The following is a 242148-nucleotide window of genomic DNA, read 5'->3' as shown; positions in this document are numbered from 1 at the left end:
ATTAGAAATAAGGGCAAAATAGTTTCTGCTGGGTATTGAGGGGGTGGGGGGAGAGGGAGGGGACGGAGTGGGTGGTAAGAGAGGGGGTAGGGGCGGGGGGAGAAATCACCCAAGCCTTGTATGCACATCTGAATAATAAAATTTAAAAACAAAACAAAAACAAAAAACAACAACAACAACAAAAAAAATGCTATTTTAGGCAAGTAAAGCTCTTTTCTGAACTTCATTTTCTTTATCTGAAAAATAAAAGGGAAAAAAGCCCAAAACAAAACCAAACAATAAAAAACAGTAAAACCCAAAAGGTGATAATTGAAGTCATCATTTCAAGAGACTTGAGCTGACCATTATATGGAAATATGAGGAGACATTGGTGAAATATTTAACATATGTTATCCTCATTGAGTCCTTGGAACAAGTCTTATTAGGTAATCATTATTGTTTGCATTTCACAGATGAGCAAACAGAAGTAAGAGAATTAAAGGAAAAAAAAAAGTGCTCATGGTCATCAGCCAGAAAGCGAGAGTCAGGATTTGAACCCAGACTGGAGTCTTGAGTCCAGAGCCTTAATATCTGTTTGACTTCTGTGAAATACATGGGGAAGGTCTTAGTGAATTCTGAATATGTGACCCCTCATCCACAAAAGCAGTGCTGCATTTCCTGAGTTACAAAGCTTTTAAAATATCTGTATAAGATGGAGAGGAAGGGCAAGATGGCAGATGTTTGACATCCCTATAGCCCAGCGGTGACTAACTAAAAGGAAGATCAGAAGGCCCCAAAAGGCACCCATGGGATCCCATAAACAGTGAGAAGCAAAGCCCTCTCCAAATCCTCAAATAGAGAAGCAACTAACCATGGGAAGAATGGGAAGCTCAACACTCCCAATTTCCCACCCTGAAGTCACCACACAGCTCCAGGCTCCATTACTCGGTGCTTGCTTGGTAGTAAGTCCTGCTTCACAGCACACACAGGAACTTGGAGTTCCATATTCCCTGCTACTATATGACCTTCTACCTTCACCCTGAAATGCCAGGGAAACCGCCACTCCTGTGTAAGCAGGATGCATGGCTCCCACTGCTCCACAGGCAACAGAAGGTACAAGCCAGCAGGCTCAGTTTCCTCAGCAGCAGTGCCACTGAACTGTGCTCTCTGAGGCCCGTGTTGAAATCAGCCTCAGAACTGCTACCCGCAGGCTTGGTTCCCCTGAGCTGGCAGCAGTGCCACTGAACTGCACTCCCTGAAGACCCTTTGTGGGAAATCAGGCTCCAGGGCTCCCACTAACCAAAGGCTTGATTCCCCCATGCTTGCAGTGGCTACTGCACTACCCTCCTGGAGCCCACACCTGGAAATAAGGTCCCAGAACTCCTGCTGCCCAAAGGATTAGTTCCCCTGTGCTTGCAGCAGTTGCTGTGGCTCCAGGTATCCCAGCCCCAACAAGCAAGCTTCAGGTTCTCACTGCCTGCAGACTTGGGTCTCCTGCACCTGTAGCAGCTAGTTGAAATAGAGTATCAGGATTGGAAGACAACTGGAAGACAAACAGTAAAGGATCATGAAAGGATTCTAAGAAAATATGAATGGAACATGCAAGATATCTGGGGCACCATGAAAAGATGAAACCTACACATCATGAGTGTAGAAGAAGAGATAAAAACTAAAGGCATTGGCAACCTATTCAATAGAATAATATCAGAAAACTTCTCTAACTTTGAGAAAGAGAGAGTTACCCAGGTGCAAGAAGCTTACAGAACACGAAACTGTTAGGACCAAAAAAGAAACATCCCCAGACACATCATAATCAAAATACTCAGCAAACAGAATGAAGAAAGAATTCTGAAAGCTGTGAAAGAGAAAAGACAAGTCACATATAAAGGCAAACCCATTAGAATAACAGCAGATTTCACAACTCAAACTCTAAACCCAAGAAGGTCATGGAAAGACATAATTCAGTCCCTGAAAGAAAACAACTGTCAACCTAGACTAGTCTACCCAGCAAAATTATCCTTCTTAATTGAAGGAGAAACTAAAATCTTCCACAACAAGGAAAAACTAAAGGAATTTGTGACCACCAAGCCAGCACTATAGAAGATTCTTAAAGGACTTTTATATATAGAAGAAGAAACTAGAGTGAGACAGGAAGACTCAAAAAAAAAGAAAAAACCCTTTTGAGCAAGCAGACAAATAAACAAGGAATAGGTTAAACTAAGCAACAGGGGAAAATAATGACTGGAAACAATAGGCACTTCTCAATATTAGCACTGAATGTAAATGGCCTCAATGCCCCAATCAAAAGATACAGAATAGCAAATTGGGTTAAAAAACAAGACCCAACCATATGTTGCTTACAAGAGACTCATCTCACTGAAAAAAAAAAAAAAAACACTGGCTTAGAGTCAAAGGCTGGAAAAAAGTTTTCCAAGCAAATGGACCCCATAAAGAGGCAGGAGTAGCTATACTCATATCTGACAAAGAGACTTCAGACTAAAATCAATCAGAGGAGACAATGAAGGTCACTTCATATTAAAGAAAAGAGCAATTCATCAAGATGAAATATCAGTCCTTAACATATATGCACCAAACACAGGGGCATCCATCTACATTAAAACAAACAAACAAACAAAACCTCTAATGGCCATAAGAGCACAGATAGATGCTAACCCAGTGATAGTGAGAGACCTGAATACCCCACTGTCAGCAATGGATAGGTCATCCAGACAAAAGATCAACAAAGAAACTTCAGAGTTACTCCACAATTAGACCAAATAGACATGGTTGATATCAGAGTATTTCACCTATTAGGCAATACACTGACTTTTCTGCAGCTCACGGAACTTTCTCCAAAACAGATCATATTTTAGGACACAAAGCAAGTCTCAACAGACTCAAGAAAACCAAAATAACCCCCTGCTTCATATCAGATCATAACAGAATAAAACTAGACCTCAACAACAAAAGAAACATCAGAAAATATTCAAACACATGAAGACTGAACAACACTGCTGAAAAACTAACAGGTGACCGAAGTAATAAGTGAAGAAATAAAAAAGTTCCTAGAATGCAGTGAAAATGAAAATACAACCTACCAGATTTGTGGGACACAGCAAAAGCTGTGCTAAGGAGAAAGTTTATAGCAATAATTCCCTACATTAAAAAAATAGAGACCTCTCCAATAAACAATCTAACAATTCACCTTAAGCTTCTAGAAAAACAAGAACAAACCAAACCCCAAACCAGCAGACGTAGAGAAATAATAAAGATCAGGGCTGAAATCAATGACACTGTAACCAAACAAACTATACAAAGAATCAGTGAAACAAAAAGTTGGTTCTTTGAATAGATTAACAAGATTGACACACCCTTAGCCAAAGCATGACAAAATGGAGGAGGCTGAGTACCCAAATTAATGCATATTACATGTATGTATGCATGCTTCATGTTAAATCTGTATTTTTTTTTGCTGTCCGCTTTGGATTTTATAGCCTGATACTCAGGAGTCAAAATAGTGTTGGTTAAAATATCATCATAGGTCCAGAGCGCCAGAGTTTAGGAAGGGAGAGAGATAAGCTTGGAAATGGACCTCAACACCATTTTGACCTTTGGCTGAAGAGGAGGTGGAAGACTAGATAGGACTATTGTGGGTCATAGCTCCTGAGGCCCCCTGAGTTGTTCTGAAAAATTAATGATGTAATCTTTTGTGGTCCAGCTGTGGCCTTCATTAATAAAAAATTGAACTTTGGGAACAAAGCAAATGGAATGTGCATGGGCCTCTGTGCAAGGGGTACTCCAGTGATTAGTTAACAGTAAAACCATCAAAACTGGAAGACAGAATTGCTGTTTGTAGCATCCACTGAAGTATGAGTAAAAATTATCCTTACTCCTTGGAAATAGAGATCCTCTGGGAATGATTTCTTTGTGTTATCATTTGGGTTCTACTTTCTTGATTTTATAGATGAGGAAAATGAAGTCCAGAGAGCAGTGGCTACCTGAGGTTGCATTGCCAACAGGAACTGAGCCACGGTAAGCCCACACTGTGTTCCCTCAGCATCTCCAATTCTGGGGCAACAACTCTTTGATTTTGGGGAAACCCCATAGTTGTTGCAGCTTCAGCTTCTCCATCTGTATGTTTTAAGAAATGGGACTAAATCACAAATGACATATACATAGTGCTGCCATTATGTAATAGTAATATATTCAGTGCTTAGGGTATATTAGATGCTCCAGTAAGCTCTTTCATATTAATTATTATTTCATCAAATTCTAAAAACAAATCTACCAGGTAAATTTAATTATTCTATTTTACAAATAGGAGAACTGATGCTTATAAAGACTTAGAACTTGCTCAAAGATGCACTATCAGTAAACAGAGAAACAAGACTGTTCCTACGTAGTCTACCCCCAAAACCCATATCCCTAAGTGCTACACTACACTGCCAAGATAGTAGGTGAAGGACTGGCTGAGTGGCTCAAGTAGTAGAGTGCCTGCCTAGGAAGTGTGAGGCCCTGAGTTCAAATCTCAGTACTGACAGGAAGATAGTAGATGAACTTCTGCTGCTTATACCTGTTACTTATTAAGAATGTACCTGACTTCAGTAAGTTCCAAATAGTCTCAAAAACCATTCTCATTGTGTTGCTCCAGCCATCCACTGTCAGTTGATCATATCAGAGTGGGATGTGAGATAAACCTTTTTATTATCCCTAGATTTAAATGAACTCTAAGGACCCTTCCAGCTCAAAGATTCTAGTGTGTGGTTTTAAGGATTGCAGAAGGGTGTTAGAGAATAATTTACAAAACTTGGAATACATGGCATTTTGGCCATCTGACTAATGCCATGACTGTTGCTTTTCCTTGGGCTGAGTTTGCATTCCTATGATAAATGTGATAGGGACTAAAATGGATAAAATTCTCACCAGAGAGTATGATGTAATTCTGATAGAACTGCTCTGGGATCTAAATGACAAAGAATATCACATGAAAAAGCCATTCTCCCTGAGTGTGCAAAAAACCCATTGCCACCCAGAACATCTAGAGAGAGCATCTTTGACAAAATATTGCCATGTTTGTGATAGTATACCTTCTGCAGGGATTCCTTCAAAAGATTAAGAGTATAGTCTCTGGAGCTATACTACCTGGGTTCAATTGTGGCTCTGTTATTGATTCGCTAATGACCTTGGGCTACTTATTGAACTCCTCTTTGCTCATCTAAAGATGAGTTTCCTCATCTATAAAAATGAGATAATCAAAGTACCTATCTCACAGTGTCATTGCACAGATTAAATGACTTATTAGGCAAATAACTTAAAACAGAATCTGGCACATAATAGACCATCTTTTAAAGGCTTCTGCTCTAATATACTTAAACTGTGGGTAACATTTGCAGCTAACAAAACACATGATTGAAGTAAGTCTAACTACCTGATTTGTCAAGCTGACTTTTGTTACCGTGTCTGATATGTGGAGATGGATGGAGGGTTCACAGGTAGTAGATGGTTTACAGATAGTTTAGTAAGTTTGGCCTCCTTGTTATACTGTGTACATCAGTTGATGTTTTCTTTGCTTGGAATACCAGCTCCTCTTCTATCTGCATGGTTTGTTTTGTGGGATGTCCATATGCTTAACTTGGATGCCTGCTCAGATTGTTCCTTGGCGCACTGCTTTGAGAAGGATTCCGAGGTCACATTTGGGTTCAGTGGGAACCAGTATCATAGGCAATCAGTAAGTAATGTCTGCTGTAAGTATAGGCAAGGGCAGTGACTTACACACTTTTGCACGGGCTGACTACATAATTTGTGAGACCCAGTGCAGAATGGAAATGTATGCCCCCCTTGTTCAAAAGTAGGCAAAAAATGTCATGACAGGGAAATAGTTTTCCTTTTCCTCTCTAGTTTCTCTCTCTTTCTGATTATTGTGATGCTTTTATTTGCTGTTTAATATTGTTTTAAATAAGTAAAAATTAAAATTAGATTATTAGCACAACTTTTTACTATTCATCTGTATATCAATGTCAGTTTTAGTCACAAATATGAGCATTAACTTGTATGCAGAACCACCAAAATTATTCAATTTGTTCTTCATAGCTTGTACATGTGTATTTTGTTCTTAGCAGAACACAGAAAACTAAATGTAATGTTATTATTTTACCTTTTGCTATACACATATTCAATTAACAATCTTTACCTTAAGTTTATTGATGAACGAGAGAAGACTAAAAGGAAAAGAAACTATGTGTTGCCTTATCTTTCCCTTGTCTAAATGCCATCACTTTCAGCCTGAGTGGTTAACTAATTTCGGGAAGTAATACAAATAAAAATGGATGTGGTGAGATTCATCACTTCTCATTTCCTAGAATTCCATGTTTCTTAGAAAGGACATCTTCTTTCTGTTTCTGAAGCAAGTTCTGGTTCAAACAGAAATTGTATCCTCTCTGTGCTGTCTGCTTACTCTGTTGTGGTCATAACATATTTACCTGCACTTGCTTTTAGTCTTGTTGAATTGCCACATGTTATGGGTCTACTGGACTTCTCTGCTCATGGGGAAGTGTGAATGCTGTTGGGCAGTAAAAAATAGAGGAGGACATATCTATTGCACCCTAAATGTATCTCCTCTGCTTAAGAACATGCTCTGTTGTTCCACTTGAAAGAGCCAAGTTCAAAGACAAAATTATTAAGAATTACAAGATTGGGCAGGTAGAGTGGTTCAAGTGGAAGAGTGCCTGCCTAGCAAGCATGAGGCCCTGAGTTCAAACCCCAGTACTGCCAAAACAACAACAATAACAGAAAAGAATTGCAAGATAGTGATAGCTGAGGATTAAACTAACAGTAGGATTCTTCTGAGTGCAAGGCCATGTGCCTCCATGAAGTGAGCTCTAGTTGTATTTACTGCAGTTCCCTGTTTCTCTCTATGGGGCTCTAAGGCTTAGTGCCTTTAGGGTAGACTTTCTCAGTTGTGACAGCCCACATTTACCACTACCCCCATGGATTTCTGTAGACCTCAGTTTTGTTTACCTGTTGCAAGCCATAAATTACCTTTGTGATTAGTTATCTCATCCCTTGTATTCTTTCTCCTCACAGTATCATAAGATTTTTGGGGACAGGGTCATAATAGTGACACCATGTATCATGCAAAGTTGGCCTTGCTGAAATTTTAATTCCAATCGTATTTATTTTGCAGGGGTGGGTTAATTAAAATATAATACTTTATAGCAATTATTGCTATGGTTATAAGAGTTCAGGCTCTGAAGTCAGATCATTGGTGCTCAATTGTGACTTCCTAGTTGTGGTGTACAGCAAGATACTTAACTGGGTTAAGCCTTGACTTTCTTTATATTTTGTTATAATAATTAAGTGCTATAAGTCTTTTAAAACTTAGGACTGTCATATGACAAATAAATAAACCTTAGTAGTTCTCATTAGTATTATTTATATTAATAATTATTATTTGTTTTAGTTCTGAGAGTACTATTATTTCCACTTTCAAAATGGGGAATACGAGACATTAAGAAAACATACACCAAATGGAAGACAAGATAAAACCAGAGTTGTGGATCTCAGGCCCAAATGCCTGGGCTTCAGTAGATCAGTCTGCCACTTGCTCCTATATGCCAAATAAAGAGACATGGTGAAGGGCAGAGAAAAAGAGAGTTATTACACAGCCTGGGACATGCCATGGGAAAAGGCAAATTTAGCATTCAGTTCATCATTAGCTACTTTTCCTCTCTGCCCAGGATCAACTAACTATGAGTGGCTAGTGCTTAAAGGGCACATTTTCTCCTAGTTGGCTTGCCAAAGCTGAAACCAGAGTTTTGGTCCTCAGGCCCAAACTCTTGGGCTTCCACATGTCAGGTTTGGTCACTTGCCTATATATGCCAAATAAAAGAGACATAGTGAAGGGAGAGAAAGAAGATTTATTACACAGCCTGGGACATGCCATGGGAAGAGGCAAAGTAAGAACTCAACCCATTGTCAGCCGTCTTCAATATACACACAAGAATTTTTGCTTTAAATAGGCAAACAATTAGGGCAGGAGATAAAAGGTATGCATAAACAGTCCCAGTCACAGGTGTAGTCTGATTGGTTATTATCTCACTCCTTATTCTGGGAGAGTTTCCAGAGTTGTAATCCAGAGTCATTATCACCTGGTAGGTGGTCTATCCTGAGGAAGCTTTACTTTTAGGGATAATTTCCCTCCCTTGTCATGAAGATGTTATCAGTTCTGTCCTTCCTGGAATCCAAAGTGATTGCAAAGTGACTGCAAAGAGAGTGGCTTAGAACAATGACAAATACTGAGGCAGGAATGCTGTTTTTTCCTGCTTTTAGTTAATTCATGGGACCAAGGAAGGAGTCAGTGCCTTTTAGCAAAAGCAGTTTCAGCACTTCTTACAGGCCTGTGACACATGGAGGCAAGATCATTTTGAGGAGATATACTGAGGTTACCAATTATCTCGATAGTGGTGAGTGCATAAATACAGTCTTAGGGCTTGACAACAATTTCATACAAGTGTAAGAAAAATTGATCTTTTCTATCAAAGTATATGTCACCCTCTTAGATTACTTAAAATTCCTCAAGTTGCCATTTTAGGTGACTTGCATTGTTTAAAGTGTTCCCATTTCTTCTTCCGGATTCTTGTATAGCCCCATTGCCCATGAAAATTGCCCACCAAATTACGTGCCCTAACCCATCCCCCAAGCCTTTTAGCCAATTGAGAAAAATTGTGAACCTTTGACCCGGAAAAATCCCAGGTGAGGGGCAGGTACAGCTGTGCTAGGGATATAAGGAGGAGCCACTGTCGGCCATTGTGTGCTCATGTGTCCACTCAGCTGGATAAGTACATGTGATGCACGGATGACACATGCAGGAATTTCAGATGCACAGGGTTCTTGAGCCTGCTCTGAGAATGAAAGCACAGACAGACTCTAACAGCAGAGGTTGGAAAGATTTTACTTGTAGAGAATTTAGTTGGAGAAAAGAGAAGAGAAAGACTGCATATTGGAGAATGCAGGGGGACCTGGAAACTGGTGATCCTGTGGGCCAGGGTGGAGAGTGGGGTTTTATAGCCTATTTGCATTGCCTGATGGTGGAGATGCCTTTTCAGATGCAAACAGGCATTTCCTAGGGAGGAGAAGTGTCTCCTTGACCACTTTTTCGCCTTTTGGGACCTCCTACAGTCTGTCCTTCAGTCCTTCATTCCCCCGTCTCAATGGTCACCCTAACTGCTGTTAGGGATGGGACGGCGAAGTCTGTTCAGTAACTGCTTCCTGCTGACAGGGGGTGATGAAGGGGCCCCGCAGCGTCAGGGCTGACCATGAGAGAGGTTGTCAAGGGGACTGCAATAGTAGGTTGTTTTCATCTCCACCAGAGGCATTTGTAGTTTGATGGATTCTAGGTGAGAAGAAACAAACTTGACAAGTAAGTTTAAAATGCAAGGCCCAAACACAAGCAAGAGAATAATGGCAACTATAGGCCCCAGAAAGGGTAGGAACCAAGTCCTGGAGGGAAGCCAGGATTTTATTTGGTCCCACACCTGTGTAGAAACCTGAGTTTCAAGAGATTGCTCCCAGAGCCACTTAGCCTGTTGGAGAATGTAATCTGCATGTTCCTCTACAATGCCTGAAGTGTTTATATATGTGCAACAGGAGGTATTGGTGATGGCACATACCCCCCTCCTTGTTTGGCCAAAAGAAAATCTAGGGCCAGGCGGTGGTCCATTACCATACAGGCAAGGGACAACAAAGACCTTTGCATGTCCTTAATAGCAAGGCCTACCTGGTCTGAGGTGTCCTCTACCACTTTGGTTAGGTTTTTTTTAGTTACATGATTGGCAATTACCCCATAGCTGATTCCAGCAAGGGCTGCAACTAATGCTGTTCTCCCTAAAACTATTAAAGTAACCTCTCTTATTTCTATGGGAAGCTGTTCCTATTGTAGTTAGCATTTCTCTTTTCTTCCAAATGGCTGCATGAGCATGCAGGATCAGGAAGGTGTTGGGGTCCAAAGTTGACCACCCCTCAGAGGAACAAAAAGACACTCACGATAATGTAAGCCACAAAGCGAGGTTTATTTCCAGCCAGCTGGGGTCCGGGTATCCACCTGATGCAGTGGGTTTCAACACGGACCCCGAATACAAAATTCAGGCTGCTTTTATATTTTTTTAGACATTAGTCACAGTCACACAGCAATTTTTATGGTCCCTGGGGTCACATATTTCTGATATCACCCACATCTTGGTGGTGGGGCAAGATTACTTGAAGATTATTTATCAGGAATTTGGTAAACACCAGGTGTCTCAACTCATTGACTCACATACCTTTCTAGCAAGATTAACCAGAAACAGTCCCTGTTCCCAGAAACCGTCCCACCTCCCTTAGTTCCAGTAAGTGGTGGCTTGGGTCATGTTAGCCATGGCCAGTTTCAGGCTGAGTGGGCTGCAAGCCTCAAAGGTACCCTAACATTTGTACCCTAACATTCCCCCCTTTAGTTGTTCATAATGAGGAATCATGCTCATCTGGGCAATGAGCATAAACATCCTCAGGGCTAGGTAATTGTTTGTATTGCTGCCTCAGGACCATTAGTTGGACTGTACTAACTTGATCTTTCACGAAGGTCACTAGCTTATTCAGAATACAAGGACCGAAAGTTAAGATAAGCAGTAGTATGACCAGGGGGCCCACCAGGGTAGAGACCAAGGTAGTGAACCAGGAGGACCTATTGAACCAAGCTTCGAACCAATTTTCTTGGGCTTCCCTTTCCCATTTCCTTTTTGCCAGTCTTCCTCTCACTTTAGACATAGACTCCCTAACTACCCCTGAATGGTCAGCATAAAAACAACATTCCTCCCCTAAGGTGGCACATATTTCCCCCTGCTGAAGGAACAATAAGTCTAGGCCCCGTCAGTTCTGAAGCACTACCTCAGAGAGGTAAGGGATTTTTCTAGGTGACTAATGGAGGCTTCTGTCCTCTCTATATCCTTGTCTATGGCCTCGCGCAGCAAGGACATCCCTTTATGTTGAGTAGCCAGGGAGCCTATGCCAGTTCCTGCCCCAGCCACCCCTAGGCTAAGTAGGGTAGCAATCGTTAATGCAGAAATAGGCTCTCTCTTCTTTCTCTCACCTGTTCCTGTATTCCACTATGAATATAGTCTCTCCTCAGAATGATAGATGATGCAGGGCAGCACAGCCACTAGAACACAGAATTCTTTAGAGCCATTAAACACATTAGTTGATAGGCAAGGGGTGAGCCCGGACTGTGAGCATATCCACCATCCATTGCCTTTTGTAATTACCCACTTAATACCATAGCCCCAGGTGGGGTTGTTTTTTACAACAGCACATAGGTCCTGTTTTCCCACTGGCACCTTCCCTAAGGTTCCTTGGCTGCTCACTTGTTGTATGGTCAGACCTCTCTTATGGTCTCCCCAGGAACACTGGGTGGGATTTTCACTAGTCGAGATATCATAGGTGACATTTAGCCCTATTGCCTCATAGAATGGGGGCCTCACATCATAGCACAGCCAGCAGGAGGTAGTCATATTAGGGTTGGTGTGGTTCAATGTTAGGAATGCAGCATTTACCAGATTCCAGAGGGGGTCTGTGGACCCAGTCATGAGACTGGGCTTCACCAAGGGAGGGCCGGTGCCTAATGGTCCTGGAGTTTTAATACTAGCCTTTGTGTGAGGCTGGGTAGGGACTGGGTTTGTGCGAGGTCGGAGAGGTGGCTGTACATAGGGCGGCTTAAGTACTTTGTTGGGGCCTACCATTTTGGATGGTGGCCCCATGGGCTCAACTTTTAATCTGATTACTATGGTGGAACCAGAATGTCCACCATATCTATAAAACACAAGTCCCCACACCTTACCTTGTATCCACCCGGGGGTGTCCTCTTTGCCACTGTCAGTGAAGGTGACCTTGATTCTATCTGTATCTGTGGGCTGGCATTCATGGGTGGGTGATGGAATTCTGCACCCCCAGGGTACCCCGTTTACAAAGGCAAATTTGACTAGGTCCAGTTTTGATATCCCCCACTTCCATTCACCATCGTTGGATGTGACACATGCCCATGACTTACAGAAGGAGTATTGTATCCCCCCACAGTCCTTGTTCTTTTTGTGGCCGGGGCAAGCATAAAAACCATAACGTCGGGCTGACTCTGGGGCAGTAGACTTGTAGGCAGGATTGATGTCTCTGAAGCAGAATTGAAGCTCCGGCCACCAAGTTCCTATGGGGGCAGTGCGAGTAGTTTCATTAAGGGTTGTATGAGTCTCCCCATCGGTGAGTATCCAGGTTTGCTTATAGGGCTGGTGAGGGTTGGTTTCTGCGAGGCTCCTGCTCTGGGCATTGAGCAAGATCAGAGCGACCAGCCAACCCATCCGTGGCTGCTCCTGAAGACTCTGCATGTCCCCAGGATCGCAAAAACTTCAGCTTCAATGGGTTATCTGGGTGCCGCCATGCTGTCCACTCTCTAGCCTCTTTCTGTTCCTGATGATTGGCTTGATGCATGTGGGAGTGATGGACCCAAGGCCCAATGCCGTCAACCTTAAGAGCAGTGGGGGTAACCAGAATGACCAGGTAAGGGCCTTTCCATCTTTCTTCCAGAGTGTGGGCTCTGTGCCTCTTTACCCATCCCCAATCCCCTGGGACGATGCCATGTTCCGGGTTCGATGTGTCCTTTGTCTCATACAAGGCGCGCACTATGGGCCAGATTTCACGTTGGACCTCCTGTTGGGCTTTTAAGCTGGCCAAGTAATTTGGGGCCGTACTGGGGTCTTGGTCCGGTAGGGTTCGAACAATAATGGGGGGCAAAGCCCCGTATAGAATTTCAAAAGGTGTCAATCCATGTACATATGGTGAATTTCGAACCCGGAAGATGGCATAGGGTAGGAGGGCCACCCAGTCTCTGCCAGTCTCGATGGCTAATTTAGATAAGGTCTCCTTTAGGGTCCGATTCATTCTTTCTACCTGCCCTGAGCTCTGGGGGTTATATTCACAATGCAGTTTCCAATTAGTCCCCACTGCCCGGGCCAGCCCTTGTAGGACATTACTGATGAAAGCCGGACCGTTATCAGAGCCTAGAGTTTCGGGGATGCCATATCTGGGTATGATTTCCTCCAGCAAAACCTTAGCTACAACCTGAGCAGTCTCTTGTTTTGTAGGAAAAGCCTCCACCCAGCCTGAGAAGGTGTCTATCAGAACCAACAAATACCTATACCCATACCTTCCCGGCTTCACCTCAGTGAAATCCACTTCCCAGCTCCGTCCTGGCGCCCTCCCCCGTACCCGTGTACCTGTATGTAGGAGTCCCCTTTTGCTGGGTTTCATAGCCTGGCACCCAACACATTGGTCCACAATCTTTTGAATCTGGGCTGTTTGATGCGGGAACCAGAGGCGGGCCAACTCGAGGAGGGTGAGTAGTTTCTTCTTGCCTAAATGGTTGGCTCAATGTAAATTGGAGAGGAGAAACAGTCCTAACTTTTCAGGAAGGGTCAGCCGCCCTTCGATATCATGATACCAGCCTTGCTGATTGGGCTCTGGGCATTGGTGATCTTGGATCCACTGTTTGTCTTCCAGGGTGTACTTGGGTCGTGGTGGCAAGCGTGGAAGCTCGGGCATGGGTAAGGTCAGCGCTAGGGTCGTGGAGGCCAAAGCAGCATTTTGGGCCGCTATGTCCGCATGCTGGTTCCCCGTAGCTTCTGGAGTCTGGGCAGATTGGTGACCAGGAACATGTACTACCGCCACAGCTTGGGGCTTCTGCACTGCAGTCAGTAGTCTCTGGATCTCTGGGAGGTTACGTATCTCCTTTCCTTCCGCTGTAATGAAACCCCTTTCCCAGTAGATGGCGCCATGTACATGGACGGTGCCGAAAGCATAACGGCTGTCGGTATAAACAGTCACTCGTTTTCCCTAAGCCCGCTCGAGTGCCTCTGCCAGCGTGATCAGTTCGGCCTTCTGGGCTGAGGTCCCCGGGGGCAGCGGGGCACTCCAAATTATGTTCCCACCTTGGTCCACCACTGCTGCGCCCGCCTTATGCACCCCATCCGAGATGAAACTACTCCCATCTGTATACCATACCAGCTCACTGTTGGGTAGGGTTGAGTCCTGGAGATCGGGGCGCACTTGGGTGATTTCAGCTATAATCTCCTGACAGTCATGTAGAGGGGCTTCCAGGTCCGGATTTGGCAGCAAGGTGGCCAGATTTAGAGAAACTGGGTCGGAGAAGAGGATTTGGTGAGGATCCAGCAAGAGCCCTTGGTAATGAGTCAGTTGGACGTTGGTCATCCATCTACCTGGAGGGTGCTTTAGGACTCCCTCTACTGCATGGGGGGTTACCACCTTCAGAGGTTGCCCAAAAGTGAGCTTATCTGCGTCCTTTACCATTAGGGCAACTGCCACTATGATCCGCAGGCATGGGGGCCAGCTTGCTGCAACTGGGTCTAACCTTTTGGATAGATAAGCAACTGGCCGCTTCCAGGGCCCTAGGCACTGCATTAGTACCCCTTTTGCTATCCCCCTTCTTTCATCTACAAAGAGGATGAAGGGCTTTAGAGGGTCTGGCAGCGCCAGGGCCGGGGCTCTCAAGAGGGCAGTCTTGAGCTCCTCAAAGGCCTTTTGTTGATCTGGCCCCCAGGCCCAAGGGGCCTTGTCCTTAGTTGCCTCGTATAAGGGTTTTGCCAGTTCAGCATACCCCAATATCCACAGCTGGCAGTAGCCTGCCGTCCCCAGGAACTCGTGGACTTCTCGAGCTGAGGTGGGGATGGGGAGTCTGAGAATAGTTTCTTTCATAGCATTTGTTAACCATCTGGTTCCCTCACATACCCCAGGTAGGTGACTGTTTGTCTACAAATTTGAGCCTTCTTTGCACTGGCCCAATAGCCCAACTTCCCCAGCTCCTGGAGGAGGTCTCCAGTGGCTTGCCAGCACTCAGCTTCTGATGCAGCTGCGAGAAGCAAGTCATCTACATACTGCAAAAGTGTGACGGAACTGTGGCTCTGGCGATATGAGTCCAGATCCTGATTAAGAGCCTCATTGAATAGAGTAGGGGAGTTTTTGAAACCTTGTGGAAGTCTAGTCCATGTTAACTGTCCGGGGGTTCCCGTATTTTCATCATGCCATTCAAAGGCAAAAATGTGTTGACTATTGGGTGCCAGGGCTATGCTAAAAAAAACATCTTTCAAGTCCAAAGTGGTATACCAAACATGGGAAGGGGTCAAATGGCTCAGCAAGGTATAGGGGTTGGGGACTGTGGGGTGGATGTCCTCAACCCTCCTGTTTACTTCCCTTAAATCTTGGACTGGCCTATAGTCTTTTCCCCCGGGTTTCTTAACGGGGAGGAGTGGAGTGTTCCAAGCAGAACAGCAGGGCCATAATATTCCAGCCTCCAGGAGATGGTTTATGTGAGGGGCAATGCCCCTCCGTGCCTCGGAAGACATGGGATACTGATGGACTCCGATGGGCTGAGCCAAAGCCTTGATCTCTACTATTACCGGGGCTCAATGTTCCGCCAGCCCCACACCTGCTATTTCTGCCCAAGCCTGGGGGTAGGTTTGAATCCAATAAGCCATTTCAGGGGACCACTCAATAGGTTTCGGGGGAGGGTCCTGCAAGGAGAACAAGCGATGTTCATCCTCGAGAGACATGGTCAAGACTTGGAGGGGCTGTCCTTGTCCATGTGTCACTTTGATACCATCCGGCTCAAAGTGAATGTGAGCCCTCAACTTAGTTAGCAGATCGCGTCCCAGAAGGGGGGCAGGGCACTCAGGAATGACCAGAAAGGAATGGGTCACCTGATGTCGGCCCAAATCCACCTGACGTTTGCTAGTCCATTGATATGCCTTGGATCTGGTGGCTCCCTGCACAAGGCTAATTCTCTGGGACAGTGGCTCAGTAGGTTTAAGGACTGAATATTGGGCCCCTGTGTCCACCATGCATCTCACGGGCTTCCCCTCCACATATATGGTTACCCAAGACTCGGGGAGGGGGTCCGAGTCACGTGCCCTCTAGTCACTGTCCATTCCAGCTAACAGGAGTCGGGTGTCATTATTAGGGCTGCTATTTGGTCCCAGGCGACCCTGGAGTTTGGGACATTCCTTCTTCCAGTGTCCATATTCCTTACAATAGGCACATTGTCCCTGGTCTAGCCTGGGTCGATCTTTTCCGGGACGTGTGGGGCCGGCCCGTCCAGAACTCGGTCCGGCCAGACCCTGGACTCCTGCTAGCAATATCCTAGCCATCTCTTTTTGCTGTTTCTTGTTTTCCTTACTCTGGTGTTCCCTGTCCTCCTTCCGAATCCTTTCTTGTAGTTCCTGATTCTCCTTCCTGATTCTATCCTCTAGTTCTTCCGGGGTTTCTCAGGTGTTAAAAACCCTTTCAGCTACTTTCATCAGATCCCGGGTTGTCATCTCCCCAAGCCCTTCTTGCTTATATAGTTTCTTCCTAATATCAGGGGCAGCCTGATTTATGAAGGACATTATCACAGCTGACTGATTCACCTCCGCTAGTGGGTCTAGGGGGGTATACTGTCTGTATGCATCATAAAGATGCTCAAGGAACACGGCCGGGCTTTCATTTTCCTCCTGCATTATTGCCTTTACCTTAGCAAAATTGGTAGGGCAGTGGGCTGCTGCCTGGAGGCCTGCCATAAGAGTCTGGTGGTAGACCCGGAGACGCTCCCTACCTTCTGCAGTCCCATAGTCCCAGTCAGGTCTGTTTAAAGGAAAACGATCATCAATCAGGTTTGGCAGGGTGGTTGGTCACCCATTGTCGCCGGGGACATTCTTTCTGGCTTCAGTGAGAATGTGCTCCCATTCCTCGGTGGTGAATAGGGTCCGAAGGAGCTGCTGAGAGTCATCCCATGTGGGACTGTGAGTATGCAAAAATGGACTCGAACAGATCAGTCAGGCCTCTAGGGTCCTCAGAAAAAGGAGGATTCTGGGCTTTCCAGTTGTACAGGTCACTACTTGAAAAAGGCCAATACTGATAGGTGCATCCCCCATTGGGACCAGCACCACCCAGGGCCCGCACTGGGAGGATGGGGGGCCCGGTGGAAGTGGAGGAGGGCTCCTCCTCTGGGGTTTCTTCTCGCTGCCTACGGGGCCTGAGTCCCCTCGCCGGTCCGGAGACCGGGGCAGGGGGTGCAGACGGGGAGGCCGATGAGTGGGGAGGCTCAGAGGAGCCATCTGCCTCTGGCTGGAGTGGTGCAGCAGCGGCATATGGCGGGGGATTTACTTCACAATCTAAGTCTATCAAGGATGGATGGAAAGTTGGGTCTTCCTGCAGAATAGGCTTCTTAGGGGAATTAACGGGAGTGGGGGTGTTCCCCGACACGGCCAGTATTGCGGGCCAGTCTGTAGGTGCTCCATGGATAAATGGCCACAGCCAGGAAGGGGGGTCTTCTACTAAAGTCTGCCACATAAGGACGTAGGGATATTGATCAGGGTGGCCATGAAGACCGGGTCTATTAATGACATCTCGGACCTTCTTAATCGTGTCCAAGGAGAAGGTACCTTGAGGAGGCCAGTCTACATTAAAGGTTGGCCATTCCGCTGAGCAAAGGGTGTCAAACTTACCTTTCTTAATTTTCACGCCATAATTGTGTCCCTTAGCGCAGATTTCTGAAAAATGACTCAGAAGAAGGGTCTTAGGAGTTACCTGAGCCTGTCCCATGATGATCAGGAGAGATGGACAGAGGAGACAGCAAAGAACAAAAGAGACAATTCCAGCAGACAAACAAATTCGCACAGGACTCTCTAACATACACAAGTACCGGCCGGTCAACCAGACTACTCTCACAGGCGCAATTCCATTCACACCAGACTCTGGATCCTTACCCAAAGGCCGCCCAATAGGCGTCCACTGAGGACACTGGCGCAGCTCTTGACCGTCGGGGATGTCTCCCACGACTTCCAATAGTGAAACCTCCAGGGCTATAACCCCTTCCTTCCACTCAATGAGAATTCTCAACGAAATTCAGACGGGGACTCTAAGTCCCTCCAAATGGAGGTGGCCAATCCTCCTTCCACGGTCTTTCCCAATTAAACCTCGGTATCGGAGGCCATTTGTTCCTCTCAGGGAGGGGCTGAGATCTCAGTGGAACCTCCAGATGTTGGGGTCCAAAGTTGACCACCCCTCAGAGGAACAAAAAGACACTCACCATAATGTAAGCCACAAAGCGAGGTTTATTTCCAGCCAGCTGGGGTCCGGGTATCCGCCCGATGCAGTGGGTTTCAACACGGACCCCGAATACAAAATTCAGGCTGCTTTTATATTTTTTTAGACATTAGTCATGGTTACACAGCAATTTTTATGGTCCCTGGGGTCACATATTTCTGATATCTCCCACATCCTGGTGGTGGGGCAAGATTACTTGAAGATTATTTATCAGAAATTTGGTAAACACCAGGTGTCTCAACTCATTGACTCACATACCGTTTTAGCAAGATTAACCAGAAACAGTCCCTGTTCCCAGAAACTGCCCCACCTCCCTTAGTTCCAGTAAGTGGTGGCTTGGGTCATGTTAGCCATGGCCGGTTTCAGGCTGAGTGGGCTGCAAGCCTCAAAGGTACCCTAACAGAAGGCATACTTAGAATCTGTATAGATGTTTACTCTCTGTTCTGTTGACAGTCTTAGGGCTTCTGTTAGAGGGCCATTAATTCTGCCAATTGAGCACTTGTATTAGGAGGAAGAGGACCTGATTTGAGGGTGCCAAATTCTGTCACAACTGCAAACCCTGCATGTCTGACACCATTCTTGACAAAGGAACTGCCATCAGTGTATAATTCTAGATCTGGGTTTTTTAAGCACCGATCAGTTAAGTCAGGTCGGGCAGCATAATTTTCCATAAGTACCTCCTCACACGAATGCTTAGGATTTCCCTCTGCCTCTGGTAGAAGGGATGCAGGATTTAGGCTCTGACAGGTCCTTAAAGTTATTTCTGTCCTTCCCAGAAGCTGGGTCTGATATTTAAGTAGATGGCTGTCAGATAGCCAAAGTTCTCCTTTTGAGTTTAAAATTCCCCCATAGGTCATGTGGTGTATAAACCATGAGGGAGTGGTTTAGGATAAGTTTCTGAGCTTCAAGCACTAGAAGGCTTACTGCGGCCATTGCTCTAAGGCATCCTGGCCATCCCTTGGCTACCTGATCTAACTCTTCGCTTAAGTAGCCTACTGGCTGGGGAGTGATGCCCTGGAGCTGAGTCACCATGCCCAAGGCCAGTCCTCCCTTTTCATAAACATATAATTGAAACTTGTCTTGTACTGGGAGACCCAGGGTGGGAGCTGTCATAAGAGCCTTATTTAACCTGTGGAATGCACTTTCTGACTTGTCATCCCATTCAATAAAGGGCTGGGTATCCTTCTGTGCTTCCTTAAGGATTTGATATAAAGGCCTGGCTAGGTCTGCATATCTCAAGATCCAAATTCTACAGTATCCTGTGACCCCCCAAAAAGGCCCTCAATTGCTTTAGAGTTTTACATAGAGGAAACATCAGGATTGGATGGATTCTATCTTCTCCTAGAGACCTCATTTCTTTCTCCAGGACAAGACCTAAATATGTAACCCTAGACTGACACAATTGGGCTTTTTCTTTAGAGATTTTATAACCTCTATCTGCTAAGAAGTTTAGTAAGGACTCAGTGGCTCGTGAAATGACAGGCTTTTTTGGTCCACAGAGCAGGAGGTCATCTACATGTTGTAGCAGAGTAGCTTGTGGATATTGCCATTCTGCCAAGTCTTGGGTTAGAGCTAACCCAAAGAGGTGGGGGCTGTCTCTGAATCCCTGGGGGAGGACAGTCCAAGTGACCTGTCCAGACTTTCTTGTGGGGTCCTCAAAGGCAAAGATAGGTTGACTTTTAGGGTGTAAGGGAATGCAAAAGAAGGCATCTTTTAAATCCAGGACAGAGTAGTAAGTAGTACCTAGAGGTATTTGGGCTAAAAGCATATAGGGATTTGGAAGTACAGGGTGGAGAGGCACTACTGCTTTGTTAATCAGGCAGAGATCCTGGACTAGCCTCCATTTGTTAGGTCCCTTCCTGACACTGAAAATAGGAGTATTTTATGGGCTGGAGCATTCTATTAGCAATCCCTGTCTCTTTAAGTCTTTAATTATGGGAATTAGCCCCTCCTTAACTTCTGACTTTAAAGGATATTGTTTTTGATGGGGAAGCCAGGAGGGGTCCTTGAGATGAATTAGGACTGGGGCAGCTGTTTGCGCCTGTCCCACAGTGTGTCCATCCATCCACACTGTGGGGTCTACTTGTTCCTCTATTAGGGGCAAGCAAAAGTACTCTCCTAGGGGTAAAAGTAGCTGTATCCCCAATTTGAATAGAAGGTCTTGCCCTAGTAGAGGAGTAGAGGTTTCTGGGACAATTAAAAAGTGTGACAGATATGTAAATCTCCCCAGGAGCAGGCTAAAGTCTAAGTGAAATAATGCTCTAGAGGGTGGCCTGATATGCCTCGAACAGTAATTTTCTTGGAGGACCTGGGTCTGGGAGAGAAAGGAATAGCTGAGATGTTGGCTCCAGTATTGATAAGGAGGCTGACCTTGTGCTTAATTTGGGGCTCTTCTGCTTTTACAATGGTTACAGAGCCTGGATGAGAGGCCCAGGGACCCGTCATTGGGTGGGAGGCTCTGACCTCGGTTCCCCTGAGAACTGGGGACAGTGTGCCTTCCAATGTTTTCCCCGACAAATGGAGCAGGGTCCCAGAGGTAGCTTTCTCCGGGGGCACTCCATCCTAAAATGGCCTGCCTGTCCACATTGAAAGCATGTCCTCGAGTTTGGACTTTGCCCCAGGGGAGCCTCTCTGAGCACTGTGATCAGAGCCTCCTGCTGCTTATCCTTTCTCTTTTCCCTTTCCAGGTCCTTCCTTTCTTTTTCTAAGTCCCTGTTATAGTATACAGATGTGGCTACACGGACCAGTTGGTCCAGATCTCTGCTCCCTTCAGCCACCAATTTCTGAAGCTTTTTACGGATATCTGTTGCTGTGTTAGAAATTTATCTTTTAGGATGATTTCCTCTTCCTGCGACTCTGGTATAATGTTGGTATGCTTTTGTAAAGCATCCTTAAGTCTCTGTAGGAAAGCTACTGGAGTTTCTAAGGGTCCTTGCTGTACAGCTGTGACTTGGGAGTAATTTACCTTGGCTCTCCTTAGACCCTCAAGAATGCAGTGGATGAAATGGTTATGAGTCCGTTCATCCTTGTCATTTTCAGGGTCCCACTTAGGGTCATACCTAGGCACTGCCTGATCTCCTGTTGGAATTAGTAATTGAGGATCCCTTCTAGGTATCCAGTGTCTTTGTCTTTCTTCTTCCTCCCCCTCCTCCTCCTGTGAGGGCCCAGTAGGAGACAGGCCTGTAGAGCCACTTTTATCTAAGTGATAATTGTCTACAGCTGTGACTACCTGATCTAGAACCTGCTGTTTCTCCAGAGAAGTGAGGGTCTGAGATAGCAATAGCATTACATCTTTCCAGCTCAGTTAAAAGTTTTGGCTGACTTCTCTAAATGCCTGGATGTAGTGATCTGGGTTTTCTGTGTAATTTCCTAAATCCTTTTTTATTTCTTTAAGTTCACTCACTCTAAAAGGAACATGAGCTCCATCCCCTCCAGGAATTAACTGGAGAGGGTAGAGTCCTGTTGGACAGTGTCTAGTGTGAGGTAGCTGGGTAAGGGGAGAGAGGGGGAGCTGATGGAGCATTAGATGGGTTTTTTGGTTCAAAGGAGTTTGGGGACTTTTTGCAAAGGGTTACCATGGCCTGGGTATCTAGCCTGCATTTGTTTAGCCATTCTGGGTAGTCTCTTAGGAAAAAGAACAATTGAACATATGGAACTTTGGTCCACTTTCCCTCCTTTTTACAGAACATATCTAATTGAAGAATGGTATTATAATTAATGCTCCCTCCTTCTGGCCATCTTTCCTCATTCCCCAGAGGATACTGTGGCCAAGCTTGGGTGCAGTAAAACTTGAGTCACTTTTGCTGAAGACTTTCTGGATCAAGATCTTTCCAGTGTTTTAATAAGCAGACAAGGGGGGGGATGTCCTTCCTGGATCCTTGAGGCTTGACTTCCCATCTAAAAAGGGAAACAAGGGAAAATTGGTCACCTTAACAGAGGTTTCCTATCAGCTGAACGCTTGTAATTAAAAAATAACTCTATCAAAGTAACCAAGAAGGCTTTCATGGCCAGAAGGAGGACCTCTTTAGAGGCATGGATGGAGACTCTTGATGAAGTAGAGTTTTGTTACCCTATATATCCTGTGAGGTATATATGCTTTCTATGAAAGGAGAGAGAGTGAGCATCTGGAGGCTTTTGCTCTGTTAAGGGGCAAAAATGGAGACCTGAGGTTTTTGCATTTTAACTGTTTTTTTTTTTTTTTCCTTTCCCTGAGGGCAGGCTGCAGAACCTGTTTAACCAGTTAATCTGATGCTTGACAAAGACAGTTAAGCCTAAATTGGAGACTAGCACTTTATGATGCCTGTAGGGATTTTTCCCAAACTCCCTGAAGAAAGAAGCTCACTGCTATTTAGAGCAAATGTGGGGTGGGGGACACTCATACTGAACTGCTTGGGAAAGGGGAAAGAGAGGCTGAGGGTTGGGGAAAAAGAGAGTTTCCAGGCTCAACACATGAGAGATTATTGATCATCCCTGCTGTCCAGGTCGATCCTGCCCAAAGGCAGTACTGGAGCACTGGAAGCAAGAGGTGACCTCCACTCTCAGGCCACGGAAACCATGAAGGAAGCATGAGAGATCTGATTGTCTGTTTGCTTTGGACATGGTTGGAGGGGTCCAAGACTTAGCCACCTTTGGGGCCTCAGGGCAGGTCAGGAAGTTGTGTCTCCAGCCTTTGGGTGATGCCAGGGAGTGCCCCGGCCAGAACATCTTTTTTGGCTTGAAGACAAACTTTCCTTTCCACCGGCTGTTTTTGGACCTCCCCTTAAGCTGGTCAGATCTTGAAAGAGAGTGTTAGTGTTTAAGGAGAGGAAAAAAGAAAAAGCCTTGGTGCACTGAAGTCGAGTTCCACCCACCTAGCATTGGCAGTGCAGTAAACCCCTGCCTGGCCTCTGAGTTTCCTCAGATTGCCTGCCGTACAGCTGTAGTGGGGTCCAACCTTTTCCTCTGTTTCCCAAGGAAGAAACCCTCCTTAACAAGACAGACAGAGAGGGAGAAAAGATTGACCTGAGAGTTCCACCATAGCTAGGCTGTGGTTGGGGGTCTTTCCTGGAAAACAGACTCCACTGGAGTGCTGGACACTCATGGTCACATTCCTAGGCAGTCTTTCCGAGTTTGGCACAACCTATACCGACCTCAGGTGACAGCTGGTCCCTTTGTGCATCGCCAAATATGATGCACAGATGACATGCTCAGGAATTTCAGGTGCTCAGGGTTCTTGAGCCTGCTCTGAGAATGAAAGCACAGACAGACTCTAACAGCAGAGGTTGGAAAAATTTTATTTGTAGAGAATTTAGTTGGAGAAAGAAGAAAAAGACTGCATATTGGAAAATGCAGGGGGACCCGGAAACTGGTGATCCCATGGGCCAGGGTGGGGAGTGGGTTTTTATAGCCTATTTGCATTGCCTGATGGTGGAGATGCCTTTCAGATGCAATCAGGCATTTCCTAGGGAGGAGAAGTGTCTTCTTTACCACTTTTTCGCCTTTTGGGACCTCCTGCAGTCTGTCCTTCAATTCTTCACATGCTTGCACCCTTTTGATCAAAAGAAATTGCCTTGTCAAGATTTTCTCTTTCTCTCGTGTGTCTGTTTTTTGGCACCAGAGGGTCTTTAATTCCAACAATTTGGAGGCTCAGTCTGGGATTTTGTATTCCATCCAGGAAGGGGGGCCCAGGCCCTTCCCCAGGGAGATGTGTCCTGCCACCTGGTTGCAGTAGCCCTGAGGTTGGGCTACAACTTTCCAGATCTGTGAAAGAACTTGGACTCCAGAATTTGAAAATGTGGGTTAAAGAGCTTGAAGACAGGGACAAGTGGTGTCCATGTAAGTTTTGTGCACAAACCAAGACAAGAAATGTCATGGGGATGACCAAGTAATGTCATGGGGATGACTAAGTAATGTCTTGGTGATCAGTATATTGGAGTCTGTGTGATGTGCGAATGAGATGCATCAGGTGACACTAAGGGAAAATGGAGATCTGATCTGCAGTTCCAAGGTAACCTCATACTGTTTAAGGTGGAATTAGATTCTTGAATCTAACTTAGGTCAGGAGCTTATACTGACCCACCGGCTACCAAGAGGTGCCTCAAGCTCCCATGAGGGATGTGGTTGAAGATCGTGAAAGAGAATCAGAGTGCAGGAAACCTCCAAGGCAAAATGGGGGTTGAGCTCCTGACAGAGCACAGTTGACAAGAAAGGAAAATAAAGGCAGTGAAGAGGGAGGCCAAAAAAATAAAGGTCCAGGATAAAATACTCTCTGAAAGCCCCCTAGAAAAGATGTTAAGATATTGGGATGATAGTCCCTATACTAAAGGGAAAAACAAACAAACAAACAAACAAAGAATGGTCAAATACTGTTGTTTTACCTGTACTCAAGAACCTATCTTAAAGCCTTTGGTTTTTTGATCAAAATTTGAGTGTGATGAGGACTGGGTCTGCCAACTGTTAATTCAACATGTGAACGACAAGAGCCCAGTCACTCAAGAGGAGATGGAATATGCCCTGTGTTGGAGACAGAGTCCCATAGTCCTGTTTCCACTTGAAGAAAAGAAAAAGAAACTCCTTCTAACTGGGATTTACTCTCCTCCCTTCCCCCTCTTATAACTCTGCTGCTCCTCTGGCTCAGTGCCAGAGCTGGCCCCTGCACTACCCCCTCCCCCAAGGCTCTTGCTTCCCCACTTCTCCACCTCCCCCTTCCAGTTAGAAAAGTTCAAGTTAGACTCCAAATGTGCCTCCTCCAATATGTGGAAGATTTACTTCTGTCAGGGGATAAGCAGGGGTAGAGGTGACTAACACAACCATTAGTTTTATAAATTTTCTGGGAAGATGGGGACCTTGTATTTTGAAGAATAAGTTACAATTTGCTGAGACTGAACAGCCTTTTCACCTCTTTGTAAATGTAAACAAGGGGGTTGCCCTTGGGGTGCTAACTCAAAACATGGGGGGGGGTGTCAATGTCAACCTATGGCATTCTTGCATAAGTTCCTGGACCCCATCACCCAAGATTGGCTTGAGTGCTTTCAGGCAGTAGCAGCTATAGCCCTTCTAACCAAAGAAAGTAGAAAAATCACCTTTGGGGAAATCTAGTTATTAGCACTCCCCATAATGTTAGAATGTTCTTAAACCAAAAGGTGGGTAGATGGCTGACAGATTCCAGGATCCTAAAGTAGGAGGCTATCATGCTAGAAAAGGATGATCTGACTTTAACTACTGATGAGGCCCTACATCCAGCTGCTTTCTTGGCAGGGAAGCAGGAGGGAGAAGCCCCTGAACATAAATGTTTAGATATTATTGAATACCAAATGAAAGTAAGACCAGACCTTGGGGAAACTCCTTTCCAGGCTGGGTTCCATTTCTTTGTGGATGGATCCTCAAAGGTAATTGAGGGAAAAATTCTTTCACAGATGAGACAGTGAAACAGGCTGCTCTCACCCCCAAGGTCTCGGTCTTCTGTCTTATTCTGCACCTTCCTGCTCCTCCTGTTACCCCTATCTTTACCCCTCCTGAGAAAGAACAGCTAAAAAAACCCAAAAAACAAAAAACCCCAAAAAACTTGGGGCAATCAGGACTGAACAGGGAAAATGGGTTCTCCCTGATGAGAGAGGAATGATCTCAAAGCCCCTAATGAGAGAACTCCTTACCTATCTCCATCAGGGAAGCCACTGGGGACCCCATGCCATGTGTGATGCAGTTTTGCAAGCCCATGGGTATATAGGGACCTATATACTAGTCAAACAAGTATCAGAATGGTGTCTCATTTGTCAAAAAATGAACAAGCAAGCCCTGAGACAGAAACCATCTGGAGGTAGAAATTCCAGGTTGTGACCTTCCAAAACATTTAGGTAGATTACACTGAGATGCCCAAAATAGGTAATCTTAAATACCTCCTGGTTATTGTAGACCATTTCACTCACTGAGTTGAGGCCATCCCTCTCCCAGGGGCCACTGCTACAAATGTAATTAGGGCATTACTAGAACAAAAGGTTTGGAGTTGTAGAAAATATAGACTCAGACAATGGGAGTCACTTCACCACCAACGTCCTTAAGGGACTTATGAAGGCTCTAGAGGTCAAATGGGAATACCATGCTCTCTGGCATCCACCTTTCTTGGGAGGGTTGAAAGAATAAATCAGACTCTTAAAAATCAGCTCACTAAATTAGTTTTAGAGACCAGACTACCTTGGATTAAATGCCTTCCCATAGCACTACTCAGGATTAGGATGGCCCCTCTGAAGGATATTGGCCTGTCCCCTTATGAAATGCTTAATGGGCTTCCTTACCTTAGCTCTGTTACTGATGTGCCTGCCTTTGAAACAATCAGTAATATTTTCTCAAAAATTATATACTTGGATTGTCCTCTACCTTACTTTCTCTTAGGAAAAAGGGATTGTTAGCACAGGCTCCTCCACTTGACTTTCACATTCACCCACACCAACCTGGAAACAAAATACATTTAAGCCAGCTTGGGAAGGACCCTTCCTGGTCCTGCTGATCATGGAAACAGCCATATGGACTACAGAGAGGGGGAGGACTCATCACACATGGGTAAAGAAGGCAAATCCAACCTGACCAGAAGGAACAATGGACCGTGCTCTCACATCCAGGTGACACCAGAGTAACCTTAAAAAGACTATAGTCAAATTATTCTTTCTTTTTCATTTGGGAAATGGTATGTTTATTATTAATGTAAATCAGAGTACTTTTCCCTTAACTGTTGAATTCAATACATGCCAGATCCTTCCTTGTGGAGAACTAACATCCAACTCCAGCTACAAGGATACACTTCTCCCTTTTATAACAATCCTAAGGGCTGGACCAGACCCCGAGGCACTGGTAAGACTCCAATTTCCACCATCCAGAACAATCAACAGTTTTTTTTTAACAGACTACAGTCAAAATTACAGCTGTTTCAGATATACCCCTCTCCTTCTTGCAAAGATAAACAGTGTAACCCACTTAGATTGGTCATAGAAAGCTCTTGGAATATGACAAAAGAACCATCCATATTTTGTAAACATGGGCTGGGGGCGGATGTCTCAGGAACAGACCTTTTAAGTGCCTTTGAGCTCTGTCTAGCTCTCAAACCCTCTCAGGGGACACCTAGTTCTACCTCCGCTCCAACGTAACCTCCATGTTTATAAACAGTTGAACTCAGGTAACCGTAATAGAAGTTAAGGACTTAAGACAAGTATCTATTGAAAAAAGGTACAGGATACAAATGCTTGGATGGAATGGATAAAGTATTCTGTCCACACATTAAATAAGTGCGATTGTTACTACTGGGAGGCTAGAGTCTCAGGTGGTCCCGTTTCCATTAGGATGGTCCTCAGATCCAGATGGAATGTATTGCATGTTGACTGTGTTTCAGGATATCACAGCTTGGGGTAATGAATCCTGCCGGACATTATCACTACTGTTCCCAGAGGTCAGATGTCCTGAGGGTCAGCCCTCAAGGACTGTTAAACCACCTGCCCTAATGTCAATTATACCTCATGTCTTACCAGCCAGAGGGGATGATTGACAAATGTGGAAAACCTGATGGGATACAGTGAAAGCTGGTCCTTCAACAGTTTCACATACCAGTCCACACTCTTGGTGGACAGAGCTGATGTCTGGTGGTACTGTGGAGGACCTTTACTTGAGACTCTCCCAAGTAATTGGGCAAGCACCTGTACTTTGGTGCAGTTGGCAATCTCTTTCACCTTGCATTTAGATCCCCAACACATGCCACAAAACCTAGGAAAAGGAGAGACATAGGCATAGACGTTGCAGCCAGCCACAGAGACTCCTTGGATCCCCATGTTTACATTGATCCCATTGGGGTTCCTAGAGGGGTGCCAAATGAATTTAAAGCCAGAAATCAAGTTGCAACGGGATTTGAATCAGTATTCTTTCAGTGGTCCACCATAAATTAAAATGCCAATTAGACTAATTATATTTATTATAACCAACATCTGTTAACTATACCAGGGATGCTATTGAAGAAATAGCAGAGCAATTGGGACCAACTAGCCAGATGGCTTGGGAGAGCAGGCTAGCATTAGACATGATATTGGCCAAAAAGGGAGGAGCTTGCATAATGATTGGAGTTTTGTGTTGCACATATATACCAAATAACACAGCCCCTCATGGAACTACTACTAAGGCCCTACAAGGATTAACTACCCTAGCTTAAAACTCAGGTCTAAATGATCCCTTCACTAACTTAATGGAGAAATGGTTTGTGAGATGGAGGGGCTGGATGACCTCAATCTTAACCTCTTTGGTTGTAGGGGCCGGAGTTTTAATTTTAGTAGGATGTTACATAATTCCTTGTGTCCGAGGACTAATATAGCAGTTGAGACAGCCCTCACCAGGCAATCACCCCTGCCCTACCCAAATAATTTGTTCCTATTAGAAACACAGAAACATGAGAGCCAATGGCTCCTAAATGAGTTTGAGAAAAGAATTTAAATAAAAAGAGGGGGGAAATTGTAAGAAAAATGATCTTTCCTATCAAAGTATATGTCACCCACTTAGATTACTTAAAATTCCTCAGGTCACCATCTTAGGTGACTTGCATTGTTTAAAGTGTTCCTGTTTTTCTTCCAGATTCTTGTACAGCTCATTGCCCACAATAATTGCCTGCCAAATTATGTGCCCTCACCCATTCCCCCAAGCCTTTTAGCTTTCAATCTTCGAGTAAGATTGTGAACCTTTGACCTGGACAAATCCCAGGTAAGGGATGGGTAAAACTGTCAGGGATATAAGGAGGAGCCCCTGTTGGCCATTTTATGCTCCTGTGCCCACTCAGCTGGAGTGAGTACTTGTTTGTGCTCTTTTGATCAAAATAAATTGTCTTGTCAAGATTTTCTTTGTCTCTCATGTGTCTGTTTTCAGCACCAGACAGACTTTAATTCCAACAATTTGTAGTTTTATTGAAAACTACAAAGGCTACCAGGAAAACCACCATTACTGTGATGTTTCTAAGTACTACCAAAAATCCTCATATTTCTTCAATCATCCAGAAAACTATTTTTTAAGTAGTAAAAAAAATCAAATGACCCACTTTTACAAAAATAAACAAAAGGTCACTGTGCAGCATGTGACTGTGGTTTGAACATAATTGGGTTCAAGTATAATATTAAAATTAATTTCACATGTTTCTTCTTACTTTTTAAAATGTAGCTAGTAGAAAATGTAAAATTACTAGTTATATTTCTATTAGACATCTCTGTTCTAGAGACTGATCATGGGGGCTGACGACTAGGGGTGAAACCATCTTTAAGAACACATTACAGGGAGAAACGAGGAGGGCCCCCGGGCTGCCAGTGGCCGGCACCCAGACGGCTTGGGAAGACGTGGACCAGGTGAGCTTCGCGGTACCGCGGTACTCCCACAGACAAGCCTGGGCCAGAGCAGCATAGCCCCCTGGACAGACTGACCTCCATCCGGGGAAAAAAGAGTAATAAGCAATAAGAACAATTAAGACATGCTGGAAAGAGGGTGGGGCGCCCTGAGCACTGAAGATTGGGGGAAGGGAACCCTTCCCAGGACTGTAAATAAACAAGCCGGGTGGGCAGGAGAGCCTCTGGCGGGAGCGGGGCCACACGCCCAGCAACCAGGAGCGGGAAAGCTTGTAAGAGTGGCAGAAGGAGGAAAACTCCACAGGAGAGGAGGGAAGACCCACTTCCCACGTGAACTGTAAAAAAACATGGCGGCCGGCAGGAGCAGCAGCACCGCCCAGTAATCAGGAGCAGGAAAGCTTGTGAGAGTGGCGGAGGGAGGAAAACTGCACAGGAGAGGGGGGAAGACCCACCTCCCGCATGAACTGTAAATAAACACACAGGCCTGACAACGCAGTGGCAGTGTCACCTTTCCCAGTGCTTGGAAAGGGGAAAGCCTGTAGCAGAGGCTCCCACACAGGAGAACTCTGAACAAACAAAGCCTGTGGGACCAGGTGAGTGCTAAGCTCACCCCAGAGATCTGCATAAATAACGCCGCCAGCTACAGCAGGCTGAGAGCAGCAGGCAGGCAAGCCACAGTTGCAGATACCATTCTCAGCACAGTCTCCAGACTCTTTTTTTTTCTTTTTCTCCCTACCTTTGATGAGAGAACAACTGAATTACACCTGCAAGAGGAAAAACTTACTGAAACTGTATTGCATTTGAACTTGGGACACTTGGTGGGGCTTTTGTGTGTGTGTGTGTGTGTGTGTGTGTGTGTGTGTGTATGTGTAGTTTTGTTCTACTTTATGCATCCCCTTTGATGAGACAACTACAGAACAACATCTGAGGCACCATCTCCAGGACTGGAGACTGAGATGGACACCCAAATTATTAAGACTGAAACTGCATTGCATATAAACTTGGAGGTTTTTTTGGTTTTTTTTTTTCTATTTTCCATTTTATTTTAATTCATTTTTATATATAGATATTTCTTTCATTTACTTATTTCTTATTTTTTTAATCTTTGATTTTCAGTCCTCTCTCTGTCTCTCTAATGTCTGTTCAGCTTACTGTCAATTAGTACACTAACGCTCCCTGTTTATACCTTTGAAACTTTCTTATCTGAAACTTTGTTCTGCTTTCTCCCTCTTGTCTGTGTATTTGTTTTCCCCTTTTCTTTAAATTCTTGCTTTCCATCTCAGCTCACCCTTCCATTCTAAATATTACCATTGTTATTATTACAAGCTAGAAAATACTTAATTGCACACAGTACAGGGACAGTAACAACACAAAGGACAATGACGGGAAGACAGAAAAAACATGGAAACCAGTTTCCCCAAAGCAAAATTTAGTACAGGAACCAGAGGGGAATGAAGAGAACAGAAACTCAGATCCAGACTTCAACAAAATGAAGATAAACTATGCCAAAGGACCCAATGAAGCCCACAAGAATAATTTAAAAGAAGACATACTACAAGTACTCAATGAGAATTTTATAGAGATGATACTGGATAGGGTCAACCAAAATATACAGGAGACACTCAAGAAATTCCAAGACAACAAAAATAGAGAATTTGAAAAAGCAAAAAGAAGAAATAAAGGAAACCATAAAAGCACTGTATAAACACCAAAGTGAAAGAGAGAACATGATGAATAAATGGATAAATGAACTCAGGACAAAAATAGACAACATTAAAGAGGGAAACTGCCAGGATATGGAAAACCTCAGAAAAAAGAATGAAACAGAACTGCAAAACAAAATGGAAGGCCAATCCAGCAGAATAGAACAAAAAGAAGACAGAATCTCAGAATTTGAGGATGAAATGGTAATTAAAGGAAAAACCAAAGAACTATTCATTAAACAACTCAAGAACTGTGAAAAGAAAATGCAAGAACTCACTGACTCCATCAAAAGACCAAACTTGAGAATCATGGGCATCAAAGAAAAAGAAGAGGTGCAAGCGAAGGGAATGCATAATCTATTCAACAAAATAATAATGGAAAATTTCCCAAATCTAGAGAAAGATATTCCCATACAGATGCAAGAGGCCTCCAGGACACCAAACAGACCAGATCAAAATAGAACTACTCCATGACATATCATCATTAAAACAACAAGTTCAGAAACTAAGGAAAGAATATTGAAGGCTGTAAGAGAGAAAAAACAAGTAACATACAAAGGTAAACCCATCAAAATCACAGCAGACTTCTCAACAGAAACATTAAAAGCAAGAAGAGCGTGGGGTGAGGTCTTCTGGGCATTGAATGAAAATCACTTCAAACCCAGGATACTCTACCCAGCAAAGCTATCATTTAAAATAGATGGAGCAATAAAAGTCTTCCATGATAAGCAGAAACTAAAACAATATGTGACCACAAAGCCACCACTACAAAAGATTCTGCAAGGGATTCTGCACACAGAAAGTGAAACCCAACTTAACCATGAAAAGGCAGGCAGCACCAAACCACAGGAAAAGAAAAAGCAAGACAGTAGAGAGTAACATCAAGTTAGGTACACACAAACAAACCTTCAAACAATTAAGACAACTAAATGGCAGGAATCACCACATACCTATCAGTACTAACGCTTAATGTAAACGGACTTAATTCACCCATCAAAGGGCACTATTTGACAAAATGGATTAAAAAGGAAGATTCAACAATTTATTGCTTACAGGAGACCCATCTCACCGACAGAAATAAGCATATGCTTAGGATGAAAGGCTGGAAGAAGATTTACCAGGCAAATGGCCCCCAACAACAGGCAGGAGTAGCAATACTTATCTCTGACAAAGTAGACTTCAAACCTACATTGATCAAACGAGATAAAGAAGGACATTCCATACTAATAAAAGGGGAAATAGGCCAAAAGGAAATAATAATCATCAATCTGTATGCACCCAATGTCAATGCACCCAATTTCATCAAACATACCCTGAAAGACCTAAAAGCATATATTAACTCCAACACAGTGGTTGTGGGAGACTTTAACACCCATTGTCATCAATAGATAGGTCATCCAAACAAAAAATCAATAAAGAAGTCCAAGATCTAAAATATGCAATAGATCAAATGGACCTAGTAGATGTCTACAGAACATTTCATCCAACCTCTACACAATATACATTCTTCTCAGCAGCCCATGGAACCTTCTCCAAAATAGATCATATCCTAGGGCACAAAGCAAGCCTCAGCAAATATAAGAAAATAGAAATAATACCGTGCATACTATCTGACCACAATGCAGTAAAAGTAGAACTCAACAACAAAAGTAAAGACAAAAAACATGCAAACAGCTGGAAACTAAATAACTCATTACTTAATGAAGAATGGATCATCAATGAAATAAAAGAGGAAATTAAAAAGTTCCTGGAAGTCAATGAAAATGAAAACACAACCTACCAGAACCTATGGGACACAGCAAAGGCAGTCCTGAGAGGAAAGTTTATAGCCATGAGTGCATATATTAAAAAGACTGAAAGATCCCAAATGAATGACCTAATGATACATCTGAAACTCCTGGAAAAACAAGAACAAGCAAATCCCAAAACAAATAGAAGGAGAGAAACAATAAAAATAAGAGCTGAAATCAATGAAGTAGAAACCAAAAAAACCATACAAAGAATTAATGAAACAAAAAGTTGGTTCTTTGAAAAAATAAACAAGATCGATAGACCCCTGGCAAACCTGACTAAAATGAGGAGAGAAAAAACCCAAATTAGTAGAATTAGGAATGCAAAAGGGGAGATAACAACAAACACAATGGAAGTCTAGGAAATCATCAGAGACTACTTTGAGAACCTATATTCAAATAAATTTGAAAATCTAAAAGAAATGGACAGATTTCTAGATACATATGATCATCCAACACTGAACCAAGAGGAAATTAATCACCTGAATAGACCTATAAACACAAAATGAAATTGAAGCAGCAATCAAGAATCTCCCCAAAAAGAAAAGTCCAGGACCTGATGGATTCTCTCCTGAATTCTATCAGACCTTTAAAGAACTGATACCAACCCTCCTTAAACTGTTCCACGAAATAGAAAGGGAAGGAAAACTGCCAAACACATTTTATGAAGCCAGTATTACACTTATCCCAAAACCAGGCAAAGACACCTCCAAAAAGGAGAGGTATAGGCCAATCTCCTTAATGAACATTGATGCAAAAATCCTCAACAAAATAATGGCAAACCGAATTCAGCAACACATCAAAAAGATTATTCACCATGAACAAGTAGGCTTCATCCCAGGGATTCAGGGGTGGTTCAACATACGAAAATCAATAAATGTAATAAACCACATTAACAGAAGCAAAGACAAAAACCACTCGATCATCTCAATAGATGCAGAAAAAGCCTTTGATAAGATCCAACATCATTTCATGATAAAAGCTCTAAGAAAACTAGGAATAGAAGGAAAGTACCTCAACATTATAAAAGCTATATATGACAAACCTACAGCCAGCATTATACTTAACAGAGAAAAACTGAAACCATTCCCTCTAAAATCAGGAACCAGACAAGGATGCCCACTATCTCCACTCCTATTCAACATAGTACTAGAATTCCTAGCCAGAGCAATTAGGCAAGAAGAAGGAATAAAAGGAACACAAATAGGTAAAGAAACTGTCAAAATATCCCTATTTGCAGATGACATGATCCTATACCTTAAAGACCCAAAAAACTCTACTCAGAAGCTTCTAGACATCATCAATAGCTACAGCAAGGTAGCAGGATATAAAATCAGCATAGAAAAATCATTAGCATTTCTATACACTAACAATGAGCAAACTGAAAAAGAATGTATGAAAACAATTCCATTTACAATAGCCTCAAAAAAAATCAAATACCTAGGTGTAAACCTAACAAAAGATGTGAAAGACCTCTACAAGGAAAACTATATACTTCTGAAGAAAGAGATTGAGGAAGACTATAGAAAGTGGAGAGATCTCCCATGCTCATGGATTGGTAGAATCAACATAGTAAAAATGTCGATACTCCCAAAAGTAATCTACATGTTTAATGCAATTCCCATCAAAATTCCAATGACATTCATTAAAGAGATTGAAAAATCTACTGTGAAATTTATATGGAAACACAAGAGGCCACGAATAGCCAAGGCAATACTCAGTCAAAAGAACAATGCAGGAGGTATCACAGTACCTGACTTCAAACTATATTACAAAGCAATAACAATAAAAACAGCATGGTACTGGCACAAAAACAGACATGAAGACCAGTGGAACAGAATAGAGGACCCAGATATGAAGCCATACAACTATAACCAACTTTTCTTTGACAAAGGAGCTAAAATTATACAATGGAGAAATAGCAGCCTCTTCAACAAAAACTGCTGGGAAAACTGGTTAGCAGTCTGCAAAAAACTGAAACTAGATCCATGTATATCACCCTATACCAAGATTAACTCAAAATTGATCAAGGACCTTAATATCAGACCCCAAACTCTAAAGTTGATTCAGGAAAAAGTAGGAAATACTCTGGAGTTAGTAGGTATAGGTAAGAACTTTCTCAATGAAACCCCAGCAGCACAGCAACTAAGAGATAGCATAGATAAATGGGACCTCATAAAACTAAAAAGCTTCTGTTCATCAAAAGAAATGGTCTCTAAACTGAAGAGAACACCCACAGAGTGGGAGAAAATATTTGCCAACTATACATCAGACAAAGGACTGATAACCAGAATATATAGGGAACTTAAAAAACTAAATTCTCCCACAACTAATGAACCAATAAAGAAATGGGCAAGTGAACTAAACAGAACTTTCTTAAAAGAAGAAATTCAAGTGGCCAGAAAACACATGAAAAAATGCTCACCATCTCTAGCAATAAAGGAAATGCAAATTAAAACCACCCTAAGATTCCACCTCACCCCTGTTAGAATAGCCATCATCAGCAACACCACCAACAACAGGTGTTGGCGAGGATGTGGGGAAAAAGGAACCCTCTTACACTGTTGGTGGGAATGTAAACTAGTACAACCACTCTGGAAAAAAATTTGGAGGCTCCTTAAAAAGCTGGACATCGATCTACCATTTGATCCAGCAATACCACTCTTGGGGATATACCCAAAAGACTGTGACACAGGTTACTCCAGAGGCACCTGCACACCCATGTTTATTGTGGCACTATTCACAATAGTCAAGTTATGGAAACATCGAAGATGCCCCACCACTGGCGAATGGATTAAGAAAATGTAGTATCTATACACAGTGGAATTTTATGCAGCCATGAAGAAGAACAAAATGTTATCATTCGCTGGTAAATGGATGGAATTGGAGAACATCATTGTGAGTGAGGTTAGCTTCGCCCAAAAGACTAAAAATCATATGTTCTCCCTCATATGTGGACATTAGATAAAGGGCAAACACAACAATGGGATTGGACTATGAACACATGATAAAAGCTAGAGTACACAAGGAAGGGGTGAGGATAGGTAAGACACCTAAAAAATTAGCTAGCATTTGTTGCTCTTAACGCAGAGAAACTAAAGCAGATACCTTAACAGCAAGTGAGGCCAATAGGAAAAGGGGACCAGGAACTACTGAAAAGGAAAGATGAAAAAGAATTAACCTAGAAGGTAACACCCATGCACAGGAAATCAATGTGAGTCAACTCCCTGTATAGCTATCCTTATCTCAACCAGCAAAAACCCCTGTTCCTTCCTATTATTGCTTATACTCTCTCTACAACAAAATTAGAAATAAGGGAAAAATAGTTTCTGTTGGGTATTGAGGGGGTGGGGGGTAGAGGGAGAGGGTGGAGTGGGTGGTAAGGGAGGGGGTGGGGACAGGGGGGAGAAATGAACCAAGTCTTGTATGCACATATGAATAATAAAAGAAAAAAATTATAAAGGAAAAAAAAAAAGAACACATTACACTGAGTGAGGTAATAAAGCTCTTTGAATCCCTTGCTTATCATAATTTTTAAGATTTAATTTTAATGACCACGGGAGGGAACTTTGGATTTTACTTATCTATGTAACAAAGTGTTTTAAGCTGGTAATTGGTTTGCATCTCAGTTGAGCCTAATTCTTCTTGACTAGAAGCTGAGAGACTTTCTCTTCCACTCTGCGTTGTTAATGGTTTAAGGAATAACATAGGCTTTGGAATAGAAGCCCTGACTCTCTAGCTGTGTGACCCCAGACAAATTGTTTTGCCTTGTGCAGTCTTAGTTTCTCTGTCTGAAAAATAGAGTCATTAATATCTGGGGAGCTGGATGTCTCTGACTTCTGGTTATACTCTATCATTTTTGACCTTGTCCTTTGCTCTGGAAAAACAACCTAACAACCATGTAAGTGAGTATCCTTGCTCCTGGGTTCAGGTTGTGTTTGGACAATGTGCGTGGACATCTGAAGAACATCAGGATTCTGGGACAGAGTATATCAATAAACTTTTTTGAAAGAAGCCCACATATTTGTATTCCATGTTAATGCCCACAGAGCACCCACTGAGGATGAGGGTCTTAGGAACCAGGTAGCTGTCTATTCTGGGAATATCCAGTGCTTACTTAATAGTCTACTATTCAAATAGTGATGAGAGCATGAAAGGCATTATTCATGCGCTCACCACCTAGACACCCCCTTCTAAGGCTAAGTGCCAACCTACCCACAGCAGAGGTTAATGCTGAACTCCCAGCTCCATGTCACCATTTCCTAAAGGGAACAGCTGGCCACTTGGTGACAGGGTTGCTATGTTGGACCTCTTCATGAAAAGGGTTTTCATTTTTCCTCATAGGATACTTATTTCATGTATGCATTCACCTTCCTTGCTCTTTTGCCATCATCAGAATGTCTTATCCATTACAATATATCTCCAAATCAGGTTTTAGACTTCCAGCAAAAGGTGTGCCATAGTTAGCTCATGCCCCTGGAATTTATTGGACTTACCATGTATTATGTTACCTCAAGGTGACTAAGTAGTGGAATGACCTGATAAAAGCTCAGGTATGAAGCTTGTAGGAAGATAATATTCTACAAATTTTGACTGTTGCATTTCATAGTGTGGTATATATGCCTTAATGGCCACAATATGATATCATCCTCTATGGCTAGAATACCCATGTCAAGGAACCAAGGGTGGAACTAGGAGTGGCCTGCCTTACAAATACACCAAATAACCCATTGGAAGAACTTCTGGAGATTCTAATGATCAAAGAAAGAAAGTTTCCAAAAGAGATACAGGCATGGTTCCAGTGAATTGGAAACTGAAACAGCTACTGGATATTTTGAGCTCTTCATGTTGCTGAACCATCATATAGAAAGGAGTCACTGTAGTCAGTGGGGTGGTTGATCCTGATTACCAGAGGAAAATGGAATTAGTACTATGCAATGGGACAAAGAAGACTATATCTGAGACCCAAAAGATTCACTCTGAGCCTCTTAGTACTCTGTCCAATAATCCTGGTCAGTGGGCAACAATCAGGGTTGCTACCCAATTAAGACAAAACCTTTACGCACTGAGATCTTACAGGAGTAAAGATTGGGGTTACCTTATCAATAAAAAACACCATCCAGTTGGATAAGCAGGAAAAGTGAAGGGGAGTATAGAATAGTGGTAGAAGGAGGCTGGCTGCTATGCTTATCAGTTAAGGCTTACACTCAGTTACAGAAGCTACAGAGGAAATTTGTAACAGTTATAGTGTATGTTAACTTATCATCCCTACTTCCCTTTTGTATTTTAGTCATTTATGAAAAGATGGCACTTACTCATGTTTTAGTATTCATTTGGGAAGATGACTTAATTAATATCATCTCCTCCTGATTTGACATTTTTTCAACTGGATTAAAGATAAGAGTAGATGACTGGATTTGGTGTTGGGGAAGGGATGGCTTGTACTGGATGGCTTCAGTTTCCTTCCAGGTCCAATTTTCAACCTTTTCCACCCTACTCTGTGCCCAAGAAACTTACTTGAAGGGTCATCTCAATGAGATCCCTGTCTCTGGTTAAATTGTATTCAGTCAGTGGAGGGGAAGGACAAACAGCAGGGAAAGGCAGGTACACAGTGAGTTTAGAGTATTCCTCTGGGTTTCTTCCTATTGTATCACAAGGGTTGACTGCTTTATTCCATGAAAAGCCATGGCTCCTGTTGCCATCTGCTACCCTCTCTGAGTTCCTAGGTGCTATTGCTAGCCTCAGTTACTTCAACACTTCTTGTTGAGTGACTTAAAGCTCTGCTGGAATCCTAACTGATGTGAGGATTGGAGATAATAAATGCAAATCACTCAGTACAATGACTAGCACTTGGTAGGCACTTAAAATGATAATTTCTTTCCTTCCAAATCCGTTCAAATTCTAACCTCAAATGATTGCTTAAAGAATTAGCACTGCTTTAGGAAATAAGTGAGATTATGTAGGGAACATGCTTTGTTAAGTGTAAATCACTATACAAATGTAAGGTACAGATATGTTAGGCATCCTGAACCTTAATAGTATTATTGTTATTTTAAATGGTCTTATCTTAGTCAGATGCAATTAAGTTTTTCTTAGAAATGGAATAAGGTAGAAAATTTAGCTGCAGATTTCCATGCAAATCTCAGTGAATTAAAAACTTTGTATGTCTTCTACAGGTTCTAGGTCTTTGGTTTTAGATTGCTCATTCCCATTTTCTCTTCTTTCTAGCCCAGTGAAGCATGGGTATCGTGATGAGCAGACGGAGAGGTAATTGCTTCTTTGTCTCATTATAGAGGAAAAAGAAAAAAGTAATGAAAAACAGCATCTTGAAATGTGGCAGAAACTATTAAGTGTGCACAGTGGTTTTCCACAGTACCTCTAACATAGGGAAGCAAATGCTGAGACAAGGTAAACAGGAGTTGATTTTGTTTCTGCTCTAGAGCTTTACATACTATAAATCAGCATTATTGGGAGGGCTTGTAGGGGAGGGTGGAGAACTGCACAAAGGTGCAGGCCTTGACTTTTCATTTCCATGTGGCAAGTGATTATTAAAGTCTTTCTTTCTCTGGGCTTCCATTTATTACAGCAGTTTAATGATTTTCATCACTTTTTGTTGTGTCTCATGCAGTTTTATTTTCCTTCCAAATGAAATAGCTTTAAGAAACAATCTATGGGACTGAGACTTGAAGAGTGGGTTGGGATTTAGCTCCCAGGTTGGAAGCCCAAGTCCTGGCCCTGAGGGACACTTGACAACATTGCTTCTCAGACATAGTAGTAGGAAATGATGAGTGTTTTCACTTATATACTTTTTATGTTTTTAGAGCGTTTTTTGGTCCACAGTAAAACTGAGTAGAAAGATCATATTTCCCCTGATCCTCTGCCCCCTTACACTGGACTCCCCCAGTGTCAGCATGCCACACCAGGATAGCCCATTTGATATAATCAGCATCCCCTCAAGTCCATAAACCTATGGGCCAAAACTGACTCAAACTTCAACATATGAGACTGTAGGCGACAATTTTCCAAACCAACATGAAAAACTATGTAGGTGAAGATGCTTGTTAAAGAAAGTGCACATTAGGCAAAAAAGATCTCTCAGAAGGAGATCTTCCCAAGCCTCAAGTCCAGAGCAAATGTTAACTTTTCTTGGAACCTTTTGCTGACTACCCTAGGCTCCTACTTTTATTTGTTTTAATTTTCAATAAATGTTTATAAATTTAAAAAAAAAGAAACAATCTGAACAAAGAAATTGAGCACTTGCTCATTAAAACTCTGACTGTAGCATAGTCCACCTCAGGACTGTAGTGACTCTAGAAGACCATGATTAAAAACATCCATTTTATGGACCTGGTTCAGTCCCTGAGTACCTCACTTCTTATGCCATCATCTCAGCGTCTGTTTCTTTCTCTAACATATACATCATAATTATATCTTTTAGGGACAATCAAGTGCAACCACAGCTGCACAAGTGCTTTATAAAATGTCAAGCCCTGTACTGATTTAAAGGGCTATCATTTATAAGTTAACCATGTATTATAAATGAATTTGATTTTCATAAAACCGTATTTATCTTGAAACAAAGACCAAGGAACACTTAGTAATAGAGTAAGGTATATGCTGTAGTACACAAAGCAAGTTTTCTGATTGATAAAATACATGGAAAAGTAGAATAGTGCCTAGCCTCTGGGAAGTCCTCAATAAATGTTCATTTCCTTTAATAAAGCATTGAAAATGCAGATTGTTTCCTTTTTAGAGGACACTACATAACAAGAACATTTTTCTTTTCAGCAAGAATTTTGGTTATAAGGGAACAGATGATAATTACAATAAACTACACTTTGTAATATAGCTTTTACTTATATTGCACATTGTGTGATGTTCACAGCAACTTTACAGAGAAGGCAGAACAGGTTTTATTATTATTCTTATCCTGATATTGCACTTAAGGAAACTAAGGCTCTGAGCAATTAAGTTTCTGACTCTTTGGAGTTCATATGGGTAAACTCCTAGGTGCTAACTTTGACTCTTTTCTCAATACATTTGACGGCAGTCACATTAAGAATAGTTATTGGCTTCCATTTCCTAGGCAGAAGTTTTGGTTGGAGCCTGGTTTTTCATATTGGTGATTATGGAACTTAGGGTCTGACTGAACCTATGGTGCTATGAGGAAAGTGAAGGCTATTCAGGCTGAGGTCTAGGATAATGTCAGTGAGATTGCTTATAGGAGAGGTAAATACAGAATGTGGTCCGAGTGTCACTGAAGTGACCAGTGGGACAGAAGAGAAGGGAAGGTGGGTGTAAAATTTGGTATGGCATCATCATTACCTTATCAGGAGTACATTCAAGGTCCTCTGTATACTTGCCAGCTTCTCTACAAAGCATTGTAAAGTCAACATTGCTCAAGATATTTCGTTTTATAAAACTTGAAAACTAAAAGAACTTCATTTTCTACTTTGTCTGCCTATCTGTCTATCTATTTATCCACTGTAATAAATGGAGAGAAAGAGCGAGAGAGAGAGAGACAGAGAGAGACAGAGAGAGATGGAGGGTTACATGATTGGAGCTTGGATAATTCAACAATAGTTGACTGCACACTAGAAAGCTAAAGAACCTGGTAGCTGCTAAGTCCAAGAAGCTGAGGCCTGAAAGCTCCCTGGTGAGTCAGTGCTGTGAGTTTGCATTGAAAGACTAAAGAATATGATGTCCACAGGCAATGGTGGTAGCAATAGACACACTTACTCCAGAAGAATGGAATTTTCATGTGCTTATTTTCTGGAAGAATTCCAAGTCTTGCAAACCTTTCTGCTCTTCCTTTTGCTCCCAAATTCTCACTGTAAACCCAGATAAAAGTAGCCAGCAAAAACCATGGCACAGCTTGAATGCTAGTATGCCTTGAAACTTCCTCCATCAGACTAATTAATCCATTACCTTTGAACTCAGCCTCCTATAAAGTGTTAGGGTATGGAGAAAATGTGGACACATGCTTTGCCACAGTGTAACACACACGGTCTCCAGTCCAGTTCCTAATAGAGTCCTGATTCCCATCTGAAACCTCATGAGCAGAGTCTTTATTGTCCATATTCCTGTCAGCATTCTGTTCTTCTGAGTTCCCAACAGAATTGCCCATTAAGCTGTGCTTATAGCATTGTAAGGCTTGTCTTATACCTTCAAATTTTTCTAAATTCCTCCTAAAAACCACAAGATCAGGTTTAGTTATATCAACAATCCTCTTTCTCAATACCAATTTTACGTGTTAGTCAGATTTTTTTGTTGCTGTGACAAAATATCTAACAGAACAACTTAAAAGGAGGAAATTTTTTGGCTCATGTTTTCAGTCTATGGTTGATTAACTCCATTGTTTCTGGGATGTGGTGAGGCAGAGCATCATGGCAGGAAGGGCATGGAGGAATAAAGTTGATCAGTTCATCATGGTCAGGAAGGAGAGAGAGAGAGAAAGAGAGAGAGAAAACACCCTTCAAAGGCATGCCACCAGTGACCTACTTCCTCCAAACAGGTCCCACCTCCCACAGTTCCACCTAATATTCTATTCAATCCATTCCATTGATGGGTTAATTCACTGATGAAGACAGAGCCCTCATGATTCCATCACTTCCCAAAGCTCCACTGCTGAACACTGCTTGTATTGGGACCAAGCCTTCAATACATGGATCTTTTGGAGGAACACTTTATACCCAAACCATAACATCCTAACATTGCTTGTATTTTATAGATTAGTAATACCTAAATTCATGCAGCCAGCTAGTTTGGTATACAAGACATTTACTTATTTCATAAAAGTTTTTACTATGTGCACTTACTGTGTGCCAGGCCTATTCAAAGAACCAACAAATAATGATCCATTTATTTCTCCCAATAACACTAGGTGGAAGGTCCCCAGTCCCTTACTTGCAATTCTGAATTTTAAAAGATTCTGAAAAAAAATTAATAAAGTTTGAAAGTTGGTGCAAACTCATTTGATGGTAAAGCCTGATCTGAATAGGCATGAGACTACTTATTGTCTTTATTTAGCTCACATAAAGTTAGCAATCATACCTTTTGCTTCAAAACATATTAATGCATTTGGTTATGACGTACTGCTGGGGGTATTGCAGAATATTTAGTGTAATTTTATACTTTTCAAAAGTCCAAAACATTTTGAATATTAAGAAACATCTGGCCCTAATAATCTTGGAAACTTTAGTATTATCTCCATTTTACAGAAGAAAAACTTGAGGCAAAGAGATTACAAAACTTATATAAAGGCACACAGTGGCTTTCTTGGGCTTTTGAGCCTGGAAGCCTGACTGGAGAGTTGGTGCTTTTAACCAGTCTGTGCTATGATCTCCCTACACAGTGTTCTCCTGACATGACCTCACATGGATTTAAGAGGCTGTCATGAATTGTTAACCTGATTCACATCACACCTTCTCTAGTAGTTCCTGCTTAAAAGCCTTCCCATTGCATTTCTAAGAATCCAAATCCTTCCCTTGGCATTGTTTGACCAAGTCTGTCTCTCCAGCCTCAGTTTATGCCACATTCCTCCAAGGCTTTCTGCACTCCTCAGATCCTCACCTCAACTGCACTGCTGTTCTTCTTGCTACAGTGCTTTTGCACATGTTTTTTTCTTCCTCCAGCAAGATTATTACCTAGCACTCCACCTCTGTCTTGCCTTGGTAAACTCTTTTTTTTTGACAGCACTGGGGTTTGAACTTAGGGCCTCAAGGTTGCTAGGTAGGATCTCTTACCACTTGAGCCATCCCATGAGCCCCCTGGTGACCTCTGACTTATTTTTCAGAGCTCTGATTAAATTTTTTTCCAGGAATATCTTTTTTAATTCATAACAACAATCACAGTTTCTGTTTTACCTTTATCTGTGTCATTGTTCCATGAATGCCTGTCTTTCTTCTATTCTATGGACTCCATAAAGGCAGGAATTATTCCCATTTTTGACCACTGTTATAATTCCATATCTTCAGTGGCAGTCACCCAATAAGAGATGAATACAAATTTGATGAGTTGAATGAAAGAATGAGTTTTGGGCAGAATGAATGTCATTTCATTGAGACAGCTGTAGAGGTTTAAGAGGTTTGTGTATTCAGTCATGGGCAGAACTATCACCAACTTCTTGGGTATCAGAGTTGTGCTTTCAGATGTTCTTTAAAAGTTAATGACTTCTTGGAGGATTTAATCTTTGATTTCCAGATTGGCAATTTCTAAGGGTCCTCTTTTCCGGCTCCTACTGATAAAGAAGGTACAGTGGAAATGGGCATTAGTGCAGAGAGAGTTCACTGCTTTCTTGGAAACTCAGATGGCAAACCAAGTTGTTTTAGATTCTCAGGTGAAGCTTTGTTAGGCCTTCTATGCAGTAGCAGTGTCAACTGTTGAATTTAGCAAGCTGGAGTTTTTTGAAGGAAATAATGGTTCCTTTTTATTTGTTTTTCTTTCTTTCTTTTTTCTTTTTTTTATTGTTTTATTATTCATATGTGCATACAAGGCTTGGGTCATTTCTCCCCCCTGCCCCCACCCCCTCCCTTACCATTCACTCCACCCCCTCCCTCTCCCCCTAACCCCCTCAATACCCTGCAGAAACTATTTTGCCCTTATCTCTAATTTTGTTGAAGAGAGAATAGAAGCAATAATAGGAAGGAACAAGGGTTTTTGCTGGTTGAGATAAGGATAGCTATACAGGGAGTTGACTCACATTGATTTCCTGTACATGTGTGTTACCTTCTAGGTTAATTCTTTTTGATCTTACCTTTTCTCTAGTTCCTGGTCCCCTTTTCCTATTGGCCTCAATTGCTTTTAAGGTATCTGCTTTAGTTTCTCTGCGTTAAGGGCAACAAATACTAGCTAATTTTTTGGGTGTCTTACCTATCCTCACCCCTCCCTTGTGTGCTCTCGCTTATTTGTTTTTAAAATACACACACACACACATTTTTGGGGGGCAGTCCTGGGCTATGAACTCAGGGCTTCATGCTTGTAAGGCAAGTAGTCTACTACTGGAACCTCATTTCCAGTCCTAACATAAGTATATTTGTGTGATTATTCTATAGGCATATAGAAATCTGTTTCATAACAAATCATATTTGGAGTGATCAGCTTTTCCAATATGCTGTCCTAAATACCCTATTTTATCTACAGCTTATTCCTTCTAATGAAGAGAAAAGCATTTTTTATTTACAAGTTTGTCAAACTCAGTAATCCATTATTTGGGGGTAATTGCTACAGTAATCTCAACTCATTGGTTTCCAACAAAAACTCCAAGATTGAAATTTCTGAAATTGAGAATTAAATGCAGTATAAAAGCTATTAACTAAACCTTACTGTGTGATCAAGGGACGTTAAGTTAATCATTTGAATTACTGGGTATTTTTCCGCTTTTCTTTTTTCTTCTGGAATATGCATTGAAAACTTTTCTTCTCCCAGAAGGTATTTGAAGAACCATGCTTTTCCTAGTTTATTTCTTAACAATTCAATTTTATTCATGTGTGGTTTTTGTCTTTTGTATAATTAGAAATGATGGGTGTTATGGCTTGGCTTTGAAATGTCTCCAAAGGCTATGTGCATGGTTGCCAGCCAATGGCTTTATAGGGAGGTGGTGGAAAATTTAGAAGGTGGGCATAATTGAAGGAAGTAGGTCACTAGGGGTATTCCAGCCTCTCTCTCTCTCTTCCATCCCTTTCTGTCTCTCTTTCTCCTTCCTGGCTACCATGGCGTGAGCAGCTTTGCTTCATCACATGTTTCCCATCAGGATGTGCTAGTTCACTACAGCCCAGAAACAATGGGACCAAATGACCATGATGACCATGGGCGGAAACTTCCAAAACTATGAGGCAAAATAAGTCTTTCCTGCTTTAAGTTGATTTTCTCAGATATTTTGTCACAATAATGGAAAGCTAACTAACACACTAGGCTAACATATTGTCTTATGGAAACCATCTTCTGTGGGATTACCAAATGACTTCCCCAGCCTCTCTTTCTCCTTTTACTGGGTTTTCTTTTAATCCTCCCAAACATCTTTCAAGAGAGTTCCCTTCCCATCCTGGGAGGATCCAGCTAGCTCCCTAGTTTCTTAACCTGGACACCTTGTTTATCATGACCCTCCTTGGTTTTTCATACCCAATCACTATTTCTTCATTCTTTCCTATGCCCTGAGATGATACCACATTCCAAGGAATTTTCTGAACTTAATAAATGTTTTGAGAGCACTTGTATGCACATGACTCTTTATAATGGATGCAGGTACAGGCAGTATTTAAGAGGCATTCCTGCAGGAAATATGTGCACACCTGCTCATGAGCAATGTAGTGACTGCTTAGCTTAGTTATTGCAAACTGCAGATTCTGTTGCCATACTGCCTGGATTTGAATGTTGACTTGTGCTTCTACTCCTATGTGATCTTGGATTTTATTTAACACTTCGGTGCTTCAGTTTCCTTATCTATAAAAATGGAGATATTTACCTTTCATAATACTTGGGGGATTTAGTAAATTGCTCTATACAAAGTGCTTTCAAATATTTCTCACATAGGGCCTGTAATCCCAGTTACTTGGGAGGTGCAGATCAGGAGGATCATGGTTCAAGGCCAGTCCAGACAAAAAGTTACGGAGACCCCCATTTCAACCAATAACTTGGCTTTGTGGTATGTACCTGTCATCCTAGCTATGTGAAGAGTGTAAATAGGAGGATCACAGGCTGACCCATGATTTTGGGAGACCCTATCCTCAAAATAACTAAAGCAAAAAGAGAGGGATATGTGATTCAAGTGGTAGAGATCCTGCCTAGCAAGCTCAAAACACTGAATTTTCAAACCCAGTACCATACACACACACACACACACACACACACACACACACACACACACACACACACACACAAACCTACTAAGAAACAAAACCAAACCAAAACAAAACCTAAAAACTGTCTGGGACAGAAAAAACAGTTATACTTATTGGTAGACCTAAGCTCTAATGGGTGCTCTGTCTCTCTCTCAATGCCTTGCATTTCTTCTTTCATAAGGCAATATAGACAGAGAAAGAGCATAGAATTTAAAACCAGAGAGCTCAAATTCACCATTTGTTGTTATATGACTTGAAACAAGTTAACTAACTTCTTGGAGCTTTAGCTCATATCATTAAAAAGTGATCTATCCTCATCTGCTACCCACAACTTTCTTATTTCTTCCCTTCCCTTTCCCTTCCCCCTTCTCTTTCCCTTCCCCCTTCCTCTTCCCTTCCCCCTTTCCCTTCCATTCTCCTTTCCCTTCCCTTCCCTCTTCCCCTTCCTTCTTCTCTTCTCTTTTCTTTCTTCTTCTCCTTCCCCCTCTCTTCTTCTCCTCCTTCCTCTTCTTCTCCCATCTTTCTCCTCCTTCCCCTTCCCATCCCCCTTCCCTCCCCATCCCCCTTCCCTCCCCTCTCCTTCTCTTTCTTCTTCTCTTTCATCAAGACAGGGTCTTCATTTGTAGTTCATGATCCTCTTGCCTTAGCCTCTTGAGTGCTGGGATTGCATGTGTGTACCACCATGCCTGGTTTACCTGCAACTTTCCACTTTTACCTGACTAGACCAAGTCTATCTGCTGCTTTATTGAGTGCAAGTTCCTCCTTCCTTGTCTATGATGACTCTTTATAGTTCACTAAGTCCTCCTCACACACACAGGGTAATTTGATTTCATAACAGCTATTGCTATTTTAGAATTAAGAAACCAGGCCTCACTAGGCAACCACATAGCTCCAAGTTAGTGTCGATGTAAATTGTAAAGGTTCTATTCAATATGTATCTGTCAGAATGTTTTCTGATTTACCCATGTGCTTCAGTTTTCTTGGATTCCCTTGTGATTTTCATCAAATCTGCATTCCTTGTCATGAGTTGACATCCCTCCACTGATCCATGCTTGTTGTAGGAAGGAGAATGCACAACTAACTAACTCTAGGCTTTTCATTTATTCCTTTGACTCCCTATCGGTCTGGATTCGCTTCCCAGACTCTTTGACCATTTGTCCATCTGGCAAACTCCCTGTCAGTGAAGGCTTTTAATTCTCTTCCCACCTTAGTGTAGTTGATGATGCTACTCCTGTTGCTTCCTTACTATTCTGCACAATATTAGCACTCACTTCAACACATTTTGAATTTTGTTTTTTAATAACGTTTTCCAATTACAAAATCTATTCATGTTTGTTGTAAAAATTATGGTACACACAGTAAGAAAAAACCAAAAGGCACATATAATTCCACCACCCAGAAGTAAACATTGTTAATATTTTATTATTTAACCTTCAGATTTATTTCATATTGTGCAAATTGACTTGGCTTCTGAGTTTTGATTATGGTAGTTACAATAGAGAAAGTTCAGATATGAGAATTACCTAGGTTTCAATCAGTAGAAAAAGGCAGACTATAGTAGGCAGAGTAATGGCCCCCAAAGATGCCTACATCCCAATCTTCCAAGGCTGTGAATATGTTAGATTACAAGCCAAAGGCGAATTGAGACAAAAATCAAAGTTGCCAGTCAGCTGACTGTGAATTAGGGAGAGTATTCTGGATAATGAGTGGTCTCAATGTATTCAAAAGAGTCTTTAAAAGTGAAAGAAAAATTGGAAGACAGATCCAGAGAGGTGGTGGCATGAGGAAGGCTTGGTCTGATATTGCTGACTTTGAAGATAAAGATGATCAAGGGCCAAGGAATGTAGACAGCTTCTAGAAACTGGAAAGGTCAAAAAAATAGATTATTTGTTAGAGCCTTGTCAACACATTGATTATAGCCCAGTGAGACCTGTTTCATAATTCTGAACGATGGGACTATTTGTGGAAATTTGTTACAATAGTCATGGAAAACTAATGTGTCTGATATATGTAAATAAGTAGAGGTGTGGTGAGGAGTCAATATATTAATACAAAAAAAGCTCAGAAAAGTATCTAGAATATCATAAATACTTAATAAAGTCTAGCTAACATTTCTCACTTTTGTCTGTGCTGTTTTTTTTCACCTTTTCCCATTTCATTGTGTTTATGCTATAACATCATTTGTTTCATAGCATTTCAGCCATTCTCATTTTTATTTTCTTTTTTGCCATGTGCCATAATTCAGTTTAACATGTCAGTGTCACCAACACATTGGATGAAGACAAGGTGTCATTCATTGTTGCACTTCAGTATCTATTATACCAACAAGCACTGAGAAAAGGTGAACTATTGAAGAGGACTGGTGAGGCCATGCAGTTAATTGGTTAATGCCATTGTTTAAGGCACTGAAATTATGAAGAACCTTGGGGTGTATCAGTTGTGAGGTCTCAGGGATGTTTCCTAACCTTTCTGAGTCTCAATTTTCTTCGGTATAAAATATGGGGAGTCATAATACCTGTATGGCTGTTCGTTGTACAGATACTGCCTCGTACAAAGCAAATACTCAGTACCTGCTCAGGGGTACTACTATCATTGTTTTCATTGTTGTAGTTGCTTACTTCTCTGGGACTGAAGGTTGGCCATAGGGATGACAGACTTTCAGTGTGTTATCTGCGTTGAGTACACTGTAGCTTATAAATATTGCATGATGTTGGGAACAAGCATGCTCTTGATATTAAAAGACTGTGACAGATAAATGGAGGGTAGAGGGTAATGATGTCTTTAAAGGCAGTCATGAAAACATACACCTGAATAAAATATTTAACTGTTGCTACAGCATTTGGACAGATTTCAGACTGATGCCAGAGAGCCAATAAAAGAAATACAATTTGACAAGGTGGTGGATTGCATAGCATTTTTACTACATCAACAAGTTTTTTAGTTTCTGCTAATTTTCTGTTTCCTTTGATGATTTCTGGACCTGACACTGAAATTTCAAAAGATTGCAGCATTTGTGTGATAAATTCTTTAAATTGAAGCTGTGTTGTTTCAGATGAAGGTATGGTTACTTTGAAAGTCAAACTGGGGATCTGTGTTAAAATTATGTTCATACGCAGTCCTTTTATTGTTGTTGGCCTATGTTCATTTATTTAAAAGTTATTTATCTTAGAGTGTCAGCTAAACAAATGATATTGCTTAAAAGGTCATGCTTGAGTTTTCTCTGACGCGATTAGTTTTATCGGTCTTTATTATTTCTCAGACATTCTTTTTTTGAGTGTGTTACTATTGATTGTTTTGGAAATTGATTTTGTAGAGACTAATTTTGTGAAGGATGGCAGCTTTTAACCCACAGAATAGGTGATTGTATGGCTTCCGAATTACTTCAGAGTCAGTGATTATGATGAAGCTTTATTTTTCATTGGAAGTACTGCATAGGTATTATGTTATTTCCTATGCTTATGCATATTTCATATTTCTGTTGCTTGGAAAGGTGAAAATATTAACTGGCACAGATTGTGGGGGCAGTGACATTTGTTCCATGTTTTAGTATGTGTCTTGGGAATCATTTGTCCTCCATTCTCCCTTCTATACTACTTAATAATATTAATTTCCTTCCAGTTCTGAAATCTTATCACTTCTATTCTTTCTCCAATTTCAAAGAGATTCTGGGATTTTTGTTCATTTTCTAAACTGTGTTGCAAATTTGTGGAACCCTCTTGACCTTTTTGATCCTTATTTTCTCATTTTTTTCAATTAGTAATTGCTCTGTCTCTCTTTCAGAGATGAGGGAGAAGCAGATTATATGTACAAAAACAAGAGGCTGAAAATGCAAAGAAAACAATGGAGTGTTTAGTAGTATTTTCAAGTTAGCACCTAGATCAGGAATATTATCTTTGAGGGTGGAATATTTTCTTCTTCAGTAGTTGTTTGGTGTTGAGTAGTGCCACTAGAAGTATCTAGGAGCTTCAGTTTATATGGGAAGCCTGTGACGGGAGGGAGAAGTATATGTGTCCAGAGAAGTGGGCTAGCCCCTACTCTAATCTTATGTCAGTTTCAGGAAGGGGAAGATAGATACTTATAAACCATTTGCTATGGTCTAAATGCTGACCCCCATTCATATTTTTAAGGGCTAAGTCTGAAGATGATGATTTTAGAAGGTGGGGCATTTGGGAGGTGACTAGGTCATGAGGCAGAGCCCTTGTGAATAGGATTATTTCCCTTATAAAAGAGGCTTCTGAGAGCTGCCTTGACCCATCTAGTATGTGAAGACACAATAAGAAGGCAGCACCTACTAATCAGGAAACAGGTCCTTATAAGACACCAAATTTGCTAACACCTTTATCTTGGACTTATCAGTTTCCAGAACTATAAGAAAATAAATTTTTGTCGTGTTTAGACCAACCACTTTGTGGTACTTTGATATGGTAGCCCTAGTGAACAAATACGTGCTTAAATGAAGATAGAGTGAGACAGAAGATCAAAAGTATTTTCAAATTTAAAGTATGGTTGCTAGTTTTAATTCTGAAAATGTGTTGATACCCTCTTGTTTTATGTCACTCATAATCCAAAGTGCAGTATTGGCTTTATTCTGGACAAATTTACCACTTATGCTATAGGGATAGAAGAGAAGAAAACAAAGTGATAAGAAGGCCAGGTCTCATTCCATGTGGGAGCCAGTCCACATTTTATTATTCTAGTAGCATGGAAGGGAGATAAGACAGGAGTGAACAAACAAGCAGTGATCTCTTATTGCCCAGTATCCCCTTTAACTAGCAAACACAGCCCAGTGTCCTGGAATTAGCCTTACCTCTGAGGACTATCAGTGAATATGGGAGGGAAGAAAAGAGTGGGGAGCTTCCTCTTTGTTAGGTATTTACATGATACATTTATTTAAAAACATTACAGTTTTAACATGTGCTTCTCTTCTCTTCATGAGACCATTTATATGGGAACATGAATAGGACTGGGAATATAGTAATCTTTGATTTGGGGATATTTTCCCTTTAAAGCTCCTGGAATCAACCACACATTGGGTGAACATAGACAATAGAAGAGCAGGAATGCTGTGCATCATAAACAAATACCACTTGCGTGATGCTTAACCACAAGAAAAAGAGCTAGAGACCCCTCAGGATGAGTGTGAAGATAGGAAGTAAAGCAGAAGATAGAAGAAATGTGATAACTTGCTCCATCTATTAGATGGAGGTATTTGGATCTGCCTAGGAAGGACACGTAGTTTCCAGTTGTTTTGGCAGCTTCCTTCTCAGTTTCTAGAACTGACTTCCTTCCCCAACCTTCTTTTCCTTAGAATATGGTGTATGTAGCCTTTTTCAAATTATTTAAGTAGTAGTGTAGGTAGGAGAAGTGTGTAGTTGGTTGTGTCCAGCAAGTTATTTTAGCTGGTAGGTGATCATTTATATCAACAAAATAAAATTGTCAAGCTGAGGGTGAGTGGGTAGTTTTATCTCATTAATATCTGGATGGATCAATTTTTCCTATATTTCAAAGATGATAATTGGACAAGACTAATATTTAATAATGAATCATGCCAGGCCCTGTGATGGGTGCTTTTGTGGTAAAAATGCATCATGACAGTTTTTAAAGCAACTCTGAAATTCTATTTCTTTTTTTATTAGTATATATAATAGTTGTACATGGGGAATACATTGTGACATTTACATATGTGCTCATAATATATCTTGGTTAGATTCACCCTCTTCATTGTTTTCCCTCACCTCTTCTCCCCCTTTTTTAGCTAGAACAATTTCAGTAGGTTTCATTATTCTATTTTCATACATGCATGCAAAATACATCCACCATATTTGCTCTCTTTGACCCTCTCCTTTCGTTTTTCCCCTCCCATGGGTACCCATCACCTTCCTGTCCTTTATTTTTTAAGTGTACATCGATCATTCAAAGGGATTTTGCCTTGATATGAAATTCCATATCTTATTCCCCTTTTACAAATAAGGACATTGAGGCCCAGTGAGCACCTGCTCGGGAGCTGAAGAAAAGACATCAGTAATTTCATCATTTTAGTGACAATATATTGCTTGGGTGTATATTTTTCTGGATGGTATGTTAGGTTCTAAATGGATCATCCTCAGTGTTTTTTATAGCAGGGCATTTTCTCACCTCATTGAATGTGGCACAGCCAACGAAATGTGATACTTACAAGTAGAAGCTTTAAGAGCTTCACATGATTTGACTTGCTCACTTTCTTCTGTCATGGCAATGAGTGATGCTCTTTGGAAGTTTGGGTCCTGGAATTAGAGTTATATAAAACAACACCTTCAGCCAGCCTTCAATGTCTATGTAGTATAAGTGAGAAATAACCCCTTTCTTTAATCCACTGAGATGTCCAGGTGTTCATGATAGCAGCATGGCCTAAGCTGTTCTGACCAATACCAATTGTGGAACATGGGTTTCATCTTTCAGCTACCTTTTCTGTTGGTTTTCAAACTTATAACTGTTAGGTTACAGTCTTCTGTATAAGAATTATGTGGTCTTCTTACTCTGTAGTTTTTATATGGTGCTCACAAATTTTAATGTAGTTGTTATCCAAAGTGCTAAGCTTGGATAATGTAGGATTTCAAATGGTACAAATCGAACAATAATCAAAATTCATTTAGTAAATGTTTATTTAGTTCCTGCTCAGTACAGAACATTATAAAGGATCCAAAAATAAATTAGGTAGTTAACATGTCTCTAGAAACTTACAGTCTAGCAGATGATAATCGACTATATTTATATATCAAATATATGCCATGAAAGGTAAGTACACAGTTCATTTTTTTCAAATTTATTTGTTTAGGTCTATGACTACTAAATTGGTCAAGTGCTGGGGATTTAATGGAGCAAAAAAAAGAGATATAGTCACTTTCTTATGGAGTTATGACTGAAAAAGGAAATTAAATTAATCATGCAAATGTACAATTAAAACTTGGGTAAGGACTACAGAATAGAGCAAAATTAATGCCTATTTCACAGGGCAGTTATGAGACCAATATAAACTTTTGTCTGTGATAGTGCCTGGCCTATAGTACATGTTCAATAAAGATTAGTTGATGGCCCTCTTTTCCTATGTGATTGATTCCATATGACCAATTCAGAGAAAGGAGAAGTAGAAAATGGCCTGTCTAGAGGGTTAGAGAAAACTTCATGGAAGAAGCAGCATTTGAGCTCAGACTTGAAGAATGGAAGAAATTTCAATAAAAATAATTATAATTATATGAGAAGATAATTATAAGAAACTGAAACTTAGTTCCTTACTTAGGAACTAAGATCACAGGCTTAAGAATGAGATCGACTCCAATTCAAACCAAGGATCCATCATTATTTGTCCTGTGAACTTGGGCAAGGTGCTTCTTGTCTCTGTATGAACGTTTCCCCATGCAAAACTGAAGATAATATTAGAATCTATTCTGTAGGATTATGGTTAAATATTAAAGGATCAAGTCACATAAACTGTTTAATATAAATCTTGGTAACTTGAGGAAACGCTCAATGTAAGTATCAACCAATATTTACTCTTACAAACAGGGAAGGAATAATCTCTGGGTTCTTTTTTTTTTTTTTTTTGTAGTGCTTTAGATTCAAACTCCTAATGCATTGTCTGACTGCAAAGAGCTGATGACATTGAGTCCAGCATGAGATTTACTGTCCCCTTAGAGTATTAATACCCACCAATTAATTGTGACAGTCACTAAACATTTAGTACCTAATGAGCTACATCTCCTCAGTATGAGTGGAATAGCATGGCAAAGGAACTGTGTAATTTAACTCACCAGACTTCCTTCCTATTGGCACTCCATGACCTCCCCACTGGGCTGCCTGAGGGGGGCTGACTTCATTTGAAAAGTGCATTGAGAAATGTCAGTGCCTGGGAAGCCCTGAGCTCTAAAACCTCCTTGGAATACAGATGCAGAGAATGTCAGAGTCAGTCTCTAGCAAACAGTGACCCTCAAGTCCTCATCTTAAAAATGGGGAAAAGAAAGGTTAACAAGGTTAATGACATAATCAATATCATACTGCTAAGTATATAGCAATGAAGAAGTTAGAAAGGTCCCTGCCTTTATGGAACCCTCAATTTAGTAAGGGAGATAGGCAAAATGCAAGAAAGAAATAATTCTGAAAGATAGCAGGGGTGGATGGGTGGGGCTGGTGGAGTGACTCAAGTGATAAAGCATCTGCCTAGCAAGTGTGAGGCCCTGAGCTCAAACCACGTGTACTACAAAAAGATACATAAATTATGATATACCAAAAGTAAGCAGGGTACAATAATGAAGAATGAATTTGGATATATTTTATGAGGTAGTTGGAGGAGGTCTCTCTGAAGAGATGACATTTAAAACTTAGAGTTGGAATAAAGGTACCAGCAAAGATCGGAGGCAGAAGTGTCGCAGACAGAAGGAATGGCAAAGTCAACGTGGATAGGCAGGAATATGCTTAATGTGCTTGAAGCTTTAAGTTTTAAAGCTGAGCACGGCAGAAGCCATTGAGCTAGAATGATATTGGTATGAGATGAACCAGAGAGGTAGATAAGGCAACATTTACAAGGTTTAGGGCATTTTAGAGGTTCAGATTTGATTTTAAGTACAAAGTGAAGGAAGTCTATGGGAAAGTTTCAAGCAGTTTAGTGACAAAATTTGATTGATGGTTTAGAAGATCATCCTGCTGTTGGGTAGAGAATACACTATCAGAGGATAAGAATAGAAACAGGAAGACCAGATAGGATTTTAAAATCCACTTAAGAGTTTATTTCTATAGTATACTTGATAGGGATAGAGTGAGCTAAGGAATACAATGGAGGAGAGGGAAAGAAATGGACAAAATGAAGACAGATTATGGAGGTAGACTTGGCAGGATATTAGGAGAGAAAGAGGTAAATAGAATTAACAGTCAAGGATGATTTTACCCACTGTGTTTTGCCTTCAGCAACTGTACACATGGTGATGCCATTTACTGAAATAAAGAAGATTGGGAGAAGAGAAGATATAGGGGCATAAGATTAAGAGTGAAGATATGGGGGCATAAGATTAAGAGTGTCATATTAGGTGAAATAAGTGATATGCCATGGCAACATTCTCATGGTGTTTTGAAGTAGCCCCTTAGCTATATAAGCCTTAAGTGTTTTATCAGCTGCTCATTGGCTTATAAGCCTGTCGCAAATACCCAAAACTCCTGCTTTTACTTTCTTACCCATTGCCCTTGCAGACATTGCCAATAGATTACAGAACTCTTATTGTGGAACTTGGGTATGGCCTTTGAGTCTTTCTCATCATAGTATTCCAGGTAGCTACCATTCCATTGGAGATGGCATTCGGAAGACATCTATTTGCCTTTCCAATTGTGTTGTATCAGCATTTTTTCTTCTCTTACCATCTCAGTTTACTATTGGCTTATTGTAAAATTTATGCTGAGTAAAATACAAATCATTATTAATACTTACTAAAAACTCACTAGGCACTTTCAGTGCTCTGCAAAATCTGGATGGAAGAAAGTTGATTAATGTATGATTTGGTTCCTCCCCAAAGAAGTTTACAACTTTGCAAGGGCATCTAAGGGGAGAAAAAAAAAACCCAGAAGATGGTGCCAGACAGTATATGATTAAATATTCATATGAACAATTGAACCAATATGTTTAGAGGGGGATAAGATTGATATTAGTTAAAGCAATTCTAGAAGTACTGTGGAGATAGGAGGCTTGCTTTGTTATTGAGGAAGAATAGGAATTGCATGGGAAAGGGGAATGATGGTGGCATCAGCTGGGAGAAGCAAGTTGATTAGAGAATTGAAGGTAGGAAGTAGATATGAAAGAGAGAAATATGGTGATTGTGAAGGGGAAAATAGGGAAAGAAGTTAGGATAAGTCTCTAAACTGGCGGTTGGCTTAGATTTTTAAAATACCTTTCGGTGACAGGTTGTTTTGTTGCTACAGAGCATGGATTCCCATCTTCTTTGATTCCACTATCAATTTCCTTGCCATCTGCTACCTGATTAAGTCACTGCTATATGTTTTACAATTTTGTTACAACAGCATGTCAAATTCAATAACAGTTTTTGCTAGCTGGCTGATAGAGAAGATAAGCCCCCAAATATCAGTGGCTTGATTCAATGCAAGTTCATTCTTTACTAATGTAATACTTTGATGTAGGCATTCTCAGTCAAGTAGCTTTCCTGAATGACTCTCTTCCAGGCAGTGATCAGGCTTCTTTGCATGGCTTTTCCATTTTCCATAGGTGGCTCATAAAAGCTGCCCCATAGACTGACTCCATTCTAGTCAGCCAGAGGGAAAAAGAGCAGGAGTTGTGGAAGGCTTATATGGGCCAGGCCAGTGGAAAACTCACTTCTACCTTCCTCCTACTGGCTAAAACTTGGTGGCACAGTCAGATCTAACTGCAAGGGAGGCAGACATGTAATCTAGCTGTGTGACTTGAAAGATAGGAAATGTAGAGTTTGGTGATCATCTCCCATAAGGTATTGCCACTGGTCATCTCATTTTTAGAGCAGAAGTTCTTGAGCCTGGACTCATTTGGCTTACATTGGGCCATGGTTGCTCCCTTTCTAGCCCATCATCTCAGCCAGCCACTGGAAAGCTAAGCCAGCTCATGTTCAGATAAGACCAGAGCTCTCACTCCAAACACTCCCTGCCCACTACTGAGTTCAGTTCTTTTTTCATTATCTTAGCCTCATGTAAGCTCCTGTTTGAACATAGGCCTTATCCCTATGCTTTACACTTGACCCCTGATACTCCAGTAGACTCTCAAACCCATTATTACTTTTTATGAGAAGCACTACAATAGAATGCTTTTGGCTTTGAATGTGATTATCTGTCTTTTTTTGTGTGTGTGGCACTGTGGTTTGAACTCAGGGCCTTGCAAATGTTCTATCACTTGAGCCACACCCTCAGCCCTTTTTGCTTTAGTTATTTTTCAAATAGGGACTTTGCCAGTCTGGACAATGATAACCTTACTTAGGCTTCTGTGTAGCTAGGATGACAGGTGATTTTTGTGTTGAGATGGAGTCTTGCTTACTTTTTGCCTGGGCCAGCCTTGAACCTTGATCCTTCTGATTTCCACCTCTTGAGAAGATGGAATTACAGGCATGAGCCACCATGCCCGGTTTGTGGTTATCCAGTTTAGTTTTCAATCTGTAAAGCTGGGTTTGGTAGTATTGCAAAGTGGCCTTAAAATGTAAGAGAATTTGTGGCATCTGGAAAACACAATAGTTTGGTGAGGATTTTTAAGAAAGAGCAGCATTATCTGGAGCTATTAGCTAGATTTGACGGAGTCCATCAAATAGTAATCTTATATACACTTCCTGACATGAATTTTGTGTTAAAGTAATTTTCATATGCACAATCTCATATTGTTTCCATAGTACTGCTGCAGAATAGGCATTATCGTCCTCATTTATCCATCAGGGTATAGCCAGAGAAAGAACTAGTAGGATAGATGGATGGATAGATGATAGCTAGATAGAGAGAAGTACTTATTATAAAGTATTGCTTTATACATGTGGAGGCTGCTAGGCAATTCTTAAATCTGTAGGGAAGACTGTCAGGAAGAGGAACTCTATGTCATAAGCTAAAGAAATGGGAAGAATTTCTTCTTCAAGGAAGACTGATCTGCTCTTAAAAACTTTCAATAAAATGGATCGGTCCCATACAGATTATCTAAGTTGATATGTTTTGCTTAAAGGCAACCAACTACAGACTTGAATCACATCTACAAAAATCACATCTACAGTAATGACTCCATTACTGTTGCTAAATTAGTGTAGCTAAATTGATACATAAACTGACCATCACAATCTATTTTACAGTTAAGAAAATAGAGGCTGAGGTTGCAGAGCTGGTTGTTTGGGCTTTGGGGTTATGCTAAAATATTCCCCTAGATATTTTTTTCGAATCTTTAAATTTCATATAATATTTACCATGTAATCTAAAGAAAATATCTGGATTAGTTAATCAAGAATGACCTAAATGATACAACATTGAAAACACAATAGTGAGGAAGAACGCCATTAACTGCAAATAGCAGAAAGAGTATGAGAATGACTTATTTTTCTGTGTTTAAGAAGTCTCATCATGAATAATTTTCAATATGCATGGAATCCTTGATTTTAAGTAAGTCAGTGATAGTAGCATTTGCTTCCTTAATTCTTTGTGGAGAATTGCAAGAGACACAAATCTTTTAACATTTAATTCCAGCCCTGAGGCTGAACAAGTTATTGGTTTAATTATAGAAAGCTGAACTTTCATTTTTCTTTAATTGAACATGGATAACTTGTACCTGTGATCAGTAGCCAAAATGTCATAAAATCATTTATAAAGTCTCATATGTTTAATGTGTAGAAAAAAATACCAGTTATTTTATAGGCCTATACAGTTATCATTTTGGGCGACCATTTCTATTTGTTAGTAATTACTGTCAGTACTTCCTGACTAACTTGGTTTGGAAAGTGACAGTAGAAGTGCTGTTTCTCTTTTGGTGACAGCGCGTACATTTACAAAAGAAAAGGCCAATGAGTAGACAGATGCTGGCTTTGTGGGCCCATGGATTGAATGACAATCAGAGATCAACAGATCATTATGTCTCACAGCAAGGAGAGGAGGATGAGGCTCTGAAATCCTGAACTAAGTGTCAGCTCTTGGAAGCTTTTGGTTATGCATTCTAATATAAGACAGCAAGGGCATTTTTACTTCTTTCCCTCTAATCACACTCTAGGAAGACAAAGCTATTATTATAGGTTATGTCTAACCACTGAACTCAAGGTCTTTAGTGAGAAGGCACCCTAGAGGCCCAAATGACTACTATGTCTGTTTCTGCTATAAATTTTATGGTGGAAAAGAGTGTTCAGCCACTGATTTATTGCAGCCTTGGAGATAGTTAGCAGCCTGTGTGCCTGGTAACAATTGTGATCTGCTCTGGAAGAAATGGACTTGCTTGTACTGCCAGTGTAGGAATCATCTATTTAACCTTGAGGACAAAATTGAGAGGATGATCAATTTTTTTTTCCATTTTGTGCAGAATTACCTTTTTAAAGGATAGTTTACAAATTTAGAGTTGAAAGAAACATGTGTTTTGAATAGAATATGTTTCCCTGAAGTATTCAAAGAATGCTTCAATACTGTTTCTTAACCCAAATTATACAACAGACAGGTAAGGAATCCAAATTCCAAGGAAACAAGATAGGAGAAAGAAGAGGGTAAAGAAAGAAGAGACGGTAGGGCAATAAGAGGTAAAGTAAGGGCTCTGCCTTGAATTAATAAAGAAGAACTGGGAAAGGGGAAAGGACAGGGCGATATAGACCTATGTGATTTAGTGCATGGGGAGAATGAGGTAGTTGTGCTTCCTGTAGATAGTTTGGGTAAAGTGAGGAGAGTGAGTAATTGGAGATGAGGTGGTTAAGGTGTCCTTGGCAGCCCATGAACAAGTAGCTTGGAAAAGAGGAGCTTCTCCATCAGGGACCCAAACAGAAAACAGAAGGCACACTTTACTGGAATTTTGAGGAGAACTGAATGAAAGCACAATTTAGAGATATGGAGGAAGGGCTGGGACCCCAGAAAAGAGATGATGAGGTGCCCAGGATTAGCAACAGCAGGAAGCTATCATATTGCTCAGGCCTGAAGAACAAGGGGTAAGCATCATGACCCAGAGTTTATGGAGTACCATGACACCTATCTCTGTGGAGGGGGACTCTAGATAAGAGTTGGAATTGTAGAGGGATTTAGCTATCGTCAGACCCACAGTCCTGAGACAGAGGGAATGCTGGGAGAACAAATACCCCAGCTGCTCTCTTCCCACTCTCCGGTCTTTCTATTGGCCAATCCAATTTGAGTTCTTAGGAGACAGAAGCTTGTATGATGCAAAGAATGGCAAACGGCAAACCTGTTGAAGGATTTTAAGTAAATAGACTAATTCTTTTTAGTTTCTTTTTGGCCCCATTGAAAAAAACAGGTTGGGGGAATGGAATGTGACAGAGGGTGAACTTGTTTAAAATACAAATTCTGCATGTGTGGAATTACCGTAATGAAACCCCTTCATATTGTTAATGTGAATTAACATTTTGCTAATTCAAAAATAAAATAAAACAAAAAATAAATGGGAGTAATAACTTGTGTAGTTCCTGAGATTGTAAAGATCAAATGACATATTAGTTGTACCTTATTTCATCAATTCATATTTATTTTGCATTTTATAATTTGTAAGTTTTCCTCATGTCTCTTATCTCATTTGCTACTTAAAACTAGCTTGTAGGGTAATCACCATAGGCTTTATTATTCACATTTTACAACTAAGATGACTGAATTAAAGAAATTAATTGCTTTCAAGGCCACAAGGCTAATAGATCTTTTGATTAAAATTTTGACTATGATTTTCTCCTCCTACATTTTGAGTGTCATTTAATTCAGCATTCTAGGTAGTTCTGACGAATTTAATGTCTTTGTAAAGACATACAAGTTTTGGATGAGGAGTCATTCATGTGGTCTGGAAGAATAGCACTAGTGATTCAGGTCTTCTTTCATATCTGAGCAGGCTACTGGGAAGGAAAAACAGGGAGGGAAAAGGCCCTGCTTCCAGTTTCCATAACTGGTCACTGCTCCTTCTGTCTTTGAGGAAAGGCAAAAGAATGTGTAGCTCATGTGGGTAATATAGCACAAATTGGGGTTGCCTTTTCTAATATGCTTGTGCCTTCTAAGACCTGTTTTTGTTTTGTGCCCTCTTGTCACTTATCTGGAGAATGTCACTTTCTGATAGATATGTTACTGGTTAGAGGCATCTTTCCTTCTCCACTCTGGTGTCTGACCCATAAATATGCTAGCCATGTAAAACAACTGAGATACATATTGTATTAAGGGAATTTTTGCCATCTGCTGCTTTTATGTGGCATGTGGCATTTTCCTTTTACTCAGTCAGCTTCTCTCTGACCCAGGTTTGAGTGCTCAAGTTCTCTGAAAGGTTTCCGCTACAAATACAGTGTTATTCTACAAGGTGGATGTGAAAGGGAAATGAAAAGTAAGGTGCCCCATGTATTCTGCTAAGACATGGTTGAATCTGAGTATCCCAGGGAGCCAGGAATTCTTTGGCAAATACCATAAACTTCAAATAATGGGGATACCCAGTCTAGGGTTAATCCTGCAAAGTTTGAGAATAAATGGTCCAAACCGTAGCTCTACCTCTGCTTGAATACTTCTGGTTCTGAAGAACTCAGTGCCCTCAGAGTTAGCCCACTCAGTCTATGAAGAGTTCAATAAAAATACGTTCACATTCCAAACTGAAATTAGAATGGATTACTTCTCTGATTCTAGTTACTCTCCATCTAGTAATGTACGATTAGCTTTTTTCCGGAACAACATTGTACACTGTTGAATCATATCAAGCTTACTGCCTATTAAACTGTTTACAGCCTATCATTTTTACATGACACACTGCTGCTAAATCAAATCTTAGACATTTTTTACTTCTTTAGGTTTTATACCCAATCTTGTATTTATATGTCTGTTAAACTTCATTCTATTGAAACTGTCTTTAGACTGTCATTACTGTTTTGAAACCTGATTTTGTGATTCACATATTTGCCTCCTATTCCGGAAAATTTTCAAATATGCATTCAATAGATATAGTCCATCTATCTTCATCTAAAGAACTGATAAAAATGTTAAACAGGGCTGAAAGATGGAGTTGTCAGATATTGATGGATTCTGAATGAGTGCAGGAGGAGACATGAGAAAGAACCACTTATGAAGTGACCGTAACATGTCATAAAATGAGTGAGTTAGTAGCAGCAGACCTGGAAAAGTAGGTTATAAAGTGCCTATACAAGAATTCATTCTAATTCTAAGTGACCTAATTTGACCTACTGTTTTTATTTAATTTTTTCTCCAATTCTATTGAGGCATAATATAAATTATATACAAATAAGATATAAAATGCAATATTTTGATATATGTATAGATTGTGAATGATTACCACAATACAGCTATTAAGCATATTCATCACCTCAGATAGTTACCTCTTTTTTATGATGAGAATATTTGAGATCCACTGTCTCAGCAAACTTTCAAGTATATAGTACATTATTATTAATTATAGTCTTCAGGACCTACTGTTCTTAGGATATTGACTTTGCTTTTAAAGTTATAGTTAATTTTCATAAATGTTTCATCATGCTAAAAACAACTTACAGGCCAAATTTTAGGGTATGGATTCTAACATATTTTAGATTAAACTTATTTTCTACATTATTTTAATTCTCTACCCTAGTTTTTCTCAACCCGAACTGTTAGGAATTAGGAGGTACTTTAATGTTTACCATTACTATTGTATTTAAGTAGATTCCTCCTTTCTAAAAATTATAAATACTTTAATATGATGTTACTTGTTTCATATATGCTCAAGTTGGTGTCTTACTTTTTCTCTTGGCAGTACTGGGGTTTGAACTCAGGGCATCATGCTTGCTAGGCAGGCACTTTACCACTTGAGGCATTCTGCCAGCAGAAGTTAGTGTCTTAATTGTGGATTATTCAGTTAATCTTATTCAGTTAATCTTTTCATCCTCTTTAATACTTTTTCTTTTTTTTTTAATTGTTTTATTATTCATATGTGCATACAAGGCTTGGGTCATTTCTTCCCCCTGCCACCACCCCCTCCCTTACTACCCACTCTGCCCCCTTCTTCTCCTCCCACACCCTCAATACCCAGGAGAAACTGTTTTGCCCTTATCTCTAATTTTGTTGAAGAGAGAGTAGAAGCAATAATAGGAAGGAACAAGGGTTTTTGCTGGTTGAGATAAGGATAGCCATACAGGGCATTGACTCACATTGATTTCCTGTGCGTGTGGTTACCTTCTAGGTTAATTCTTTTTCATCTTTCCTTTTCAGTAGTTCCTGGTCCCCTTTTCCTATTGGCCTCACTTGCTTTTAACGTATCTGCTTCAGTTTCTCTGCGTTAAGGGCAACAAATGCTAGCTAATTTTTTAGATGTCTTACCTACCCTCACCCCTCCCTTGTGTGCTCTTGCTTTTATCATGTGCTCAAAGTCCAATCCCGTTGTTGTGATTGCCCTTGATCTAATGTCCACATATGAGGGAGAACATACGATTTTTGGTCTTTTGGGCCAGGCTAACCTCACTCAGAATGATGTTCTCCAATTCCATCCATTTACCAGCAAATGATAACATTTCGTTCTTCTTCATGGGCTGCATAAAATTCCATTGTGTATAGATACCAATTTTCTTAATCCATTCGTCAGCAGTGGGGCATCTTGGCTGTTTCCACAACTTGGCTATTGTGAATAGTGCCGCAATAAACATGGATGTGCAGGTGCCTCTGGAGTAACCTGTGTCACAGTCTTTTGGGTATATCCCCAAGAGTGGTATTGCCGGATCAAATGGTAGATCAGTGTTTAGCGTTTTAAGTAGTCTCCAAATTTTTTTCCAGAGTGGTTATACTAGTTTACATTCCCACCAACAGTGTATGAGGGTTCCTTTTTCCCCGAATCCTCGCCAACACCTGTTGTTGGTGGTATTGCTAATTATGGCTATTCTAACAGGGGTGAGGTGGAATCTTAGTGTGGTTTTAATTTGCATTTCCTTTATTGCTAGAGGTGGTGAGCATTTTTTCATGTGTTTTTGGGCCATCTGAATTTCTTCTTTTGAGAAAGTTCTGTTTAGTTCACTTGCCCATTTCTTTATTGGTTCATTAGTTTTGGGAGAATTTAGTTTTTTAAGTTCCCTATATATTCCAGTTATCAGTCCTTTGTCTGATGTATAGTTGGGAAATATTTTCTCCAACTCTGTGGGTGTTCTCTTCAGTTTAGAGACCATTTCTTTTGATAACAGAAGCTTTTTAGTTTTATGAGGTCCCATTTATCTATGCTATCTCTTAGTTGCTGTGCTGCTGGGGTTTCGTTGAGAAAGTTCTTGCCTATACCTACTAACTCCAGAGTATTTCCTACTCTTTCCTGTATCAACTTTAGAGTTTGGGTCTGATATTAAGATCCTTCATCCATTTTGAGTTAATGTTGGTATAGGGTGATATACATGGATCTAGTTTCAGTTTTTTGCAGACCGCTAACCAGTTTTCCCAGCAGTTTTTGTTGAGGAGGCTGCTATTTCTCCATCTTATATTTTTAGCACCTTTGTCAAAGACAAGTTGGTTATAGTTTTGTGGCTTCATATCTGGGTCCTGTATTCTGTTCCACTGGTCTTCATGTCTGTTTTTGTGCCAGTACCATGCTGTTTTTATTGTTATTGCTTTGTAATATAGTTTGAAGTCAGGTATTGTGATACCTCCTGCATTGTTCTTTTGACTGAGTATTGCCTTGGCTATTTGTGGCCTCTTGTGTTTCCATATAAATTTCACAGTAGATTTTTCAATCTCTTTAATGAATGTCATTGGAATTTTGATGGGAATTGCATTAAACATGTAGATTACTTTTGGTAGTATAGACATTTTTCCTATGTTGATTCTACCAATCCATGAGCATGGGAGATCTCTCCACTTTCTATAGTCTTCCTCAATCTCTTTCTTCAGAAGTGTATAGTTTTCCTTGTAGAGGTCTTTCACATCTTTTGTTAGGTTTACACCTAGGTATTTGATTTTTTTTGAGGCTATTGTAAATGGAATTGTTTTCATACATTCTTTTTCAGTTTGCTCATTGTTAGTGTATAGAAATGCTAATGATTTTTCTATGCTGATTTTATATCCTGCTACCTTGCTGTAGCTATTGATGATGTCTAGAAGCTTCTGAGTAGAGTTTTTTGGATCTTTAAGGTATAGGATGATGTCATCTGCAAATAGGGATATTTTGACAGTTTCTTTACATATTTGTATTCCTTTTATTCCTTCTTCTTGCCTAATTGCTCTGGCTAGGAATTCCAGTACTATGTTGAATAGGAGTGGAGATAGTGGGCATCCTTGTCTGGTTCCTGATTTTAGAAGGAATGGTTTCAGTTTTTCTCTGTTAAGTATAATGCTTGCTGTAGGTTTCTCATATATAGCTCTTATAATGTTGAGGTACTTTCCTCTATTCCTAGTTTTCTTAGAGCTTTTATCATGAAATGGTGTTGGATCTTATCAAAGGCTTTTCTGCATCTATTGAGGTGATGTAGTGTTTTTTGTCTTTGCTTCTGTTAATGTGGTTTATTACATTTATTGATTTTCATATGTTGAACCACCCCTGCATTCCTGGGATGAAGCCTACTTGGTTGTGGTGAATAATCTTTTTGATGTGTTGTTGAATTCGGTTTGCCATTATTTTGTTGAGGATTTTTGCATCAATGTTCATTAAGGAGATTGGCCTATAGTTCTCTTTTTGGAGGTGTCTTTGCCTGGTTTTGGGATAAGTGTAATATTGGCTTCATAAAATGTGTTTGGCAGTTTTCCTTCCCTTTCTATTTCATGGAACAGTTTAAGGATGGTTGGTATCAGTTCTGCTATAAAGGTCTGATAGAATTCAGCAGAGAATCCATCACGTCCTTGACTTTTCTTTTTGGGGAGACTCTTGATTGCTGCTTCAATTTTGTTTTGTGTTATAGATATATTCAGGTAATTAATTTCCTCTTGGTTCAGTTTTGGATGCTCATATGTATCTAGAAATCTGTCCATTTCTTTTAGATTTTCAAATTTATTTGAATATAGGTTCTCGAAGTAGTCTCTTATGATTTCCTGGACTTCCATGGTGTTTGTTATTATCTCCCCTTTAGCATTTCTGATTTTACTAATTTGGGTTTTTTCTCTCCTCATTTTAGTCAGGTTTGCCAGGGGTCTGTCGATCTTGTTTATTTTTTCAAAGAGCCAATTTTTGTTTCATTAATTCTTTGTATGTTATTTTTTGGTTTCTGTTTAGTTGATTTCAGCTCTTATTTTTATTATTTCTCTCCTTCTATTTGTTTTGGGATTTGCTTGTTCTTGTTTTTCTAGGAGTTTGAGATGTATCATTAGGTCATTGATTTGGGATTGTTCAGTCTTTTTAATATAAGCACTCATGGCTATAAACTTTCCTCTCAGGACTGCCTTTGCTGTGTCCCATAGGTTGCGGTAGGTTGTGTTTTCATTTTCATTGACTTCCAGGAACCTTTTAATTTCCTCTTTTATTTCATCGATGATCTATTCTTCATTAAGTTATGAGTTATTTAGTTTCTAGCTGTTTGCATGTTTTTTGTCTTTACTTTTGTTGTTGAGTTCTACTTTTACTGCATTGTGATCAGATAGTATGCATGGTATACTTTCTATTTTCTTATTTTTGCTGAGGCTTGCTTTGTGCCCTAGGATATGATCTATTTAGGAGAAGGTTCCATGGGCTGCTGAGAAGAATGTATATTGTGTAGAAGTTGGATGAAATGTTCTGTAGACATCAAGTAGGTCCATTTGATCTATTCTATATTTTAGATCTTGGATTTCTTTATTGATTTTTGTTTGGATGACCTATCTATTGATGATAACGGGGTGTTAAAGTCTCCCACAACCACTGTGTTTGCGTTAATATATGCTTTTAGGTCTTTCAGGGTATGTTTGATGAAATTGGGTGCGTTGACATTGGGCGCATACAGGTTGATGATTATTATTTCCTTTTGGTCTATTTCCCCTTTTATTAGTATGGAATGTCCTTCTTTATCTTGTTTGATCAATGTAGGTTTGAAGTCTACTTTGTCAGAGATAAGTATTGCTACTCCTGCCTGTTTTTGGGGGACATTGGCTTGGTAAATCTTCTTCCAATCTTTCATCTGAAGTCTATGCTTATTTCTGTCGGTGAGATGGGTCTCCTGTAAGCAATAAATTATTGGATCTTCCTTTTTAATCCATTTCATCAAATGGTGCCTTTTGATGGGTGAATTAAATCCGTTAACATTAAGTGTTGGTAGTGATAGGTATGTGGTGATTCCTGTCATTTAGTTGTCTTAGTTGTTTGAAGGTTTGATTGTGTATGCCTAAGTTGAGGTTACTTCTATTTTCTTGCTTTTTTTTTTTCCTGTGGTTTGGTGCTGCCTGTCCTTTCATGGTTATGTTGGGTTTCACTTTCTGTGTGCAGAATCCCTTGAAGAATCTTTTGCAGTGGTGACTTTGTGGTCATATATTGTTTTAGTTTCTGCTTATCATGGAAGACTTTTATTGCTCCATCTATTTTGAATGATAGTTTTGCTGGGTAGAATATCCTGGGGTTGAAGTTATTTTCATTCAGTGCCCAGAAGATCTCACCCCAAGCTCTTCTTGCCTTTAATGTTTCTGTTGCGAAGTCTGGTGTGACTTTGATGGGTTTACCTTTGTATGTTACTTGTTTTTTCTTCTTACAGCCTTCAATATTCTTCCCTAGTTTCTGAGCTTGTTGTTTTAATGATAACATGTCATTGGGTAGTTCTATTCTTTTGATGGAGTCGGTGAGTTCTTGCATTTTCTTTTCACAGGTCTTGAGTTGTTTAATTAATAGTTCTTTTGTTTTTCCTTTGATTACCATTTCATCTTCAAGTTCTGAGGTTCTGTCTTCTGTTTGTTCTATTCTGCTGGATTGGCCTTCCATTTTGTTTTGCAGTTCTGTTTCATTCTTTTTTCTGAGGTTTTCAATATCCTGGGTTGTTTCCTCTTTAATGTTGTCTATTTTTGTCCTGAGTTCATTTTTATGTTTATTATTTGTGTTCTCTGTTTCACTTTGGTTTTTATACAGTGCTTCTATGGTTTCCTTTATTTCTTCTTTTGCTTTTTCAAATTCTCTATTTTTGTTGTCTTGGAATTTCTTGAGTGTCTCCTATACATTTTGGTTGACCATATCCAGTATCATCTCTACAAAATTCTCATGGAGTACCTGTAGTATGTCTTCTTTTAAATTATTCTTGTGGGCTTCATTGGGTTCTTTGTCATAGTTTATCTTCATTTTGTTGGAGTCTGGATCTGAGTATCTGTTTTCTTCATTTCCCTCTGGTTCCTGTAGTAATTTTTTGCTACGTGGAAACTGGTTTCTCTGTTTTTTCTGTCTTCCCATCATTGTCCTTGGTGTTGTTACTGTCCCTGTACTGTGTGCAATTAAGTATTTTCTAGCTTGTAATAATAACAATGGTAATATTTAGAATGGAAGGGTGAGCTGAGATGGAAAGCAAGAAGTTAAAGAAAAGGGGAAAACAAATACACAGACAAGAGGAAGAAAGCAGAACAAGGTTTCAGACATGAAAGTTTCAAAGGTATAAACAGGGAGCATTAGTGTACTAATTGACAGTAAGCTGAACAGACATTAGAGAGACAGAGAGAGGATTGAAAATAAAAAATAAAAAAAAAGATAGGAATAAAAATAAAAAATAAGTAAATGAAAGAAATATCTATATATAAAAATGAATTAAAATAAAATGGAAAATAGAAAATTAAATAAAAAAAAAACACCAAAAAACCAAAAAACCTCCAAGTTCAAATGCAATGAAGTTTCAGCCTTAATAATTTGGGTGTCCGTCTCAGTCTCCAATCCTGGAGATGGTGCCTCAGATGTTGTTCTGTAGTTGTCTCATCAAAGGGGATTCATAAAGTAGAACAAAGCTGCACAAAAAAGAACAAAAACAAAAACCAAAAAACAAAAACCCTCAAAGTGTCCCTAGTTCAAATGCAATACAGTTTCAGTACGTTTTTCAGCATGCAGGTGTAGTTTGGTTGTTTTCTCATCAGAGGTATGGAGAGAGAAAAAAAAAAGAGTCTGGAGACAGTTCTGTAAATGGGATCTGCAGCTGTGGCTTGCCTCCCTGCTGCTGTCAGCCTGCTGTTGCTGGAGGCGTTATTTATGCAGATCTCAGGGGTGAGCTTAGCACTCACCTGGCCCCACAGGCTTTGTTTACTCACAGTTCTCCTGTGCTGGGGGAGGTGACACTGCACCCGCTTTCTCAGGCCTCCATGTTTGTTTACAGCTCCCATGGGAAGTGGGTCTTCCCCCTCTCCTGTGGAGTTTTCCTCCCACCGCCACTTTCACAAGCTTTCCCGCTCCTGATTACTGGAGCTACTGCTCCTGCCAGCACAGTGTTTGTTTACAGTTCACATGGGAGGTGGGTCTTCCCTCCTCTCCTGTGGAGTTTTCCTCCCTCTGCCACTCTCACAAGCTTTCCCACGCCTGGTTGCTGGGTGCTTGCCCCCGCTCCTGCCGGCTTGTTTATTTACAGTTCCGGGAAGGATTTCCTTCCCCCAATCTTCAGTGCTCAGTGCGCCCCACCCTCTTTCCCGTGTGTCTTTATTGTTCTTATTGCTTATTACTCAGTTTCTCTTTTTTCCCCAGGTGGAGGTCAGTCTGTCCAGGGGGCTGTGCTGCTCTGGCCCAGGCTTGTCTGTGGGAGTACCACAGTACCACTAAGCTCACCTTGTCCATGTCTTCCCAAGCCATCTGGGCGCGGGTGTCTGGTGGCCCGGGGGCCCTCCTGGTTTCTCCATTAACGTGAATTGGAGATGCTCTGTGCTGGCTGGAGGTGTGGAGGGGTCAAAGTTTTGCATCTTCTTGGTGGTTTTGCCTGCAAGTGGTGTCTCCAGAGTCTCTCCAAGATTTCACTATAGGAGGCATGCTTTCTGCTTCCTCCCTCTAGCCGCCATCTGAGAGACTTCCGATACAAGTGAAGATATGGAATGTCCGTCAAAACTGTAGATCATTCACTTCCTCTGCTCCTTTCATCAGCACCAAATCTTTATGAGTACCAGGAAACACTGGTGAATCATGGTAATTTCTTCAAACATTCTTTGCCATGGTGTAATGTACCCAGACTATTTGTCACAGCTGATCTTCAGAATCACAACGTTGAGCCAAACCTGAAAGTAGTGACTTCCAGGAAGCACTGTTGACTTGCATTTCTTGCAACAGAGTATTGAGAAGTCTTTCACACAAGACAGGGGCACCATCCTCCAGCTTCTTCCTGCTAATAATACTTTTTCTATGAATTCAGCTTTGTCTGATACTAATGCTGTGATGGAACTCTTTTAATTTGCATTTGACTGGTAAAACATAGCCATCTTTTCACTGTGAATCTTTTTGTCAGTCTACTTTAAGTTTGACACTTGTGATAATGTTTACTATATTCCAAAATGCTAAGAATTGTGAAATATATTATCATTTATTTTTTCATAAAAAATAAAAATTTTGTTTCACTTGAAATATGCACACAAAATGTTCAACATGTTGAGTTCAGAAATGTTGAATTTGAAAAAAAAGTGTGTCTCCGGTTATAGGAAATATAGTTGAAATTACTTTTGGAGACTAGTTGAAAGTCTTCTTTCTTCAGTATTTGAATTTATGACATTTATATTTGTTGCCATAGTAGACATGTTTAGTTTTGTTTTGTCATTTTATTATGCTTTCTGTTTTTATGCTCATTTGCTGTTTCCTTGTGTTTTTATTGATTAGTTTGTATATGTGTACGATGAGCCACCACTGGTAATTTGGTAGGATTATACTCTATACTAATTTTTCTAGTGGTTCTATTTTTATCTTTAAATAATGTGACTTGTTCTTTTTCTAAATTTATCAACTTTAGAAAACTTTATCAAAGTTGAAGTGATTTGTGGACTCATTATCCCTCCATCTTATTATGTCTGCATGTATGAAATTTTTATTTCAGTGTATTAGCTACTTGTGCTTTTTTTTTTTTAGAAGACTGCTGAAATGGTAGATAGAAGAATCAATTAAAATTAGAGATGAATAAGAGACCAGTTAAATGTTATTATAGTAGTGAATGAAAGGGGTGGCTGTGTTAGAATGAAAAGGAAGAGGCCAGATATATTATTTAGAAACCTAGTTTCAATTTCATCTTTGTTCTGAGATTTTCTTCATTAAAAATGAATGTGGTCTATCCATCCATTTTCCTTGTTCTGGAGTACTCATGCCTCTCAATGTTTGATTAGATTTGAATCCTTAGAATATTTCTATAGCATAATCTAATTTGAGCATATTTGAATTTATGTATTTCCCCTTCTGTGGTGATACACTTTTCCGATTTCTATCTGTTTGCACATTTTAATCTGGGTCTCTTTTGGAACCTTGTCGTCTTCATACTCTGAAACCCCCAGAGTGTGCAAAATGGTGCCAAGTCTGTTTTAGCATCTCTACCTAGTTCTATGTTACTCACCATGTGCTCTCACCATAGCCTCTTCTTTCTGACTTACTACCCAGATCTGATTTTCCTAGACACTCTAAGATATTATAACAAGGCTCCTCCACTTCGTTGAGGTAGAGATAGACATTCAGTATCTGAGTAGATTGTCACATTAGGTTCTCCTAAGTGGGGACTCTATGTAACTATGGCCCAAGAAGGTCTTGGTTGACTAGCTCTGATTTTCCTTATGGATTTATTTATGAGTATCATAACAAAAAGACAGTGTGAGAAAGCTCTTCCTACAGGTTTTCATTTAGTCTTCTGGAGCTAAAGGACCCCACATACAGATTTTCTTCCCCCAAACAGCCCTTTTGTTTTGTTTTATTTTGGTGCTGGGGACTAAGCCAGAGTTTTGCACATACTAAGCATGAGTAGTAGAGCCTATATTTCTTCTTTGTCCTCTCTGTTCTCCAAATGGCCACCAGAAAGTTCTCAGCTGTATTTAACTTGATAAGAAATATAAACTAGGGAAAAGGTTTCTCCCTGAGCATCTTGAGGAGGCAGTCTTCTTGCCCATGGCAGAACCACAAAATAATAAGATGATAAACAGTTTGTGGGAGATCTAAGTGAGATATTACACATACTTTATTTATATTCCAAGCGCTCAGTCTCTGTATGTGACAGTCACTATACTCTCTCAAGTACAGTTCCTCTGTCTCACCCTCATAATCACTAAGTAGCTTATGTATGTGCCAGATACTAAGCTAGTCTTACACACACACACACACACACACACACACACACACACACTTCTTTTAATGCTAACAATAAATTATTACAGTAAATATTATAAATTCCACTTTGTAAACTTCAGATGTAAAAAACTCCAGGAGGCACAATAATTTTCCCCGTGATCAGGCCATTACAGAGCTTAGAATTACACCTTAGGCATTCATTTTTCAATGCTGTACATTCAGCCCCAAATGATACTGCTTCTTTAACATATCTTACAACGTCACTTGCTCCTTTATAGCATTAGTATTAGCTGTGGTATATTGCAAATCTAACTTCTATGGTGTCCACCTGTTGAATGACACATTCATGGATTTCTTGGGATAAAATGAGTGACTGACAATTGCATTCTACTTGGAGAAAGACTCATATTATTCTTGAAGACTTTGGTCAAAAGAGGCTGCACGTTTCATCCCATTTCTAAACTCTTTCTCAGTCCACCTGAAATCCATTTCATGTTTCCTGAGCAGCTGAGAGTTTGGGGTTGGTTTCCTTATTTAAAACTTATGCTTTGGGCTCAGCAGGCACATGGCTAGGATGCTCAAAGAGTACAGTTCTTTTTATGTCTCTTAAACAATTCCAAGCTCTAGTATTTCTATGCTCCTCTCCCTGTTTAACTTGATTACAAAAAGCTACAACTTTATTGCTTTAGGAGTTGATAGAAAGGGCTACATATGCATCCATGCCCATGGAGGAAATACCCTTGTGCTGTATTTCTGTGTTTGGGGATATTATGAATTTTTCTCTCCCACTTAGAAATTTATGTCCTTGATAACTTCTGTTATCAAATCATGCAGAGCATAATTCAGTATAAGATAAATTAACTTTTTTCTCTGAACTCAAATTTTATCTTGTTGAAATGGAGATAATTATATCTACTTTATAGGAAAATTGTGAGGATTAGATAAAATAACTTATATGGAAAGCATTTTTATTATATATAAACAATAGGAGGGATTCCAAAATGTGAGTATTGTGGTCATGAGTAGCTTTTATTTCAGTGCTGGGGATTGAACTCAGGACCTTGTGTATGCTAGACAAACATGTTTCCATTGAGTTATACCTTTAACCCTATAGGTAGGTTTAATGTTCATAATTTCATAAGTAACCTAAAAGTTCATTGTTGTCATCATCTTAATAATAAACATCACTATCATCAAATTTTAGATTTTGCTGTGTACTGTAAAGGCCAATCTAAGTGCTTGACATTCTAAGTGCTTGACATTTTGTATCACTTTTCCATTGCTAGCATAACAAATTACCACATACTTAGAGCTTAATATAATAAAAATGTATTATCTCATGGCTGAGTAGGTCAGAAGTCCAACTAGGCTAAAAATCAACACATCAAAAGGGTATATTCTCTTCTAGAGGCAATTCTGTTTCCTGCTGTCCAGGTTATTTACAGAATTCAGTCCTTTGCAGTTACAGGATTGAACTCTCCATTTCTTTGCTGTCCTTTCCAGTTCCAAGAGGTTACCCACATTAGTTGGCTTGTGGCCTCCTTCCTCATCCTCCAGAGATAGCAGTGGTGGGTTGAGTCTCTCTTGTGCCTTGGGACTTCCCTGCCACTTCTTTATTTAAATTTTCTCTGTCTTCTGTTTTATGACTAATGTTATTAGACTGAGTCTACCCATACAATCCAAGACAGTCTCTCTATTTAAAGTTTCTGCCTTGTACATACTGGGTAAGCACTCTACTACTGAGTTGTATCCCTAGCCCTTAGAAGCCATTTCAACCTCCCTTTTGTTATGTAACACAATACATTTACAGGTTCTGAGAAGTTGGACATGGACATTTTGTGGGGAAGGGAGTATTATTATGCCTACTGAACATTCACTGTCTCATAGAATTCTCTCACTGTCCCTATCTCATTATCCTCATTTTAAAGATAAGAAAAGAAAAGCTTAGTGAGACTAAATAATTGCCTAAGGGCCAAATCCATAGTAAATGATGAAGCCAGAATTCAAATATTCTGAAGGCAATGTGCCTATTTAGTACTATACTAAGTTGAGCTAAAAGATGGTATTCTGGTGCCAGTATTTATGATCTGGGACAACTGTATTTATGACCTGGGACAACTTAAAAGAAGAAAAAGACTGGCCTGCATTCATCAACTTGGGATATTTGATTTTCCACAGGAGGTTAGAGGTCCAAATAAGAGCTCTGACTCTGTCTCAAAGATGTATGATTCTGACCAAGTCTTATTGACATAGGGCATGAAGGCCTTCTTGTAGCTGATTTCACAACTTTCTTCTAGTTCAGACCTTTCCCATTGTAACAGCTTCACCAGCAAACTTTCACAGGAAGTTCGAAGAATCATTATTAGGAACAACATACCTCAGCAAATACATATGTACGATCCTATCTATTGCTTATTTAATACTTACTCCAGGCTAAGTGCCTTACCTCACGTAGTGACCCTGTCAAGCAGGTACAATTTACAGGTGGGCATTACAGACAAGGAAACTGAGATATCAATAAATAAACTTCTTGGGATTTGGCAGCGTGACATAAAACTACTTCAGTCTATGGTCACTGAAATCTTTTCTTCTCAGATGGAGAATAAAATTTTTAGTAGCGCATATTAATTGTATGAAGGAGTTTCATTGTGATATTTCAATACATGCGTATAATATGCCTTGCACCCTCTGTTACTCTTTCTTGTTCTTCTCCCCTACTTTTTAAACATTTTTAATGGGTTTCACTATTTTGTTTTCATACATGTGTATAATGTACTTTGATCATATTCAACCATATTCTCACTGTCTTTTTTGCTTTCCTCCCCTCACTGGTTCCCACCCTCAAATAGTGCCTGTTTTATACTTGTATCATTCTTTTTTCTAAAAAATGCTAGATTCCATATATGAGAGAGAACATGTAATGTTGTGTTTCTCAGTTTGGCTTATTTCATTTAAAATGATGATCTCCAGTTCCATTCATTTCCCTGAAAACAACATATTTCATTCTTCTTTATGGCTGAATAATACTCTATTATGTACATATACCACATTATCTTTATTCATTCATTGGTTGGTGGGCACCTAAGCTGTTCCCATAGTTTGTCTACTATGAATGGTGCTACAAGAAACATGGGTGTGGATGTATTTTTATTGTATGTTAACTTACATTCCTTCAGGTATATGCCCATGAGTGGTATAGCTGTATCACATTGCAATTCTATTTTTAGTTTTTTGAGGAACCTCCATACTGATTTCTATTATAACTGCACTAATTTACATATCTTCCAATAGTGTCTAAGGGTTCCATTCCCCTGGCATACTTGGCAGAATTTGTTGTTGTTTTATTTCTTGATGATCACCCTTGTGACTGAGGTGAGATGGAATCTCAGTAACCTTTTGATGTGTATTTCTTTTAGTCTAAGGATACTGAACATTTCTTCATGTATTTATTGATCATTTTTACCTCTGAGAACTGTCTGTTCAATTCATTTGCATTGGATTGTTTGGTTTTTTTGTGTTTAATTTTTGGAGCTCAATATTTATTCTGGCTATTAGTCCTTTATCCAATGAATAGTTTACATAGATTTTTTTCCCATTCTGTGGGTTGTCTCTTAATTCAGATAATTGTTTCCTTTGCTGTGGAGAAGCTTTTTAATTGATGCAGTCCTATTAGTCAATTCTTGCTGTTATTCCCTGAGCAATTGGGGTCCTATTCAGAAAGAAATTAGTATGCCTAAATTTTCAAGGGTTTTCTCTATTTTGTCCTCTAGTAGTTTCAAAGTTTCAGGAATTACATTAAGGTAATCAATCCATTTTGAATTAATTTTTGTAGAAAGTGAGAGATAGGGATCTAGTTTCAGTCTTCTGCATGTGAATATCCAGTTTTCCCAATGCCATTTGTTGAAGAGGCTGTCTTTTCTCCAATGTATGTTTTTGGCACCTTTATAGAAAGTCAGATGACTGCAGCTGTGTGGGCTTATTTCTGGATCTTCTATTCTATTCCATTGATCTATGTGTCTGTTTTTATGTCAGTGCTATGCTGTTTTTGTTACTTTGGCTCTGTAATATATTTTGAAGTCAGGTATTATATTTCCAGCATTGCTCTTTTTGCTCAGGATTGCTTTGGCTATTTGGGGTTTTTTGTGTTTTCAGAAGGAAATATGAGTCTTTTTGGCTCTGGGCAACTTCCATACTTTATCCGTACATAAAGTATCTGATATCCCCTTCTTGGTATTCAGGCTATTCTCCAGAGGATGTCCAGATGAATGCCTTAATGATAGATTTTTTGTAGCCCATAGGCCAGGTAAAGGAGAAAAACATTTTTTAAAAAGGTTCTGTTTTACTCATATATAAGTAAAGGGCAGATGAATTTTATACCATTCAACCTGGAATAGATTAGATACCAAACTCCTGAGGTTTAAAAGGCAAGGCTAAAACTTTCTCATTATTCCAACTGAATCCTTATTGTAAGTCTCACAGCAAAGGAAAATTATGTTTATTATTTCCTTATGGTTGCATAGCTTTTTATTACTTATGATACATTTTGCATGTGTTCTCATTCAATCCTCAAAAACATCTTGTAAAATAAGACAGGAAAAAAGTATATCATATCATCACTATGACATGGTGATCATACAATGATGATGATGAAAAGTGAGGAAAGCGCACCACATGTCAGTTGAAAGTACTCTACATAAGGTGCCATATTAATCCTTTCAACACCTGCTGGGGTTGGTACTATCATTATGCCCATTTTAGAGATAAAGCTAGCTGACTTCTTCAAGGTCACCCAGATAATAAGGATGTGACTGGGCTTTCAACCCAAGCAATTTGACTCCTAGGACTGCATCTTGAACTGTCTCCATAGTATTATTTCTATTCTGTAGCTGAATCAATTCAGACCCACACTGAAATTAAGTCAGATTTGTTAAGACTGCCCAGTTGGCAGTTCTAGGACTCAGACCAAATTTCCTGCTTTCTATTTGGAGGCAGTAATGATATAGCAGAATTATAGAATCAAAAAGACTTCGGTTCAGACCATGTTCCATTGGGCACTGAATTCATGAACTTGAGTAAATCATGGATGTGTTCTGATCTTTAAATCATTTAACTCAAAATCGGGATTAATTTACCTACTTCCTTAGATTGTCAACAGAATGGTAACAATGCCTATAAAATGCCTGCCTTTCAGCTAGTAAATAGTAGCTGCTATCCTTTCACTACACAGCTATTTCTGTAAGTAAAGATCCAATTCTGGTAGGTTTTGGGTCTGGTGAGATTGCAATTGATGGAGTGAAAATTATCTTAGCAGCTCTTGATCATTTTTCTAACATGAAACATAGACTGTTGGAAAACACCACCTGATAAATCAGCATCAGCTTAGGGGGAGCTAGGAGATGTGTCATGGATCTCTGAAATGTAGTAACTAGGGTCTGGTAAACTTGGCAGAGCTAAACCAATAATATATAGTGGGGGGCTTATTAATAAGTTACATGCTTTCCCCATAGCTGTTTCCCCAGATGAACTTCTGGTAAACATGATTTCTTATTACCTCTTCTGCTGAGTGTAAGTTCCCTCCTGAAAAACAAGATTCCAAAGATGGTTCTGGAAAGCTGAGCAAAATACAATGGCATTGAGAAAATATGTAAAAGCTGAAGATTGTTCCTTAAGTCAGTTGCCAGGTTGTAAGCACTGGAGTAGACCGCTGAGATATACATTGCTGGGTAGTTTTTCAGGGTTGATCCTCTGAGTCAACATTGATGTGCCTCAGAGTTCTGTTTAGAATGATTTATGATCTATGGTGCTATGGTGTGATCTGAATTACCTTTGAAAGGAGGAGCAGATATCAAATGAATGCAGAGGATGAAAATAGGTAGATGAGCATAAATGCAGAAATGCCTTAGTCTTCTCCCTTTGTTCCATGGAGATTTTCAGAGACATACTTAAGGAAGCTCTACTCTCCAATGGCTACTGGCACTGAAGGCTGAACTGTAAAAATTTGTGCATTGTCTGTTCTCAGCTGAGGTTTGTGTACATCTCCTCCTGCAAGTCTTTTCCCTAGAAAAGGAAAAAGAATCATAACAGGAGAGGAAAGAAGCTTAGAAGTGAGTAGTGATGTCTAACCTGTCTTGGTTTCTGCTTTTCAATGGACTTGAACTAGTGCATAATGGTTAGAGATGTTCTAGGCATCTCAAGCAGAAGAAATAATCAAGGCAAGCATACCCAACTTGATTTTTTTCATCAAAGTGAGTTCCAAGAAAGCATCCAAATGGGAAAGTGGGCATATGTATGAACTCTAGAATCAACCAAATCTACCTATCTCTAAATCACACTTCTGCCACTTCATAGCTATGAGTCTGTGGGGAAGTTACTTTGTTTTTCTAAACCTCAATTTCCACATCTGTAAAATGGCAATAATAATAGTACCTATTATAGAGCATTGTTAAATATATTAAATTAAAAATCCACATACACTTGTGAGCAGTTTCTAGTTTATAGTATGTGCTCATTGTTATCTCATATGATAATTTAGCATATCTTTTCCAAATTCTATGGCCTATTAATGTAGGCAAGTTACAATGAGGCCAGCCACTTTTTTCTACTTTTCTTGTAGGTTAATATTTAATAAAAGGTCAATCTTCACTCCAAAGGCAGATCTTTAGCTAGGCTGAGCCAAGATATTTCCCAAAACTATGTTTTGAGCCAAGGAGGACAGACAGCCTTGACTGTTGACAAGCCCCTTAAGTCTCTCCTGGACCAGTCACCAGAGACAAGAGGCAAAGAGAACACCATAGGCAATGGCTCTCACTTCCAGCCTACTGCCAAGACAGGCAGAAAACAGAAAGCTGAAGCCAGCCAGACTGCAGGTGCAAAAGCCACTGGAGACAGGAGCCCGTTCCAAAGCTGCCTGGCACAGCTGTTGAAAATGAAGGTCAGCCAAATTCATGAGGCATCACCTCTATTGCTGTGAAAGAAGAATAGGGAAAAAGTGGATTTTAGAAAAGTTAATGTTTGATTTGACTCTTTAAGGTGGTTATCTAGGGTGATTAAAACTATAGGATTAGATTAAATGTGAGTACAAACTCTGCTTTTATGGAGAGGGACATTCAGAACCAGAGAGAGAAATGAATTGTTCCATTTCAGACAGAGATGGGTGCACAGTCAACCTATTGTCTGGATCTCTGGACTCTAGTTTCTGTTATGTAGCATTGCTAACCATTGCCTCTTGGCAATTTGAGAGATCAAAGTCATGCAAAAATCCAGTACTCTGAGTCCCTTAATAGTAAGTTTTTAAAAAAAGTGATATGAAGCTACAGTACTTAAATAATTGCTTTTCTATGTGATCTTCTAAGTCTCCTAAATTGACAGGATTTTAGGTCACCCAAATCTGGACCTTTTGTAGCATGAGAATTTTTTTTTGGAAGAAAATGAAGGAACAGATATAATACATTTTTTTAATAAAAAAAAGTTTTTGCCTTTGTTTGGCTTTTCAAACTTGTAGCATATTTTTTTTAGTCATCTTTATAAACAAAGGAGAATAATATGATTTCTTTTATATTTAAAGGTAGTACAGGTGATACCGACCCTGCAAAGGATGAAACTGAGCTGCTTTTTCTAGTAATGATGATGGATTTGATAAGCATACAGGACCATTATTTCACTGACTGTATTGTAAACAAGAGTGAACATTTGCAGGAACGCAAGCCTGGGTGTAGAGTGCATCCTTGCTCCACAAAAAGAGCTGAGATATGTGCATCTAGATGGGATTGCACACTTAACCTTAGGCTCATCAGCACCACATCCTAACAGATGAGCCATCCTAAAGTGTTGCAATTAAACACCTACATGCTTTATCATGTAGTGTTGAATCCCTGTAGATCAGTTAAACAGACACTGTTCCTACTGGAGACAATGAAAGATCAAACTGCCCAAACAGCTAGGCAAACAAACACACTCTTTTGTATCCTTCTACTTTCAAAACACACTGGAGAGCAAGTAAGCAATTTCCAACTTACCTTCAAGGACATTAAAACATGGAATTTATACCTTCTCCATTTCAACTTACCTAATGACTTAATAAAGATATTGCAGAATAAGGATATGCCTTCCAGAGCAGCATAGTCCTGTAGAAATATAATGCAATTAACACATATGAACTATATTTCTAATTTTGAACTTTTCCAGTAGATATCATTTAAAAACATAAACAGGTGAAGTTAATTTCAACAATATGTTCAATAATCTACTTTAGTTAAACCAATCTATCCAAATTATTATTGTTTTAACATGTATCCAATATAGATGTCTTAATGTGCTATCTTACATTATTTTTATGCCGTCTTCAAAATCTCCTGTGTATTTTATACTTAGAACCTGTGTCAATTGGACTGGCTGCATTTCAGTGCTTTGTACTTGCGTGTGACTGTTATTGGGTTACATGGGTCTAGAGCCAGCATGAAGAACAGGTACTCCTCAGTGGGGATTTCAGGACATTCTAGAAGTCTCTAGGACTGTCCTCTATAAACAACAGGTTCTCTTAGCCAATACAGTTGGGAGAAACAACTCAACACCAACAAAGAAAGAGCAAAAATTGTTGCTTGGCAGATCTTCCTCAGTACTCAATAGATGCATTCAACTATCTGTGGGGTATAAAGGAAGATAACATTCTTTCAGGCTCACTGGGGTCACATATTCTCCTCCCTCCCCCACCACTGCTCATGGTAGCAGACAATTGCATGTGTAGCTTAGGGGTCTAAAAGGGCTGTGTATTCTCTTCTTATCTCTTGCCATGATGCTTTGGAGGCTGTGTTGTTATATAGATACACTTACTTCTTTAAATGCTTGAAATTTAACTCCAGGAGAGGTTTATACTCCCCCATCCCAGGGCTATATTTTAAAGACCAGAGATTATTTCTATGGGGTGAAGCTGTTCTTTCTATTCATTATTAAAGACCATGCAAGAGAAAGTGATCCTGTCACTTCTGAAATTGTGTAATGCTATTTTTGCCTCCAGGCCAAGGGAAAAGGCCTGCTTTTTGCTCACAGAAGGCTAGTTTTGTTAGTGGTTACAATTTTATTGTTGACACCATACCTCTGTATTAGTGCTAGTGCAAGGCTCATAAACCTTAGCAACTTCATTACTCACCAATTAGTTTCAAATGAATTTTACTGTCTTGAGTCTAATAGTGCTCTTCATGGAGTAGACTGTATGTTCATAAATGATTTCTCATCTGACTGCCTGAAAGGATGGTGCAGAGTCTGAGCTGTTGTTCTTTGGCTAGGAACTCTGATTTCAGGGAGGTCACTCATGGTCTCTAAGGACAAGTTGCTTCCAAGGAGATCTTCTTTTTCTTCAGAGTCTGCACACAAATCTGGGAAAAGCCCAGAAGACATGGATTTCAGTCTGAGCTCTTCTGCTTTGTAACATAGGACCTCAAACAGTGGTGAAAGTTATCCAAGTCTCAACATGTCCACCTATGAAATGGAGATGAAAATGCTCATATCGAAGGAATCCAAGATGGCAGCTAGAGGGAGGAAGCAGAAAGTGTGCCTCCTAAGGTAAAATCTTGGAGAGATGCTGGAGATACACCTTACAGGAAAAAACACTGAGAAGAGGCAAAACTTTGACTCCTCAACACCTCCAGCCTACGCATAGCATCTCCACTTCACGTTAAATGGAGAAACCAGGAGGGCTCCCATGCTGCTGCCAGATGGCAGTGCCCAGACAGCTTGGGAAAACGCTGACCATAAGGTGAGCTAAGCGGCACTCAGTACTCCCACAGACAATCCTGTGCCAGATCAGCATAGTCCCCTGGACAGACCGACCCCCACCCAGGGAAAAAAGAAAAAAAAACTGAATAATAAGCAATAACAACAAAAAAGACACGTAGCAAAGAGGGCGGGGCGCCCTGAGCACTGAAGAGGGGGAAGGGGAAATCCCTCACAACAAGCTGGCTGGAGAAGGCAGGAGTGGCAGCACACACCCAGCAATCAGGAGCAGGAAAGCTTGTGAAAGTGGCAGTAGGAGGAAAACTGCACAGGAGAGGAAGGGAAGAACCACTTCCCATGTGAACTGTAAATAAACACGCAGGCCTGAGAAAGCGTGTGCAGTGTCACCTCACCCAGTGTGGTTGGAAAGGGGAAAGCTTGTAGCAGTGGTGATCGTGCCCAGGAGAACTCTAAGTAAGCATAGCCTGCGGGGCCAGGTGAGTGCTAAGCTCACTCCTGAGGTCTGCATAAATAAAGCCTCCTGCAACAGCAGGCTGACAGCAGTGGGCAGGTGAGCCACAGACTCAGATAGCTATAAGCAGAACTGTCTCTAGACTCTTTTTTTCTTTCTTCCTTTCATGAGACAACAACTGAACTACACCTGCATGCTGAAAAACTTACTGAAACTATATTGCATTTGAACTTGGGACACTTTGTGGTGGTTTTTTTTTGTTTTGTTTTGTGTTGTTTTGTTTTGTTTGGTTTTTTTCCCCTTTGATGAGACAATGAAAGAACTACTTCACAAAGCAATAACAATAAAAACAGCATGGTACTGGCACACAAACAGACATGAAGACCAGTGGAACAGAATAGAGGACCCAGATATGAAGCCACACAACTATAAGCAACTTATCTTTGACAAAGGAGCTAAAAATATACGATGGAGAAAAAGCAGCCTCTTCTACAAAAACTGCTGGGAAAACTGGTTAGCAGTCTGCAAAAAACTGAAACTAGATCCATGTATATCACCCTATACCAAGATTAACTCAAAATGCATAAAAGATCTTAATATCAGACCCCAAACTCTTAAGTTGATACAAGAAAGAGTAGGAAATACTCTGGAGTTAGTAGGTATAGGTAAGAACTTTCTCAATGAAACCCCAGCAGCACAGCAACTAAGAGATAGCATAGATAAATGGGACCTCATAAAACTAAAAAGCTTCTGTTCATCAAAAGAAATGGTCTCTAAACTGAAGAGAACACCCACAGAGTGGGAGAAAATATTTGCCAACTATACATCAGACAAAGGACTGATAACCAGAATATACAGGGAACTTAAAAAACTAAATTCTCCCAAAACTAATGAACCAATAAAGAAATGGGCAAGTGAACTAAACAGAACTTTCTCAAAAGAAGAAATTCAAATGGCCAGAAAACACATGAAAAAATGCTCACCATCTCTAGCAATAAAGGAAATGCAAATTAAAACCATGCTAAGATTCCACCTCACCCCTGTTAGAATAGCCATCATCAGCAACACCACCAACAACAGGTGTTGGCGAGGATGCGGGGAAAAAGGAACCCTCTTACAATGCTGGTGGGAATGTAGACTAGTACAACCACTCTGGAAAAAAATTTGGAGGCTACTTAAAAAGCTAGACATCAATCTACCATTTGATCCAGCAATACCACTCTTGGGGATATACCCAAAAAACTGTTACTCCAGAGGCACCTGCACACCCATGTTTATTGCGGCACTATTCACAATAGCCAAGTTATGGAAACAGCCAAGATGCCCCAGCACTGACGAATGGATTAAGAAAATGTGGTATCTATACACAATGGAATTTTATGCAGCCATGAAGAAGAACGAAATGTTATCATTCACTGGTAAATGGATGGAATTGGAGAACATCATTCTGAGTGAGGTTAGCCTGGCCCAAAAGACCAAAAATCGTATGTTCTCCCTCATATGTGGACATTAGATCAAGGGCAAACAGAACAAGGGGATTGGACTTTGAGCACATGATAAAAGCGAGAGCACACAAGGGAGGGGTGAGGATAGATAAGACACCTAAAAAACTAGCTAGCATTTGTTGCCCTTAATGCAGAGAAACTAAAGCAGATACCTTAAAAGCAACTGAGGCCAATAGGAAAAGGGGAACAAGTACTAGAGAAAAGGTGAGATCAAAAAGAATTAACCTAGAAGGTAACACCCACACATAGGAAATCAATGTGAGTCAATGCCCTGTATGGCTATCCTTATCTCAACCAGCAAAAACCCTTGTTCCTTCCTATTATTGCTTATACTCTCTCTACAACAAAATTAGAAATAAGGGCAAAATAGTTTCTGCTGGGTATTGAGGAGGGGAAGAGGGAGGGGGCGGAGTGGGTGGCAAGGGAGGGGGTGGGGGCAGGGAGGAGAAATGAACCAAGGCTTGTATGCATGTATGAATAATAAAAGAAAAATGAAAAAAAAAAAAAGAAAGAACTACTTCTGAGACACCATCTCCAGGATTGGAGGCTGAGGGACAAACACCAAAATTGTTAGGACTGAAACTTTATTGCATTTGAAGGTGGAGATTTTTTTTTCAGTCCTCTCTCTGTCTCTCTAATGCCTATACAGCTTACTGTTGATTAGTACATTATCTCTCCCTGTTTATATCTTTGAAACTTCTTTTTGTTTGTTTCTTTGTTTTGTTTGTTTCTACTTGTTTATTTGTTTTTCCCTTTTTCCTTAACTTCTTTGCTTTCCATCTCCTCTCACCCTTCCATTTTAAATATCACCATTGTTATTATTACAAGCTAGAAAATACTTAATTGCACACAGTACAGTGACAATAACAACACCAAGGGCAATGACGGGAAGACAGAAAGAACAGGGAAACCAGTTTCCCCACAGCAAAAAATTAGTACAGGAACCAGAGGGAAATGAAGAAAACAGATACTCAGATCCAGACTCCAACAAAATGAAGATAAACTATGCCAAAGAACCCAATGAAGCCCACAAGAACAATCTAAAAGAAGAAATACTTCAGGTAATCAATGAGGATTTTATAGAGATGATACTGGATATGGTCAACCAAAATGTACAGGAGACACTCAAGAAATTCCAAGACAACAAAAATAGTGAATTTGAAAAAAGCAAAAGAAGAAATAAAAGAAACCATAGAAGCACTGTATAAATACCAAAGTGAAACAAAGAATATGATTAATAAAGAGATAAATGAATTCAGGGCAAAAATAGACAACATTAAAGAGGAAATGACTCAGGATATGGAAAACCTCAGAAAAAAGAACAAAACAGAATTGCAAAAGAAAACGAAGGCCAATCCAGCAGAATAGAACAAACAGAAGACAGAATCTCAGAACTCAAAGATGAAATGGTAATTAAAGGAAGAACTGAAGAACTATTAGTTAAACAACTCAAGACCTGTGAAAAGAAAATGCAAGAACTCACTGACTCCATCAAAAGACCAAACCTGAGAATCATGGACATTGAAGATGGAGAAGAGGTGCAAGCAAAGGGAATGCATAATATATTCAACAAAATAATAACAGAAAATTTCCCAAATCTAGAGAACTCTATTGCCATACAGATGCAAGAGGCCTCCAGAACACCAAACAGACAAGACCAAAATAGATGTACCCCATGACATATTATCATTAAAACAACGAATACAGAGAACCGAGAAAGAATACTGAAGGTTGTAAGAGAGAAAAAACAAATAACATACAAAGGTAAACCCATCAAAGTCACACCAGACTTCTCAACAGAAACATTAAAGGCAAGAAGAGCTTGGGGTGAGATCTTCCGGGCACTGAATGAAAATAACTTCAACCCCAGGATACTCTACCCAGTAAAACTATCATTCAAAATAGATGGAGCAATAAAAGTCTTCCATGATAAGCAGAAACTAAAACAATATATGACCACAAAGTCACCACTGCAAAAGATTCTTCAAGGGATTCTGCACACAGAAAGTGAAACCCAACATAACCATGAAAGGACAGGCAGCACCAAACCACAGGAAAAGAAAAAGCAAGAAAGTAGAGAGTAACATCAAGTTAGGTACACACAATCGAACCTTCAAACAACTAAGACAACTAAATGGCAGGAATCACCACATACCTATCAGTACTAACGCTTAATGTTAACGGACTTAATTCACCCATCAAAAGGCACCGCTTGACGAAATGGATTAAAAAGAAAGATCCAACAATTTGTTGCTTACAGAAGACCCATCTCACCAACAGAAATAAGCATATGCTTAGGATGAAAGGCTGGAAGAAGATTTACCAAGCTAATGTCCCCCAAAAACAGGCAGGAGTAGCAATACTTATCTCTGACAAAGTAGACTTCAAACCTACATTGATCAAACAAGATAAAGAAGGACATTCCATACTAATAAAAGGGGAAATAGACCAAAAGGAAATAATAATCATCAACCTCTATGCACCCAATGTCAATGCACCCAATTTCATCAAACATGCCCTGAAGGACCTAAAAGCGTATATTAACTCCAACACAATGGTTGTGGGAGACTTTAACATCCCATTATCATCAATAGATAGGTCATCCAAAGAAAAAATCAATAAAGAAATCCTAGATCTAAAATATAGAATAGATCAAATGGACCTACTTGATGTCTACAGAACATTTCATCCAACTTCTACACAATATATATTCTTCTCAGCAGCCCATAGAACCCTCTTCAAAATAGATCTTATCCTAGGGCACAAAGCAAGCCTCAGCAAATATAAGAAAATAGAAATTATACCATGCATTCTATCTGATCACAATGCAATAAACCTAGAACTCAACAACAAAAGTAAAGACAAAAACCATGCAAAGAGCTGGAAACTGAATAACTCATTGCTTAATATACAATGGGTCACTTATGAAATAAAATAGGAAATTAAAAAGTTTCTGGAAGTCAATGAAAATGAAAACACAACCTACCAGAACATGTGGAACACAGAAAAGGCAGTCCTGAGAGGAAAGTTTATAGCCACGAGTGCATATATTAAAAAGACTGAACAATCCCAAATCAATGACCTAATGATACACCTCAAATTCCTAGAAAAACAAGAGCAAGCAAATCCCAAAACAAATAGAAGGAAAGAAATAATAAATATAAGAGCTGAAATCAATGACATAGAAACCAAAAAAACCATACGAAGAATTAATGAAACAAAAAGTTGGTTCTTTGAAAAAATAAACAAGATTGATAGACCCCTGGCAAACCTGACTAAAATGAGGAGAGAAAAAACCCAAAACAGTATATCAGGAATGCAAAAGGGGAGATAATAACAAACACTATGGAAGTCCAGGAAATCATCAGAGACTACTTTGAGAACCTATATTCAAATAAATTCAAAAATCTTAAAGAAATGGACAGATTTCTAGATACATATGATCATCCAAAACTGAATCAGAGGATATTAATAAACTGAATAGATCTATAACATAAAATGAAATTGAAGCAGCAATCAAGAGTCTCCCCAAAAAGAAAAGTCCAGGACCTGATGGATTCTCTGCTGAATTCTATCAGAACTTTAAAGAGTTGACAACAACCCTCCTTAAACTGTTCCACGAAATACAAAGGGAAGGAAAACTGCCAAATACATTTTATGAAGCCAGTATTACACTTATCCCAAAACCAAGCAAAGATACCTCCAAAAAGGAGAACTATAGGCCAATCTCCTTAATGAACATTGACGCAAAAATCCTCAATAAAATAATCGCAAACCGAATTCAACAACACATCAAAAAGATTATTCACCACGACCAGGTAGGCTTCATCCCAAGGATGCAGGGGTGGTTCAACATATGAAAATCAATAAATGTAATAAACCACATTAACAGAAGCAAAGACAAAAAACACTTGATCACCTCAATAGATGCAGAAAAAGCCTTTGATAAGAACCAACACCATTTCATGATAAAAGCTCTAAGAAAACTAGGAATAGAAGAAAAGTACCTCAACATTATAAAAGCTATATATGACAAACCTACAGCCAGCATTATACTTAACGGAGAAAAACTGAAACCATTCTCTCTAAAATCAGGAACTAGACAAGGATGCCCACTATCTCCATTCCTATTCAACATACCACTGGAATTCCTAGCCAGAGCAATTAGGCAAGAAGACGGAGTAAAAGGAATACAAATAGGTAAAGAAACTGTCAAAATATCCCTATTTGCAGATGACATCATCCTATACCTTAAGGCCTCAAGAAACTCTACTCAAAAGCTCCTAGACACTATCAATAGCTACAGCAAGGTAGCAGGATATAAAATCAACATAGAAAAATCATTAGCACTTCTATACACTAACAATGAGCAAACTGAAAAAGAATGTATGAGAACAATTCCATTTAAAATAGCCTCAAAAAAAAAAAAAAAACCTAGGTGTAAACCTAACAAAAGATGTGAATGACCTCTACAAGTAAAACTATAAACTTCTGAAGAAAGAGATTGAGGAAGACTATAAAAAGTGGAGAGATCTCCCATGCTCATGGATTGGTAGAATCAACATAGTAAAAATGTCGATACTCTCAAAAGTAATCTACATGTTTAATGCAATTCCCATCAAAATTCCAATGACATTCATTAAAGAGATCGAAAAATCTACCGTGAAATTTATATGGAAACACAAGAGACCACAAATTGCCAAGGCAATACTCAGTCAAAAGAACAATGCTGCAGGTATCACAATACCTGACTTCAAACTATATTACAAAGCAATAACAATAAAAACAGTATGGTACTGGCACAAAAACAGACATGAAGACCAGTGGAACAGAATACAGGACCCAGATATGAAGCCACACAACTATAACCAATTTGTCTTTGACAAAGGTGCTAAAAATATACGATGGAGAAATAGCAGCTTCTTCAACAAAAACTGCTGGGAAAACTGGTTAGCAGTCTGCAAAAAACTGAAACTAGATCCATGTATATCATCCTATACCAATATTAACTCAAAATGGATCAAGGATCTTAATATCAGACTTCAAACTCTAAAGTTGGTGCAGGAAAGAGAAGGAAATACTCTGGAATTAAAAGGTATAGATAACAACTTTCTCAAGGGAACCTCAGCAGCACAGCAACTAAGAGATAGCATAGATAAATGGGACTTCATAAAACTAAAAAGCTTCTGTTCAACAAAAGAAATGGCCTCTAAACTGAAGAGACCACCCACAGAGTGGTAGAAAATATTTGCCAGCTTCACATCAAAGGACTGATAACCAGAATATATAGGGAACTTAAAAAACTAAATTCTCCCAAAACTAATGAACCAATGAAGAAATTGGCAAGTGAACTAAACAGAACTTTCTCAAAAGAAGAAATTCAAATGGCCAAAAAACACATGAAAAAATGCTCACCATCTCTAGCAGTAAAGGAAATGCAAATTAAAACCATCATTAGCAACACCACTAACAACAGGTGTTGGCAAGGATGCAGGGAAAACGGAATCCTCTTACACTGCTGGTGGGAATGTAAACTAGTAAAACCACTCTGGAAAAAAAATTGGAGGCCACTTAAAAACCTAAACGTTGATCTACCATATGATCCTGCAATACCACTCTTGGGGATATACCCAAAAGACTGTGACACAGGTTACTCCAGAGGCACCTGCATACCCATGTTTATTGCAGCACTATTCACAGTAGCCAATTATGGAAACAGCCAAGATGCCCCACTACTCATGAATGGATCAAGAAAATGTGGTAGTTATACACAATGGAATTTTATGCAGCCCATGAAGAAGAACGAAATGTTATCATTTGCTGGTAAATGGATGGAATTGGAGGACATCATTCTGAGTGAGGTTAGCCTGGCCCAAAAGACCAAAAATCGTATGTTCTCCCTCATATGCGGACATTAGATGAAGGGCAAACACAACAAGGGGATTGGACTTTGATCACATGATAAAGCAAGAGCACACAAGGGAGGGGTGAGGATAGGTAAGACACCCAAAAAACTAGATAGCATTTGTTGCCCTCAACACAGAGAAACTAAAGCAGATACTTTAAAGCAACTGAGGCCAATAGGAGAAGGGGACCAGGAACTAGAGAAAAGGTTAGATCACGAAGAATTAACCTAGAAGGTAATACACACGCACAAGAAATCAATGCGAGTCAACTCCCTGTATAGCTATCCTTAGCTCAACCAGCAAAAACCCTTGGTCCTTCCTATTATTGCTTATACTCTCTCTACAACAAAATTAGAGATAAGGGCAAAATAGTTTCTGCTGGGTAGCAAGGGGGTTGGGAGGAGAGGGAGGGAGCGGGGAGTGGTGGGGGTAAAGGAGGAGGTTGGGGAAGGGGGGAGAAATGACCCAAACATTGTATGCACATATGAATAAAAAAAATGCTCATATCACATGGACTTCTGTGAAAATTAAGTGAGAAAATGGTCATCAAAGTGGCTTGTAAACTATAAAGTGCTTGGCAGATGGAAGGAAGAAGTGTCTTGAAGAAGGGTGTATACTTGTGAACAGTATACTCATCCTGAGAGTCATTGAGATGCAAGAAAATTAGGGTGCTGGCTAAGTTCCCTCTCTTTGGAGAATCACCATTCTAGTCTTTGAAGGTAGCGACCTAGGAAAGAGATGAGGCCTTATAGGTATTGTAACTGGTGGAGTAATCCATTCTATTACCTCATGTATTTTTCTCTCTTTCTTAGATTTATGACTGCATTTCACTTCTAAATTGTCACTGATTGGCATTTCATCCTGGTATCACTTGGATTGAAAGTTTGGGAAAGATCAGCATTGTTATTTCTTCTAAATTCAGGGCAGGTAGGATTGGCCTTATGCATTCTTAGTCCCTGTTAGAGGAACCTGCTCTGAATTCAGTTCACATTGCAGACTTTTGATTACCCTTGAGCAGATGTGAATTTAGACAGAGGTCATTATCTTGCATTTCCAGGAACCCTATCTCAAAGATAACCAGCTTATTTTCTTTCCTCCCTCGTAAGTTCCTCCCTCCTTTCCTCTCTTTGATGTTAAGATAATAACATTTGATATTAGGGTAAGTTACTAGTTTGGATCCTTTTAAATGGCTAGATTTATTTAAGTATTAATAACATTAACTTATAGGACTTTTGACTATTGGGACTATACCCTGTTCATTTCTCTTTCTTTTTATTCCTCAGAACCTAGTATAGTGGCTTACATATAGTAGGTGCTTAATCAGTATCCATGGAATGAATAGTGAATAGTAATAGATAACACTGTTGAGGATCTAAAATGTGTTGGGAACCTTATAGAAACACTCATCTTTACTCTTGACAGTGGGCCTATAAAGCAGGTAGTTTCACTCCCATTTTGTAGATGAGAAAACTGAACAACAAAGCCCTTAAGAGAGTCACCCAAAGTGATACACTGGCAAGGTGCATGGAATTCAAAGTATGTTAGAATTGCTCCTCAACCTATGCATTTTGAGCTTCATTTGTGTACCTTTAAATGCCTACCTTCAAGTCTTAATATAAGTAGCTCATCTTTAGATAACATAACTTTTAAAAAATATAAAATAGTACTAGAACAGAGGCTAAAGCCAGAGGCTATGGAAAGTTTATATTTAAGTAAGAGTCTGAGGTGGAGGTAGAATCTTTCTTCTCCTTTCTAATTCCCATTTCACTGCTGAATTGCTCCTAAACTTTCACAAACATAACCAACACTTACTGTTTATGTGGCAGGCACTGGGATTAGTGTTTTTCATGCATTTAATTCTCATAATAACCTCATGAAGCAGACACTCTTTACTTTTTCACTCATTATATGAAAAAAATTATGACACTGAAAGAGTCAGCACCTTGTCCAATATTGCACCATAGATCTTGGGTTAGTTTTAGTTGTCAGTCTGACTCCAGAATGGAATATCTTGGGCACTTCTGGATACTATCTTTCACTTATTCTGGTTTTATATTCAGAAGTACCAGTTGTATATTCATTTGTTTGTGATTGCTGATAATCCCTATAAGAGTTTAAGCTCTCTGAGAGTTGGATCTTGTCTTTAACTTTGTAATTTCCCCATGCTTTTCAGCTAGTGCTCAGCAGGTAGTCATTTAATACTTGGGAAATTCCCAGACTGATTAGCTGGTCAGTTTGTTTGTGACACTAAGAGAAATTATTATGCATATCTTCAATGTTATCGTTAGGAACATCATTTCTGTGCTGCAGTGGACACTTGTGGTGCCCTGTGTCACAATCTCTTGATATATTACTAATTTCAACTATAGCTGTGTTAGATGATTCCCATATAAGATAACTGCTTCCTCCCTTAAGCACCTTCCACCGCTCTGCATTTCTGCTTCAGGGTTTTTTCCGAAACCCTAGAGGTGTCTTAGTCTATGTTTTGCGCATGACAGACTGTGGAGGAGTTAATGCCTATGTGGCAACCAATGAAATATAGGATAAATGTCTTTTGGGAGGAAATTCTTAGGTCCCCTCCACCTGGTCCCTTATGAATTAGTCCCCCAGCTGCATTGAGCACTAATTGCCCACAGTGGTTCTCAGCACCTCTTACTGTTTTTTCTTCTTTTTTTTTATATAAAATTCCCCTCTATTCCCTAACTACTTCTTCCTGGGGGGTATCTTCCAAATAAGTTCCTTGCACCCAAGTCCTTGTCTCTGTTTTTAATTTAGTTTTGAAGGATGAGTGTGTGGGGAGATTATAAGAAGCCTATGAGAACTTGACATAAGCACAGCTGTGCCCAATAATTGGCAGGCTGAGTTTGGCATGGCCCCAGCAGCAGAAGAGAAGCGAAGTGCAAAATGCAGCACAGCTGATTTTACTAAGTTGTTTACCTTCAGAAAAGTAGAAACTGCAGGTTTCTCTTGTTACAGTGTCACGTCCCTCCCTGAGAACTGTTGCTCCACCTCCTTGTTTACCACTGGATATAAAAGACTCCCTGAAGGAGGATGAGAGGTTTTTTTAATGGGGGATTGGTGGAAGGTTTTTTGATGGGGGATTTTGATTTGCTGCTGCTGCCTCAGCTGATGGCTGCTGTGTGTCTCCACCAGAGCAGTTTTCTGCACCAAGAACTTTATACATAGGCTTTAGAGAAAGCTAAAAAGAACATGGGATGGTGCAAGTCTAAGGAGTTTATGAGTTTAAGAGTTAAGAGTTATGCTAATGTAGCTGTTAGACATGGCTGCTGTTGTTTGCAAGTCTGAGCACAGAGGCTTTAAGAGAGATTAAAGAAAACATGGGACAGTGTGAGTCTAAGGAAAGAGACTTTAAAGAATAGAAAAGAAGAAAGGTTTCAAAGAAAGACTTTAGAAGTAAGGCCTTGAAGAATAGAGAAGAAGCAAAGTAAATGAAGAGAATAATAGAGCAAAGAAGCAACGAGGCTGTTGTGCGTCTCCATCTGCACACCCAACCCATATGATGCCAACTTTATGCATGCTTGTCTATTGTTTGTCCTTTCTGCATCTCCAGTTGCACCCAGTTAGGTCAGGAGAGACAGGAGCGTGAGAAAGCTTGTTCCATGAGGGTGAATGAAAAGCCCAAATAAAGATACATGCTCGTATAGATATTCATACCAGAGGCCACATGATGCTATATAATGTGAATAAATCATGTGGTTGGGTTCATTAGAGAAACCATCTCAGATGAGATGACTTGAAGATCTTGATTAGATGGGGTTAAGGTGAGTGGAGAGACAGTTTAATTTTTTTTTTTTTGCATTTTTTACCTTCAGTAGTTCACAACATATAACCAATTATACTGATGAAAAAGTGTAATGCATAGAAAGGATACTAGAATGAGTCAGTCAATTTGCTGAAAACTAAGATGACCACAAATTCAGTTTACCTCCATTCTTAGCTGCATTATTGATTTTGATGTTAAAAAAAAAAAAAAGACTAACCTGCAGTGCATTCCTAAACCTGTGTTCATAGAACTTGTCAGTTGATACATTTTTATGACTCTTTCCCTTGAGTCTCTGTCAGGGATTTGTTTTAAAAAAAAATTCCAGATATGGTATTCATAATCACTGAGCAGTCATCCTACCACAAAAAGTTGAGAGAGGATGGCAGATGGTGTCATGAAAATTATATTGAAGAATATCCCTTCTAATGATGAAAAATGTAGCAGTGATATCCTGACATACGTATGGGTGGCAAGAAGGATTTATGCTTGGTGTATTTTGGCTCATAATAACTAATATATCAACTTGTTTGAAAACTTTTTAATTAGACAGATCAGCAGGATTTGTGGATGAGTCATGAAGAAAAGACCTTTCACTTGCAGTAAATGACAAACTAACCATCAGAATAATAGCTGCACTTATTTTAGAGCCCAATGTAAATGGTATTGTTCTAATGAAGATAAGCCAAGGGTGTAATCTCTGTCTGGACCAAATCAGGCTGCCTCATTCCCTGGCCTTGAGTACCCTTCTTACTCCCTAGCAGCTGCCTTGAGTGCACACAAACATGTCTAGTGGATTATACCACAGAGTAAAATTTAAATTTGACCTTGTTACTTGTCTGATGAAAACCATTCTCTGTTTTCCCACTGCACTTAAAGCCCCAAACTCCTTTTCAAAGACCTTAGATCCTAAACAGTTTGACTTTGCCTCTTCTGGTAGCTCATTTCAAGGAACACTTTACGTGGTTCCCTTATTCAGCCAAACTGTCATCTGATGGGTGTAAGATCTTGACGAGCATTTTCGTGCCTTGACACTTGCCATTCTGAAATTTTGGAACCGGCATGGTTTTCCTAGACTTTTAGCTGGGTGGCTTCTCCAAACCTGAGCTTAAATATTATCTCAGAGAGGCATCCCATTCCCATTCCCCTGTCCTCCTCACAGCATCTTCTGTTGCATCTTCTGCGCTTATTCCCTTGGTGGAAATTGTAACAAGCCATATTATTTAGTTTATTTGTTTTCTTGTTCACTGGCTATTTGTCCTTTGAAGACAATGTATGTTCCTTAGAACTAGTATAGTACCTGACATCTAACAGACAGTCCATAAATATTTGTTAGTTGAATATTAGATAAAGTAAAATGCATTCTGAGATAGTAGACTAGAAGGATTATCTTTTGCACATAAGAAGACTTGAAACAACCTAGAGAATTTCTAAGGCTTTCAAACATTGACTGGTGGTTCTTATGTTGTTACTTGTTAGAAAACCACTGGCTTTATTTGGAAATTGTCTTAACATACATGGGACAGGCTGATGTTGGTTAGAGGTCTGTTGACACCTATGGACAGCTGTCTTGCTGTTGAATTGTTTTCTGAGCTTCCTATTGGTATGCTGTACCTAAAATGTTTCTGGGATGATAAATTGAAGCTCATCTTGAAAACTGCATTTCTCATCTTGCTTAGTTTTAAAATATATTATGATTGCTTGAGTTCTTTGTTACTGTGAGGTTTATTGTTTTAAACTGATTTTGCCAGGGTAATATTCTAGCACTCTGGATAGTATATTATACATACTCAATAAATATTTAACAAATGAAGAAAAGATTTTTAATTTTCTATTGTTATTCAGTAGGCAGATTTATAACAATCAAGCCCTGACTTAGACCTCTCCTACACTACCTGTGTTGCCAATAGGATATTGTGGTCAGGACAGAGTGTGACTTTTTTGAGATTATGTCATAAAATACATTATGGGTTTCCTCTTGTTCTTTCTTGGGTCATTCTGAGGGAAATTGGTTGCCATAGTGTGATGATACTCAAGCAGCCTATGGAGAGGTTTATGTGGTAAGGCTGACGACTCCAGCCATCATTCATGCATTCATGAGCCATTCTGGAAATTGTCTTCTAGACCCAATAAAGCCTTTGAATGACTTCTACCCTGACCTGCTGAACTGCTTTTAAATTCCCAATTCACAGAAATTTGGGATGATAATTGTATAGTGTTTTAAGTTACTAAATTTTGAGGTAATTTGTTATAGGACAATAAATAACAATACACATAGTTATCAAAGCAGTGACCAAAGTGAAAACTCATCAAAAAACCAAATATTTGGCCTTAATTCCATTGTTATTATGATTCAACCATTTTCCTATTGGTATCTTACCCGGTTGTATTTGAAAAATGGTAATCAAGTGTCTACTATATTATTTGCCAATGTTTACCCCAATATGTTATATATCTCTATTTGGGGTTATGTTTTTAGTATTTCAAACTGTGTTCATATATAGGTTACAAAGTAAGTCCATCTTTTCCATTCAGATTTTTCCTTTCCAAAGCTTTGATAACTGTTAATTTAGATCTATAAATGACTTTTCTTTTGTATTTCTAAATATTTTAATATGATTTATTCTGGTATATAGTTAGCAACTCTTTGAGTATAGACTTCCAGCCACTTCATTACCATAAAATCCTTTTTTTTTTCTCTTACGTGGTACTGTGCATTGAATGGTAAAATTTAAAAGATTACTTAAATTACAATAGATTACCTACCCTTGCTACCCTTATTTATTTGTTTTTACTTTGTTAAAGAAGAAAATTTATATTAGCTTGCTCTGTATTGTCACATTTATTGCTATCTGATATGTTGTTTCTACAAATTCCTTGATACTTAGGTTTTAGATGATTCTATTTGGGGTTTTCTATAAGCATACAAATCCAGATATATAAAGTCTGCAACTTTATATATCTTAGCTTTTTCAAAAACTGTTAGTCCATTTTTTGGCTTATAGAATATTGTCTTGACCTTCTCTCTTCCTTTGGGTTTGTGTTTGATCTACTAGTCTGAACTTGTAGAAATGTCAACAATTTTCTTTTAATTAATATGCTTACTGGAGCTGACATTCTATTGTCCTCATTTTTGAGTATATTAGTAAATTCTCTAGCAGTGTTCCTAAGAAAGAAGAAAGATCTATTCTGTTGATACCCTTTTTAAAGTTTATGCAAATTCAAAATAAGATATCCTTTTATAGAAGAACTCTTAGTTGTGACAAAAATCTGCTTATAATTTCTGTGATTGGGACAAGACCCACAACTTTGGGAAGTAGGATGTCTGCATTTTGAATTGTTTTAAAGCAGCTACATTTGATCACATCCAGGTGGCTGCTGATCCATTTCACCTGCACTGTTATCACACTGGCCAGCATCTGTTGGTAGATCTATAATGGATATTTCTGGAAAATTCTGCCATTTGTTTTGCCTAAGGGCAAGTCCTTCTTTGGAGCATGAAAAATCTGTAAGCTTTATTCTTTCTGCCAGAAGGTTTTCAACTTGTGGTGGTGCTATTATATTAGATCCCTGACTTTATTAGCACAGTACCATAGTCTCTGAACAATATCAGAAAATTTTTTCTGTGGTACTGGGGCTGAACTCAGGGCTTCATGTCTGTTAGATAGGCACTCTTTCACTTTAAGCCATGCCTCCATCCTTTTTTTTCCTGTAGTTATTCTGGAGATAGGGTCTTGCTGTTTTGTCCAATTCAGCCTGGACCACAATTCTTCCTATTATACTTCCCACCACTGATGGGATGACAGGCATGGGCTACCACTCTAGCTTTTTTCCCATTGAGAAGGGGTCTTGCAAACTTTGTCTGGGCTGGCCTGGAACTGTGATTCTCCCAATCTCAGCCTCCAGAGTAACTTGGCATGACAGGTGCATGTTATTGTATTCAGCTATTGGTTAAGATGGGGTCTCGTGATATTATTGCCAGGACTGGCCTTGAATGGTTATCCTACTGATCTTGACCTCTCAAGTATCTAGGATTACAGGTGTGAGCCACCAGCTCCCAGTTTCAGAAACTATTTTGATAGTGACTTTGTGTTGGGGGAGGGACAGTTCTTTCAAATGATTTATATACTTTTATCTTCCTATTAACACATAACATATCTTGTGCTTAATAGTTAATGTTCTATGTCCTGTTTCATATCATCTCGCAATTACCCTGTAACATTTACTTGCATACTTTAAACTTGCCAGTGGTCATTTTCACTGGCCTTCTTTCAGTTCTTTAAACAAGCTATGCTTCTTGCTACCACAAGGTCTTGGAACGTGGCACTACCTTTCCCTGAGACATACTACTCTTTTGCTCCTTCCTCCTTTCAGCTAATGGCTATGCATCCATCAAATCTAAATAACAGAATCACATGCTCAAGATTTGTAAGGTACTTTGGTTATATGCTCTGAAAGGACTGTATTATTTGTCTTCCAATCCTCATCCATTAATTTGTATGACAACAAAGACATACTGGGTCTGGTTTGTCTCTGCACCCATACCATGCCTAGAATATAAAAGGCTTCAAATGCTTACATGGCTCCTCAATTCTACATATGGAAAATGTGCCTAAAAATTTAAGTAGCTTACTAAGGTCCCATGGCAAATAAGTAGCAAAGGTAGAACTTGAATATAGATGTTCTGTTTCCTAGTTTTGTAATCTTTCTATTAAATACAACTATTTTATCTATACTTTTAAGTCAACCCTAAGTTTTTACTTTCTCTTCCATCTCAACATAGTTTTTGTCCCTCGCAATGACTAAGATAACTCTGGTCCATACTTCAAGTGTGGTTGCCACCTCAAAGTAAATAATAGGTTTATAGTAGTGTGCCTACATGTTCAAGGGTGGGAAAAAGGAAAAGGAAATCATTCTCAGTGGTCTTTTCCTTTTAGTATATTACAGTTTCAGAGAAATGTACTGAGCTATGGGGCTATCACAAAGGAACTTGGCAGATGGAGAGGTGTGGAATAAGATTGAAGCATTGTTTAGAATTTGTCTCATAAGTTTAGCCTGCAGTCTGTAAGAGCTAAGCAGTGTTACACTCAGTCAGGATACAATGACATGTTTTGAGATAGTGAATATTTGACTTCTTAACTGTGAGAATTTGTGCAGGCCCTTTACTTCTGTGGTATCAGCTTCCCATGTAATAACTGATGTATATGTGTGCATTGCGGGTGGGGATGATTATGGAATTATTGGTAGAAGTTATGACTACAAGTTTATTAAAAGAAAAGGACATATTCCCTTTTCACTTACATTCTTTAGTGAGCTGAATGTACTTGTGATTTGGAGATCTAGGAAACTTATTCCACTAGGTAACCCAGCTTCTCAAGAGTTCAGAAGAACCAGTTCCACCTGTTTTAGGGTTGTAGCCATTTTGTGATCTTCACCTTGGGCCATTTCTAATAAGGGAGAATTGAATCCCAGGTATGTTTATTTCCAGTTAGAATAATGAAGTGTTAGTACCAGCAGAGACTTTGCAAGTCAGTAACTATAGCCACTTATTTTATATATGAGGAAATCTGAGGTTCAAAGAGGCGAAATAGAGAACGGGGACTCATAACTGAAGACTTCGGACTCTAAGCTCAGCATTCTTTCCAGTGTCCTGAGCAGCTGGTTTTGTAGCACATCATTATTTTCAGCACACTTAAAAAGATCTTTTTTTTTTTTCATTTTTCTTTTATTATTCATATGTGCATACAAGGCTTGGTTCATTTCTCCCCACTGCCCCCACCCCCTCCCTTACCACCCACTCCACCCCCTCCCGCTCCTCCCCCTCAATACCCAGCAGAAACTATTTTGCCCTTATCTCTAATTTTGTTGTAGAGAGAGTATAAGCAATAATAGGAAGGAACAAGGGGTTTTGCTGGTTGAGATAAGGATAGTTATACAGGGCATTGACTCACATTGATTTCCTGTGCGTGGATGTTACCTTCTAGGTTAATTCTTTTTGATCTAACCTTTTCTCTAGTTCCTGGTCCCCTTTTCCTATTGGCCTCAGTTGCTTTAAGGTATCTGCTTTAGTTTCTCTGCATTAAGGGCAACAAATGCTAGCTAGTTTTTTAGGTGTCTTACCTATCCTCACCTCTCCCTTGTGTGCTCTCGCTTTTATCATGTGCTCATAGTCCAATCCCCTTGTTGTGTTTGCCCTTGATCTAATGTCCACATATGAGGGAGAACATATGATTTTTGGTCTTTTGGGCCAGGCTAACCTCACTCAGAATGATGTTCTCCAATTCCATCCATTTACCAGCGAATGATAACATTTCGTTCTTCTTCATGGCTGCATAAAATTCCATTGTGTATAGATACCACATTTTCTTAATCCATTCGTCATGGCTGGGGCATCTTGGCTGTTTCCATAACTTGGCTATTGTGAATAGTGCCGCAATAAACATGGATGTGCAGGTGCCTCTGGAGTAACAGTCTTTTGGGTATATCCCCAAGATTGGTATTGCTGGATCAAATGGTAGATCGATGTCCAGCTTTTTAAGTAGCCTCCAAATTTTTTTCCAGAGTGGTTGTACTAGTCTACATTCCCACCAACAGTGTAAGAGGGTTCCTTTTTCACCGCATCCTCGCCAACACCTGTTGTTGGTGGTGTTGCTGATGATGGCTATTCTAACAGGGGTGAGGTGGAATCTTACTGTGGTTTTAATTTGCATTTCCTTTATTGCTAGAGATGGTGAGCATTTTTTCATGTGTTTTCTGGCCATTTGAATTTCTTCTTTTGAGAAAGTTCTGTTTAGTTCACTTGCCCATTTCTTTATTGGTTCATTAGTTTTGGGAGAATTTAGTTTTTTAAGTTCCCTGTATATTCTGGTTATCAGTCCTTTGTCTGATGTATAATTGGCAAATATTTTCTCCCACTCTGTGGGTGTTCTCTTCAGTTTAGAGACCATTTCTTTTGATGAACAGAAGCTTTTTAGTTTTCTGAGGTCCCATTTATCTATGCTATCTCTTAGTTGCTGTGCTGCTGGGGTTTCATTGAGAAAGTTCTTACCTATACCTACTAACTCCAGAGTATTTCCTAGTCTTTCTTGTATCAACTTAAGAGTTTGGGGTCTGATATTAAGATCCTTGATCCATTTTGAGTTAATCTTGGTATAGGGTGATATACATGGATCTAGTTTCAGTTTTTTGCAGCCTGCTAACCAGTTTTCCCAGCAGTTTTTGTTGAAGAGGCTGCTATTTCTCCATCGTATATTTTTAGCTCCTTTGTCAAAGATAAGTTGCTCATAGTTGTGTGGCTTCATATCTGGATCCTCTATTCTGTTCCACTGGTCTTCATGTCTGTTTTTGTGCCAGTACCATGCTGTTTTTATTGTTATTGCTTTGTAATATAGTTTGAAGTCAGGTATTGTGATACCTCCTGCATTGTTCTTTTGACTGAGTATTGCCTTGGCTATTCGTGGCCTCTTGTGTTTCCATATAAATTTAACAGTAGATTTTTCAATCTCTTTAATGAATGTCATTGGAATTTTGATGGGAATTGCATTAAACATGTAGATTACTTTTGGGAGTATCGACATTTTTACTATGTTGATTCTACCAATCCATAAGCATGGGAGATCTCTCCACTTTCTATAGTCTTCCTCAATCTCTTTCTTCAGAAGTGTATAGTTTTCCTTGTAGAGGTCGTTCACATCTTTTGTTAGGTTTACACCTAGGTATTTGATTTTTTTTGAGGCTATTGTAAATGGAATTGTTTTCATACATTCTTTTTCTGTTTGCTCATTGTTAGTGTATAGAAATGCTAATGATTTTTCTATGTTGATTTTATATCCTGCTACCTTGCTATAGCTATTAATGATGTCTAGAAGCTTCTGAGTAGAGTTTTTTGGGTCTTTAAGGTATAGGATCATGTCATCTGCAAATAGGGATATTTTGACAGTTTCTTTACATATTTGTATTCCTTTTATTCCTTCTTCTTGCCTAATTGCTCTGGCTAGGAATTCCAGTACTATGTTGAATAGGAGTGGAGATAGTGGGCATCCTTGCCTGGTTCCTGATTTTAGAGGGAATGGTTTTAATTTCTCTCCGTTAAGTATAATGCTGGCTGTAGGTTTGTCATATATAGCTTTTATAATGTTGAGGAACTTTCCTTCTATTCGTAGTTTTCTTAGAGCTTTTATCATGAAATGATGTTGGATCTTATCAAAGGCTTTTTCTGCATCTATTGAGATGATCAAGTGGTTTTTGTCTTTGCTTCTGTTAATGTGGTTTATTACATTTATTGATTTTCGTATGTTGAACCACCCCTGCATCCCTGGGATGAAGCCTACCTGGTCGTGGTGAATAATCTTTTTGATGTGTTGCTGAATTCGATTTGCCATTATTTTGTTGAGGATTTTTGCATCAATGTTCATTAAGGAGATTGGCCTATAGTTCTCCTTTTTGGAGGTGTCTTTGCCTGGTTTTGGGATAAGTGTAATACTGGCTTCATAAAATGTGTTTGGCAGTTTTCCTTCCCTTTCTATTTCATGGAACAGTTTAAGGAGGGTTGGTATCAGTTCTTCTTTAAAGGTCTGATAGAATTTAGCAGAGAATCCATCAGGTCCTTGACTTTTCTTTTTGAGGAGACTCTTGATTGCTGCTTCAATTTCATTTTGTGTTATAGGTCTATTCAGGTGATTAATTTCCTCTTGGTTCAGTGTTGGATGATCATATGTATCTAGAAATCTGTCCATTTCTTTTAGATTTTCAAATTTATTTGAATATAGGTTCTCAAAGTACTCTCTGATGATTTCCTGGACTTCCATGGTGTTTGTTGTTATCTCCCCTTTTGCATTCCTAATTCTACTAATTTGGGTTTTTTCTCTCCTCATTTTAGTCAGGTTTGCCAGGGGTCTATCGATCTTGTTTATTTTTTCAAAGAACCAACTTTTTGTTTCATTAATTCTTTGTATGGTTTTTTTGGTTTCTATTTCATTGATTTCAGCTCTTATTTTTATTATTTCTCTCCTTCTATTTGTTTTGGGATTTGCTTGTTCTTGTTTTTCTAGGAGTTTGAGATGTATCATTAGGTCATTGATTTGGGATCTTTCAATCTTTTTAATATATGCAGTCATGGCTATAAACTTTCCTCTCAAGACTGCCTTAGCTGTGTCCCATAGGTTCTGGTAGGTTGTCTTTTCATTTTCATTGACTTCTAGGAACTTTTTAATTTCCTCTTTTATTGCATCGATGATCCACTCTTCATTAAGTAATGAGTTATTTAGTTTCCAGCTCTTTGCATGGTTTTTGTCTTTACTTTTGTTGTTGAGTTCTACTTTTACTGCATTGTGGTCAGATAGTATGCATGGTATTATTTCTATTTTCTTATATTTGCTGAGGCTTGCTTTGTGCCCTAGGATATGTTCTATTTTTGGAGAAGGTTCCATGGGCTGCTGAGAAGAATGTATATTGTGTAGAGGTTGGATGAAATGTTCTGTAGACATCTACTAGGTCCTCTTGATCTATTGCATATTTTAGATCTTGGATTTCTTTATTGAGTTTTTGTTTGGATGACCTATCTATTGATGATAATGGAGTGTTAAAGTCTCCCACAACCACTGTGTTGGCGTTTATATATGCTTTTAGGTCTTTCAGGGTATGTTTGATGAAATTGGGTGCATTGACATTGGGTGCGTACAGATTGATGATTATTATTTCCTTTTGGTCTATTTCCCCTTTTATTAGTATGGAATGTCCTTCTTTATCTCATTTGATCAATGTAGGTTTGAAGTCTACTTTGACAGAGATAAGTATTGCTACTCCTGCCTGTTTTCGGGGGCCATTGGCTTGGTAAATCTTCTTCCAGCCTTTCATCCTAAGCATATGCTTATTTCTGTCGGTGAGATGAGTCTCCTGTAAGCAACAAATTGTTGGATCTTCTTTTTTAATCCATTTTGTCAAACGGTGCCTTTTGATGGGTGAATTAAGTCCATTAACATTAAGTGTTAGTACTGATAGGTATGTGGTGATTCCTGCCATTTAGTTATCTTAGTTGTTTGAAGGTTTGATTGTGTGTACCTAACTTGATGATACTCTCTACTGTCTTGCTTTTTCTTTTCCTGTGGTTTGGTGCTGCCTGCCTTTTCATGGTTAAGTTGGGTGTCACTTTCTGTGTGCAGGATCTCTTGCAGAATCTTTTGTAATGGTGGCTTTGTGGTCACATATTGTTTTAGTTTCTGCTTATCATGGAAGACTTTTATTGCTCCATCTATTTTGAATGATAGCTTTGCTGGGTAGAGTATCCTGGGGTTGAAGTTATTTTCATTCAGTGCCCGGAAGATCTCACCCCAAACTCTTCTTGCTTTTAACGTTTCTGTTGAGAAGTCTGCTGTGATTTTGATGGGTTTACCTTTGTATGTTACTTGTTTTTTCTCTCTTACAGCCTTCAATATTCTTTCCTTAGTTTCTGAACTTGTTGTTTTAATGATGATATGTCGTGGAGTAGTTCTATTTTGATCTGGTCTGTTTGGTGTCCTGGAGGCCTCTTGCATTTGTATGGGAATATCTTTCTCTAGATTTGGGAAATTTTCCGTTATTATTTTGTAGAATATATTACGCATTCCTTTCACTTGCACCTCTTCTCCTTCTTCGATGCCCATGATTCTCAAGTTTGGTCTTTTGATGGAGTCAGTGAGTTCTTGCATTTTCTTTTCACAGGTCTTGAGTTGTTTAATTAATAGTTCTTCAGTTTTTCCTTTAATTACCATTTCATCTTCAAGTTCTGAGATTCTGTCTTCTTTTTGTTCTATTCTGCTGGATTGGCCTTCCGTTTTGTTTTGCAGTTCTGTTTCGTTCTTTTTTCTGAGGTTTTCCATATCCTGGCTGTTTTCTTCTTTATTGTTGTCTTTTTTTGTCCTGAGTTCATTTATCCATTTATTCATTGTGTTCTGTCTTTCACTTTGGTGTTTATACAGTGCTTCTATGGTTTCCTTTATTTCTTCTTTTGCTTTTTCAAATTCTCTATTTTTATTGTCTTGGAATTTCTTGAGTGTCTCCTGTACATTTTGGTTGACCCTATCCAGTATCATCTCTATAAAATTCTCATTGAGTACTTGTAGTATGTCTTCTTTTAAATTATTCTTGTGGGCTTCATTGGGTCCTTTGGCATAGTTTATCTTCATTTTGTTGGAGTCTGGATCTGAGTTTCTGTTCTCTTCATTCCCCTCTGGTTCCTGTACTAATTTTTTGCTGTGGGGAAACTGGTTTCCTTGTTTTTTCTGTCTTCCTGTCATTGTCCTTGGTGTTGTTACTGTCCCTGTACTGTGTGTAATTAAGTATTTTCTAGCTTGTAATAATAACAATGGTAATATTGAGAATGGAAGAGTGAGCTGAGATGGAAAGCAAGAATTTAAAGAAAAGGGGAAAACAAATATACAGACAAGAGGGAGAAAGCAGAACAAGGTATCAGACAAGAGAGTTTCAAAGGTATAAACAGGGAGTGTTAGTGTACTAATCGACAGTAAGCTGAACAGACAATAGAGAGACAGAGAGAGGATTGAAAATCAAAGATAAAAAAATAAAAAATAAATATATGAAAGTAATATCTATTTATAAAAATGAATTAAAATCAAATGGAAAATAGAAAATTAAAAAAAAAAAAACCAAAAAACTTCCAAGTTTATATGCAATGCAATTTCAGTCTTAATAATTTGGATGTCCGTCTCAATCTCCAGTCCTGGAGTTGGTGCCTCAGATGTTGTTCTGTAGTTGTCTCATCAAAGGGGATGCATAAAGTAGAACAAAACCACACTCACACACACACAGAAAAAAAAAAAAAAAAGCCCCACCAAGTGTCCCCAGTTCAAATGCAATACAGTTTCAGTAAGTTTTTCGGCTTGCAGGTGTAATTCGGTTGTTCTCTCATCAAAGGTAGGGAGAAAAAGAAAAAAAAAGCATCTGGAGACAGTTTTGAGAGTGGTATCTGCAACTGTGGCTCGCCTGCCTGCTGCTCTCAGCCTGTAGCTGGCGGCGTTATTTATGCAGATCTCTGGGGTGAGCTAGCACTCACCTGGTCCCACAGGCTTTGTTTGCTCAGAGTTCTCCTGTGCGGGGGGCCTCTGCTACAGGCTTTCCCCTTTCCAAGCACTGGGAAAGGTGCCACTGCCCCGCATTGTCAGGCCTGCGTGTTTATTTACAGTTCACGTGGGAAGTGGGTCTTCCCTCCTCTCACAAGCGTCCCTGCTCCTGGTTGCTGGGCGCGCCCCGCTCCCGCCAGAGCCTCTCTGACCCGCCCGGCTCGTTTATTTACAGTCCCGGGAAGGAGTCCCTTCCCCGAATCTTCAGCGCTCAGGGTGCCCCACCCTCTTTCCAGCGTGTCTTAACTGTTCTTATTGCTTAGTACTCATTTTCTCTTTTTTTCCCGGGTGGAGGTCAGTCTGTCCAGGGGGCTATGCTGCTCTGGCCCAGGCTTGTCTGTGGGGTACCGTGGTACCACAAAGCTCACTTGGTCCGCGTCTTCCCAAGCCATATGGGCGCCGGCCACTGGCGGCCCCGGGGGCCCTCCTCGGTTCTCCGTTTAACGTGAAGTGCAGATTCTCTGCGCCGGCTGGAGATGTGGAGGAGTCAAAGTTATGCCTTTTCTCGGTGATTATGCCTGCAAAGTGTGTCTCCAGTGTCTCTCCAAGATTTCACTATAGGAGGGTCACTTTCTGCTTCCTACCTCTAGCCGCCATCTTGGAATCAGTCTAAAAAGATCTTAAGATCATCTCTGATAATAGTCATACTTAAATCTGGAAATCTTAATGAAGGATTAATATTTGTTTTTCTATCTTCTTTTTCTGATAGAAATATCCTTTTCTGATTATAAAAACAACACGTGCTCATTTATAACAAAATTCAAGCCATTCAGAAGGACACAAAGTAGAAAATGGAGGATTCTCTGCAATCCCAATCCTCCAGACACAATCACTGCTAATTTAGCTCATGACTTTTGGTTCTCTCTTTCTCTTATACACACACACATACACAAAAATTTAAAAATTAGACCATGTGATACCTAACTATTTGCATCCTATTTCTTTTTCTATGCAATATTTAATTGACACATGAACAACACATGTTTTTGTCTTATTAGTACATCTAATTTATTCTTTTTTATTGGCTGGGTGATAATCTATTGTGCTACTATATTATACTTAAGCAATCCTGTTCTGATGGATATTTATATTGTTTCCAACCTTTATTCCAATCTTTATTTCCAAGGCTTCAGTGAATATTCTTCTGCATACATCTTTGTATATGTCATCTGTTTCCTCATGATAAATTTCTGGAAACCACACTTCAAGTTAATCATCCTATTTAGGTGCAAAATTTGTATAAGTAGGGTGATACAGTTAGCCAATTCCTATAGAAGGAAAAGAAAATCTCAGTCTAGGGGTGATTTTTAGGTACAAGGCTATCCTTTCTTGGTCAAGCTTTGTAGTTTTACAATTAGTTTTGTGGGAATATCTCTTTGCACCAAATTCCAGTTCAGTGAATTTTCTAAGTCCTTTCTGCCTACTTTGTAAATAGCTGCTTTATGTAGCTGAAGTTCACTGTAAATTAATTTAATAAGTCAAAGATACCTAGAGTTTAGGTTACTCCTTACATTCTACAATAGTTATTATCCCTTCAGATTTTTTAATGAAACTATCAGCTGTTGGGAGATACTACCAATTATGTGTCAAGGAGTGAGGCAAAGAGGAAAAATATTATTTCCTGCTGAGAAATTGTCATTATTTGCAAACAAGTTCATGATGTCTCTGAGCTAGCTTCCTGCCCAGGGGAGTCATCAGGAAGGGAATACCCCCTTTGGTTTGGATTGTTGTTTGCTTGAATTTTGTGCTCTTTGAGATCACCTAAAATATAGCTATGCTTTCACAAAGATTTTATAGCTTTCCCCTTACTCTGAGCCTTACTCAACTGGTATGGTCCATGACTATTAATAAGGGATTGTTGAGACTAGTCTCTAGTATGAATCTAGAGTGATCTAGAAGGAAACATAGGAAGTTACCTCCAAGTGCCTTCTTACAACTGCAATTTCTGTCAATTCCGTGGGTTATCTTTCTTGAGTGGTTTCTTTTGTTCTTCAGGATAAAGCTTATAGTCCTGGTATAAATGAGATATAGACAGCCTTTCTAGTTGTTTTTCCTAGGTTCACTAAACTTGCCATGTATTTAATTCCCAACTTCTCCTCTCTGACCAGCTTATGCTATTTCCTCTACTTGTTAATGTCATTTGTCTAGCTTAAATATTATCACTCTCATCCCTTCTAAACTCCTCTGGTCTCTTGTGGCCTTTTAACAGTTCCTTTTGTGTGTGTTAATAATTTTCTACTATATACTGTAGAAATCTTTGTATCTATCTTATGTCTCCTAGTGGAATCTAAACTCATTGAGAGCAAGATTAATATGATTTTTACATTCTTTATATTCCTCTAATACCCAGGACATGGCCTAATACTCAATAAGTATTTATTATGCAGGTGGGTGGATAAACAAAATCAATCATTAGTTGAAAAGCTCTGTGACAGGAATGGTAGATGAGGGAATTCATTACACTTTGGGGATAATTATAATTATTAGGCCATCTGAATCTCATGATCAGAAAACTGTGCTATATCCAGGGTACCTAGCATCACCAGCCTTCCACTGATAATCAAAACATCTGCCCAGCTCATACTCAAATAAGTTTCCTAACAGGTTGACATACAAATTGCTTCTTTAGTTTTATAATTTAGTTATAAAAATAACTAAAAAATTGTCCTATGTACCATAGCCCTTAAGTTATATATTTTGTAAACCACTGCAAGAAACTGTAGTGCTGTCCTAACAACATTCTTTTATAACTTTTAATTTGGGGATAATTTAGTTAGCTTTGTAGCTGGAGTTTAATCACATCTAACAGGTGTTTCCTGACCATCCTTGAGGCTTCTGTGCATCTAGTAGACTCTATCCATCCTCAGATTGGTCTGGAACACCACATGAAGTCAGGCAGAGTGTGTGCTGTCCAGTGTGAGAATGCACCATGATGATGGCTCTGGGAAGGCTGCCCTCTGAAGCTGTGCACTGTGCATTTGGATATTACAATCAGCTGATATTTGGGGATATGGACTTTCAGTCTTAAAACTCTGGACCCACCTTCCTATAACAAAGTAATAACATTTGGATGGCTTAAATAACATAAATATATATCTCACAGTTCTGGAGGCTAGAAGTCTGGCAGAATTGGTTCCTTCTGAAAGCTGTGAGGGAGAGGTCTTTTCTGGGCCTCTCTTCTTGGTCTCTTTTTTTCACTGTGTCATCAATTGCCCTCTGTGTCCTTCTATTGTTATCCAAATTTTCCCTTTTTATAAGGACATCAGTCATATTGTTTTAGGGCCCACACTGATGGTATCGGTTTAACTCAGTTACATCAATAAAGATCCTATTCTCTTTTTCTTTTTCTTTATTTCTTGTATTGGAGATTAAATCCTGGGCCTTGTGCTTGTTAGGCAAGTGATATATTACTTGAGCTGTGCCCCAGCCCATTTCTAGTTTGTTTTTGAGATAGGGTTGCACTTTGCCCAAGCTGGTCTCAAACTCAAGATCCTCTGCCTTTGTCTCCTGAGTAGTTGGGATTACAGATATGTGTCAGCATGCTTGGCTTTTATTTTTAAATAAGTTCTCATTCTAAGTGAGGTACTAAGGGTTAGAACTCCAGCATATCTTTTTTGAGGGGAGGGAGCACAAGGGGTGGGGGAGGGGGTGGGAATGGAACATAACTCCTAATAGATAAAAAGGAAATTTAGATCTTTTTTTTGTGGGAAAGAGCATGGGGTTCAGAACCATGGAGAGCTCAGTTTAAATCCCAGATCTGCTAGTTTTAGCTGTGTCCAAATCAGAGAGGAGCATATGAACTTGCATCCTAAGCCACCTTTGATAGCAGTGTGGGCTAGCTAGTCTGTATTTAAGGACAGGCTATAGGCAAAAAGAAATGATGTGTCAGTCAGGAAACTGAGGCAGAAAATTTTGATTATGGAGTAGGCCAGTCATTACTCCAAATTCTTCTGGTAATGGGACTATGATCATAAGGCTAATTTTCAACATATGCAGGAAGTCTGTGTGTGGAAGAGACTTGGTATGGACTGGATCATTTAAAAAAGTGGTCAGGACAGACCACCCAGATGAAGAGCATGCAAGGGTTGGACAGAACAGGGAACTACATGTTCCTGGAGTCTTTTGCAACAATCTTGTGAGACAGAGATACCCCACTGTAGATGCTGCCACTGTTACCAGAAATTCTTGGGCTAGTGGAATGGTTCAAATGGTAGAGTGCTTACCTAGCAAGCATGAAACCCTGAGTTCAAACCCCAGTACCACCAAAAAACAAAAACAAAAAACCCAATTCTTGTGTAGCCCTGCTTATTCTAACATATATCCTGCTCCTCTTTGTCTTCACATAGGTATCATAAGAGCCTTGCGGCTTTGAGAATATCCATGGTGGTTTTTGGGTAGGCAGAACTAAGGGCTTTTCCTTGGGACCTCAAAAGGCCCAGAAGTAAAAATGTGAATTTCATAATACATGCAGACACACAGATACACAGACACACACAATGAACCCACATACATTTGGAATGTATGTATACATATATATATATATATATATATATATATATATGGAGTGTATATGTATTTATGCACACATATATTAATATTTTTGCACTTTCCAGAGACTCACATGATCTGAGAGGAAGGAGAGATTAGAAATTGTGAAGTGAAAGTATACAAATTTATATACTAAAAACGATATATTTTAACTCTCCTATTTTGGTAACCTCCAAATGGTTATCAAAAAGTAAAACTAAGGTGGTAGAGTGTTTGCTTTGCAAGCATGAAGCCCAGAATTTAAACCCCAGCTGCAGTAAAAAACAAAAAAACCACAAAACCCCCCAAAACCCAAAAAACAAAAAAAGTAAAACTAAGTACAGTCCTTCAAGTTAAATACATTTACCAATCTGAAAAATGGCCAGTTTAAATTGGACTTATATTTTGCCTATTGAGGAGAACTTCCTGATTACCATTAGTTGGGAAACTGTAGCTTTTGTGTCATTTTAAAATTATTATTATTGTACTGGGGGTACACTGTGACATTTGCAAAAGTTCTTACAATATATTATAGTTGAATTCACCCCCTCAATCATTCTCCTTTATCCCTCTTCTCCCCATTTTGTTCTCATTTTTTTGTGGAAAAAAAAGAGATAGTTTTGTTTGTTTAAGATAGCTATACAGGATGCTTCATTGTGACATTTCCATGTATTACATACATGGATTATATATATTCCATGTATTGTACCCCAAACTGGTTCATCCCCTCTATTTTTCTACCTTCTATCTTAGTTCCCTTCTTTTTGGTGATTTCAACAGGATTAAAAATTCTATATTCATTCTTGTATAGGAAATAAATTAACCATAGTCACTTCTTTCTTTTACCCTCCCTCTGCTTATGTGACCTCTCCTTTGGTAACCTGATCTTGTGAGAGTGTGGCTGGGGGAGGGTGTGGTTGGTGAAAAGGGTGTTTCCTCTGTCCTTTCCTACCTTTTCTCCACTAGCGTTGACTTTTTCTGTCTTCTTGTGATTCTATTGGTATTTCAGTCAGGTCTGGTTTGATCTGAACTCTTCCCCAAAGGCTCATGGGTTAAAGGCTTGGTTGCCAACTGAAGTGATTGGATCCTTAGGGCTCTGACATAATCACTGGTATAATTCCTTGATAGATTCATAATATCATGGGATTATTGGAAGGTGGTGGAAAACTAGGAGATTGGGCCTACCTTGAGGAGGTAGGTCACTGGCAGTGTGCCTTTGCAGGGCATATCTTGTCCTAGCCCTTTCTCTTTTTCTGCTTTCTGACTACCATGAGGTAAAGAAGATTTCTCTGCCATGCCTTCCTATCGCCGTGATGTTCTGCTTCACTACAGGTCTATACCAATGGAGCAAACTAATCATGTGTTCAGAGACCTGAGCCAAAATAAATCCTTACTCCCTTAAGTTGTTTACTCAGGTATTCTGTCACAGTGACAAAAAAGCTAACTGACACAGGTACTGTGTGAACCAAGGCAAATAACCAATCTCTGAACATATCAGATCAGCCCTGAAAGCATGAAGCATCTGGTGTGTGGTTTTCTCTTTGTTCATGATGTTCTGTGGTAGCACACAACCACACAATGTGGCTGGAAGGCAGACTCTGGGAGAGAGATTTCTGTTCTTGGACTTTGGGGCTTTCAAGTTGAAGTGTTAAGGAACCATCAGTTACTCATTGTAATCAGGAGCCAGCCAGAATATTGGAGTGATATGAGTTGGCTCCAACTACATGCTGCTAACTCAGCAATTATGGCTGGGGTGATACTAGATTTTTCTCTGAAGTAATTAGCAGAGTTTGGAGTCCAAACTTTGTGGTTACAGCTGCATGGTATAGCAAGTCACTGGTAGGATTTGCCATGGCAGCATTTATGGCAGGGGAGGCTGGCGTGATTAGAGGACTAAGGTCTAAGGCTTGCCACTATTGGCCAGGATTAATTTTCTTTTTTTAAATTATTGTTGTACTGGGGGTACATTGTGACATTTACAAAAGTTCTTACAATATATCATAGTTGAATTCACCCCTCCATCATTCTCCTTTATCCCTCCTCCCCCATTTGTAGAATATTTCAACAGGTCTTATTTTTCCATTTACATGCATGTGTACATAATATTTCCACCATATTCACCTTCCTGTACCCTTCAGGATTAATTTTCTTAAGCATTAGGTCATTGCTGGTTTCCTTGGAGTTTTGCAGAAAGCCTGCTTCTTTCCTGGAAATCTTGCTTCAAGGGACAAGGTTTAGGCATATTAATCCTTTTCTCCCAAGGAAAATGGCTAAGCACAGAATGCAAAGATAGATAGTCAGTAAGGAGTTGGTCTTTGAGCAAATATTCAACACAATGGCCTTCCTGTCCCATCTCTCCAGTCTTAGTGTCAAGATTTGAATCCAGGTGCTTTTATTCCAAATCCACTGCTCTTTGCAACATCCTTTAGTTAGGGGTGGGTGTGGTATATATGAAGGGATTATTCTTTTTGGCAAAAGCAGTTGTATCCAAATAATCCCCAAAGTAAAAATAAGATTTATACCAGGATCCAGAAGTAACCCTCCTCTCTCTCTTGGTGTTACAAAGGAATATTGAAGACATATGAACACTGTCTTTATTTTCTACATATTAAGGGTTCAATCTTATCACCTGTTTAAGCTTTTTTTTTGGAATAATAAATCTTTTCTAGATTAAAAATTAAAATTATACATGTTTCAGGCTACATATACTGTGTGTTTCATTTCATTGCCCTTTTTTCCCTTTCCTTTTATTTTATTGTTTTTTACATTTCCTTACATGTGTATACATTGTTTGTGCCACCTCCTCCTCCATCACCCTTCATTGCCCTTTTGATTAGTGTTTTGCTTTCTCCCAGTCCTGGGTAGCCACACACAACTTCACCAAAACATTTATTGCACATGAAAATAGCTACACTTGTCAGCTCAGAGTGGAGAGTAAAAAATTGAGTCCAAATTAAATTGTACATTATATGCCACTCCTGAAATTGAAATGTTTGTATGTTTAACAAATATGTAAATTGCACAGGAAGGTGTCAGAAGCCTTGCTGTTGACTAAAGCATATTATTTTTGACCCAGAGGAGTGAAAGAGTCTTCTGGAGGCCCTGAGTCTGACTGAGGCCAGTTTCCATTATTTTTGCCTAGGACAAAGACTTAGGAATAAAACTACCTGGGGAATATAGTATAAGAAAAGCCAAGTCTTATTCACACTATTCGTTTTGCTTTGAGTTTTTCTCATGATCTTTTCCTATTAAAATTTTATTATTACTACTCTCACAATCTCTAGTACTAAAAAAATAAATGATTCATAGCTAGTAAGCACTTATTATGGACCAAGTATGGTGCTAAGAGATCTACATGCGTATGCTCATTCATTTATTGGTTTGTTTTTTCATTGCTTTACCTACTCTGTATTTGTGCTGCTCTTAGTGGGCAGCCAATGAGAAAGAAGTGGTCCCATTGGTCCCATTTCTTATGATGCTTACCTCTTACTGGGAAAGATAATAAAAAGTAAATAAACAAAAAGATAATTTCAGAGAGTAGCAAGTGTCATGAGAAATATAAAATAGGGTAATGGGATAGCAGGTGACAGGGAGCAGGGAAGGGGGAATTTAAAATAGGATGATTTTCAGAAGGCCTTTCTGAAGAGGTGAGAAGGAGTCAGATATATGAAGATTCATCAGCAAAGATGTGGGTAGAGGCAGGAACGAATGTAGTAATGTCATGAAGTTGGTAGGTCCTTCCGTGTGACCGGATAAAGATACTTTTCTGAACCCAAATTTCCTAATCTTACAAATACTGAGTTGTTAGCTTATTCATAAAAATTTTATTGAGCCTTTGTTGTGTGCTAAGCTCTGTTTAGACTGGGGATCTATCAAAATAAACAGTCATTGCCCTTATGGAACTTATACTCTAGTGGAGAGGTGGGAAGACAGACAATAAACAAATGAATGTAAAACAAGTTAGGTTATGGTAAGTTCCTCAAAAGAAAATAAAGCAGAGCAAGAAGATAGAGAATGATAGTAGTAGGTAGGTTGTTAGGGAGATCAGGGATTTGTAATGACACCTACAACTGGGTGTTGAGAGAGAAGGAAATACATAGCTATTACAGTGCCTGATATGTAGGATCATTCTTGGTTTCCCTCCTTCCTTCTCTCCCTTCTTTCCTCCCTCCCTTCCTTCTTTCCCAGTTTCCCCCAGGTCATCCTCTCTATTCATATCCTTCTTTGCTTATACATCTGCACTGCTGAAACACATCTCAGTATAAGATGTCTTAAATATGCTGTTATCCACTTACTTGCCACCTTCATACTAAAGTATAAGTTTCTTAGGCTGGGTGCAGTGGCTTACACCTATAAACCTAGCAGAGATTAGACAGAGAAAGACGGTGGTTCAAAGCCAACCCAGATGAAAAGTTAATGAGGAGACCCCATTTCAACAAAAAAGTTGGGCACTGTGGTATGCTGTGTGGAAAGCATAGGAAGTAGGATCACAATCCAAGGCTGGTGGGAGCAAAAATGTAAGACCTTATCTGAAAATTGACCTAAAGCAAAAAGGACTGGAGGTGTATGTGGCTCATGTGGTACAGTGCTTGCCTAGCAAGTACAAGACCCAAGTTAAAAAACCCCAGGGCCAAAAAGATAGTAAATAAAAAAATTAAACTGTAAGTTCCTTGAGGACAGGAAAAGTATCTCTTATTTCTTTGTAATTGCCACATCATTCCAGTACCTCACAAATTATTGAAATGCAACAAACATTTTTGAATTGGCATTCAAAAGTTTGCTGGCAGTTAACATATATGTATAGGTTAGCAGGATCTCCTTATTGGAATGGACAGGCAATTGGTCAGGGCAAATACATTGGGAAGGCTGCAGCAATGTGGTTGTTCACCTACAACTTCGTGGTTTGCCAGTAGCTTGGAGCCTGGTGCTAATTCCATTGGAATTTAGGTTAGTCACTTAATCTTTCTGAAGCTCCATTTTCTCATCTGAACAACATAGTTAATAATCCATAGGATTATTGGGGGATTGAATAAGATAATACATACAAAACCCTAAGCATAGTGGACCACTTTGAGTGATCAAATACTATTAGCAGTGGAGATGCTGTCTTGATTTCCTTCTTTTGCCCCCAAACAATCAAACCAACTCTAGCAGCTTTGGAAAAGGGGGAGGAGCTGTCCCTGCCTACAGTGGTAGATTCTACTCTGGAGTTATGCTCACATTGTGAGCCTCACACTGGGCTGAAAGCTTAGTAACAATGCTGACTCCCTATCTCTGTGTGACTGACTGTAGCGCTTTGAGAGTGAAGAAGTTGTTTTATTTATCATTATGACAAAAAGGCTAATAACTTGCCTAAGGTCATCCATCCAGTGAGTGGTACAGCAGACTTTGAGTAAGGAGTGGCTCACTCTGAAGTTCATGGAAACAAAAGAAAGCATGCCCTCCCAAGAGGCAGGAAACACAATGCAGGTCCTTTACCTCTTATGTGGTCATTATAGAGAAATGCATCTATCCCCTCTCAGGAGGAGGGACTAACTTTCCAATTTCCAATCCAGTGCCCTTTTCATTGACCTTCTTGGGTTTCATTTCCATGTACATCATTTGGAGGTGTTGGTAGAGACTCTGTCCTGCATTTTTGCACCTGATTGGTGATGCCCATGCTCCAAGCTCTGGTTCCTGACCTGGCTCAGGTGACCTTTCTGCAGAGAGCTGCATGATTATTCCTAGCCACCAATCTCCATTAATTTAACATTGCAAAGTAGTGAAGAGAATCACTTTGTGTTTTTAGTTCAGCAGAGAAGATAACCTTACCGTTCAAAATCCTTTGCTTGCCTCCCCAATTCCTTCTCGCCACACCTTTCCCTAGCCTTTCTTTTTTTCTTTCACAAGTACCTTCTTTTAGTCCCATCTGTCCTTCTTTTTGCTAGTTTTATCTCCAATGTGGATCTGGAAGATAGGTAAATAAACATCTGAAATACAGATTTGTTGCCTGGGAGTGATCAGAGGATTGTCTATTTCTTTGTCTTTTTCTTTTTTTTTTAACAGCACGATCAAATCTTAGTTCTATGCTGATAATTTTTCGAGGCTGTGTAGTTTCTTTGTAATTAAAAGGTTGGATAATGAGCATTTAGTGTTCTTGTGATTAAGACTTCCTCTGCCTTACAGGTCAGTGCTACCTGAATTAATTGGCACCTTCTCAGTTGGGGTTCAGATTTTCTGTCTTATCCTACCAAGAATGACATTCAGAGCTCTCACTAATCCATCACCATGCAGTTTTCCCAGCCCTTTTCCCTCACTTACATCACTCCTCTCTTGATTGAGTGATTTACTCCCTGCTAACCTCTTGCAGTGTGATTTGCTTCCTGCTACTATGTTTCCTATTTCTCTGTGCCTTTAATGGTATAGTTAGCACTGTTGACTCAGACACAATCTGTATTGAAATCATTGCCACTGGCTCTTGATACTCATTGTTTAACTTCAGCTCTCTCACTTATAAAGAAAGAAATGATAATAGATAAAATAAGCTAGTGAGTGTAAAGGGTTTTCTAGAGTATCTGCTCTATAGTAAATGTTCACTAAATATTAACTACTATAAAAATTTTCCATTTTTACTTTTTCAAACTTTGCCACTTCTGCAATCTCCTCATAATACAATACACTTCTACTTCCTATACAAGAAGGCTTTTTTGACCAGATTCCAGTTCAAGGTGATCTCTCCCTCCTAGCATTATTTTGTGACATATAGGATTATTTGGTTGGTCTGGATTTATCTTCAAAGTCCCTAACCACAGGTGAAATACTCTTGGGAACAGAGATCTAAGCCTCTAGCACAGAGCCAAGGTACATTTTGATAGTATGGAATTGTTATTTTCTGCCCCTAAATTAAGGGTATTTCATTTTGGCAATGTATTCTTGGGGTCTTGAGAGTTTTAATCAATTTATTGAATGGTTCACTTATATTCTCATTATGCCGAGACATTGGTGTCCTGGGTGTCTTATGTCCATGAGTATAATCTGTTCAGGCTGCTAAGGTTGCCATGTGGACTGTTTTAAACCAAGGACTAAGCTTTTTGATGAGTGATGGTAAGACCTGTTTTAGACAGTAAAATCATATTCCTTTGGAATGCTAAAATAGGATGTTCTGAAAGAATCTTTAGGGCAAATCACAGTCTCATTTCTGTGCATCTGAAGTTAAAGCTTATAAGGAAAATTTGATTTCTGATTTTCAGTAGCAATCTTATCAGATTTTTTAAAAGCCAAGAAATTTCACATCTGTTTTGCTTCACAAATACCTATAATTAGGTCAGAATTCAAGAAAGTGGGCTTCTATTTGCATAAAATGACATTAATTCTGCATTCTTTCCTGGCCAGGTTGAAAGAGAGGATTAATCACTTATTCATGTAAAACCAACTTGCATGAATCATTTATTTATCTTGTTCTGGTAATTTTGCAGAGCTCATTTTTACATGCCTCAGGTTGCAGATAAAGCAAAAACTCAGAAGGTTCGTTTACCCTCCACAATGAAGACGTGATGGCTGTGTAAACAGCATGCTTCCTATAGGAAATCAATAGGTAACCATGGAAATGACTGCACAATGGGAAATTCTAGTTTTTTTGAGCAAATCATCAAAAAGATCAATTGTAAGATGAAAAGGCTTTGCCTGTGTCCTTACTTTTCACAAAGACTTTCAGTCTAAGGAATGAACAAAATAAGCACATTGATGCCAGTAAAGAATTATCTGAAAGCTTCATTGGGAATGAACGTCACTTTTTACTTTCTGAAGTTTGGGCTGGAATTTCTTGAGCTTTTTTATTAAGATCTAACTAAGAAACTTACATCTAATGACAAGAAGAATATTTCAGAGTATAGGATGCTCCATTCTTGACCTAGTCTAATTTCAAGCAGTGATGTGATTTTTAACAATCTATAAGAAGGAAAATTCCTTAAACCAATTCAATTTAGTAGAGTTTATTTTAGAAGTTATAAATAAACAGAACAAAGTAAAATAGAAAGTAAAAAAGTTGTGAATTGGGCAAGCAGCCCCCATAATCAAAGCAGGTTCAAAGAATTCTAACCAACAATGTAATCTGACAGTATTATAGAAAACAGAAGTGAGGTATAAAGAGAATTTAATTAGTTATAGCTTAATTGGCTAATTGGTTACAGAGCCTTCTGCAATTAACAACAGCTCAGCTCCTGTGAGTAAATTCCATATTGGTTTTGTCTGTTGGTGCTTAGTGCATGAACCAGATCCAAATTAATGGTCTTCTATAAGTTTTATTTAACGGATCTCACTTGACCTTGAGTTCCTCAACTGTAAAATAAGTGGATCAGCCTAGCTTAGGGATGGTGGTCTGATTTAACCCAGGGATAGCATGAATATTGCATGTGGAATATCATCTAACTTTCTCTTTCTTATAAGGCATTACTAATCAATTATGGCATTCTTTCTCACTGGTTCTAAACAGTCTGAGAATACTTATTTATACATTTCTCCAGGCAGCTGCTTCCTATCATTCAGATTTGTCATGTGTAGACATCCATTTGCCTCTCTGTGACATTTAAGGCTCATTTAACTGTAGCATTATAAGATATGAAAACCAGTTATAAGACTGAATGTTTGTTCATGTCCATTCAACTAGACTCAATCCAAATAATAGTCCTAACAATTAAAAACTATGTGGTATTTTCTTTCTTAAGTCAAAGGAATTTTTTTATATTTCATTCAATAAAGAGCCACTTTGTAAAAAGAAAAACAAAACAAAACAAAAAAGAAGTGACCTTTGTAGCCCTGCTGCCATCCATTGAGAAATATAACTATGAATCGGACTGCAATCTGCATGCCTGCTCTTTTTCAACAGTAGAGGGCAGCACAGCTGCCATTTGTTCATGACTGTGTATTGGCTTTATATACATTGAGGCTGTGGTGAGGTTACAATGGAAGCCTGTGTTCATATGTCAAAAGAGCTGCCTTAGTCACACCTCCTATATTGTGGTATTGAATTTCCCTTTTTAGGCTTTCAGAAATTACCTTTATCCTATTTGTATTTACATGTTTTTAGCATTTCATATTTGCTTTTGTTATATTTTTCTCTGTTGTTATTTGTCTCATCTGAGAGGCAATGTTATATAAACAAAAGGAGAATCACTTTTGGATTCTGAAGGTGTAGACTTAAATTCCAGCTCTCTGTTGCTAGCTCTGTGACCTTGAACTAATCAGACTGTCTGAGCCTCAATAATTTTCCTTTTTAAAACAGAGATAGAAACATACGATCATCTTTATCCTCTATCTCACCACATTATAAATATGAAATGCAATTGATCTTTGTGAAAGCATTATTGAAATATTTATTTGAAAAATAATAATCAAGTTCTTCTGTGTTATCATTGGTAAGATTATCACTTTTAATTCAAGTGAACTACACAAATAACTCTTAGGATTTCTTTTTAAATTATAGGATGGACTCTGTCAATGGGTAGATTTGGCTAAAAGCCATAATGGGATACCCTTTAGTATGGAAGATTCCTTGTTAGGAGCTGAGATGCAGGGATTATATAGCTAGCTGTAAGGGCCAGGATCTGAAATGGTATGTCAAGGGTCCACAGTATTTATTGTGAATATTCACTCAATTCTGAACAAGAACATATTGATCTTTCAAACCTATCAGGCCTAACAGCTCCTCTCTCGACAGATGTTTGGTAATACCACCTCTGCTCTCAATGATAACACAATTCATAGGTAATAGAATCTGTCTATACTCATAATCTCATACAGAAAACAAATCAATATAATGTCCTAATTTTAATATCAAGTTTTAACAAATGTAAATTAATTAAAACTAACATAATATGTGTTTCAGTATGTAAGTGCCTGGGCCTGTTTACTCTAAGACATAATGAAGTAATCAGATGTTTGTTATCATATAAAGAATAAAACTCACAAATGTAGGTTGATGTTGGAGATTTGTGTTTGTGGCTGAAATCCCAAGAGTATTGTTGGTAAAGTGATTTTCGGTATAGTGAGCAATTTCTGAAAACTTCCCAACTAGATTCTCCCCTTGATTTACAAGTTAGAGACTATTCTGGGAAATTTGTTGCATTTTAGAATTCATTACAAAAAATACTTTGCTATTATAGGTAAAATGAAGTTAGCATCTACATTCATTTACTAAAAAGTTCGTCATCTTCTCTAATGTCCAAGGTTACACAGTACAATTGGTGCTTGTGTGGACTACCTAATGCATTCATTATGGCATTCCAATTTTCCCTGATGTTCACATTCTAAATGCCCTGAACATTCAGTGATGTGGGAGGAAGCAGATTTTATTGTTGTGACAACCAAATAGATCACCAACAATTTCAAAACACTCCATTGGAGGCAGAAACATCTCAATTGAGAATCAGTGATCTAAGTTTGAGACCATATAGGAGCTTGAGCATGTCAAGGTAGTCCAGTTACTGAATATATGTACAAGGTATCCCAGTGTATAGGTAGCAATAGTGTACAGTTGACAATAGCTGAACAGGTAGTGCAGGTAGCAACTGCTGGATGCAATATCAGTATACAATGAAGTGGGCTAGGGTTATCCTGAGAAAACCTGTGGAGAAAAGGAAACCCAGACATGAGTGTAGCAGAATGGATTGGGCCAGGAGCTTGGGAATGGGATTAAGATGAAAACTGTAGCTCAACAGATACAACAGATGCCCTGGTCTTTTAACTCAGTGAAGTTCAGCATAATGGCAGCAATATTAACTCCAGACTCCCACCTGCTTCTTGGGATTAGCTTAGTTATCTTGATCAACCTTGGTTCAGATTTGCTGACACCTCATAGGGCTTTGGCCATAGACCTAAGGCATTGTGAAGTCTTCCTTGAAAACTAGAAAGTTAGGGAGAGAAAATGTAGTGCTAGAAATACTAGAAAAGAGCTGGGTGTGTAGCTCAATGGTAGAATGCTCACCTAACATGCACAAGACTCTGGGCTCAATCTCCAGCACCACCAATACAAAACAAAACTAAACCAAAGAAACAAACAAAAGAAGCACTGGAAAGTTACAGAAAAGCAGATGTTGATTCAGTAATGGGAAGCACTTCAAACGGAATGGTCTGCCTTAAAAAATGGTGACCTACCCAGTGATAATAACCTCTTACATTTGCAAATAGATTTCATGTGTTTTATCAACTTTCAGCAATATTAAGTCACTCAAGCCTCCTCTTACTATTCATCTCATGTTTCCCTGGATCATTTATTATTCGTCATCTAGTGAGTTCATTTACATTGAGGTAATAGGATTATCTTCTAGAGAAAGTGGTATTTAGAAGAAAAGGACAATGCTTATCCCAGTAGGCTGCACAGTTTTTCTATACTGACTGTATTTTCATATCACTTAAAGAAATTTAAAAAATAAATACCTATAAAAATATATAGATGTCCTGGCGATCCTTTGTGTAGTACAGGTTAATAATGCATAGATTCTTTCTTCCATATTAAAATACAAGTTTCTTCAGCTGGAAATTCAGCTAACCATACTCCAGAACACCTAGTTCAGTGCTAGATGCATAGTTTTTGCACAATAAAGGTTTGTTGCATGTTTTATTCATGTGAAATTTTAGGCACTGTGGCCCATGTATGTGTGTGCCTGCTCATTATTTTTCAATTTTTAACTTCATAGTCAATGGCTTACTTTCTCTATATTTAACTCCAATCCTAGTCCTGCCTCCTTAGCAGGTTAATCTGTCTATCTATCTATTTATCTGTCTACCTTTCTACGTTCCTACCTACCTATCATCTATCAGTCTATCTCCATCCATCCATATCCACCCATCTGTCATGGACTGAATTATGTCCCCTCCAAATTCATACATTAAAGCCCTAACCCCAATGTGATTATATTTGGAAATAGGACCTTTAAAGAAGTAATTAAGGTTAAATGAAGTCATAAGGACAGAAGCATAATCCAACAGAAATGGAATCTTTATAAGAAGAGAGACATTACAGAACTTTCTCTTTTGCTGTGTGTGCGCAGAGAAAAAGTCATAACAAGGAATCTGCAAGAAGACAGCCATCTGCAAGCCAGAAGGAGACCTCATTAGACACTAACCCGTTGACATCTTTTTTTTGGCTCTTTGGTTATTTATTTATTCATTTATTGCAGCACTGGGGTTTGAACTCAGGGCATTCATTCTGAGCCACTCTACCAGCCCTTTTTTGTGAAGGGTTTTTGAGATAGGGTCTCAAGAACTATTTTGCCCAGGCTGGCTTCAAACCGCGATCCTCCTGATCTGTGCCTCCTGAGTAGCTAGGATTATAGGCATGAGCCACCGGTGCCCAGTCTTTGGTTATTTTTGAGATAGAGTCTCTCATTTATGCCTGGGAAGGTCTGGATCATGATCCTCCCTTTTATGTTTCCTTTGTAGGTGGGATGACAGGTGTGCACCACCACACCCAGCTTTTATTGATTGAGATGGGGGTCTCAAGAACTTTTTCCGAGCCTGGCCTTGAACGTAGGTCTTCTCAATCTCTTCCTCTCAAGTACCTAGGATTATAGCCATACAGACATGCCTGTCTGTATCTTGCTTTTATTTTTCTTTTAATTTTTCTTTTATTCATATGTGCATACAATGTTTGGGTCATTTCTCACCCCTTCCCCCCACCCCTCTCCCCCACTCCCTCACTTACCCCACTTACCCCTCGCTAACCGGCAGAAACTATTTTGCCCTTATCTCTTATTTTGTTGAAGAGAGAGTATAAGCAATAATAGGGTTTTTTCTAGGTTACCTTCTAGGTTAATTCTTTTTGATCTAACCTTTTCTTTAGTTCCTGGTCCCCTTTTCCTATTGGCCTCAGCTGCTTTTAAGGTGTCTGCTTTAGTTTCTCTGCGTTGAGGGCAACAAATGCCATCTAGTTTTTGGGTGTCTTATCTATCTTCATACCTCCCTTGTGTGCTCTCGCTTTATCATGTGCTCAAAGTCCAATCCCCTTGTTGTGTTTGACCTTGATCTAATGTCCGCATATGAGGGAAAACATACGATTTTTGGTGTTTTGGGCCAGGTTAACCTCATTTAGAATGATGTTCTCCAATTCCATACATTTACCAGCGAATGATAACATTTTGTTCTTCTTTGTGGCTGCATAAAATTCCATTGTGTATAAATACCACATTTTCTTAATCCATTCATCAGTAGTGGGGCATCTTGGCTGTTTCCATAACTTGGCTATTGTGAATAGTGCTGCAATAAACATGGGTGTGCAGGTGCCTCTGGAGTAACCTGTGTCACAGTCTTTTGGGTATATCCCCAAGAGTGGTATTGCGGATCATATGGTAGATCAATGTGTAGATTTTTAAGTAGTCTCCAAATTTTTTTCCAGAGTGGTTTTACTAGTTTACATTCCCACCAACAGTATAAGAGGGTTCCTTTTTCCCCCGCATCCTTGCCAACACCTGTTGTTCGTGGTGTTGCTAAGATGGCTATTCTAACAGGGATAAGGTGGAATCTTAGTGTGGTTTTAATTTGCATTTCCTTTATTGCTAGAGATGGTGAGCATTTTTTCATGTGTTTTTTGGCCATTTGAATTTCTTCTTTTGAGAAAGTTCTGTTTAGTTCACTTGCCCATTTCTTTATTGGTTCATTAATTTTGGGAGAATTAAGTTTTTTAAGTTCCGTATATATTCTGGTTATCAGTCCTTTGTCTGATATGTACTTGGCAAATATTTTCTCCCACTCTGTGGGTGTTCTCTTCAGTTTAGAGACCATTTCTTTTGATGAACAGAAGCTTTTTAGTTTTATGAAGTCCCATTTATCTATGCTCTCTTAGTTGCTGTGCTGCTGAGGTTTCATTGAGAAAGTTCTTACCTATACCTATTAATTCCAGAGTATTTCCTATTCTTTTTGTACCAACTTTAGAGTTTGTGGTCTGATATTAAGATCCTTGATCCATTTTGAGTTAATCTTGGTACAGGGTGATATACATGGATCTAGTTTCAGTTTTTTGCAGACTGCTAACCAGTTTTCCCAGCAGTTTTGTTGAGAGGCTGTCTTTTCTCCATCATATATTTTTAGTGCTTTTGTCAAAGACAAATTGGTTATAGTTGTGTGGCTTCATATCTGGGTCCTCTATTCTGTTCCATTGGTCTTCATGTCTGTTTTTGTGCCAGTACCATGCTGTTTTTATTGTTATTGCTTTGTAATATAGTTGAAGTCAGGTATCGTGATACCTCCAACATTGTTCTTTTGACTGAGTATTGCCTTGGCTATTCATGGCCTCTTGTGTTTTCATATAAATTTAACAGTAGATTTTTCAATCTCTTTAATGAATGTCATTGGAATTTTGATGGAAATTGCATTAAACATGTAGATTACTTTTGGGAGTATCAACATTTTTCCTATGTTGATTCTACCAATCCATGAGCATGGGAGATCTCTCCACTTTCTATAGTCTTCCTCAATCTGTTTCTTCAGAAGTTTATAGTTTTCCTTGTAGAGGTCTTTCACATCCTTTGTTAGGTTTACACCTAGGTATGTGATTTTTTTTTTTTTTGGCTATTTTAAATGGAATTGTTTTCATATATTCTTTCTCAGTTTGTTCATTATTAGTGTATAGAAATGCTAATGATTTTTCTATGTTGATTTTATATCCTGCTACCTTGCTATAGCTGTTGATGGTGTCTAGGAGCTTTTGAGTAGAGTTTTTTTGGTCTCTAAGGTATAGGATCATATCGCCCTGTTGACATCTTGATCTTGGACTTCCATCGTCCAAATCTGTTAGGAAATAAGTTTCTGTCACTCAAGTCACTCAGTCTGTGCTATTTTGTTATGGCCGTAAGCTATGGTCTGAATGTTTGTACATTTCCAAAATTCATATGTTGAAACCTAATCTTCAATGTGGTGTTTTAGGCACTGAGGACTTTGAAAAAGTATTAGGTTATGAGAACAGAATCTTTGTGAATGTGGTTAGTGCCCTTCTAAAAGAGGCCCCAGAGTGCTCCATTGCCCTTTTCACCAGGTGAGGATGAGGACACAATTAGAAGGTGCCACCTGTGAGCTAGAAAGCAGGCCTTTACCCTACATCAAATATGCCAGTACTTTGATCATGGACTTCTCAACCTCCAGAACTGTAAGAAATAACTTTCTGTTGTCTATAAACTACCTAGTTTATATGATTTTTTTTTCTTTCCCTTTTTCTTTCTTTTTTTTTTTTTTTGCTGTACTAGGCTTGAACTCAGGGCCTTGCACTTGCTAGGGAGTCATTCTACCACTTGAGCCACTCTACCCACTCCAGTTTATGTTATTTTGTTGTAGACAGTTGAACAGACTATGACATAGCCCAAGAAGTCTAATATACTGTCTATCATCTACTTACGAATGTGCAGCACTTTGCCAGGCAGATAGTAGCTTCTTTCCCACTAACTCAAAGGCATCCCAGAAATGACTGAGTTTGGGGATTTATTATTAATAACAATTCCTGGCACTACAGTTTCTGCTATTATATTGCAAATAGATGAGGGTGGTAAAAGTCACTGAATAACCTAGGTATTTTTCAGTGTTGAGGCTTGAGTGACAGGTAATTTAATAACATATCTGTTGACACCAAGAACAGCTAATGAGATATTTCTTTAACCCTGGGATTGAGTAGTTTGAATAGCCTATGAGGTCAAAGGAGAGGTAATGTCTTCAGGCATAATGAAGTTTTACAAAATCTTTATTTTTAGGAGCAGTGGTTGTGCTTGACTTCCTGATAATTCATGAGAATAACAAATTGAGACAAATAAGACAGAGAAGCTGAAGATTTGTGAGGCATTAATTTTAGTTTACTGTCTCATTGCTTTTTTTGTCAGTAGACTCATTTCCTCTCATTTTCACACTTACTGATGAATTTAACACCTTTATAATAGGTTATATGCCTGGTGATGAATGAAAGACCAGACAGTAATTTTCTCTCTTTTATATTTCTGTTTAATTTGACTAAATTATATCCAAAGATCTATTTTTCCAGACCACCCTTTATGAACGCTAAGAATGTAACAAGAAAAGAATCTGAGTTTATGAATCTGTCTAGGTGGAGTTTTACATCAATGTGCGTTCGCACTTAAACTGAGTGGCAATGTTAGCCTGGAGGTTTTAATTCTGAAAATAATTCTTCCACTTCTGAGTTATCCATGTGTCTATCTATTTTCCTTGAGAGCTCAGACTGCATTTTTATCTTTATCATCTTTAGTACCTAGTTCTCCATATAAAAAGGCATTCATTCATGTGTTTATCAAATGTAAGATTATTTAAAAGCCTACTGTCTTTAAGACTTTCACAGACTGTTTGGGAGATAGACAGGTATATAAACAAATAGTTAAAATACTCTTTAGCAACAGATGTAAAACTTGTTATAGGAGCATAAAGGGAGGAATAATGAACTCTCCCAGGGGGGTGAAGAAGAGATTTGGAGATCCATCAGGAAAGGCAATGGGGAATTGGCATAGAGCAAGAGGGAAAAGACTTTCTGACAGAGGGTGCAGCTTGGATAAAGGTGAGGAGAACATATTGATGCCCTTTAGAGGGCCTGTGGAACACAGAGAATCTAGATGTGTACAGCTTGGAGGATAATTTATCACATTAGATCTGTGTGAAAGCAAAGACTATTTTGCTTTTGATGTAGAATATCATTCATGCTTTGTGCTAGCTTCTTCTCAAACATGTTGTTCACACCCATGCCTTTGTTCTTGTGGTTCTTTTTTGCCTGAATACCTATTACTCATCCTTTGGGGCTTATCTCCTCTTTGAAACCTTCTTTACATGTTCTAAGTAGAATTTATTGCTTTCTCTTCTCTATTCCCATAGCATTTTGCTTATACTGCTATGCACATATCAAATAGTTTTTGTCTATATTGACTTTTGCCTTTCTGGATTGTGAGGTTTTTAATAGTTATATGTGATTTTTTTTTGTATTCTTACTAACTATTGCATAGTTATTATATTGTTGCATAACGGCCGGCAAAAAATATGTGCACAAAAATATAAGAATGATCTATTAATGCTCCAAACAGAGTAAATTTTAGCAGAGAAGTAGCTTGGAGTAGCAGGCAGAGACCTGTATAATGATACTGGGAATTGAAGTCTAACTTCCCCTTGTGTTTTGGTGCTAAACAGCTGTGCACCAGTAGGCTTGCTGCTTATTCCTCTGGGACTACTTCTTTGCCTGTGTGGGTAGAGCAACACCTTATCAGCATAAAGTCAGCAGATGGAGTGAAATGATCTTTTGAGATTCCTTCTGAGTCTGACAGCTGTAATTTAAAAATATATCTGATGAATTGATTTTATATTTACTCACATTTTCTTCATTTTCCTTTGAAGAAGACTATTATTTATCTGCTTAACTGCTCTCATAAATAATACATGGAGAGTTTTTTTTAAAATCATTAGGTATTGGTGAAGGAATCCTGAGTTTGTGCTCAGAATAGTTATAGAGTCAGAAAGGATGTTTGGACCATTTTTAGAATATCTTGCTGTCTCTTTATGGTTCTCAAAGTATTCTCCAACTGATTTTCTGCAAAAATAATTGTATGTTGTTTTCTCTGCAGTCACATCTTAACATTCTGTCTCCAAGAACTTTTTGACTTGAATTTTTAATGAATTGATTAGCAATGGAATCTAGAAAAAAAAAGAAATCATTTTATCAGTGTTTACACTGGACATTCCTTAAAATTCTGAAGGAAAAAAAATAATCAAGAAATTATTTTTCATCTGCTTTTTATTGTCAGGAAAACATGGGTAAACAAGCTTATCAGGTAGAAAGTTTTGTTAACTATTGTGCAGTTTGTCAATGAGATATTAACAGAAAGCATGTATTTAAAATGTTGTTTGCAAGAAGCACATAAATAATCTTACTAAGCTGTTCTGATAACTGAAAATATTATGAATCTACTTCTTCCTTGGAGTTCACCATCATGATCATTGTGAACAGAGCTCTGTAGTAATTAATACAAATGCTGATGGTACAGTTTCTTAATTTGCAGGTGCCATGGGTACTGAAAGAAACAATTGTGATGGCGAGAAGATCAAGTGTGGGGACTGTAAGCTCCTGGGTGTCTAGGTGTTTTTCAGACTTTTGTCTAGAAAAGGTAATCTATAGTGGGGTTAGAGCTGAGAGGCTACAGAGGCTGATAGGGCAGGATAGGAGTGAGGAAACAGGCCTCAGCTTCTATGCATTAAATGGTCTGTATCATGTTAACCCACCTGAGAAAAAAAATGGTGTCTTGAACGAAAAAGAACTGATTGTTTTTTCTTCTTGCAGTGTTGGAGACTAAACCCAGGACTTTGTGTATGCTAGACAAGCTCGCTACCACTGAACTCTCTCCTTTGTTCCTGTTCACTTGTTTGACATTGGTTTTCCCTTGTCCTAAGGAAGAGAGTTTAGAAATCTTTGTTTTGATAGTCTCGTATTCTGTAGCAATGAAGAGGGCAGGGCTCCTTTTCTAGATTGCCAGCATGCTACCTTCCTATTGCCAGATTAATACTAAAGATATTAACCCCTTCCTTATGACTCTATGCCAGGGTCTATTTAGAGTTACCATTCACAGCTGGCTCCAATGTTGGCATGGACCAGGCAATCTTTTTACATACATTATCTAAAATAATGTTTCAGCTCTTATCAGGTTATAAAAGTAATATATTATTGTGGTGGTTAATCTGTATTGTCATCTGGATTGGATTGAGAATTGCCTAGGAGACTAGTAAAATACACCTCTGGGTGTGTCTGTGAGGGCATTTGCAGGGAGGATCATGAGGGCTTTGATCTAATGATTGGCTTAATCCACAGGTGGATCAAAATTTGAGGAGACTTGGGAGGTATAAGAAGTATGGAAGATGGGACCTGGACATGTCCCTGGGGGTGAGGGCTATAGCTTTCCATGGCCCCTTCCTGTTACTGCTCCATTCTGCTTCCTATCTGCCATGATGTGAGCTGCTCTGCCACACCCTCCATGTCACGATGAACTGAAACCTCTGAAACTAAACAAAATGAATTTTTCCTTCTTTAAGTTGTTTCTGTCAGGTATTTGGCCACAGTGATAATAAAACTGACTAACATAGTTATTATTTTACAGAACTTAGGAAATAGGAAATATAAACTATAAATAAGAAAATAAACACCACACGAACTCCCAAAACTCAGAATAAACCACTGATGATAGTCTATATTTTAGCATAATTGAAATCACAGTTTGAATAAAACTTTTTCTGCTGAGCATTATATCATAAGCACTTATTAAACCTTAAAAATGCTCTCTACACATTATTTTTAATAATGCTTTCCAAAGAAGACGATCCATAGCTTACATAACATATCCTCCATTGTTATATATTTATATTGTTTAAAATTTTTCCTGGTTATATATTCTATTGAATATAGCTATTGAATGTTGAATAACTTTCCACATAAAGTTTCATCTATTCCTAGATTTTTTGGTAGGATAATTTCATAGTAAAAGAATTATTATGTTAAAAGATATGAATATTTTTAAAGCTTCCAATACATACTGTCTTCATAGAACTGTTATATTTCTATCCTTTCTCTAATCTCCATGTTTCCTATCTTACATTTTTCTGATCGAGTGCATGATTTTCTGACACTGTGAGAAAAACTATGGCCTCCCACACTGGGGCCTTAGTGCCAATCATTAGATCAGTGAGGGCCCTTGGACTTTGAGAACTTTTAAGAATTTAATAAAAAGTGAAAGATATGGTTCATGTTGTAGAAGTTTACAGTCCAACAAAATAAGACATATGGAAAACTTCACAAACAACTCAAAACAGAATCTCTGTAACTTTCCTTTATAAGCCAAATCCTCAGTAGGCATGTGAGGTCTCTATAGTATAGTTCTTAAGGAGCAGTTTGAGCCCGCGGTCAAGCCTGGGCTACTAACTGCTCTGGACTTCCAGGGAAGAATTTCTCATTCTTTCTTCTCAATGAATGATGTCTTGACACACCAAGAACTTCTAATTCCCCACAGTCCTCTCCTGCATAATGATAATAATAATGTTGATGATGCCTAACACTTACTGAGCCACCTATTTTATGTCACACATAGAATGAAACCCTTTATGGACATTATCTCATCTTAAATGCCTGACACCCATGTGAGGTAGTAGCACTATAATTATTTTATAAAGGATAATACTGATGCATACAGTGGATAAGAGATTATTTCAAGGACATAGTATAGTCAGGCCAGAGCTAAGCTAATCTCCAATCTAGGTATCAGTTCATAGCTTATTATCTTGAACACAGTGCCACACAGCCTCTAACACTGGCAATTGCAAGAAGCTGAACCTTTGCTAGGTAATGTTCTCCACACTTTCTATCTTGAGTCCACCTGCTCTGCAAAGGTAGCTCCAGGCAAAAACCTTTTCTGTGTGACTGCAACTCCAGCCGCTACTCTCTATGGTGTTTCTTCTTGGGTATATTACAGGTGGTCAGTGCTCCTGGGGACTCTACTATCAGAGCAGTCTCATGAAGTCTTTGGTGTCTTCTAGAAGTCTGGCTTTCTGTGCTCCCAACAAATACACATTCCACCTCACTTTTAGTATCCCCTCTGCAGGGCATCTGATAGCCCTACCCAGGGCTCTGTATAAGTTCTTACTCTTGGGAGGAATGAAGCTGCAATGCCCCACTGTACTCAGTACCTAGGTGCACAGATCTTTAGCTCTGGTCAGTACTTGTCCTTTCCCAGGATGCTCTTGGCAGAAGTGCAAAGTCATATTATTATTCTTAAAATATCAAAACCGAGAGCTCTTATTGACTTGGCAGTAGCCCCAAATTCCTATTTGTGTGTTCTCCCCATGGCTCTGCAGCAAATATAGAAATCAAACCTCAGGAATATTGTCCCATGCTAGATATACAAACTCACTTCTTTCATCTAGATGCCATGTAGATGGTGTTAAGGTTAAGCATTAAAGGAAGTCCAAAAAGATGCCAGTAAAGGCTGCATCTTCCCTGCATCTCCAGGCTTCCCTGGAGAGAAGGTGAAAGTAGAAATGAGTCTTGGAAGTGTCTAGGATGTAAACATCTGGACTTGAAGAGGGAGGACAGTTTGAGAGGGAGGGCTTACATATGTGATGTCAGGATAGAAGAAATTATATATATGTATATTTTTTCCTTGGGATTCTTTCTTTATTTATTTTATCATTTTTACATTTACTCACATATGTATATATTGTTTGGGCCACCTTCCTCCCCCTGCCCACTCCTCACCCCTCCGCTTCTGAGCAGAACCTCTTGTTCTCTGATTTTGTTGAAGGGAAAACTAAGAGATAATAAGAAAGACATAATGTTTTTGCTAATGTGAGATAAAGATAGATATACAGAGAGATTCCTGTTGTGTGTATTGCAACCCACGTTGGTTCATCTCTACCAGACCTCTGTGCTACTTCCTGGTCCCCTTCCCATAGTGACATCTGCCAGTTTATTTCTCAGAATGTGAGAAAGCTGGGCCAACAGAAGAGCCATGCCATGCTCACTGAGATTATTTAACTTTCTTTTTTGTTCCTTACATCCCACAGTTGCTCTGTGTAATATACTATTTGCAAGGCAAACACAAGCATCTCTTGGTGTAACAACTCCTACATTAGCTGCTTCTTCTAGCCATATCCTGCTAGTACATAGGAGCCCCTTCTAAATGTGGCTTGTTCGTGAAGGTTAGCTAGCTACTTACTCAGCACATTCTAGTTCTTTTTGAGGCAGGTGTTGTAGGCTTTTCTTTCTTGTAATTTTCTTTCTTTTTTTTTTTTTTTCATTTTGGCTATAGACCAAACATGTCAAAAATTGAAGATTGCTGAAGTATCAATGGGAATGTACTGACTTGTGTAACAAACTGAAAAGTTCAGCTTCGGTTTCAGGAGTGGCTTGATTCAGAAGTGCATTTCTCTGTTGCCATCTTTCAACTCTTTATCCCTTTGTTTAGGCTATTGTGCCACTTCCTAGGAAACTTCCAGCATTTTCCCTAATATAAAGATCTAAACATAGGAAATAGAAGGGATTTTTCTCACTGAGCAATTTGGAAAAGTCTCTTGAACATTCAGTGGACTGAATCTCATCACATTCTTGGGACAAAGGTAATAGGACGCACTGATTGGTCAAACTGAGTCAGACATTCACCCATGAAGGTGGAGATGAAGGATATCCACCCCAACCACATGGACTGAGTCTGGATCACATGTGGTTCTCAAGAGAAAACTAGGGATGATGTTAACAGAAAGGGAAAAAATATATGAAAGGTGTTTAAAAAAAAAAAGGAACAACTTAAATTTATTATAGTGAGTCTGATTTCCCATGTGCTAGACTAGATAATCTTCTTGGCCCAGAAGAAGGGATTCAGGCTGTTTGGTATTTCTTGGATTCCCTGGCATTTGACAGAGCTAGACTACTCCTTTATATAGATGCCTCACTTGGCCATGGCAGACATCCTGGAAGTCACTGCGAGAGTGGAGAGTCACTTTGACCTCCCCCGGGTGAAAGTGATGGGTATTCTGCATGCGTATCACATTGGGGAGAGAGAAAGGAGGATGGGTCTATAATCTCACTTAACTCTTTTGGAAGTGAACAAGTACAGCTGCTCAACTCAACCCTCAGAGGCAGAAGAAATAGTAGTTAAGAACACTGGCCTCTCAAGACAGACTGCTTGGTAATAAACCTGGTTCCTCAATATCAGTAAACCATGGTTTTCTTTGTCTACAAAAGGTGTCCTGAGGATTCAATGAAATTGAGCATGAAGTACTTGGTACAGTATGTGACTTAACCTGAATGTACTTAATACATGTTAACAAATTCTCTCTACCCCAGCACAGGATGTCACTACATCTGGAGCTCAGGAAGCTCTTCTCTGTGAAGGCATGCAAAGTACAGGGCATACTTTCTTCTAATGTATATGGTTCCCATTTTTTTTTCAGCTTCATTTTATTTCCTGAAGGGCAAGAAAGTCTGATTATAGTTGTCATATATGTTCTCTGACAACTATGACTTTGGTAGTCACTGCAACATCCCCTGCTCACTCCCACACCAGTCATGAAGTCATGCCCTTTCTGTCTCTGAAGTGTTTCTTGAATCTGACCTCCCCTCAGCACTGTCATTACTGCTACTCTTATTTACAAGTTCCTTTCTCCTGCCTGGTGAATTTAGGTTAACTTGTTTAGCTGTCCCTAGTCCCTTCCAATTCAGTCTACTCTTTTTATCTACAGAATAAGAACCTAACTTGTTAGAAAGGCATTATTTAAGACTATTCAGTCTGATTCCAGCCTACCTTTCCATCTAAAGGAATTTCCCCCACAAGACATCTACCCTAGCCATAACCATGGATGCTCACTATTCCCTGAAAGACTCCGTCGCTAACACAGCTGCAGGCTTTTATGTTCATTGCTTTTGCTGCCTGTCTGCCCTTACCTCTTCTCTGCTTGACTAACTTCTGCTTATTTTCTAAAGTTCAGCTCCTCTCCCCTGGGTCTCTTGCCTCTGTGCTTCCAGAGCTAGCAGTGTATACTAGTAATATAGCATTTACCACGCTATTTAATGATTAGCTGTGTGCCATGCCTCTATTCTTAAATGCACCATAAATTCCTGGAAAAAAAGGAACATGGCTCATACATTTTTATACGTGCATGACCTAGAAGACTATCTAAAACTAATTATTTTTCTACAATGAGTATCTGCTCTTTAGAAAGAGGAAAACACACTATTATATTTCTTATGAGTGTTTAAGACTTTTCTTTCCTTCACTTTCCAGTATACTTTAAATTATATAAGTAATAAAAATGTAGATTAAAAAATTTCCAAACTAATCACTTTTATTAGCTTAATAAATACCAATCAAGACCTTTTAAATTATTTTGCTTTTTAAATAATATCTCTGTTGAGATATAATCCATGTACTCTAAAATTCACCCTCTTCAAATTACAACTTAGTGGTTTTAGTATTTTCACAAAGTTGTATAACCATCATTGCTAAGTTTAGAATATTTTTATCACCCCATTAATAGTCAGTCCCCATTCCTCCCACTCCCTAGTCCCTGACAACCACTAACCTACTTTGTGTCTCTACTGATTTGCTTCTTTTGGATATTTCATATAAATGGAACCACATAAAAATCCTTTTGTATCTGATTTCTGTCATTTAACATGTTTTCTGTCATTTAACATGACATGTTTTTAAAATGACAGCATGTTAACATGTTAGTTAACATGCTGTCATTTAACCCTGAAAACATATAAAACATAAAAACAAATACATAAAAATTGATATATTTTTAAGCATATATCAATACTTCATTCCTTTTTAAGGTTGAATAATATTCTATAATATGAAAAGCCTATATTTTATTTATCTCCTCATCAGTTGATAGACGTTTGTGTTATTTCCAGTTTAGCTAAAGCATTATAAATAATGCTTCATGGAAATTCCTATATGAGTTTTTATGTCGATCAAAATTCTCAATTTTCTTTGGTAAATACTAAGTAATGAAATTTTGGGCTTATATGGTAGTTGTATGTTTAGCTTTTTGAGAGACTCTCAAACTGTTTTCCATAGGAGCTGTACCATTTCATATTCCTACCAGAAAAGTATGAGAATTCTAGCTTCTTCCTATCCTTGTCAGCACTTGTTCACTTGTAATTGTCTTTTTGACTATAGACATCCTAGTGGATGTGAAGTGGCATCTAATTGTGGTTTTGACTTTCATTTTTCTGTTGACTAGTGATCTTTAGCTTCTTTTCATGTTACTATTGGCCATTTATATATCGTCTTTGGAGAAATAGCTATTCAAGTCTTTTGTCCATTTTTAATTTGGGTTATTTGTCTCTTTATTGAGTCATAAGCGTTCTTTATATGTATGTATTCTGCTATATGAGTTACAAATGATATCAGATAAATATCTGATTATCAGTTATAGGATTTATAAATAACGAATTTATAATTAAATATATGTCTGATAGCAATTTGATTTTTAAATCATATCAGATAATGACAAATAATTTTTACAGCCTTTTTATATACATTTAAGTATGTTTTTCTGTGCATATATTTTTATATTTAAAATTTAAATAAGTTTTCCTTTTTTATATATGTGGGATTATATGTATTGTTGTGTAGATATCTTCTCAGGTCATTGTATATATAAACTTACATCATTAATTTAAAGTCCTGCATAAATGTATATATAATCATTCTCCCCATGATAGACATTTTGGTGAATCTTGATGTTTTTACTATTATGACCAGTGATATAATGAGCATCTTTGTAAAGGCTCCTTTATTTACATGTGCAAGTATGTCTACAGAATTCATTGAAAAAGAATGACTGGGTTTAAGGGTATATGCATTTTGAATTTCCATACATTCCCTCAAAATGCATATGAGAAAGGCTGTACAAATGTACTCTCCTGGTGACATTGTATTGGAGTACAATTTCCTTGAATAGTGGCCAAAAGTCAAATTTAAGCATTTTTGCCTATGTGATGAGCAAAAATCATACCTGCCATGGTTTAAATATATCCCACAAATTTCATACATTGGAAATTAATATCCAAATTAATGTGTTAATGGTATCTGAAAGTAAAATCTTTGGAAGGTGATTGTATCACAAGGATTTGCTGTTATAAATCCACTCATGGGTTAATGAATTAATGGATTAAATGGATTAGTAAGGGAGTGGGTTTGTTGCAAAAGAAAGCTCTCTCCAGCATGCTTACTTTGACTCACTTTGCATGGGATGTTCTCTTCCATGTTATGATGGTTATGATGAAGCAAATGCTGAGCACTAGATGCTGAGCAGTTGTAAGTGTCATGGTTTGGACTTCTCAGCTTCCTCCAGAACTGTGAGTCAGTTATTTATAAATCACCAAGTCTCCACTATTTTGTTATAGAAACAGAAAGGGAGTAAAGCAGTACTTAATTGTTTTAACTGCATGAAATTTTTTCAATATTATGGTTTCCATGGTTTTCATGAGTTGGTGTTTAGTATAGAACCTGTCTTTCATCTTAATCTGTACATCTCTGCTTCATTTGGGAGCCTCTATAGGACACGGAAAGGAAACAGAAGCTTGGCTGAGAAAGTCTGGATTTATAGTCTAGCCCTTATGCATAGTTAGGCCAGATGAAGCAAAACATGACTCTTAAAAGACTCTTCATTGTATTTAGAATTGACCAGACTTTTAACTACAATCCAGACACTTTTAACTTTACAAAGATATGGCATTTTATTTTAATAAAGCTATCGACAGAGCTCCCTTTTTGAGTGACTTTTCAAAAGCATCTTTTGTCAGCAGAGGGCTTTTATTAGCGAATGTAACCTTACTGTATTCCATGTTAGTAGAGAGAGAAAAAGGAAATGTCCGTGGCTACCACATATAGAAAGATGTGCAAAGTGTCTCAAAGGGAAAGAAGTTGTTCAGCTTTCCAAGGCTGCATTTGTCACTCTGTGTGGTATCTTAAAATAATGAAGTTTTCCAATGCTATTGTTCAGAAGGTAAAGGTTTATGAGATTATGCCTCCAAACTGACAATTGTACAAAAAGAAATCACAGAGGACTAAAAACTGAGTAACAGTGTGAATTTAACTATGACAGTGATAACTTGGATAGAATTATCTCTAAAACATAGAAAAAGGGTACAAGAAGACCTAGGAGTGAAGGGAGAGTGTGACAATATTATCTGTGGAATGGGGTACCTAGATGTTTAGGACTTCATCTGAGCCATTACTGATAATTAAGCAGTGTCAATGAACTGGAGGAGCATGGGGTGGGGAGTATAGATTGTGCACTTTGGGTACAATTCAGATGGGACATCATTGTTGTTGTTGCCTCAGTTGGCCCTTTGATGAAGAGCTGTCTGTAATGGAGGAAATGAATGACAGGGACTTTGATAGGTGGGGAAATGGGTTGGAATTCCAGAGCAAGTCTACTGAAGTATGGGAACTGATGTGCTATTAAGATAGAGCCCAGCCCTCTTACTTAGGTCAACATGATAGGGATGAAGAAAGTCTTATCTCAAAAGGAATCTGCACAGAGGGTTATGTCAAAATCCATGAAGAGATATGGAAGGACAACTAGTAATTTTTCTGCTGTTAGGGAATGACTCACAAACTGAGGAAGGCAACTAATGGACACCTGTGGACTTGATGTTCATAGTGAAGAGTCACTAGAGAAGACAGGAAGGACATGTTGTCAGCACTGGCCCTCGAGTAACTGGGTATCACTACAAATTTTCTCTCATCTACGCAGGGAACTGGCAGGTAGTTGTGCTTGATGTCTATTAGATTTCAATTCAATATTAAGGTCCATAGTTCAATGGGGATAGATAGAAAAAGATTCCCTTTTCATTAAAAGTGTAATTACCTTGCTATCAGAGTGCTATAAGGATGGGAGATTATGGATTTTTCATAAAATCATAAGTTTGTAAGGGCTGGGTGAAGTCATCTTATTCTATCTTTGAACAGGGACAAATTTAATTCATCCTTGATGGATGGGATGCTGTTTAACAAGGATCTCTAGAGAATAAGAATTGATAATTTTGGTGTTTTAGAAATCTCCACTTGCAATGATAGTCCTTCTATCATATTGAATATTTTGACATCGAGTGGAATTCTATAATATTTTGTGTCCTCTTTGGGTAAAAAGAACAGTGTTCATTTTCATTTATGTCAAAGAACATTTATTGAGTGCTAGGTACTTGAATATAGGTGTAACATAGTGAAGAAGACAGACTTATTGTTGGCATTTAGTTGAGAAACTTTTAATGGATGATAACCAGTAACCAAATCAACAAATGACTAAAGATTATAATAAGTGCTATGTTTTAAACAATTAAGATACTGCTATAAAGGACAGCAGGAGGTAGCTAAGGCCTCATTTAGATGTATAGTCCAAGAAGGTCTCTGTTTATGAGTGACTTTTAATAGGAGCTCTGAATTATAAAAAGAATTTCAGAACGGAAAGAAGAACATTTCTGGCAGAGAGCAGCATGTGAAAAGGTTCTGAAGTAGAAAGAGCAAGGGGTGTTTAAGGAATTTAGAGTTAAGTTTGGCTAGAGCAGACTGGTCAAGGGAAGAGGATAGCATGCAATGAGATTAGAGAAGTTGGCTCCAAAAATTGCCTGTTATTATATTGCCTAATGAGTAGGGCCTTGGTTTTTTGTTCTAAATGGAATACTTTCAAAAAATTGCTTTGGCTTCTATGTGGCAAATAAAGAATTGACAAAATCAGAACAAAAAGAGCAGTTAGGAGGAAGCATATGATGAAAATGTCAATGACATGGAGTAAGATCGTGGCTGTGAAAATGGATAGAGACATTTTTAGGATACATTTAGGAGGTCTTATTGATAGGCTAGATATATAGCAGTGTGAAGGAAAGATACCAATTTAAGGCTGGCATCTTGGGTTTTGATTGGAGGAACTGACAAAATGACAGTTGCAACTAATCAATTGGGGAGGAATAGGTTTGTTATGAGAGTCATGGGGTTGGATGTTAACCTTGACACACATTAAACTTGAGATACTTGTGAGATATACAAATAGAACTATTGACTCTAGGTCTGGAGTTCAGAGACATCAGCACTGGAGAAATAAATTTTAGTGACAAAATTTGCTAACAGGAATAAGAGATATTGGAAAAGAATGAGCTATAGTTGGTAAGAGGAGAGAGAAGGGATGGGGTCCATGTGTGAAGTCTGAGAACGTCTGATATCCCTCCATACATATCCTTGAGAACAGTTGGTTGAGTAAAGGGTGTGTGCTTTGGTCCTGTTTTTGTTTTAAAAGCTATGCCCTTGGACAAGTCACTGCATCCTTCTAACTGCCAGTATCTATACTTCAAAGTGATGAGTTGAATCTCTGATTCCCTTCCATCACCAATCCTCTGTGATTCTTCTCTTACTTGCTATTGGTCTCATTTTCCAAGTACTTTGACTGTTTATGTACCTTTCTCCTTCACCCACCTTGAGTTGGCATACACAAAGCTCCCTTTTCTAATCATGATTCTAATTTTAGGTGCATTATTTTAATGTTCTTCTAAATCTTTCCCTCTGCCAAGTTGTACTTTTTGGGAGCAGTTATGCTTATTGGCTATTACATTCCAATCCAATTTGGGGGATCTTTGGCACAATGGGGATTGATATTGGTAGGCTTTCGTTTCATTAAAAATGAGCCTCTATTCTTGCCATTCCAGTTCAACTCAGTTTTTCAGTTTGTTTTAAATCAGCATTAGAGATTTGAGGATTGCCAGCAGGTAGTTCTATTTGACCTCACTTAATGTTTTTTTTTTTTCCTTTTTCTTTTATTATTCATATGTGCATACAAGGCTTGGGTCATTTCTCCCCCCTGCCCCCACCCCCTCCCTTACCACCCACTCTGCCCCCTCCCCCCCAATACCCAAAAGAAACTATTTTGCCCTTATTTCTAATTTTGTTGTAGAGAGAGTATAAGCAATAATAGGAAGGAACAAGGGTTTTTGATGGTTGAGATAAGGATAGCTATACAGGGCATTGACTCACATTGATTTCCTGTGCGTGGGTGTTACCTTCTAGGTTAATTCTTCTTGAACTAACCTTTTCTCTAGTACCTGTTCCCCTTTTCCTGTTGGCCTCAGTTGCTTTTAAGGTATCTGCTTTAGTTTCTCTGCGTTGAGGGCAATAAATGCTAGCTAATTTTTTAGGTGTCTTACCTATCCTCACCCCTCCCTTGTGTGCTCTCGCTTTTATCATGTGCTCATAGTCCAATCCCCTTGATCTAATGTCCATATATGAGGGAGAACATACGATTTTTGGTCTTTTGGGCCAGGCTAACCTCACTCAGAATGATGTTCTCCAACTCCATCTATTTACAGCGAATGATAACATTTTGTTCTTCTTCATGGCTGCATAAAATTCCACTGTGTACAGATACCACATTTTCTTAATCCATTCATCAGTGGTGGGGCATCTTGGCTGTTTCCATAACTTGGCTATTGTGAATAGTGCCGCAATAAACATGGGTGTGCAGGTGCCTCTGGAGTAAGTCTTTTGGGTATATCCCCAAGAGTGGTATTGCTGGATCAAATGGTAGATCGATGTCTAGCTTTTTATCACTTAATGTTTGTATTTGGTTCAGATCATAAAAACAAACCAAATTAACTGCCTGTGTTCAGGACCTAGAACTTATAGCCCAAGTAAAATGTGGGTTTAAAGATGCCTTTCCAATTGCAATGTTGTGGATGTTTTTGTAGCTAATGAAATTTCAGATTATTGTTTAAAGATCTCAGGGTAGTGTCCATTCTAGACATTTTTTTCCTTAATAAATTAATACTGTCAAATTATTAGTGTTGGGATGATTTTTTAAATAAAGTGCCTTTGCTATCTGTCACTATGCTTTATCATTACTTTTTCTTATGATATGCTTCTCCCTTTTGCTTGTTTTTGTCTCACAATGTACCAACTAAGCCATCTGAGAAAGGTGGAAAAAGTTTTTTAAAAAGACTTCATGCTGAAAAACAAAGGTAATTGGTTAGTGAAAAACAATACCTAAATTCACTATTAGAGGTCATAACAGACTTCTGTTTTTACTAGCGTTGGGTTGCCTTAACAAACACAATTACTACAGTGATGACATTTGTCCTGAAACAGGCAAGGGCTTGTCAGCAGCGTGGGTTTACTACACATCCCTGTTAAAGGATTCAAGCTTAGAGTAATGACTGATTTGGTTATTAGAGAAAGCTAGATTAATTGAAAGAAATCACTCCTTGTTGCATTGTGGACAATTAGCAAAGTCAGCAGTGATGCTGTAGTATCATGTTTGAACGTGATACAGAAAGTGAAGAGATTAGGCTCAGATGAAATGGAATATTATCAACCTGCTGTTGTATTTTCCTCGTGGTCCTCAAGCTCCACGTGGAAACCCTTTCAAACTCTCCAAAATAGTTCCAGCTGGAGTCAGCCTCAAAGTCTATTTTTGTGTAAGGCATACATTTCATCCAAATTGTATTATGTGACTTTGGGTCTATTATTTGTCCTTCCTACCTATTGCAAGTTGAATTGTGGGCATCGCTCAAAACAGATATGCCCAGCTCCTAATACCCAGTGCCTGTGAATGTGACCCTATTTGGAGAAAGGGTCTTTTCAGATGTAATTAAGTAAAGGGCCTGTAGATGAAATCATGCTGAATTTACTCTCTGGGCTCTAAATCACTGACAAATACCCTTATAAGAAGAGAAGAGGACATAAAGAAGGGATGAGGCTGTGTAAAGACAAGGTGGAAATTAGAGTGCTTTGTTGATAAGTCAGGTGACATCCAGGATTTCCAACAGCCACCAAAAGCTAGGAGAGAATTATAGAATAGACTCTCTTTTAGAAACTCCAGAATGAACCACCTCTGCCAACAACTTGATTTTGGATTTTTGGTCTCCAGAACTGGGAGAGAATACATTTCTGCTGTTTAAATCCATCTGGTTGTGTTAATTTGTTACAGCAGCCCTAGGAAACTAACACACTACCTTCTATTAGTCATTCTGTAGGAAGCATTATGCTTAAGTGAAAAAGGCCTTGGACTTAGAGTTAAGGAACAGAGGTTCTGAACTTAATGCGGCTACAAGTATCTGTGTGACCTTGAGTGTGTTGCAACCCCTTCCTGAGTCTGTTGTTTCACCTATACAAGAGAAGGACAGGGACATCACTTTCAAGTCCTTCTAGCTCTAGCCATGCTCTTCTACCATTTAAAGAAAGAAAAAACAACCTAAAAAATTGGAAAAAATATGAAAAATACTTTTTGGATGTTGGAAAGTAGACGGTGTAGGACTGTGTTTACTGAGAGAGAGGCAGCAAGATAATCGCAAAGACTGCTCCAGCTTTTAGCCTGAAGGCACTTTGTGGACTGTGCCACAGAGAGTAAAACCCAATGAAGGCCCAGCAGGACCTCTGAGTTGAAGAGATAAGCGTTGGAACTTGTGGAGGAGAGGGGCACTGGAATTTGTGGTATAGAGCATCAGAGAAGAGATAATTATGCATAAAATAGCTCCAGAAATACATGTAAGAGTCTTTTTGAATCTCTGTTAAATATAAGGTATTCGTGCACATGGTGAAACTCAACAGGGTTGGCAATGGGCTGTATAGCTGTGAGCTAAGTAGAGAGATAAGTAGAGTGTATGTGAATTCATTAGAGACCCCAGAAAGTTAATATGACCAAAATATCTCTAAAATAGAGATTATTCTTGCTACACTTACACATAGAATAAAAATAAGCCTTAAAATATCTATTTGCATATAATGTTTACTCCTTATCAATACAAACATTTTTTTCTAAAAAGAAAAAAAAAATGAAATCAAGACAGTCAACAATACAAGTAGCAGGAAAATGTGACCCTCATTCTTAGCCTGAAGAAAGAGTGTCTTGTGCTCAAATATGATACAGGAGACAAATCAGACAGTAGAATGAGACTTTAGGAATGATAAAAATGAAGGAAGTAGCCAATAAGGATTTCAAAACAACTCTGATATGTACAGAGATTTAAGTTAAAATATGGACATAATGAAGAGACAAATGAGAAATATAAAAAAGAACCAAAAGGAACTTCTAAACTGAGAAACAATATACCAGAAATTAAAGATGCTTATATTTCTTGGAAAAATAATTTCCTTTAGAGGAAAAATACTAATGTACTGTAAGGTTTGTAACATAAATAGGAGTAAGATAATGAGAATAGCATAAAAGGAAGAAGGTGGAATAGAGCTCTTCTAAGGTTATTTCATTATGTAGGAAGTAGTTTAGTATTATTTGAAGGCAAATAATAATTTTGTGATAAAATTAAAATGCATATTGAAATCCCCAAAGCACCAAAGTTGTGTTATTATAATGGCCCCTTGACTAATCTCTTTGCTCTGTCCTTAATTCAGCAGCTAAGTTAGATATTACACCTCTCCTTAAAACTCTCTGAAGACTTCCCGTATCAGAAACAAGGCTGACATTACATATTGTGGTCTAAAATGATTTCTAGGACCTCATCTCAAACCTCTGCCACTGTCCCTCTTTTACTACAGTCATGAGCCCTCCTTCTGTGTTTTGAACCGAATGGAAAGTCCTTCCTTATGGCTGTTGAAATTGCCCTTTCCTTTGTTTCTTACATCCTTTCCCCCAAACATCCTGCCCTATTCCCCTTTCTCCTTCAAGTCTTTTTTAAAACTTTGACTTCTCTCTCTTATCTTCCCTGAACACCAACTTAAAATGGGAAACCTACTAATTGCTCTCCTGGCATTCCATGTATCTCTTCCTGACTTATTTTCTTTGTAGTGATTTTTATTTTATAAAGTATTATAAACTTTACTTGTTTTGTTTATTGTCAGTCTCTCTCTTGTCAAAATCCATTACAGAAGAGGAGAATTTATTTTTTCTCTTTTGTTTCAATAGTATATCCACAGGACCTAAAATAGTGCCTCAAACACAGTAGGTGCTCAGTAAATGCTGGATTGAATGACAGGCTCTATAATAATAAAGCTTGGGAACTCCAGAAAGAGCATTAGGGCCCCTCTGTGTCCTTGCTGTCCTGCACTTGGCCCTGTGGGCCACCTATAAGGGATGGCCTTTTCCCTGCCATTGTCCGTAACTTCCCTACCATCTCCTTGTCTTCCTTTGCCTCAAGGGAGCAAGAAGTTGGGAAGATGTTCCTCAGCATAAAAAGAGAGACTTGAAAGTCCTGCTCTAAGCTTTTTATTTGCTCTAACAAATGTAACAACCTGTTTTTGTCTTTAAAGTGTCTGTGTGTCTGGAAAGTAACCACTTACAGAAGGCTGTTTTTGTCTGTATTTCAAAGTTAACTTGTGGTCTTTTTTGGGTTTTGATTTTTATCTTTTGGAAAAGTCAGTGACTGTAGCTCTGTTGCACTTGAGGACTGGAAACTTTCATCCCTGACAGCAGCTGGATAAAAGGGTCTACTATGGTCTTCTAAGGAGCTTTTCTTCAGCTTCAGGTAGCTGTAGATGTAAGCAAAGGAAAATGGCCACAAGATTCTTGTTTTTCCTTGAGATTGGAGTTGTATAGAGCTGTATTCCCCACACTAGTTAGTTTACTTTACAGACACAGTGACTATTCATTTCCCAGTTTGCCTCTTTGCCTCATGTGTGGAGTTTTGGTGGGAGAACTCAGGGCACTTTGATCACAACTCAGTCTTTGCCTGCCATGTTGCTTTAACATCTCAGGGTACTGAAAGGAAGGATCGACACAAGACAAACGGGCGACGTTGAACAGTCTAAGGTAAAGTTTGAGATAAAAGGCTACTTTGCTAGTACTGATTAAGTACCCTTCATGTAATGCTTTTGCACTGTATCTGAAGATTAAGAGATTAGGTGGCTATTTGTTATAAGCTGGCTTTACCTTTATATTTGTTCAAAAAATGAATAGTGGGAGCTTCCATTAGTAAATTTAATTTTCTTTTGAATTGCTTATCAAAATAGCAGTGTTTTTCCATTCCCCTAACATGCTCAGTCCAGCTAAACTGCTAGGTCTATTTTCTTAATAGTAACGAATGAATAAGGCTTTCTGGGCACAGGACTTCTGAACATTTGTTGAAGGTTAAAGGTATTAGCTATTGTGCCAACAGCCTACAAATTAAAATTTATTCTGTTTCTTGACCCTTTCCCCTGCCTACAAGTTCATTCCCTGACATTCTGAGGGACAGTGCTTTATAAAATAGGAATTGAAAAGACAGGGTGAGACAGTGTTGGTATGTGATTAGGAAACAAAGGAAGGGGTTCCACTAGAAGGTAAAGAATGCCATCAAGTTGGTATATAAGTAAAAAAGTCACTTTATCTCCCTTGCTTTAATTCAGGTCTTATTTTATGATTAGAGATGCTTTTCTCTTCAAGAGATAAACTGACCAAACAATTTTTTAAAGTCCTCAGATGATTTTAATATGTCCCAATGCTCTAATTTTATTTTTACTTAAGACTATTTTGAGCTTGGCACAGTGGTTCATGTCTATGATCTCAGCTACTTGGGAAGCAGATATCAGGAGATTCTTAGTTCAAGACCAGCCTGGGCAAAAAGCTAATGTGATCTTATAGAACACACTGAGAGTAGTGGTGCACACCTGTAATCCTAGCTATATGGGAGGCATAGGTGAGAGGATGGCTCAGGCAAAATTAAGATACTATCTGAAAAATAACTAAAGCAGAAGTGGCTGGGATTATGGCTCAAATGATAAAGCACCTGCCTAGCAAGGACAAGTCCCTGAATTCAAACCCCAGTACCACCCCTTTCCACCCCATAAAGATGCTTTTGGATAAAACTGACAGAATTCCAATTTATATTAACTTTTTATTTATTTATTTATTTTTATTTTATTATTCATAAGTGCATACAAGGCTTGGGTCATTTCTCTCCCCTGCCCCCACCCCCCACTCTGCCCCCTCCCGCTCCCCCCCACCCCCTCAGTACCAAGCAGAAACTATTTTGCCCTTATTTCTAATTTTGTTCTAGAGAGAGTATAAGCCATAATAGGAAGGAACAAGGGTTTTTGCTGGTTGAGATAAGGATAGCTATACAGGGAGTTCACTCACATTAATTTCCTGTGCGTGTGTATTACCTTCTAGGTTAATTCTTTTTGATCTCACCTTTTCTCTAGCTCCTGGTCCCCTTTTCCTATTGGCCTCAGTTGCTTTTAAGGTATCTGCTTTAGTTTCTCTGAGTTAAGGGCAACAAATGCTAGCTAATTTTTTAGGTGTCTTACCTATCCTCACCCCTCCCTTGTGTGCTCTCGCTTTTATCATGTGCTCAAAGTCCAATCCCATTGTTGTGTTTGAGGGCTGGGATGTAGCTCGGTGGTACAGCGCTTGCCTAGCATGCGTGAGGCCCTGGGTTCGATCCCAGCACCAAAAAAGAAAAGACAAAAAAAAAAAAAAAAAAAACCTCTCCCCATTGTTGTGTTTGCCCTTGATCTAATGTCCACAGATGAGGGATAACATATGATTTTTGGTCTTTTGGGCCAGGCTAACCTCACTAAGAATGATGTTCTCCAATTCCATCCATTTACCAGCGAATGATAACATTTCGTTCTTCTTCATGGCTGCATAAAATTCCATTGTGTATAGATACCACATTTTCTTAATCCATTTGTCGGTGGTGGGGCATCTTCACTGTTTCCATAACTTGGCTATTGTGAATAGTGCCGCAATAAACATGGGTGTGCAGGTGCCTCTGGAGTAACCTGTGTCACAGTCTTTTGGGTATATCCCCAAGAGTGGTATTGCTGGATCAAATGGTAGATTGATGTCTAGCTTTTTAAGTAGCCTCCAAATTTTTTCCCAGAGTGGTTGTACTAGTTTACATTCCCACCAACAGTGTATGAGGGTTCCTTTTTCCTCGCATCCTTGCCAACACCTGTTGTTGGTAGTGTTGCTAATGATGGCTATTCTAACAGGGGTGAGGTGGAATCTTAGTGTGATTTTAATTTGCATTTCCTTTATTGCTAGAGATGGTGAGCATTTTTTCATGTGTTTTTTGGACATTTGAATTTCTTCTTTTGAGAAAGTTCTGTTTAGTTCACTTGCCCATTTCTTTATTGGTTCATTAGTTTGGGGAGAATTTAGTTTTTTAAGTTCCCTATATATTCTGATTATTAGTCCTTTGTCTGATGTGTACCTGGCAAATATTTTCTCCCACTCTGTGGGTTTTCTCTTCAGTTTAGGGACCACTTCTTTTGATGAACAGAAGCTTTTTAGCTTTATGAGGTCCCATTTATCTATGCTACCTCTTAGTTGCTGTGCTGCTGGGGTTTCGTTGAGAAAGTTCTTACCTATACCTACTAACTTCAGAGTATTTCCTCCTCTTTCCTGTATCAACTTTAGAGTTTGTGGTCTGATATTAAGGTCCTTGATCCATTTTGAGTTAATCTTGGTATAGGGTGATATACATGGATCTAGTTTCAGGTTTTTGTAGACTGCTAACCAGTTTTCCCAGCAGTTTTTGTTGAAGAGGCTGCAATTTCTCCATCTTATATTTTTAGCCCCTTTGTCAAAGAAAAGTTGGTTATAGTTGTGTGGCTTCATATCTGGGTCCTCTATTCTGTTCCACTGGTCTTCATGTCTGTTTTTGTGCCAGTACCATGCTGTTTTTATTGTTATTGCTTTGTAATATAGTTTGAAGTCAGGTATTGTGATACCTCCTGCATTGTTCTTTTGACTGAGTATTGCCTTGGCTATTCGTGGCCTCTTGTGTTTCCATATAAATTTAACGGTAGATTTTTCAATCTCTTTAATGAATGTCATTGGAATTTTGATGGGAATTGCATTAAACATGTAGATTACTTTTGGGAATATCGACATTTTTACTATGTTGATTCTACCAATCCATGAGCATGGGAGATCTCTCCACTTTCTATAGTCTTCCTCAATCTCTTTCTTCAGAAGTGTATACTTTTCCTTGTAGAGGTCTTTCACATCTTTTGTTAGGTTTACACCTAGGTATTTGATTTTTTTTGAGGCTATTGTAAATGGAATTGTTTTCATACATTCTTTTTCAGTTTGCTTATTGTTAGTGTATAGAAATGCTAATGATTTTTCTATGTTGATTTTATATCCTGCTACCTTGCTATAGCTATTGATGATGTCTAGAATCTTCTGAGTAGAGTTTTTTGAGTCTTTAAGGTATAGGATCATGTCATCCGCAAATAGGGATATTTTGACAGTGTCTTTACCTATTTATATTCTTTTTATTCCTTCTTCTTGCCTAATTGCTCTGGGTAGGAATTCCAGTACTATGTTGAATAGGAGTGGAGATAGTGGGCATCCTTGTCTGGTTCCTGATTTTAGAGGGAATGGTTTCAGTTTTTCTGCATTAATTATAATGCCGGCTGTAGGTTTGTCATATATAGCTTTTATAATGTTGAGTTATATAACTTTTAAGTTAAAGTTTAAAATGGCTTTAGGCATGGCTAGATCCAAGGGACCAAAGGGAACTGTCAGGACATGGTCTGTTCTTCATCTCTATTTCTTTTTGTGGATTTCATGTTTCCTATACAATACATGCTTTTTACATCTCACAGGGAAAATGGGAGTGATCATGTTTGATTCATATCCTTCTGGCCAGTGACCCAAAATGCAAGCTCTTCCCCTGTCAGCTCCAAATCCAAAAATTCTAGAGTACCTGACCCAGTTGCATCCCAGGCTGGGCTTTAGTTCTAGAATGATGACATTTAGTTCTAGAATGAGCATGAGTTTTAATGTGGTGAAATAAAGTTACGCTGGGTTGCAATTTTGCTGTTGCTTTTGATTTCCTTCTTTTGCTTCTCTTACTTTCATGTGCATCTGATACCACTTTTTTAAAAAGGGAATTTTGTCATCATCTAAAAAAGGTGGTTATATAAATAAGTGCTGATACCAAAGTTTTATAATGTCATCTCACTCTTATCATTTGCATGTCACAGTACCTCACGGGGCTGGCAGAGCCTCAGTCATCTCAGTTCTGCATTCAAAACAACTGAGACTCAGAGAGGTTAGGAAAGAATCAAGAAGAAGAGAAAAAGTAATTGAGTATGTATTGTCTTTATATCCATTTTTGTGGTGTTAACATTTTGTCGGGAGGAGTGAAGAATTAAAAATACAAGTACTGTGCCTAGTCCATAATGCACTTTGTGTATTATGAAGAGTGGAACTCTAAAATATGGGATAGGCCTCTCCTATCCCCCCTCTTCCCCACTGCCCTTAACTTTTCTAACTTTTACTCTGTATGGAACAAGTCTGAATCAATCAGTCAAAAATCAGTTTCTGTCATTAGACCTAAAAGCTTTTTTTTTTTTTTTAGCATTTTTAAAGAATTTTATTCATATGTGCATACAATGTTTGGGTCATTTCTCCCCCCCTTCCCCTCACCCCCACCCTTAACCACCCCACCCCTTCCCTCAGCCCCACCCCCTCACTTCCAGGCAGAAACTATTTTGCCCTTATGTCTAATTTTGTTGAAGAGAGAGTATAAGCAATAATAGGAAGGACCAAGGGTTTTTGCTAGTTGAGATAAGGATAGCTATACAGGGAGTTGACTTGTATTGCTTTCCTGTACATGTGTGTTACCTTCTAAATTAATTCTTCTCGAACTAACCTTTTCTCTAGTTCTTGGTCCCCTCCTATTGGCCTCTGTCACTTTAAAGTATCTGCATTAGTTTCTCTGTGTTGAGGGCAACAAATGCTATCGAGTTTTTTGGTAGACCTAGAAGCTCTTGAAGGCCGTAGGTATGATATATCTTAATTTCCTCTATGACCCTCAAAATTAACACAGGCATTCATCCATAACAGGAAGTACATGCTTAATGAATGTATAAGTGAGTAAACAAATGTATAAATAAGTAAGAAAAAGGCTATTTGTCTATTCTGATTTACCTTCTTTACCAGGCTGTGAGATTAAAAACATACAAGAGAAAAACAATTGCTTCATGCGTTCTTTCTTTCTAGAGTTACATTTTTGCTGTATTCTACCTAATAGTCTGCTTTCAAGAAGAATATTGTGACTCTTTTGATTGTCTACTGCTTTATAATTAGCCACACCAAAACTTAATGGTTTAAACAATAAACATTTCTTATCTCTCACTATGCTGTGGATTGACTGAAATCTGTTGGTTGTTTTTTTTTGCTCCATGTGGTATTGATTGAAGCTACAATGATCTTGATATTCAACTGACCCTGGATGTGTAAGATGGCTTACACACAACTGGCATTTGGTGCTGGCTAGTGGGGTTGTCAGTAGGAACATCTTGTTCTCCATGTGTCCTATGGGGTGTGGGCTTCACTCCATAGTAGTGTGATTCCAAGGAGGCTCCAACAGTGTGATTGCTACAGATCTGCATAGTGCTAGCCTTGGAAAGACAAATACTTCATCTTTCATTGGTCAAAGCATGAGACAGGACAAGCCTACATTCAAGGGGAGAAAAACAATTTTCACCTCTCACTGGGAAGAGTGACAAAGAATTCATGGCCATCTTTCTACTGCAGTGACATTTCTTTAGGAAAAAGATGTGAAAGACTAAATATATGCATGCATGAATTAAAGCTATGGTACATATATAAGTTCCAATCCTGGCTCCTTCATTTGTTTAGTGTGTAGTATGACCAAGTTGCTTAAACTTGCTGAGCCTTGGTCTTTTCTGTTGTATGTAGAATTGTCTGGAGGTCATGGGTAAAGCATATTAGTCATTGATTCAGGATCATTGAAAGTATTTCTCACACCTGTAATCCTAGCTACTCAGGAGGTAGAGATCTGGAGGATCTTGGTTTGAAGCCAGCCCAAGAAAATAGTTTGCGAGAACCTATCGTGAAAAAACCCTTCACAGAAAAAGGGCTGGCAGAGTGGCTCAAAGTGAAGGCCCTGAGTTCAAGCCCTCGTACTGCAAAAAGAAAAGGAAGTACTTAGGAATTTGTTAAGTGTTATTGTTTTGTTAGTTGAATCATTCTAGACACTGAACAAGGCAGAAATGATCACTCCCTTCACGAATATGTCTCTTTAGTCAATTACATTCACATATTCACTTAAAGTGTTATGACCTTTTAAAAGTAGGCAGTACTGATAATATATGAAAGTTACTTGATATTTTCAGATACTTAAACTCACGTTCCTATTTTTCCTGAATGTTCTTCCTTCCTGCTGCTCTTGGTGATTGTTCTGTGGATTTGGTAGGCAATGCATTAGAACAGTATAAAAGTTCTCATAGTCAGGTCCAGCACTGCCATGTTTTATTGATGTCAGATGTGTGGATGATGCTTGATAGGAAATGAAAAGCCGTATAGGTTTTTCACTTTTAAAAATTTGCTTTCACTGAGTCAGAGTAAAAGATCAGACAGATTTTTAAATAAACCTATTGAGCTAATAATATGAGAGCTTGAAAAGTGAGCCAATCGCTAGTTTTTTCCCTGGCTTTGAAGTGATGTTTCATTATTCACACATAATCATTCTAAACATTTTGATGCATTTTTATGAAAATGGATTTTGAAATAGTACTTACATATTTAGTTTGGGGGTCTTTCAGAAGTGAACAACAATTTTTGTCCAATCATTAAGTGCTCCCATTACAACAATTTAAAACGCATTTCTTGATGTGGTTGTAATTTGGAGGTGGCGGTGGTATGGGGGTTTGACTCAGGGTTTTGCATTGCACTTTGTCATTTGAGCCATTCCTCCAGCCCCCTCCCTTTTTTTTTTGGTTATTTTTGAGAGAGATAGGGTCTTGCCTTTTTTTTTTTTTTTTTTTGCCTGGGCCAGCCTGGACTGCCATTTTCCTATTTATGTTTCCCGCAGTGACTGAATGGCAGGCAATGTCACCACACCTAGCTTTTTCTGTTGAGACTGGATCTCACAAACATTTTGCCTAGACTGACCTGGAACTGTGATCCTTCTGGTCTCAGCCTCTTGCACAGCTGGGATGACAGGCATATACTGCGATGCCCAACTATTGGTTGAAATGGGATCTCCCAAACTTTTTGCCCTGGCTGGCCTCAAACTGCAACCCTCTCAGTCTCTGCCTCCCAAATATCTAGTATTACAAGGTTGAATCTCTGTGCCTAGCTTATATTCTTCATATTTCATCATGAGGTACATGTCATATGCATGCTTGTTTTATCTTGCCATAATTTGGTAGTGAAGTTAGAACAATCACTTTGTGTAGCTCATTATTGCTTTAATTTATTTTTCATTACATAGGATTTTTTGTGAAATTTCATTACATACTTGTCTTGTTCTCTTATCAAAACTATGCTGAGACTGGATATGGGGGTTCATGCTTGTAATCCCAGCTACATTGGAGGCATACATAAAAGATCACAGTTGGAAGCCATCCTGGGCAAAAAATAAGTTAGTGAGATCCTATCTCAAAGCAAGCTGAGTGTTGTGGTGCACCTCTGCAAACCCAACTGCACAGGAAGCAGAGGTTGGAGGATCACAGTCCAAAGTCAGCCCAGGAAAAAGCAATAACTAAGACAAAAAGAACTGGGGTTATGGCTCAAGTGATAGAGTGCTTGCCTAGCAAGCACAAGGCATTGAGTTCAAAACCCTATACCACTAAAAAATGTATCAAGCATATCTAGATGAGTTTAAAGTTGAATTGTCATGATTTTTGCAGAGTATTTTGATGAATTCATTGAAAAAAAAATAATATTGAATGCCTACTAGAAGCCAGGAGAATTCAAGCTCTAATACACTTACACTTTAAGGTGTTTAGTTTCATTTTGCAGAATAGAAAACAAATTCTCAGGGAACTGAAGTAACTGTTCAAGGTTATACAACCAGTATGGCAGAGTCAGAATTTAATGTCACATCTGCCTAGTTCCAAAGTTTTTGATTATTCCACAATTCTAAACTCTGTTCTTTATGGGTGCTACCATTTTATGTGTTCTTCCCTAATCATTTCAAATATTAATGATGAAAATTAGAAGGCAGAGGAAAGTGGTTTGGTGTTACAGTACTAATTTCCCCCAAAAGGAACTCATTGGAAAATTCCTACTTTCCAACATATGTGCAGCTACAGAATTTGGTAGAGGGGAATGGTACTTATGGGCTATCTGTCACTTCTAATCCAGTAGATTATGCAGATGGTGATGATGAGGCACCATCTTAAGTTTCCACAGAGACAAGATCTTTCAGCCACAGGAAGTTCAAACTTTCCTCCATGCTCTTGAAACACTCTCCTCTGCCCCTGTGTGCCATTTCCTGGTGGTCAGGAACACAGGTAGGTACTTTGCAATGTTGTCTCATTTGACTTCTGCAAAAATGCTTGCTGGCATTGATATCACAATGCCCATATCCTTCAGTGAGTCCTGGAACTGAGAAAGGCTAAGTGATTTGTGTGTCAATTGCCCTGGTATCCAGCCCAGGTCTGTTTGATACCAAGGGCAGGTGGCCCTCATGCGCAGTGAGTATAAAGGCAACAGTGGGATAGGAAGGGGGTTGGGTAAGGTGCTTGAAGGTGCATTGACTAAGGAGGATCACAAGTACCCTAGCAAACACTTAAGGTAGTACTGCCCATGACTCCCCCATGCACTTACTGCTGTGAGACTACATTTTCTTCATGCTTTGCTAACACAAATAGCCAGAAGTCTATCCAGCACCCAATTCAAAATCTTGTTCTTTTGGATGGTATTGACTATGGAAAAGCTGTTGTAAAAAAATAATGAATTTATTTTAGGCTATTTGAAGAAAGCGGTATTATTAATTTTGAATTTATAAGTGATCAAGTAGATTATTGAGAGGAAGCAAGTTTGCTAGCCTTCTGTCACTTCAATGATATGTTGGAATTTTTCTAGTCCTAGCTTTTGTTATCTTTCATTTTTTTCTTTGTATCGTGCTCCTGATTCTTAATTCTCTTCTCTCCCTTTCCCTCCCCTCCCCTTCTCTCTCTTTCTTTCCCCTTCCTTCCCTCTTTCCCCAATTTTTAAAAATTGCTTTCTTGCATTCCCTTCATCTATCAATCAATGAGATTTGGGTGTCCAGGACTCTGCTTCTTTGGAGGCAAGACTGATCTGCCCTCTCTGTTAGCGCTGGTGCTTCAATCCTCTGATTTTAGCTCTGTTTAATCCTGCTATGTGAAAATGGCTATTTAGAATGAACCCTTTTCACCTACTCAAACTATGTTAGTACATGCTGAAAAAAGGGGCCTGAGTGGAATAAATATAGAATAGTTCTGCCTTGAATTGATCAGAATCAATAAAGTAGGGAGCTAATAAGAAATGCAAATTTTAAGAATTTTGTTTTTGTGTTAAACAGTTTGCTAGGTTGTAGTTGATGTACAATTTAGGATTCTGTTTTGCTGATCTGTATTTTATGTTTTTCAGAATATCCTGTCATTGTTCACTTCAGGGGCTTTGAAACTTAAGTACCTTGCTTAGCTCACTTCTATTAATCAGTGGGCTCTATGGAATGCATATCAAGTACAAACTTCATTCCTGCCTTAAACTTGCTTTCATACCTTTATTTTTCTTTTTTGCTTCATCCTTGTTTTATTTTGTTCTATTTTGGTTATCCTTTAAATCGATTTAAATCTATTTTTAAATAAAATGCAATATACATAAACAGTAAAACATTTCCACTAGAATTCATTATTTACACTTAATGTTATTATTTATGAGCTATTTAGAGATACATTTAATGTTCTTAGCTTGAAAATAGTCACTTGTCCTTAGTAAGCAAAAAGAATGTTTGTTGTATTTAATTTGTTATCTTGTTTCTAGCCACAGAAGATTGTGAAATGGGGACAAAAAGAATAGAGTTGGTTTTCATTTTTTTCAAGTAATTTGCAAGGCTATAAACTCTGTGGCATATTAATATTTCTAAACCTGCTAATAGTTAACTTTTAATGAAATAGTTTTTCATTAATATCTTTCTTTAAATATCTTGGAAAGATAGATACAAAGTCTGAAAGTATTTCTAAGAAAAAATTTTGGTTTTCCTTAGAAATTTAGTGAGCAACAATGTATAAGTAATAAATGTAATATCCATTGAGGAAGAAGAGCTAAGGGTTCCTTTTTGTTTCAACTTGACATTATGAAGAGTTGGATTTTCCCGAAGGAGCTAATTATTTGCTGAGATTACTATGGTAGCAGACTTTACAAGGAGATCAAGACTCCTGTAAATAGCTATTTAAAGAAAACTATGGATCTTACTTAAATGCAACACTGAAGCCATATAAGCCTATTAATTTTAAAAAATTGACTGAATATATAAATAATTATTTTACCTGTGAAGTATTTTTCATTTAAAGTTTAAGAATCCTTAAGTGGAGTATGTGCTTATATCTTGGTGATATCTTAATTGCTTTTCTTGTGGTACTGAGGATTGAACCTAGGGCCTTGCACTTGCTAGGTAAGTTCTCTACCACTTGAGCTACATCCCTAGCCCTTCTGTTTTGTTTTTGAGATAAGATCTCTATAACTTTGCCCAGGATGGCCTCAAATTCTCCATTATCCTGTTTCTACCTCCCAGGTAACTGTGATTACAAGTGTACACCATTACATCCAGTTATATCTTAATTTTTAAAAGAATTGTATGATTTTTTCCTATAGTCCTGATATAGAATATTTTTACAGAATCCTTTTGTGACTGGTATTTACTTAGACCTGGGAGTCTTCATTTCTCCTCTCTTTGCTATGCCAGATATATATAATTTGGGGATTATCTGTGTTTCTGGACAGTGTGGAAGTCACATAATGAGACTTTATAATAAACATGACCTACAGAACTTAAAACTACCTGGATTCCTCTAAGAGCATTTTTCAGTTTGAATTCAGTGCTATAACAAATGATGTCAGTCTTTTATAAGTTAAGATCCTTAGATCTTTGAAAAGATATCAAATTTTGTTTCTGTTGATAATGGCCCCTACTCTGCATTTTATAGTTTGTGATTTGATAAGGTTATCCTTTAGTGAAGGGCACAGACCCAGGAGTGGGTTGGGAAAGGTATTACTATGTATAATTACATAATGCAATATAGATACATAATATATACACACATATATAAGCACATATTTTATATTAATCCCCTGGATAGTGTTTGTGATATGACTTCATCTACCCATATGGGGAAAGTCTCTTAAATACCTTGAAACTAAATGGGTCTTTTTCATCTATTTGTCTATTTCCCACTGACCACTTGGAGCTCAAATCTGCTCAGCAGTGCCTAATGTTGGTTACAGGCTTTATTCCTGGCTTAGCCATTAAGTGGTTATGACCTTGAGCAGTGACCTTGGGGTAGGCACTTTAATTATCTGGATATTTCCTGTGAGGATATTTTCACTTATAATTTTTTCATTCTATGGGAACTTTTTAGGTCATTCTAATCTCAACATCGGAAATATTTTGGGCTGAAAAGCCTGGGTAGTCATAGTATTTCAGTTTTCTTTAGTGTTTTGCTTTTGCTTAATTATCTAATGTTGCTGTCCTTACCTTGGGGAGCAGAGCGTACTACGTTAACAGATTTTTTTTTAACTAGAGAGAAAACAGAATAATGACTCTATCATTTTGTGTATTTATCAAGAAACATTACAGCTGGTCAGAGTGTCCTTCTGAGACATGTTGTTTACTTTTGATACAAGTTGTCCTCCATGTAACTCCCACCTTGAATTCTTTCATCATGCTGAGCTCCACATTTGAACAGTAACAAGTTTCTTTTATATTGCCACTCCATATAAAGACAGTTTCTGACAATAACTTGTATAGCTTGGTGACATGTCTGAAAAAAGCTTAGAATTTCCTAGAAAACTACTGTCTTCTGGATGCATCATTGATTTTTTTCCCTTCCACCATCCTGTTTCTTACCAAGTATACTGTCAGATTTCTTATCAATATTATCAAGGATAGAAAGAAACTCAATATTCCTCTGGGAATATTGTATGTGTTGTTTCTCTCAGAAATGCAATGGGAAAAGAGGTTTTATAGCTTCGTATAGTGTTTTAGAGGGAGTTAGAATTTTTAAAAGTCATAGGACAATTATATGTTCTAGCTATAAAACAGCCACTTACCAATCTTAAGTAATAATCTTAAATACTAAAGGAAAGAAAAGACACTTTCCAAACTGATATAACTGAATTGGGAACATATATTATTAACTATCATGACTTGAAGGTTGTGAATGATATATATCTAAGGACAATTAATTAACAGAATCCTTCTCTATATTCTATGCAAGAGTTAATTTTAGCTAGGATAATCCAGTATCTTAGAACATTTAACTTCATCAACATTTGCTTTAGATGTAAAATGCCAAGGCTTATTCAATTTTTGTATTTTATAGGTAATGAAACTGACCAATAGAAGGTAAATGATTTGCCTAAAGTTATATGGTGATGGGGGAAAGATAAGATCACAGATCTCCTGGTAATAATTTATTTTTAAATTTTAGGGCTTGGGATATAGCTTTGTGGTAGAGCACTTGCCTAGCATATGCAAGACCAAGCACTGAAAAAAAAATGTAGGTGAAGACCGATGCTTCTCATTCTGGAACCATTTTAAAGTAGGTATCTTTGGGAGTCTTCCTTATTTAATAATACATGTTTTGGTAAAAAATATAAAACAATGGCATTCAATTCAAAGCTATAAAAGATCAGTTTCTACCTAGGTTAGCCTAGATGCCAATCTAAGCCAGGCATTACTTTTAATTTTCTCTTCCTGAAGCTCGTTTTCAAAGAGGAAAACGTCTTTGGCTCTTTTTACTTCTCTTCCCAAAACTGATGAAGGTTGTTCACATTTCTTCAGGTCTGAAGAGCTGACATCTATTTTAATGATTTTATTCACCATGAAATAACAAGGAACTAGGGAGTGAATCTAAAATGGGCAATTGATAACACATAGGCATAAAAAGTATGACTTAAGGCATTTCTTACAGTATTAATTGTTTATTTATATTGTGGATATTACAACTTTAATAAGTTGGTTTTAGTGTGAATTCAGCACATAGTATATAAAAGCATTTTTCTGTTTGTGTAATAGTCTGTGCATATGTGTGTTTTTAGTAAAATTTATTCATGGTGGGCACAAATAACATATATGCAAAATTAATATACATACTTTTAGAAGTACAAGTATGCAGCACTGTGAACGTAAACAAGGTGAGCATGCCCATTTCAGAGTAAAAGAGTAAAAGAGTATGAGCACACTTGAAACCCTTGTCATGTGCCTTACCAGTCTTACTCAGGCCGCTATGCCACAGTCCTCTGTCCTCCTCATTTGTCATTTAACTAGTTTTTCTTCTTTCCTGTTCTTGAAGGGAATCATGTAGTAGATACTCTTTTATGAGTAACTTGTTTTGTTTAACACTGTATTGTGAAATTCCCAACACATAAAAATGATTATTGAAGAGATGGAAATTCTAATTACCCTGATTTCATTATTACACATTGTATACATGTATTCAATTACTTTAATGTAGCCCTTAAGATGTACAAATTAAAAATAATAATAAAATATAATATTATATTTGTGAGATTCATCCATACCATTGCTTATGATTGTAGCTTGTTCATTCTCATTTCTGTGTAGTATTCCATTGTGTAAATACAACACAATTTACTTACCTGTAAAAATTTACTTACCTTCATAAATCGTTGTTTATGAATATTTAGGTTGTTTGGTTATATAAATAATGCTGCTATAAAAATCTTGCACATATCTTTTGGTGAGTGTGTGTGTGTGTGTATGAATTTCTGTTGAGTCAATACAAAAGAGTGAAATTATTGGGTCTTAAAAGGTATATGTGTACATTCAATTTTTGTAAATACTGTTGTACAGTTTTCTAAATTTTTACTTCCTATAATACAAAAGTTGTAGTTCCCAGGCTTATCAACACTTGGCACTGTTAGCCACATAAATGTTGTCATTCTGGTAGTCATATAATAGTATTTAATTTTAATTTTAATTTACTTGATAAAAGAGTATCTTTACAAAACATTTATTGAACATTCAGATGTCCTTTTTTGAAAAGTGCCAATTCAAGTTTTATGCCCATTTAATCTATTGAGTTATTATTTTATAATAGTCATCTATATATTATATATATTCCTTATGCATATATTAACAATAACTTTTTCTACTCTGTGACTTGCTTTTTAAATATCTCTTTTGCTGAACAGATGTGCATAATTTTAATGTAGCCCAATTCATCAACCTCTTACTTTTTGGTTAGTGCTTAGTGTCCTTTAAAAAAAATCATTGCTTATTCCAAAATCTTGAAAATAGTTTCCTGTGATATTTCCTAGAATATCATTGTATTGCTTTTATATTAAAATCTATAATTAAATCAAGTGGTTGCAGATGTGTCAGTCTGTTCCTATTCTATTCCATTAATATATTTGTCTGCTGTTAGGTCAAAACATACTATCTTAATTACTATAGTTTTTAATAGATCTTTATGTCTGATAGTTTAAGTCCTTCAGGTTTGTTCTTTTCCAAGATATTCCTGGACCTTCTTGATCTTTTTCATTTTTTATAAGTTTTACAAACATCTTCTCATTTTAGATTTAAATACACCTGCTAGAATTTTGATGGAGATTGTGTTGAGTCTATAGATCAATTAAAAGGTAATTAACATTTTGTATTATTGAACATTATTGAATTTTGTATTATGAACATTGTAAAGCTTTCTACTTAATTAGCTTTTCTTTTTTCTTAGGATACATCCATTGTATAGGGGGCATTAATTTTGACAATTCCAAATAGGCTTATATTGTACGTTGGTTAGATTACCCCCACTGTCTCTACCCCTTAACCCCCTCCCCACCATACTTAAAGCAATTGCAAGAGGTTTCTTTGTTCTAGCTCATATAAATATATGAAGTTTATCCACAATATACCCTCACCTTAATATCCTTCATTCACCCTCCCACAAGTACCCCCCCACTGTACCTATTTTACAGCCCTGTCTTTCATTATTAATATTTAAGCTGATGTTCCCAAGGGGTTTCTCAATGTGTCCCCATTGTCAGTCTACTTTTCTTTGGTCTGTTCAACCCCTTTCATTGCTCTCACTTACCTTTTTACCTCCCACCCACCTTTTTACCTCCCACTCCCATTTTTCTTTAATATATCTTAATAATGTTATTTTCTTTTCAAAAATATGAATTATTTTATAGCAGTTTAAGGTTCAGAGCAAAATGGAAAAGAAGGTGCAGAGATTTCTCGTATACCCTACTATACCTTCCTCTACTATCAGCATTCTCCACCAGAGTGGCACAATTGTTACAATTAATGAACTTTCATTGATACATCATTATCACTCTAAGCTCATAGTTTACATTAGGGTTCACTTTGGATGTTGTACATTCTATGTATAAGGGCATGTATCCACTTATAGGATCTTATGGGCTATTTTCACTTTCCTAGAAATCCTCTGTATTCCACTTATTCATCTCACCCCCTATAACTCATGGAAATCATTAATCTGTTTATTGTGATCATATGTTTGCCTTTTCCAGAATGCCAACTAGTTGGAATCATGTAAGTAAGTAGCCTTTTTCATATTGGCATCTTTTATGTAATAATAAGTATTGAAGTTTCCTCTATGTCTTTTCATAGCTTCTTTTTAGCACAGAATAATATTCCATTGTTAGGATGTACCACAGTTTATTTATCCATTCACCTACTGAAGAACATGTTGGTTGCATTCAAGCTTTGGTAATTATAAAGATGCTATAAACATCCATATGCAGATTTTTTGATGGACAGATGTTTGGGTAAACACTAAGGATGATTGGTGGGTTACACTATAAAAGTATATTTAATCTGTTAGATAAAAGGCCATTTTCCAAAGTGGCTGTACCATTTTACACACCCTCCAGCAGTGAATGAATGTTCCTTTTCTTCATATCTTTATCAGCATTTAGTTTTATCAGTGTTTGGGATTTTGGCAATTCTAATAGCAATAGCCTCAATATATCTCTAGCTTGGCCTTTTTTTTTCTTAATACTTTAAAAATTTCTACTCCATTCTATTTTTGCTTATATAGTTTCTTAGGAAAATTTGGATATATTTTTTATTTTGGTTCCTCTTTTGGTAGACAAGGTACTTTTTTTCATTTGGTTTCTTTCAAGGTTTTTCTTTATCTTTGGATTTTTGCCATTTGGCCATCATATGCATAAGTATAGGGTGTTTTATTTGTTTTTGTTTTTGTGTTTTGTATTGATCCTGCTTGGTATTCTTTGAGCGTCCTGAATCTGTGGTTTTGGTGCCTGGGGAAATTCTCAGTCATTATTGTTTCAAATATTTTTACTGTCTATTTCTTTCTTATTCTTCTAGCATTCCCATTGTACATATTTATGCCTTTTGTCCCATCACTATTTGCCTTTGTCAGTATTTTTTTCTCATTTGGTTTTGATCTTTGGAAATTTACATTGACACAAGCTCAGAGAATCTTGTAGTTTATCAATGGACCCCTATAAAAGGCAACCTTAGTTTCTATTATAGTGTTTTTGATCCCTAGCATTTCTTTTTTATTTTTTCCTTTTAATTTCTCCTTGCTTATGCTACTAATCTATTATGGCGTGTTGTCTACTTTTTTCCATTATGGCTCTTAGCATACTAATCATAGTCATGTTGAATTTTTAGACAAATAATTCCAACATCCCTACCATACCTGAGTGTGTTTTCGTTGTCTCTCCAAACTACACTCTTTTGCCTTTTAGTATGAATTGCAATTTTTTCTTTTCTTTTTTTTTTTATTCATTTATTCATATGTGCATACATTGTTTGGGCCATTTCTCCCCTCTACACCCCACCCCCTTTCTCATCGCCCCTCGCTTCTAGGCAGAATCCATTCTGCCCTTTTCTCCAATTTTGTTGAAGAGAAGACATAAGCATAATAAGAAAGACAAAGCATTTTTGCTAATCGAGATAAGGATAGCTATACAGAGAGATTCCTAGCTTTGCTTCCATGTACAAATGTGTTACATCCCAAGTTGATTCATCTCTAACTGACCTTTTCACTAGTTCTTGATCCCCTTCTCATACTGATTTCTGTTGCTTTAAGGTTTCTGTAGTAGTTCCTCTGCAGTGGGGACATCAAATACTATCATGTTTTGGGTTTCTTACCTATCCCCATACCTCCCGTGTGTGCTGTCCCCTTATCATGTGACCCAAGTCCAACCACACTGCTGTATTTGCACTAGATCTAAAGTCCACATATGAGGGAGAACATACGATTTTTGGTCTTCTGAGCTTGGCTAACCTTGCTAAGAATGATGTTCTCCAATTCCATCCATTTACCAGCAAATGATAACATTTTGTTCTTCATGGCTGAGTAAAATTCTATTGTGTATAACTACCACATTTTCTTAATCCATTTGTCAGTAGGCGGGCATCTTGGCTGTTTCCATAACTTGGCTATTGTGAATAGCACTGCAATAAACATGGATGTGCAAGTGCCTGTGGAGTAACCTGTGTCACATTCCTTTGGGTATATCCCCAAGAGTGGTATTGCTGATCATATGGCAGATCTATGTTTAGATTTTTAAGAAGCCTCCAAGTTTTTTTCCAGAGTGGTTGCACTAGTTTGCATTCCCACCAGCAGTATACGAGGGTTCCTTTTTCACCACGTCCTTGCCAACACCTGTTGTTAGTGGTGTTTTTGATGATGGCTATTCTAACAGGGGTGAGGTGGAATCTTAGTGTGGTTTTGATTTGCATTTCCTTTATGGCTAGAGATGGTGAGCATTTTTTTCATGTGTTTTTTGGCCATTTGAATTTCTTCTTTTGAGAAAGTTCTGTTTAGTTCAATTGCCCATTTCTGTATTAGTTCATTGATTTTGGGAGAGTTTAGTTTTTTGAGTTCCCTGAATATTCTGGTTATCAGTCCTTTGTCTGATGTATAGCTGGCAAATATTTTTTCCTACTCTGTGGGTGCTCTCTTCAGTTTGGAGACCATTTCTTTTGTTGTGCAGAACCTTTTTAGTTTTATGAAATCCCATTTGTCTATAATTTTTTTAATTTCTGCTGGGGTTCTATTGAGGAAGTCCTTGCCTATACCTATTACTTCCAGAGTGTTTCCTGCTCTTTCCTGTACCAACTTTAGAGTTTCGGATCTGATATTGAGTTCCTTGATCCATTTTGAGTTGATACTAGTACAGGGTGATAGACATGGATCTAGTTTCAGTTTTTTTGCAGACGGATAACCACTTTTCCCTACAACATTTGTTGAAGAGGCTGTCTTTTCTCCATCATATATTTTTAGTGCCTTTGTCAAAAATAAGGTGGGCATAGTTGTGTGGATTCATATCTGGGTCCTCAATTCTGTTCCACTGGTCTTCATGTTGTTTTTGTGCTAGTACCATGCTGTTTTTATTGCTACTGCTTTGTAATATAGTTTGAAGTCGGGTATTGTGGTGCCTCCAGCATTGCTCTTTTTGCTGAGTATTGCCTTGGCTATTTGTGGTCTCTTGTGTTTCCAAATGAATTTTAGGATAGATTTTTCAATGTCTGTGATGAATATCATTGGGATTTTGATGGGAATTGCCTTAAACATGTAGATTGCTTTTGGAAGTATAGCCATTTTTACTAGGTTGATTCTACCAATCCATGAGCACAGATCTCTCCATCTTCTGTAGTCTTCCTTGATCTCTTTCTCCAGGTGTCTGTAGTTCTCCTTATAGAGGTCATTCACAATTTGTTAAGTTTACTCCTAGATATTTGATTTTTTTTGAGGCTGTTGTAAATGGAATTGTTTCCATATATTATTTCTCTCTTTGTTCGTTATTGGAGCATAGAAAAGCTAATGATTTTTGTAAGGTGATTTTGTAACCTGCCACCTTGTTGTAGCTGTTTATGGTTTCTAGCAGTATTGGGATAGAGTTTTTTGCATCTCTACCCCAATACTGCAAATAGGGATATTTTGACAGTTTCTTTACCTATTTGTATTCCTTTTATTTCTTATTCTTGCCTAATTGCTCTGGCTAGGAATTCCAGTACTGTGTTGAATAAGAGTGGGGATAGCGGGCACCGTTGTCTCATTCCTGATTTTAGGGGAAATGCTTTCAGTTTTTCTCCATTAAGTATGAGGTTTGTCATATATAGCCTTTAGAATGTTGAGTTACATTCCCTCTATTCCTAGTTTTCTTAGAGATTTTATCATGAATTGGTGTTGGATCTTGTCAAAGGTTTTTTCTGCATCTATTGAGATGATTAAGTAAGTGGTTTTTGTCTTTGCTTCTATTAATGTGCTATATTACATTTATAGATTTATAAATCTATAAATCCCTGCATCCTGGGATGAAGCTGAGTTTATCTTTCTGATGTGTTGTTGAATTTTTTTTTATTCATATATGCATACAATGTTTGGGTCATTTCTCCCCCCTCTCCTCACCCCCTCCCTTACAACCCATCCCACCCCCTCCCTCTCCCTCCACCCCCTCGATACCTGGCAGAAACTATTTTGCCCTTATCTCTAATTTTGTTGAAGAGAGAGTATAAGCAATAATAGGAAGGACCAAGGGTTTTTGCTAGTTGAGATAAGGATAGCTATACAGGGAGTTGACTCACATTGATTTCCTGTGCATGTGTGTTACCTTCTAGGTTAATTCTTCTTGATTTAACCTTTTCTCTAGTTCCTGGTCCCCTTCTCCAATTGGCCTCAGTTGCTTTTAAGGTATCTGCTTTAGTTTCTCTGCGTTGAGGGCAACAAATGCTAGCTAATTTTTCAGGTGTCTTACCTATCCTCAGCCCTCCCTTGTGTGCTCTCACTTTTGTCATGTGCTCAAAGTCCAATCCCTTTGTTGTGTTTGCCCTTGATCTAATGTCTGCATGTGAGGGAGAACATATGATTTTTGGTCTTTTGGGCCAGGCTAACCTCACTCAGAATGATGTTCTCCAATTCCATCCATTTACAGCAAATTATAACATTTCGTTCTTCTTCATGGGCTGCATAAAATTCCATTGTGTATAGATTGTGTTGTTGAATTTGGTTTGCCATTTTATTGAGGATTTTTGCATCAATGTTCATTAAGAAGATTGGCTTATAGTTCTCCTTTTTGGAGGTGTCTTTGTCTGGTTTGGGATGAGTGTAATACTGGCTTCATAAAATGAGTTAGACAGTTTCCTTCCCTTTCTATTTTGTGGAACAGTTTAAGGAGGGTTGGTATTAGTTCTTCTTTAAAGGTCTGATAGAATCTGGCAGTGAATCCATCAGGTCCTGGTCTTTTCTTTTTTGGGAGACTCTTGATTGCTGCTTCAATTTCATTATGTTTTATAGATCTATTCCGGTGATTAATGTCCTCTTGGTTCAATTTTGGATGGTCATAAGTAACTAGAAATCTGTCCATTTCTTCAAGATTTTCAAATTTATTAGAATATAGGTTCTCAAAGTAATCTCTGATGATTTCCTGGATTTCCATGGTGTTTGTTGTAATCTCCCATTTTGCATTTCTGATTTTACTGATTTGGGTTTTTTCTCTCATTTTAATCAGGTTTGCCAGGGTTCTGTCAATCTTATTTATTTTTTCAAAGAACCAAGTTTTTGTTTCATTGATTCTTTGTTTGGTTTTCTTTTTGTTGTTGTTTGTTTCTATTTCATTGATTTCAGCTCTTATTTTTATTATTTCTTTCCTTCTGTTTGCTTTGGGATTTTCTTGTTTTTGTTTTTCTAGTAGTTTGAGATGTAGCTTTAGGTCATTGATTTGAGATCTTTCTGTCCTTTTAATATATGCACTGATGGCTATAAACTTTCCTCTCAGGTGTGCCTTTGCTGTCCTGGAGGTTCCAGTAGGTCATGTTTTCATTTTCATTAACTTGCAGGAACTTTTTAATTTCCTCTTTTATTTCTCAATGACCCATTGATCATTGAGCAATGTGTTGTTCAGCTACTAACTGTTTGCATTTTTTTCACTATTGTTTTTGTTGTTAAGTTCTAGTTTTAATACTTTGTGATCAGATAGAATGCATGGTATTATTTCTATTTTCTTATATTTGCTGAGGCTTGCTTTGTGTCCTAAGATATGACTAATTTTGGAGATGGTTCCATGGGCTGCTGAAAATAATGTATATTGTGTAGAAGTTGGATGAAATATTCAGTAGACATTGGCTAGGTCCATTTGATATGCTGTGATTTAGATCTAGGGTTTCGTTATTGAGTTTTTTGTTTGGATGACCTGTCTATTGGTGATGGGGGGGTATTAAAGTTTCACACGACCTCTGTGTTAGAGTTTATATATGTTTTTAGGTCCTTCAGACATTGGGTGCATATAGGTTGATAATTGTTATTTCCCCTTTTATTAGTATGGAATGTCCTTCTTTATCTCACTTGATCAATGTAGGTTTGAAGTCTACTTTGTCCAAGATAGGTATTGCTACCCCTGCCTGTTTTGGGGGGCCATTGGCTTGGTAAATCTTCTTCCAGCCTTTCACCCTAAGCTAGTGCTTGTTTCTGTCAATGAGATGGGTCTCCTACAGGAACAGATTGTTGGGTCTTCCTTTTTAATCCAGTTTGCCAAATGGTGTCTTTTGATGGGAGAATTAAGTCCATTAACATTCAGTGTTAGTATTGACAGGTATGTGGTGATTCCTGTCATTTAGTTGTCTTTGTTGTTTAAGGGTTGTGTGCAGTTGAATCAATGTTACTGTCTACTTTTTTGCCTTTTCTTCTCCTGTGGTTTGATACTCCCTGTCTTTTCATGATTTTGTACGCTTTCATTTTCTGTGTGTAGGATTCTTTGAAGAATCTTTTGTAGTGGTGGCTTGGTGGTCATATATTGTTAGAGTTTCTGCTTATCATGGAAGACTTTTATTGTTCCATCTATTTTGAATGGTAGTTTTGCAGGGTAGAGTATCGTAGGTTTGAAGTTATTTTCATTTAGTGCCTGGAATACCTCATGCCATGCTCTTCTTGCTTAAGTTTCTGTTGAGAAGTCTGCTGTGATTTTGATGGGTTTACCTTTGTTATTTGTTTTTTTCTCTCTTACAGCCTTCAACATTCTTTCTCTATTCTCTGTTCTTGTTGTTTAAATCATAATATGTCATGGGGTAGTTCTATTTTGGTCAAGTCTGTTTAGTGTCCTGGAGGCTTCCTGTACCTGAATGGGCTTAGTTTTCTCTAGATTTGGGAAACTTTCTGTTATTATTTTGTTGAATATATTAAAAATCCCTTTTGTTTGCACCTCTTCTCCTTCTTCAATACCCATGATTCAGGTTTGGTCTTTTGTTAGACTCGGTGAGTTCTTGCATATTCATTTCATAGGTTTTGAGTTGTTTGAGTAATAGTTATTCAGTTTTAATTTCCATTTCATCTTCAAGTTCTGAGAATCTGTCTCTGCTTCTTCTAGTCTGCTGAAGTGGCCTTCCATTGTGTTTTGTATTTCTGTTTCATTCTTTTTTCTGAGGTTTTCCATATTTGGTCACTTCTTCTTTAATATTGTCAATTTTCATCCTTAATTCACTTATCTCTCTATTTGTGGTGTTCTGTGGTGTTTATTAGGGCTCCTGTGAGTTCACTTATTTGTTTTTGTATCTTCTCATATTCTTTATTTTTATTGTCTTGGAATTTCTTGAGTGCCTCCTGCACATTTTGGTTGACCTTGTCTAGTAACATCTCCATGAAATTCTCAGTGATTTCTTCTTTCATGGTGTTCTTTGGGCTTCATTAGGTTCCTTGGGGTAGTCTATCTTTGTTTTGTTGGGGTCTGGAACTGGGTATCCATTTTCTTCATTTCCCTCTGAATCCTGTACTAATTTATTTTGGGGGGTGGAGAATGATTTCCATCTCTTTTTTGTCTTCCCATCACTCGACTTGGTTCTGTTTCTGTCCCTGTTCTGTGTTTAATGTAGTATTAGCTAACTTTTAATAGTAAAAGTAATGAGACAAGGAAAGAAAGAGAAAGAAGAAAAAGAAAGAAAGAAAAAGAAAAGAAAACCAAAGAAACGAACAGGGAGAGATGATGTACTAACCAACAGTGAACAAGACAAGCACTTAGAGAGAAAGAAAAAAGAAAAAAAAAATTTCCAGGTTCAGGAACAATGAAGTTTCAGTCTTTGTAGTTCTGGTGTTATTCCTTCAGCATCCAGTCCTGGTGTTGGTATTTAAGCAGTACCTCTGTCATTGTCTTGCCCGGTGATTGGGTTAGGAGACAGTTTTATGAACTGCTATCTGCCCTATTTTAGGCAGCAGCTCATCTGCTGCCTACTATCAGCCGTCTACTTTGGTAGGCTTTGTTTACTGAAAGTTTGCATGGAGAGCAGCTCCTGTTTTCCCCCTTCTGTGGTGTGCTCAAAGCACCCTGCCCCTCTGCTGCACATCCTTTTCAGTTCCTAGTTTATTATTAAGTTTTTTTGTTTTTTTTTTTTTTTGCGGGGTAGGGGTCTGTCTGTTTGGGGGGCTATGCTAGTTTATCCCAGGAGTGGCTGTGGGAATACTGCATGCCACTTATTTGCTCACCTGTTGGTCTGCATCTCCCAAGCTGGTTTGGAGCCAGCATCTGGTGGCATGGGAGCCCTCCTGGTTTCTCAGTGTAGCATGGCATGGAGAAGCTTTGTACAGACTGGGGGTTTGGGGTTTCAGAGTTTTGCTTCTTCTTGGTGTTTTTTTCCTGCCAAGTGTGGCTCCAGTGCCTCATTAAGATTTTTGATTTACAGATCTCACATTGCCTCCTTCCTCTAGTCACCATCTTGGATCCTCCCAGCAATGTTTTAAAGAGTCTTTATCAACAAGGCATGAAATGACCTTCCCTTCCTTTCACATCTAAGAAAAAGTTGAACTCCATCCTTCCAGAGTAACAAAGTCTAGTGAGAGAAAACCAAATAAATACACCTCAGAGAGATGGCATTGAGGGAGGTGGACTCAGAACCCCCTATGTGCCCTGCACTTGCTGCTGCCCTGCACCACCTGGTGCCCTGCACAGACTCCGCAATTTTTTCTTAAATGCTTATGCTTGGTAAAAGGAGCCTTTCTTGATATAGTTGGAAGGTGTGGGGGAAAGAGAAGCTTTCTGTAGTCCTATAAGGAGGTCATAGTGTTTTGTGCCCATGGACTAGGGCCGTCACAAGTGTTTCTTTATCCTCCCCCTTCGTAGGATCATGCAGAATGGCTACAGGGAGCTGGAGTTGTCCACTTCTGCTTTCTTCCATCAATAATGTTATGTAGTTTTCAGTTTGCCATTATACTCAACTTTTAATAGATTTATTTCTAAATATTTGATTTGGGGGCCATGCCTATACATGGTCCTGTTTATAAAATTTCTTTCTTATATGAAAATATAACAGGTTTTTTGGACACTAATCATGTTTCCAGGGAACTTTCTAAATTCATGTAAGAATAATAAAATTATATAGATCTTCAATTCCTATTACTGGCAAAAAAAATTACAGATTCATTTGGATTTTCCACATGTGATTATATCATCCACTTGTAACAGCTTTATTTCATTCTTTTTAAATTAATGTACTTTTCTTCTCCTGTCTTATTGTACTGGCTGGAAAGTCAAGTATAATTTAGGGTAGGAGTGGTGATAGTAGAGGTCCTAATCACATGACAGGTTTTTCAGAGAAAAAACTGTCAGGATTTTACCATTTTTTTTGTAGTCCCTTCCTTTTAGATAATATTTGAATTTGTAAGAATGTTTCCTAATGTGCTGAGGCTTTAATCTTAATAGTTGTTAAATTTTATAGGATTATTTTCTGCATCTATTGAAATGATTATATGGTTTATTTTCTATTTTGTTAATATGCTAAATTTTGTGGATTAATATTTTGATAGTTAAATCATTCTTGCATTTCTAGAAAAAATTCAGCTTGATCATGATACATTAGACTTTTGAAGAATTGCTGGGTTCAGTTTTTTATACTTTCTTAGGACATATGCCTCTATGTTCTTCACAAAGATTGACTAGTAATTTTCTTTCTTGTAATTTTTTTTGTTGTCTTTTTAAAAGGAGCCTATATTTTTCTCTTTTCCTAATATTTGTAAGACTGTGTAATAGCAGCATTATTTCTTCATTAAATGTTTATAGAAATTTAACTGGGAGGCCAATATGGACCTGGATAATTTCATATGGAAAGCTTTATACCTATAGACTGAATTACTGAAAAAAATAGAAAGGAAACTATCCAATTTTTAAATTTCTTCTTGTATTTGTTTTTATGTGTTGTACTTCTTTAGAAATTAGTCCATTTTATTAAATTTTTATACTTATTAGCAGAGAGTAATTCAAACACTAGATAACAAAGGCACTAGTGATGTCCCCATTCTTATTCTTGATATTTAAAATTTCTGCTATCACTTCTTTTCTTCAATAAGTTTGGATAGGTGTTTATTCAATTTATTCAATATTTTAAAGAACCATTATTTGACTTAATTGACTTTTCTTTTTTCAAAGAAAACATCAATTTTTACTCATTATCTTTATTATTGCTTCCAATTGCCTTCTTTAGATTTAATTTATAATTTGTTTTTCAAAATTTCCTTAGATGTATCTTAAATTATCATTAATGTGCCATCATTCTTTTCAAATGCATTTTAAGGCTAAATTTTTTTTGAGCACAGATTTATTTCCTTTCTACATATTTTTTCTGTTTAGAAATGTCTTCAATTTGATTGAATTTTTGAAGTATATTTTTGTTCTGAACATAACTCTAAGTTGTAAGTTTCTTACTGTAGTGTGTCAAATGTATCATACAATTTTTCATTGATTTTATCACTTGAGAAGTAACCTGCTAGTGTTGTTGTTTTTCTCAAAGCAATGTGTCATCTTTCTCTAACAGCTCTCAAGATTGTCACTTTTCTTTTCTTTTTTTTTATTAATAGCTTAACCAAGATGTGCCTAAGTAAGATTTTCCTTTTGGGAGTTTGCAGTACTTCTTGAACCCATGAGATTGGTGTCTTTGATTTGGAATATTTTTAGCAATTTGTGTATTAGAACTCATTTTTTGCTACTGGAAAAAATCCACTTGATTTTAATTTTTAAATTATTATTATTACTTTATTGGCACAAATTTATAGAGTACAGTATGACAATTTAATACATGTGTACAATGTGATCAAATCAGGATAAACATTTTCATCTCCTTACACATTTCTTTAAACTTTTGATTAACATGTGAACTCTGCTTTGTTCTCTTTTCTTTAATCTTGTTGAATATAATTACTCTTAAGTTAGACCTGTTTACCATATCTCTTGTAGTAGATTAAAGGTGATTACAGATTCTTTGTCAGTCTTCCCATCAAAGGGTGTTGTACTAGTTACTTTTGCATCACTATGGCAGAATGCTTGACATAAACAAATTAAGGGAGGAAAGGTTTATTTTGGTTCATAGTTTCAAAGGGTTCAGTCCATGGTTTTTTGGCTCCACGTATTCGGGCAGAGTATCATGCAGCAGGATTGTGAGCCAAAAGAGCTTCTTCATCTCATGGCAGACAAGATAAAGAAAGTGAGACAGGGACCAAAGCTAGGATAGCCTTCAAAGGCATGTCCCAAATGAACTACTTCCTCCAATTTGGCCTCATCTCCCACAGTTTCCACAGCCTTCCAAATTTAGCACCACCAGCTGGGGACCAATCGTTGAACACATGAGCCTGTAGGATGCATTTCATATTCAAACCATAATGTAGAATCTGTTTCTCCATAATCTCCTACCCCTTTGGAATCTGAGTTGTCCTCTGTGACAATCTGAAAGGGTCCCTCATCCCTGCAGTCAGTGTTATGCAATGTGTGGTCAAGCAGCATCAATTTTGCTTGGAACTTGTCATGAGTGCCTACTTTTTGGTCCTATCTCAGAGCTATGAAATCTGAAATTCTGGGAATAGGGCACAGTGAGTGTTATTTTGATAAATCTAGGTGATTTTGATACATGCTAAAGTTTTAGAGTAATGTCCTATGCAATAGTGATTGGTCCATGGTGTGGTCAAATGAACTAAGTATAATATTTGAGTCCTTAACTATATCAATGAATAAGAGAAGGAAGAAATTCTCATTTCTGATGGCCTTGCTATGCTGGTATGACATACCCCTAGAGCTATTATCTTTCATTTGAGGGAACAATTCCCTTTAGAGTAAGACAGGATGGTTGAGAGTAGCTAATATAAAGCCTGATCAGCTTTGCTTGAATTATAAATCCAGTTGTACCTAGAGTTCCAGGTAATCCTAGACTTCTTAATTATGTGAACTTCTTTCTTTTCTAAATCTAGTTTGATTTGGTTTGTGCACTTGTAATTATAGACTCATGTCTAATACACAAGTAAACCCTTACTTCCACCTCCAAGTGATATCTCATGCAACACCCCTAAAGTATAAAACAGATAAATGTAGATCTGCTCTGAGTGGAACAGATAAAGTCCTCAAATCTTTTTTATTTTTTATTTATTTTTTACATTCATATGTGCATACAATGTTTGGGTCATTTCTCCCCCCTCACTCCACCCCCTTCCTTACCCCCCCCACCCCCTCACTCTCCTCCTGACCCCCTAGATACCCAGCAGAAACTATTTTGCCCTTATCTCTAATTTTGTTGTAGAGAGAGTACAAGCAATAATAGGAAGGAACAAGGGTTTTTGCTAGTTGAGATAAGAATAGCTATACAGGGAGTTGACTCACATTGATTTCCTGTGCATATGTGTTACCTTCTAGGTTAATTCTTCTTGATCTAACCTTTTCTCTAGTTCCTGGTCCCCTTCTCCTACTGGCCTCAGTTGCTTTAAAGTATCTGCTTTACCTTCTCTGCATTGAGGGCAACAAATGCTATCTAGTTTTTTAGGTGTCTTACCTATCCTCATACCTCCCTTGTTTGCTCTTGCTTTTATCATGTGATCAAAGTCCAATCCCCTTGTTGTGTTTGCCCTTGATCTAATGTCCACATATGAGGGAGAACATATGATTTTTGGTCTTTTGGGCCAGGCTAACCTCACTCAGAATGATGTTCTCCAACTCTATCCATTTACAGCGAATGATAACATTTCGTTCTTCTTCATGGCTGCATAAAATTCCATTGTGTATAAATACCACATTTTCTTGATCCATTCATCAGTAGTGGGGCACCTTGGCTGTTTCCATAACTTGGCTATTGTGAATAGTGCTGCAATAAACATGGGTGTGCAGGTGCCTCTGGAGTAACCAATGTCACATTCTTTTGGGTATATCCCAAAGAGTGGTATTGCTGGATCAAATGGTAGATCAAAGTTTAGCTTTTTAAGCAGCCTCCAAATTTTTTCCCAGAGTTGTTGTACTAGTTTACATTCCCACCAGCAGTGTAAGAGGGTTCCTTTTTCCCCGCATCCTCACCAAAACTTGTTGTTCGTGGTGTTGCTAATGATGGCTATTCTAACAGGGGTGAGGTGGAATCTTAGCGAGGTTTTAATTTGCATTTCCTTTATTGCTAGAGATGGTGAGCATTTTTTCATGTGTTTTTTGGCCATTTGAATTTCTTCTTTTGAGAAAGTTCTGTTTAGTTCACTTGCCCATTTCTTTATTGGTTCATTAGTTTTGGGAGAATTTAGTTTTTTAGGTTCCCTGTATATTCTGGTTATCAGTCCTTTGTCTGATGTGTAGCTGGCAAATATTTTCTCCCCCTCTGTGGGTGTTCTGTTCAGTTTAGAGACCATTTCTTTTGTTGAACAGAAGCTTTTTAGTTTTATGAAGTCCCATTTATCTATGTTATCTCTTAGTTGCAGTGCTGCTGGGGTTCCATTGAGAAAGTTCTTACCTATACCTACTAATTCTAGAGTATTTCCTACTCTTTCCTGTATCAACTTTAGAGTTTGGGGTCTGATATTATGATCTTTCATCCATTTTGAGTTAATATTGGTATAGGGCATAAACATGGACCTAGTTTCAGTTTTTTGCAGACTGCTAACCAGTTTTCCCAGCAGATTATGTTGAAAAGGCTGTCTTTTCTCCATCGTATATTTTTAGCGCTTTGTTATAGTTGTGTAACTTCATATCTGGGTCCTCTATTCTGTTCCACTTGTCTTCATGTCTGTTTTTGTGCCAGTACCATGCTGTTTTTATTGTTATTGCTTTGTAATATAGTTTGAAGTCAGGTATTGTGATACCTCCAGCATTGTTCTTTTGACTGAGTATTGCCTTGGCTATTCATGGCCTCTTGTGTTTTCATATAAATGTAACAGTAGATTTTTCAATCTCTTTAATGAATGTCATTGGAATTTTGGTGGGAATTGCAATAAACATGTAGATTACTTTTGGAGTATCGACATTTTTACCAATCCATGAGCATGGGAGATAGCTCTCCTTTCTATAGTCTTCCTCAATCTCTTTCTTCAGAAGTGTATAGTTTTCCTTGTAGAGGTCTTTCACATCTTTTGTTAGGTTTACACCTAGGTATTTGATTTTTTTTTGAGGCTACTGTAAATGGAATTGTTTTCATATATTCTTTCTCAGTTTGTTCATTATTAGTGTATAGAAATGCTAATGATTTTTCTATGTTGATTTTATATCCTGCTCCCTTGCTATAGCTGTTGATGGTGTCTAGGAGCTTTTGAGTAGAGTTTTTTTGGTCTTTAAGGTTTAGGATCATGTCGTCTGCAAATAGGGATATTTTGACAGTTTCTTTACCTATTTGTATTCCTTTTATTCCTTCTTCTTGCCTTATTGCTCTGGCTAGGAATTCCAGTACTATGTTGAATAGGAGTGGAGATAGTGGGCATCCTTGTCTAGTTCCTCATTTTAGAGGGAATGGTTTCAGTTTTTCTACATTAAGTATAATGCTGGCTGTAGGTTTGTCATATATAGCTTTCATAATGTTGAGGTACTTTCCTTCTATTCCTAGTTTTCTTAGAGCTTTTATCATGAAATGGTGTTGGATCTTATCCAAGGCTTTTTCTGCATTGATTGAGATGATCAAGTGGTTTTTGTCTTTGCTTCTGTTAATGTGGTTTATTATGTTTATTGACTTTTGTATGTTGAACCACCCCTGCATTCCTTGGATGAAGCCTACTTGGTCGTGGTGAATAATCTTTTTGATGTGTTGTTGAATTCGGTTTGCCATTATTTTATTGAGGATTTTTGCATCAATGTTCATTAAGGAGATTGGCCTATAGTTCTCCTTTTTGTAGGTGTCTTTGCCTGGTTTTGGGATAAGTGTAATTCTGGCTTCATAAAATGTGTTAGGCAGTTTTCCTTCCCTTTCTACTTCATGGAACAGTTTAAGAGGGTTGGTATCAGTTCTTCTTTAAAGGTCTGATAGAACTCTGCAGAGAATCCATCAGGTCCTCGACTTTTCTTTTTTGGGAGACTCTTTATTATTGCTTTAATTTCATTTTGTGTTATAGATATATTCTGGTGATTAATATCCTCTTGGTTCAGTTTGGATGATCATATGTATCTAGAAATCTGTCCATTACTTTAAGATTTTCAAATTTATTTGAATACATGTTCTCAAAGTAGTCTCTGATGATTTCCTGGACTTCCATGGTGTTTGTTGTTATCTCCCCTTTGTATTTCTGATTCTACTAATTTGGGTTTTTTCTCTCCTCATTTTAGTCAGGTTTGCCAGGGGTTTGTCGATCTTGTTTATTTTTTCAAAGAACCAACTTTTTGTTTCCTTAATTCTTTGTATGGTTTTTTTGGTTTCTATTTCATTGATTTCAGCTCTTATTTTTATTTTTCTCCTTCTACTTGTTTTGGGATTTGCTTGTTCTTGTTTTTGTAGGAGTTTGAGATGTATTATTAGGTCATTGATTTGGGATCTTTCAGTCTTTTTAATGTATGAACTCATGGCTATAAACTTTCCTTTCTGGACTGCCTTTGATGTGTCCCATAGGTTCCAGTAGGTTGTGTTTTCATTTTCATTGACTTCCAGGAACTTTTTAATTCCTCTTTTATTTCATCAATGACCCATTGTTCATTAAGTAATGAGTTATTCAGTTTCCAGTTGTTTGCATGGTTTTGTCTTTACTTTTGTTGTTGAGTTCTAGTTTTATTGCATTGTGATCAGATAGAATGCATGGTATACTTCCTATTTTCTTATATTTGCTGAGGCTTGCTTTGTGCCCTAGGATATGATCTATTTTTGAGAAGTTTCCATGGGATGCTGAGATGAATGTATATTATGTAGAAGTTGGATGAAATGTTCTGTAGACATCAAGTAGGTCCATTTGATCTATTGTATATTTTAGATCTTGGATTTCTTTATTGATTTTTTGTTTGGATGACCTACTTGTTGATGATAATGGGGTGTTAATGACTCCCATGATCATGTGTTGGAGTTAATATATGCTTTTAGGTCTTTCAGATGTGTTTGATGAAATTGGGTGCATTGACATTGGTTGCATACAGGTTGATGATTTTACTAATAATTCTTTGGTTTTTCCTTTAATTACCATTTCATCTTCAAGTTCTGAGATTCTGTCTTCTGTTTGTTCTATTCTGCTGGATTGCCCTTCCATTTTTTTTGCAATTCTTTCTTTTTTCTGAAGTTTTCCGTATCCTAAGTCATTTCCTTTTTAATGTTATCTATTTTTTTCCTGAGTTCATTTATCTCTTTATTAATCATGTTCTTTGTTTCTCTTTGGCATTTATACAGTGCTTCTATGGTTCCTTTTATTTCTTGTGTTTTTTCAAATTCTCTATTTTTGTTGTCTTGGAATTTCTTGAGTGTCTCCTGTACATTTTGGTTGACCCTATCCAGTATCATCTCTATAAAATTCTCATTGATTGCCTGTAGTATTTCTTCTTTTAGATTATTCTTGTGGGCTTCATTGGGTTTTTTGGCATAGTTTATCTTCATTTTGTTGAAGTCTGGATCTGAGTATCTGTTTTCTTCATTCCCCTCTGTTTCCTGTACTAATTTTTTGCAGTGGGGAAACTGGTTTCCCTGTTTTTTCTGTGTTCCCATCATTGCCCTTGGTGTTGTTATTGTCCCTGTACTGTGTGCAATTAAGTATTTTCTAGCTTGTAATAATAGCAATGATTATATTTAGAATGGAAGGGTGAGAGGAGATGGAAAGTAAAGAAAAAGGGAAAACCAAATAAACATGTAGAAAAAACAAAACAAATAAACAACAAAAACAGTTTCAAATATGTAAACAGGGAGAGAAAGTGTACTAGTCAACAGTAAGCTGACAGGCATTAGAGAGACAGAGAGATGATGAAAATAAAAAATAATAATAATAAAAGTAAATAAATGAAAAAATACATGAGAAAAAAGTCTGCAAGTTCAAATGCAATAAAGTTTCCGTCTTAATAATTTTGTGTTTGTCCCTCAGCCTCCAATCTTGGAGATGGTGTCTCAGAAGTAGTTCTATCATTGGCTTATCAAAGAGGAAAAAACTAAACAAAACAAAACAGCACAAAACAAAAAAAAGTCCACAAAGTGTCCCAAGTTCAAATGCAATACAGTTTTAGTAAGTTTTTCAGCTTGCAGGTGTAGATCAGTTGTTGTCTCATCAAAGGAAGGAAGAAAAAACAGTCCAGAGACAGTTCTGTGAATGGTATCTGAGGCTGTGGCTCACCTGCCCACTGCTGTCAGCCTGCTGTTGCTGGAGGCATTATTTATGCAGATCTCAGGGGTGAGCTTAACACTCACCTGGCCCCTCAGGCTTTGTTTACTCAGAGTTCTCCTGTGCACAAGCCACTGCCACAAGCTTTCCCCTTTCCAAGCACACTGGGGGAGGTGACGATGCACCCGCTTTCTCAGGCCTGTGTGTTTATTTACATTTCACGTGGGAAGTGGGTCTTCCCCCCTCTTCTGTGGAGTTTTCCTCCCACCGCCACTTTTACAAGCTTTCCCACTTCTGGTTGCTGGGCAGTGCCGCCACTCCTGCCTTCTCCATCCGGCTTGTGAGGGATTTCCCCTCCCCTCCTCTTCAGTGCTCAGGGCTCCCTGCCCTCTTTGCTACGTGTCTTTTTTGTTGTTATTGCTTATTATTTTTTTTTTTCTTTTTTCCCTGGGTGGGGGTTGGTCTCTCCAGGGGGCTATGCTGATCTGGCCCAGGGTTGTCTGTTGGAGTACCACATACCGCTTAGCTCACCTTGTGGTCCCTGTGTTCCCAAGGTATCTGGGCACTGGTGTCTTGTGGCAGTGTTGGAGCCCTCCTTGTTTCTCTGTTTAATGTGAAGTGGAGATGCTATGCGCAGGCTGGAGGTGTGGAGGAGTCAAAGTTTTGCCTCTTCTTGGTGATTTTTCCTTTGAGGTGTATCTCCAGTGTCTCTCCAAGATTTTACTTTTGGAGGCATGCTTCTGCTTCCTCCCTCTAGCCACCATCTTGGAATTCAAGTCCTCAAATCTTTATCATGCAGTTTTTCCTGGATATGCTGGTTAATTTTATTGTCAATTTAGCTGGATTAAAGGATATTCAAGCAACTAGTAAAGCATTATTTCCTTGTATTGTGTGAGAATGATTGATCTGGACTACCAAGGGGAATTGAACTAGTCCTCCACAATGGAGGTTTGGAAGAGTATATGTGGAATACAAGAGATCCCTTACAGTATCTCTTCATATTACCATGCCTTACAATTAAGATCAGTAGAAAACCACAGAAACTCAATCACATAGAATTACACAAGGCCTAGACCTTTTAGGAATGAAGACTTGGGTCACTCTGTCAGGCAAATAACCATGATCAACTAAGGTGTTTGCTGAAGGCAATATGAATGCAGAATGGATAGTAGAAGAAGGTCGGTATAAATACAAAATCTGATCACATGGCCAGTCATAAAAGCAGTAACTATGATTGCCATGAATATTTTCTCCCTATTTTTGTCATGAATACATTTGTGTATATATGAAGCACGTATCTTTGTTCTCTTTCTGCTCTCACTTCCTTATCATGTAACTCACTTTATTAGTATTGCTCATTTTACATTATAGTGTTTAAGTTATGGAATATTGTGAAAACATCACTCAAGGACTTGACTTCTTTGGAAAAGGGATTATTATATTTTTGTTGTACATAGAATAGTTGTATCCATATTAAGTGTAATTAGATCTTATTATTTTCTTCATTTGAAGATAAAGCATAGTTTGAAGAAATGTATATTAGTGTCAAATTGACAAGGACAGAACTTGAGATGTTAATTTCATGTGTCAACTTGACTGGGTTACAAGATGCCCCAATATCTTATTAAACATTATTTCTGGGTGCATCTGTGAGGGTGTTTCTAGAAGAGATTAGCATTTGAATAGATAGATAAATATAGAAGATCACCCTCAGCATGGTGGGATGAGCATCATCTAATGCATTGAGGGCCCCAATACATCAAAAAATGTGGTGGAAAGGCAAATACACTCTCCATTTTGGAGCTGGGACACCCATCTTTCTCATTAATTTGTATGTCAGAGCTCTAGATGCTTGGGTTCTCAGATTCTGAGATTCACACCAGTTCCCATCTTATGTATTCCTCCCTCCTATCCTAACCCAGATTCTCAGGTTTTAGGACTTAGATTTAATTACATCACCAGCTTTCTTGGTTCACTAGCTTGAAGACAGCATATTGTAAGATTTAGCCTCTATAACTACTTGAAACACTGTCCAAAGTAACCACATGATTTTGTTAGTTCTGAGTAATATACCAAGGTTCCTGAGGCTCCCCTGGGGCTTCTTTACAGAACTCCCAAACTCTAGGTAATGCAGTTTAAAACCCCCTTGTAGAAGATTCTTTGTGGCATATCACAACAACCCTTTGTTTCACTTGACTTCAGCTTCACCTGTGCTAAAGAGTTGCTTAAAGTGGCCCAAATAAGTTGCTTTGCTTTTCCTGTCCCTCGGCTTTCTCTCAAGTCACTAGGCTAGCTTAGCAAAGACATGGGCAGCCTGAAGTTTAGAGAAGTCAAAGCCTCTGGGGGTAACCCTTTACAAAGAATGGGTGGATAAGTGTTCTGGCCTTCCATGCTATGGAAGCATATTTCTGAGGTGCATTCTATGTGATTCTGGAAGGTCTCCATTGGTATTGGGCCCTAGGTGCCCATAGTGGTAACAAGATCAATATTGCATTTTTTTTCCTTCTTCCCTGAACAATTTTCCTGCTTCCCTGATCTGATTTCTTATGATAGTTCCAAAATAAACCACATGTACCCAAGTCCTTTTCTCACTCTGCTTTTGGAAAACTCTAAGGTAAGACATTTGTTTTATAATGTGTAGAACTCAGAGTGAGGACATACAGTTTTCAATCTCAACTCTGTAAGTTAGGTTATAATGCAAACCTAATTGCGTCCTTTCTCTAGACTTTAGGTGTGTTTTTTTAACCCCTTTTATTATATTTCCATTTCCTTCCTCCCCTGTTTTTGAACAGTGTTTGGTGGGTTTCATGATGCTGTCTTCATATGTATATATGTAGTAGTGTACTTCGATTATCTTCTAGGTGGGTCTTCTGTTAAACAAGGAGACTGAGTTAGCTTCTTAGTTCCTGCTAACTAACTTTAATGCAACTGTATGTATTCTTTCAGAAATGGAACAATTATACATCAAATTAAAATGATGAGACTGGTTAATCTGAATAGTCAGACCCTTGAAGTTTTTTTCCCTCATTTTTACCCATCCTTTTCCAGTTTTTACCATAATGTCCAATATTGGATATCCAATATCTAATAAGTGCCTCATCCTTCATAGTAAGTGGTCTTTGTTGATACATACACAGAAAACCAGGCACCAACACTCAACCCAAGATGCCTACACAAAGTAACTTTGACAGGGAATTAGTTCTCACTGGTATTCAGAGCCTCATATTTATGTAGGACTTAAAGATTGAGAGGAAAAACAAGTTTAAGCTATCTTGATGACTCAATGCAGCATAAAAGCCTTAGTACTTCAGAGCTAGAGCCAAAAGTACTTAACTCAAAATGGCTTCCATTTCCTATTGATTTAAAAAAATGAAATGGTACACCTGGGGATCCAACTATAGATTTCAGTCTATTTTTCCTTGTAATTTGAGACAAATTGAAATCTATGATAATGAACATAATCAGGAAGGGAAAATCTATTCTTCTTTTAGCAACTAGAAATGATCAATTTGAAACTTTATTGGTTTTTCACACAGTGGTGGCTTCCAGTGGGGCCTTAATACAATGATTTTGTTGATTCCTGTTGGGGAGAGGCAAAGAGGGAATAGATGCTTGTTATTTGAAAAGGAAGGAGGAGGTGTGTATAGTGTGGCAGGGAGGATATTCTGCATACTATTATCAGGTAAGAGATGGTTTCCAATGCTCACCATGGGATTCCCTCAGCAGAACTGGTCTCATTCAAGAAGGTAGGCAGCCACCTAACAAATGTTGCTTCAGGGATTCATGTAGAGCTCCTGTTTTTCAATATGCTTTCTCAATTTAGTGCTTGATGTAGGAAATTCCTTTGGAGTCAGACCTCTTCCTTCAAAGTAAGAAAAACTCTAATGAAAAATGCCTTAGTGAATAAAGTCTTGAGTTGAGAGTTCAGAGACAGAAATCTTGCGTCTGCTATATAAATAATTTGTTCTATGAACTCAGGTAGATCTATAATCTTTCTGTGACTTGGTCTCCATGTCTTTAAAATGATTTAGTTCAGAAAAGATAATTTTGAACTAATTTTAAAATGTAGATTATTGATGGAAATTAATGTGACTATAGAAATGACAGATACATCTCTATCATCTATCTATTATTCTATCTATCCTATCTATCATCTATCTTCTCTTAAATTTGCTAAGAAGAGAGAAGCAGACAGAAAGAGAGAAGTAAGTATCAGGGTTAGGAGACTCTGAAGGTGACCAAAGGATAGATGAACTGTACTTCTTTACAGTTCTGCCTCTAGGCCCACTACCACCCCATCTGTAGCATGGGTAAAATGACATGAAATGTAAGAGAAGCCTCAGAATAGTCTAGTACTGGTGGCCTTAATTGAAAGGCAGACCTGATCCTGAATTAATGATTCTGATCCTGACTCTGCCATTTGTCAGTATCCACAGGAAGTTACTTAACAGCTCTGAGCCTCAATTTACATATTTATACAATGGGGATAATAATAATAATACCTCCCTTAAGGAATGTCAACAGATAGCCTGGAAAGTGATGGTCAGTAGGAAATTCATGAAGAGGGAAGAAGGTTACAAGATATAAGACAGTTTTTGTCTTCTGTATGACATCACATCTCTTTAATGGAGAATATCACAGAGAACATTTTCACTCATGCTAAAGCCTTGGCATTTACAGCAATAGGTAAGCTACATTATTACTGCTGAATGCTTTATCATTTCAAAGGTGGCATCCAGTATTAATATCTTTAGATCCTGCAACATTTTCCCAAAGGCAGGATTCATCTTAGATTTTATCAGTATGACTTTGAAGATTAATTCATATCTAGGCACATGAAAAGCAAAAGCATAGTTATAGTTTGTTGCTGTTTAGCTGTATTTATACAACAAATAGTCTGAAATAACTGAAACTATTATTTTGAAGAGAATAATCTGAACTGAAACCCACACTTATTACCATTCATACTGTTGTCAAAAAAACTTAATATTTTCTTGTATTTTTTTCTAATCTGTTTGTTAATATCAAATTTTAACTACAGAGAAAAAGAAAATACCTCAGAATACATCTCTAATTGCCTATGGAAATTCATAATTCCACAGTGTGCTCTTTAAACTTTGAATATGCATTGATGGCAAAAGCCCCTCTTATACTTCCTGATACCTCATCAAAGAATGCAAGTTCCATGTAAACAATGATTTCATTTTGTCCACTCTTGTTCCCCCAACATCCAGAACACTCTGGGTCTGATACAGGGTAGAGGTACCCAATCAGTATTTGTCAAATGAATCAATAAAGGAAATGGTTTAATGTGGGAAAGAAAGGCTCCTTCATTCTTTATATCTATAAATCCCAGTCTCTTTAGTGGTATGTGACCTTGGCTGACACACCCAAACCAAGACCAGTTGGAAAGTCATCTTAACTTTGGAGATGATGGACTTTGAAATTCTTAAAAATTCTAGAGCAGTTATGACCTAATACGTGGACCATTTAAATTAAAAAATGCTGTGACTTTTCAGCTTGGACTATGATGGAGCCAACAGAGTTTATCTCTTCTTTTATTTCTGTACAATTAGAATAATATTCAAATTTCCTGCAGGATGGAAGATTGAGATACATATTACATATGCTACTATGAAGAGCTAGTGTATAAAAGTATACAGGTTTCTAATAATCTTTTCTGCCCTATTTATCCATTCATATGCATTTTAATGAACTAATAATATGTACTTTTTGGTATTATATAATTCCTTATTAGAATTGTAAAGGAGGATCATAAAATACAACTGACATTGTGCTAAATAGTAGCTATTGTACATCTACTAGTGATACTACTAAAAGACATACATTAAGCTCCTGTCCAAAAGATTTTTTTCTATGTGAGAATAATGTACACTTCCTGTCTTTTGTAACACCGAATGCTGTGTACTATGAAGAAGGGAAATAATAACATTTGGACTCATTCAGAAGATTACTGGTGAGCATGAAAAGGACTCAATTTGAAGCACCCATACAACATTGTTTTATTGAGAAAAATTTCGTTTATCAAAGAAGAAGCAGTGGGCTGTTTATTTCCATTTCAGTAGAAAACTACACAGTTCTTATTTAATTACCTTGGAGCACCTTTATTCTCAGGAACAACAGCATTATAATGGATGTACTACAAGGAAGCTACCAGATTTAGTGCCTCAAACAGAGGAGCGTTGAAGTGTATAGTAAGTAGGAAGTTCCTGTGAACAGAGAAGAAAAACAGCTCAGGAGCTTACTAATGTAGGACATGCTATTTGACCTCTTATAATTGTGTATCATTTGCTACAAATTCAAAAGTGAGTCTATGAGGGCAGAAGAAATATCATGGGACGAGGCGGAAGAAATGAATGGGTATCCAGAAATAACTTGAGTTATTTCTGCTTTGCAGCTTATTGAATTCTTTGAAGATTTCCTACATTGTGTTTGGGTTGCTGTTATGATTATGAGAGATTCTAACTATGAACTCCTCACAGAAGGGCCATTTTGGTATATTACACTATGTCATTATGAAGCTGTTACCTGGTTAAATAAATATTGCCTAGACATGGCTACTTTGGCAGGATAAATTATTGAGAAATTCATTTGTGGGTTTTATTTATTAATGATATTGGCATTTGAACTCAGGGCTACATGCTTGCTAGGCAGGCATTCTACCAGTTGAGCTAGGCCTGCAGCCTTTAGCTTGTTTTATTTTGATTGATGTGAAAAGATCAGAATGAACGGGAGCTATATATGTTATATTTACAAAATTTTGGCCTGCTTTAGCAGAAGATAGCAAGGTCTTTTGTGGTCTTTATCTCTGAAGCATTTACTAGATCTAAGGCAGAAGTTTCTTGAAGACAATCTTTCTCCTGCACTTTTATGATTGTCACTGAGATGAGAGATTCCCTAATGTGAGACCATTCTCACATTAGTAGAGGATTGTGGATCTATGTATAATAGAAACCCCAATGCTTGGCAGCATGCCAGAGAACAGAATATTGGAAGAGAATGGTGGTGTGTCCAGCCTGTGGGACATGAATAGAGACACATGGAGTTATACTGCAGTGACAAAAGCCCAACTAAAATCACACAACAAGATTGGTTTAGGGTTATGGAGTGAGAGGGAAGATTATAAGCTTTCTCCATGCAATTCTGTGAATGAGAAGAATCACAGTAAGAAAAGACATATTCTGAAGAGAGAAACTGGGGAAGAGCATCAGGAATCATCAAAGAGGTAACAGGACAACTGAAAAGCATGGAGAAACAGAAAGGTTATATAGAAGAAAGTAAGAATCACCCTGCAGCTCAACCCTGGCTCCTTTGAGGGATGGGGGTTGGTATGGGAGAGGGGTAAGCCAGGCAGTAATGATGACAACAGACTGGCAGTTTGAGCTGCATAATAAGCTTTAAATCCAATGGGGGTAAAGGTGGCAGAGTGGGATTTGGTGTGACAGTGACTCCTCTTGCATGGCAGGCCAGCATTGGAGAATACATGCATTTAGTTGTTCCCCATATGTTGGAGGGTTATAGCCAGGTGCTGTCCTAAGAGAGGCATATTGTTTGAGACTTTGATACTCTTGGTACCTGAAAACAAGAACAATGAACTCCTGGAGCCTGGGGACACCCTATCACAGTACTTGGGTAGGAGGTGGACATAAGATACAGCCTTGGAGAGGCGAAGGGTCAGACACAGACCTGCTGATAAGTTTAAGCACCACAGATCCCTGGCTGTGGAGAGCAGTGTTGTTGGTGGCCTCACCCTTTGTGTTGAGGAGTGAGTCCCATCACCTGAGGATTACTGCAGGAGCAGTTTAGAAACACAAGAAATATGATAAAATAAGGCAACAGAACCTCTTCAAAAATTTACAACTCTTCTATAACTGAATGCAAAGATACTCAAATGTGTGAAATGCCAAAGATTCAAAAGTCTAGTTTTAAAACTGAACAATGACCTCAAAGATGATTCAAATAGGCAGATGAGTAAAGTAAGGAAGTCAGTTCAAGATCTGAATGAGAAATTCAACACTTGGAAAAGAAGTTCAGCAAAAAGATAGCAATTCTGGAAAAATACAAACAGAAATCTTGGAAATGAAAAGCTCAGGAAGTCAAATAAAAAGCTCAATGGAACACATCACCAGTAAACTAAACTGGACAGAAGAAAGAATATCAGAGATTAGAGACAAGGTTGAAGAATTATGATTTTCAATAACAATAAAGAGGGGGGAAAAGCAATCCTGATCACAATACCCAAGGTCTCTGGAACACAATTAAGAGACCATACCTATTGAATCTGTGGAGTAGGAGAAGGGATACAGATGAAATGCACAGAAAACTTATTCAATGAAATTATAGCAGAAAATTTCCCAAGTTCAGGGGAAGAAATGGAAAGCCAAGAACATGAGGCACTTAAAACCCCAAATAGACATGATAAGGAAAGAATCTCCCTATGTCTTATTATCATTAAAATACCAGGAGTACAGGAAAAAGAAAGAGTACTAAAAGCTTCAAAAAAGATATAACAATTATAAATATGTATGTTCTGAACACTGATGTTTCCAATTTCATAAAACAAACACTGCTGGATATAAAAGGGACAGAGAGATCCAGATACAATAACAATGAGTGGCCTTAATACCTATCATTTAGAGATAAATCATTCAGACAAAAAAATCAGCAAAGAAACTACAGTTATATTGTACCATAAATTGATAAATCATAAATGAACTTAACAGACATCTGTAATATATTTCACCCAACAGCCGAGGAACACACTTTCTTGTGAGTAGCACATGGAACTTTCTGCAAAATCAATTGTATTTGAGGCCATTTTGCCTCAAATTACTTGACCTTCTGCATGACAAAGAAAATAATTGACTGAGTGGAGAGACAGCCTACAGAATGGAAGAAAATGTTTTCAAGCTATCCATCTGACAGGGGATTAATATCCAGAATATATAAAGAACTCAAAAATTCAACATCAAAACAACAAATAATCTAATCAATAAATGGGCAAATGAAGAGTTCTCAGAAGTATAAATGGCCAATAAATTCATGAAAAATGTTCAGCATCCTTAGCCATCAGGAAAATGTAATCAATACTACATCAAAATTCCATCTTGCCACAGTCAGAATGGCTATCATCAGGAAAACAAAGCACAACAAATGTTAGCAAGGCTGCCTGGACAAAGGAACCCTTTTACACTATTGGTGGGATGTAAATTAGTGCAGCACTATGGAAATCAGTGTGGAAGTTTCTTATAAAACTAAAAACAGAGCTACCATATCATCCAGCTGTACTATTTCTGGGTATATATAGCTGAAGAAATCTAAGTCAGCATACAACAGAGATACTGGCACATTCGTGTTTATTATTACATTATTCACAGCAGCCAAGATATGGCATCAGCTAGGTGCTCTTAATGGATAAATAGATAAAGAAGATATAGCATATATACACAATGGAACATTATTCACGCATTAAGAAGAATGAAATTATGTCATTTGTAAGAAAATGGATGGAACCACAGGTTATTATGTGAAGCAAAACTTACGTGTCAGACTCAGAAAGAAAAATATCACATTTTTTCTCATATGATGAATCTAGATTTTTAAAAAATGGCATGAAGGGGGGCGACCATATGGGAACAGGAGGGAGACCAGTAGGAGGGAGGAAGAAGAACAATAGAGGATAATGGGGGGGTCAATATGATCAAAGTACATTATATACAAATTTGAAAATGTAGTAATTAAACCCACTATTTTGTACAATTAATATATGCTAATAAAAAGGAAAAATAGATTGGTTTGTTTCTTGATCATATTACATGTCAGTTGTGTCCCTGCACATGAGTCTTCTCGTTTCTGGACACAGGCTGACAGGGCTTCCTCAATCTGGGTCACATCTCTTTTATAGCAGAGTGAAGGAGCAAGAGGCACAACTGCACTACGCAATACCCTAGATCTTCAGTCTGCACTTGCCATACTCCATGTTCATTCACATTCTATTGACAAATTATGTGGCCAAGCCTAATGTCAGTGGGTATAGAAGTATAGATGTCTTCCACAGAAGACATTGTGCTTCATGTGTGATTACATGGGAAGGAAGAAGTAGTGGAAGTAGTGACTACTTGGAAACAACAATGTGGTCTAACCCTCCCAACCTCCACATGCACACTTTTTTCGGGGGGGGGCTAGATGGTATAGACCATGTTTATATACCATTGGAGATAATGCAGGAGACACATTAATTGTGGAAAAAGAGTCAGTGAGAAGGTGATGAAGTTGTAGGTTTTTTAGAGGTAAGCATTCTTTATTATTAACAGGAAGAAATGCATAAAGTATAGATATTAAAAGACTAGTAGGCTTGCCATGTTTTTTATGCCATGACTTCATTTCTCTAAATTTTAATTTTCTGCTTTCCCAATAATTTCTAATATCAGGATACATGGTAAATATATTTTCTTTGATTTGAATGTTGAAGAATCTTCTTTTGTTCTCTATTGCCTCAAACAAAAACAATTGGGTGGGCCCAGAATTATTTTTTAATTTTCTAATGTCTAGCAATATTGCTGCTTTGTGGTAGTTTTTAGGTTACAGAGGAACTTAGACTAAGATCTCATTTTCTCCAGGACATGCCCAATCAGGTCATAACAGTTCAATGCAGACTTATTAAATGAGTGATGTGTGAACCTCACTCATGACATTTTTTGATAGCTCTTTGATGGCCAATTCTTTAATATTTTAAAATAGATCTTCTTTTTTTTTTTAGTTCTGGGAAAGTGAAATCCAATTTCCTTTGAATACAAACTATGAATGGAAAAGATAAATCTTATAAGCATATATTTTGAGGATGAAGTCCTTTAAAATGTATAGTTAGATCAGGCACAACTAAAATTTCTTACCTGTAAGTTTTAGAGGAAGGATGATCCTTTCTCAGATGGTTAGGAGGGAAAGTCACATATTTATTATGATAGTAAAGAGGCAAGGCTGTCAGGATAGAAACTGGGTCTTCCTTATAATGTATACATTAAAAACATCCATCTTAGTAACAATTTCTACTAGATGAACAAATATGAGGGATTTCACCTATAATGAGTTAAGAAATGAACTCGTTTCTTCTCATAAAATATTCTTTTCTTCATAATGATGTAAAAGGTAGTAACTCAAGTAATTATGACTGGAGAATGAGACTACCTACTTAAGATGTCCTTGCATAGATGGTTTCCATGCTTTCTTCACTGAGTAAAGTCTTTGGGATTGGAGAGATGGGTAAGAATGCTCAAATGCAGTATGCAGTGGAATTTATCAGCAAGCTTTGAGCTATTGAGTTGCCACTTGTCTCCTCTGAGAACCATGATTTTTAATTATGAGAAACCTATTTTGACAAAGATTGAGAGTGATGGTGATTTAAGTGGGAAAGTTAGCTGTCAGAATATCAGCTGTCTCCCATTTTTCTGAGTTTGGGAGACTATTTGGGAACAAAGTCCCAATTTCATAGCTATTGCTCCTTAGTAGATTAATTGGCTGTGGCTTGGGGGAATAGTTAAAAAAAATATTCCTAATACAAAAAAAATCACTTGGTTCATTTTTGAAATTTAGCAGTTATCTCAACAAGTAGGAAGTTCACTGTGCTATATGGGAGACAGCCAGTCTTCTGCTGCAGGTTGGCCAGAGATAGACCAAATTTGAAAAAATGATTCTGCCACTTACTAGGTGATTAACATTGGACAAGTCCCTTTACTTTTGTGAAGCTGGTTTTACTCATCTATAAGCAAAAATACTAGTATTTGTCTTTTTAACTCACTCATTTACTCCTTTAATAAGCTGTAGGTAATTACTATAGTCTTATCCCTGGATTGTGGATACTAGAGATGAAAATAATAGTCAACATTGAATGAGTATTAACCAAGTACAGTCCATCCTGAATACATCTCTTTCATTCAGAGTTATAAGAAGAACCACTGTGCCCATGTTACAAATAAGGAAGATATACTTAGAATTTAAGTTTTCCAAGTCACATAAAGTAGGAAGTATACAGCCAAAATCAAACCAAGACAGCTTTCAATTGAGCTTGTTCTTTTTTTTTTCTTTTATTCATATGTGCATACAATGTTTGGGTCATTTCTCCCCCCTTCCCCACACCCCCTCCCTTTCCCCCTGCCCCTTTCCTCTCCTCCCCTATCCCCTCGCTTCCAGGCAGAAACTGTTTCGCCCTTATCTCTAATTTTGTTGAAGAGTGACTGTAAACATTAATAAGGAGGACCAAGGGTTATTGCTAGTTGAGATAAGGATAGCTATACAGGGAGATTCCTCGCATTGCTTTCCTGTACATATGTGTTACATTCTAAGTTGATTCTTCTTGAACTAACCTTTTCTCTAGTTCTTAGCTACTGTGTTATCCTGTAAAGATGCTGGCTTGCTAGTGTGAACACAAAAAAAGAAAATGAACAATGAAAATAATTGGGTTTCCAAAGTATCTGGACATTATAGAGGAACAAACACTTGAAATCCAAGATCATGATGACTTTATAGCTTTCATCTGATGTGTTTGGGTTTTTGCTGATTTCAAAGGCATTGATAACATGATAACAAAGGCGTATATAATTATATATATATATATATATAATTTTATAAATGCCAATAGTTATTTAAATGCTCCTCTCTATAAAAACTCATGATGTCTTGGTGATATAGTACCAGCAATCTTACCAAATATCTGCTATTGAGGAAATGCCTAGCATGTGCCACCATTTACATTAAGAGGATGGCTAGATTATTTTAAAATAATCTGATTTAATTATTCTGATTTTTAATAAAATAATTCTGATTTTTAATAACCTATAATGTTAAGAATATACTTTACAGAAAATATATTTATATTATTTTCATTAGTCAAGTGCCTATTTTAATAAAAATCTGAAGCATAATTTTTATGAGCACATTATAGGAGGATGTGATGTGTGAACTGCACTGTAAAAGCACCAATAAATCAGGAAGAAACAAATGAAAATGGTTCATTTTTAATGACTTGAAGTTAGGGTCAGATAAAAATGAAATTAGAAAGTTTTGAGTTAGCAGCACTCTACAAGCTTGACAACCTTTGTGCAATCCAGCATTCATATACACTGTGTGCTATTAATTTCAAAGCAAAAATGGTTTCTGTAAAACATTGCCTTTTGTTAATTAGACAACTTCCAGCCTTTGAACATGAATCATTAACTGCTGATATTGCCCTAAGGACAAATGGTTGTGATCTCCTGGGGCTGTTAGAGATAAAGAAGGGAAAACAATGAGGAAAGGAAAGTGCTTATTTCTCAGTTTTAGATTGTCCAATTATTTCAAGTAGCGAAATATCATTATTAGAATCACTTAAAATAGAATAAGTGGGAAGATAGGAAGAAAGCATCTCAGTTTCAGGCATGGAATTTTATGACAATTATAAAAAAAGAGAGGGGGGATCTATCCTTCTAATTGTGGCAACAGACCAGTAGGTTTCAAGCCTCCTGTATGTGAGGAAGAGATGACATTTGCCAGTAACATTTATGTTATTACAGATGGGAGGATCCCATTTTTCAAGCAAGCCTGTCAGCCATTATTAGGAAGTCTTGTGATGTTTTTGATAGCATGCAACTATATAGATTGAAAGGGAAATTTCACTATACCTTTAAACATGCAAATACTTTGCTTCACAGTTCACTGATCTGGAGAGCCTTACTCTCATTTTGGCTCAGGTTTCTTCTGTCTCTTGGGTATCTATCAATGGTGATTTTCATATTTATTGTGCCACATTGAGAGAGCCTCTCATCCACCCCTTTGTAGGCTTATTTTCCATGCATTGATTTTGTCAGTGATGCTGAAAGCTTTATCCAGCAATCCAGTCTATGTGACAGATTTCCTAGGAACATTTGCAGGATTATTTCTTTGAAGCATCCACTGCTCACATAGTGAGCAAAGAGCCTTATTTGTCTGCAAAACTAAAAATTACCAGGCCCAGTCTATTCTCCTCTGTTCTCACAGTGCTTATGTGGCTTCTGCTCATGGGAAACAAAAAATGTGGAGGTAGAAGGTAAAACCCAAGGGGTTGCCTGGTCTAGACATGAAGAGACTTTACCACCCAGGATGGCAGGCAGTGACTGAGGAGAAATGGAGTGAAGAGATAGGGTCAAGGAAGAAATGGCACCAAAGCACTTTGCAAAATGTAATGTAAGTGCTATATTTGAGGATTATAAATATTATTGTTTTTATTTCTTGACCTGACAGTTTAAATTCTCTCGCAGTTCTCTGAAATTATGCTAGGAAACAAGCTGTAGTTTTCCTTCCAACATTTTTTCTCTTCTTTCTTGTTCCTTCTTTGCACTGTTCTCATTATGCCTCTTTTTCCTTTGCTTATGATGAGGTCCAGTCAGTGGTGTTTGGAAATTCAAGTCAGAGCTACTTCTTGCCTCTATTCTCTTCAAACCATGAGGAAATTAATGTGTTTTTGCCTGACACTTTCACATTATTCCTGTGCTCAAAACTTTCCTCTTGAATCACAACTCTGGCATTCTGGCTATGTACATCTGTGTCACCCAAATTCCTCTCTTCATATCTCACTTCTGTGTTCTATTCCTTGCCTCATTGGGAGATACTTTATCCTGTGTTTTTTATGTGTGTGTGTGTGTGTGTGTGTGTGTGTGTATGTGTGTGTGTGGTAGGTGGGGGGAGTCTGTTTTGTACTCCATTTTAATAAAAAATGGTGGCCTTATTACACTGGTTGGTGACATTTCATGATAGTTTTCAGACAATAAAAGAGAGAAACACATTTTAAATGAAAACAACAAAGACTGTGTGCTCAGATTATCTTTTCTGGATGTAAGCCAGTTTGCACTGCTAATGGCCTTCTTTGTGCATCAGTGGTTATTAGAGGTTTAATGACCATTGCTATTAGAACTTTAGATGTCTTAGATTTGGGTGGGTAATTTGAAATCTGGCTGAATTAGCTAAGGCCTCATTGTAAGAAGGAGGCATATTTTTGCATTTTTCTAGATGAGAAACCAAGCAAGGTTGTAAAAACAAAGAAGACTTCTTTGTGGGGAGTAGGGTTGAGAGGAGTGGGTCAGTTCCATAAACACTTCTTACTGAAAACTGCTAAGTAAGCATATAATAAGTACATGGGTATTTTAAAAAGAAGGGTTACACAAATAGTTGGAAAGAAATCTTGCTTATAATTAAATTTATGGAGGCAACACATAAGCTACTTATCAAAGATTTGGGGATTCTGTTTCTTTTTATTTCCCTAGAACCTAAAAGAAGACTTGGTCCACAAGGGATACTCAGTAAGTGAATGAAGAATGCATGCAAAATGTAAACTCAGGAAAGGAAATACACTGTTAGCAGAATGAATGAAGGTGCTCAGGCACTACTAATGGAGCCACCAGAGGAAAGATGGGTAGTCATATCTCCAGTAGAAATATACGTGGAAAGTGAGTCTTGTTTTCTTTCTTGTGGCCTCTCTGTGCTTCAGTTTCCTCATCATAAAGTTAACTTTGTGCATGACAATCACCTCCTTAAAGTGTAGCTTTGGAAATCCACTGTCACAGAATCTGATCTGGTGGTTCCCAGTAATGATCAGGAATGTGCATTTTTCATAAGCCCCACCTAAGATTCTAAGGCAAGTGGTTCATGAACCACACTGTGAACTACCTGGCCATTAAGCCTCTTATGTACCTTAGAACCACTCCTTTTAGTCATCCCAAGGTACTAACGTCTGGTAAAGATCCCTGATTGCTCATAAGGTCATCATTTATGGTGTTTCTCTCAGTCCTTCATGATTCTCTATACATACTCAGCATGCTCCAATTTTTATCATCTGTGTTCAGCAGAGATTTTCATATTTGATCACCCCCACAGATCTATGTTTGATCTATTAGTTGGCTTCCCTTGGTTTACATTCATAAAATTGTAGCTAGAGTAAAGTCAGAGTCGTGTGTACAGAAGATGGCCTTCTCTTCCTTCAGGAGGGACATGAGAGTGTGGTGGGCACTTCAGTGCTATCCACCTTGGCTCTCGTGCTCATCTCTTATCCATTGTCTTGCTCAAGCTCATTGAGAGTTTTCTGATAGAGCTAAAACCCCAATTGGTTCAGCTGCTCCCTGTACTAGTGAGGCACCTCAGCCTTTTGATTGCTGGGCTTTATGTTAACAAAAATGACAATATTCATATGAACCTTTACTGATAACTCTTGCTAAAAAATTGGTACCTGTTTCAATTCACCTTGTACTTTTCTAAATTCCTTTTGACAATAAATATTCTTAGGTGAGAGAGATTCCAAGATGGCGGCTAGAGGTAGGAAGCAGAAAGCGACCCTCCTATAGTGAAATCTTGGAGAGACGCTGGAGACACACTTTGCAGGCATAATCACCGAGAAAAGGCATAACTTTGACTCCTCCACACCTCCAGCCGGTGCAGAGAATCTCCACTTCACGTTAAACGGAGAACCGAGGAGGCCCCCGGGGCCGCCAGTGGCCGGCGCCCATACGGCTTGGGAAGACGCGGACCAGGTGAGCTTCGCGGTACCGCGGTTCCCCCACAGACAGGCCTGGGCCAGAGCAGCATAGCCCCCTGGACAGACTGACCTCCACCGGGGGAAAAAAAGAGAAACTGAGTACTAAGCAATAAGAACAGTTAAGACACGCTGGAAAGAGGGTGGGGCGCCCTGAGCGCTGAAGATTGGGGGAAGGGAAGCCTTCCCGGGACTGTAAATAAACGAGCCGGGCGGGCCGGAGAGGCTCTGGCGGGAGCGGGGCGCGCCAGCAACCAGAAGCGGGGACGCTTGTGAGAGGAGGGAAGACCCACTTCCCACGTGAACTGTAAATAAACACGCAGGCCTGACAACGCGGGGCAGTGTCGCCTTTCCCAGTGCTTGGAAAGGGAAAAGCCTGTAGCAGAGGCCCCCCTCCCCCGCACAGGAGAACTCTGAGCAAACAAAGCCTGTGGGACCAGGTGAGTGCTAAGCTCACCCCAGAGATCTGCATAAATAACGCCGCCAGCTACAGGCTGAGAGCAGCAGGCAGGCAAGCCACAGTTGCAGATACCACTCTCAGAACTGCCTCCAGACGCTTTTTTTTCTTTTTCTCCCTACCTTTGATGAGAGAACAACCGAATTACACCTGCAAGCCGAAAAACTTACTGAAACTATTGCATTTGAACTGGGGACACTTGGTGGGGCTTTTTTTTTATTTTTTCTTCTGTGTGTGTGTGAGTGTAGTTTTGTTCTACTTTATGCATCCCCTTTGATGAGACAACTACAGAACAACATCTGAGGCACCAACTCCAGGACTGGAGATTAAGACGGACATCCAAATTATTAAGACTGAAATTGCATTGCATATAAACTTGGAAGTTTTTTGGTTTTTTTTTTTTTTTAATTTCCTATTTTCCATTTTATTTTAATTCATTTTTATAAATAGATATTACTTTCATATACTTATTTTTTATTTTTTTTATCTTTGATTTTCAATCCTCTCTCTGTCACTCTATTGTCTGTTCAGCTTACTGTCGATTAGTACACTAACACTCCCTGTTTATACCTTTGAAACTCTCTTGTCTGATACCTTGTTCTGCTTTCTCCCTCTTGTCTGTATATTTGTTTTCCCCTTTTCTTTAACTTCTTGCTTTCCATCTCAGCTCACTCTTCCGTTCTCAATATTACCATTGTTATTATTACAAGCTAGAAAATACTTAATTACACACAGTACAGGGACAGTAACAACACCAAGGACAATGACAGGAAGACAGAAAAAACAAGGAAACCAGTTTCCCCACAGCAAAAAATTAGTACAGGAACCAGAGGGGAATGAAGAGAACAGAAACTCAGAGCCAGACTCCAACAAAATGAAGATAAACTATGCCAAAGGACCCAATGAAGCCTACAAGAATAATTTAAAAGAAGACATACTACAAGTACTCAATGAGAATTTTATAGAGATGATACTGGATAGGGTCAACCAAAATGTACAGGAGACACTCAAGAAATTCCAAGACAATAAAAATAGAGAATTTGAAAAAGCAAAAGAAGAAATAAAGGAAACCATAGAAGCACTGTATAAACACCAAAGTGAAAGAGAGAACACAATGAATAAATGGATAAATGAACTCAGGACAAAAATAGACAACAATAAAGAAGAAAACAGCCAGGATATGGAAAACCTCAGAAAAAAGAACGAAACAGAACTGCAAAACAAAACGGAAAGCCAATCCAGCAGAATAGAACAAACAGAAGACAGAATCTCAGAACTTGAAGATGAAATGGTAATTAAAGGAAAAACTGAAGAACTATTAATTAAACAACTCAAGACCTGTGAAAAGAAAATGCAAGAACTCACCGACTCCATCAAAAGACCAAACTTGAGAATCATGGGCATCGAAGAAGGAGAAGAGGTGCAAGCGAAGGGAATGCGTAATATATTCAACAAAATAATAATGGAAAATTTCCCAAATCTAGAGAAAGATATTCCCATACAAATGCAAGAGGCCTCCAGGACACCAAACAGACCAGATCAAAATAGAACTACTCCACGACATATCATCATTAAAACAACAAGTTCAGAAACTAAGGAAAGAATATTGAAGGCTGCAAGAGAGAAAAAACAAGTAACATACAAAGGTAAACCCATCAAAATCACAGCAGACTTCTCAACAGAAACATTAAAAGCAAGAAGAGCGTGGGATGAGATCTTCCGGGCACTGAATGAAAATAACTTCAACCCCAGGATACTCTACCCAGCAAAGCTATCATTCAAAATAGATGGAGCAATAAAAGTCTTCCATGATAAGCAGAAACTAAAACAATATGTGACCACAAAGCCACCATTACAAAAGATTCTGCAAGGGATCCTGCACACAGAAAGTGACACCCAACTTAACCATGAAAAGGCAGGCAGCACCAAACCACAGGATAAGAAAAAGCAAGACAGTAGAGAGTAACATCAAGTTAGGTACACACAATCAAACCTTCAAACAACTAAGATAACTAAATGGCAGGAATCACCACATACCTATCAGTACTAACACTTAATGTCAATGGACTTAATTCACCCATCAAAAGACACCGTTTGACAAAATGGATTAAAAAAGAAGATCCAACAATTTGTTGCTTACAGGAGACTCATCTCACCGACAGAAATAAGCATATGCTTAGGATGAAAGGCTGGAAGAAGATTTACCAAGCCAATGGCCCCCGAAAACAAGCAGGAGTAGCAATACTTATCTCTGACAAAGTAGACTTCAAACCTACATTGATCAAACGAGACAAAGAAGGACATTCCATACTAATAAAAGGGGAAATAGACCAAAAGGAAATAATAATCATCAATCTGTACGCACCCAATGTCAACGCACCCAATTTCATCAAACATACCCTAAAAGACCTAAAAGCATATATAAACGCCAACACAGTGGTTGTGGGAGACTTTAACACTCCATTATCATCAATAGATAGGTCATCCAAACAAAAACTCAATAAAGAAATCCAAGATCTAAAATATGCAATAGATCAAGTGGACCTAGTAGATGTCTATAGAACATTTCATCCAACCTCTACACAATATACATTCTTCTCAGCAGCCCATGGAACCTTCTCCAAAATAGATCATATCCTAGGGCACAAAGCAAGCCTCAGCAAATATAAGAAAATAGAAATAATACCGTGCATACTATCTGACCACAATGCAGTAAAAGTAGAACTCAACAACAAAAGTAAAGACAAAAAACATGCAAACAGCTGGAAACTAAATAACTCATTACTTAATGAAGAATGGATCATCGATGCAATAAAAGAGGAAATTAAAAAGTTCCTAGAAGTCAATGAAAATGAAAACACAACCTACCGGAACCTATGGGACACAGCTAAGGCAGTCTTGAGAGGAAAGTTTATAGCCATGAGTGCATATATTAAAAAGATTGAAAGATCCCAAATCAATGACCTAATGATACATCTCAAACTCCTAGAAAAACAAGAACAAGCAAATCCCAAAACAAATAGAAGGAGAGAAATAATAAAAATAAGAGCTGAAATCAACGAAATAGAAACCAAAAAAACCATACAAAGAATTAATGAAACAAAAAGTTGGTTCTTTGAAAAAATAAACAAGATCGATAGACCCCTGGCAAACCTGACTAAAATGAGGAGAGAAAAAACCCAAATTAGTAGAATCAGGAATGCAAAAGGGGAGATAACAACAAACACCATGGAAATCCAGGAAATCATCAGAGACTACTTTGAGAACCTATATTCAAATAAATTTGAAAATCTAAAAGAAATGGACAGATTTCTAGATACATATGATCATCCAAAACTGAACCAAGAGGAAATTAATCACCTGAATAGACCTATAACACAAAATGAAATTGAAGCAGCAATCAAGAGTCTCCCCAAAAAGAAAAGTCCAGGACCTGATGGATTCTCTGCTGAATTCTATCAGACCTTTAAAGAAGAACTGATACCAACCCTCCTTAAACTGTTTCTTGAAATAGAAAGGGAAGGAAAACTGCCAAACACATTTTATGAAGCCAGTATTACACTTATCCCAAAACCAGGCAAAGACACCTCCAAAAAGGAGAACTATAGGCCAATCTCCTTAATGAACATTGATGCAAAAATCCTCAACAAAATAATGGCAAATCGAATTCAGCAACACATCAAAAAGATTATCCACCACGACCAGGTAGGCTTCATCCCAGGGATGCAGGGGTGGTTCAACATACGAAAATCAATAAACGTAATAAACCACATTAACAGAAGCAAAGACAAAAACCACTTGATCATCTCAATAGACGCAGAAAAAGCCTTTGATAAGATCCAACATCATTTCATGATAAAAGCTCTAAGAAAACTAGGAATAGAAGGAAATTTCCTCAACATTATAAAAGCTATATATGACAAACCTACAGCCAGCATTATACTTAACGGAGAAAAATTAAAACCGTTCCCTCTAAAATCAGGAACCAGACAAGGATGCCCACTATCTCCACTCCTATTCAACATAGTACTGGAATTCCTAGCCAGAGCAATTAGGCAAGAAGAAGGAATAAAAGGAATACAAATAGGTAAAGAAACTGTCAAAATATCCCTATTTGCAGACGACATGATCCTATACCTTAAAGACCCAAAAAACTCTACTCAGAAGCTTCTAGACATCATCAATAGCTATAGCAAAGTAGCAGGATATAAAATCAACATAGAAAAATCATTAGCATTTCTATACACTAACAATGAGCAAACGGAAAAAGAATGTATGAAAACAATTCCATTTACAATAGCCTCAAAAAAAAAAAATCAAATACCTAGGTGTAAACCTAACAAAAGATGTGAAAGACCTCTACAAGGAAAACTATACACTTCTGAAGAAAGAGATTGAGGAAGACTATAGAAAGTGGAGAGATCTCCCATGCTCATGGATTGGTAGAATCAACATAGTAAAAATGTCGATACTCCCCAAAGTAATCTACATGTTTAATGCAATTCCCATCAAAATTCCAATGACATTCATTAAAGAGATTGAAAAATCTACCGTTAAATTTATATGGAAACACAAGAGGCCACGAATAGCCAAGGCAATACTCAGTCAAAAGAACAATGCAGGAGGTATCACAATACCTGACTTCAAACTATATTACAAAGCAATAACAATAAAAACAGCATGGTACTGGCACAAAAACAGACATGAAGACCAGTGGAACAGAATAGAGGATCCAGATATGAAGCCACACAACTATGAGCAACTTATCTTTGACAAAGGAGCTAAAAATATACGATGGAGAAATAGCAGCCTCTTCAACAAAAACTGCTGGGAAAACTGGTTAGCAGTCTGCAAAAAACTGAAACTAGATCCATGTATATCACCCTATATCAAGATTAACTCAAAATGGATCAAGGATCTGAATATCAGACCCCAAACTCTTAAGTTGATACAAGAAAGAGTAGGAAATACTCTGGAGTTAGTAGGTATAGGTAAGAACTTTCTCAATGAAACCCCAGCAGCACAGAAACTAAGAGATAGAATAGATAAATGGGACCTCATAAAACTAAAAAGCTTCTGTTCATCAAAAGAAATGGTCTCTAAACTGAAGAGAACACCCACAGAGTGGGAGAAAATATTTGCCAGCTACACATCAGACAAAGGACTGATAACCAGAATATACAGGGAACTTAAAAAACTAAATTCTCCCAAAACTAATGAACCAATAAAGAAATGGGCATGTGAACTAAACAGAACTTTCTCAAAAGAAGAAATTCAAATGGCCAGAAAACACATGAAAAAATGCTCACCATCTTTAGCAATAAAGGAAATGCAAATTAAAACCACACTAAGATTCCACCTCACCCCTGTTAGAATAGCCATCATCAGCAACACCACCAACAACAGGTGTTGGCGAGGATGCGGGGAAAAAGGAACCCTCTTACACTGTTGGTGGGAATGTAGACTGGTACAACCACTCTGGAAAAAAATTTGGAGGCTACTTAAAAAGCTGGACATCGATCTACCATTTGATCCAGCAATACCACTCTTGGGGATATACCCAAAAGACTGTTACTCCAGAGGCACCTGCACATCCATGTTTATTGCGGCACTATTCACAATAGCCAAGTTATGGAAACAGCCAAGATGTCCCAGCACTGACGAATGGATTAAGAAAATGTGGTATCTATACACAATGGAATTTTATGCAGCCATGAAGAAGAATGAAATGTTGTCATTCGCTGGTAAATGGATGGAATTGGAGAACATCATTCTGAGTGAGGTTAGCCTGGCTCAAAAGACCAAAAATCGTATGTTCTCCCTCATATGTGGACATTAGATCAAGGGCAAACACAACAAGGGGATTGGACTATGAGCACATGATAAAAGCGAGAGCACACAAGGGAGGGGTGAGGATAGGTAAGACACCTAAAAAACTAGCTAGCATTTGTTGCCCTTAACGCAGAGAAACTAAAGCAGATACCTTAAAGCAACTGAGGCCAATAGGAAAAGGGGACCAGGAACTAGAGAAAAGGTTAGATCAAAAAGAATTAACCTAGAAGGTAACACCCACACACAGGAAATCAATGTGAGTCAATGCCCTGTATAGCTATCCTTATCTCAACCAGCAAAACCCCTTGTTCCTTCCTATTATTGCTTATACTCTCTCTACAACAAAATTAGAGATAAGGGCAAAATAGTTTCTGCTGGGTATTGAGGGGGGGAGCGGGAGGGGGCGGAGTGGGTGGTAAGGGAGGGGGTGGGGGCAGGGGGGAGAAATGAACCAAGCCTTGTATGCACACATGAATAATAAAAGAAAAATGAAAAAAAAAATGATAAGGTGAGAGGTTTGGGGATAGGGAAGAAACCCAGAAAACATGATAGTATTTGATATCCTCAATACAGAGGAACTAATACAGAAACTTTAAAGTGATAGAGGTCAATAGGAGAAGGGGATCAGGAACTAGAGAAAAGGTCAGTTTGAGAAGAATCAACTTAGAATGTAAACACATTTGTACATGGAAGAAACGCTAGGAATCTCCCTGTATAGCTATCCTTATCTCAAGTAGCAAAAATGCTTTGTCTTTCTTACTATTATTTATACTCTCTCTTCAACAAAATTAGAGATAAGGGCAGACAGTTTCTGCCTGGAAGTTTGGGGATAGGGGGGAGAGGAAAAGGGGAGAAAGAGAGGGGGTGGGGGGAGAAATGGCCCAAACATTGTATGCTCGTATGAATAAACGAAAGAAAAAAAAAAAAATAAATAAATATTCTTTAGCTGGATTGATGGACTATGGCACTCAGCTCATGTATTATATAACAAGAGTAAAAGGACATTTTACTTATTCCTTTTCTTTGGTATGATTTTTACAGGAATACATTTTACTATAGTCCGAAAAAGTGAATGAACACCAATAATCCTGTTAAATATCTTTTTTCTCTGAGGCTCTGGGATTTCTTTTTAAATCTGGTAGGCCTCCCCTATCAGCTCAATATTTGCCTGTCTCTTTCTTAGGTCATTCTTATTTTCTGTTTGCTAATGAGTGTCTATAGCATCCTACAAATTCTTCTGTCTTAACAGGTTCTGTGAAACACTTATTATTGTCTCTTGGCTTGAGTTGCAAATATTGTAGTAAGAATTGATTTCTGTGATGTGTTTCAGGAATAAGCGTAATGCTAAGGAAAGAGCACAGTGCTTGGCACCCATAAATGCTATTGATGAATAGATTGATGACTGTGTGGACGGTGTCAAGAAGTTTGGGGTCTAGTCCTGGCTGCACAGAAATTTTATGCTATTTATAAATTGTCTTCTTAGGCAATTTGAATACTCAGCTTTTCTGGGTCTCATTTTCTTATTCTTTAAATGAGGAATTCAGATTCAATGGCACCTTTCTGAAAAGAAAAAAAAATGCAACAACAGCAACTTCAGTACAGCTCTAAGTATAAAAGATATCCTTGGTGCCTGGTGCTAGTGGCTCACACCTGAAGTCCTAGCTACTTGAGAGGCTGAGATGGGAAGGATTGCAGTTTGAGACCAGACTAGGCAAATAGTTCATGAGACCCCATCTCCAAAATAACCAGAGCAAAATGGACTGGAGGTGTGTCTCAAGTGGTAGAGCACCTACTTTGCAAGCATGAAGCCCTGAGCTCAAACCCCAGTCCCACCAACCCCCCGGCCGACAGATAAGTTATGACTGCATATTGAATGTTTACCTTACCTTGCAGGGTATTTTCAGCTGCAGATTCAAAGTAATAGAATCCCAGACTCCAATGGCCTAAACAAATAAGGACATTTATTCTGTCATGTAACCAGAAGATGAGAGATAGTGCAGGCTTTGTATTTTAGCAATTCAGTAGCTTTAGCTAGAGCTTTCATTCTCTCTGCTCAGTGATATTCCACATCAGCTTCATCATTATTCTAGCTTTCCTGGTATCTATTTGTAAACAGACATATCTTGTTTCTTTTCTTACATCTAGTGTGAGAGAAGAAAACCTCCTAGCCAACCACAGAAACACAATTTCTTCTCTCCTTGGACTAGCTGACTGCCCAGGGGATTTGAATAGGGTGATTGGATTGGGCTGGTCATATAGGGTAAAATAGACATTGGGTATCAACCACAGTGTCTACTTCGGTTATTAATCATTTGTGCTTTTGGCTTCAGGGTGGCAACCACAGTGTCTACTAAGTATTTTTAATTATACATTTAGTTTTGCAATGGTGAATAGCAGCCCCAAACTACTTCATGCAGCTATGCATGGATATATGCAGCTATGGTTGTACTTGCTATTGTAAATGTAACCCTTCAAAAACCCAGTTTCAGGTTGGTTATTATATAGAAGTCATCTTTGATTTATTTTAATACAATTTTTTCTTTCCTAATTTATTTACATAAATTGACAAGTAAAATTACTTGTACTTATCATGTACAACATCAATCCATTCTAAAACAGCACAATACTTGCTCTCCAGGAATTTAGAGTTTTATAAGAGAAGCAAGACATAAATACCTGAAAAGGCAAATTAGAATGCAAGGAAAGTGTATGTCAAATGCCAAAGGAACCATAAAAATAAATAACCAACTACTAGATGCTTGCTATATACTAGATATTGTGTTAGGTCCTTTGTACATGTGATTACATTTAATTCTTGCAACAACCCTATTAGGTAGATGGTGATATCTCCACTTGATGGAGGAGAAAACTGAGACTCAGAGAGATTAAATATCATGCCCCAAAATCACTCAGAGATGGGATTCAAACTCCAGAGTTCTGTTTCCAAAACCTGTGCTTATTCTGCTACAACATGCTTGGGATAATCAGTGAAGCAGAACCAGACACTTCCAATGGATTAAATATTTTTTACTAAATTATTTTTGGGTGCTGAGCTAAAAGGGGCTACAATTAATAGAAGCAAAATCACAGAACAGAAAGAGATGATTGCAACAGATTAGACTTTCCAGAAGCAAATGCTAAAATGGACTTTGAGAAATGGAGATACAGATGTTAACTCAGTAACAGAGTATTTGCCTAGTCTGCACAAACCCCTAGGTTTGATCCCTAGTACCACAAAGTAAAACAAAACAAACAAGCAAAAAAAAAACTCAAATGGAGCCTGAGGTACAAAATGTTCACTGGGCATGGACACTTGGGAAGAAGAAGAGCAAGTAGAATTGGACAGAGGAAGAAGTTAAACTGTGATGCAGGCTTAACAAGACTTGGTCAGACTAGTAGGGAGTGCTGGAGTAAGTATTGCCCTGCAGTGTTCTGCACTGGGCTGAATAACAGGGTCTTCATAATCCTGCTTTGCTTGGCACTGATGAAGGCTACCCTGTGAAGGGCATGACCTCTATACACTGGCTCTCTACAGGTCTAACAGGCCCATAGAAACTGATAGCTGGAGGCTGTGTGCTGACCATCCTGCCAGCATCTGGGAAGAAAGGCCTTTATTGAAGGGAGGATCTGGACGATGCCTTTCTGTGTCTACCACAGTGATGCTAGGTGGTAGATTTTATCTTCCAGTTCTACCCATGTCCTAGTTTATGTCTCATGGTTGTTATTAAAGGTGGTGACTGGGATCCTATTTGAGTGAAATGGGTAGGGGCCTGGGAATAAACCCACAAATGTAATATTCTTGCTGCTAAAATGCTTACCGAAGATATCTTTCAGCTTGGCCTCCTTTTTTTCAAACCAGGGTCTCATTTATGTTCTCAAAGATGCAACTTGCAAGTGGACCACATTGTGTCTAAAGATAGGAGCCATGTTTTCTCATCACAGTACTAAGATTGGGACAAAACAGGTCAACAGATTTCATTGTTTTTCTGAAGTTGATGGATTTCTAGGATTGGGCTCTATTAGGTAGCTCACAGAAGGCTTCTCAAGGTTAAAAGTTTATTCCTCTCATTTAGAGAGCCTGGCTTAACCCTGACTCATCTGCAGAGATCTTGGTTACCAAAGTGTCTTGTAGATGTTTTCTCTTGCTTTTTACCTATCTGAATTTCTGTTTTACAATGAAGAGATATGATAAAGTCTAAACCACACGAATGGACTCTGGTAGAACAGAACTGGAGAAGCATAAATTTTCCTTTCTCACTCAGTTATCAAGTGTAATAACATTCTAAGTAGCCTTGCAATGGTCAGAAGGTCTGCAATAGCCTTTCTTGACTGTCCAAGATGCTGGGGAGACATGGAGTGGGAAGGCAGACACAGTGCAGGTTAGTAGGCATATTTGCAAACAAGCAGCATGTACCTTTATATACCCCATATGGGCTCCCAGGCATTAGACCACATACAACCTTAGCTGGGGGTGAGGTTGGTGGGCTGTCTTTTGACAGTCTTCCAAGTCAGATCTATAGATGTGATAACTGGAGGGGCTGTCATTAAGTACCTCTTAATGTCTTTCTTAAATGTGCCAACTTAAATTTGTTTAGTTGCAGGGGTTCTTTGAGCAACCATAACTATATTTCAAATAGAGATTTCTACAAATTAGAAATGCCATTTTTCTTCAGCCCAAGAATTTCAATGAACCAATTATTCAAAACCAAATGTAATCAACTGCATTTTTCCCCCATGGCGGGTATGTGTTCCCTGAGCCTGCAAAGAAACATGCTGTTGCCATTGGATTGGCTGAACAGAGCTGATAGATGGAGCTGTCAGAAGTTATTGCTAATTTGGCTGTTAAGCCTTGCAAGGACTTGACACAGCACTGGTGTCTTACATAATGATATTTAATGTCTGGTCTTAGGTTTAAGCTTCAGTTTTCCCAAGTGTTGGTAAACACATGGTTTGGCTCTGTTTTTCCAATTACTTTCATCTTGGTTGATTTTCTTTTGATGGAGAATGATTTGCAGGTGTGTCAATGTTTTTAATGCCTTCCTCTGTTCTCATTCCCCCAAATCTGACTTGTAGGCATCTGAATATGTGTGTGCCTGTACCCAAGAGTTTCAAGTAAGTATCTCTGACTAGCACAGGCAACATATTATATTGGTAAGGGTACAAACTGGCCAAATTATAGGAATTGCTGAAGATTTCCAAAATAACAGTGTATAAGAAAAAACAGAAATTATTTTTGTCATATTTAGAGATCCAAAAATGTATTAAAAGTACAAATCAGTCCAAGATTACCTAGGAACAAATCCTGGCATCACTATTCATTGCTGTTGACCTTGGGTAAGTGAAATCTAATCTTGATTCCCCATCTATAAAGTGGAAATAAAAATAGTACTCTATTCTTCTCTGACTTGTTTTATGGAGATGATCCATGTAAAATGGTTGCTCACTGCCTGATTAGAAAGTGCTCAATTCATGTTGGTTATTGTTACCATCAATTTGAGACTAGAATGAATCATATACTAGACTGTGTTAGGCTGTACTATATAGGATAATTGCTTCACAGAATTCATTAGACAAATACCATGTAAAAATGAAGTTTAAAGAACAATAAATAATTTTCTCTCACCTTCCACAAGTATTCATTGAACTTGAGACATGCATGGCACTGTAATGAAATGCCTGGCCCTCCTAAAACTAAATAATAATAATGATGATGATGATGATGATAATAATAATAATAAAAAAGAAGCAAGGCCTTGCCCTTGAGGATACCATAATGGAGATCTGATTAGAGTAAATGTTATCCAAGGTATTTTCCAGTACAAAAGTCTGTGAGTAAGGGTCTGTTCACCTTCAAAAATGGCAATTGTTATTTTCTAACACCTTACTATCTCTAGGATGAATCTAATAGGGATACATTTGGTTTGGGCTTTGAGGTCTGTGTATATGGAAGAGCTTGGAAATAACGGCCAGAACTCATCTCCCATCTCCACCTCAGCCCTTCAGGACCTATGCTGGCTCGGTATCTGGGAGAAGAGCTGCAGCAGGGAAGGGTTTCCCCAATATGAAGGCTGACTCCTCAGCAACATGATACAATTTGTGTTTTACAATGCCCCTCTACCATGGTTAGTCATTCTAATAGCCAGTATTTTTTGGTCACGTACTTGTACCAAGCATTGCCTAAATCCTTTGTGTGTGTCTGATTTGGTTCTTACACCCACTTTATGACCTAGGTATTATTGGAATCTTTATTTTACCTGGAAGAAAACTGAAGCTAAGTGCACAAATTCATGGCAGATTTGGAACCTCACTCCAGATTACCTAACCCCAAAGCTCATACTTGTTACCAAGTACATAGCTTATGGTCTTATCTCTGCCTGACAACAGCATGGTGGCACAAATAGTCTTTTCTTTGCTCTTGTTTTTACTCTTCTTATCTGTATTATTGAGTTGCTGGGTTGGGTAGCTAAGATTCTTCTATACACATTCTGTGACTTTAGATTTGTTGAATGCTTTATGTCAAATATAATATTGGTAGAATCCACAGGCATGTAATTCATGTCCCTAACTCCTTCTCTCCTTTGACTTTCCCTCAAATTACCTGAAGATGGATTGCTGAATAGTATACAAATGCATTTTATTTTTTTAAGTTTAAAAATGACTAGAATAAGTCACTGACAATGTCCATAGATTGGACATTGCTTTTTCTATGTTTTATTTTGGCCCAAGGCACATCCTTCCTTTCCTGCAGTGGTGTCTGAAAACAGCTTTCTTGGAGCTTTTGATAAGGCATGGCTGAAGCAAGGTAGTAGTTTTGTTGAGAAGAATGTTTTCAACCAAGTTAGGGCTGAGGCTCAAGGAAAAAAGGCAATAGCTCACACTCTGTCAAACAGAAGCATCTGCAAATTTGTGAGTTGTGGGAGTGCTTGCTAGTAAATATATGGTATAAGTATATTCAAGTTTAACTTACTGGCTTTTTGGGTGACAGTATTAATGAGGAGGCTATGAACACTGAAGAGTGATAAAGCACTACCTGCTTTCTGTAAATGAAGTGTTGAATCAAATGAAGAGTAAAGCACAGCAAAGAGAAAAGAAAGGTGAGCTAGAAAACTCCCATGGAAATGTTTAGTGTAAGGCTAATAACTTCTTAGAGATTTTACTCTCTTCCTTAGAACAGTATGAATTATAAATGAAAACATACTGCACGACTCTGACATCTATAACTAAAATAGTGTTACCAAGGACTTAATAATTAATGGCTAAGAATAGGATATCTATCTTTTATTAAAATATATAGTTATCCTTTCAAGGATTTTAGAAAATTATATGAAACTTTGCTCCCCTATTACAGTACCACCTAGTGAACTCCAAAACTGGTTTTGGCTTAAATGTTGCTAGCAGGCTCCTTGTACCTCTGACATGTGCTGTCAAAGCTATCCTGCACTTATCTTATAACAACATTTATACAGTCTATTGTTAATGTTTATTTTCCAGAGAACATTTCACATTTTGCTGGGGACAGTTCTTCATTGTGTTAAATCACCCCTATATGTTGCTCATTAAATGTTGAAAGATAAGATTTTTCTATCATATGACAACCAAACATGTCATCATACATTCTCAAATGCCCTATATGGCTGAATATTTTTCTTAGTTGAGAGCAAAGGAAGAATACAAATTCCAGGAAGTAGGCATCATACATGCCTTGCTCAGTACTGTGCTCCTTGTACCTAGCATGCCACTGAAACACAAGCAGTGCTCAATAAAAGATTGTTTTATTGAATGAGTGCAGCTAGCTGCCTCTTGGTTAGGGCCAGTATGGAAAGAGATGACAATAAAATTGAAATGCTACTGAAGTGAGGAACTCAGAATGCTGTAGAATGCGTTCCCCCAGCCAGTTTACTGCCAATTTTGTTTCTCTAGATCTTGATGAGATGGCAGAGGAAGGAGAAGGATGGAGAATAATGAAGTGAATGCTATCTACCTAGTTAGGATAGGGTAGGGAACTTCTGGGTGTAGCTGTGTATTTATTCTTCCACCAACATAATTCCATCTACTGTTTGGGAATTTGGAGATAGAATCTGTAAGATAAATACAAGGCTATTTTAGGAGTTATACTACGATTTCACTGTGGAGACATATATATCTCATTTAGAAGACAGTGGCATCTCTACATCAACCTTTGAAAGGCAGACACCATGCCTGATGGCTTTTGTAGAAATCCATCTGTGCTGGAGTCAGAATTGCTCATGCAGGATTGTTTCTGAACTTTAGACAGCTGCTTGATACATTTACTTCAGATTCATTGTTTTTTGAAATAAATTAGAAATTGCTAAAAAAAAAATCTAAATATGAAGGCCACCATAAAACTATCGGAGAAGAGAGATATGAAAAGTTTCATCTAAGCTGTATGTCTTTATTTATTGGCTATCTGACACTTCACAGACTGAGAAACTAATGTCAGTAACCTTCTAATGTCTGAAACATACATGTATACACACAAAGGTTATTTAGAAGTAATGTAAAAAAAAAGTGCCAGGAATGGAAGAAACAACAAAATTCTAACCATTGGAGTTAATACATTTTCTAACATAAGGTTTGGCTAAGAGCTTCCTGGTTGCCAGGGCAAAACTGGAAACAGTAAAGACTCTTAAGGTTCTGTTTGTTAACCAATCTTTCTGATGACAAAAATGAGACATGCTTATTTTACTTCAGGCCACAGAGGGTTTGCTCTTCAAATATTCTATGAGTTAAGGAAACAGTAGAAACCTCTTTCAGTAACTTCATTCAGAGCCATGCCTTGTTAGAGCTCAAATGATCATGGTGGATTTTGTGATCCAACAACAACCCTTAAGTCACTTGCTTTCATGGCTCAGATTTTCTTTTTCTTTCTTTGTTTACTTCTGCTTCTTTACTGAGTTGATTGGCAGTTCTCAAAGAAGAGAACTGATGGGTATAGTTGGTTACTACCTAATATAAACCATTCCTATCGGGCATAGTTCTCAAGCTTGAGTCACTCTAAAAGTCATTTCCCAGCAGTTAAGACTCCAGCCCAGTGATTTGTGGTTGATTTAGGCCTGGGAAAAATGAGGAAAGCATGCTAACCTCTAGGAAAGCATCTTCCTATAATATTTTTCTCAAAAGAGAGTGGTGTATCTGGAGAAAACTTAGAAACTTCATGAGTCTTTGATACATTCCCCTTGTCAGGAAGGATGACACCAGCATCCACTCTATTCCCCACTTTGGAGCAGACACAATATTCCTGGGCAGCGGTAAGAGCAGGGTGTGTAATTGCTCCATGTCACCCATGGGGCACCAGCTAAATGGATGTTCAATCTTGTAGTCCTGGGTTCCTGTCATTTCCTTTTAAGCAGCAATGTTACCAGATAGAACAAGTAAGAGAATCTCAATAAGCAATTACATTATTTTTTATCTACAATGGCAGCCAGCATTAGAGAGACAAGCAACATGTCTACAGAATCTAAAAATTCACTTAATAAATTAATGTCAAGTTAATTTTCACCCTGATTCTGTGAACCAAGTTAGCTTTTTGTGTGCAATTAAATTCTTTTCCTTCTGGTTTTCTTCTAATCTCCCCAAATCTTCTTTGGACATTTCTCTCAAGATGGGTAAATTAGATCACTTGTGGCTCTGCTTCTTATTACTGTTTACTTCATTTGCAGGTGAATGTTCTCATAGTAATATAAAAGCAAGTGAGAGTGAAGTATACAGACTAAAGCATTTAGCAAAAACTATACTTCCACTTGTTTGTGCTCATCCTGTGCACTTGGCTGTTCTTACACTTTCAGTCAAAAGGCTATGAACCATTCTGAAGTTACTTTGATTTCTCCTGTGGAATTGTTTAGTTCTTTTACCATGATTTCTGACCTGAATTTATGAAACCAAATTTATTTACACTTTTTGTTTTAACTAACCAACTTTGATATCTTTCCCTTATTGTATGCAATTCTCATTTTATTTATAACACTGCTCACTCAATGTATGACACTTTTGCAAAAGGATAAAGATCTTTTCTGGAATTGCCTGGAAAATAAATTTCCTTTATGTAGTCTTATATGGAGTTGAGTAGCACAATTGAATGAATGATGATGAGTTGTAGAGAAAACAAAAATTCTTTGGCTTTAGTCAACACCCAGTGTTCCTGGGAAGAGAGTTGAGGAGTAATATGTTAGATTTTCATAACTGAAATGCAAGGATTCTGTTTTCTAATTCTTCTTTTCTTTGTTTTGTCTTTCATGCTTATGACAAATTTTGTCCCAATATTTGTCCTTTGTTGTTGAGAGGATTTTTGTTTTGATGAGAAATGTCAAGTCAAATAGTATAACAGGACTTGCTGAATGAATGGGTCAACTCTTAACCACCAATGGAATTGTCAACTATGGCTGCTGAATTAATGAGAAAAATTAAAACTCATTTTTCAGAGGTCAAGAGAGGTTCACATTTGTGGTTTGTCATCAGGTGATTGATAACCATTTTTCTACCCTTCATTTTAACATCTTTGATATTGAGAACCACTTACAATGAAATAACATTTATGATCAATGACCAGTGTCAGAAAGAGGCACTGTTCAGATTTGAGAGGCAGTGCCTTAGGAGAATCTAGGTGTCAGATGGTCCACATTAGAATTCTTGCTGTGTGATCTTGGTTCTTGCTCTGTGATTAGCTGTGTGACCTCAGACACATCAATCCTCTTGAAGCCTTTTTATGTATGTTTGCATGTTTTTTCAACCTGTAAAAGTCAGATGATAATCTTCTTTATTTCAATGATCAAATAACAATAAATGTGAAACTTCACAATTTTTAAAGCACATTGCAAATTGATTATATAGGACAACTTAATCTTTTTTGTTTAAGTTTTTCTGTAAAAGATATTATTCTTGATCAGATGTTCCTTAAGAGAACTGTCAGTGTTGTGTGGGGCCTGTCTTTGATGCTAAGGGATATTTAATAGGAAGGACAACACTTCCAAACAAAAGACAAGAAAAATGTCCTTTAAGCAAAAAGATTCATTATGTGCTAGAAAGATTTGCCATAATTCGAAATAGAGTAACATCTACTTAAGTAATATGGCTGTATTAGTTACCTCCTGTTATGAACAAATTACTCTGCAAATTAGTAGGTAAAACAATGAATGTTTAGTTATCACATAGTTTCTCTGGATCTGGAATCTCTTTGGTTGGTGTTTCTGGCTTGGGGGTCTCTCATGAGGTTACAGTCAAGATGTCAGCTTGGATTATATTTATGTAAAGGCTTGAGTATGTCTGTTGGGAAGAGGCCTTGATCCCCTGCTTTCTGTTTTCTAGAGGCCTCAAATTTTTACTATGCAGCCCTCTCCATAGGATTACTTGAATGTCTCTTCAAAATGGCAGCTGGCTTCCCCCAGAGTGAATAATCCAAGAGAGGATGGAACCACAGTGCATTTAATGACCTCATCTCTGAAATCACACATTGCTACTTTCCCCAGGGTTGCCAGTTAAATTTGAATTTCAGATGAACAACAAATATTTTTTAGTATAAGTATGTATCATACATATTTGGATATAAATACTCTTTATTCATCTGTAATTCAAATTTCATTGGGTATCCTTTATTTTTATTTCCCAAATCTGGCATGTTAACTTCCTCTTTCCTCTATTTGTTAGGAACTAGTCACTAAATCCAGCCTATGATCAATAGAATGAGAATTAAATTCCACCTCTTGGATTGGGGATGATCAAATCAATGAGGACATATTTTAAATCACCAGAGTGGCATAGTGAAAAGAATATGGACTTCTAAGTCTGACAGACATTGGGCTTATATTCCACTTCTTCACTCATTAGCTGTGGAAGGCAAATCACCTCTCCTCTCAGATCCTCTAATTTCCTTCTGCATAAATTGGAAGCATGAATGCATGCTAGCTAAAAGGGTTATACAAAAGCTATTCCAAATCTTCTTCTCCCTGGCTAGATCTGATCCCAGGTGCTAAAAGTTTACTATTCATTCTCATCTTTCTTTGCATCTAGGGATGGCCATGTGCCCCAGTTCTGGTCCATGGAAGAGAAACAGAAATGTCCTGGGGTGAGGTCTTCTGAAGAAAGCTCTCAACTTTTTTTTTATAAAAAGGGATAGGTTTCAGGTGGCACCAGCATTTGACTGGCAGAGTTTAGGTCACATATCTGTGTCTGGGCAGGAAGGAAACAAGAAAAAGAGAAACTAGCATCTTCAGCCTCCAGTGTGGGGCATTCATTAATTTCTACTTACACTCATATGCTGAGTATTACCCCCAACCATGCTGTACTAGAGCTGTAACTCAAGCAGCACAGCACTTGCCTAGCAAGCAAGAAGTCCTGAGTTCAAACCCCAGTGCTGAAAAAGTAAGAGAGACACAGAGAGAAAGGATATGGCACATATATATTAAACAATGGTAGCTAGCTGTATGGGTTGATATTAAAATTTTAGTGCAGTTGATATTTACTTTTATACAAAAAAGAATAAAGAACACTCCCTTCCCAAATCATGGTGCTACAGTATTGTTGATTTCCAGCCCTATTTTTCCTCCTTTTATAACTATCAGTGCTGGTAAAATTTGGCTTTAAAATACAGATACAATTAGAGGTTCAGCAAACACACAGCCAACCACAAGAAAGCCTACTCAAGTATAGCTGACATTTTCAAAATAACTACAATTGTTGAAGTGTAGTGCTGTTATCAGACACTCTTTTTCCTGACCCTCATATTCTACTTACAGTGTAACTGCTCCTCATTAGGGAAAATAGAACATGCTCATCAGTCTGGAAGCACCAGTAAATGAATACAACATTGTTAAGGGACTTTTTCTTCCTTCTTTCCTTCCTTCCTTCCTTCCTTCCTTCCATCTGTTATCTATATATCTGTCTATCTATCTATCCATCCATCCATCTATCCATCTATAGCTATTTCTATCTGGAGAAAGAGTTGAAGCATATACATTTATATATAAGAATTGTTTTCATAGACATCCTGCAGTTAAATGTCAATGCAAAGTGAGAGTTTTGCATTTCAATGTTTATTGTAGTGCTAGTCACAATAGCCAAGACATGGAATCAACCTAGATGTCTAACAACAGATGAATGGGTAAAGAAAATAAAAAGCAATTAAAAAAGGAAAAAAAAAAAAAAAGAAAATGTGATATGTACATTTGGTGGAATCCAGGATTAAATCCTGTCCTTTTTTTTTAATAACATGATCTGTAGATCTGTAGTACATTATATTAAGGGAAATAAGGCAGGCACAGAAATACATATACCATATGATCTCACACAGTATGTGGGATATTTAAAAAAGTTGGCCATACTGAAGTAGAGAGTAGACTAGTGTTTACCAGAATCTAACAGAGGAGGGGAGAAGGGAGGATGGAGCAAGGATACAAAGTTACAAGTACACATAGAAAAAAAAAGTAGAGTAATACAGTTACTAATACATTTAATACTAATGCATTTTGTGTGTATTTCCAAAAATAGAAGAGAGGTTTTGGAATGCCCTCAGCACAAAGCAAAGACAAACATATAAGGTGATAGATATGCTAATTACCCTATTTTGATAATCACATAATATATACATGTATAGAATCATCACATGGTACCCATAAAAATGTACAGTTATTATGTGTAAATTAAGAAAAAAAAGAACATTCAAAATGTGGAGATAACTAATGCCTGAAGGAAAAATCAACTCTTTTTAAACATCATACTGAGGTAATGTGCATTTCTGCCAAATTAACCAATATGAATAGTGTGCTTTGATCATAGAAATGAAGTCAAAATAGCATCAGTATAACGTAGTTATTAAGCATACAGTGTATTTTCTGTAGTTTTCATTCCAGCTGTATGACTGTGGGCAGGTTACTTATCTCATATGGCTGTGATTTTCTTACATATAAAACGGGTATTATAATAATAGCATCTATTTGAAAGGATTTTCTTTTCTTTTCAAATAAATTAAATTTCTATAGAGTAAGAGCTCAAAAACTGTAGTTTACAATCATTCAGTATTGACTGAAATAATAGAAATGGGTAAGAAGTGTCCCCAATGGAGGAAGAGTTGGTCTTAGAACAGCTAGTCAAAAGCATCTTTGACTTCTACATGTCCACATTTGCATTTTATACACAAGTGAGGAATCTGATTGACTTGTCCTTTATGAAGCACTAGCAGCTCATCATCAGAATGTACCTTTTAGCCTAAACGTAGAAAGCTATTATAAGTCTAGTGATAAAGTGAACCACATTAGAAAACGTAGGATGAGTCTGTCTCAGCTAGTGTCATAATTAATGATGCAAGACAAACCACCCCCAAAGTCAGTAGCTTATAACAATAAGTCTTTATTTCTGACTCATGCATGTCTTGGTTAATTGGGCTTGACTGGTTTCAAGTCTGTGCCATGAGTTTTTCATTTTCTTTCTATCAGCTACTAGTTGCCCAAGGCAACTGGTAGGACTTCTACTTCTTCCTCTTCTTCTCTCCCACCTACTGAAGTTGGTTAGGAAAGTTTTCTGAAATAAATGAGAGCTCTTCCTCCTCTTCTGTGTTATTTATTTTCCAGATCTTGTCTAAATTCTTCTTAGGGCAAAAGACAAGGGGACAAACCCAGCCTTGTAGTAACACTCCATTGGCCAGAACAGGTCGCATCCTCAAGTCCAGAGTCAAAGGGCAGGGACATTCACTCTACCCACGTAAGGCCTTGGTAAAGATGTGAATTTGCAGTGCAACTACAGAGAAATGAAGAATTGATATCAGTTACTGGATCTAACACAGAGTTATAGGTCTGTTGGAAATTTTGGCTATGTATCCATGGGTATGTCTCTGTTCTCCTCTATGTGCAGAGGCTGAATTAGATAAGAGGTTCTCAGTCTTGGATTTATATTAGAATTATATGTGTGAAGTTTTTCAAAAACACTAATTGCTCCATCCAAGGACTATTAAATCAGATTCCTTAGGTGTAAGGCTAAAACATTGGTATGTTTATAAAACTTCCTGTTCTAAGATACAGCCAGGATTGGGAAGCACTGTATTAGATGGTTTTAACAGTTTTAGACTAGTTTAGGTTCTGAGGAGTGATAGAATAATAATGTCGCCATTTTGTGAATCAGCCAAAATGGCAGCCCCGACCTTAAACACATTCCTGCGCTCTAAGCACCACCTCTACCAGAGGCTACTGTGCATGCGCTAACCTCCTTCCCCTCCCCTTCTATAAAAGCCACTGCTCGCCCAGGCTCTGGGCTGCGCCATCTTTTCCCCGGCCAACCTAGCAGTTTGGGCCTGCCATTAAACCTTGCTCTCCATAAAGACTTTTCTCGTTTTTCCTAACAAGGAGACTGCTTGGCTAGCCTTGTTGAAGACTGACCTCTGATTGAAGGCTCTAACAGCTGTGTCCTCCTATAATTGCTGCGTTTTCCCCAAAAGAGCAATGACTATATTGTTTTCTCTCAATTCGTTTGCTCTAAAACATTCCTGCTTTCTCCTACATGACTTCTTCCTTTTCTTCTCTCCCACCTACTGAAGTTGGTTAGGAAAGTTTTCTGAAATAAATGAGAGCTCTTCCTCCTCTTCTGTGTCATTTATTCTCCAGATCTTGTCTAAATTGTACTTCACATGCTGCTTTCCCCTTTACCACTTAAGCTAGCAACACCCACTTTCCCATCAAGGCTGGCAGAGATGATTAGCATGCCCCTACGTCCTGACACTCTTTCCCCACCTTCCCCAACATCAGCATGTCAAAAGGGATTTTCATTCCAATTAGAGCAATTCTAAGGCCCTGTGAGAGGGCCCCAGAATGAAATGCAACCTAAATGTTGTCTGTGCACTTCAGAGATGCTGCAGAGGAGATACTACTTTGGGTGGGAGAGGGGAATAATGTCTGATAAGTTCTCATTTTCTGAAAGGACTCCATGAATACTATGGGAGATTTATGATAATCACTATGATCTTATTTTATGATTCTTTATAGCCTCCCTCTGGCAACTTCACTAATACTTCTTCATCACTAACAAGAATTATAATTTTGGGTATAGAGTAAGAGGTATTTGGGGTATAGAGTACTTCACAGATAGTTCTGAGGTCACTGAGAAATTAGCTAAATGAGAATATTCTATATTTCCTTTTCTCTATTATCTTTTACCATTATATTGTGTATTTAAAACTGTTATATTTCAATTATTCAGGGAACACCTCCTATTCCATCCCTAAAATTTTACTTCTCTGTATGTGTGTCATGATTGATACTCTTATAATTTTTTTTTGTTTATTCATATGTGCATAAAATGTTTGGGCCATTTCTCATCCCTACCCCCTTGCCCCTCTTCCTCTCTCCCCACCCCCTCACTTGCAGGCACAAACTCTTCTGCCCTTATCTCTAATTTTGTTGAAGAGAGAGTATAAACAAAAATAAGAAGGACAAAGAGTTTTTGCTAGTTGAGATAAGGATAGCTATATACATGGAGATTCCTAGCATTGCTTCCATGTACATATGTGTTACATTCTAAGTTGATTCTTCTTGAACTGACCATTTCTCTAGTTCCTGATCTTTCTCCTATCATTTTAAGGTTCTCCTCTGTCATTTTAAGGTTTCTTTATTAGTTCCTCTGCATTGAGGACATCAAATACTATCATGTTTTTTGGGTATCTTACCTATCCTCATACCTCTCTTGTGTGCTCTCACCTTATCATATGACCAAAGTCCAATCACTTTGCTGTATTTGCCCTTGATCTAAAGTCCACACATGAGGGAAAACATATGATTATTGGTCTTCTGAGCCTGGCTGACCTCACTCAGGATGATGTTCTCCAGTTCCATCCATTTACTTGCAAATGATAACATTTCATTCTTCTTCATGGTTCCATAAAATTGTGTATAAATACCATATTTTCTTAATCCATTTGCCAGTAGTGGGCACCTTGGCTGTTTTCGTAACTTGGCTATTGTGAATAGCGCTGCAATAAACATGGGTGTGCAAGTGCCTCTGGTGTAACCTGTGTCACATTTCTTTGGGTATATCCCCAAGAGTGGCATTGCTGTATCATATTGCAGATCTATATTTACATTTTTAAGAAGCCTCCAAATTTTTTTCCAGAGTGTCTGTACTAATTTGCATTCCCACCAGCAATGTACAAGGGTTCTTTTTTCCCCACATCCTCGCCAACACCTGTTGTTGTTGGTGTTTCTAATGATGGCTATTCTAACAGGGGTGACGTGGAATCTTAGTGTGGTTTTGATTTTCATTTCCTTTATGGCTAGAGATGGTGAGCATTTTTTTCATGTGTTTTTTGGTCATTTGAATTTCTTCTTTTGAGAAAGTTCTGTTTAGTTCAGTTGCCCATTTCTGTATTGGTTCATTAGTTTTGGGAGAGTTTAGTTTTTTGAGGTCCTTATCAGTCCTTAGTCTGATGTATAGCTGGCAAATATTTTCTCCTACTCTGTGGGTGGTCTCTTCAGTTTAGAGACTATTTTTTTGGTTGTGCAGAAGCTTTTTAGTTTTATAAAGTCCTACTTATCTATACTTTCTCTTAGTTGCTGAGCTGCTGGGGTTCTATTGAGGAAGTCCTTGCCTATACGTATTACTTCCAGGTGTTTCCTGCTCTTTTCTGTACCAACTTTAGAGTTTGGGGTCTGATATTAAGGTCCTTGATCCATTTTGGATACCCTTACAATTAACATGTATTTTTTTTTTATTTCTCAAAGGTACATATAATAATGGTGCATATTGTAATAGATAACTTATTAGGAACAATGAAATAGGGTGTCATCCCTATTTGTGTTGTGTATGTTGTATGCACTTTCTCATTAATACACATAATAATCCATTAATTGATCAGTACCTTTATTCTTAAAAATATCTATTGAGTCAAAATAATAGTAATATTTAAGTGCTGGTAGGGTGGCTCAATTGGTAGAGCACCTGCCTAGTAAGCATGAGGCACTGAGTTCAAAACCCAGTACCACCTAAATATAATAGTAATATTTAACATGGTTTGAGCCAGCACTATGTAAAGCCCTTTATATATGCACTCTCTACTTAGCACTTAGGATAATCGTAGGAGGTAGATACTGATATTATTCACATTTTATAGGCCAGCAAAGGAGGCACTCAGGGGTTCAAAAACTTGTCAAATTATAGAGTTGGTAGGAAGTGAGGCAAGATTCAAACCCATGTTTTTCTTTCTCCAAAACCCCTGCTGTTAACCACTACCCTACATTGCTTCAAATGTTTATTATTAGTATAATTAACATTTGTGAAGTACTTTACCATTAACAATAGGCTTTCACAAACATCTAATTTAGTCCTAGCCTAACGACCTGGCAATGCAATTTCTTTTATATATTTTGCATTTAAAGTTGTAAAATACTGTTAAAATGCATTCTTAAAAGCCTGCTTAAAAAGGTATTAGCAAACCAAAGAAACACTAGGAAAACTAAAAAGCTGGAACTATTTCACTTCATTAGGACTGAGTAGAAAAAAACTGGAACAGAGTTCATGCTAATTAGTTTCCAAAGGACAATTGTCCACTTGATTTTGGAAAAGTAAGCTACTGCAAAAGCTAGGAGCCTTTGCTGTGAAATCTAATTTTGCATTTCCAACTAATTAAGGAAAATACTAGCCAACCAACTGATTTTTAAAACAATAGGTAAAAATAGTTTGTAAAATGGGTCACTAGGGTTGGTAAATATGATAAAAGAAACTCAGGCCAATGACTCTTCCATATAGTTCCAACTTTATAGAGAATGACCTGAAAATTCAGGATATTAATGTATTTGGGTTAAGTCCATTGTCTTGTTAGTCTAGTGACTTACGGCTAACGACAATAACAACATCCCAACAAAGAGGCCTATTCTGCGTTAACAGGGGATTTACAGTTACATTGGCATTGCTTCCAAAGAGTTCTATCATTTCCACCTATGAATTAATTTTAGACATATCATAAAGCCACAGAATCACAAGCTTCTAGATTGAGAAGGAGCCCCAGGAGGTTGTTTCCTAAACACAGGTAGAAGCTTGAGTTCTCTTACATAGCCATTACTCTTTTACTTCCTTTCCTGTTTCTTGGGTGCCTTCTTTAATTTCAACTTCTTCTCTTGAAGCTTTCATATGTTTTTTTTGGAAATTCCTATTTTCTGTGACCACTCTCTTCTAACTCCCTTCTGACCATTAAAGGAAAAATGTGGTATCAGTTTAGACAAAGAGGTAGAAATCTTGCCATTTTGAAAACTGGGCATCCTTTTTCCAGAGTATACATGTTCTATGTAAGAAATGGATTATGCTTGGCCCTGAATGATTGCTTTTAGTCAGTGATCTTCAGGGCAAATGAAGCAAATGAAGGGTTAGTAACCAATGTAAGTAAATCTTCCTTTCAACCAATCCCAAGTGCTTCCTGCTTTCTGTTCTTGCTACTGTGGGACAAAAATAGATCTTTATAAGAAGGCCTTACAGTCCAAGAGACAGGCAATAATCTCAATATTTCATGAGTCCATTTTCGTATTTTTTTTAAAAAAAGCAGATTTAGGATTGAAATGTTTCTCAGAGACCATTTATTCCAATTACCTTATTTTGCAAATGAGAGATTTTGTAACAAGGGTTATTAAATTACTTGCCCAACCACATATAGCCTATTAGTGGCAGATGTGAGACTAGAACCATTTATGCCACTATAACAAAATATATCATACTGAATAATTTATATAGAATAGAAATTTATGTCTCAGACTTCTGGAGACTGGGATATCCAAGATCAAGCTGCCTGTTTGGTGAACAGGTGGTTTCTTTAATTCTATGTCTTTTGGAAGGAGGAACACTGGGCCCTTGCATAGCAGAAGACAAAAGGGCAAAGGGGCATTGTACCTCTTCCATAAAGCCCTTCTATGATGGCTATATTCTATTCATGAAGCAGACCTGAATGACCTAAACACCTTGAAAAAGGCACCACTTCCCATCACTAAGGTGTTGGGAAATGCATTTCCAACACATGCATTTTGGAGACACTTTCAGACCATAAACCTGGTCTTCCAACTCCCAGTTTAATTCCCTTTACCCCAAATCTTTCAGTTAATATCGAAACCTTCTTACATGTGAGAACAACTTCCAAGAAATTGTTTTCTCAGGAAAAATTAGCAAAAGATCTTTGGTTTCAAAAGAGATTTCTCTTTAAGACAAGGCTTCAAAAATGACCTTTAAGGGCATTTTCTTCATTTCTGACTAGTGGGTGCAATAACCTTTAGCTAGAGCAAAGAGCACCCAAAGAGCAAAGCAATAAGAGAGGAATTACTTTGGCAATTACTATTCCAATTATAAGTCCACCTTTGAAAATAGATGGAGAAATCAGTGATAGAATTAGCATCACAGCTTATGAGAATAACAGAAATGTCAATAACATCTATCTAGGCAATTCATCGACTTCTCACATTGAAGTATCATTGGGATCTTAAAAACAGTATTTTGCCCCACCATAATGAGTATTTTCTATGTAACTAGGTGCTATCAAACCTGATGAATTCCTTGGTATTTTTATTAATATAAGCCATACCCTAAAGTGCTACAGCCTAACCAGCTTTCCTCATATGATAAACATAAGCTTGATAAATGATAAAACTGTGAAAACCATTTTGGTTTTGAAGTGAAATGTTTGAGCTCTGTGGGGGCTTCCCTTTAACAAGAGGAGGTTTTAGTTTCATTTTTCAGACTATTCATGTGTTTACTTCTGTATTCTAGGTCTTTGTAGGATATAGAGGAAGACAAAGGGCATCTTTCTTAAGATGAGAAAAGCTTCAGGGCCTTTATTTGGCTGCTCAGATTAGGATAATTGAGTAAGAGAAGTTACCAGATGTACTCAGGAGCACACCAACATTTCCCAAAACACAGGCTTTGCTCTCCCCACAATGACCACATCCATCATACCCAGAGCTGAATGCATAAACTCTTTATCAGAGCAGGTAAAATTTGTCTTAGCTTCCTTCATCTCTGCTAAGAATGCCATGAAAAAAAACCCAACTTTTTCTCTGGTATTTCCTTTTCTATATTCCCAAGTCCATCTTTTAAAAAAATTTTCCCCATAATTAAGAAATTTGGCTTCTGGTGATGTGAAGTATCAACAATTAAAAAATACCATCCTGGTCTTCTTGAGACTATGAGAATTTTCTTGACAACCCCTGTTCTCTTTTCCTCCTCTTCAAGACACTTGAAGTAGTCCTGTGAATAACTAAAGCCATCATATGTTTAGATAATCCTGCTAACAAAGATCTCTGAAAAGCTAAATAGAATTTGGAGTTTTAATACATTGTCACAGAGTCCAAAAACCCTTCACTGTCCTTTGTCAGGGTGGCCCTGGGATTTATGAAGATACAAAGGTTTGACTTTCATTTCTGTCATTTGTCAGCTGTAGAGCCAGGTGAACAGCAGTCTCATCTCTGTGCCAGTCCTTTTCCATCTTTAAAGTGGGAACCATACATTTTGACATGTTAACCATAGCTTTTAACTAGCTGCTCACCTCCAGTTTAGAGCAGGACTTTACCTAGATGCGTGATTTTTGAAACATTAAATAAATACATTCATATCATTGTAGCACTTTTTAAGATATAAAATTACTTCTTTCCTCACTAACAGAAAATTAAGTGAAGATTTTGAGAGTGTGTTCTTCGCAAATCTTAAGATTGTTCATCAACCCATGATTAATGGCATCAGTCTAGCTCTGCCACTCGACTGAAAAGTGTCTGTGTACCAGTTTCCCCTCTAGGTAGAGGGCCAAAGAAGTTATAAATATAGTGAAGCTGCTACTGGGTTCAGATCATTCCCCTGGATAAGACAAAATTGCCCCAAGAACTCAGTATAACATTAGTTATTCAGCGAGATTTGTGTGTTGCTATGCATGCATGTGCATTTTTGTCTCTGTTTCCGTGGACATCCTTTTATCAAATTAAATTATTTTTTATTAATACCCCTTGGCCCTATCAAGTTCTTTGACTTCATGTTAAAGCTTTGAGACATTGAGAATGAGCTATGCTACTTGGTATACATGGGGGTTCCAGTTTAACCTAAGAGGTTTTGAGATTGCCTTAAGCTGTAATCAGAGCAAAGGAGAAAATGGCAGAGTTTTTCTGTCTGTAATGGAAATAACCAGAGAAATGCAAAAGAAAAAAAAAAAAAAACCTTCCTCCAGTCCCTTCTAACTAATTCTATTTTAGACTCCAAGGTAACTGTTGATTTAATACCAGGACCCCTTTAAGCAGAACTTTGGCCTGTGATGAATTCACAGGCTGCAGGCTATTAAATGACTACTCTTTATAACAGCTTTCTCCCCCTTTTTGTTTCAAAAATTGAAGTTGGAAATAACATAAAATTTCCAATTATTTTACCTCCCTAATCCTATTCTTCCAACCTATTGGGAAAAATAGTGCTTCCAGAAGAATGTCTTAATTTTGGTTTCCTTGGAAGCAAACCTTGAGAAAAAGAATTGAGTGAAAGCAGTTTATTTTGGGAGTGATCCCAAGAAACATCAATCTAGATGTGGAAGAGTGAAAAAAGCAAGAAGCCAATAAAATGTATGTAACCAAGCAAATTACCACTGGGGGTCACTGGTGTTGATTCCCACTGGAGAGCTCTAGCAACTGGTGTGGAACACAGGCTCCCATGCCCTCTCACAAGAGGGATGAGAAAGCTGGGTATTTGTACGAAATGAATTTTGGCTCATAATTCAGAGGTTTTAGTCAATAGTCACTTGTCTCCATTGTTTCTGGGCCATGGTGACACAGAGTATCATGGTGGGAACATGTGGTAGAATAAAGCTGCTTACCTTATGGGAAATAGAGAGAGAGAAAGAGAGAGGAAGAGGCCAGGAATGAGACACCTTTAAAGACATCCCAGTTACACATTTCCTCCAACCAGTCCCTACCTCGTAATAGCCTGGTCAAATATGAACTACTCATCAATGGATTAATCCATAAATGAAGTTAGCATCCTCATGATGCAATATCTTCTTAATAGTGCCCCTAGCTGGGGACCGAGGCTTCAACAATGAGTCTTTGGGGACATTTTCTGTCCAAGACATGACAGATAGGCTCCTGGGAGAGTGTCATACCATGAGATAGTGGATATGGAAGTGCTTAGTGAAACATATCATCATCAGTTCCATGGACTGATGTGTCATAAATAAAGTTACATGACAGGCCCTGCAATCTGTAGACTTATGCTAGGCAGACACTAAAAAGGAAAGGCATTCTAAGTGTAAGAAATGGCATGTGGTAATTGGTGCAGACTATAGAGTTTTGAGCAAGTTTAGCCGAGTCAGAGTGCTTGGGTAAGAACATGATGTACATTCAGAAGAGGATGAAGAGATAAGAGGGGAGATGACATCAGTACTTGGAAGACGTTGAGGGCTGAAGTGAAGACTTGAAGACCCAATGATTTGCACAGAGTGACATGGGATCATTATTTTCATAAGTTTATACTCCTGAGACTTTATCCACTCACATGTGGCCTCTTTAGACTGGAATCCAGAGCTGCCCTTATCTTGTTCACCATTTCCTTGTCCTTCCTCTGTCCACCATGCTCCTCTTTTCCCTTGTTACAGTTTCAAAATGAAATGTCCCCAGTGGGCTCATATGTTGAACTCTTGGTCCCCAGCTGGTGAGAGGTCATTTGAGGAGCCCATCATGTAATTTCAATCTGCCCATGGCAATCCCTTCTGCCTTAGCACTTTCAACACTTTAGTCTCTAACCCCCAATTGGCCACTCTTCAATGGCAGGGACTTTGGATGCAGAGAATGTATTCTCTATTTTAATATCCCACACAATCCTAGACACACGCAGTGTGATCAGCAACACCTAGTTGCTGAGGCAGGTAGCCATATTTCCTCAAGATCTCAGATGTTGGTCAGCTTTAGTTTTTTCACTACCTAGTCATAGTTGATGAAATGAAACATGACCAGCCTGTCTTGGTCCCTTCCCAAGAAAGTCTGGTGATGTTAACATGACTCTGTGGCATGGGATCCATGAGGCTCCAGATAGCAATTTGGGTAGGAAAAACTGACTTTTTAAAATAATATTTTGAACATAATTGACTTGTGTGCCATTAAATTTCACCTTGATTCACTTCTAGCTAGAAGTCAAAAGACTCAATTTAAGTTCTGATTTTGCTATTAATTAGCTGGGTGAATTTGGGCAAGTCTTTTTCTCTCTCTGTTAATCATAGTTGTCATTTATTTGACTAAGTGCTAGGTGCTTTGCTAAGAGCTATCTATTCATTATCTCATTTAATCCTCATATCACCCTTGTGAGGTAGATCTGGGACTAGTCCTATTTTCAGATGAGTAAAATGAAGCTCTGTTCATTAAAGTAAGTTTCTCAGAGTCACAGAGCTAGACCAGGCATGGTGGTACACAGATGTAATCCCAGCTGCTTGGGAGGTGGCGTTAAGAGGATCACAGTTTGAGTTCAGACCTGACCAAAAAAAAATGTAGTGGGGAGGGTGAATTCATCTATGATATATTATAGGAACTTTTATAAATGTCACCATGTACCCACAGGACAACAATAATTTAAAAATCTAAAAAAAAAAAAAAATTAGTGAGATCCTATCTCAAAGAATAAGCCAGGTTGGAGGTCCACTTCTATAATTGCAGCTATGTGGGAGGCTTGAATGGGAGTTTCACAGTCCCAGGCTGGCCAAGGCAAAAGAGTGAGATCTTATCTGAAAAATACCTAAAAGCAAAAAATGTACTGGAAACATGGCTTAAGTGTTAAAGCACTTGCCTAGCAAGCATAAGGCCCTGAATTCAAACCACAGTAGTGCCAAACTGAGAGAGAGAGAGAGACAGACAGACAGACACACACACACACACACACACATACATAGGGACAGAGAGTTAATAAGCAACAGAATCAGAGTTCAAATGCCAAGGTTGCCTGTTTCCAAAGCCTGTAAGCTTAACTATTATGCTTTATTGCCTCAGTGTCTTTAAGTCTCAGCATTTTCAGCTTTAAATAAGAGTTGGGACTGGGAAGCTTTCCATGTTTGTGACCGTGCTTCTAAGATCTCATGTTATTTCAGAATGGAAGATATCCGTAATATGTAACCCTGCCATCATCACTGGCTTCTCAATAACATGACTCCAGTTTCCCTGAAGAACATCTCATACCCCACCTTTACTCCATGGGGTGTGGGGACTGGTGACTGATCTCTGCTACTTCCACCACCCTAAAGTCAGGCATGTAAGATCGGCATATTGTATCCCTGGATTACAGTTCTTGCAAAAGTAATTGTAACAATGGTCAGGATTTTTGTCCTGACTCTTGGAGTAAAAACAAGTATTCATTTTTATTGAAGCTGGACCTGGGAAGATGTAGAGCCAGAGCTGGTGATAGCAGCAATGTTTCTGCTTGTGAAACCTGGGAATAAACCAACACAGGGAAGAGCAGGGAAGGACTGGGTCCTAGTGACACTGTATTGTTCCTTGAATCCAACCTTACCTAGACTTTGTAGATAAATGAGTCAATATTTTCATTTTTACAGGTCTGGCTTTCTGTTACTGGCCACCAAAAGATAAGCAGAGATTATTGTTCTGTTCTTTCTGGCACAAACCTATCAAATTTTGATTGAGCAAGCAATTTCTTCAGGATCAGGCCCAACCAGAGTGCATCAGGCCTCGAAAAATCTCTAATTATTATAGGAAATATATTTTACAACTGATGGAAAGGGTTCTAATTTATCATGTTATAAAATATCTGTTAAGTGGTATGAGGAAATTTTATGACTCCCTTCTGCCAGAAGGCTTTCTGATCATTTACTTACTGCCAAAAGATATTAATTGCTAATTGTCAATGTGTATTTCAGGAAAAGGAGCTGCTGCCTGTGATGCCTGTTAGCCTTAAGTGGCAACTCATTCCTGTCCTCTTCATTTCTTTGTAATTATATTTGAACTTTGAAACCAAAAATTCATTTAGGTTGAGGTAATATGATTGGATTGAATGAATTACCTCTACTTCGATATGAGTCATTCTATTTCATTGACTCATAGAATTTTAGACCTTTAACTATTCTAACCTTCCTAATTTAATGGATGAGGAAGATGGTAACCAGACATTGGCACAAAGTCACATGGTAGTTAAAGACTGTCAGGGGCTAGAATCAAGGTCTCCAGTGTGATTTTCACCACGTTATACCATCTCTCCTGATCCTGCACTGATACATGACATGACTGTAAACTAGAAGAGCCTGAGAGCCATGAAAAATAAGTTCAAGGCTGCCAGATGAGAATTTATCTCACTTATAATTCTCCTCTAGTCTTTTTCCTATAGTTGCTGTTCTTTTCTGAGACAGGCTGATGGGGGCACAAATGCTTCCTGGATGGTCAATCCAATCAGGAACTCTACCTAGAAGTTAATGTAAAGAACAGTAAAATCTTAGTCATTTAGATAAGGTAAGAAATTTATGATAGGTTTTGGTGACTTGAACAGAAAAGATGTTTTTATATAAGAAAATTTACTTTCTAATTATAGATAATTCTTGAGTTTTCATTGTAGTAGATTAAACAAATTTTAATTAAATTATTTTGATATGTCTACTATGTATAATTATCTGAGTAACTTGCATACTTATCTCAAGCAGTTATCATTTCTTCATATTGGGAACATTCAAAATCTTCTCTACTAGCTATTTTGAAACATTTGATTTATTATTTGTCAACCATAGTTACCAATTTGTACCATCTAACACTATTATTCTTTTAGTGTTAGATGGTACAAATTGTACCATCTGACCCACTGACCACCCTCTTTCTAATGTGTTACATTTCCATGTCTCCACTGACCAGCCTCTTTCTAATGTGCACATTTCCATGTCTCTCAGTACAGTGGATTCGATCCATACCTCTGTGTGGCAATACTGTTAGAACTTCAATTTGTGTCATTAACTACCCTTGAAAATAAGAAAATCCCAGTTATTCACTATATTCTGTAAGCTTATATATTTCTCTATTTCAATTCACCTTGTACAGCAAGATTTCAACTCTGTGAGGTTTAATGACCAACAAGAGAGAATATAAAATTTATTTAGGGTCATTGTGTTCATCATAGATTAAAGCCCCTTAGCAATTAGCAAAACTACAGCAATGTTACTTGCACTAATTCATCATGAGCAGTTTTTCTACTGACAGTATGCTACAGTCTAATTTTTCAGAATAAGAAATCAGAGAGGAATCAGAAGGAGGACTAATAGGAGATTTAGGAGTGAAGATACTTCTTAGGATTTATAGGGACACATTTTTAAAGATGGCTTTCACTTAAGTGACAGTGAATAACTGAAAGTGCCAACATTCAACCCTGAGGCTGGTTAATAGAGGGCATAGACTCTCACTCATTTTCTTAGAGTAAAGAAGGATGGCTGTAAAAATTGCCCTTTGAAGCCATATGTGGTGCTTCATGCTTGTAATCCCTGCACTGAGGCAGGAGGATCTTGAGTTCAAGGCCAGCCTGAATTACATAGCAAGATCATATCTCAAAAAAAACATTTAGCTCCGTTGTAGAGCACTTATCTAGCTTGTACAAGGCCAGGGTTCCATCCCTAGCACTGCCAACAAAAAAAAAAAAAAAAAAAATAGGCCTTTAAAAATGGACATGTATAAGTGATAGCCATTCGTTGTTATCTCTGAAAACCATTTCTTACATTGCAATTCATGAATATAACAACAACAAAAAACCAAAATATGGGCCTCCAAATTTTTGAGTTTCCGGTACACTCGAAACAGAATATGAGAGCTTTGATTCAGAATTAGAACCATAAATTACTGGTTTATAGAATAAACTTAAACCTTGCCAGTAACTGAAAGGAAATCATGTTCCAAATATCTGTTCAATCATTGATTATTACTAGCAACATTTATGTGACAAGAAGAAGAAAAGTAACTTTGGAGATACCTAAATAAGTCCCAGTAGAGTTTGTCCTGCAGTTAAGATGACTGGAGTTGATTCTACCTTTTCATAAGCAGAAAAGCAAGTGATAACATTGATGCCAAAGTAGATTTTTAAACAAAGGCAATAATCTTGTAACCCAGTTCTTTTTTATGGAAGATCTATATTGGGAACTTAGGGAATGTCTTTTAGAAAGTGTTAAACTCGTAAAAAGTTCTGTCAAGGAAGAAGGAAATTCCCCACTCTCTGCTAGAAGTGGAGCACATTTTATGGACCTGAAATGTTAAAGGTGAGTGGACAAGTTTACTGCTGATTTAGTGTCCTGTCTTTGCTACTTTCTAATGCTTCACATAGTAAAGAAAGAAGGGCCTATTAACAGGAACTGTCCTCTTAGAACCATAGATGGAGTTGAGACTGAGCAATGATGGTTGTTTCACACAGTTGGCAGGTGTCGTGAAGATGGCTGTGTTAACAACATGAAAATGCCCTCCAGAGCCTTTTCACAAAACCATTACAACAAAACAACTTCCACCACAAAACCCACCCAGCACAGTGAAAGAATGAAGAGCCAGCTTGTAGGTTCCAGTGATAAAGCAGCCATAACTCCTGCTCTTCCTCTATATCTTCATATTCCTTGTGGAATTTTAGGGCCTACAATTCTGCAAGAGTAATTCATGCCAGAGTTGGTCTTTCCCAGATGTCTGTGCAGTTCTGTTAACATGTGTGTAGTCTTCTTTAAGAACCATAGGATGCACAAGTTAGATAGGCCTATACATTCAACTAGTTAAAACCTTTGCTTTTGAGGATTAAATAATTAATGCAATTGTCAACAAATCCTTCCCAAATACCTTTTGGGTGGCCAGACATTATTGTCTCATAATCCAGACTATTATTGAGAAACAGCTGTGTGCCAAGCACAATGTTAAATAAAATGGACATAGTCTCTGCCTTTGGGAATTGACAGTCTAATGAGGAGACAGCATAAACAAGTAAACAGACAGTTTATAAATCATTGTAAGTATTAATAAATAAATAAATTTCAACATCAGAGGGTAATGTTAGGAAGAGAACATCTGAGGCCAGAGGTGGATCATGACTTATTCAAGATCACTCAAGAAGTTAATAGTTGACTTGAGATTGTTAATTGAATAAATAAGTAATTATTGAGTTCTTACTGTGTGATAGGTATTGTTTTAGGCACTGGTGATAGAGCAGTGAAAACAAAATAGACTAAATGCCCTAACTTTATGGATTTTAATTTTAACTTGGAGATATAAACAAGTAAATAAGCAAATAAAGAATACAGTATACCTTAAATTTCCAGTTAGTATGAAGAAACAAAGCAGAGAACAGGGGTGGCATTTTAAGGGACTGTCAGGGAAGGCCTCACTGATTAAGTGAGTTGAGCAGATACCTGAAACAAATGAGGAAATGAGCCATGTGACTATCTCAAGGAAGAGTATGCTAGACCTGCTGTAATATGGTAGGCACTAACTACTTGTGACTGTTCACATTTAAATTAAATAAAATAAATACAATTTAAAATGTAATTCTTCAGTTGCAATAGCCATGCTTCAAGCGCTAAGTAGCCACTGATAGACATTAATAGAACATTTCTATTATCGCGGAAAGTTCTCATGTGCAAAGACCTCAGGTGAAAGAGGGTGTGGAGCGTTTGAACAACAGAAAGCAGATTGGTGTGGTAGAAGGAGAATGTTGAGTGGGAGAATTGGAGGCAAAAGGTCTCAGGTAGTTATCTGTGATGGGGGCTCATACGAGATCTTGAGGGAATTGTAAGGAAGTGGGATTCCACTCTGAGTGAGATGGGAAAACACTGGAGGGTTTGAGCTAATAACTGATATGCTCAGTCTTATATTCAAGAGGACCTTCTAACTACGCTGTCAAGAATAGCGTGTAGGGGCAAAAGGCAGGATCAGGTAGACCAGTTAGAAGATGATTTGATCCAGGTAGGAACCAATCATATTTTGGATATTTTCTAAGGTGTAGCCATCAGAATTCACCAATAATTCAAGTGAGAAGTGATGGTGACATGGATTGAGTTTTATTATTGTATATTGACTTTACACTGACAGTGTCACAAACCAACTGTCTTGGGTCCTTCTGCTCTACTAAGATAAAAATCAGAAATTGTAGGAAGGTGAGGAAAAGTTCCTCCAGTTTTTCTGGGCCCTTGTATGTTTTTGAAAGCGGTAACAGTGGATGGAACTAACAGTAACAGGTGGCTCTCTCTAGCGTCTTGCTCCTGTGTCTCAGGGGAGGGGGGCGCCCAAGGTGCTTTGGCAAGCTAGAGTGGCAGGGGCGAGTGTTACTTCTGTCATGGGCTCCGAGTTTCGTGCCAGAGCACTGGGCGGACATAGAGGGGACAAGTATTACGGTTCTTATGCCTCAGGGTTTGGGCACAAAGTGCTGGACTGCCCAAGATGGGGCATGTGTTACAGCTCTTGCATGCCACTGTGTCAGTTTCACTCCTGGGTGGCTCTAGCTGCCCACTTCCATTTTCTCTGCCCCCACAGGCCTAATGGCTGCAATCCACTCTTGTTGCTGGCTCCCACTGTTGTGGGACCTGCTTCTTAGCTCTGCTGCCAATTTTGCCTTTGCTGTTCTGTCTGCAGCCACTTCTCTTTGTGTTACCAGTTCAGCCACTCTACTAATGATGAAAATCAAAAGTAGTCAAGGAAGACTACTCAAGAGAAGCCTTACTAGACCTGCTGTTGCAACACCAGGAGGCAGCACAGGAGGGTGTCTCCTGGCTGCTCTCAAAGTGAGCCGAGATAGCCAGAGAGTTGAGTGTGACTGGGGTTCTGTACTAATCATGGTAGTCCCCTTGTGCAAATGGATGGTTGTGTTAGGACCAGTCATGGTGTAGTCCCTGTTACCAATCCTGACAGTCCTTTATGCAAACAAAGGACTGTGTTTGCATTAGTCACAGGTCTTCTACTGCCCCACCAGGTGAAGGAAATGCTCTCTCTCTGGCCTGGATGGAAGTGGCTGTAGGGTCTTCTGGAGTTTACTGAGGCTTGTGGTGGCAGAAGTCTAGTGTAAACTTTTTGCTGCTACAGTGCCTTCAGGAGCTGAAGTTGTGCTTCAGCATCAAGCTGTGTTTGTCATACAGCTTTCTCAAAGTGTCTGTGGAATGCTCAAAGCAGCCATGCTGGCATGAGAGCAGACCTCCAGGCTGGTCTCTCGGCTGATAGTCCTTTACTCAATGCAACCACAGAGAGGGGTGTAACAGCTGTCAATTAGAGAGTTAAAACTCCCTAACCCCGCAATGTCTCTGCACATTTAAAGGAAAAATAAAGATAAAAGGAGTGCTTAAATAATTGTATTCAAGCAGTGCTCTAACAATACCTGAACTCCTGTCCCAGTCCTCAGGGAGAGGTGGCTCCTTACTATCTGCCCCCAAAGTAGAACCAAAGAATTTACCAATAGAACATAGGAGTGGTGTGAGAGGAAGAGAGGAGTACAGAATGAGTCAAAAATCTGAACATGGAAAGAATGAAGGATGGAGTTTCTCTTAATTGATAAAGGAAAATTTGGGGCAGAGCATATTTGGGGCAAAGATAAGAGGTTCACTTTTGAGCACATTAACTTTAAAATGCCTATTAGACATCAGCATAGAGATGTAAAGCAGACAGCTTCATATTGAAGACTGGAATTCAGGAGAGAGGTCTGAATTGGAGATTAAATTTTATAGTCATAAATGTACAGATCACAATTAGAGCCCAAGTCCTGGAGTGAGTGTGGATGCAGAAGTGGTGTGAGCCTCAGGCCACTCTGCCTTGAAGAGGTTAGGGAGATAAGGATTAACCAGCAAAGGTAACTGAGAGGAGCTGGTATGTGAGCTAGGAGGAAAACCAAGATGGCAAGGGAAGATACTGATTCCAGGAGAAGGTGATCAAATGTGTCACCAGGTACTCACCATTCAAGTAAGATGAGGACTTAAAATCAAGCATTCAATTTAGCAGCATGGGGCCCATTGATTTGTCAAGACCGGTTTCAGGGAAATAGATTCAAAAGAGAGAACAGGAGGAAAGTAGAGTTTTACTATAAAGGGCATCTGGAAAATGAGATAGTTTGTGAATCTGTTAAATTTATCACATAGAAAAAATTTATGAATTTAGGCAAACAAATACTATATTAATGATTATTGGGAACAATTTTCTTTGTGTAACAGAAATGCTTTTGCTCTCCTGAGTTAGGAATGAGTGTTCATTTCCTAAAGCTCTGAGAATGTGTTAGTTCCCAACTTACACTGAAGGACTGACTGAATGATCTAGGGGAAAAAGTTAAGGGTAAGGAGATCTGAGCTCAGCTCCAGCATCAACCCCACAGCTGCTTTGCTTCTGAATATTTGGTTGAAGGTAATTCTCTACTCATTGCTCTTTTTCTTCCTTAAATAGAGGTAATGAGGCTTGAACCTCTATCTTGCCTCTCAGGAGTGTTGCTGTGATGAATGGAAATGCCATTTGCAAACTGCTGTGAGCCCTGTGCTAGGAAGATATTTAAGTAACAAAATATCCTCATCAGAGCAGAATACAGTCAGCTAGTGCTACAAAGACAGCACCAAGGGACTGAGTCTTTTAATATTAGTGTGATCTAGAATGTGCTGTAGATAGCTGTCCATGGAGAAAGGAATAGATTATTTCCTCTCCTACCCCAGTTGCTCTTATCCTAGTTCTTCCATTTTCTTCATAGCACTTCTAAGTTGTAATGAATTAATTATTTAACTTATTATCTAGTTGTCCTCAAGAACAGAAGTTCAAGTTCAGGAACCAAGTCTGCTTTGTTCTTCTTGTATTCCATGACATACAGGAGGGGCTTAATCAAGACTTATTTAGTGATGAATGAATAAACTATAAAATCTATGATACAATCTTGGTATTCCTTTATGACAGGTTTTGACTACATTTGCCAAGATGCTTATAATTACCTATAAGCATTTAAATTTCTATAGCCAAATAGATAATTTCCCACAAATGTGGTTTTTAAAATTCCAATTGGACAATAAATAAGTTTACATATGATGCTTAATACATGGGACTCTCATATTTCAACATGAACTTGTTAAGAACTTTAGTGTGCTACCTGGCAGAATGTGAATTCTTTTTAGGCTCAGAATATAATTTGTATATTTCTTTATTTTCTTGTGAATGCTTTCTCACATTTTATTGGGTCCCATTGCTATATATAGTACACCAGTTTTATGTAAAAAAGACAAGGGGCTTTGCCACTGAAGGTAGAAGAGAAGTGAGTTGGCAGTAGGGTACACAATAGGATTAATCATTTGCTATAGATAATCCCCATACTATGTGTGTGGGTAATTATTTCTACTTCCATATGAGTTTAAAAGACAAGGTAATGTGTGTTAAACCCCCCAATAGCCATGTATGAGGATTTGCTTCACTTGTCCCTTCAGCTTTCTTTGTACTGATTCCCCAGATTCTGATGACCTGGAAAACCTTAAGAAATCAGGGTGGGGAATGATAGAATCTTTCTCTTATTAACTGCATCTGTTCTTTAATGGTAGCTGAAGTTGAGAAGTAGCCTCTTTTCTTGAAAGTTTTTTACCTCTTACTTCTAGGGGAGTATTTTTTGTATGTATGTTGGATGCTTGATCTATGGTCATTGTATTGCTATCTCAGCCTTACTGAAGAATGACATTGACTTTATCATTTTCATTGTTCAAAACCTTCTCTGGCTTCTCTATTCTTTGAGAATGAAGTCTCAGGCCTTCATTTGGCCCTTAGTTTTCCTCATAATAACATTCCAGAATAGTGTGGTGGTTTTAAGCATAGGTTCTGGGGTTAAATACTTGAGTCTGTATTTTGGTGCCTTGAGCAAATTGCTTAACCTTTCTAAGCTTCCTGTTTCCTCCTGTGTAAAATGGAAAAACAATGAAAACTGCCTCATGAGATTATTTTGAAGATTAAATGAAAGTATGGATATAAAGCCCTCATCATTGTGCCTGGGACATATAAAAGTTTATTTTAACTACCTTTCTCTTGATCCTTAACTGAATTACTACAGTAAGTGCTGTTGCATACCCCATAATTTTCATTTTTCTTCAGACTTCTTTTCCTTCATGCTTTCCCTCACCTTTCCCCCAATTTTCCCAAGTTCAGATCTCCCCCATTTTCTGACGTGCTGTAGCAGTGTTACCTCATATATAAATTCTTCACAATAGTAATTCCTCCTTTCTGCTCTCTGAAGTTCTAAGTGATTTCTCCTTTCTCTAAATTCCCTGAAAGCCTTTTCTGAGGTGAAAGTGGCAGCCACTTGACTTGAGGATGCTCTTCTGCACTCCAACTTAGGTGGGGTGGCTGAGATCTGAGGAATGTTTTTTTCCTATGAACCTGTAGAATGAGCAGTGTCAACCCCTTCACCCTGCTGCTTGTCCTGACCAGTAAACAGAATCACCTTGTAATCATGTGCCAATATGTAGCAGATGCTCAATAAATATTTAGCAAAAGGACCATTCCTGTGGCTTTCACTTATGTCACTGTATCAGAAGACCTAGTTTTATCCTAAACTAAATTCTTCAGAAAGTATGCATAGTGAGAGTTCAAGAGCCTTTGAACTCTGGGTCCAGGGAGGATTTGGTTACATGTCAAATATATTTTATGATGCATGAATTTAAGTTGGTTTTGGATATTCTTCATCTTGGAGCTGAATCTTTTTAGACTAATAGTTCTTTTCTCTGTGACAGTTACTGTTTTTGCTTGTGGCAGAGGTTAAAAATGATTGCATGAGAAGCAGAGTGTTTTGATATTTGAAAAGATTATGATGAATTATTTCTACTTTGCCATCATCTTCCCTCACAATATGACAGGAAAAAGAGAAAGTCTGTATATTTTGGGGGGAAAAAAGGCTTTTTTTCCAAGATGGGGTTAGTGATACAGCTTATGGTTCAGCACAAGTGATCTAGGCAGTGTGTTGGGGTGAAAACAGAACTTCTCACAAGTTGTAGGAACTCATAGAAACACTTTTTTTCTGATACAGGGTTTTGAGCTTGGGGTCTTGTGCTTACTAGGCAGGTGCTCTACTGCTTGAGCCATAGCTCCTAGCTCCAATATATATGAATGTAGATTTTTCCCTCAGGACCAAATGTAATAAGGCTCAGGCAATTTTCTTGATACATGGTAGGAAAATTTTAGAGGGCTTTTGTTTTCCATTTCTGAAATTCAGGTGAACTTAGTTCTAGTTTCAGCTTTTCCATTCTGTGGTTGGGAGAACTTGACTAAATTATTCTCTTTCACTGGGCCTTAGTTTCTCCATCTGAAGGAGAAGGGTGCTGAATTAAGTGATATATAAGAGTTCATCTAACTTTCACTTAACAATAACCCCGATGAAATACTATCAGGTTGGAGGAACCCACATAGTAAATGAAGAAAGAACTCATTTTTTATGTCATTATAAAGAGTATGCTCCACCCAGGGTACACAAATGGGTATACTCATCCAAGCAGGCTTCCCAAATAGGATAGTAATGGGCTGACTCCCCCCACCAATTCATAAACCCTAGTACCTAAGAATGTGACTGTGTCTAGGGATCAGGACTTTATAGAAGTAGTTAAGTTAAAATGAGCTCACTAGTGTGGGTCCTAATCCAATATGACTAGTGTTCTTATAGGAAGAAGAAAAAGGACAGAGACACACACAGAGGGAAGATCATATGAAGACACATGGAAGATAGCTACAAATCAAAGAGAGAGGCTATAGAGGAAACCAACCCTGCCAACACCTTGCCTTGGACTTCTAGCCTTCAGAGCTGAGGAAATACATTTCTGTTGTTTTAAGCCACCCATTCTGCAGTATTATTTTATTGCAGCCCTAGGGAGAAAAAAATACAAGGTCTCTCTGTGCTCTCTAAGGAGCAAAGATATGGAAATCAAGTCAAGTGAATTAGAAAACATAAGCAGCTAGTTCTTTTTGTGGAGGAAGAGACCACACTAGAGCTGGGACTATATCATCCAAACCACTGTGCTGTGACTGCTGGTCATTGTAGACTCTATCAACCTTTCTTTAATCTCAAGATGAATAATCAATGATGTTCAAACCCACATGAGTTTTTAGAATTCATGGACAGAATGTCTACTCTGGATGTCTCTGGAGAACTTCAATACAAACTTAAAAGACTGGGACCCTCAGGGTCCACGTCTTGGCCTGGGCTTCTGCAGTTCTCAGTCTAACTTTAAGTTCTCTTCATTATCCAAAATTGGTCTTTTCTACAAAGAAGAGAACCCAAATAGGTTAGGAGCAATTGTAGTAATTTCAGACAGCTTTGCTTCTAGAAAATGAGAAGGAAGAGAGGCTAATACATTAAAGACCATTTTAAAAGGCTCGTCTTTCAGCCAACTTTGAATCATAATGTCTCCATTTCTACAAGATATCATGTTCTTGAGTTTTTAAGAGAGATAAATGTCGGCCACTCTGCCCATAAGCAGTATTTTCTGTGTGTACCATCCCACTATTTAGTATTTCCAGATGGGCTGCATGGCTTTCTTTCCATTTTTCCCTTAATATCATTATTCTTCCCCAAACTCCCCCCCCTAACACACACACACACACACACAAAACCTGCTGGTTGGTAGCTGTAAAACAGGAGGGAGATTATGTGCTAATTCCTGCTAGACATCTTCAAGGTGCAAGATTTTTCTGGGGTCAAAAAAAGACACCTGTGCTATTTTGAATAAGGCTTGTAGAATCTGAAAAATTGTGAATATACCCCACAGAGCTATAAAGAATATGTACCCATCTTCCTGGGGAATATTTGTGACTACCAAATCCATTGAGACTTACAATATGCCTAGAAAATGTAAGCTGTTTTGTCGTGTGTTCAGGATAGCACCTTAGGGGACCGAACACATATTCAAACAATCCTCAATCTCCACAAGTGTCTCAGCCCAAGCAGATGTCCTGGGCTGAATGATTCCCACAAACTTGGAATTAAGTTAAGGCAAAATTTCCCAGGCCTCAATATGAAAAGAAAAAAAAATTCAAGAAATGCAGTCTGTTCTCCAAATCAACCAAATGTCAGCTTCCTTTCTGCAACAGTCCAAAAATGTATTACCAGACTAAACAACATCTAACAACATTAAAAGATACATCTGCTCCTAGCAAAAAAATTATTATAGTCTTCAAAGTCAAAGTTCTGAATGACTTCTTTTATTCAGCAAACCTCTTTTGACATTTGGATTGTCCACTGTTTTTCATAGTCTACAAACTGCTTGTCTCAATTTACTTAGATAATGGGAAGCTAACTATAACTTATGTTGTCTATCCAGGGAAATGGAGGGTTGGAATGAAGATATTTGTAAGGTGGTCATGTGACTCTCCAGAGTAAGAATGGGTTGATGGAATCTGCAAACAGGTTTGGACAAATCTCTCAATGATTAAAAAAAAAGAAGAAAAGAAAACAACAAAAAAACCAACCATGGAGTGTTAGTTTTACCAGTACACTTGTTAAAGAACCCTTTCTACCAGTCTCTGACTAGTATCATACATTTCTATCACCAGGAATTAATCTAAGTAAGAACCCAAGGGAAACCCCACAGGAATATAGTTTGGACTCAGAAGTACTTTGTGTTAAGCTATTCTACCATGTCTTTGAATTGTTTTACTTTTGGAAACAAGGGGGGTACAGTAGGTGGAATTGGGGATAGATGGATCAAAGTCTGGGCTTTTCTCTATTTTAATTCCCAGTCAAAGGTCTTCTTTGTGGCAACACTAAAATAGCAGAATTTTGTTGAAGCAAGCAACATTTATTGGGCGAGGGGCAAGTTGAATAGTTAATATGTGCTCTAAACCACACATTATCAGTTTCAGTTTTCCAAACATTCCCTTCCTATTTTCTTGACACTAGATATCAAAGGAAACCTGCACTAACTGCAGCCACTGACTGGGGTAGATGTTAGGAATTAGAGCAATCTCTCATCTACTTAGTGCTTATGTCTTACATACTATCACAGCTGAAATTTCACATTGAGTTTCCAGGGCTCAGAAAGGCTTATCAATCTGCTTTTGCAACTTCTCTTATCTCACCAGTAAGGCACTCCACCAGTGAATATGTTGGATGGCTAAAAAAAATTATATTGAAAGTGAAGCTTCATCTGGGACCCTAGGCTCCTATGACCCACCCTGTCTTTGCTCAAAAACTTGTTATAATTTCTCTCCTATGTCAGCTCCCTATTTAGTTTCTATTTTTAGAAGTCTTTCTTCTTCAAAATGCCTCCAGGATCCCTAAGTCCTCTAGGAAGTCTTCTTTCATGTCTTAGAAACCCTGTGATCAGTGTTATGGTTTGGAGCTTAAATGTCTCCCAAAGACTCACATGCAAAAGCTAGCCTGTGGCACTACTTGGAGGTGGTGGAACCTGTAGGAGGTGGGGCTAGAGGAAGGAAGTTAGGTCATTGAGGATGTGTCCTCTAAAAGGACATTGGGACCATGACTCCTCTCTCTACTTTTCAGCTGCTTTGTTCCATCATATATTCTTGTCATGATGCTTTGCCTCACCTTTGGCCAACAAGCATCAGCAGACCATGAACTGAAACACTTGAAGCTATGAACCAAAATAAATCTTTCCTCCTTTTAATTATTATCCAGATATTGTCACAATGGCAGAAAGCTAACACATGTGGCAGTTTGTTCCCTCTGACTAGGATGCCCCCCCCACCCGTTTCCTGTGGGACTTTTTCCTCATCTTTTAATTCTGAGTTTGAGTAATGAGATTCGAAATTTTTATCAGGGCTGTCTTGATAAAAAAAAAAGAGAGAGAGAGACATTTGTCTCTTGGTGTAGTTGCCATAGTCTTTTAGGTGAATGTGTCTTCCTCCATGACTGCATCTTTGAAATACAGGCAGCATAGGCTTATTTTTGTTCCCCTGTGCTTGACATGGAAGTGGAAAGGTGCCTCCAAGAGAAGAAATTATCAATTACTGGATATCTATATAATAGATGATTATACAGACTATTAATGCCATGCTTTCCAAGAGAACTTAGAAAGACACTTTTTGCATGACAGGAAAAAGAGTATACAAAACTACATATGCCGTGATTTTAACTCTACATTCATACAGATGCTTTTTTAAAATTATATGTGTATAAACATATAAATACACATACAGAAGGAAAAGAGATTAGAATGAATTACTCTAAAATTGAACCCTTTTGGGTGATGGAATTATGTTACTTTTATTAATACATTCTCCATAGTGAACATATATTACTGTTACAAGCAGAAGAAAAATTACCATGTTTAAATGAATGGCAGAGAGGAACTATCTTATGATGTGGAGAGAACACCTAAACCAGCTAGAATAAAATTTGGTGAAAACAAACATTGTTAATGAGTGTGTAGTATTCTAACAAGAGTACATAGTGGCCTTTTTATCACAGTTTTGCCAGTAGCACAGGAGATATTAAAATTAATTTCCCCCCTGAAAGATAGAAAGGAATAAAATTAAGGTCTATTGGGATCACAAATATAGGGGACTAGGCATATATTCCTCACTAACAGTTCTCTAGGGAGTTTATTCTTCTAGCACCCTGCCCCTGGAATGTTATCCAGGGAAAGATTAGATTAATTAGGACATCAGAACAAGTCTTTGCCCTGGATGATGTGGTATAGCTTTAAGAAGTAGATCAGAGCCAGGCACCAGGTGGCTCACATCTATAATCCTAGCTACTCAGGAGGCAGAGATCAGGAGGATCGCAGTTCAAAGCCAGCCTGGGTCAAAAAGTTCATGACACCCTATCTTGAAAAAAATCCTTCACAAAAATAGAGCTGGTGGAGTGGCTCAAGGTGAAGGCCCAGAGTTCAAGCCCCAGCACTGCAAAAAAAAAAAAAAAAAAAAAAAAAAGAAACCCCAAAAAACTAGATCAGAGTTAAAATGTGAGAGTACCCTAATGATTTAAGAAGAAAACACAAGGCAGCATTTTCTTCTTACCTATGACATGAAATTCTGTGTTAATAAACCTCTTTTTATGGAAAGATCTTTTTAAGATCATGAAACCCACCCTTTCCCTTGTTCCCCACTTTAAGAATTAAACTGGTCATGCAAATGAGATGGCCAGCCAAGCACTCTGGGTGAATCTAACTAGAAAAGAGTTGAATATAGTTGGTTTTCACCTTAGAGTCTCACAGCCAAGATTGAAACCTTGGCTTCATCCTTTATGATGAGCCCAGTCTAGGTTCCCCAGATGAAAAATGGGGACATGAATACCTACTTTATAAAGTTATTGAGGGTTCCTCAAGATAATATAGGTCAAATGCTCAGCACAGCATCTGGTACATGAACCCAATATATAGAATCTACTTTTATTCCTTGAAAGGAACTAAAATTAACTTTAATTACTATTGCTTTTTTTTCTGTGACTTCAGTTTCTTCCAGTTGTTTGCATGGAGTTGAGTTGTCCTTTACTTTATCCTGTTTGGCTTGCTGTGATTTCAAACAGTTGCCCCTTGGTATCCATGGGGAATGGGCTTCAGGACAACCAGCAGATACCAAAATCCATGGGTGCCTAAGTTCCTTATGTGAAACGGCATAGTATCTCCATATAACTTATGCACATTCTCCTGTATACTTTAGACCATCTCCAGATAACTTGTAATACCTACTACAATGGAAATGCTAGATGAACATATAGTATGGTATGTTGTTTAGGGAATAGTGACAAGAAAAAGTCTGTACACATTCAGTATAGAAACATTTTTTTTTCCAAATACGGCTTGATTGTCCTTAATGCAAAAATCTGGCCAAAACTTTTCAAGCATATCAATGCTCAGATGTCATGAGCCCTGACACAATGCTCAGAAAGTTTTGGATTTTGGATTAGGAATGCTCAGTCAGAAGTCTAGACAAACAAACATTCCCACAGCTGAGAAACTCTGAAATCCGAAACACTCCTAGTTCCAAGCATTTCAGATAAGGGATGTATGATACAACCTGTAATTCTGATCCAAGGTTTGCTGAATCCACAGATGCAGAACCACAGGGTATGGAGGCCTACTGGTCTCATGTGTGGTCCTAAATTAGACACCGTACCACAGCCTTCCTGGTGAGCAGTGCTCCATTATTTTTGTCTCAAGTGCCCAATGTGCTTTTGGGTTATGTATTCTATACTCCTGGCCCAGATTTAGCTCATGGGCCATTATGTAATTGAAAACTATAAGTTTTAGTGATACAGTGTATATCCAAGTTCTGTTTCTTACCAGCTGTCTGATTTCAGGCAAGTTACTTCACTCTCTAAAGAACATGCAGGGAATATGACTTATCTCTTGAGTGACAGAATTCTAGACTCAGTATAAATGATATATGTGTAGTTCCTTACAGAGGGTTGGATACATGACATTTCTTCCTTTCTCTTTTGTAAGTTGTTGCTGTAAAAAAAAAAAATGTAGTCCTGCCTGCTACGGCATGGTTTTCTTTTTTCCTCCTGGCCATCCTGTCTGCTGAGCATGTTAGTGAGACATGCTAATATTCAGACTGATCAATTAATATGCCACTTTAGTAACTGGGGGCAACTCCCTTATTAGGAATTTATAATCATTTTGTTAGGGCCCAGGCTGAAATTCACTTCATCAGACTAATCTTATGGGAGGCCAAGGTGGAAAGGAAAAGAAGTGACATGATCTGACCTAGCTGGTACCCAGCGATACTTTCATGAGGTGCATGATACTGGTGTTTCTTCATATTTAGCATATAAATGACAACATGGGTATGCTGGACAGAAATTACATTCACTTAAAAAATGATGCACAGCATCCATGTTGACTGCTTTTAGGGAAGAAGAGGGACAGAATTTAGTGATTATGCAAGAGCCACTTGTGTCTGGCTGTTTTGGGTCTTTCATAAT

The 242148-nt window shown here is 38.3% G+C and overlaps 1 long non-coding RNA gene across 1 annotated transcript; it reads left to right on the top strand.

Moving 5' to 3' along the window:
• Positions 1-1324: 1324 nt before the first annotated feature.
• On the top strand, positions 1325-193055 carry LOC141411349 (uncharacterized). Its single transcript, XR_012436111.1, has 3 exons — positions 1325-4011; positions 39205-39243; positions 192799-193055. It is a non-coding gene; the product is annotated as an uncharacterized lncRNA (long non-coding RNA).
• The last annotated feature ends 49093 nt before the right edge of the window (positions 193056-242148 follow it).

This window comes from Castor canadensis, chromosome 10 (genome assembly GCF_047511655.1).
Source record: "Castor canadensis chromosome 10, mCasCan1.hap1v2, whole genome shotgun sequence".
Classification (NCBI taxonomy): domain Eukaryota; kingdom Metazoa; phylum Chordata; class Mammalia; order Rodentia; family Castoridae; genus Castor; species Castor canadensis.
This window is presented reverse-complemented; position numbering and strand designations above follow the sequence as displayed.